We start from the raw sequence: 206,770 nt of genomic DNA, 5'->3' as shown, positions 1-206,770 counted from the left end.
ACTCCCCCCTATAGTAGTTTTACAACAGCTGGAGGCACACTGGTTAAAAAACACTGCTATGGAGTGACAGACTAACCCATTTGTTCACCTTGGATATCTCCCTCAAATGCCTGTCTGCTCTGCGCCGCCCAACACGCCTATCCCCCTCATTCTTGGAGCAAACATTTCTCTTTCCTATTATATAAAAAAAAACTAAAAACATTTACTTGCCTCCCGCTGTTTTTCTGATGCACTTCTCTTCCTGGTTCCCTGTAGTCAATACATCATGCAGCGCCTCAGTGAATCGCTGGCCACAGCAATGTCTCACCTCATCTAGTGGTTGGTTGAGTGGCAATGTGTATTTTAAGCCCCAGGACTGGTCATTTAGGAGTAAAACACTTGCAAGCTCCCACACTCACTTTTTCGGTTGACTTTATCTCCACTTAGCTGTAGCAGCTTCCTATTTAGAAGAGGGACCAGCATAAGGCTCTGTGGGGCTGGGCATGCACATTCCTGCAATGTATGCAGCAAACAGTTTACATCATTACAATGCTGCAGGCTAATCTAATTGGGATTGGAACTTGCCTGTTCCTGTGTGGAGACATGTGCCTGAGACATGCAGAGGGAAGCTGGGTGGTATAATTTAATTTAGCATTTTCATAATTTTTTTTTTTTTTTTAAAGTAACATAAATTGCAACAAAGCCAGCTATACTACACAGGCATCACACTTTTCTAAAGCTGTACACGAGTTGAATCAACAAAATAGAAGTAATAAAGGAAACGTGGAAAAGGTGTTTGAAAGCAATATAGCGCCAATTAACATAATTAGTAAGGGATTCTAGGAAAGCTAACAACAGTTAATAAACTTGCCCACAACACGTACACTCACCCACACATACAAAAAAGTAACCCCCTCTCTAATAAAAATACAGTCTGTATGGGCTGAAGTATCCGAATTGGATGTAACAGAAGTCGCATTCTAGTAAACTTTTAGGAAACCTCCTGCTATCAAAGAGAATCATGTAAAGAAGCACTTATTTATTGACCAAGTAGAACCACCTGGATATGGGAGGGGTATCGGTGTTTTTCCATGAGAAAGCAACGATTTTCTGATCACAAAAAACAAAAACAAAAAAGAAATCTGAGAACTGAAAACTCCGTCATCTAATAAATCCAGGAGACAAAACTTGAAGAGTAAAAACAGAAAATTACAATGGTAATGGAGAAACTAAGATTGCTCACCAAAAGAGAGAAACCTTTGGCAGTCCCATACCACAAGGAGAAAGGTCCTCACATCAGATTGGCATCTAGAGTAATGCTGTTTCATTGTTTCTATATAACTAATATGTTACACTGTTGGTTCCAGTATCTGGGATGGGAGACAATGTCACATGATAGGTGCATGAAAACAATTAAAAAAAAAACACCATCAGGATGCAGTGTCAAGAGTTACTAAAAGTGTTTCTGTAGTATAAATGGTGTCAGTGCTGGATCCAGTCCCGGTTATAAAAGCCAGCAATGTTATATAATTGGCTAATGGGAAGAATGAAACAGTGAATTACTGTGTGTCTCCAAAGCTCCTGTAACTGATACAGCAGCCAACATTATGACATTATCAGTAAGTAAGGAGTGCATTGTTCTGTATTTCAAAGGCTCCAGCCACTAGTTCTGGAGCCAGCGATTTGACATATAGTGCTAGATCAAGGAACAGGAACCTTTCACACAAAGTAATTCTCCCTTTCATTTTCACATTAACCTAGCATGTCACACTCCTGTTGTCCATGTTAGTGATAGAATGTGAAGACCTCTGTCTTTGACTTGAAAAAAGAGGGACACATGTCTAAAAGGTGTTGTGTTTGAGACATACAGTGGGGCAAAAAAGTATTTAGTCAGCCACCAATTGTGCAAGTTCTACCACTTAAAAAGATGAGAGAGGCCTGTAATGTAAAAGTGATGTTTTGGGGCTGTCGCTGGGCAACACAGACTTTCAACTCTCTCCAAAGGTTTTCTATGGGTTTGAGATCTGTAGACTGGCTAGGCCACTCCAGGACCTTGAAATGCTTCTTACAAAGTCACTCCTTCATTGCCCGGGCGGTGTGTTTGGGATCATTGTCATGCTGAAAGACCCAGCCACGTTTCATCTTCAATGCCCTTGCTGATGGAAGGAGGTTTTCACTCAAAATCTCACGATACATGGCCCCATGCATTCTTTCCTTTACATGGATCAGTCGTCCTGGGCCCTTTGCAGGAAAACAGCCCCAAAGCATGATGTTTCCACTCCCATGTTTCACAGTAGGTATGGTGTTCTTTGAATGCAACTCAGCATTCTTTCTTCTCCAAACATGACATGTACTTTCTTAAGCAGGGGGACATGTCTAGCACTGCATGATTTGAGTCCCTGGCGGCGTAGTGTGTTACTGACGGGTGGATTCAGAGTCTAGTCTCGGGAGGGGCACTATTAGAGTATTTTGTGTTGACTTAAAATATTATTAAATGTATCCTACAGTCCTAACCTTGTTCAAGACTTTTAGGCTATGCTCACAAGTCAGAATAATAATCAAATATACCAATTGCCACAGAGGGGGAAAGTGCTAAAGAAGTTTTTACCATTTAAAACTGCAGCCCTCAGTAAGCTGTGGTGAGGGGATGCTGGGAGTTGTTGTTTCACCCATCATAAATGCAGAACTTATAAGTGACTCAAGCTCTGATGAGACATAGTGAGGAGAATACACAATGATATCAGTGATTGTAGGTGACGTCTTCTCTATAGTGAGGAGAATACACAATGATATCAGTGACTATAGGTGACATCTCCTTAGTGAGGAAAATACACAATGATATCAGTGATTACAGGTGACATCTTCTCTATAGTGAGGAGAATACACAATGATATTACGGACTACAGGTGACGTCTTCTCTATAGTGAGGAGAATACACAATGATATCAGTGATTACAGGTGACGTCTTCTCTATGGTGAGGAGAATACACAATGATATCAGTGATTATAGGAGACGTCTTCTCTATAGTGAGGAGAATACACAATGATATCAGTGACTACAGGTGACGTCTTCTCTATAGTGAGGAGAATACACAATGACCAGTGATTACAGGTGACGTCTTCTCTATAGTGAGGAGAATACACAATGACATCAGTGATTACAGGAGACGTCTTCTCTATAGTGAGGAGAATACACAATGATATCAGTGACTACAGGTGACGTCTTCTCTATAGTGTGGAGAATACACAATGATATCAGTGACTACAGGTGACGTCTTCTCTATGGTGAGGAGAATACACAATGATATCAGTGATTACAGGTGACGTCTTCTCTATAGTGAGGAGAATATACAATGATATCAGTGACTATAGGTGACGTCTTCTCTATAGTCTTTCCTTATCTAATTCAGATGGTTCATACCGCCATGACTTGTTCCAGCTACATATTGTCTCTGCAGAACTTGATGCCCATATGGCATTGGCTCCTCACTGTGTCAGCAGATTCTGATCCTCTATATGAAAACAATAATTATTATAATACTGTATTCTGTATAATACTGTATACAAACACTGTATTCTGTGAATATAATTCTGACACGCTGTACCCTCTGAATATAATACCGCCACACACCACACCCTCTGAATATAATACTATCAAACACTGCTCCCTCTGAATATAATACTACCACACACTGCTCCCTCTGAATATAATACTACCACACACTGTGCCCTCTAAATTTAATACTATACACACTGCACTCTCTGAATATAACTTGCTGTGCAGGGCACCCTATGAATACAATACTGTAATGTATTGTGGCCCATAAAAGCCGCACCACCCCAGAAATTACTCATTATAAACACTATACCTCTGAATTGCAAAACACACTGTGCCTTCACATATACACTGCTCAAAAAAATAAATAAAGGGAACACTTAAACAACACAATGTAACTGCAAGTCAATCACACTTCTGTGAAATCACACTGTCCACTCAGGAAGCAACACTTTCACATGCTGTTGTGCAAATGGAACAGACAAAAGGTGGAAATGATAGGCAATTAGCAAGACACCCCCAATAAAGGAGTGGTTCTGCAGGTGGTGACCACAGACCGCTTCTCAGTTCCTATGCTTCCTGGCTGATATTTTGGTCACTTTTGAATGCTGGCGGTGCTTTCACTCTAGTGGTAGCATGAGACAGAGTCTACCACCCACACAAGTGGCTCAGGTAGTGCAGCTCATCCAGGATGGCACTTCAATGCAAGCTGTGGTGAAAAAGTTTGCTGTGTCAGCATAGTGTCCAGAACATGGAGGCGCTACCAGGAGACAGGCCAGTACTGTAACACTCACGTTTCAGAAGACTGGAACACTGATTATAGTGGATCTGCTGGACCTGTGTCGTAGATGACTCGGACCGTACCAGGAAGTGGAGTCTAAGATGCCGCTGGTTTTCACCAGAGCCCGCCACAAAGCGCGATGGACTTGATGCAGCAGGTGCCACCCAGGTCGCTACCCCTGGCACGGCTCAACCACACAAGCAGCCGAGGAGATGCGAGGCACAGCAGGGATAAGGCAGCTCATAATCAGGATAGCAGAAGGTCAGGGCAGGCGGCACAGTAGCGTAGTCAGGACATAGCATAAGGTCAGTAGGCAGGTGGCAGAGGAGCAAGGTCAGGTCACAGAGCAAAGGATCAGATTCACAGCAAGGCAATAACAGAAATGCTTTCTCTCAGGCTCAAGGCAACAAATATCCGGCATGGAAGTGAGGAGGGTGGAGGAATTTATCAATGAGCCACAGGTGAATGACACTAATGAGCGCACTGGCCCTTTAAATCTAAAATCTCTGGCGTGCGCACGCCCTAGTGTATGGGGACACGCGTGCTGGGGCAGGAGAAGCACCAGGTGAGTGACGGACTGGGGCTCACATGCGGGCGCGTCCCGTGATGCGAGTACCAGCCCCGCCGGCAGCAGCAGGTAAGGGGACCATGTGCTCACAGCCAGCGTGTGCGGCCGGAGTGCATAACATAACAAGTACATCAGGAGACGTGGAGGAGGCCGTAGGAGGGCAACAACCCATCAGCAGGACCGCTACCTCTGCCTTTGTGCAAGGAGAAGCACTGCCAGAGCCCTGAAAAATGACCTCCAGCAGGCCACAAATGTGCATGTATCCACTCAATCAGTCAGAAACAGACTCCATGAGGGTGGTATGAGGGCCCGATGCCCACAGGTGGGGGTTGTGCTTACACAGGACGTTAGGCATTTTGCCAGAGAACACCAAGATTGGCAAATTCGCCACTGGCGCCCTGTGCTCTTCACAGATGAAAGCAGGTTCACAATGAGCACATGTGACATACTTGACAGAGTCTGGAGACGCCATGGAGAACGTTCTGCTGCCTGCAACATCCTCCAGCATGACCGGTTTGGCAGTGGGTCAGTAATGGTGAAGGGTGGCTGTTACGCCGAGCGCTCCGGGTCCCCGCTCCTCCCCGGAGCGCTCACGGCGTCTCTCTTCCTGCAGCGCCCCGGTCAGTCCCGCTGACCGGGAGCGCTGCACTGTCATGGCCGTCGGGGATGCGATTCGCACAGCGGGACGCGCCCGCTTGTGAATCGCGTCCCAAGTCACTTACCTGTCCCGGTCCCCGGCTGTCATGCTCTGGCGCGCGCGGCTCCGCTCTCTAGGGCGCGCGCGCGCCAGCTCTCTAGATTTAAAGGGCCAGTGCACCAATGATGGTGCCTGGCCCAATCTTCCCAATTAGCTTGATTAGTTTCCACCTGTGCCCTCCCTACTTATACCTCACTTCCCCTGCACTCCCTTGCCGGATCTTGTTGCCCTTGTGCCTAGTGAAAGCATTCCCTTGTGTGTTCCTAGCCCGTGTTCCAGACCTCCTGCCGTTGCCCCTGACTACGATCCTTGCTGCCTGCCCTGACCTTCTGCTACGTCCGACCTTGCTCTTGCCTTATCCCTTGTACCATGCCTATCTCAGCAGTCAGAGAGGTTGAGCCGTTGCCGGTGGATACGACCTGGTTGCTACCGCCGCTGCAAGACCATCCCGCTTTGCGGCGGGCTCTGGTGAAAACCAGTAGCTACTTAGAACCGGTCCACCGACACGGTCCTCGCCAAACCCTCTCTGGCACAGAGGATCCACCTCCTGCCAGCCGATCCGTGACAGTAGATCCGGCCATGGATTCCGCTGAGGTGCCGCTGTCAAGTCTTGCCGACATTTCCACGGTGATCGCCCAGCAATCCCTAATGATCACCCAACGAAATCACCAGCTGGCATACTTGACCACCGTGACACAGCAACTTCAGTCACAGATACAGCAGCTGCTGCCGCAGATACAGCAACTTCAGTCTCAGACACAGCAGCTGCAACAGCAACAACCATCTCCTCCGCCGGCTCCTGCAACTCCTCCGCAGCGACCGGCCGCTCCTAACCCCTGCTTGTCCCTGCCGGACAAATTTGATGGGGACTCTAGACTCTGCCGTGGTCTCCTGCCTGGGAAGGCCCTGCCATGTGCCACACCGCCCGGAGCACCTCTCTCACAGTATCCTTTGCAATCCACCCCTGTGCCTCCCGCCGAGGAGGCTATGCAAATGGATCGGTCCCGCCTGACCCCTGAAGAGAGGACTCGCCGCAGGAAGAAAGAAGATTTACTTCTATACTGCACTGTGCGTTACCGCACAGAACCCCTGCTCTTGAGCATGAAACTTTTTGTTTTGCCCAAATGCTCCTCTGAAGTCCTCCTCGGTCTGCCATGGCTCCAACCCCCATCCTCTGCCCTTGTCTGGACCACCGGGGAGATCGGGAGCTGGGGTGCTTCTTGCCACAGAAAGTGCCTCACGTCTGCTCCCAGTCCCGTCAGTCAAGCCTCTGTGTCTCCCCCTTTACCTGGCCTCCCCAAGGCCTGTCTGGACTATGCTGTGTCTCCTCCTCACGGCTCCCGTCCTGTTGACACTCTGCCCCGTGCCGGGCTTGACCCTCTTCCCTCCCCCCCCACCCCCACGCCTTCTTGTGTGCCCGCTGTTGATGTGGTTTCCCGGGGCTTCACCACCATCTGGAAAAAGACTCTGAAATTCCTCATGCTGGCCTCATCCCGGGTGAAGAAGCTTGCCGGAAAAAAGAGAAGAGCTCCTCCTGTTTTTGTGTGGCTCTCCGCCAAGTATATCGGCTTCCGTGTCCCCAGTTTTTATCTCGGACCACGTTATCTTGGACCCTTTGTAGTCGAGTGCTCAGAGGAGAGATCTTGGGAACCTGAGGACAACATCCTGGACAAAAGTCTTGTCCTCAGGTTCTCAGGCTCCAAGAAGAGGGGGAGACCCAAGGGGGGGGTACTGTTACGCCGAGCGCTCAGGTTCCCCGCTCCTCCCCGGAGCGCTCACGGCGTCTCTCTTCCTGCAGCGCCCCGGTCAGTCCCGCTGACCGGGAGCGCTGCACTGTCATGGCCGTCGGGGATGCGATTCGCACAGCGGGACGCGCCCGCTTGCGTATCGCGTCCCAAGTCACTTACCTGTCCCGGTCCCCGGCTGTCATGCTCTGGCGCGCGCGGCTCCGCTCTCTAGGGCGCGCGCGCGCCAGCTCTCTAGATTTAAAGGGCCAGTGCACCAATGATGGTGCCTGGCCCAATCTTCCCAATTAGCTTGATTAGTTTCCACCTGTGCACTCCCTACTTATACCTCACTTCCCCTGCACTCCCTTGCCGGATCTTGTTGCCCTTGTGCCTAGTGAAAGCGTTCCCTTGTGTTCCTAGCCCGTGTTCCAGACCTCCTGCCGTTGCCCCTGACTACGATCCTTGCTGCCTGCCCTGACCTTCTGCTACGTCCGACCTTGCTCTTGCCTTATCCCTTGTACCATGCCTATCTCAGCAGTCAGAGAGGTTGAGCCGTTGCCGGTGGATACGACCTGGTTGCTACCGCCGCTGCAAGACCATCCCGCTTTGCGGCGGGCTCTGGTGAAAACCAGTAGCTACTTAGAACCGGTCCACCGACACGGTCCTCGCCAAACCCTCTCTGGCACAGAGGATCCACCTCCTGCCAGCCGATCCGTGACAGTGGCATTTCTTTGGGGGCCGCACAGCCTTCCATGTGCTTGCCAGAGGTAGCCTGACTGCCATTAGGTACCGAGATGAGATCCTCAGATGCCTTGTGAGACCATATGCTGGTGCGGTTGGCCCTGGGTTCCTCCTAATGCAAGACAATAATAGACCTCATGTAGTTGGAGTGTGTCAGCAGTTCCTGCAAGAGGAAAGCATTGATGCTATGGACTGGCCTGCCCATTTCTCAGACCTTAATCCAATTGAGCACATCTGGGATATCATGTCTCGCTCCATCCACCAACGCCACGTTGGACCACAGACTGTCCAAGAGTTGGCGGATGCTTTAGTTCAGGTCTGGGAGTACATCCCTCAGGAGACCATCCGCCACCTCATCAGGAGCATGTTTCAGGCATTGTAGGGAGGTCATACGGGCACGTGGAGGCCACACACACGACAGCCTCATTTTGACTTGTTTTAACCCCTAAAGGACCCATGACATAACGGTACGTCCCGACACCCTGGGTCTTAAGGACCAGGGACGTACATTTACGTCATGGGCAGTTCTAGTCCCCGCCGGGTGGGGATCGGAGCGGGATGCCTGCTGAAATCATTCAGCAGGCATCCCGTGCAAATGCCCAGGGGGTCATCAGACCCCCCCCCCCCCCCCCCCATGTTGGCGATCGCGGCAAATCGCAAGTGAATTCACACTTGCGATTTGCGCGATTCCGGGTCATTACGGGTCTATAGTGACCCGGTGACCCGGAATTTAAGGGGGATCGCGGGTGTCTAAGACACCCAGGATCCCCCTGAAGCGATAGGAGTGAGGTGGCAGGGTTGCCACCCCTCCTATCCCTGCTATTGGTGGTCTAGATGCGACCACCAATAGCAGATCGGGGGCGGGGGGGTTTACTTTCGTTTTCCCCGTCCTGCCCTCCCACAATAGGCGGGGCAGGACGGGGACCGGCACCGAAGATCCACTTACCGATCCGGGTGGGCGACGGAGGCTGCGGGCGACGGAGATCGGCGGGCGGCGATGACGTGCAGCTGGATCCGACAGAAGCCGGTGAGTTGCCTAGCAACATCTGGAGGGTACAGTTTGAGACCATTTTACAGTGGTCTCTAACTGTAGCCCTCCACATGTTGCAAAACTACAACTCCCAGCATGCCCAGACAGCTGTTTGGGCATGCTGGAATATGTAGTTTGCAACAGCTGGAGGGCTACAGTTTGAGACCACTATATAGTGGTCCCTAAACTGTAGCCCTCCGGATCTTGCAAAACTACAACTCCTAGCATGCTCAAACAACTGTTTGCTGTCAGGGCATGCTGGGAATTGTAGTTTTGCAACAGCTGGAGGACCACAGTTTGGAGATCACTTTGCAGTGTTCTCTAAAACTGTAGCCCTCCAGATGTTGCAAAACTCCAAATCCCAGCATGTCCAAACAGCAATCAGCTGTCTCGGCATGCTGGGAGTTGTAGTTGCGTACCTCCAGCTATTGCATAACTACATCTCCCAGCATGCCATTTGGCGAACAGTACATGCTGGGAGTTGTAGTTATGCAACAGCTGGAGGCACACTGGTTAGAAAATACTGAGTTAGGTAACAGAACCTAACTGAAGGTTTTCCAACCAGTGTGTCTCCAGCTGTTGCAAAAGTACAACTCCCAGCATGCACAGTCTATCAGTACATGCTGGGAGTTGTAGTTTTGAAACAGCTGGAGGTTTGCTCCCCCATGTGAACGTACAGGGTACATTCGCACGGGCAGGCTTACAGTAAGTTACCTACTTCAAGTTTGGGTTGCGGCAAATTTTTCGCCGCAGCTCAAACTTCTAGCGAGAAACTCACCGTAACACGTCAGTGTGAATGTACCCTGAAAACACTACACTAACACATAATAAAGGGTAAAACACTACATATACCCCCCCGTACACTGTCCCCCCCCCCCCCCAATAAAAATGAAAAACGTATTGTATGGCAGTGTTTCCAAAACGGAGCCTCCAGCTGTTGCAAAACAACAACTCCAAGCATTTCCGAACAGCCACTGACTGTCCAGGCATGCTGGGAATTTAGCAACAGCTGGAGGCACCATGTTTGGGAATCACTAGCATAGAATACCCCTATGTCCACCCCTATGCAATCCCTAATTTAGTCCTCAAATGCGCATGGCGCTCTCTCACTTCGGAGCCCTGTCGTATTTCAAGGAAACAGTTTAGGGCCACATATGGGGTATCTCCGTACTCGGGAGAAATTGCACTACAAATTTTGGGGGGCTTTTTCTCCTTTTACCCCTTATGAAAAGGAAAAGTTGGGGCTACACCAGCTTGTTAGTGTAAAAAAATAAAAAATGTTACACTAACATGCTGGTGTTGCCCTTTACTTTTTATTTTCACAAGCGTTAAAAGGAAAAAAAGACCCCCAAAATTTGTAACGCAATTTCTCCTGAGTACAGAAATACCCCATATGTGGGCGTAAAATGCTCTGCGGGTGCACAACAAGGCTCAGGAGTGAGAGCGCACTATGTACATTTGAGGTCTAAATTGGTGATTTGCACAGGGGTGGCTGATTTTACAGTGGTTCTGACATAAATGCAAAAAAATAAATACCCACATGTGACCCCATTTTGGAAACTACACCCCTCACGTAATGCAATAAGGGGTACAGGGAGCATTTACGCCCCACAGGTGTCTGACAGATTTTTGGAACAGTGGTCTGTGAAAATGAAAAATTTTATTTTTCATTTGCACAGCCCACTGTTCCAAAGATCTGTCAAACGCCAGTGGGGTGTAAATACTCACTGCACCCCTTATTAAATTCTGTGAGGGGTGTAGTTTCCAAAATAGGGTCACATGTGGGGGGTTCCACTGTTCTGGCACCACGGGGTGCTTTGTAAACGCACATGGCCCCTGACTTCCATTCCAAACAATTTTTTTCCCAAAAGCTCAATGGCGCTCCTTCTCTTCTGAGCATTGTAGCGCGCCAGCAGAGCACTTGACGTCCACACATGGGGTATTTCCATACTCAGAAGAGATGGGGTTACACATTTTGGGGGTCTTTTCTGCTATTAACCCTTGCAAAAATGTGAAATTTGGGGGGAAACACACATTTTAGTGAAATTTTTTTTTATTTTTTTTTACATATGCAAAAGTCGTGAAACCCCTGTGGGGTATTAAGGCTTGCTTTATTCCTTGTTATGTTCCTCAAGGGGTCTAGTTTCCAAAATGGTATGCCATGTTTTTTTTTTTTGCTGTTATGGCACCATAGGGGCTTCCTAAATGCAACATGCCCCCCAAAAACCATTTCAGAAAAACGTACTCTCCAAAATCCCCTTGTCGCTCCTTCGCTTCTGAGCCCTCTACTGCTCCCGCCGAACAATTTACATAGACATATGAGGTATGTGCTTACTTGAGAGAAATTGGGCTACAAATATAAGTATACATTTTCTCCTTTTACCCCTTGTAAAAATTTCAAAATTGGGTCTACAAGAACATGCGAGTGTAAAAAATGAAGATTGTGAATTTTCGCCTTCACTTTGCTGCTATTCCTATGAAACACCTAAAGGGTTAAAACGTTGACTGAATGTCATTTTGAATACTTTGGGGGGTGCAGTTTTTATAATGGGGTCATTTGTTGGGTATTTCTAATATGAAGACCCTTCAAATCCACTTCAAACCTGAACTGGTCCCTGAAAAATAGTGAGTTTGAAAATTTTGTGAAAAATTGAAAAACTGCTGCTGAACTTTGAAGCTCTCTGGTGTCTTCCAAAAGTAAAAACACGTCAATTTTATGATGCAAACATAAACATATTGTATATGTGAATCAAAAATTTTTTTTATTTGGAATATCCATTTTCCTTACAAGCAGAGAGCTTCAAAGTTAGAAAAATGCAACATTTTCAAATTTTTCATAAACTTTTGGGATTTTTCGCCAAGAAAGGATGCAAGTTACCATAACATTTTACCACTATGTTAAAGTAGAATATGTCACGAAAAAACTATCTCGGAATCAGAATGATAACTAAAAGCATTCCAGAGTTATTAATGTTTAAAGTGACAGTGGTCAGATGTGCAAAAAACGCTCTGGTCCTAAGGTGTAAAATGGCCTGGTCCTTAAGAGGTTAAAGGGGTACTCCGGTGAAAACCTTTTTTCTTTTAAATCAACTGGTGCCAGAAAGTTAAACATATTTGTAAATTACTTCTATTAAAAAAATCTTAATCCTTCCAGTACTTATTTGCTGCTGAATGCTATAGAGGAAATTCCTTTATTTTTGGAACACTGATGACATCATGAGCACAGTGCTCTCTGCTGACATCTCTGTCCATTTTAGCAACTGTGCATAGCAGATGTATGCTCAGGGCAGCATGGTTAGCACTGCTGCCTTGCAGTGCTGGGGCCTTGGGTTCAAATCCCACTAAGGACAACAATAAATAAAGAGTTATTATTATAATGATGTCAGCAAAGAGCACTGTGCTCGTGATGTCATCAGAGAGAATTCCAAAAAGAAAAGAATTTCCTCTGTAGTATTTAGCAGCTAATAAGTACAGGAAGGATTAAGGTTTTTTAATAGAAGTAATTTACAAATCTGTTTAACTTTCTGGCACCAGTTGATTTAAAAGAAAAAAGGTTTTCACCGGAGTATCCCTTTAAGGACATTACATCAAAGTTGGATCAGCCTGTAGTGTGGTTTTGCATTTTGATTTTGAGTGTGACTCCATATCCAGACTTCCATGGTCTGATAAATTTGATTTCCATTGATAATTTTTGTGTGATTTTGTTGTCAGCACATTCAACTATGTAAAGACGAAAGTATTTCATACGATTAGTTCATTTATTCAGATCTAGTATGTTATCTTAGTGTTCCCTTTATTTTTTTCAGCAGTGTAGTAATAATTAGAGATGAGCAAATGGAAGCAGACGAACCCGAATTAGTTACGAATTTCAGGATTTATTCGATTTGCAATGAATGTAAATATCGCCGCGATTCTATCACGTGAATCGCTCCAATAAACTCCATTAAACAGTGTTCCAGGCACCGGGACACCTAAAATGGCGGATCCACATGTCAGTACATGGGGCAGGGGATGCTGGGAAGGTGGGAAGGCAAGGCGGGAAGGGAGGTAGGCTGGATGACCCTGAATCACATGCAGGATTCAGCCTATCAGCATTCATTCACCCCTGTGATGTCACTGCCCTATATAATCGGCAGCCATTATGCGGCTGCTCATTTCATGCCATACACTGCAGAGGGATAGGACGGACTGTGTGTCTCTTTGTGTTACACAGACACGCTGAATTGATCATACCGCAGCGTTCCACTTCCAACTGCAAGTCACATGATTGTTGTGGACAGAGAGCAGTGCTTGTTCTCACTGAGAAGGATTTTTACGCCAGCCATTAACCTCCCAGTCACTTTATTCAGCATTTTATCAGAGAGGGGCAGATAGCTTTTCGTTGCCTCATACAGTACATATCAACAAGCTGCCTGAACTTCATGAACCTTATCACAGGAGGCAGGAATGATTATTCAGCGCAATTCTGTGTATTTTTTCCTCAAGAAATCATCTGCTGCTTATACTAGTCTGTAGACGGTATAATAACCAGCAGTTCACACCATTCTTAATACTCTGTGACAGAGTGTAATTTTGGGTTTAATACACTTTTTTTTTGTGGTGCTGCACTGTTGTGTCCTGCTGCTGTTCAAAAATATTTTTTTTCAGAGTACAGTAGCACGTTACCCATTACTTATACGTGCATACCACATACCTACATCAAAGCAGTCTACTATTTTGTATCTTTAAATCTGTAACAGGTCTAGATACTGGGAAAGTCCAGGCAAAAGTAATCACCAGCTGTTTTTTTTTTTTTTACGAAAATACGTTTTCCAAGTGTACTTTAGCGCATTTTTTTGCCCTCATACGTGCATACCACATACTTACATCTAAGTAGTGTACCATATTGTACCTGTTAAAGTGTCAAGGGCTTGCATACTGTGAAAGTCCAAGCAATAGTACTCACGGACTGGTGTCTTACAAAAATACAGTTTTAAGGCGTATTATCAGGGCTGCCATCAGAAATTTCAGGGCCCCTCACACAGCTCAAGACCTGCACCCCCCCCCCGTTCCATGTAGAGATACATGGAGGGGGTGTGCCGGCCGCAGCCTCCTGCGGGGTACAGACGTCAGCTTCCAGAAAACCGCCGCTTGGACCCCCCTGCGGTCTATAACTTATCCCCTATCCTTGGATAGGGGATAAGTTATTTTTCACCAGACTACTCCTTTAACCTGATAACGACCATGGACGAGTATAGACGTCCAGGTTGGCGGGCGTTCCCGCACCTGGATGTCTATACTCGTCCATTCTTCTCGTGGGTGCTGCCCAGTGCACCCATGAGATCGCGGCAGGGACTCGGCTGTATCACACAGCCGGGACCCTGCTGCACTGCCAGGACCGAAGTAAACTTCGGTCCCGGCAGTTTTAACCCTTACAGCAGTGGTCGGAAGTGACCACGGGCTGTAAGTGTTATGACAGAGGGAGGGAGCTCCCTCTGTCTCCTCTGCAGCACCCCGCATAGCGATCACGGGGTGCTGCGTGTAATATGCGGCTGGCCGGGGCCTGCCGCACTGCCGGGAGTGAAGTTCACTTCACTCCCGACAGTTTAACCCTTACAGCCGCGGTCAGAAGTGACCGCGTGCTGTAAGGAGTTCTGACAGAGGGAGGGGGGCTCCCTCTGTCTCCTCTGCAGCACCCCGCAGCGAGATCGCGGGGTGCTGTGTGTGGCCGCACTGCCGAGAGTGAAGTTCACTTCACTCCTGACAGTTTAACCCCTACAGCCGCGGTCAGAAGTGACCGTGCGCTGTAAGGAGTTCTGACAGAGGGAGGGGGCTCCCTCTGTCTCTCCTGCAGCACCCCGGAGCATCGCGAGGTGCTGCTGCATACCTGGGCTGCCGGGGGGTCCTACAAAGACCCCCAGGTCTGCCCTGGGTATTGCCTGAGAGGCACATCCTGATATGCTGCCTGCTAGTGAAAACTGGCAGGCAGCATATAACTGCAATGCTTTGGAATACTAAGTATTCCAAAGCATTAAAATGTGTAAAAATAAATAAATAAATAAAATAAAAGTGTAAAAATTGTAAAAATAAATAAAAATGTAATAAAAGTGTAAAAAAATAAAAACATATATTAAAAATACATTTATTAAATGAATCTAATAAAAAAAAAAAAGCATAATGTGTAGGATCGCATTGGCGGACATCCGCAGCATGTAATATGCTGCGGATGTCCGCCACGTGATTCTACACATTATGCAGCAGTCACGGTAATGAGCTCGCTGCTGCGGCTGGGTAGCTTTGTGCGTCCACTCATAGCGGCGGATTTTCCGCCAGCAGTCATGAGCGGACACACTGAGCTACCCAGCCGCAGCAGTGATGGATATATTCGCCATGAGCGGGTGCTTATTCCCACAACATGGCGGATATATCCATCAGGAGCCTTAACTGTCACAGACAGACGCGTTATACTGCCAGCCGACCAAAGACCAATCAGAGAGGTCCCTGGTCCAGCCAATAACTTGTAGGGGTGCGGTATATAAATGGGGTCACTTGTGGGGGTGGGGGTACTGTTCTGCCCTGAAAGCCAAATGGCGCTCCTCTCCTTCTGAGTCCTACCACGCGGCCAAGGAACCATATATGGCCAAAGCGGGGGTATTTCCGAACATGGGACAAGCAGCTAAATAAAATATAGGGTGCATTTCTTTCAATATCAGAAGTCATGTACAAAAAAATATGCCCCCCAAATGATGCATTTGTGAAAAATTGCAATTTTCGAATTTTTAACACTGACTTTGTAATAATTCCTGCCAAAAAACTATGGTGTTAAAATACTCACTGTACCCCCTAGCGAATACCTTGAGGGGTCTAGTTTTTAAAATGGGGTCATTTGGGGGGGTGTTCCTATGTTCTACTACCTTTTAATTTCTGCAAACCTTGCATAGCACATAAAAAAAGATGTACTTTTCAAATGTTCAAAATTTTCAAAATTTCAAGTTAAATTGTTAGGCTTCTAACTAATTTAAAATGTTAATTAAAAACTAAAAAATGATGTCAAAATAAAGTAGACATCTGAAAGTATAAGTTTCATAAACTATTTGGTCAGTATGTATAAATATATGCAACCAATTAGTGTTAAAATAGCAAAAAATCGTAATTCTTTGTAAAAATTTCATGATTCTTTGCATTGTAAAAAAAAACTACAAATGATATCGGCTTACTTTTACTATGTACATGAAGGACGACTTGTGACAAAAAAAACAATGTCAGAATTATCGTGATTGGCAAAACGTTATCAGAGTTATTCTCTAATAAAGACAGACATCCCCGATTTGAAAAAACAGGCCTGGTCTTTCAGGGGCATACAGGTTTATTTGCATTCGTCCTTAAGGGGTTAACAGAGGGGCCTACCCAAACTATATGGAAGCAACTATTAACAGAGGGGCCTACCCAAACTATATAGGGGACTCCATATAGTTTGCGTAGGCCTATAGTTGTGGTAAGCCTGGGCCCCTCTCAGAGAGGCCTACAACTATATGTGGGGGTGGGGGGAAACTATTAGCAAAGAGGGGCCTACAACAATTATATGGGCACAATTTGCCACTATATAGATGTTGTACGCACCTTTCTGCTGTTAACCGTTGCCCCCAATGCGCAGGGGTGTAGCTAGAAACCACAGGGCCCCGATGCAAAAAATGCAGCCCATTTTTTTTGGTGGGGGTCCAACAGCTGAGACCCCCACCGACCACCTCAGTTGAAGTGGTTCTCCAGCTGTTGGAAAGCTAAAACTCCCGTCATGTCTGGAGAGCCTCTGGCAATGGGAGTTGTAGTTTTGTAACAGCAGGAGAGACACAGATTGGACACAGTTTTACCCATCATCACTGCAGAATTTACAAGTGACTACAGTTCTGATGGGACAGTCAGGAGAATACACAATGATATCAGTGACCTCTTCTGACCTGAGCGATATCTTCTCTGTTATCTTTTCTTCTTCATCTCGTCCAGAGACCAGGTCTTCCTCCAGCTCCATCTTCTCTGCAGAGTCTGACATCCAGACATCATTGGCTCCTCACTGTCAGCAGATCCTCATCCTCTGCATGAAGACAGTAATCATTATAACCTTGCCAGAAAGTGTACCCGAAATAAAATACCACCCCACACTGTACCTTGAATAAAATACTGCCCCACACTGTACCCTGAATAAAATACTGCCCCACACTGTACCCTAAATAAAATAATGCACCACACTATACCCTAAATATAATACTGCTATACACTGTACCCTGAATATAATACTGCTATACACTGTACCCTGAATATAATACTGCCGTACACTGTAACCTGAATGTAATACTGCTATACACTGTACCCTGAATATAATACTGCCGTACACTGTAACCTGAATGTAATACTGCTATACACTGTACCCTGAATATAATACTGCCATACACTGTAACCTGAATGTAATACTGCCCCACACTGTGCCCTGAATATAATACTGCTATACACTGTACCCACTAAATATAATCCTGCCACACAATGTACCCTCTGAATATAATACTGCCCCACACTGTACCCTGAATATAATACTGCCATACACTGTTCCCTGAATATAATCCTGCCACACCCCCATAGCCCCCCCCTGCACCCTTCATCACCCCCACCCCCATAACCCCTCCTGCACCTATCATCACCCCCATAACCCCTCCTGCACCTCTCATCACCCCCATTACCCCCTGCACCTCTCATCACCCCCACAGCCCCCCTGCACCTCTCATCACCCCCATAACCCCCCCTGCACCTCTCATAACCCCCCCATAACCCCCCTGCACCTCTCATCACCCCCATAGCCCCCCCTGCATCTCTCATCACCCCCACAGCCCCCCCCTGCACCTCTCATCACCCCACAGCCCCCTGCAACTCTCATCACCCCCATAGCCCCCCCTGCACCTCTCATCACCCCCATAGCCCCCCCTGCACCTCTTATCACCCCCATAACCCCCCTGCACCTCTCATCACCCACATAACCCCCCCTGCACCTCTCATCATCCCCATAACCCCCCCTGCACCTCTCATCACCCCCATAACCCCCCTGCACCTCTCATCATCCCCATAACCCCCTGCACCTCTCATCACCCCCCATAGCCCCCCTGCACCTCTCATCATCCCCATAACCCCCCCTGCACCTCTCATCACCCCTATAATCCCTCCTGCACCTCTCATCACCCCCATAACCCGTCCTGCACCTCTCATCACCCCCTGCACCTCTCATCACCCCCATAGTCCCTCCTGCACCTCTCATCACCCCCATAACCCCTCCTGCACCTCTCATTACCCCATTACCCCCTGCACCTCTCATCACCCCCATAGCCCCCCCTGCACCTCTCATCACCCCCATAACCCCTCCTGCACCTCTCATCACCCCCATAACCCCCCTGCACCTCTCATCACCCCCACAGCCCCCATGCACCTCTCAACATTCCCATAGCCCCCCCTGCACCTCTCATCACCCCCATAGCCCCCCTGCACCTCTCATCACCCCCCATAGCCCCCCTGCACCTTTTATCACCCCCATAACCCCCCCTGCACCTCTCATCACCCCCATAACCCCCCTGCAACTCTCATCATCCCCATAACCCCCCTGCACCTCTCATCACCCCCATAATCCCCCTGCACCTCTCATCATCCCCATAACCCCCTGCACCTTTCATCACCCCCCATAGCCCCCCCTGCACCTCTCATCATCCCCATAACCCCCCTGTACCTCTCATCACCCCCATAGCCCCCCCTGCACCTCTCATCACCCCCATAATCCCCCTGCACCTCTCATCATCCCCATAACCCCCCTGCACCTCTCATCACCCCCATAACCCCCCTGCACCTCTCATCATCCCCATAACCCCCCTGCACCTCTCATCACCCCCATAGCCCCCCTGCACCTCTCATCATCCCCATAACCCCCTGTACCTCTCATCACCCCCCTGCACCTCTCATCACCCCCATAACCCCCCTGCACCTCTCATCACCCCCATAGCCCCCCCTGCACCTCTCATCACCCCCATAGCCCCCCCTGCATCTCTCATCACCCCCACAGCCCCCCTGCACCTCTCATCCCCCCCATAGCCCCCCCTGCACCTCTCATCCCCCCATAGCCCCCCCTGCACCTCTCGTCACCCCCATAACCCCCCTGCACCTCTCATCACCCCCATAACCCCTCCTGCACCTCTCATCATCCCCATAACCCCCCCTGCACCTCTCATCACCCCCATAACCCCCCTGCACCTCTCATCATCCCCATAACCCCCCTGCACCTCTCATCACCCCCCATAGCCCCCCTGCACCTCTCATCATCCCCATAACCCCTCCTGCACCTCTCATCACCCCCATAACCCCCCTGCACCTCTCGTCACCCCCATAATCCCCCTGTACCTCTCATCATCCCCATAACCCCCCTGCACCTCTCATAACCCCCATAACCCCCCTGCACCTCTCATCATCCCCATAACCCCCCTGCACCTCTCATCACCCCCCCATAGCCCCCCTGCACCTCTCATCATCCCCATAACCCCCCCTGTACCTCTCATCACCCCCCTGCACCTCTCATCACCCCCATAACCCCCCTGCACCTCTCATCACCCTCATAGCCCCCCTGCACCTCTCATCACCCACATAGCCCCCCCTGCACCTCTCATCACCCCCACAGCCCCCCTGCACCTCTCATCCCCCCATAGCCCCCCCTGCACCTCTCATCCCCCCATAGCCCCCCCTGCACCTCTCATCATCCCCATAACCCCCTCTGCACCTCTCATCACCCCCATAACCCCCCTGCACCTCTCATCATCCCCATAACCCCCCTGCACCTCTCATCACCTCCCATAGCCCCCCTGCACCTCTCATCATCCCCATAACCCCCCTGCACCTCTCATCACCCCCATAACCCCTCCTGCACCTCTCATCACCCCCATAACCCCTCCTGCACCTCTCATCACCCCTGCACCTCTCATCACCCCCATAGTCCCTCCTGCACCTCTCATCACCCCCATAACCCCTCCTGCACCTCTCATCACCCCATTACCCCCTGCACCTCTTATCACCCCCATAGCCCCCCTGCACCTCTCATCACCCCCACAGCCCCCCTGCACCTCTCATCACCCCCACAGCCCCCCTGCACCTCTCATCACCCCCATAACCCCTCTTGCACCTTCCATCACCCCCATAACCCCCCTGCACATCTCATCACCCCCAAAGCCCCCCCTGCACCTCTCATCACCCCCACAGCCCCCCTGCACCTCTCATCACCCCCATAACCCCTCCTGCACCTCTCATCACCCCATAGCCCCCCTGCACCTCTCATCACCCCCATAGCCCCCCTGCACCTCTTATCACCCCCATAGCCCCCCTGCACCTCTCATCACCCCCACAGCCCCCTGCACCTCTCATCACCCCCATAACCCCTCTTGCACCTCTCATCCCCCCCATAACCCCCCTGCACCTCTCATCACCCCCATAGCCCCCCTGCACCTCTCATCAACCCCACAGCCCCCCTGCACCTCTCATCACCCCCATAGCCCCCCCCTGCACCTCTTATCACCCCCCATAACCCCCCTGCACCTCTCATCACCCCCATAACCCCCCCTGCACCTCTCATCATCCCCATAACCCCCCTGCACCTCTCATCACCCCCATAACCCCCCTGCACCTCTCATCATCCCCATAACCCCCCTGCACCTCTCATCACCCCACATAGCCCCCCTGCACCTCTCATCATCCCCATAACCCCCCCTGCTTCTGTCATCACCCCCCATAACCCCTCCTGCACCTCTCATCACCCCCATAACCCCCCTGCACCTCTCATCACCCCCATAGCCACTCCTGCACCTCTCATCAGCCCCATAACCCCTCCTGCACCTCTCATCACCCCATTACCCCCTGCACCTCTCATCACCCCCATAGCCCCCCCTGCACCTCTCATCACCCACACAGCCCCCCTGCACCTCTCATCACCCCCATAACCTCTCCTGCACCTCTCATCACCCCCATAACCCCCCTGCACCTCTCATCACCCCCATAGCCCCCCCCTGCACCTCTCATCACCCCCACAGCCCCCCTGCACCTCTCATCACCCCATAGCCCCCCCTGCACCTCTCATCACCCCCATAGCCCCCCCTGCACCTCTCATCACCCCCATAATCCCCCCTGCACCTCTTATCACCCCCATAATCCCCCCTGCACCTCTCATCACCCCCATAACCCCCCCTGCACCTCTCATCACCCCCATAGCCCCCCCTAAACCTCTCATCACCCCCACAGCCCCCCTGCACCTCTCATCACCCCACAGCCCCCCTGCACCTCTCATCACCCCCATAGCCCCCCCTGCACCTCTCATCACCCCCATAGCCCCCCTGCACCTCTTATCACCCCCATAACCCCTCTTGCACCTCTCATCACCCCCATAACCCCCCTGCACCTCTCATCATCCCCATAACCCCCTGCACCTCTCATCACCCCATAACCCCCTGCACCTCTCATCATCCCCATAACCCCCCTGCACCTCTCATCACCCCCCATAGCCCCCCTGCACCTCTCATCATCCCCATAACCCCCCCTGCACCTCTCATCACCCCCATAACCCCTCCTGCACCTCTCATCACCCCCATAACCCCTCCTGCACCTCTCATCACCCCCTGCACCTCTCATCACCCCCATAGTCCCTCCTGCACCTCTCATCACCCCCATAACCCCTCCTGCACCTCTCATCACCCCCACAGCCCCCCTGCACCTCTCATCACCCCCATAACCCCCCTGCACCTCTCATAATCCCCATAACCCCCCCTGCTTCTGTCATCACCCCCCATAACCCCTCCTGCACCTCTCATCACCCCCATAACCCCCCTGCACCTCTCATCACCCCCATAGCCACTCCTGCACCTCTCATCACCCCCATAACCCCTCCTGCACCTCTCATCACCCCATTACCCCCTGCACCTCTCATCACCCCCATAGCCCCCCCTGCACCTCTCATCACCCACATAGCCCCCCTGCACCTCTCATCACCCCCATAACCTCTCCTGCACCTCTCATCACCCCCATAACCCCCCTGCACCTCTCATCACCCCCATAGCCCCCCCTGCACCTCTCATCACCCCCCACAGCCCCCCTGCACCTCTCATCACCCCATAGCCCCCCCTGCACCTCTCATCACCCCCATAGCCCCCCCTGCACCTCTTATCACCCCCATAATCCCCCCTGCACCTCTTATCACCCCCATAATCCCCCCTGCACCTCTCATCACCCCCATAACCCCCCCTGCACCTCTCATCACCCCCATAGCCCCCCTGCACCTCTCATCACCCCCACAGCCCCCCTGCACCTCTCATCACCCCCATAGCCCCCCTGCACCTCTCATCACCCCCATAGCCCCCTGCACCTCTTATCACCCCCATAACCCCCCTTGCACCTCTCATCACCCCCATAACCCCCCCTGTACCTCTCATCATCCCCATAACCCCCCTGCACCTCTCATCACCCCATAACCCCCTGCACCTCTCATCATCCCCATAACCCCCCTGCACCTCTCATCACCCCCCATAGCCCCCCTGCACCTCTCATCATCCCCATAACCCCCCCTGCACCTCTCATCACCCCCATAACCCCTCCTGCACCTCTCATCACCCCCATAACCCCTCCTGCACCTCTCATCACCCCCCTGCACCTCTCATCACCCCCATAGTCCCTCCTGCACCTCTCATCACCCCCATAACCCCTCCTGCACCTCTCATCACCCCCACAGCCCCCCTGCATCTCTCATCACCCCCACAGCCCCCCTGCACCTCTCATCACCCCCATAGCCCCCCCCTGCACCTCTCATCACCCCCATAGCCCCCCCTGCACCTCTCATCACCCCCATAGCCCCCCCTGCACCTCTTATCACCCCATAACCCCCCCTGCACCTCTCATCACCCCCATAACCTCCCTGCACCTCTCATCATCCCCATAACCCCCCTGTACCTCTCATCACCCCTATAACCCCCCTGCACCTCTCATCACCCCCATAGCCCCCCCTGCACCTCTTATCACCCCATAACCCCCCTGCACCTCTCATCACCCCCATAACCTCCCTGCACCTCTCATCATCCCCATAACCCCCCTGCACCTCTCATCACCCCTTTAACCCCCCTGCACCTCTCATCATACCCATAACCCCCCTGCACCTCTCATCACCCCCCATAGCCCCCTGCACCTCTCATCATCCCCATAACCCCCCCTGCACCTCTCATCACCCCATAACCCCTCCTGCACCTCTCATCACCCCCATAACCCCTCCTGCACCTCTCATCACCCCCTGCACCTCTCATCACCCCCATAGCCCCTCCTGCACCTCTCATCACCCCCATAACCCCTCCTGCACCTCTCATCACCCCCCTGCACCTCTCATCACCCCCATAACCCCCCTGCACCTCTCATAACCCCATAGCCCCCCTGCACCTCTCATCACCCCCCATAACCCCTCCTGCACCTCTCATCACCCCATTACCCCTGCACCTCTCATCACCCCCATAGCCCCCCCTGCACCTCTCATCACCCCCACAGCCCCCTTCACCTCTCATCACCCCCATAACCTCTCCTGCACCTCTCATCACCCCCATAACCCCCCTGCACCTCTCATCACCCCCATAGCCCCCCCTGCACCTCTCATCACCCCCACAGCCCCCTGCACCTCTCATAACCCCATAGCCCCCCTGCACCTCTCATCACCCCCATAGCCCCCCTGCACCTCTTATCACCCCCATAATCCCCCCTGCACCTCTCATCACCCCCATAACCCCCCCTGCACCTCTCATCATCCCCATAACCCCCCTGCACCTCTCATCATCCCCATAACCCCCCTGCACCTCTCATCATCCCCATAACCCCCCTGTACCTCTCATCACCCCCCATAGCCCCCTGCACCTCTCATCATCCCCATAACCCCCCGCACCTCTCATCACCCCCATAACCCCTCCTGCACCTCTCATCACCCCCATAACCCCTCCTGCACCTCTCATCACCCCCCTGCACCTCTCATCACCCCCATAACCCCCCTGCACCTCTCATCACCCCACCACCACCACCACCATTCATCACCCCCTGCACCACTCATCACCCCCCCCTGCACCACTCATCACCCCCCCCCCCCCTGCACCACTCATCACTCCCCCGGCACCACTCATCACCCCCCCCTGCACCACTCATCACCTCTTATCATTCCCATAACACCCCCCCCCCCCGGCACCACTCATCACCCATAACACCAACTCCATCCCCCCGCGCAAGTTCACCTACCTTGCCGGGGATTGGAGAAACCACGTGAGGCTTCTGCTGCTCCTGGTGCTGGACGGGGGAGGATAAAGGAGATGGTGCAGGGACGTGGACAGGTCAGGTGATTGGAGAAGACGTGCATGCCTGCGGGGGGCACATGACGTCTGTACTCCAATCAGCCCTTGGCCTGTCCGGCTCTGCCCTAGAAATAAATGTGCGGGCCCCCGGGACTATGAGGCCCGGTCATAGTCCTTGCGGGCACCCAGCGGTCAGTGAGTGACAGTCGCAGTCACTCACTGACAAGCAGGGCCACCATCAGGGGGGTGACAAGCCATTAAAAAAAAAAGTCCAGGTACGTCCGGGCCTCCTGAAGCTCCGGGCCCCAGACAAGTGTATGGACTGTACCCCCCTGATGGCGGCCCTGCGTATTATAGTGCATTTTTCTGCCCTCATCAGTGCATACTGCATACATACATCTAAGATCTAAGTAGTGTACCATTTTGTACCTGTTAATCTGTCAAGGGCCTAAATACTGTGTAAGTCCAAGCAAAAGTAATCACCGGCTGGTGTTTTAGGAAAATAAGTTTTCCAAGTGTACTGTAGCGCATTTTTTTGCCCTCATATGTGCCTACCACATACCAACATCTAAGTAGTGCACTTTTTTGTACCTGTTAATCTGTAACAAGCCTACATACAGTGAAAGGACAGGGAAAAGTAATCACTGGCTGTTGTTTTAGGAAAATACGTATTCCAAGTGTACTGTAGCGCATTTTTTTGCTCTCATACGTGCATACCACATACCTACATCTAAGTAGTGCACTTTTTTGTACCTGTTAATCTGTAACAAGGCTACATACAGTGAAAGGCCAGGGAAAAATAATCAATTTTAGGCACATTGTAGCACATTTTTCTGCCCTCCTAAGTGCATACCGCATACGTACTAAGTAGTGTACTATTTTGTACCTGTTAATCTGTCAAGAGCCTACATACTGTATTGTAACGCATTTTTCTGCCCTAATCAGTGCATACCGCGTACCTCAATCTAAATAGTGTACTATTTTGTACTTGTTAATCTGTCAAGGGCCTAGATACTGTGAAAGGACAGCCAATAGTACTCGCCTGCTGCTGTTCTAGAAAAATACTGTTTTAAGTGTAGTGAAGCGTATTGTACTCCCCTCATATACGCAATAAGTATGTCAGGAAGAGTATTGACAGGACGTGCACAGACAAGTGGCAGAGGCCTAAATACATCAGGCGCAGGCAGAGGTCGCAGCAGAGTAGGGGTGTGTGGCAGCCGGAGTCGCAGCGAGAGGTCTGAGCTCCCGGTGTCAGCTAGCAGTTGTGTCGCTACCAGCAACCCAGCAGCCGTAATTGATCGGTTCACTCGGTCATCCACTTCATCTCAAGTGACATCCGACACCACCAGTCAACAGTTGGTGGGTTCCTCACACTCAACCCTCAGTTGGCATGGTCCTCATGCTGCTGCTGCCACCTCCAGGCTCTGTCATTGTGCTGCTCTATGGTCTCCTCATGCTATTGCTACCACCTCCAGGTTCTGTCATTGTGCTGCTCTATTGTATCCTTATGCTAATGTTACCACCTCCACACTCTGTCATTGTGCCACCATATGGTCTCCTCATGCTGATGCTACCACCTCCAGGCTCTGTCATTGTTCCGCCATATGGTCTCCTCATGCTGATGCTACCACCTCTAGGCACTGTCATTGTGCCGGAATATGGTTTCCTCATGCTGATGCTGCCACCTTCAGGCTCTATAATTGTGCTGCTCTATGGTCTCCTCATGCTAATGCTGCCACTTCCAGGCTTCCAGGCTCTATAATTGTGCTTCTCTATGGTCTCCTCATGCTGATGCTGCCACCTCCAGGCTCTCTCATTGTGCTGCCATGGATACTGCAAAACATAATTACGGTGCTAGTCCCCAGTTTCAGAAATTCCTTGCTTTAGGCTCACTTTCAGGACTCCTGATGCCACCTCCAGGCTGTGAAATTCAGCCACTATATGATATCCTCATGCTTCAGCCACCTCCAGGCTGTGCCATTCAGACACTATATTGTTTTCTGATGCTGCTGGGACTGTCTTGGATATTACCTACAATTTTTATGGTAGCACTAGCAAACATACATGCTCAATAAAGATTTCAACATTGATCTTTTAATGTTAGGGGTTGTGAAGCCCTCTTAGGGACACATCCTGCTGCCTGATCTAGGCTGTGTATTTCAGGAACTACTTGGCTTACTGATGCTGCTGGGCCTGTGCCTAAATTTTTTGGATGTAAGCACTATACAGATTTCAATATTAACCTTTTAATGTTAGGGGTTATTAAGCTCTCTTGTGTACTTCTGCTGCTGCCTGATCCAGGCTGTGTGTTTCAGCAACTATATGGTTTAGTGATGCTGCTGGGTCTGTGCCTAAATTTTTTTATGTTAGCACTAGCTAACATACATCTTCTATGCAGATTTCAACATTAACATAATGTTAGGGGTTGTGAAGCCCTCTTGTAAACTCATGCTGATGCCTGCTCCAGGCTGTGTGTTTCAGGAACTACTTGGCTTAGTGATGCTGCTGGGCTTGGGCCTTACATTTGTGGATGTTAGCACTAGCTTATATACATGCTTAATTGAAATTTCAACATTGATCTTTCAATCTTAGGGATTATGAATCCCTCTTGTGCTGACTGCTCCTATCTGTGTCATTCAGCAATTACATGGTTTAGTGATGCTGCTGGGCCTAGGACATTACCTATATATGTTTATGGTAGCACTAGGTACCATACATCTTCAATGGAAATTTCAAAATTCATCTTTTATTCTGAGAGATTGTGAGGCCCTATTGTCTCCTCATCTGCCACCAACTCCAGGCTGTGCCATTCAGACACTATATTGTCTCCTCATGCTTCAGCCACCTCCAGGCTGTGTCATTTAGCCACTATATGGGCTCCTCATTCTGCCAACAACTCCATGCTGTGTCATTCAGCCACTATATGGTCTCCTCATGCTTCAGCCTCATCCAAGCTGTGTCATTCAGCCACTATATGGTCTCCTCATGCTGCCAACAACTCCATGCTATCATTCAGCCTCTATATGGTCTCCTCATGCTTCAGCCTCATCCAAGCTGTCATTCAGCCACTATATGGGCTCCTCATGCTGCCAACACCTCCACGCTGTCATTTAGTCACTATATGGTCTCCTCATGCTTCAGCCTCATCCAAGCTGTGTCATTCAGCCACTATATGGGCTCCTCATGCTGCCAACATCTACACGCTGTGTCATTCAACCACTATATGGTCTTCTCATGCTGCCAAAACCTCCACGCTGTGTCATTCAGCCACTATATGGTCTCCTCATACTGATGACACCTCCATGCTCTGTCATTGTGCCACTCTGCGGAAGTGATTCTAAAAGTGATGCCGGTAATCTGCATGTTATTCTGAATAACAGTATTATTTCACTACCCCAGCACACTCCACATGCGTGTTAGAACACAGCAAAGTGTTCTACACCCCTATTGAGGCTCTCTGTAGGCCAGAAATAGCCGTTTTTAATATAGATTCGCCGCAAATAAATTCGGATGGAACCATTTTTCTTTTTATTTGGTGAATCAGCCACATCAAATTTTTCAAAAGTTCGCTCATCTCTAGTAATAATGCCATCTACATATATTAATAATTATTACCCATCCTGTGTTCCCACCACATAATAATTCTGTTCCCACAGTTGATTTCTTCACACCAAGCTGCTTGCCTATTGCAGATTCAGTCTTCCGAGCCTTTTGTTTCTGGTGTCCTTCGACAGCTCTTTGGTCTTGGCCATAGTGGAGTTTGGAGTGTGACTGTTTGAAGTTGTGGACAGGTGTCTTTTATACTGGTAACAAGTTCAAACAGGTGCCATTAATACAGGTTATGAGTGGAGGATAGAGGAGACTCTTAAAGAAGAAGTTACAGTTCAGTGAGAGCCAGAAATCTTGCTTGTTTGTAGGTGACTAAATACTTATTTTCCATCATATTTTGCAAATAAATTCTTTAAAAATCAGACAATGTTATTTTATGGATTTTTTTTCTTATGTCTCTCATAGTTGAGGTATACCTGTGATGAAAATGACAGGTCTTTCTCATTTTTTTAAGTGGGAGAACTTGCACAATTGGTGGCTGACTAAATACTTTTTTGCCCCACTGTAATAAATATCCTTGGATTACCTAACATTGGCTTTTGCAGAACTTCATCCATGGAGGTTCACAGTGCAGTATCTGGGTGATTTTTTTTTTTGTAGTAAACGTTCCTTGACACCTACCTCCATGTTAAGGGCAGTGCTCCAGCCATTTTTTTTGGCCGTGAGCGCCCCCTCTCCCCTAGCTGCTGTGGCTCCGGGACAGGTGGTGTGGGATGCACCCGCACGCGTGTCCTGGACGTTGCTATGGGCAACGCTCTGGCCCATCCGTCTGGCCCCGAGCGCGCCCCTCCTGCTAGTTGCGGTGGCTCCGGGACTGGCTATGCGGGACGTGCCATTGTGTGAGCCCCGAGCATCCCCTCACCTTTTTCTGTCCCCGATCCTCCTGCTTCTGTGCTTCGCCGACACGCACATCCCCTTTTTATAGGACGTGCGCGTGCCGGCACTGCTAGGTTTAAAGGGCCAGTATGCCCTTATTTGATTGCCTGCTGGGAGTACACTTTTTAAATCCGGCACCTCCCCATCATGGTGCCTAATCTTTGTGCTTAGTGCCTTTGAGAAAGCATTACGTTTTGTGTGCCATATCTGTGTTCCTGACCTCCAGCCTGTGACCCGACCTTGTTCCTTTGCCGCCTGCCTCCTGACCTAGTGCTTGTTACCTGACCTTGCTCCTTAGCCTCTAGCTAGCAGCAGCCAGGGACCTGCCCGTAATGGCCGACATCCGTGATCGCGCGGATGTCCGCCATTAACCCATCCGATGCCGTGATCAATACAGATCGCGGCATCTGCGGCATTGCGGCGATCCAATCATCCAGCATACCAGCCGGAGGTCCCCTTACCTAGCTCCGGCCGTCTCCCGGGTCTTCTGCTCTGGTCTGCGATCGAGCAGACCAGAGCAGAAGATCACCGATAATACTGAGCAGTGCTGTGTCCTATGCATAGCACTGCACAGTATTAGCAATCAAAGGATTGCTATAGATAGTCCCCTGTGGGGACATAAAAAGTGTAAAAAGAAAGTTGAAAAATGTAAAAATAAAAAGTTAAAAAAAAGTGAAAAATACCCTCCCCCAATAAAAATTGTCAGTTTTTCCCATTTTACCCCCAAAAAGCGTATTTTTTTTAATAAACATATTTGGTAACGCTGTGTGCGTAAATGTCCGAACTATCAAAATATAATGTTAATGATCCCGTACGATGAATGGCGTAAACGTAAAAAATAAAAAAAAGTCCACAAATGCTGCTTTTTGTCACATTTTATTCAAAAATGTTTTTAGAAAAAATGATCTAAAAGTTTTATATATGCAAATTTGGTATGTAAAAAAAGTACGGATGACGGCGCAAAAAATAAGCCCTCATACCACCCTATATACGGAAAAATGAAAACGTTATATGCGGTCAAAATAGGGCGATTTTAGATTACTGATTTTGTACAAAAAGTTTTAGATTTTTTTTAAGCGGTACAAAAATATAAAGTATCTAGCCATGGGTATCATTTTAATCGTATTGAACCACAGAATAAAGAACATGTGTCATTTTTACCGTAAAGTGTACAGTGTGAAAACAAAACCCTCCAAAATGTGCAAAATTTTGGTTTTCATTTAAATTTCCTCCCTAAAAAATTTTTTGGGGGGGGTTTTGTACATTTTATGGTAAAATGAGAAGTTTCATTACAAAGTACAATTGGTCACGCAAAAAACAAGCCCTTATATGGGTCAGTACATGGAAATATAAAGGAGTTATGGATTTTAGAAAGCGAGGAGGAAAAAAGGAAAACGTAATAATAAAATTGGCCTGGTCCTTGAGGTGAAAATGGGCTTGGTCATTAAGGGGTTAAGCCAGTACATGTCTGGGCCCATCTGAAGTTTGCTAGAGAGCATTTGGATGATCCAGAAGAGGATTGGGAGAATGTCATATGGTCAGATGAAACCAAAGTAGAACTTTTTGGTAAAAACTCAACTCGTCGTATTTGGAGGAGAAAGAATGCTGAGTTGCATCCAATGAATACCATACCTACTGTGAAGCATGGGGGTGGAAACATCATGCTTTGGGACTGTTTTTCTGCTAAGGGACCAGGACAACTGATGAGTGTAAAGGAAAGAATGAATGGGGCCATGTATTGTGAGTGAAAACCTCTTTCCATCATTAAGGGTATTGAAGATTAAACATGGCTGGGTCTTTCCGCATGACAATGACTCCAAACACACCACCTGGGCAACAAAGGGGTGGCTTCGTAAAAAGCATTTAAAGGTCCTGGAGTGGCCTAGCCAGTCTCCAGATCTCAACCCCATAGAAAACCTTTGGAGTGAGTTGAAAGTCCATGTAACCCAGCGACAGCCCCAAATATCACTGCTTTAGAGGACATCTACCTGGAGGAATGGGCCAAAATACCAGCAACAGTGTGTGAAAACCTTGTGAAGACTTACAGAAAATGTTTGACCTCTGTCATTGCCAACAAAGGGTATATAACAAAGTATTGAGATGGACTTTTGTTATTGACCAAATTCTTATTTTCCACCATAATTTGCAAATAAATTCTTTAAAAATCAGACAATGTAATTTTATGGATTTTTTTTCTCATTATGCCTCTCATAGTTGAGGTATACCTATGATGAAAATTACAGTACTTTTTTGCCCCACTGTATATAACCAGTTGAGAGACTGCTGCTGTCCTTACACAACCCCATGAGGTGAGCGGCCACTAGGCACCTACCTATTCTCTCACAATGCAATACTCTGTGTCACCCTATGAGGCGCTCTGCTCCCCCCCCCCCCCCCCCCCATATACTTATGCATAGTATAAGCAGTCTTACAGCCAGTAGACTTTCAGTTTAAGGCAAGAAGAGCATAATAAGATTAAATAAATGCTACTGTGCATATAGCTATGATATCAAAATCTTCAGCTATTCTGTGGAAAGCATGATAAAACAAAGTGCACTTCCAAGAACCCAGTCGAGTCCATAGAATTGGGCAGAGATGCCACCGTGCAAGCATGACCATTGTTGCATGACCATGGCATTGTCCATAATCGATATGGATACCTCAGATAAACAACCTGGGACCATGAAAGAATATACAGAAAATAGTGTAGAAAAAAAGGTATTTGTAGATTCTAATAGCTTCACATAAGAGACTATATTAAATATGATTCTTGATATTTAAAGTCATAAACAAGCGACAGCTCACTGACCCCCACAGACAGCAACATGGAATCCACAGCCAGGTAAGTTAAAGGAGAAACACTAATTTATCAAGCATGTTTTTGATACTAAAACTACTTCCTTTTGTAGTCAAATAAATTAAGTAAAAAAAAAAAAATATGTCACACAAATGAAACCACAAACCACCATGTTTTGAACACTTGGAAAAAGAGCTCAGTGCTGAAAATGACAATGAGGAAACAAGTATTCTAGAAGAAAGAATGCATATGGGAAAATAGGTAAGCTTAGTGCTGACAACAACAATGAAAAAACAAGTATACCTGGAGGGAAAATGTGTAAGGGAAATTTTTGGGTCGATTTTATTTAAATTTGTTAGAAAGAGGCTATGAAGAGGAAAATATATTTGGACTTTGCAAGTGTATTTAATGTTACCTTACAACTGTCTCGTGTATAATTTTCTGATGAATTGTCAACATGCCAGTATCCCTTTTTGATAATTTGCTAATGGACAGCCAGATGTAGACCTAGAAACGTGGTCTGAATGCGGCCTAAATGTGGATATATCTTTACTTTACAAGTGTTAACCTTTTCAACCCTGAGAAGAGAAAAAAATGGTAGAATCCGTAAAAATTTGCCACAACTTGCTGTCTAGGAAGGGTGTATTAGGGTATTTATCCTTACAGAAAACCCCTCTTCTGTATTCTAGCTGCCCAAGAGAGAACCTCCTGTCCACTCGTGTTTTTGGTCTTTCTACTCTCACCACCAGGGCCGTATACAAGTAAGCCGAGCCGAGTAAGCCCCTCCTCCAAATAAAAAGTTAAATCTCCCCTATTTTACATGGTCTGGTGGTTGTCTCTTTTACACTTTTTTTCCTCTCTGATACGGTTTTGCCACTGGTGACTTAATGAGTCTTCCATCAAATCGTTGCCTTTCTGTGATTCAATCCAAGCCTGTATAGACGACTACTTTACTACTAATGACAGCTCAATAACCTCTTTAGCGATCCTATGGAAAGCCCATAAGGCAGTAGCTTGGAGCCATTGCATTGACCTGAGTTCCTGACTTAAAAAAAGATGCTTTGGCTCAGGCTCATAACCTTGTAGGGAAGTTTGAGGCATCTATGGTTACTGTCCCCTCTCTCACTACTGCTGAGACTGGTATCGATGAGAGTCTGCCTTGATGACCTAGCTCTCTATAATGGGGAGCATACCTCTAATATAACACCTTTACTCTGCAGTTGGTCCCTAAACTTGACCCCCAATTTAAAGGGGTACTCCGGTGGAAAACGTTTTATTATTTTTTTTTAAATCAACTGGTGCCAGAAACATGAACAGATTTGTAAATTACTTTAATCTAATTCTAAATCTTTCCAGTACTTATTAGCGGCTGTATACTGCAGAGGAAATTCTTTTCTTTTGGGATTTCTTTTCTGTCATGACCACAGTGCTCTCTGCTGACACCTCTGTCCATTTTAGGAACTGTCCAGAGAAGCATATGTTTGCTATGGGGATTTTCTCCTGCTCTGGACAGTTCCTGACATGGACAGAGGTGTCAGCAGAGAGCACTGTGGTCATGACAGAAAAGAAATCCAAAAGAAAATAATTTTCTCTGTAGCATACAGCCGCTACTAAGTACTGGAAGGATTAAGATTTTTTAATAGAAGTAATTTACAAATCTGTTTAACTTTCTGGCATCAGTTGATTTAAAAAAAAAAATATAAAGTTTTCCACCGAACTACCCCTTTAACTCTTTAATGGATGGTTCTGGACTTCCTCAATCCTTCCTCCATTCTTACATCCCCCTCTCTCTCAAACAAGGCAAGGATCCCATCACTGTGCTAGCTATAGGCCTATTGCCCTTTTCAACTTGGATTTAAAACTGTTTACCAAGCTTTTGGCCAATAGGCTCTGCTTCCATCTACCCTCCATTGTGCATAAAGACCAGGTGGGCTTTGTCCCTTGTCATCCAGGGAGGTAACAATACGAGTAGGGTTGTAGACCTCATAGATATAGTCAATTGTCAGTCAGAATAGGTCTTAATGCTTAGTCTATATGCTGGAAAGACCTTTGATAGGCTGGGCCAACCTTTATGTTTGATAGCCTTCAAAAGTTTTCATCTCATGCTGGTTCCTGACTGCGTTTCGAAGTCTCTACTCAAATCCTACCACTTCTATTAAGCTTCCCCACCAGAAATCCGCTAATTTTCCTCTCTATAACAGAACCCGCTAGGGATGTCCACTGATTTGTCCTCTGCATAAAGCCTCTTGCCTCTATGATACAGGGCGACCCAAACATTTCTGGTGTCCGGTTGCAAGACAAGGAATTAAAAATCTGTCTATTTGTGGATGATGTCCTCCTTACCCTTACCCTCCCCTTGCTGGAGGACCCTATAATGATAAGGCCCCTGCCTTATCTTTATATGGTCATCCAGTTCTATGGCACCTTCTCTGGTTACAAGGTGAATATCTCTAAAACCAAGGCGATGTAATTGAACCTTTCCTCCTCTCTAGCTGTCCTCCTTTGTGCTGACTTTTCCTTTAAGGGTCTATTCACACATACAGTATGTATGTACAGTAAGTTTTAGGGGTGGGATCTAATAAGGGTATCAGTGACCCTGGGTCTCCCAGGGTCAAAGTTTTTTTTCTTTTACATACAGTATCCTGCGCATATTTGATTTAAATGTAACTAAATCACTAAATACAGCTTCAAATCCTGCGCATCAAATATGCTCAGAATACTGAACGTGTGAATAGACCCTAAATGGCCCCCTCTGTTAAGTACCTAGGGGTCTCTTTTACCCCCCACTATACCTCTCTATATGCCACTAACTTCCCTCATCTATTTCGCAAGCTTAGGGCCCTAATGGAATTATCAAAGTCGCACTTTTTTACCTTTTTTGTTCTTCCAAAACTACTGTACTATTCTCCCGGTCAGAGTTCCCCTCTCTGCTTTTATGATTCCCCTAGTTGGTGATATTTAGATTTATTTAGGATGCAAAAATACATTGGCTCCTTTGTCGGTGTTGAATGCCTCTAAATCTATGGGAGGGCTGGTGGTATGGAACATAACCAAATACTATATTGGCAGCACACCTCCGCCATTTAGCTTCTTGGTTTTCATACCATGCCTACAGTAGATAGATGGAGACTGAGAGAATCTGGTTGGCCCCATGGTTCTCTCTAAATATGTCTGGGAACATTGTGCCGCAAAATACAAGCTCCATTACTCCTCTTCTTTGCTACTGTGATTCCTCTATCACCCTGAATTACCCGCAAGTATGCCCTTGGAAATGGTGAGGGCTTAGGGCTCCAGGGGGCTTCTTTGTTGTGTGGACATCGTTGACATCTTCTCCCACTCCCTATTGTCCTTTGAACAATCGATGGCAAAAAATGGATCTCTTTCCTTTGAGCAGTCCCTCTTCTTGCAGATGAGGCACCCATGTTTGCTACAGTGCATAGTGAAAGTATTCGGCCCCCTTGAACTTTTCGACTTCTTGCCACATTTCAGGCTTCAAACATAAAGATATACAACTGTAATTTTTTGTGAAGAATCAACAACAAGTGGGACACAATCATGAAGTGGAACGAAATTTATTGGATATTTCAAACTTTTTTAACAAATAAAAAACTGAAAAATTGGGCGTGCAAAATTATTCAGCCCCCTTAAGTTAATACTTTGTAGCGCCACCTTTTGCTGCGATTACAGTTGTAAGTCACTTGGGGTATGTCTCTATCAGTTTTGCACATCGAGAGACTGACATTTTTGCCCATTCCTCCTTGCAAAACAGCTCGAGCTCAGTGAGGTTGGATGGAGAGCATTTGTGAACAGCAGTTTTCAGTTCTTTCCACAGATTCTCGATTGGATTCAGGTCTGGACTTTGACTTGGCCATTCTAACACCTGGATATGTTTATTTGTGAACCCTTCCATTTTAGATTTTGCTTTATGTTTTGGATCATTGTCTTGTTGGAAGACAAATCTCTGTCCCAGTCTCAGGTCTTTTGCCGACTCCATCAGGCTTTCTTCCAGAATGGTACTGTATTTGGCTCCATCCATCTTCCCATCAATTTTAACCATCTTCCCTGTCCCTGCTGAAGAAAAGCAGGCCCAAACCATAATGTTGCCACCACCATGTTTGACAGTGGGGAAGGTGTGTTCAGGGTCATGAGCTGTGTTGCTTTTACGCCAAACATAATGTTTTGCATTGTTGCCAAAAAGTTCGATTTTGGTTTCATCTGACCAGAGCACCTTCTTACACATGTTTGGTGAGTCTCCCAGGTGGCTTGTGGCAAACTTTAAACAACACTTTTTATGGATATCTTTAAGAAATGGCTTTCTTCAGTATACGACTGATTGTTGTCCTATGGATAGAGTCTCCCACCTCAGCTGTAGATCTCTGCAGTTCATCCAGAGTGATCATGGGCCTCTTGGCTGCATCTCTGATCAGTCTTCTCTTTGTTTGAGCTGAAAGTTTAGAGGGACGGCCAGGTCTTCGTAGATTTGCAGTGGTCTGACACTCCTTCCATTTCAATATTATCGCTCCTTGGGATGTTTAAAGCTTGGGAAATCTTTTGTATTCAAATCCAGCTTTAAACTTCTCCACAACAGTATCTCGGACCTGCCTGGAGTGTTCCTTGTTCTTCATGATGCTCCCTGCGCTTTAAACGGACCTCTGAGACTATCACAGTGCAGGTGCATTTATACGGAGACTTGATTACACACAGGTGGAATCTATTTATCATCATTAGTCATTTAGGTCAACATTGGATCATTCAGAGATCCTAACTGAACTTCTGGAGAGAGTTTGCTGCACTGAAGTAAAGTAAAAGGGCTGAATAATTTTGCACGCCCAATTTTTCAGTTTTTTATTTGTTAACAAAGTTTGAAATATCCAATAAATTTTGTTCCACTTCATGATTGTGTCCCACTTGTTGTTGATTCTTCACAAAAAATTACAGTTTTATATCTTTATGTTTGAAGCCTGAAATGTGGCAAAAGGTCGAAAAGTTCAGGGGGCCGAATACTTTCACTATGCACTGTAAATTGGGCTCAACAGTAGTGTCTATTCCCATGAGGTTTGAGAAATTGTGTCGCATTTTCCAAAGGCATTTTCTGACATGTACTCCATGCTGAATTCTCCTATGGGTAATGGTGCTCCCTTGCATAAGTACATGAGCTGCTGGGAGAAGGGTTTGTATTCCCATCTTTATCTGCCACAATGGAAGATTGTTTGGCAATGGGCCCTTTAACCCCTTAAGGACGCAGGACGTAAATGTACGTCCTGGTGAGGTGGTACTTAACGCACCAGGACGTACATTTACGTCCTAAGCATAACCGCGGGCATCGGAGCGATGCCCGTGTCATGCGCGGCTGATCCCGGCTGCTAATCGCAGCCAGGGACCCGCCGGCAATGGCCGACGCCCGCGATCTCGCGGGCGTCCGCCATTAACCCCTCAGGTGCCGGGATCAATACAGATCCCGGCATCTGCGGCGGTTCGCGATTTAAATGAACGATCGGATCGCCCGCAGCGCTGCTGCGGGGATCCGATCATTCATAACGCCGCACGGAGGTCCCCTCTCCTTCCTCCGTGCGGCTCCCGGCGTCTCCTGCTCTGGTCTGTGATCGAGCAGACCAGAGCAGAAGATGACCGATAATACTGATCTGTTCTATGTCCTATACATAGAACAGATCAGTATTAGCAATCATGGTATTGCTATGAATAGTCCCCTATGGGGACTATTCAAGTGTAAAAAAAAATGTAAAAAAATGTAAAAGTAAAAGTAAAAAAAAAGTGAAAAATCCCCTCCCCCAATAAAAAAGTAAAACGTCCGTTTTTTCCTATTTTACCCCCAAAAAGCGTAAAAAACATTTTTTATAGACATATTTGGTATCGCCGCGTGCGTAAATGTCCGAACTATTAAAATAAAATCTTAATGATCCCGTACGGTGAACGGCGTGAACGAAAAAAAATAAAAAAAGTCCAAAATTCCTACTTTTTTAATACATTTTATTAAAAAAAAATTATAAAAAATGTATTAAAAGTTTTTTTATATGCAAATGTGGTATCAAAAAAAGTACAGATCATGGCGCAAAAAATGAGCCCCCATACCGCCACTTATACGGAAAAATAAAAAAGTTAGAGGTCATCAAAATAAAGGGATTATAAACGTACTAATTTGGTTAAAAAGTTTGTGATTTTTTTTAAGCCCAACAATAATATAAAAGTATATAATAATGGGTATCATTTTAATCGTATTGACCCTCAGAATAAAGAACACACGTCACTTTTACCATAAATTGTACGGCGTGAAAACAAAACCTTCCAAAATTAGCAAAATTGCGTTTTTCGTTTTAATTTCCCCACAAAAATAGTGTTTTTTGGTTGCGCCATACATTTTATGATATAATAAGTTATGTAATTACAAAGGACAACTGGTCGCGCAAAAAACAAGCCCTCATACTAGTCTGTGGATGAAAATATAAAAGAGTTATGATTTTTAGAAGGCGAGGAGGAAAAAATGAAAACGTAAAAATTAAATTGTCTGAGTCCTTAAGGCCAAAATGGGCTGAGTCCTTAAGGGGTTAACCCTTTAACGACGCAGGACGTATATTTACGTCCTGCGCCGGCTCCCGCGATATGAAGTGGGATCGCGCCGCGATCCCGCATCATATCGCGTCGGTCCCGGCACTCATCAACGGCCGGGACCCGCGGCTAATACCACACATCGCCGATCGCGGCGATGTGCGGTATTAACCCTTTAGAAGCGGCAGTCAAAGCTGACCGCCGCTTCTAAAGTGAAAGTGACCCGGCTGCTCAGTCGGGCTGTTCGGGACTGCCACGGTGAAATCGCGGCGTCTCAAACAGCTTACAGGACACCGGGAGGGCCCTTACCTGCCTCCTCAGTGTCCGATCGACGAATGACTGCTCCGTGCCTGAGATCCAGGCAGGAGCATTCAAGCACCGATAACACTGATCACAGGCGTGTTAATACACGCCAGTGATCTGTGCAAGAGATCAGTGTGTGCAGTGTTATTGGTCCCTATGGGAAATATAACACTGCAAAAAAAAAGGAAAAAAAAGGGTTAATAAAGGTCATTTAACCCCTTCCCTAATAAAAGTTTGAATCACCCCCCTTTTCCCATAAAAAAAAAATAAAACAGTGTAAAAAAAATAAAAAAATAAACATATGTGGTATCGCCGCGTGCATAAATGTCCGAACTATAAAAAATATCATTAATTAAACCGCATGGTCAATGGCGTACGCGCAAAAAAATTCCAAAGTCAAAAAAAGCTTATTTTTGGTCACTTTTTATACCATTAAAAAATGAATAAAAAGTGATCAAAAAGTCTGATCAAAACAAAAATCATACCGATAAAAACTTCAGATCACGGCGCAAAGAATGAGTCCTAATACCACCCTGTATGTCGAAAAATAAAAAAGTTATAGGGGTCAGAAATTGACATTTTTAAACGTATAAATTTTCCTGCATGTAGTTATGATTTTTTCCAGAAGTACGACAAAATCAAACCTATATAAGTAGGGTATCATTTTAACCCTATGGACCTACAGAATAATGATAAGGTGTAATTTTTACCGAAATATGCACTGCGTAGAAACGGAAGCCCCCAAAATTTACGCCGTGAATTTTTAGGTAAAATGACTACTCACTGCAAAGTAGAATTGGTGACGCAAAAAATAAGCCATAATATGGATTTTTAGGTGGAAAATTTTAAGGGTTATGATTTTTAAAAGGTAAGGAGGAAAAAACAAAAGTGCAAAAACTGAAAAACCCTGAGTCCTTAAGGGGTTAAAGCTTCTATTTGTACTGCTTATAAGGAACCCCAGTATAAATTATTGATGAACTGGTATCATACCCCGGAATTGCTCCATAGACTGATTTGTGTTTTCTCATTCAGGTAACTCTGCATATTTTTTTCTTACATTTCAATGCTTTACTTATTGCTAGGCATGCTACCCTTCTAACAGGCTTCTATTACTGTATTACTCTATAGGGTAAACTCGAAAAATTTGAATATTGTGCAAAAGTTTATTGTAATTTAAAAGGAAAGCAAGCATGAAGTGCTCCAAAATCTCCTGGTAGATGGATGCGTTGAGCCTGGACTTAATGAAGCACAGTGACCAACACCAGCAGATGACATGGCTCCCCAAATCATATCATATATTGTGGATTTGGGTTTTTTATAACCATTAAGCCATAATCATCGCAATTATGATAAATCACGGCTTGAACAATCTTGCTTTGCATGTCATGAGTCTCTCTCATATATAAGTTTCACCTTTAAGTTGAATTATTGAAATAAATGAACTTTGCACGATATTCAAATTTTTCGAGGTTCACCTGTATGTCGTTATCTATGTTTTAGTTTTGACTACATGACATGTCAGACTTGCTTGTGCTCTTGATTTTTTATGTTCTGTTTTATATTTTGCTGTGAAATGTTTGAGTGATTGTTGCTCCTCTAGACTTTCTTGCTTTTTTTCCCCGCTAGTTTGTACTTTTGTACAAAACTGTATAAATATACAAAAAATAGCTAAAATTGTGGTGTTCCAGCACCTAAGGCTGGCCTGTGTACTAAAGATTGCCTCGGGCATCCCTGCTATCTATATTTTGGGCTCATTGCTCCATGGTATCACAGCAACTGAAAATAACCTTTTTCTAAAACATATATACTTTAATGGTATGCTTTAAAATGAGAATAACTAAAGCAAAAATAAACTATAATTGGTGACCTATAGGTGAAAAAATATATCAAATAACGAGACACAGGTCCTATTGTTAGATGGGCAGCACCCTATGAGAGAGATAATGTACCACAACCGTCGATCACTGCGGATATATCAGTGGTACAATTAGATACATTCTCATATATATTCAATGGTGCTACTCATTATCTAGGACCTCTCCCCACACCACGTGAGAAAGGTGATAAGATAAATGTTACAATTTGGTATCCGTTCCGACGCGTTTCCCCCCAACTTGTGGGGTTTCTCAAGGAACTAATGGGATACAATCAACAGTCATAAAAATCGTCTCTGGTGTTTTTAGATTGTCTCTGATGCAGTAGGTGCCTGAATAAAAAAATACATAAACACACTATTTGCATCTCTCTCGGTCCAGCATAAAAACTGCTAAATACATACATGAAAGAAATGAAAATAAAAGGATATTTATATAGAAACTCTCCCCAGGAGGGGTACATACCATAACTTGATTGACACCACTCTCAAGGCAGATAAATTATGGACAGTCTATTGTACTGCATCTCCAAAGAAGAAGCACTAGATAAACAAGCAGCAGTACATGTCCGTCAGTTTTTAAACCACATTGCATTAACACAATCAAGCAGGGGGGACATGATATAACAAGGTACCCAGCTGTGATACATACCTATCTTATGCCCGCCTTGTACCAACAATGGATACCGAGCGCCAGAATAAGCGCACTCTTTAATCACCGGCGGCATGTGTGTGGCTCAGTACACTGCCATTAAATACACCGGCCGGCATACATTTCCGGGGTAGCACCGATTCACTTCCGGTATTTACCCGACTGTGTAATGCGCATGCGTGACTTCCCTGCTTCTGAAAGTGTTTTCTGTGATGTCACTCAGATCAAGCGCAGGCGCATTCGGATTTCACAGCGCTCACATCAGTGTCTCCGTGTGTGCCTATTGCGCATGATCGGAGCTACTCCCGATCATGTGACCGTCATGTGATTTTGGTGTTTAAAAACAATATGGTAAAGAATGGACCAAGTCAGTCCACTCTATCCCATAGTGTACAAACAAGGTAAGTATGAACTGTTGTCCATCGGGGAGGTTTATATTGAAAAATATGTAAATTTATTATTATTACAGGACACCATAGATGGTAATTATTATGAAGGTTTGTGATTATGTCCGCAGATTTGGATGTACTTATGATCACCAAATCCATTGTCCTTCCATATTGGTTAATCAAAAGGAGAGAGAGGTGGTTATAGAAAAAGAAGCTGTAAGAAAATAATAAAAATAATAATACTAACACTTAGAGTAGCAAAAAAAGAAGATCTATCATTCTGGTCATATATTGAGATGATATAGCTACCCAGAGTAATAATATGTCATACCTTCCTCTTAAATCTATACCTGTTTCGGATCCCTGTTGATCTTATCATTAATCCCAGCAAAATCAAGTTTTATGACTATATCTTGTTAGGGAAGATAGATGTAATACGGGCTCCAGAACTTATGTAAAGGAAAAGAAAAAGATAAGAATGAACAAAAATGGGGAGACCTAATGTAGATGTACATGCCCATTAGGTTATGTGGGGAAAACGAGCCGTGAGATACGAAGGAGAGTGGGTGAACATCTAGGTGACATACGACACAGACATGACACTTCTATAGCCAAACATGTGTGGGAACAACACAATGGAGACCCTAAGGTATTAACATTTCAGGTGATAGAGGTCATCAGATCGAGTATAAGGAGAGGTGATACGGATAGAAAGATTTTGAGGAAGGAGGCCGAATGGATTTTCAGACTGAAGACAGTGAGACCTTATGGCTTAAATGAGAGCCTTTTATTCACACCCTTTATCGAACAGGGATAATTTACAGTGTCACTTCATTGGATGATAAAGGAGGATTAGCTTAGGCTACAGGAGACTAGGAGATGTGATAAATTGCCTTGTTCTCTCCCCCCTTGTTTTAGGGTATCTATTTGTCTCCAACGTAGGAGCTAAAATTTATTTGGTGAACATTATGAAGACTAACTATAATTTGATGACAGGCTGTGATTATAGATTTGTGGGGATGGGATCGCCAAAGACATTCGTCCCATTTTCCTTTCTGTAGGATGTGAACCGGATAGATCCATCACTTAGTAAGGGAGGGAAAGTCCTCGTGGTTGAGGCCACCCTGCTAAGGAGGTGGGTCCCTCAAAAGGTAGGGACAGAGGGTTGAGGATTTAGATTTAGGGGGGCACCGCTGTCTCCCCATTTTTGTTCATTCTTATCTTTTTCTTTTCCTTTACATAAGTTCTGGAGCCCGTATTACATCTATCTTCCCTAACAAGATATAGTCATAAAACTTGATTTTGCTGGGATTAATGATAAGATCAACAGGGATCCGAAACAGGTATAGATTTAAGAGGAAGGTATGACATATTATTACTCTGGGTAGCTATATCATCTCAATATATGACCAGAATGATAGATCTTCTTTTTTTGCTACTCTAAGTGTTAGTATTATTATTTTTATTATTTTCTTACAGCTTCTTTTTCTATAACCACCTCTCTCTCCTTTTGATTAACCAATATGGAAGGACAATGGATTTGGTGATCATAAGTACATCCAAATCTGCGGACATAATCACAAACCTTCATAATAATTACCATCTATGGTGTCCTGTAATAATAATAAATTTACATATTTTTCAATATAAACCTCCCCGATGGACAACAGTTCATACTTACCTTGTTTGTACACTATGGGATAGAGTGGACTGACTTGGTCCATTCTTTACCATATTGTTTTTAAACACCAAAATCACATGACGGTCACATGATCGGGAGTAGCTCCGATCATGCGCAATAGGCACACACGGAGACACTGATGTGAGCGCTGTGAAATCCGAATGCGCCTGCGCTTGATCTGAGTGACATCATAGAAAACACTTTCAGAAGCAGGGAAGTCACGCATGCGCATTACACAGTCGGGTAAATACCGGAAGTGAATCGGTGCTACCCCGGAAATGTATGCCGGCCGGTGTATTTAATGGCAGTGTACTGAGCCACACACATGCCGCCGGTGATTAAAGAGTGCGCTTATTCTGGCGCTCGGTATCCATTGTTGGTACAAGGCGGGCATAAGATAGGTATGTATCACAGCTGGGTACCTTGTTATATCATGTCCCCCCTGCTTGATTGTGTTAATGCAATGTGGTTTAAAAACTGACGGACATGTACTGCTGCTTGTTTATCTAGTGCTTCTTCTTTGGAGATGCAGTACAATAGACTGTCCATAATTTATCTGCCTTGAGAGTGGTGTCAATCAAGTTATGGTATGTACCCCTCCTGGGGAGAGTTTCTATATAAATATCCTTTTATTTTCATTTCTTTCATGTATGTATTTAGCAGTTTTTATGCTGGACCGAGAGAGATGCAAATAGTGTGTTTATGTATTTTTTTTATTCAGGCACCTACTGCATCAGAGACAATCTAAAAACACCAGAGACGATTTTTATGACTGTTGATTGTATCCCATTAGTTCCTTGAGAAACCCCACAAGTTGGGGGGAAACGCGTCGGAACGGATACCAAATTGTAACATTTATCTTATCACCTTTCTCACGTGGTGTGGGGAGAGGTCCTAGATAATATGTAGCACCATTGAATATATATGAGAATGTATCTAATTGTACCACTGATATATCCGCAGTGATCGACGGTTGTGGTACATTATCTCTCTCATAGGGTGCTGCCCATCTAACAATAGGACCTGTGTCTCGTTATTTGATATATTTTTTCACCTATAGGTCACCAATTATAGTTTATTTTTGCTTTAGTTATTCTCATTTTAAAGCATACCATTAAAGTATATATGTTTTAGAAAAAAGGTTATTTTCAGTTGCTGTGATACCTAGAGAGGAACCTTTAATCTGACAGTTTTTTGTTGCTGTGAAAAAACTCATTGCTCCATGGTCTAATTTATTATGCTATGTTGTTTTCATGTGTATTGTTATAAATTATGTTATGTTAAATTTTGTTCTGTACCCTTCAGGGATTGTGGCAGAGTGACCAGGTAACCCTGATGCTCCAATGGGAGCCCCCCAACATTAACCTTTATGTAGTGTAGGGGGGGGGGGGAGGGCGCTTCAGTCTAGGGTTTGGTGTGTGAGTCTAGGAGCTGGAGTGTGAGAAGAGAGCGTGAGAGGAGTCTTGCAATTGAAGAGCTTAGAAACAGAGTGAGGAGAGCTGAATAGAGAGCTTAAAGTCTGCAGCCATGTCTATCTCCGGAAAACTCCAGCGCACAGGTGAAATTCAAAGCCTGGCAGTAAGCACAGTAACCTTAGGGAAGAAGCATAGTTTTAAGTCAGTCAGCACAAAGATCTAAATCTAATCTAGCGTGGGCTGTTATAATTACTAACTATGTCTCAGCAAAGCTACAGACTCCTCGGGTTACACTCTGCACATCCATCTGCACTAAAGTTTGTTCTGTCAAGGATTTGCTAACTGCTGCAATAGTAAAGATAGTTATCCCTAACCTTGCATCTGTGTCATCCTTATCCCAGCGCTTGGCCCAGGAGAAGCTATCTCATCCTCGGGCCGTGGAGGTTAATGGTGCCCTGACGCCACAAACTACAACTTATGTTCAATCACCTGAATAGCCAGTGCCCTCCACAACTTCACATATACGCAAGTATATGGGGTACCAAAAAAAAACCTTCACATCACGGCATGGAAGGAATAAGGAAGGAATAAGCCTTCATACAGTCCTGTATACAGAAAAGTGAGAGAGTTATAGGTGTTCAAAATATGGCAATTTAAAACATCATTATTTAAATATTTAAAAAGTTTGTGTTTTTCAAAAGCAGTACAATAATAGAAAAGCATGTAAACATGGGTATCATTTTAATCATATTCACCCACAGAATTAAGAAAAAATTTAATTTTTAGAAAGAAAATGAAGAATTGTATATCAAAAATGTCAACTTCCTGTCCATGCGATAGTTTTAATGAATGCTTATAAGAGGATCAGCTGGTAGCATCTGAGGAAGTGCCTGACAATTTATTGTAAATACAGTTTCATGTGTTTGCTAATGTAGTCATAAAATGTATATAACAGCATTAATTACATATTTAGCCATCTGATTACATGGTAAATGCAGCATCATGCGTCCACTCCACCCTCACTCTGAGCTACCTACAATGACTTCAATAGTTCCTTCCTTCCTTTTTTTTTAAACTTCTTCATGCATTTCAGCTTTTAAAAATTGCAAGTTGCTGCATCTGATACTGTATTTTTGGCAGCATTTTCCACTATAAGTACAGTTTTCACTGCTAATTCTGGGGAAAGGGATATAGTAAGACATATAGATGTTAATGAGGGACTGTTTTGCATAGAATGCTCCCTTATTCATTGCTGTTGTAAAGATGGGGTCATGGGACCAAATGATAGGTGAGGGGGCAGGTAATGACCTCCCCGTACAAAGCTAATGGTATAGCAATGAAGCATTTGCAGTCCAATATAATTTTCTTCAACTCAAACTGTCTGTACTACACAAAGAAACTGCACTCTCGGTGGTTTCACAACAATATATCCATTTCACAAAGGCTTAATGGTTTTCACAAGGGGCACCGGTCTTAGTTGCAGGGGTTGAACCCTCTGGTTTCTGAATTACACTCACAATCTGTCTTTCTCTTTTGGCTTAGTTACTGCCCATCCACCACAGCTTCCTCAGTTACAGGTGCAGCCCTTCAGTAGTCTAGACCCATTGCCATTGTCTCATTGTCACAACGGGAGTCAACTCCCGAGCTCAGGGCTCTGTGTGGCCAGTCAAGTTCTTCCCTACCAAACCCACCCAGCCATACCTTTTTCCCTTTAAGGACACAGCCCATTTTGGCCTTAAAGGGGTACTCTGCCCCTATACATCTTATCCCCTATTGAAGATGTCTGATTGCCGCTGGGTACCCCGACCCCCCCCCCCCTCCACCACCACCTCCACCACCACCACCACCGGGATCTCCGGGCCGACACTGTGGCATGCTGAACACGAAAGCTTGGGGCTTCCATGTTTGTGACATCACACCACACCCCCTGCATTCATGTCTATGGAAGGGGGTGTGACGGCTTTGGATAGGGGATAAGATGTATAGGGAAGGAGTACCATTTTAAGGACACAGACAATTTCATTTTTGCATTTCCGATTTTTCCTCCTCACCTTCTAAGGGGCATTACTTTTTTATTTTTCCATCCACAGACCCATATGGGGGCTTGTTTATGCACGACCAGTTGCACTATGTAATGACACCTTTCATTTTACCATAAAATGTATGTCACAAACAAAAAAGTATTATTTGTGTAGGGAAATTGATAAGAAAGCCGCAATTTTGCAACTTTTGGAGGGTTTACTTTTTATGCAGTGGACTTTATGGTAAAACAGACATGTTTTCTTTTTTGTTACTGTAGTGCTTAAAAAAAATAACTTTTTAAATAAAATTAGTATGTTTAAAATCACTTTATTCTGATCACCTATAACTAACTTTATCATTTTTTTTTCATATACAGGGCTATATGAGGGCTCATTTTTCTGTATCTGTAGTTTTTATTGGCAGTGGCGTTGCGACCGGGGTGCGGGGGGTGCGGCCCGCACCGGGTGACACCATCCTGATGGGGTGACACCAGGTACGCCGCCGGTCCTCGGTTGCGCTGCCTTTCTCCGTACTAACAGCCCCCCCCGGCGCCCACTTGCGCTGTCTCTGTAATAGCATCCCCCCCCCTCCAGTCCTCACTTGTTGCGCCTCCCTGTCACCTGCACAGTGTACCGGCCTGCGCCCCCACGTCTTCTGTTGCGCCCCCCCCCCCGTCACCTGCACAGTGAACCGGCCTGCGCCCCCACGTCTTCTGTTGCGCCGGGCCGACGTCCCTCCGCAGGGCCGGCGCAGGAGGACATGACGTCACTCGCAGAGCGCCCGGAGAGAAGGAGCGCTGCACTGGATGGGTGAGTGTGTGTCTGTCTCACTCTCTCTGTTTGTGTGTCTCTGTCTGTGTGTGACTGTGTGTGTGTGACTCTGTGACACTGTGTGTGTGTGTCTGTGAGTGTGTGTCTCTCTGTGTGTGTTTGTGTGTGTGTCTGTCGCTATCTCTGTCTGTGTGTGACTCTGTCTTTGTGTGACTCTGTGTGTGTGTGACTGTGTGTGACTCTGTGTGTGTCTCTCTGTGAGTGTGTGTCTCTCTGTGAGTGTGTGTCTCTCTGACTGTGTGTATGTGTGTCTCTGTCTCTCTATCTGTGTGTGTGTCTATGTGTTGTGTGTGTGGTTTTTTTTGTGTGGGGGGAGGGGGGGGTTTGTTTGAACCAGCGATCTAATGTGGGGAGACTTTGACCTATTGTGGGGAACATGCAAGGGAACCTGCGGCCTAATGGGGGGAAACTACTACCAAATGTGGGGAATCTATGCTACCTAATGTTGGAAAACTGCTACCTAATGTGCAAAGGCAGCTACATAATGTGGGAAAACTGCTACCTAATGTGGGGAATCTGTGCTACCTAATGTGGGGAAACTGCTATCTAATGTGTGGAATCTATGCTACCTAATGTGTGGAATCTGTGCTACCTAATGTGGGGAATCTGTGCTACCTAATGTGGGGAAATTACTACCTAATGTGGGGTAACTGGTACCAAATGTGGGGAATCTATGCTACCTAATGTGGGGAAACTGCTACCTACCTAATGTGGGGGAACTGCTACCTACCTAATGTAAGGGAACTGCTACCTACCTTAAGTGGGGGAACTGCTGCCTACCTAATGCTCCCCCCCGGCAATAGCACCCTCATCATCCACCAGCAAACCCCCCCAGCAGCAACACCTTCAGCAGCAGATCCTGATGGTGGATGATGGAGGTGCTCCTGCCAGGAGGATGATCCTGCCGATGGATGATGGGGGTGATACTGCCAGGGGGGATGGCCAGTAGCACCCTCATCATCCTCCAGCAACACCTCCCCAGTACTAGCACCCCCATCATCCACTAGCAACAGCACCAGATTTATATTCAGAGAGTACAGTATGTGGCAGATTTATATTCAGAGGGTACAGTGTGTGGCGGTATATTCAGAGGGTACAGTGTGTGGCAGATTTATATTCAGAGGGTACTGTATGTGGCAAATTTATATTCAGAGGGTACATTGTGTGGCGGTATATTCAGAGGGTACCGTATGTGGCAGATTTATATTCAGAGTGTACAGTATGTGTTGGTATTATATTCAGAATGTACAGTGTGTGGTAGTATTATATTCAGTGGGTACGGTGTATGGAAGGTTTATAATCAAAGAGTATAGTGTATAGTAGTATTATATTTAGAGGATACAGTGTCTGGCAGGTTTATAATAATACTTGTTTTCATATAGAGGATGAGAATGCGCTGACATAGTGAGGAGACGTCTGGGCGTCACATTCTGCAGAGAAAAGTTTTAGCTGGACCAGGCGGTATGTACCATCTGAATTAGATAAGCGAAGACTATAGAGAAGACGTCGCCTGTAGTCACTGATATGATTGTGTATTCTCCTCACTATAGAGAAGACGTCACCTGTAGTCACTGATATCATTGTGTATTCTCCTCACTATAGAGAAGACGTCACCTGTAGTCACTGATATCATTGTGTAGTCTCCTCACTAGAGAGAAGACGTCACCTGTAGTCACTGATATCATTGTGTATTCTCCTCACTATAGAGAAGACGTCACCTGTAGTCACTGATATCATTGTGTATTCTCCTCACTATAGAGAAGACGTCACCTGTAGTCACTGATATCATTGTGTATTCTCCTCACTATAGAGAAGACGTCACCTGTAGTCACTGATATCATTGTGTATTCTCCTCACTATAGAGAAGACGTCACCTGTAGTCACTGATATCATTGTGTAGTCTCCTCACTATAGAGAAGACGTCACCTGTAGTCACTGATATCATTGTGTATTCTCCTCACTATGTCCTATCAGAGCTGTAGTCGCTTGTCAGTTCTACAGTTATGATGAGTGAAACTACAACTCCCAGCATAACCTTACCACTGCATAAAGGGGTACTCTACTGAAAAAAAATGTTTTAATCAACTGGTGCTACAAAGTTAAACAGATTTATAAATTACTTCTACTTAAAAATCTTAATCCTTCCAGTACTTATTAGCTGCTGTATAAGTGATTCACAGGAAGTTCTTTTCTTTTTTTATTTATTTTCTGTCTGACCACAGTGCTCTGTGCTGACACCTCTGTCCATGTCAAGAACTGTCCATAGTAGGAGCAAATCCCCATTGCAAACCTCTCCTGCTCTGAACAGTTCCTAACATGGACAGACAGAGCACTGTGGACAGACTGCAAAGAACTTCACAACTTCCTGTGGAGAATACAACAACTTATAAGTACTGTAAGTATTAAGATTTTAAATAGAAGTAATTTAAAAATCTGTTTAACTTTCTGGCACCAGTTGATATAAAAGAAAATGTTTTCCAGTGGAGTACCTCTTTAAGTAATTCTGGGAGCTGTATATTTAAATGGTGAAAACTTCTTTAACACTTTCCCATTCTGTGGCAACTGGTATATCTGATTATTATACTGGAATTTCTCACAATGCGCTACACCAGTGGTATCTGTCACAACAGGCTTCAAACTTACTGAGGGGGGGAAGGTATGGGGTGACACCATTTTCTACCGCACCGGGTGACACCAACCCTAGCAACGCCACTGTTTATCGGTACCATGTTTGCATATATGCGACTTTGTAATTGCTTGTTTTACATTTTTTGGGATGTGATGTGACTAAAAGCAGCAATTTTTGACACAGTACTAGACCATTAAAGGGGTATTTCAGGAAAAAACTTTTTTTTTATATATCAACTGGCTCCAGAAAGTTAAACAGATTTGTAAATTACTTCTATTAAAAAAAATCTTAATCCTTCCAATAATTATCAGCTGCTGAAGTTGATCTTTTCTGTCTGGCAATGGCAACAGTGCTCTCTGCTGACATCTCTGCTTGTCTCGCAAACTGCACAGAGTAGAAGAGGTTTGCTATTGGGATTTCCTTCTACTCTGGACAGTTCCAGAGACACGTGTCATCAGAGAGCACTTAGACAGAAAATAACAACTCAACTTCAGCAGCTCATAAGTACTGAAATGATTAACCTCTTCAGGACATAGGGCGTATGGATACGCCCTGCATCCCGAGTCCTTAAGGACCGAGGGCGTATCCATAAGCCCAGTGGGAATTCCGGCCCCCACCTCTAGCCGGTTGGGGACCGGAGCCGGATGCCTGCTGAAATCGTTCAGCAGGCATCGCGGCATATCGCCCAGGGGGGTCATTATGCCCCCCCATGTCGGCGATCGCCGCAGATCGCTGGACAATTCAGTCCAGCGATCTGCGGCGATTCCAGGTCAATCGGGTCTCCAGTGACCCGATGACCCGGAATTACTGGCTGTTCGGGGCCGTCAGAGACGGCCCCGAACAGCCAGAGCCTGCAGGGGTGAGGTGGCACTGGTGCCACCTCACGATCGCCCTGATTCGTCGGCCGGATTACCGGCCGACCAATCAGGGCGCCTGCTGCGGGTGTCACTCCCGCACCCGCTCCGCCCCTCTTCTGGAGGATGTGAGCGGGTGCGGGACGTGCACCCCGGGTGCTGGGGACCCCGATCCCCGGCGCCCCTGTTGGGATCGGGGCCCCAGGAGCAGCTGCGGCGGCGGGACTGACCTGCAGCGTCTGGATCGTTGGAGGTGAGTGACAGCCTTCTGCTGTTGCTTAGCAACAGCTCCCGGCATGCAAAAAGGGCATGCAGGGAGCTGTAGTTATGCAACAGCAGGAGGCAGACCACCACAACTCCCAGCATTCCCTTATGGGCATGCTGGGACTTATGGTTTTGCAACAGCTGGAGGCACATTCTTTCTATGGAAAAGTGTACCTTCAGCTGTTGTATAACTACAACTCCCAGCTTGCACAAACATCTAAAGTGCATGCTGGGAGTTGTAGTGGTGCATCTGCTGGTTGCATAACTACAACTCCCAGCATGCCCATTGGCTGTCGGTGACTGCTGAGAGTTGTAGTTTTGCAACAGCTGAAGGCACACTGGTTGTGAAACTCAGTTTTTTTTTACCTAACTCAGTGTTTCACGACCGGTGTGCCTCCAGCTGTTGCAAACTACAACTCTCAGCAGTCACCGTACACCATGCACTGTACATGCTGGGAGTTGTAGTTTTGCAACAGCTGGAGGCACACTGGTTGTGAAACACTGAGTTAGGTCACAAACTCAGTGATACATAACCAGTGTGCCTACAGTTGTTGCAAAACTGCAACTCTCAGCAGTCACCGACAGCCAACGGGCATGCTGGGAGTTGTAGTTATGCAACAGCTGGATGTCCCCCCCAATGTGAACGTACAGGGTACACTCACATGGGCGGAGGATTACAGTAAGTATCTGGCTGCAAATTTGAGCTGCCGCAAACTTTCTGCTGCAGCTCAAATTGCCAGCGAGAAACTACAGTGAACCCTCCGCCCGTGTGACTGTACCCTAAAAACACTACACTACACTACCACAAAAAATTAAATAAAAAGTAAAAAACACTACGTATACACATACCCCTACACAGCCCCCCTCCCCTCCCCAATAAAAATGAAAAACGTCTGGTACGCCACTGTTTCCAGAACGGAGCCTCCAGCTGTTGCAAAACAACTCCCAGTATTGCCAGATAGCCGTTTACTGTCCAGGCATGCTGGGAGTTTTGCAACAGCTGGAGGCACCCTGTTTGGGAATCACTGGCGTAGAATACCCCTATGTCCACCCCTATGCAATCCCTAATTTAGGCCTCAAATGCGCATGGCGCTCTCACTTTGGAGCCCTGTCGTATTTCAAGGCAACAGTTTAGGGTCACATATGGGGTATCGCCGTACTCGGGAGAAATTGTGTTACAAATTTTGGGGGGTATTTTCTGCTTTTACCCTTTTTAAAAATGTAAAATTTTTGGGAAAACAAGCATTTTAGGTTAAAAAAATTATTTTTTTTTACATATGCAAAAGTCGTGAAACACCTGTGGGGTATAAAGGTTCACTTAACCCCTTGTTACGTTTCCCGAGGGGTCTAGTTTCCAAAATGGTATGCCATGTGGGTTTTTTTTGCTGTCCTGGCACCATAGGGGCTTCCTAAATGCGGCATGCCCCCAGAGAAAAATTTGCGTTCAAAAAGCCAAATGTGACTCCTTCTCTTCCGAGACCTGTAGTGCGCCAGCAGAGCACTTTTCACCCCCATATGGGGTGTTTTCTGAATCGGGAGAAATTGGGCTTCAAATTTTTAGGGGTATTTTCTGCTATTACCCTTTTTAAAAATAAAAAATTTTTGGGAAAACAAGCATTTTAGGTAAAATTTTTTTTTTTTTTACATTTGCAAAAGTCGTGAAACACCTGTGGGGTATTAAGGTTCACTTTATCCCATGTTACATTCCCCGAGGGGTCTAGTTTCCAAAATGGTATGCCATGTGGTTTTTTTTTTGCTGTTCTGGCACCATAAGGGCTTCCTAAAAGTAACATGCCCCCCAAAAACCATTTCAGAAAAACGTACTCTCCAAAATCCCCTTGTCGCTTCTTCCCTTCTGAGCCCTCTACTGCGCCCGCCAAACACTTTACATAGACATATGAGGTATGTCCTTACTCGAGAGAAATTGGGCTACAAATACAAGTAAAAATGTTGTCCTTTTATCCCTTGTAAAAATTCAAAAATTGGGTCTACAAGAAAATGCAAGTGTAAAAAATGAAGATTGTGAATTTTCTCCTTCACTTTGCTGCTATTCGTGTGAAACACCTAAAGGGTTAAAACGCTGACTGAATGTCATTTTGAATACTTTGGGGGGTGTAGTTTTTATAATGGGGTCATTTATGGGGTATTTCTAATATGAAGACCCTTCAAATCCACTTCAAACCTGAACTGGTCCCTGAAAAATACTGAGTTTGAAAGTTTAAAAATCGGAAAATTGCTGCTGAACTTTGAAGCCCTCTGGTGTCTTCCAAAAGTAAAAACTCGTCAATTTTATGATGCAAACATAAAGTAGACATATTGTATATGTGAACCAAAAAAAAAATGTATTCGTAATATCCATTTTCCTTACAAGCAGAGAGCTTCAAAGTTAGAAAAATGCAAAATTTTCAAATTTTTCATCAAATTTTCGGATTTTTCACCAAGAAAGGATGCAAGTATCGACAAAAATTTACCACTATGTTAAAGTAGAATATGTCACGAAAAAACAGTCTCGGAATCAGAATGATAACTAAAAGCATTCCAGAGTTATTAATGTTTAAAGTGACAGTGGTCAGATGTGCAAAAAACGCTCCGGTCCTTAAGGCCAAAATGGGCTCCGTCCTGAAGGGGTTAAGATTGTTTAATATAAGTAATTTACATATCTGTTAAACTTTCTGGAGCCAGTTGATATATATATAAAAAAAATTCCGGGTGCAGAGCCTGACCGTCGAGTTGGATGGACGCATAGCCGCGTCGCTCTCCGCAGCCTGACCCTGCATCCTACTTATTAAGCACCACGGGACCACCGAAATGGGCAAGGCGGACAAGAACCAAATGGGGGAAACTCCTGGCCCCTCTAAGCAGCCAAAAACCCAGGCAGACATGGCTAAATTTCTTAAAAAGAAGCCGTCCAACAGCCCGGCCCGCCAACCCAAGATGGCGCCGGCACCTCCGAACACCAGAGACATGGAGGGGGAGGAGGACTCTGAGGCGGAATCCACACTGGGAGGCCAAATGGACTCTGGAGGGGAAGATGCCAGGCTCTCTCTGACCAGGACCTTCATCCGGAAGGTAGTCCAACAAGCCATTGCTAAATCTCTGCAGTCCGCCATGACTCCGGTACTGCAAGAACTGGCCGAGATCAAGGCGGACGTGAGACATGTGGGACACCGCACGGAACAACTCGAATCTGCGCTAACGGAGACTGTATCCTTCTGCGATGCCGCTTCCCACCAACTTAGAGCCCAGGAATCGCAACTAAACAGGGCCTTCCTGCTACTGGAAGATCAGGAGAACAGGAGCAGGCGCAAAAATATTAGGCTGAAGGGGGTACCTGAGTCCTATGCGCCCGAAGCCCTACGCGCAGTGACATCACAGATCTTCGCCATACTTCTAGGTGAGGAGCGGGCAGGGAAGGTGGTGGTTGAGAGGGTACACAGAGCGATCCGTCCCAAACCGCGGGCATCTGACCCACCCAGGGACATTATATGTGGACTGCTCAGCTTTCTCGACACCGAGGCCATCCTCAGAGCTAACAGAGAGACCCCTGCCCTGACATTTGAGGGCCATCCTGTCATGATATTCCAGGACATTGCCCCATCCACCCTGGCTAAGCGCAGGATCCTGAATCCCCTTCTCCAGAAACTACGGGAATTGAAGCTGCCTTACACCTGGCTGTACCCCTTCGGTGTCTATCCGCGACCCGGGCGACCTAGATAAAGTTTGGCGCTTCCTGGACATACCTCCTATGGATATCCCTTCTTGGCTGCCGGTACAGCTAAGCCATCTCATGCCGGATCTTCCTACTACCACACCGTGGACCAGGGTGGAGAAACCCAAATCTCCCAAACAGCAGAAGAAAAAGTCTGCCCAGAAGTCGCTAAGTCGTGAGGACTTTACACCTGAATGCTGACCTGATCTCTGTGCATTTTCACTGATCCACGTTATGGCCTACTACCACCTTGGCACGACGTCTTCGCCATCGACATACCTGGGATGTCTTGCGAGACACTTGCTCTGACCTTCTTGCCCTTTCCAGCTGGATCCGCGGAGACCCCTCTTGCACCTGATGTAGTCACGTGTGAGAGGACCCCCGAGACTTGCTTACCCAACCTTGGACACCCCACCTACATTGTTCCCTTCGCCCCCCCTTGTACCTCTCCTTGCCCTTAGCTGCCCTCTCTGCCCCCTTTAGTCTGATCCCCCCTCTCCCCCTCCCTACCCCCTCATCTCCTCTCCCCTCTCCCCCCTCTCATTTACAGGTGTGTCGGCCATTTTGGAACTTTGAGGCATCCTTCAACTGCGATGGCCAATGATGTCTGGATGACTGCAGCCCACCGTGACGACGTTGATCCCTGGCCCTGCCTGAGGGAGCCGGATGGTATCTCGCACTGGACTTTTACCTTAGTTCCACCTCACCTGTGCCGACGAGAGACGATGAGTATTTACAATGTTGTCCTATGCTTACACTTTACATGATCATTATGGCTAACGGTCCTCACTAGGAGGCCGCTTAGGTCTAGGTATTTTGTTCACTGCATCATGCACCTTGTCCTGCCTGCGCTGTCCTATATACCATGTAGTTTTAGAAAAAAATAAATAAAAATTATATCTATATTTGGGAAAATTACTGTGAACGGGCACTGGAGGCCCCTTGGGACTATCCCTGTTTAGTCGGGACAAGGTGTTGTCATATTTTAGCCCATGGACTGCTCATCCCCCTGCAGGCTTCTATCCTAACCATATCTACTCACCCCCCCCCTTTTTTTTCTCTCTCCTTCCTCCCCTCTTCCCTCCCCCTCTACTTCTTCCACGTTCCCCCTCCTCTCCCTACTTCTCCCTCTCCCTGCCCGATCCCCCTCTATTATATCCTAGTTAATCCAGCTTGGGTGGGGTCTGACGAGGTCTGGGGAGGGACAGCTGGGTAGGAATTGTCTCCGTCTACGCTGACCCACTACGTCAGCTCCCAGGTTTATTGCGAGACGTTACATGATATTCGTGTTTAAATCGTTGTGCCTCCGATATGTTGCACTTGCTCCCACTGATATGATATGCTGCTTGTATTGCTTTTAATGTGATTGTTTTGCCTGTCCTGAATAGGTGGTCCCACCAGTGCTTTAACATATGGTTTTTTGTTAGCTCCTCTCAGTCTGTTTAGGATGCAGGGGGCTGTCGGTTCGGGTAAATCCTCCGCATCCTCACCCTCTCCCAACACCCCCCCCAACCCGCAGACTCGGAACTCCGCTCCTGGAGTGACACTCTCTCATCGCTACCTCTCAGCCCCTGCTTTGGGCTACGTTTCAGTACTACTTCCTCTTCTTTCTACTTGCTAATACCTCTTTGTTCTTTATACCCCCCTTTGCCTCTGACTCATCTTTCTCTTCCTTCATCTTTCTCAACCGCAGTTCTCCCTACCCCCTACCCACCCTCTCCCTACTTGAGACTTTACCCTTCTCTGATATATTGACTCTACCCTCGCTTCCTTTCCAACCCTCCCATACCTGCACCCTCTCACTGGTCCACCCCCCCTCCCCTAGTTTGCAATGGCCACTTTGAAATTCCTAACTTACAATGTTAAGGGGTTTAACTCACCAAATAAGAGGCACAACCTGATTTCACTGTTGAAAAGGGAAAATACATCTGTGTTGTCTTTACAAGAAACACACTTTAAGACTGGCAGGATCCCATCCCTCCCTACTAATCATTTTTCCCATTGGTTTCACAGCGGCAGCACAAACTCCTCGTCCAGGGGCGTATCCATCGCGCTACACAGAGATGTCCCCTTCAATTTTGAATCCAGTTACGTGAGTAGTGACGGCAGAGCCTTATTTGTGCGGGGCAAGATTGGGGTTGTGTCATACACTCTGGCGAGTCTCTATGCTCCTAACAAGAGGCAGGTCCCGTGGCTTCTCGATACTCTTGAGAGGCTGCGCTCCTTTGCGGAGGGCCCCATTATTCTAGGGGCGGATATGAATCTAGTATTACATCCCACATTAGATTCCTCCACCAACAGGTCCACGACCCCGCCCCTCCTGCTCCGCACCTTACGGAACAAACTACACGAATTGGGTCTAGTAGATGTGTGGCGCACCTTTCACCCGGGTGACAGATCGTACACTTTCTTCTCAGCCCCACATCGCTCTCATCACAGAATAGACTATCTGTTTTGTCACGACAGCGTTCTGTAGTCGGTCAGCAATACTGATATAGGTCCCAGGACACTCTCGGACCACTCACCTGTACACGCTGACTTGGCACTGACGCACTTACCACGTAGAGACTGGACGTGGCGTCTTAACGAGTCGCTATTGACGGACCCTCTTCACTTGCAGTCTCTCACCACACACCTGACTTCCTACTTTGATGCCAATACAACCCCTGACGTCTCCGTGCCGACTATCTGGGAGGCTCATAAGGCATACATTCGGGGTATGCTTATTGCCCTTGGCTCCAAATTGAAAAAGGACCGTTCTAAGCAAGGCTCGCGGGCTCCAGTTTTGATGATGGGGAACTCACGTCCCTTAGGGACAAATTGAAAGACCACCTCAATAAAAAATATGCTGAAAACGTAATAAGGTTCCAACAGAAGCTCTTTCTCCATGGGGATAAGGGGGGTAGACTCATGACGGCAATGATCAAAAAGAGGAAGGAGAGGGCATTCATTCATCGGATAGTGGACGGCCAGGAGCGCGTATGTACCTCCACCGCCGACATCACAGAGGCATTCACCGCCTTTTATCGGTCCCTTTATAATCTTGATCCTGCGGACCCGCCCCTGGGCACCCGAGACCAGGCCATCAAAGAATTCCTATCGACCCTGAAGCTGCCCTCAATTACTGAGGAAGAGGGCCTGGCACTGCTCAGACCGTGCACTGTAGATGAACTGGCCTCGGTCATTAAGTCCTTTCCCCTGATGGCCTCGGCCTCTTTTATTACAAAAAACTGGGTGATGTTCTCCTTCCCCAGCTTACAAAGTGGTGTAACTCCCTTATGTCTGGGGAACTCCACCCGCCTCAAGCCCTGGATGCACATATCACTATTTTGCCTAAAGAGGGAAAGGATCCTGCACTTTGCCCGAACTATAGGCCCATTTCTCTCTTGAATTTAGATGTTAAAATCTGGGCTAAACTTCTTTCTCTACGAATGGGTGACCTCTTGCCCTACATTATACACCCGGATCAGACGGGCTTTGTCAAAGGGAGGGAGGGACGTCATAATGCCCTGCGGGTCATGCATGCTGTTCACTATGCACGGGCTCACGGAAAACCATTACTCCTTCTCGGCACCGATGCCGAGAAGGCGTTTGATAGGGTTGCGTGGGACTATATGCAATTAACACTTGGGAAGTTTGGCTTCCCTCAACCCTTCATATCGGCTATCATGTCTCTGTACCGGGGCCCTAGTGCACAGCTGAAAATCAATGGCACCTTATCACCCAGTTTTTCCATACACAACGGCACCCGACAGGGCTGCCCCTTGTCACCCTCCCTGTACATAGTCGTCATGGAGACGCTCCTACAGGCACTGCGACAGAATAGCGCTATTAAGGGGCTCACGATTGGGGGCCACACTCACCTCACGGCTGCGTTTGCAGATGACCTCCTCTTACTGGTATCTAATCCCATTGACTCCCTACCCACCATCTTAGCTTCAATAGAACATTATGGATTACTGTCTAACTTCAAAGTCAATTACGCCAAGTCGGAGATACTGAACATTTCTATTCCTCCCGGCCAGGTGAGGCGCCTGCAGGCGACATCACAGTTTCGGTGGCCCTCTGGGTGCATCACCTACCTGGGTATAGCCATCCCTCCCTCCTTGTCGGACTTGTATAGATTGAACTACGTTCCTCTCTTGGCGAAAATTCAGACACAGCTATCTAGCTACAAGCTTCCTTATCTGTCATGGCTAGGCAGGCGCAATTTGCTCCAAACTTATATCATCCCTTCAATTGTTTATGTTCTACAGATGGTTCCACTGAAACTGCCTGCTTCCTTCCTGTCCCAGTGGAGGCGAATGTTTTCTGCCTTCCTGTGGGCTGGTCGGAAACCTAGACTCTCTCATGCGCTTCTGACAAGGAGGAAGGGAGATGGGGGCATAGGCATTCCGAATGTTGACCACCTCTACATGGCCACCCACTTGCAGAGATGGACTGAGATAGCCTCTAAGACGAGTCTGTTGCAGGGACACTCACTTGAGGGTGATCAACTGGGCTCTTCTCGGTCTATGGCCATGAGGAACATCTGGCTTCCCACTCTTGGGAGCTTATCTGTAGTCTCCAACCCCATTCTTAAAGGCACATTGTTAACCAAGATGAAATATGACCAATCTCATGCTGGATGTGGTCTGGATAGGAAGGTGTTACCGATCTCGTTGCCCTCCTCACTAGCCCCGTACGTAGTGTCTCCCACGCTGGAGTGCCATGCAGACATTTGGGACAGGTTGACAGACACGCCTCTTCTATCCCTCTGCACTGACAGACGACCCCCCACACCTGAACACATCAAGACCCTACTCCCGGACGTCCCGATTAACTTTCTCCAGATACGCCTTGTTAGGAGCACATGCATGGAGGTTCTCAGAGTGTGGGACATAGCGGGTGATCATACCTGGCTGGAGAGGTTGCTCCTGACTGCCCAATCCTCAAAGCATAGGCTCTCTGTGTTCCGCTCACGCCTCCTGGACGCAGGCGCTGCACACACCCCCACATATCTGGATTCGTGGGAGAGGGAGCTGGGTATTCATCTAACGGACTCGGACAAGAACACCATTCTACGCAACTCACACGGCTTCTCAAGGTGCATTAAACTCCAAGAGAACCATTTTAAAATACTTTCACGCTGGTATAAGACCCCGGAACTCCTCCACAGGTGGGGACTGTCGCCCTCCGCCCAGTGTTGGAGATGCAATTCTGAGTGCGGCTCCCTCTCTCACATTTGGTGGTATTGTGTGAACATACAGCCTTTTTGGAGTGAGGTAGAGAGACTGACCTCTACCATCCTGGGCCGCGAGATTTCTCTTACGCCAACCCTGGTCCTCTTAGGTCTCCCAGATAAAGAGAATCCCTTACATAAACGATCCCTTCTCGCACACCTGGTCTCGGCGGCTAAATGCTTAATTCCCCTCCATTGGAAGAAAATGGAGCCACCCACAGCCTCACACTGGCTACTTAGAGTAGCACAAATATGTAGGATGGAAGAATTATCTAGCTGGAGCATGCGCTCATATGACACATATTATGCAACCTGGCAACCATGGCTTGCATATAAATCCAACAGCCCTGCTTTTCTTTGAACTCCGCTTAGCACTTATACACGCCTCTTCATCCATCCCCCTCCCCTTAGTCCTGCTTCCCTTCCCTCACCTCTCTCACCTCTCCTTCCCACTCCCTTCCCCCCCCCCTCCCCAATACCTTACCTCCTCACATCCCCACTGGAGAACTGCGGCCACTTACTGTACCTTCTCCCTCATCCCTACTCTCTACCTTCCCCTCTCTTCTACCCCGCTCCTCCCCATTCTCCTCTTATCTACCCTCCTCTTCTCTAGTCTACTTCTCTACTTGATCTCTTTTCTTTTCTTTATTCTGTTTCTGTATCTTCATGACAACCTGATATACCGTATTCCTTACCGCCTTGGTTTTCTATCCTCCTCCACCTACTCCAGGGCCCTACCCTTGGATCTCCCATGAAGGGCCCACCTCTATTGATACACTTGCTTATAAAGACTCTCCCCTTTTCTTCTTTCTCTACACATAACTGCTTTTACTCTCTTCTGCTCATTTGTTCACATCACCGTATTAAGCAATATGGGACCACCCGCACACCCCAATACGCACACCTCTGCGTTGAACTCTCTCCTGATCGCTATATTTTGATCTTCCATAGTGTAGTGATCCTGTTATTTTGACTGCACCCTGATGTGACACACTTGAATGTACTGTTGTTCTTGTTAATTTGTTTCTATGTTCATGCTTATGCCCCACGGCTTAGGCTACGACCTGAATCCGGGGGCTATTTGTTAACTTTGCTTCTAAAAAAAAAAAAAACACAAAATAAAGATTAGAAAAAAAAAAATAATTCCTGGATAACCCCTTTAACATTTTATTTTAATAGTTTGGACATTTAGGCATGCATCGATATCAAATATGTTGATTTATTACATTTTTCTCTATTTTGTTTGATAAAAAAGGAAAAGAGGGAAATTAAATTTTTTATTGGGGGAGGGGCTTATTCACTTTTATTAAAACTTTTTTTACACCTTTTTGTCTCCACACTTTTTCTATTTATTGCAATATTTGGATTGAAAATACTGAACAGTGCTATGCATATGTGTAGCACTGATCAGTGTTATCTGAGATCTACTTCTCTGGTATGCTAGAAGGAAGACTTCAGGAACCGACCGGAGGATGTGAGAAGAGCTCTGCCAGCCATCTTAACACATCAGACCACCCGCGATCCAATCAGCCATCAGAATTGCCACATTACTGCAGATGCCATGATCGTTATTGATCAGAGCATTTGAAGGGTTAATGGCGGACATCAGCGGGATAGCTAATGTCCACCATTATCGATTAGGTCCCACTTGCTGATTACAGCAGCCGGCTGGTTCTGATCACCGTATCAGGCGTTAAGGTGATAGCGGAACTGCGTGGCGTACATGTACGTCACTGTGAGCTAAGTCCCAGGATTTTTTTTTTTTGTAATATATCATATATATTATAGACTGAGATAAATTTTATGATACAGAGATCCAGATATCAGAATTAGACATTGTGTTAAATAACTTTTGGCTCCCTGCAGTCATCACTACTGTTCTAGTAAAGGAAAGTTTGTCTGCTCACCCCTCCAAGTGATGTCTCTAGGACTAAGCTGGCCCGGTGCATCAGGGCACTGTAGCCGAATACAGGTACGTAATGAGAAACAATGAAGACTCCAGGAGAAAGATGAATCCCAACACATAGTACAACATACTGTATCAGCTTTATTATCTAGAGATGCACCGACATTTCGGCTGCCTAAAATTATCGGTCGAAAATGCCCCTTTCAGCCTTTTCAGCTAAGTGGATTTCCTGCTGATAATATCGGTAGGCGTGGTCTAAAATAAGGGGCATGGCTTTCAACTTATAATCTTTCCGGTGTGAGGTGCAGAATTGCACCCCGGCACCTCACATTGGCGCTACACTGCCTCATCCTCCCTGTGCTGTGGGAGGGAACTCGGGCAGTCGGTATTCCCTGCTCCAAACTGTTGCTTGGGAGATACAGAAGAACCTACAGCGGTCACAATCGGCAATACATCACATCTGTGCATCCCCCCCGTCTCGTGTGGCGTGGTCCAAGCTCTCCATTACAGGCCCACTGTCACTCCTCCTAGCAGTGCCAAGCGCTGGGAGGAGGTGACTTACCCTTTACACGTGTGTATATGGCACAGCCGTCCGGCTGGTGTATTAAGCGATCTCAAGAGCTGAGCTCGCTTCATACTGACTAATTCCGGACATCACTGACCCATGTGATGTTCGGCATTAACCCTTTAGATGCCACGATCAAAGTTGATTGTGGCGTCTGAAATGCCAAAAACAATCTCAGTGGAGCTGATCGGGACACGCACGGGGTCCCGATAAACATAGAGGACGGGCGGAGGTTCCCTACCTTCGTCCGTCCTATCTGATCGGTGCTCCAATAATGCAGGCCTTAGCAATCTGTGGTAATGGAGTGCCAATAACACTGATCAGTGCTGTGCTAAATTATCTGTGTTTCCAGCTGTTACAAAACTACAACTCCCAGCATGCCCTACAGCCCTTTGCTGTCTGGGCATGCTGGGAGTTGTAGTTTTGTAACAACTGGAGGCACACTGTGTAAAACACTGCTCTATGGGGACAAAAAATATTGTAAAAATACCGTATTTATCGGCGTATAACACGCACTTTTTAGGCTAAAATTTTTAGCCTAAAGTCTGTGTGCGTGTTATACGCCGATACACCCCCAGGAAAGGCAGGGGGAGAGAGGCCGTCGCTGCCCGCTTCTCTCCCCCTGCCTTTCCTGGGGTCTAGAGCGCTGCTGTCGGCCCTTCTCTCCCCCTGGCTATCGGCGCCGCTGCTCGTTCTGTCCCCCTGTCTATCGGTGCCGGCGCCGACAGCCAGGGGGAGAGAAGGGGCAGCGGCAACCATTGCCGGCGCCGCTGCCTCGTTGCCTCCCCCATCCCCGGTGGCATAATTACCTGAGTCGGGTCCGCGCTGCTGCAGGCCTCCGGCGTGCGTCCCCGGCGTCGTTGCTATGCGCTGAACGGCGCGGCACATGATGTCAGTGCGCCGCGCATAGCAACGACGCAGGGGACGCACGCCGGAGGCCTGCAGCAGCGCGGACCCGACTCAGGTAATTATGCCACCAGGGATGGGGGGAGGCAACGGAGCAGCGGCGCCGGCAATGGGTGCCACTGCCCCTTCTCTCCCCCTGGCTGTCGGCGCCGCTTCTCTCCCCCTGGCTATCGGCGCCGGCACCGATAGTCAGGGGGACAGAACGGGCAGCGGCGCCGATAGCCAGGGGGTGAGAAGGGCCGACAGCAGCGCTCTAGACCCCAGGAAAGGCAGGGGGAGAGAAGCGGGCAGCGACGGCCTCTCCCCCCCTGCCTTTCCTGGGGGTATATCGGGGTATACACGCGCACGCACGCACGCACCCTCATTTTACCATGGATATTTGGGTAAAAAAACTTTTTTTACCCAAATATCCTTGGTAAAATGAGGGTGCGTGTTATAGGCCGGTGCGTGGTATACCCCGATAAATACGGTAAATTTGTAAAAATAAAAAGGCAAGAAATGTAAAAAAAAGCCCCTCACCCTAAATAAAAGTTAAAATCACCCCTCCCCCCCCCTTTTCAAATAAAATAACTTTAACAAAAATAAACATGTTTGGTAACGCTGTGTGCATAAATGTCCGAACTATTAAAATATATTGTTAATAAAACTGCCCGGTCAATGGCGTAAAAGTAAAGATATACCAACGGCCAGAATTGCTAATTTTTGTTCACTTAATATAGCAGAAAAAAAAGTATTCCAAAAAGTCCCATCAAAATAAAAATGGTACTGATAAAAAATACAGATCATGGCGCAAAAATCTAGCCCCTATACAACCCCTTATATGGAAAAATAAGAAAGTTATAGGGGTCAGAAGAGAACATTTTAAGCATACTGATTTACTGTTTTTTTTTTTTTTTAAAGATATAAGGGGGAGATTTATCAAAATGTGCTGAAGAAAAATGGAGTAGTTACCCATAGCAACCAATCAGAGGTGTGTACCCCTATAGTGTGTCCTGGAGTAAATGTATGGTGAGTGGCAGAGCTGTGGCTGCAAGGTCAGTACCTTCTATAGCCACCCCGCATCCCCTTTAAGTACATTTGTAACAAAAAAATTCTAATAATACAATTTTACAAAAATTATATTGAAAAAAGTGAGCAGGGCAATGCATTTTTGGTTTTGCATTCGGTTTTCGGCCAAGCACAGCCTAAATTTTCAGTTTCGGCCCCAAATTTCCCTTTTGGTGCATCCCTGTTATTATCAGCTTTATTGTTTTTTGCGAGACCAATTGTACTTTGTAATGGCAATTAAAATTGGCCTATTCTGAACCCCTATAACTTTCTTCATTTTCAGTATATGGGGCTATATGAGGGTTCATCAGTTGTCCTGTCATCTGTAGGTTTTTATTGTACTACTTTTACGTATATGTGACATTTTAATCACTTTTTATAATTTTTTTTGTAATGTGATGTGACCAAAAAGAAGCAGTTTTGAACTTTCACAACATTTCATACCAATTTTGAATGTTCACACTAGGGATGAGCGAATCGAATCTGATGAATCCGAATTCATTACGAATTTCAGGAAAAATGTGATTTGCAACGAATGTGAATATCGCTGTGATTCCATTGCGCGAATTGCTTCATTAAACTCCATTTAGTGCGGTCCAGGCTCCGGGACATCTAAAATGGCGGATCCACATGTGAGGACATGGGGCAAGGAATCCTGGGAAGGCGGGAACAAGGGTCGGCGGGATGACCCTGAATCACATGCGGCATGCAGCCTGTCAGCAGCCAGCCACCCCTGTGATGTCACAGCCCTATATAATCAGCAGCCATCTTGTGGCCAGTCACATCAGCGTTCTATTACAGAGAGTGAGGGACAGACAGCAGTGCGTGTTGCACAGAAAAGCATTTTCACAGCAGCGATTCATCTCCCAGTCACATCAGCGTTCTAATGCAGAGAGAGGGACAGAGAGCAGTGTGTTGCACAGAAAAGCTATTTTACAGCAGCGATTCACCTCAAGCCCAAATCCAGCCTAGAAGCACTGATAGGGAAGGGAGAGAGATTGAGAGAGAAAGTGCAATTTTGGGTGTAGTACACAGCGACTGTTTGCTGCAGTACTGGTGTTTACAACAACTGAAAAGCTAATAGTAGCCAGCCAGTTAGGGTGAGCAGAGCACTAAAAGCGTATTGTCCTCTATTAAGTGTAACCTGTGCGTACATCTAAGTGGTGTACCATTTTGTTCCTGTTAAAGACTTAAGGGTCTAGATACTGTGAAAGGCCTGCCAAAAGTACACACCTGCTGGTGTTGTAGACAAATACTGTTTTTAAGCATACTGGTGCGCATTGTCCTCCCCTCATAAGTGTATACAACATACGTACATCTAAGTGGTGTACCTTTTTGTTCCTGTTAAAGTCTTAAGGGCCTAGATACTGTGAAAGGCCAGCCAATAGTACACACCTGCTGGTGTTGTAGACAAATACTGTTTTAAGCATAGTGGAGCATATTGTACTCCACTCACATACACACTAAGTATGTCAGACAGAGAAGTGCCAGGACGTGCACAGGCAGAGGTCGCAGCAGACTAGGGGTGAGTGGCAGCAGGAGTTGCAGTGAGAGGCCTGAGCTCCTGGTATCAGCTAGCGGTCGTGTCTCAACCAGCAACCCATCTGCTGTCATTGACTGGTTAACTCGGTCATCCTCTTCATCACAAGTGACATCTGACACCCGCAGTCAACAGTCGGTGGGTTCCTCAGACACATCCATCAGTTGGCATAGCCTGGGAGCAGTCCCTGTCCTCCAATTGCCTCTGTCCTATGCTGTTCCTTCTCCCATAGAAGTATCCTATGCTGTGGGTTCAGATCCACTTTTTAGTCAGGACGATCTACTAGAGGACAATCAGCAGCTACTGCCCAGCCAAAAAGTGGAGGAGACATCCCCCGCTTTCTTTGCTAGGCGGGCAAGTAGTGATGAGGAGAGTGGCATGGTAGGTGGTGTTGGGAGTGTTCAGGTTCCTGAAGCACACACTGTTGAGGAACCTGAGGAGGACATCAGTGATGTGCTGACACAACTTGATGATGATGAAGCCGACCGCACTTGGGAGCCGGGTGCAGAAGGGGCTTCATCATCATCAAGAAAAGAGGGTGGCAGGTTGCCCGTGAGGCAGCCGTTGAGCCAGCAAGGTTGTAGCATGGTTGGGAGTCAGCATGGTGGCAGCAGTGGGAAGTCTAGAGCTAAATGTGCCCGGGGTAGACCACCTGCTTCATGGCAGCCTACCTGCTTAGGAGGTAGTGGAACAGGGGTACCTTTTTCATCAAGTATCCAGAGGATGTTACCATGGCCACATGCAATTTTGAAAAATATCTTTAATCTTTTCAATTGTGAGGACCTTTGGTCTGGTCAGGCTGCCGCCACCTCTAGGCTGTGTCATTCTGCCACCATATGGTCTCCTCTTGCTGCTGCCACCTCCAGGCTTGGTCATTCTGCCAAATTTTGGTCTCCTCATGCTGGTGCCACCTCCAGGCTGTGTCATTGTGCCGCCATATGGTCTGCTCATGCTGCTGGGACATTACTTAAACATTTTTATGGTAATCTATTTAAAATCTTCAATTTAAATTTGAAAAAATATCTTTAATCTTTTCAGTTGTGAGGCCCTATGGTCTCCTCATGCTGCTGGGAAATTACCTAAATTTTTTATGGTAATCAATTTAAAATATTTAATTTAAATTTGAAAATATATCTTTAATCTTTTCAATTGTGAGGCCCTAAGGTCTCCAATTGCTGCAGCCACCTCCAGGCTTGGTCATTCTGCCACTATATGGTCTCCTTATGCTCCTGCCACCTCCAGGCTGTGTCTGTCAGGATCCGGGTACTGTGAGGATACTGGTGGTGGATCCTCTGTGTCAGTTGGGTGATGACGTGGGCCGTACCAGGGGAACGGAGTCTAAGGGGTTACTGGTATTCACTAGAGCCCGCCGCAAAGCGGGATGGACATGCTGCGGCAGGTAACCCCCGGGTCGTTCCACCCGATAGCGAATCAACCCTGACTGACTGCTGAGATAGGCGTGGTACAAGAGATTAGGCAAGAGCAAGGTCGGACGTAGCAGAAGGTCAGGGCAGGCAGCAAGGATCGTAGTCAGGGGCAACGGCAGGAGGTCTGGAACACTGGCTTGGGACAGACAAGGAACGCTTTCACTGGCACAATGGCAACAAGATCCGGCGATGCTGGGAAGGGGAAGTGAGGTATTATAGGCATGGACACAGGTGAATTCACTAATTTGGGCCAGGCGCCAATCAGCGGCGTACTGGCCCTTTAAATCGCAGAGAGCCGGCGCGCGTGCGCCCTATGGAGCGGGGCCGCACGCGCCGGGACTGAACAGACAGGGAACGGGTCCGGTAAGCAGGCTGGGATGCGAACCGCGAGCGGGCACGTCCCGCATCGCGGATCGCATCCCTGCTAGGGACACTATCGCAGCGCTCCCGGTCAGCGGATCTGACCGGGGCGCTGCGAGCAGGTAAACGCTGCGAGCGCTCCGGGGAGGAGCGGGGACCCGGAGTGCTCGGCGTAACAGTGTCATTGTGCCACCATGTGGTCTCCTCATGCTGCTGGCACAATTCTTAAATAATTTGAATTCATTTTAATAAATTAATTTTCATTAATAAGTTTAATAAAAATTTGGCGGTGTCACGCTGTTCTTCACATGGTTTGCCTTGACGAACAGAGTCACAGAGGGGAGGAACTGCTAAAAGTCATTCATCAAGAAATTAAATCATGGCTTACTCCACAAAAACTGGAAATGGGAACCATGGTGACCGACAACAGGAAGAACATCTTGTCTGCACTGCAACAAGGAAGCCTGAGACATGCGCCCTGCGTGGCATGCATGTTCAATCTGGTTGTCAAGCGATTCCTGAAGTGTTACCCCCATCTGCAAGACAACCTAACACTGGGAAGAAAACTTTGATGCACTTCAGCCACTCGAACACCGCAAAGCACACCCTCCTTGAGCTGCAGCGTCAGAACAGCATCCCCCAACATAGCCTGATTTGCGACATTTCCACACGTTCGAATTCCACCCTCCATATGTTGGACTGACTAAATGAACAGAGAAAAGCCAATTTCTTGATGATCCAAGCGGATAGGGGAACTCCCCTCTGTAACTTCAATGTCAACCAGTGGCAGCTCATACCTGACACCTGGCATTTGCTCAGGCCCTTTGAGAAAGCCATATTATTAGTCGGTCACGAGGATTACAGGATGAACGATGTCATTCCACTGCTTCATATCCTACAACACGTGTTGGAAATGATGGCTGGTCAGGGCACTGGAGACGTTGCGCCTCAATCTCGCGGCCACATGTGCCCTGTGGGGGCTGAACAGGAAGGGGAAAGTGGAGCACAGGCAAGGTTTTGCGAAATGGGTGGTTTTTATAGTCCTCTGACAGGAGAAAAGGAGCAAGGGCAGGCTGTGGAGCTACAGGGTGATGAGGAAGATGAGACCCAGACACACTGTGGCCATGTGGTCTCCTCATGCTGCTGGCACATTACATGAAACTTAATCTTAATTTATTTTAAATCTTCAATTAAAATTTTCCAAAATATCTTTAATCCTTTTTAGGATTAATCCAATTGTAAGACCCTATGGCCTTGTCAGGCTGTTGCCACCTCCAGGCTGGGTTGTTCTGCCACTATATGGTCTCCTCTTGCTGCCGCCAATTCCAGGCTGGGTCATACTGCCAGATTATGGTCTCCTCGTGCTGCTGCCACCTCCAGGCTGTGCCAATGTGCCACCATACGGACTCCTTATGCTGTTGGCACTTTAAATTAAACTTAAAATGTTTTTGTATATCTAAAATCTTCAATTAACATTTTCAAAAATATCTTTAATCCTTTCTATTGTGAGGCCCTATGGTCTCGTCAGGCTGCTGCCACCTCTAGGCTCTGTCATTGTGCCCCCATGTGACTCCTTATTATATTGGGTTTTGTGGTCATACACTATAAGTTCAAAGTAAACGCTTCGAGTACCCCGGACATTAAACTTGTGAATCTAATCAAAATGTTAAATTTAAAAAAATCGATGTAATTTTTTCAACACTATGGTCATCAACGTCATATATTACCTGTGGTAATTTAGAGCGATAACAATGAATCATAACTAATTAAATGAAACATGACCGACTGGGGGAAAGGGAGAATGAGCCCTAAACTGACCCTAAAAACACTCTCTTTGCCTACTTGCCCATCCATTCTAAGCGATGGATCGACAACCTGGAGCCGGTCCCTGTCTGTGCTAAGGTGCAGTGGCGTAAAAACAAATAATATACATAGTCGGTCACAGACCAGAAACTGAAACGGAAAACTACTAGACAACCAGATTAAGTCCAGAACGCAAGACTAGGAAACGGATGAATCAGCTAAGACTCCAGGAACAAACAGGAATAAAAACACAATCCCCAGAAAACATGGGAATATCTAGATATTGGAACTCAATCTCCCAGAGTCCACCATGGAGCAAGGAGATATCTTGTACCAAATCTCAATTCCCCAGAGACCCATTAAAAGGTAACAGGGATGTCCTGTTACAAAAACTCAGAAAAAGGATACAAGAAAAATCAGTGTGAACAGCGACAAAGCAGAACGGAAATACAATCCTAAAAACCGACTAATTTAACACAGACTAAAATCTACTAAACAAGACTAATTAACCATGGCTAAAAACTCAGATAAAATATCACAAGATAAATACAAGGTAAATGCTCAAGCAGACTTGGAAGTGTGTAGCACAGACATCATAGCAGCATTATTGCACAAGAAGACAAAGTGTATTGCAACAGACATCATAGCATCTTGCATGCACAAACAGACATCATAGTAGCAACAGGTCAATCACCAGCCAAGAACCTAGACTGAGATGGAGAAATATAAACACACCCGCACTGCCATTGGGTGAAAGGCTAAGAGCTTTAACTATTCCCTAGCCGGGGAACATCAAACTATTCAGCCACAAACATAAATCCAATGGCCGTGTCTGAACATAAATCAAAACAGACATTACAGAAACATTCAAACTTTCACAGTCAGGGGTTGGGCACTGAGAGGCAGGGGCTGGAACAGGTGGTAACTCGCCTGGTGGAGGACCGCCAGCTTGATTTTAAGATATAAGTACAAGCTTTTTTACTGCAGCCACTTCTAGCTTTATGCACCCACTTATCCAATGGCACAGAAGCTGAATGTGCTCTTGTCCAAGTTGCTGGGGCTTCCATCCCTCCCTTTTGAAGTGGACTCTCAGTCATGAGCATAGGGGTGCGCTGAGAGGCAGGGGTTGGACTTAGGCATTAGTGTGCCTCGCGGTGGACCGCCAGCTCGATTTTAAGATACAAGTACGAGCTTTTTCACTGCAGCAACTTCTAGCTTTATGCACCCACTTATCCAATGGCACAGAAGCTGAATGTGCTCCTGTCCAAGTTGCTGGGGCGGCAGTCCCTCCCTTTTGAAGTGGACTCTCAGTCATGAGGATGGGGGTGCGCTGAGAGGCAGGGGCTTGGACTTAGGCATTAGTGTGCCTCCCGGTGGACCGCCAGCTCGATTTTAAGATACAAGTACGATCTTTTTCACTGCAACAACTTATACACTGCAGCAAATTTTACACTATTGGAGCTGGAAATACCTTGGCTGCTGGCACCAGACTTGCCCTCCAATGGGTCCTCAATAGAGATGAGCGAATCAAATTGGACAAATCAATTTTTTTCTAAATTCACTCCTCTCTAGTCATCGTCATATATTACCTCTGGAATTACCACAAGAATCCAATGAAACAGGTTGGAGCAATAACAATGACCCATTACTGATAAAATGAAACATTTTCAGTTCCACACAGAGTAAGACAGTAGGGGGGGGGGGAGGGGGCGGAGGCGCTGTGAGGCAGAGGCTGGAACAGGTGGTAGTTCGCCTCATGGCAGACCTCCAGATCGATGCTCACCAGAATGTGTACTCGAAAAATTAAAATAAATTAAAATAAAATAAAAATTACATTAAAAAAATCTCATCAATTTTGATGCCATATGGTCTACCGACCCTGCTTCACACTTGCGATTTGTGCCGATCCCGGGTCCTACGGGTCTTTGGTGACCCGGTGACCCAATATATAAGGGGGATCGCGGTTGTCTAAGACCCACGATCCCCCTGTAGGCATAGGAGTGAGTTGGCAGGGGTGCCACCCCTCCTATCCCTGCTATTGGTCTGCTATTGATCGTCAGAGGCGACGACCAATAGCACATCGGGGGCGGGGGGGTTAACTTTCGTTTTCCCCGTCCTGCCCACCCACAATAGGCGGGGCAGAACAGGGAACTGTAGGGGACCGGGCACCAACATCCACTTGCCGATCCGGAGGCTGCGGCGACGGTGATCGGCAGGCGGCGTGACGTGCGTCAGAAGAGGACGGCTCCCTGGATCCTACGGAAGCCGGTAAGTTGATCTGGAGGGCTACAGTCTGAGACTGTGGTCTCTAAACTGTAGCCCTCCAGATGTTGCAAAACTACAACTCCCAGCATGCCCAGACAGCTGTTTGGGCATGCTGGAATATGTAGTTTTGCAACAGCTGGAGGGCTGCAGTTTGAGACCCCTATACAGTGGTCTCTAAACTATATCCCTCCAGATCTTGCAAAACTACAACTCCTAGCATGCCCACATAGCTGTTTGTTGTCTGGGCATGCTGGGAGTTGTAGTTTTGCAACAACTGGAGGTCCACAGTTTGGAGATCACTGTGCACTGGTCTAAAAACTGTAGCTCTCCAGAAGTTGCAAAACTGCAAATCCCAGCATGCCCAGACAGCAAACAGCTGTCTCGGCATGCTGGGAGTTGTAGTTGGGTACCTCCAGCTGTTGCATAACTACATCTCCCAGCATGCCCTTCGGTGATTAGTACATGCTGGGAGTTGTAGTTTTGCAACAGCTGGAGGCACACTGGTTGGAAAATACTGAGTTTGATAACAGAACCTAACTGAAGGCAAATTTTTCGCCGCAGCGCAAACTCCTAGCGGGAAATTCACCATAACCCGACAGTGCGAAAGTACCCTAAAAATACTACACTAACACATAATAAAGAGTAAAACACTTCATATACACCCCTTTACACTGTCCCCCCACCCAATGAAAATTAAAAACGTCTTGTACGGCAGTTTTTCCAAAACGGAGCCTCCAGCTGTTGCAAAACAACAACTCCCAGCATTTCTGGATGGCCACTTACTGTCCAGGCATGCTGGGAGTTTAGCAACAGCTGGAGGCACCCTGTTTGGCAATCACTGGTGTAGAATACCCCTATGTCCACCCCTATGCAATCCCTAATTTAGTCCTCAAATGCGCATGGCGCTCTCTCACTTCGGAGCCCTGTCGTATTTCAAGGAAACAGTTTAGGGCCACATATGGGGTATCGCCGTACTCGGGAGAAATTGCACTACAAATTTTAGGGGTCTTTTTTCCCTTTTACCGCTTGTGAAAAGGAAAAGTTGGGGGCTACAACAGCCTGTTAGTGAGTGTAAAAAAATAAAAAATTTTACATTAACATGCTGGTGTTGCCCCATACTTTTTATTTTCACAAGCGGTAAAAGGAAAAAAAGACCCCCAAAATTTGTAACGCAATTTCTCCTGAGTACGGAAATACCCCAAATGTAAGCGTAAAATGCTCTGCGGATGCAAAACAAGGCTCAGGAATGAGAGCGCACCATGTACATTTGAGGCCTAAATTGGTGATTTGCACAGGGGTGGCTGATTTTACAGCGGTTCTGACAAACGCAAAAAAAAAAAAATACCCACATGTGACCCCATTTTGGAAATTACACCCCTCACAGAACTTGACAAGGGGTATAGTGAGCCTGAACACCCCACAGGTGTTTGACAAATTTTCATTAAAGTTGGATGGGAAAATGAAAAAAATTATTTTTTTTCACTAAAATGCTGGTGTTACCCTAAATTTTTCATTTTCACAAGGGAAAATAGGAAAAAAGCCCCCCCAAATTTGTAACCCCATCTCTTCTGAGTAAGAACATACCCCATATGTGAATTTAAAGTGCTCTGTGGGCGAACTACAATGCTCAGAAGAGAAGGAGCGCCATTGGGATTTTGAAGAGAAAATTTGTCCGGAATTGAAGGCCACATGTGTTTACAAAGCCCCCATAGTGCCAGAACAATGGATCCCCGACACATGTGACCCCATTTTGGAAACTACACCCCTCATGTAATGTAATAAGGGGTACAGTGAGAATTTACGCCCCACAGGTGTCTGACAGATTTTTGGAACAGTGGTCCGTAAAAATGAAAAATTAAATTTTTCATTTGCACAGCCCACTGTTCCAAAGATCTGTCAAACACCAGTGGGGTGTAAATACTCACTGCACCTCTTATTAAATTCTGTGAGGGGTGTAGTTTCCAAAATGGGGTCACATGTGGGGGGGTCCACTGTTCTGGCACCATGGGGGGCTTTGTAAACGCACATGGCCCCTGACTACCATTCCAAACGAATTCTCTTTCCAAAAGCTCAATGGTGCTCCTCCTCTTCTGAGCATTGTAATTCGCCAGCAGAGCATTTTCCATCCTAACATGGGGTATTTCCATACTCAGAAGAAATGGGGTTACAAATTTTGGGGGTCATTTTCTCCTATTATCCCTTGTAAAAATGTAAAATTTAGGGGAAAACTGCATTTTAGAAAAAAAATTTTTTTTTTCATTTACACATCCAAATTTAACGAAAAGTTGTCAAACACCTGTGGGGTGTTAAGGCTCAGCGGACCCCTTGTTACGTTCCTTGAGGGGTGTAGTTTCCAAAATAGTAAGCCATGTGGGTACTTTTTTGCTGTTCTGGCACCACAGGGGCTTCCTAAATGCGATAAGCCCCCAAAAAAACATTTCAGCAAAAGTTGCTTTCAAAAAGCCAAATGTGACTCCTTCTCTTCTGAGCATTGTAGTTCTCCCGCAAAGCATTTTACGTCCTAACATGGGGTATTTACATACTCAGAAGAGATGGGGTTACAAATTTGGGGGGGCATTTTCTCCCATTACCCTTTGTAAAAATTGTAAATTTGGGGGAAAAACTGCACTTTAGTGTGAAATTTTTTTTTTCCATTTACACATTCGATTTTAAAGAAAAGTTGTCAAACACCTGTGGGGTGTTAAGGCTAACTGGATCCCTTGTTACGTGCCTATAGAGGTGTAGTTTTCAAAATGGTATGCCATGTGGGGTTTTCTGCTGTTCTGGCACCATAGGGGCTTCCTAAATGTGACATGCCCCCCAAAAACCATTTCAGAAAAATTCACTCTCCAAAATCCCATTGTCGCTCCTTCCCTTTTGAGCCCTCTACTGTGCCCGCCGAACACTTGACATACACATATGAGGTATTTCCTTACTCGAGAGAAATTGGGTTACAAATTTTGGGGGCTTTTTCTCCTATTACCACTTGTAAAAATTCAAAAACTGGGTCTACAAGAACATGCGAGTGTAAAAAATGAAGATTTTGAATTTTCTCCTTCACTTTGCTGCTATTCCTGTGAAACACCTAAAGGGTTAACACACTTACTGAATGTCATTTTGAATACTTTGAGGGGTACAGTTTTTATAATGGGGTCATTTGTGGGGTATTTCTAATATGAAGACCCTTCAAATCCACTTCAAAACTGAACTGGTCCCTGAAAAATTCAGATTTAGAAAATTTTGTTAAAAATTTGAAAATTGCTGCTGAACTTTGAAGCCCTCTGATGTCTTCCAAAAGTAAAAACATGTAAACTTTATGATGCAAACATAAAGTAGACATATTGTATATGTGAATCAATGTATAATTTATTTGGAATATCCATTTTCCTTACAAGCAGAGAGCTTCAAAGTTAAAAAAAAATGCAAAATTTTTAATTTTTTCATCAAATTTTGGAATTTTTCACCAAGAAATGATACAAGTATTGACAAAAGTTTACCACTAAAATAAAGTAGAATATGTCACGAAAAAACTATCTTGGAATCAGAGTGAAAGGTAAAAGCATCCCAGAGTTATTAATGCTTGAAGTGACTGTGGTCAGATGTTCAAAAAATGGCCGGGTCCTTAAGGTATATTTGGGCTGGGTCCTTAAGGGGTTAAAGAAATTGTGTAACTCCCACTGGTATATGCACCGATAAGAATATAGATGCCAAGAACATGATCGTCTAACCATGAGTGCCCCCCGGGATTTTTTCGGTTGTTGATATTTTATAATCCCCCTCACTGGACTTTGTACCTGTATATACACAGAGAGTGGCTTTGTGCACTACCCCATTTATATGAGATGACTGGACATTTTTTGCCTGTTTCTCAACCCTATTTCATCATAGATTGTAAGCTCCTGTGAGTCCACCGTCACATTTGTTTTTGAATTGCATATAAAATTGCATGTTTGTTGCTCCTGTACATAGTTTTGTTGGTGTGTGTACCCTCTGAGCTGTAACGTGCTGTGCTATATTAAGGTTATCATTATTATTATCATTAATACAGCTTGCTCACTCTAAGCCTGTACATCCTAAGAAATGTGAGTTGACGTTTCTGACTCCTGAATTCCCTGCAGCTCCCGTGGCCTATTATCTGATGTCTCGTGATTGTGATGTAAAGGTATGGAGAGTACTACCTTACTATTATTGTTTATTCTCAATCCCTGCGCATGTTCACCTTCAACACATTCCTACGTTCTGACAAATACCTTTGCAATAACCTGTGTTGCAGTCTGATGTTAACACTTGTAAAACCTGTTCACTCCTCTCCTGCCGCACAAAACGTGTATCATACTCGGTATCTGTCTGTCCTCGCATTCATTCCTTTGACTCGCCTTTCCTGTTTTCTACCAACCAATCCTTGCGCTCATGTTATGGCAAGCTTTTTTTCCTCCTTGTGAGCTTCAGGATTAAGGAACTGTTGCTTTAGAAAGTTGTTCTTGATTGTGAAAAGCAGGAAGCTGAGGCCACCGCAAGGCCTTATCGCATATATCTGAATGTAAAGGTCCGTACACTGCCCAGTCTTGAGACAGATACTCACCATGAGCACACTAGGTAAGTGTATACTAAAACATAAACCTGGCTTGCAGATGTATTGCATAGACTGCATCTATATAGGCGACAGGTAAGCTGGAATGCAACTTTAGAAACAGTCTAGAGACACAGTAAGAGTGTAACATTGCTGTCTTACAGTCCTGGACTATTGAGAAATATGATTGATTATTTACAGTCCACCATTTGTCTAACAAAGAGAGGTATTCAAGCTCAATGAATGAACTTACCTATGAATGAATATACCTGCCTAGTTCTTTTAACATGTCATGTTGTCTTTCTTTTACCTATTTAACTCTGGAAATAGCAAAGTCTGTATTATTTTAATAGCATGTTCTGGATTGAAGTAGACAACGTATGCTCACTGCTTCTTTGGTTAAGAATTGCTTAGGGCAGGGTCCTGTTTATCTTTTTATATGACTGTGTCAATACTAGATAACCTTTATCCCTGTTTTAGCAAGGCAGAAATGCTCCTTGCATCTGGTCACTTGTAATAGTAGCTGGAGTTCTGGTGGTTTCGTACAGAGGCACCATTATAAACAAAATGTATAGATAGGGGTTAGAGGATGGCAATTGTACTACTGGGTTTATGTGTGGAACTATATTTTATTATTATTATTATTATTATTATTGAAAAAAGAAAGACGTGTCCAGCGCTGACTCTTAATCAAGGAACTGCTTTATTGTGACATCATGGTTGCCATGGGATACAGCAAAGGTTCATGTAATGTGATGCGTTTTGGCCCGCGGGCCGAAACGCGTCACGTTACATGAACCCTTGTTGTATCCCATGGCAACCATGATGTCTCAATAAAGCAGTTCCTTGATTAAGAGTCAGTGCTGGACACTTCTTTCTTTCTCCAATATTTATGTGGATTTGTCCAAGTCCAGTCCGGGCGCATCCAATAGGAGTGAGCTGGTATTTTCTGCTCTTTGGAAACTATTGTTATTATTATTATATTATTTTACTATAAGTCAAATACCTGATCTGATCTGTCCAATCTGATCATTATGTTGTATAAAAGTCTTTTAACTCTGACTTCTATAATGGTAGTGTGTAATGTAAGCAATTCTTGTAAGAGGTAGAATATTGGGCTTCTTCTTGTAGAAAATGCTCCAATTCCTCCTGTTCCTAACCTTGTAAAATATATCAACGTGGTCATGCAAAGCTCAGACTGACCAGGTTTTTAGTTATGGAGTCATTTGTCAGACCATAAAAATTACAATGTAAACCTGGCACAATTCGTTTGTTTGGGAAGAGGCTATGACTGTCCAAAGACCATGTCACCTTACTGACTGCTGTACTTTAAAGCTATGTGTGTATAAACAACTAACAAATAGAAACTGAGATTCTGATATGTTGAACCTAACATTACCTTCTCAGTTATTTTGTTAAATGGCATATGTAAGAGATTACTAAAATAAATGATCAATAATACTAACAAAGAAGACATGTGCTTAGTATACCTATGGGTAAATATAGCCTTAAGCATCCATTGGAGGATGAAGCAGGACAAGTACAGTGTTTACATTGAGGACATGGATTTTCAGTATGATTGTATATGATGGATCTGTTCTTTCTGATGCCCACTCTGCTACATATAACATTTTTTATTTTTATTAAATTTTATTGCTTTTTGTAAGTACAAATTTGACAACATATACAAAAAAGACACACAATCATTTTGCCCTACATATACCCCTACCCTCCGCCCACCCTACCTCCATCCCACCCCCCATCCCCTCCTGTCCTGTCCCGCTACATATAACATTAAATGTTTCCCAAGCACAGACTTAAAGTACCCCCAAAGTGTCCATACAGAGAACACATTTGGTGATGTCTGATGCACTAACAATATTTTTATCACATGTTTAAAACTAAGGAAATCCTGAAATCATGACTTGTTGGGGGTACATGAGCACTGCGCTTGGGAAACACTGATCTATCCAATAACTAGTATTCCTAGAATTAGAAAATAGAAATTCACAATGCTGAGTGCTCACAGACATGCTTCCCGCTTGGCAATGGACCTTATCGTGTGTGTCAATATATACCACCAGTCCCTCTGCATTATTCTAAGTAACGTTGTCAGTCTTAGAGGAGTATGGAGATCCAGCTCACTGTCTTGGTACACAATGGCCAAAATTTATTAAAATGTGCTTCAAAACATGTCAGCTAAAAAAAATGTAAAATCTTAAGAACTACTGCATAATTATCTCCAGTTTTTAACAGAATTTAACTTTTAATCATTAAGAAATGTTGAAAGCTCATTGGAAGCCATGTAACCAAGTAAGACTAAGCAGCTGGACCAGGGTTTGGGCGAACCAGTTGTTGAATTCAAAGGCGATTATACAATATGGGTAAAAGCAGTGTCCCGTCCTGTGCTGTAAACATGTAGCATGTGTAATGTTGTGCAACCCCCCCCCCCCTCTCCTTTCTACCAGAGGGTATACTGCAAATTTAAAGAACAATCTCCTTCACCTCGTTTTGTGGTCACTGCCGCCACTTGCCATGTAAATTCCGTTTTTTTAAGTTGGAGAAACCTGTATAAACAAATTTCAATACCACCCCTGAACCCTCCACTAAAAACTCTGGGAAGAGGAATATGCAAAGCAGCTCATTAACATGACATACAAAAATGTATACCGCACATCCTTCATAGAGATACCAGACACTGCAAGAGCCTTAGGCTTCATTCACACAGCTATATTTTCGATCCATATGAGAAACATATATGAATATGAGAATAAGGCATATATAGCAATTTGTTTACCATTCTCCAAATGGCTCATGTACTATTAATGTATATTTTTGGAGATATTGCAACAATAGCAATTAAGAAATGAGCTGCATGTGTCAGAAATATGCATTTAACTTTTCCTTTTCTAATATTCATTGGTCTTGTGAAGTAAAGCTCTTACACCTACAATCTGATATGCACAGTCCATTCTGTAAACTGGCCAATGTAGTGTGCAACTGGAGGGGGAGAGAAAGCATAGGGATAGCTCTATGTATTATCAGTCTGCCTTTTAAGATAAAGTTTATATAAACTAATTTATACTATGCAAGATCTTTCCATTGTCATGTCACAATGAGTATAGCAAGCTCTGGCTAATTTGAGATAATCCAATTACATTCCTTATATAGATAAGAAGATTATAGTTATAAGCCTAATTAATTACATTATAAATTGTTTCAATCTCAGTGTCATAATTATTGTATTCTTTAAATAGCAATAACAGTTCATTTGGAAAGTTTTCAGACCCTTTCATCTTTTTCACATTTTGTTATGTCATGGCCTTTTGCAAAATTAAAAAAATAGAATTTTCATATCATTCTTGACTCCATAATGAGAATGTGGAAACAGAACTTTAGAAATTTTAGCTAATTTATTAAAAAAGGAAAAACAAATATTTAGCATGGACATAAGTATTCAGAACCTTTGCTTTAAAACCTGAAATTTAGCTCTGGGGGGGTGGGGTGGTGGTGGTGTGTGTGTGTGGGGGGGGGGGGGGGCGTTGTCCGTTTTTGGGGGGGGGGGGGCGGTGGCGGGAGCCACCTGTAGTAAATTCAGATGATTGGACATAATTTAGAAAGAAACACTCCTGTATAAATAAGCTGACAATGAGGCAGAAAGCCATGAGGTAGAAAGAATTGCCTGTAGAGCTCAAAGACAGGATTGTGTGGAGCCACAGATCTGGAGAAGAGTACAACCAATGACTACTACACTGAGCATAGTGGCCTCCATAATTCTTAATTGGGAGTTTGGAAGTTTGGAACATCCAGGACTCTTTTCTAGAGCTGGCCGTCCCACCAAACTAAGTAATAGGAAGAGAAAGGCCAAGATCACCAAGAACCCAATAGCCTCAATTCTAAGTGTCATGTGTGGAGAAAACCAGGCCATGCTCATCACCTGTTCAGTACCATTCGTACATTAAAGGAATACTCCTCCTCGTGGCAAGATGTATAACCGCTGGGGACCCATGCAATCTCAACTGCGGCACCCCAGACATCCGGTGCACGGAATGAACTTCGCTCCGTGCCGGACCATCATAGTCATGGCTATGCCCCCTCAATGTAAGTCTATGGGAGGGGGCGTGACGTTACAAGCCTCCGGCACTGCTTCTGACACTATAAATAAATGCCAGGTGCAGAAGGGAGATCGCGGGGGTTTCCCAGTGGCGGGACCCCCGCAATCAAACATCTAGCCCTTTCAAGCAAGGTGGTGGCAGCATCATAATGATGTGTGGGGTGTTTTTCAGCAGCTAGGACATAGAGATTGGTCAGGGTTGAGGAAAAACTGAATATACACTGCTCAAAAAAATAAAGGGAACACCAAGATATCACATCCTAGATCTGAATGAATGAACTAATCGTATGAAATACTTTCGTCATTACATAGTTGAATGTGCTGACAACAAAATCAAACAAAAATTATCAATGGAAATCAAATTTATCAACCCATGGAGGTCTGGATATGGTGCCACACTCAAAATTAAAGTGTAAAACCACACTACAGGCTGATCCAACTTTTATGTAATGTCCTTAAAATAAGTCAGAATGAGACTCAGTAGTGTGTGTGGCTTCCACGTGCCCGTATGACCTCCCTACAATGCCTGGGCATGGTTCTGATGAGGTGGCGGATGGTCACCTGAGGGATGTACTCCCAGACCTGGACTAAAGCATCCGCCAACTCCTGGACAGTCTGTGGTGGATGGAGCGAAAAATGATGTCCCAGATGTGCTCAATTGGATTCAGCACTGGGGAACGGGTGGGCCAGTCCATAGCATCAATGCCTTCCTCTTGCAGGAACTGCTGACACACTCCAGCCACATGAGGTCTAGCATTGTCTTTCATTAGGAGGAGCTCAGGGCCAACTGCACAAACATATGGTCTCACAAGGGGTCTGAGGATCTCATCTTGGTACCTCTGGCAAGCACATGGAGGGCTGTGCGGCCCCCCAAAGAAATGCCACCCCACACCATCACTGACTCACCACCAAACTGTGTCTGTATGGGGGGGGGAGGGGGGGGGGGGTGTGCAGGAGTTTTTGGTTGATGCTGAGAACACATGGACACAGAACCTGAGGTTGGGGAGGTGGATGCTGAGGAGAACAGCGCACAGAACCTGGAGGGGGGTGTTAGCTCTGTTAGAGAGCAGTGGCTGGAGAAGGATCCATCTCTCCCCCCCCCCCCCCCCCCACACTGGTTCAAGGGACCAGCACTAATTAGTGGGGCCAGTCCAATGCAAAAAGAGACTTCTTTAAGGAGAAAAATCCAAAACCTCTGCCAGTGTCTGGGGATTCTGATTTTTCTGATTCAAACCTCCCACTCAGATCATTTGCTTTTTTAATCCTATTGTCAGTGACAAAAGCAAATGGAGTCATATTGTCAAACACATGGCAAGTGATACATGACACATGCCTCGATACAATGAATGTAGTTTGAAGTGGTGTTTTGACATAAGACAAAGGTATACTATTCATGATTCATTTCCAGGATCAACATATATAACATAGATTTTCAAAGACTCATCATTTTATGATCTACTTTGGAGATAAATATAAAATAAGAAAGGTGATGTAAGTCTAATCATGTGATGTATAATCACAATGATAACACCATACAATGACGGAATAGATTAGGGGAATTTCTTTGTGTTGTATTAGTACTAGCCCACCCTCACTTACTGGACTATGTCCATGTCTGTGCTTCAGCTTGGACAAAGCCATGATTTTATAAGCCACGATTTCTATAAAAAGGAAATACATTTTTCTTATGAAGTATATTAGAAAGGTTAAAGGTATACTCCAGTGAAAAACCTCTTTTTTTTAAATCAACTGGTGCCAGAAAGTTAAACAGATTTGTAAATTACTTCTATAAAAAATTCTTAATCCTTCCAGTACTTATTAGCGGCTGTATACTACAGAGGAAATTCTTTTCTTTTGGAATTTCTTTTCTGTCACGACCACAGTGCTCTCTGCTGACACCTCTGTCCATTTTAGGAACTGTCTAGAGCAGCATATGTTTGTTATGGGGATTTTCTCCTGCTCTGGACAGTTCCTGACATGGACAGAGGTGTCAGCAGAGAGCACTGTGGTCGTGACAGAAAATAAATCCAAAAAGAAAAGAATTTCCTCTGTAGTATACAGCAGCTAATTAGAACTGGAAGGGTTAATATTTTTTAACAGAAGTAGTTTACAAATCTGTTTAATTTTCTAGCACCAGTTAATTAAAAAAAAAAAGTTTTCCACCGGATTACCCCTTTAACCCCTTAACGACACAGGACGTAAATGTACGTCCTTGTGAGGTGGTACTTACGGCACCAGGACGTACATTTATGTCCTATACATAACTGCGAGCATTGGAGCGTTGCTCAGGGCATGCGCAGCAGGTCCCAGCTGCTGGGACCCGCCGGCAATGGCCGACATCCGTGATCCCGCGAATGTCCGCCATTAACCCCTCAGATGCCGTAATCAATACAGATCACGGCATCTGCAGAAGTGTGGCGATCCCATCATCTGTAATGGTGGATGGAGGTCTGCTCACCTGCCTCTGTGTCTTCTGCTCTGGTCTGAGATCGAGCAGACCAGAGCAGGACATAGCACTTATCAGTGCTATGCCCTATGCATAGCACTGAACAGTATTAGCAATTGAATGATTGCTATAAATAGTCCCCTATGGGGTCTATTAAAGTGTAAAAATAAAAGTAAAAAAAAGTAAAAAACAAAAGTAAAAAAATTAGAAAAATTCCCTCCCCCATTAAAAATGTAAATTGTCTGTTTTCCCCCATTTTACCCCCAAAAAGTGTAATTTTTTTTAATAAACATATTTGGTATCGCCACGTGCGTAAATATCCGAACTATTAAAATGTAATGTTAATTATCTTTTTTATAACATTTTATTCCCCAAAAAATTGATAAAAAATGTATTAAAAGTTTTATATATGCAAATGTGGTATAAAAAAAATTACAGATCACGGTGCAAAAAATGAGCCCTCATACCGCAGCTTATACGGAAAAATGAAAAAGTTATAGGTCAGCAAAATAGAGGGATTTTAAACGCACTAATTTGGTTAAAACAGTTTGTGATTTTTTTTTAAAGTGGTATGATAATAGAAAAGTATGTAATCATGGGTATCATTTTAATCATATTGACCCACAGAATAAAGGAAACATGCCTATTGTACCGTAAAGTGTACAGCGTGAAAACGAAACCTTCCAAAATTAGCAAAATTCGGGTTTTCTTATCAATTTCCCCACACAAATAGTATTTTTTTGGTTGTGCCATACATTTTATGGTAAAATGAGTGATGTCATTACAAAGGACAACTTGTCATGCAAAAAACAAGCCCTCATACTAGTCTGTGGATGAAAATATAAGAGATTTATGATTTTTAGATGTCAAGGAGTCCTTAAAGCGTAACCGTCAGATCACTAAAAAAAAACAAAACTGTTATATGTTGCTCAGTATCTCATCCTGATCATGTACATGTACTTTGTATGTGTCTGTGACCTACATTTCTCTCAGAATTAGCTTTATTTCTGAAATACCTTAATTTTGTCCACCAGAAGTAGGGGGGCGGGTACTCACTGTGACAACCACTCCCCCTCCTCCCCTCCCTCTCCTCAGTCCAGTGCTTACAACCAGGGTGCCTCCAGCTGTTGAAAAACTAAAACTCCCAGCATGCCTGCACAGCCAAACGATGTGTGGGCATGCTGGGAGCTATAGTTTTGCAACAGCTGGAGGTAGTCCCCCTTTATTACACACACACACACACACACACACATTGGCTTCATATATTCTTACACATACACATTAGATAGACACTGATATACACACATATTTATATATATATCCACACACACATACATGCATGGACACTTAGAGGGAGATTTATCAAAACCTGTCCAGAGGAAACGTTTCTGAGTTGCCCATAGCAACAAATGAGATCGCTTCCTTCATTTTTCAGAGGCCTTTTAAAAAATGATTAACCTGATTGGTTGCTATGGGCAACTGCATAACTTTTCCTCTACACTGGTTTTGATGAATCTCCCCCTTACTTTTTCGTCTGCAATGCATGTTTCTGCCTCTCTCATTGATTGTTTGCTGTGTGAGAGACGGCAGCAGTCTTCCTGCCCCTCCCCCTGCCCTTCTCTTCACATGAGTCTCTGCAGTGTGTACAGCCCCTCCCCCCTCCAAAACGTCCTGGAGTCCAGGATGAAGCAGTGTTCACAGAAGCACTGAATGCATTCCAGGAGGCAGGGGGGCAGTTTTTTGACTGGCTTTTTTAGTATGAAATACTGAAAATTTTCTAATAAAAGCAATTGCAAAACCTATTGGTTTTGCATGCTTTACAACATATCAAAAGTTTTTATATCTGACCGTGCCTATTTAAGGCCCAAATGGGCTGAGTTCTTAAGGGGTTAATGTTTTGCCAAGATGTTCAGCATATAGGGTATGTTCCCACGTGCAGTATTTGCTACTGCGTAATTTGCTACCCATTGACTTCAATAGGAAAGAAATTACGCAACAGCAAATACACAGCAAAATACATCACGCGGGAACGTACCCATAAAAAGATTTTGTATCTGACAGTGCCCATTTAAGTATGAATGATTAGTAATGAATTCTGAAGATTTCTGATATGTATCTCCCTCAATTCTCCCCCAGCAGATAACATCAGGGGACAGATGGGTCCAGTATGTAGACTTTGACTGCCTGACTCCTTTGTTCTCCTAAATATAAGCTGCCCTTGAGCTTTCTGGCAGCTGCTTACCTCCCCTCTCTCCATTGAGCCACCTGAATGTTCGGCCACACAGAACCTTCATGTCTATGGGGAGTTCAGGAGAGGCATCTATCAGTGAATGTTTGCCCTACAGCTATTGAAGGTGTATGGGCACTTTTAGAGGTAAACACACATGTAGTAAAAGTCCTGATCTACGCTGGTGGAATAGGTGTGCACATTTCCAAATCTGGTTTCCATCACTTAAAGCATGCCTCTTACTTTCAAAAACTCTACCGATCCCTAGAACAAGTAGAGAGAGAAGCAAATGGCTGAGCCCGTTTCTTCCCACATTCTGTGTGCACAACCAAGATGGTCCCATAGACTTACATTGGGAGTCCATCTCAGTCAAGTGGCACAAAGCTAGGAGAGAACACACTTAGCACACGTTTGTCTTGGCATAAGCTAGCAATCAGTCGATGTCTGAACACCCAGACCCATTTAAGCAAAACCTTTGGCATTTCTGTACAACATGCGAAAAGTTTTTTTTTAAGTGACAGTGCCCATATAAATGAAAGATTAACTTATCTATTAATTATCTATTAAGGTTACCACTCCACTACCAGTCTTTCATCCAAACTATGGATACTAATATTACAAATGTCAATTCATACCCTGAAAATTTTTTACCTTTGCTTGGTCATGTCCCAAAGAACGCAGATTTTGAGAACAGAGCATTAAATTCCTGAATTATAAAAATGTGCGTTTCAGTCCCATTTGTTGCCAAGGCCTACCTGCTCCTTCCTGATCCTGATGAGTTTGATTCTTGATACACTTATAAATTTCTCCTTTAAACACTGTGCTGTGCCAAAAGTTCTTGTTGAGAATTGGTTGGCCCAAAAGTCTCCTCTCTGAGTGGTCATCTGTAATAATGTTACACCATAGTTGCCCGGTTGCTCACCTGCTTACCAGTTTCTATCACTCTTATTTATTTTGGCTTCTTTTACCTTCGCAACATAAATAATGAGTCCCTGTGTTTTCCCACATGCCTAGGAACCTTTTCATTTTTTTTTCCGTATAATGTTTTCTGATTCAGTTGCATTGTTATGTGTATTAGCTCGAATGCGTATTGACTGACTAAATCTGTTTTCCTCTATCTATATAAATTATACCAGTGCTCTTTAACTTCTACACAAGAAAGTTATTTATTATTCTGCTTTTTACATTCTCCTTGTGCTACTGTACTTGCAGAGGAGTTGTATTGTTTACATGAACGGACGCACATCATCAATTATTATTAATTACTGTGGCTACAATATTGTTATTCCTCATCTCTCAAGTATTTACTTTATTTTTGAATGTTTTAGCCCTTTAATCCAATAAACTTTATCCACATATAGAATAAGAGGTTAACCCTCTATACTCATATAAAATTGACAGCTCTGGAATGATGCATTCAAATAAGTAAAAAATTCTAATACACTGCTCAAAAAAATAAAGGGAACACTAAGATAACACATCATAGATCTGAATGAACTAATCGTATGAAATACTTTCGTCTTTACATAGTTGAATGTGCTGACAGCAAAATCACACAAAAATTATCAATGGAAATCAAATTTATCGACCCATGGAGGTCTGGATATGGAGTCACACTCAAAATCAAAGGGGAAAACCTCACTACAGACTGATCCAACTTTATGTAATGTCCTTAAAACAAGTCAAAATGAGGCTCAGTAGTGTGTGCGGCCTCCACGTGCCCGTATGACCTCCCTACAATGCCTGGGCATGCTCCTGGACAGTTTGTGGTTCAACGTGGCGCTGGTGGATGGAGCGAGACATGATGTCCCATTGTGGACTGTTGGAGGTCATTTTGCTGGGCTCTGGCAGTGCTCCTTCTGCTCCTCCTTGCACAAAGTTGTAGGTAGCGGTCCTGCTGCTGGGTTGTTGCCCTCCTACGGCCTCCTCCACGTCTCCTGATGTACTGGCCTGTCTCCTGGTAGCGCCTCCATGCTCTGGACACTATTATGCTGACAGACACAGTAAACCTTCTTGCCACAGCTCGCATTGATGTGCCATCCTGGATGAGCTGCACTACCTGAGCCACTTGTGTGGGTTGTAGACTCCGTCTCATGCTACCACTAGAGTGAAATCACTGCCGGCATTTAAAAGTGACCAAAACATCAGCCAGGAAGCATAGGAACTGAGAAGTGGTCTGCGGTTACCACCTGCAGAACCACTTCTTTATTGGAGGTGTATTGCTTATTGCCTATAATTTCCACCTGTTGTCTGCTCCATTTGCACAACAGCATGTGAAATTGATTGTCAATCAGTGTTGCTTCCTGAGTGGACAGTGTGATTTCACAGAAGTGTGATTGACTTGGAGGTACATTGTGTTGTTTAAGGGTTCCCTTTATTATTTTGAGCAGTGTATATTAAGAAAACATGGCAACAATATCAATGTGTAATGTATGAAAAGTTATAGGGTTCAATGCAGATATAACATATGCCTACAAATGTTATCATGTATTTCATGAACATGAGCAAATAGTCAGAATATTTTACCACCAAGCAGCCTCACATGCTCGGATATTATGCAATGCATGCTTTATACTGTATGGTAAAAAAACAACCCTCTGACACCTAAGGTTTTAAACCTATACCAATATACAAACAAACAACAAAAAATAAATGGACAGAAACACAACGGTAAAATTTATGTGGATACAATTATTTTCCCTTTGGATATATTGGAACCAGAGAAATGACTTATTACCATAGTGATGAACTTTATAAAGCTAGGGGTGTCAGGGCTCTGTTCTGGGCCTCCTTTGTAGACTCCATTTGGGGGCCAGAAAACAGAGCCAGATGCTCCGGATGCTGATGGATCCAAAGAGATCCTATTGACTTCAATGGGTCAGTCAATTGTGTCGGTTTATTTAGTAGGCTGTGACTGGAAAAAAAATAACAGCTTGCATTTTTTACCCCCGAAATAAGTCCTATGCAAATGTAAACCTAATCTAATTCTTATAGGAATCTAAAGCAACTTTTAGAATTTTTTTATTTTATTTTAGAAAATACAATAGCTTGCTTTATCCTGGGTAAGTAAGGTACAGTTCACATTGCCATTCGGAGTTCCGTCAGTAATCTGATCAGAACGACAGGAGTTTAGTGGAGAAAAAATAGTGCAAGCACTATTGTTTTCTCAGCTAAATTCTTGTAAAATTACTGGATCACCGATGGACCCCATGCAAGTGAATAGGGTCAGTCGGGACCCGTCAGTAGCCATTTGCACCCTACCCATTTTAGGGTCCATTTGGCTCGAGAAAAAAAAAAGGGTGATCGGACCCTTAATGGGTCGGATGCAAACGGCAATGGGAACCTAGCCTTAAACTATCCATTTTCATCTACCAACAATTTACACAGGAGTCTCTATTTGCTTTATAGGCTAGAATTTTGTTACAAATGACACCCCATAACCAAATAATCAGGCCTAAACCTGTATGTGTACTATACAAATAACTACAATTACCGTATTTATCAGCGTATAACACGCACTTTTTAGGCAACAATTTTTAGCCTAAAGTCTATGTGCGTGTTATACGCCGATACACCCCCAGGAAAGGCAGGGGGAGAGAGGCCGTCGCTGCCCGCTTCTCTCCCCCTGCCTTTCCTGGGGTCTAGAGCCCTGCTGCCGGCCCTTCTCTCCCCCTGCTATCGGCGCCGCTGCCCGTTTAGTCCCCCTGACTATCGGTGCCGGCGCGCCATTGCCGGCGCCGATAGCCAGGGGGAGAGAAGCGGCGCCGACAGCCAGGGGGAGAGAAGGGGCAGTGGCACCCATTGCCGGCGCCGCTGCCCCGTTGCCTCCCCCCATCCCCGGTGGCGATGGGGGGAAATGGTCTCTGGACAAGTACATTAGAAAGATTTTTTATTTACCATAAGGAGAGCAACGGCAAAAATTTGTTTTAATGAGATTGCCCATTTAAAGTGCAGTTTTAAAGGAAAATGGTCAGCTTCCTCCCCCCGCACTAACCAGCAGTACTGTCTGGTAGTGCGGGGGACGCTGATGAATTTGATGCTTACCGTGCCTGGATCCGCCGCACCGTTCGGGCATAATCTTCTATTTTCGGGATATGCTAATGAGGTGCTAACTGGCACTGGCCGGGCTAACTGGCACTCTGATGTCAGTGCCACCTGCCACAGCGCCGCCCAGCTCATCAATATTCCTACCCTCCCTCCGCCTCTCCCTCTTCTCCCCGCTCTGTAATGAAGAGAAAGGGGAGGAATATTGATGAGCTGGGCGGTGCTGCGGCCAGCGGCGCTGACGTCAGAGTGTCAGTTAGCCCGGCTGGTGCCAGTTAGCACCTCATTAGCATATCCACGAAAATAGAAGATTAGGGCTGAATGGCGGGACGGATCCGGCCACGACAAGCATCAAACTGATCAGCGTCCCCCGCACTACCAGCCAGTACCGCTGGTTAGTGCGGGGGGGGGGGGAGAAAGCTGACAGTTTTCCTTTACAGGTAAACTTCTAGTGAACCCTATTCTAAAAATGGCAGTCACCATACTACCTAGTTGTTGTAAGACAACTCTTTACAGATGGAAAAGGCTTTGCGGCAGTGCTCTGCTGTGTGTGCCAAGTTTTAGGGGCCTACACCTCCTTTATTATGTTTTCTGCAATCTTCACTTGGATAAATATGTTTTTGTAAATGGAATTTATTGGAAGTTTGGAAAGATAGATGAAAACTTTTGTCAGACTAAGCCTTACTGTGTGAGCGTGTTACAGCCCCAGGTGTTCAGCACCTACGCCCTTCTATCTGTATGTAATAAAAGGGTTACCACTGACATTTCAGCAAATTATACAGGACTGGTTAAATAGACTGTTTTAAAATTGTCTTTGAGATGTCTATAGCAGTTGAAGAAAGGACGGAGAGAACTCCAGCCAGCTTAGGTATGACTAAGAGCATTTGACACTTGAAACGCGTATGTCACGATGCCGGCTGGCAGGAGGTGGATCCTCTGTGCCAGAGAGGGATTGGCGTGGACCGTGCTAGTGGACCGGTTCTAAGCTACTACTGGTGTTCACCAGAGCCCGCCGCAAAGCGGGATGGTCTTGCTGCGGCGGTAGTAACCAGGTCGTATCCACTAGCAACGGCTCAACCTCTCTGACTGCTGAAGATAGGCGCGGTACAAGGGAGTAGACAAAAGCAAGGTCGGACGTAGCAGAAGGTCGGGGCAGGCAGCAAGGATCGTAGTCAGGGGCAACGGCAGGAGGTCTGGAACACAGGCTAGGAACACACAAGGGAACACTTTCACTAGGCACAAGGGCAACAAGATCCGGCGAGGGAGTGCAGGGGAAGTGAGGTATACATAGGGAGTGCACAGGTGAAAACACTAATTGGAACCACTGCGCCAATCAGTGGCGCAGTGGCCCTTTAAATCGCAGAGACCCGGCGCGCGCGTGCCCTAGGGAGCGGGGCCGCGCGCGCCGGGACAGGACCGAGGGAGAGCGAGTCAGGTACGGAAGCCGGGGTGCGCATCGCGAGCGGGCGCCACCCGCATCGCGAATCGCATCCCGGCTGGAGGCGGTATCGCAGCGCACCCGGTCAGAGGATCTGACCGGGGCGCTGCCGTAGCGAGGGTGTTGCGAGCGCTCCGGGGAGGAGCGGGGACCCGGAGCGCTCGGCGTAACAGCGTAACTATCTTCCTGTTCCTGTTCTTGTCCTCAATAAATGGATTTTATTTGCATTTAGAGCTGGATCCTACCGTCTCTGTTTTCTCCGTCTATAGCAGTTGTTTCCAACTGTGGCCCTCCAATTGTTGCAAAACTTCATCTCCCAGCATGTTCGGACTGCCAACAGCTGTCCAGGCATGCTGGGAGTTGAAGTTTTGCAACATCTGGAGGGCCACAGTTTGAGACCACTTGTCTATAGGAATTAAGGTAAATGCATGACCTACCTACTACTAATGTTGATTATTCTTGCCCCTTTGGTGACAGGAGACATGTTGACACTTGTGGACTTCAAGGGGCAGCTTGAAGATGAATTAACCCTCAAAGCTGGTGAAGTAGTAAGAAATGTTAAGAAAACAGCTGAAGAAGGATGGCTAGAAGGAGAAATCAATGGAAAAAGAGGGTTGTTTCCACAAGCTTTTGTTAAGGTATAGAAATAGGTTTATTAAAAATTCGAATTGATTTCTCTCACCTTTGTGTTCCCAAAGCTGGGAATGGCTGTTTATAGAAGCCAAGGGAAGACGTGGCCATTGAGATGGAAATGTGTTTACAATGGCTGCTGAGCTGGTCTCTATTTTAAAGACATAAAATAAGTGCTAGTAGAAAGAGTAAGGGAGCGGAGAAAGGTAAGTTAAAAGGGGTACTCCGGGGAATTAAACCTATAGCCCATCTGTTCCCTCTCATCAACCTATTCAGTTTTCTAAAGATCATTCATTAGCTACAGTCATGGCCGTAAATGTTTGCACCCCTGAAATTTTTCAAGAAAATTAAGTATTTCTCACAGAAAAGGATTCCAGTAACACATGTTTTGCTATACACATGTTTATTCCCCTTGTATGTATTAGAACTAAACCAAAAACGGGAGGAAAAAAAAAACATATTGGACATAATGTCACACCAAACTCCAAAAATGGTCTGGAAAAAATTATTGGCAGCCTTTCAAAATTGTGGATTAATAAGATTGTTTCAAGCATGTGATACTCCTTTAAACTCACCTGGAGCAAGTAACAGATGTGGGCAATATATAAATCCCACCTGAAAGCACATAAAAAGGAGAGAAGTTAACTTAGTCTTTGCATTGTGTGTCTGTGTGTGCCACACTAAGCATGGACAACAGAAAGAGGAGAAGAGAACTGTCTGAGGACTTGAGAACCAAAATTGTGGAAAAATATCAACAATCTCAAGGTTACAAGTCCATCTCTAGAGATCTAGATTTACCTTTGTCCACAGTACACAACATTGTCAAGAAGTTTGGAATCGATGACACTGTAGCTTATCTCCCTGGGCATGGACAGAAGAGAAAAATTGATGAAAGGTGTCATCGCAGGATAGTCCGGATGGTGGATAAGCAGCCCCAAACAAGTTCCAAAGATTTTCAAGCTGTCCTGCAGGCTCAGGGAGCATCAGTGTCAGCGCGAACTATCCGTCGGCATTTAAATGAAATTATCCTATGGCAGGAGACCCAGGAGGACCCCACTGCTGACACAGAGACATAAAAGAGCAAGACTACATTTGAACTTGAGCAAGCCAAAATCCTTCTGGGAAAACATCTTGTGGACAGATGAGACCAAAATAGAGCTTTTTGGTAAAGTACATAATTCTACTGTTTACCGAAAATGGAATGAGGCCTACAAATAAAAAGAACACAGTACCTACAGTGAAATATGGTGGAGGATCAGTGATGTTTTGGAGTTGTTTTTCTGCCTCTGGCACTGGGTGCCTTGAATGTGTGCAAGGCATCATGAAATCTGAGGATTACCTATGGATTTTGTGTCGCACTGTACAGCCCAGTGTCAGAAAGCAGGGTTTGCGTCCAAGATCTTTGATCAACCAGCAGGACAATGACCCCAAACATATGTCAAAAAGCACCCAGAAATGGATGGCAACAAAGCGCTGGAGAGTTTTGAAGTGGCCAGCAATGAGTCCAGATCTAAATCCCATTGAACACCTGTGGAGAGATCTTAAAATTGCTGTTGGGAAAAGGCGTCCTTCCAATAAGAGAGACCTGGAGCAGTTTGCAAAGGAAGAGTGGTCCCACATTCCGGCTGAGAGGTGTAAGAAGCTTATTGATGGTTATAGGAAGCAACTGATTTCAGTTATTTTTTCCAAAGGGCGTGCAACCAAATATTAAGTTAAGGGTGCCAATAATTTTGTCCAGGCTTTTTTCCTCCCTATTTTGGTTTAGTTCCAATACACGCAAAGAGAATAAACATGTGTATAGCAAAACATGTGTTACTGCAATCCTTTTCTGTGAGAAATACTTAATTTTCGAGAAAAATTTCAGGGGTGCCAACATTTACGGCCAAGAATGTATGTAGAGCACTTTTCCCTCTTTGGTTGTTACTTAAATGCATGATGTGAGCGAATGACATCATCCAGCCATTCACTCAGTCTCTGTCCAAATCTCTCTCTGAAAGCAGCCCCCACCTTCCTGAGAGACAAAGACCATGTGATTTCTGTCCTGCACTGATGGCTAATGCTCTCTTTAGTGTTGAGATCTGGGAGGTGTGTTCAGCCTCAGCCAATCAGCTCTGAGCCTCTCTCTGCTGCTCAGAGGGTGGGGGCTGGCTGCAATGATTGCTGGGAGATGTAGGCAAGGGGAGAGAAGGATGGCAAAGAATAGCAAGTAGCCAACATGCCACAGGAGCCATGCATATCAGGCAAGATGTTTAACAAGGAACATATCCAGGAAGTGTGGTGCCTTTGGAGCTTTTAAATACACACACACACACACACACACACACATACACACACATACACACACACACACACACACACACACACACATATATATATATATATATATTTATACATATATCTCTCCCCGGGATAACCCCTTTAAGCCTATTTTGCGTATTCAAATGAGCCCATTTAATTTCTTGCGTACACAATGTAATGCTCAGAAGTGCACCAGGTTGTAATAACAAAAAAAATCATGTCAAATCAAGTGTCAGGTTTTTACTGCCTTACCGCATATTTTTCCTGTTCTGACTTATTTATTACTTGTGATAACGTTTAATACAGGCCTTTTATACAAGCATCTTGCAGATGTTTTCGGTTTAGTGTTTATTATTTTGATATTAATTTAGTAAGAATTTCTGGCAGTACTTTTACACACGCTATTTTAGGGCACGCTGAGCACATAGAGACATAGCAGAACCAAGAGCTATGTTAAGTCTGGAGGAATGTTACCCTTTGTCCACAGAAGGGATGGGGCTGGAAGTAGCTGCCTTGTACAGCCATGTTGTGCAGAAAGCAATAGAAAAAAGAGGGCCACAGGCACACATTGAATCAACTAGAGATGGGCGAAGTTACAGTGATTCGATTTGTCACGAACTTCTCGGCTCGGCGGTTGCTGAATTTAGCCTGCATAAATTAGTTCAGCTTTCAGGTGCTCCGGTGGGCTGGAGACTCTCTCCTAGGACTGTATCCATCTTTTCCAGCCCACCGGAGCACCTGAAAGCTGAACTCATTTATGCAGGCTAAAGTCAGAAACTGCCGAGCTGAGAAGTTCGTGAAGAATCCAATCACTGTAACTTCGCTCATCTCTAGAATCAACCAATACTAGACTTCTACAGTATCTTCTATCCTTAAAGGAGTCTACATGCCGCTAAAGCATGAACTAACAGTTAACACTCAATTATCATAATGTGTATGTGCAACTTAGGATATTTTTTACTGTCTGAAAAATACAGATTTATGTATGATTATTAATGTATTTGTTATCTTTGACTCTTGATTTTGTGAATGACCATGCAATCTTTTTTAAGAGGGATTGTTATTAGGTCTATAAAACAGGAAGAACACATTGTTTTACTACATATTGTTTCTGCATGAGAAAACGACTCTTAGTGGAGTAACATTACCGCATCTCAATACTCATTGTTATAGTGACTGCACACATACACAAAGTGCTTGCACTCATTCCAAATGTTCTTGTATTTCTGAACAGGAAATTCCTTCATTCTTTTTTAACGATAATGGTCAGAGGTTTCCAAGATCCATAAGGAAAGCCAGTGGTAAGAGAAACATTTTTGATAGAGATAAAGTTATTAAAGGAAAACTGTCAGCCTTTTCACCCACACTAAACCTTATACACTGGGTTATAGTGTGGGTGAACAGGAGTCCAACGAGGGGTCACTTACTTAAATATGTCCAGTAGGTCCTGGAATATGTCCCCCAGAAGATCCTCTGCTAAATTCAGTGAATCTAGTCCAGGGGGCGGGGCTTCATTGGCCCAATTTACATATTCATTGTCTGTGACTGCACTCTACTAGGATGTTCATGAATAGTTAATAGACTGGGTGCTTCAAATGTTTGAGCACAATAGAACTCATGTAGAAATGTTCTTGCTACCTAGTACATGCATAATAAAAAATATTTTAGTTATTAAAAAAAAAATTTCATGTGTAATTTGCTGTTTATGGAAGTAGCTATCCACTTGAAAATATCTTGGTATATTGGTAAGGAAGAAGTAAAGGAATACTTCCCCATTTTTCCATTTTATCCTGTACATTTAAAATGCAGCAAATGTGCAATGTGTGAACATAGCCTCAGGGAAGATGCTATATATTCTGAGCTCATATAGATATCAGAGATGGAGTTAGATAAGGAGGGGCCTGGGAGCTGCCAAGAGGGATCTGATAAGTGATAATGTCATTCTGTAGTGCACAGAAAGCCAGCTGACACAGGACAGAAAACTTCCTCTGACACATTAACCCCTTAACGACGCAGGATGTAAATGTACATCCTGGTGCAGTGGTACTTAACGCACCAGGACGTACATTTACCTCCTGTACATGACCGCAAGTATCGGGGGGTTTGGTGCTCGTGTCATGCACGGCAGGTCTCCGCTGTTATCAACAGCCAGGGACCCGCTGGTAATGGAGGACCTGAGCGATCAAGTCCGCCATTAACCCCTCAGATGCCGTGATCAATATAGATCACCGCATCTGCGGCAGTGCTGTCAGAAAAATGGATGATCGGATTGCCGCAGCGCTGCCGCGGGGATCCGATCATCCATAATGGCAGACGGAGGTCCCCTCACTTGCCTCCGTCCGCCTCCTGAGATCGAGCAGACCAGAGCAGAAGATCACCGATAACACTGATCAGTGCTATGTCCTATACATAGCACTGAACAGTATTAGCAATCAAGTGATTGCTATAAATAGTCAATAGAAAGTGTAAAAAAAAAAGTTTAAAAAATAGTTAAAAAATTTGAAAAACCCCCTCCCCCAATAAAAATTTTATATGTTACCCTCGAAAAGTGTAAAAAAAAAAAAAAAAAAAAAAATAATAAACAAATTTGGTATTGCTGCATGTGTAAATGTCCAAACTATCAAAATATAATGTTAATTATCCCGTACGGTGAATGGCGTAAACGTAAAAAAAAGTCCAAAATTGCTGCTTTTTTGTCGCATCATATTAAAAAAATTTACAATAATGTATTCAAAGTTTTATATATAAAAATGTGGTATCAATAAAAAGTACAGATCACAGTGCAAAAAATGAGCCCTCATACCACCGTTTATACAGAAAAATGAAAAAGTTATAGGTCGTCAAAATAGAGGGATTTTAAACGTACTAATTTGGTATAAAAGTTTTATACATACTCCCCCGTATGTGTAATACAACCAAAGGATAAACTGGACAGCACTATTGATCCAAACTATTGTAAAAACCTGGCCTGCAGGTGCAGGCTGCTGGGCTAAATATACAACCAAAGGATAAACTGGCCAGCACTATTGAACCTGCAGGCCAGGTTTTTACAATAGTTTGGATCAATAGTGCTGGCCAGTTTATCCTTTGGTTGTATTACACATACGGGGGAGTGGCTACCTCCATGTTGGCTCCTGCACCCCACCCACCTCTATTAGGTGTATATAAGGTGCCTTGGATGTTTCAGACCTTGCAATGCCTGTTGTACTGTTCACACAGAGGCATATACACAGTGTAGGGTCCGTCCCAGAATGAGGTTACCTTACTGTGGTGGGACGGTCCACGCTATTTGGCGCCAAATTTGCAAGCTAAGTACCTCATATTTTCATAGTTTCATATCTTCATTTATTGCATTACAGCTGTATAGCTTTTCATGTTCTATCTATATACTCATGTTTTATCTATATACTCATGTTTCATCTATATCTTTGTGCTAGCAGTGTGCTGCTGTATTTTCCTGTTGCTGTATATCTCAGGATATATAGGTCCGAGACACATAAAAATTAGATGCATAATAAATCAAAAAAAATGCTTAGGCGCTTCTCTATGGTATGTGGCCATTGCTCTAGCTGCTAAGTTTAGTATGATTCCCTATATGTCACACTGATATAAAACAAGAGGGGGTTTGTTCAATCTCCCTTGCTTGTAAAGAACTACAGAATTTTATAACCAGCGCTTAATGAAACTTCAAAGGTTGTGAGTATACAATGTACAAGAATTGTTACTCACACGTATCTTCTTTGTAGCGAGTGTGTCTTTATATCTTGCAATGTCCCGCAGCTCCTGGGTGCACAGCTTTCTCTGTATGCGGATACACTGTCTCGAATGTATCCGAAAAGTTTCCGGGTACGGAGTAATCGGTGGTGTGATCTGAATACTGTAGCGATTTCCGATGTCAGTTTTTTCCAAAAGGTTCCGATGATAGCTGTAAAATGCGGTATTTGTTGAGGGGATGTAGCACTATGGGGAGACGGCCCCGGCCGGTGGCATCTCTACCCTGCTAGTTCCCGCCGGCGTGTGGAGTTCCGTGGCTCTGTCTGAGTGACGTCACTATAGGGCACGGTAAGGGACAAAGGAGAATACCTCCGAAGCTTTTCGGAAGCTTTTCAGAAGCTGGCGGCTTCCTTCCTCAGGGATGCATGCCAGCGGGAACTAGCAGGTTAGAGACGCCACCGGCCGGGGCCGTCTCCCCATATTGCTACGTCACCTCTACAAATACCTGTCACGATGCCGGCTGGCGGGTAGTGGATCCTCTGTGCCAGAGAGGGATAGGCGTGGACCGTGCTAGTGGACCGGTTCTAAGTCACTACTGGTTTTCACCAGAGCCCGCCGCAAAGCGGGATGGTCTTGCTGCGGCGGTAGTGACCAGGTCGTATCCACTAGCAACGGCTCACCTCTCAGGCTGCTGAAGATAGGCGCGGTACAAGGGAGTAGACAGAAGCAAGGTCGGACGTAGCAGAAGGTCGGGGCAGGCAGCAAGGATCGTAGTCAGGGGCAACGGCAGGAGGTCTGGAACACAGGCTAGGAACACACAAGGAAACGCTTTCACTGGCACAATGGCAACAAGATCCGGCAAGGAAGTGCAGGGGAAGTGAGGTGATATAGGGAAGTGCACAGGTGAAGACACTAATTGGAATCACTGCGCCAATCAGCGGCGCAGTGGCCCTTTAAATCGCAAAGACCCGGCGCGCGCGCGCCCTAGGGAGCGGGGCCGCGCGCGCCGGGACAGGACCGAGGGAGAGCGAGTCAGGTACGGGAGCCGGGGTGCGCATCGCGAGCGGGCGCTACCCGCATCGCGAATCGCATCCCGGCTGGAAGCGGAATCGCAGCGCCCCGGGTCAGTGGATCTGACCGGAGCGCTGCAGCGGGGAGAGTGTAGCGAGCGCTCCGGGGAGGAGCGGGGACCCGGAGCGCTCGGCGTAACAGTACCCCCCCCCTTGGGTCTCCCCCTCTTCTTAGAGCCTGAGAACCTGAGGAGCAGACTTTTGTCTAGGATGTTGTCCTCAGGTTCCCAGGATCTCTCTTCAGGACCACAACCCTCCCAGTCCACTAAAAAAAAAGTTTTCCCTCTGACCTTTTTAGAGGCTAAGATCTCTTTGACAGAGAAGATGTCCGAGGAGCCGGAAACAGGAGTGGGAGGAACAGATTTGGGAGAAAAACGGTTGAGGATGAGTGGTTTAAGAAGAGAGACGTGAAAGGCATTAGGGATACGAAGAGAAGGAGGAAGAAGAAGTTTGTAAGAGACAGGATTAATTTGACACAAAACTTTGAAAGGACCAAGATAGCGTGGTCCCAACTTGTAGCTAGGGACACGGAAGCGGACATATTTAGCGGAGAGCCATACCTTGTCTCCAGGGGAAAAAACGGGAGGAGCTCTTCTTTTCTTATCTGCGAACTTCTTCATGCGTGATGAAGCCTGTAAGAGAGAAATTTCATCCACAGCGGGTAGACCAGAGGGCAAGGGGGTAGGGAGGGGGGGAAGAGGGTGACGGCCGTACACCACGAAAAATGGGGATTTGGAGGAAGATTCAGAGACTCTGAAGTTATACGAGAATTCGGCCCATGGAAGGAGATCTGCCCAGTCATCCTGGCGGGAGGAAACAAAATGTCGCAAATAATCACCCAAGACCTGGTTAATTCTTTCTACTTGTCCATTGGACTGGGGATGATATGCAGAAGAAAAATTTAATTTAATCTTGAGTTGTTTACAGAGAGCCCTCCAGAATTTAGACACGAATTGGACACCTCTATCCGAGACGATCTGCGTAGGCAACCCGTGAAGACGAAAAATGTGTACAAAAAATTGTTTAGCCAACTGAGGCGCTGAAGGAAGACCAGGAAGAGGGATGAAATGTGCCATTTTGGAGAATCGATCAACGACCACCCAAATAACAGTGTTGCCACGGGAAGGGGGTAAATCAGTAATAAAATTCATACCAATCAGAGACCAAGGCTGTTCGGGGACAGGCAGGGGATGAAGAAAACCAGCGGGCTTCTGGCGAGGAGTCTTATCCCGGGCACAGATAGTGCAGGCTCGCACAAAGTCCACAACATCCGTCTCCAGAGTCGGCCACCAATAGAAGCGGGAGATGAGTTGCAGAGATTTCTTGATGCCCACATGACCTGCGAGATGGGAGGAGTGACCCCATTTGAGGATTCCGAGGCGTTGGCGTGGAGAAACAAAGGTCTTTCCTGGAGGAGTTTGCCTGATGAAGGCAGGAGAAGTGGAGATCAGGCAGTCAGGTGGAATGATGTGTTGCGGAGAGAGTTCAACTTCTGAGGCATCCGAGGAACGAGAGAGAGCATCGGCCCTAATGTTCTTATCGGCAGGACGAAAGTGAATCTCAAAATTAAACCGGGCAAAGAACAGAGACCACCGGGCCTGGCGAGGATTCAGCCGTTGGGCAGACTGGAGGTAGGAGAGGTTCTTGTGGTCGGTGTAAATAATAACTGGAAATCTTGATCCCTCCAGCAGATGCCTCCATTCCTCAAGTGCTAATTTAATGGCTAGAAGTTCTCGATCCCCGATGGAGTAGTTCCTCTCCGCCGGAGAGAAGGTCCTAGAAAAAAAACCACAAGTGACGGCATGCCCGGAAGAATTTTTCTGTAGAAGAACAGCTCCAGCTCCCACTGAGGAGGCATCAACCTCCAGTAGGAAGGGTTTGGAAGGGTCAGGTCTGGAGAGCACGGGAGCCGAAGAAAAGGCAGACTTGAGTCGTTTAAAGGCGTCTTCCGCTTGAGGAGGCCAGGACTTGGGATCGGCATTTTTTTTGGTTAAAGCCACGATAGGAGCCACAAGGGTAGAAAAATGTGGAATAAATTGCCTGTAATAATTGGCGAACCCCAAAAAGCGTTGGATAGCACGGAGTCCGGAGGGGCGTGGCCAATCTAAGACGGCAGAGAGTTTGTCTGGATCCATTTGTAGTCCCTGGCCAGAGACCAAATATCCTAGAAAAGGAAGAGATTGGCATTCAAACAGACATTTCTCAATTTTAGCATAGAGTTGATTGTCACGAAGTCTCTGAAGAACCATACGGACATGCTGGCGGTGTTCTTCTAGATTGGCCGAAAAAATTAGGATATCATCCAGATATACAACAACACAGGAGTATAACAGATCACGAAAAATTTCATTAACAAAGTCTTGGAAGACAGCAGGGGCGTTGCACAGGCCAAAGGGCATGACCAGATACTCAAAGTGTCCATCTCTGGTGTTAAATGCTGTTTTCCACTCATCCCCCTCTCTGATGCGGATGAGGTTATAGGCGCCTCTTAAGTCCAATTTAGTAAAGATGTGGGCACCTTGGAGGCGATCAAAGAGTTCAGAGATGAGGGGTAGGGGGTAGCGGTTCTTAACCGTGATTTTATTAAGACCGCGGTAGTCAATGCAAGGACGTAGGGAGCCATCTTTTTTGGACACAAAGAAAAATCCGGCTCCGGCAGGAGAGGAGGATTTACGGATAAAGCCCTTTTTTAAATTTTCCTGGACGTATTCAGACATGGCAAGAGTCTCTGGGGCAGAGAGAGGATAAATTCTGCCCCGGGGTGGAGTAGTGCCCGGGAGGAGGTCGATAGGACAATCATAAGGCCTGTGAGGAGGTAGAGTCTCCGCTTGTTTTTTGCAGAAAACATCCGCGAAGTCCATATAGGCCTTAGGGAGACCGGTTACTGGAGGAACCACAGAGTCACGGCAAGGGTTACTGGGAACCGGTTTTAGACAGTCCTTGGAACAAGAGGGCCCCCAACTCTTGATCTCCCCAGTGGACCAATCCAGGGTTGGGGAATGAAGTTGAAGCCAGGGAAGTCCAAGGAGAATTTCCGAGGTGCAATTGGGGAGGACCAAAAGTTCAATCCTCTCGTGATGAGATCCGATGCTCATTAGAAGGGGCTCCGTGCGGAAACGTATGGTACAGTCCAATCTTTCATTGTTTACACAATTGATGTAAAGGGGTCTGGCGAGACTGGTCACTGGGATGTTGAACCTGTTGACGAGAGAGGCCAAAATAAAATTTCCTGCAGATCCAGAGTCCAAGAAGGCCACAGTAGAGAAGGAGAAGGCAGAGGCAGACATCCGCACAGGCACAGTAAGACGTGGAGAAGCAGAGTAGACATCAAGGATTGTCTCACCTTTGTGCGGAGTCAGCGTACGTCTTTCCAGGCGGGGAGGACGGATAGGACAATCCCTCAGGAAGTGTTCGGTACTAGCACAGTACAGGCAGAGGTTCTCCATGCGGCGTCGTGTCCTCTCTTGAGGTGTCAGGCGAGACCGGTCGACCTGCATAGCCTCCACGGCGGGAGGCACAGGAACAGATTGCAGGGGACCAGAGGAGAGAGGAGCCGAGGAGAAGAAACGCCTCGTGCGAACAGAGTCCATATCTTGGCGGAGCTCCTGACGCCTTTCGGAAAAACGCATGTCAATGCGAGTGGCTAGGTGAATAAGTTCATGAAGATTAGCAGGCATTTCTCGTGCGGCCAGAACATCTTTAATGTTGCTGGATAGGCCTTTTTTAAAGGTCGCGCAGAGGGCCTCATTGTTCCAGGATAATTCTGAAGCAAGAGTACGGAATTGTACGGCATACTCGCCAACGGAAGAATTACCCTGGACCAGGTTCAACAGGGCAGTCTCAGCAGAAGAGGCTCGGGCAGGTTCCTCAAAGACACTTCGGATTTCCGAGAAGAAGGAGTGTACGGAGGCAGTGACGGGGTCATTGCGGTCCCAGAGCGGTGTGGCCCAAGACAGGGCTTTTCCAGACAGAAGGCTGACTACGAAAGCCACCTTAGACCTTTCAGTGGGAAACAGGTCCGACATCATCTCCAGATGCAGGGAACATTGGGAAAGAAAGCCACGGCAAAACTTAGAGTCCCCATCAAATTTATCCGGCAAGGATAGGCGTAGACCAGGAGCGGCCACTCGCTGCGGAGGAGGTGCAGGAGCTGGCGGAGGAGATGACTGCTGAAGCTGTGGTAGTAACTGCTGTAGCATAACGGTCAGTTGAGACAGCTGTTGGCCTTGTTGCGCTATCTGTTGTGACTGCTGGGCGACCACCGTGGTGAGGTCAGCGACAACTGGCAGAGGAACTTCAGCGGGATCCATGGCCGGATCTACTGTCACGATGCCGGCTGGCGGCTAGTGGATCCTCTGTGCCAGAGAGGGATAGGCGTGGACCGTGCTAGTGGACCGGTTCTAAGTCACTACTGGTTTTCACCAGAGCCCGCCGCAAAGCGGGATGGTCTTGCTGCGGCGGTAGTGACCAGGTCGTATCCACTAGCAACGGCTCACCTCTCAGGCTGCTGAAGATAGGCGCGGTACAAGGGAGTAGACAGAAGCAAGGTCGGACGTAGCAGAAGGTCGGGGCAGGCAGCAAGGATCGTAGTCAGGGGCAACGGCAGGAGGTCTGGAACACAGGCTAGGAACACACAAGGAAACGCTTTCACTGGCACAATGGCAACAAGATCCGGCAAGGAAGTGCAGGGGAAGTGAGGTGATATAGGGAAGTGCACAGGTGAAGACACTAATTGGAATCACTGCGCCAATCAGCGGCGCAGTGGCCCTTTAAATCGCAAAGACCCGGCGCGCGCGCGCCCTAGGGAGCGGGGCCGCGCGCGCCGGGACAGGACCGAGGGAGAGCGAGTCAGGTACGGGAGCCGGGGTGCGCATCGCGAGCGGGCGCTACCCGCATCGCGAATCGCATCCCGGCTGGAAGCGGAATCGCAGCGCCCCGGGTCAGTGGATCTGACCGGAGCGCTGCAGCGGGGAGAGTGTAGCGAGCGCTCCGGGGAGGAGCGGGGACCCGGAGCGCTCGGCGTAACAATACCGCATTTTACAGCTATCATTGGAACCTTTTGGAAAAAACTGACATCTGAAATCGCTACAGTATTCGGATCACACCACCAATTACTCCGTACCCGGAAACTTTTCGAATACATTCGAGACAGTGTATCCGCATACAGAGAAAGCCGTGCACCCAGGAGCTGCGGGACATTGCAAGATATAAAGACACACTCGCTACAAAGAAGATACGTGAGAGTAACAATTCTTGTACATTGTATATTCACAACCTTTGAAGTCTCATTAAGCGCTGGTTATGAAATTCCAAAAATTATATGCATATGATCAGGATTGGGTCCTGAGTAACATATCACTTTTTCCCTTTTTTTTGCACTATGACAGGTACGCTTTAAGGCCCAAATGGTTTGAGTCCTTAAGGGGTTAAATATTGTGATTTTTTTTTTGTTGGTCAGGCTAGTGATTACATGACCCAGTTACAGTAATAAAGCACATGCATTTATGCCTCTGTGCTAGAATAAAACAGATGGCACAGCCAGAATAGTGATTGTGATGCATTATATGGGTGAACACCCTTTGATTCCAAAAAAACAAGTCAAAACCCTGTGCTGTGGTATGTGATCATATGTAATATCTTCAAATAGATAGAATAGTGTCGCACTCACCGATGCTGTAAAACATCTTCCTTTATTGAAATTTACTTACAAAACCAAGACTTTTTGTCTGTCCCTGTTGTCATCTTATCCATGTATCCCGTTTTGTAGTGTATTGCAGACTACCTGCTGTTTGCATATATATGTAGTATTTTATATACAGTAATTTCCTTTATTATCTAGCTTGTCCTCAGAAGAAGAAACAACGTTGGTGTCGGGCAGAGTATGCATACAGCCCCGGTAAACCAGATGAATTGGAGCTTAATGTTGGAGAAATTGTAGAAGTTCTAGAGGAGGTAAATTCAAGAAAAAGTATTTTATTTCATGTCATACTACTGCATATATATTTTAGGGATACAGTACTCATACTGTGTTGTTTACACAAGGAACTTGTAAGAAATCACCATAACGATCTGAAAGATTTTCTAATGCATGTATATGAACTTCCTGACTAGGCCACAAGTGATATATCAGTTACTTACAAACCAATGACAGACAGATAACACATATAATTGTAGACAGATAGTAAAAACAACATCCAAAATATATTCACTATAAAATACAGGAAAGGATAGGCTTCAAGATTGTTGAAATGTCAAGCACAGATACTTAAAGGGGTACGCCGGTGGAAACAAGTGGAAAACAAATGTTTTAAAATCAACTGGTGCCAGAAAGTTAAACAGATTTGTAAATTATTTCTATTTCAAAATCTGAACCCTTCCAGAACTTATCAGCTGCTGTAAATTACAGAGGAAGTTGTGCAGTTCTTTCCAGTCTGACCACAGTGCTCTCAGTTGACACCTCTGTCTGTGTCAGGAACTGTCCAAATTAGAAGCAAATCCCCATAGAAAACTTCTCCTGCTCTGGGCAGTTCCTGGCACGGACAGAGGTGTCAGCAGATAGCACTGTGGTCAGACAGAAAAGAACTTCACAAATGTATCTGTAGTACATCTGTAGTATACAGCAGCTGATAAGTACTGGAAGGGTTAAGATTGTTAAATAGAAGGGATTTACAAATCTGTTTAACTTTCTAGCATCAGTTGATTTGAAAACATTCGTTTTCCACCAGAGTACCCTTTTAATCCTATAGAACATCTGAGAGGTAAGCTCTGCTGCTTCCCACCTATTTTCATAACTCATATAGTCCATGTTCAGGTGGTGCATATATCAAGTGTTGGTCGATAAGTAATATGCCTGCACATGTACAGTTTTAGGGTCATCATCTAACACCAACTGTACTAATGGCATTCTGCTGGATGTAGTTGGCTAACATTTTGTAGAATGAGCATATATTTTGAAATGCACTGTAACTATTCTTTCAAACAACACCATAAACATGTATGCTCACCTCAGCACAGCATACATGTTTCTTTTTAACGGGAGTGGAAAATAAGCTACCATCAGAGAGGTCTAATTTAATGCAGTATTAAAGCATCAGAAATATAAAAAAGTGTATCAGGCTGCTTGATAAGGTTAGACCAACTATTAGTTGAATTGTTTCGAATTTAGGCACATTTTCTTTTTTGCACATATAGGTCTAACCCACTCTTACCGAGGCCAAGTGCATTTTGTCAGACCTAGTAGAAAACTGCCTAAAACGTGTCTTCAACTCATAACAAATGTGGCATGCCCCCTCCATTCATGTCTAAGGGAGGGGGTTGTCTGCCGTCACTCCCCCTCCCATAGACATGAATGGAGGGGGCGTGGTGTAACGTCACAAGGGACGTGGCCGTGACAACCACTGCTGCTGGAACCCGTATTTGTTTAGAACGCCGGGTGCTGTGGGAGACCCGCTGCTGGGGCCCCCGTGATCAGACATTTTATCCCCTATCCTTTGGATAGGAGAAAAGATGTCTAGCAGCAGAGTACCCCTTTATGTTGCCTCGGACTGATATTTACATATAAAAATAAATCCTAATTATAGGATATATGTGATCTAAGAAATTTATCTTGAAAATCTATAAATGATAAATGTGCACTTGTATCATTAACTCTAACTCATATGCTGCTCTGACATCTGAACTGTGAGCCGCCTTTGAGATAAACATTGTGCGTTTTTGCCTATTTTCTTCAGATTGAAGATGGCTGGTGGCTTGGCAAAAAAGGAGATATGGTTGGAGCCTTTCCATCAAACTTTGTGCAAGAAATTTCTGAGCCTCCTTCAGGTATGACTGATATGACAAACAAAAATATTTGCGTAAGATTTCAAAACAAACTGTTTAAATCATTTAAAGGAAATGTGTCGCCATGAAAATGCTATTTAAAGGGGTTATCCAGGAAAATGCTTTTAGATATATCAACTGGCTCCAGAAAGTTAAACAGATTTGTAAATTATTTCTTAATCCTTTCCGTACTTATGAGCTGCTGAAGTTGAGTTGTTCTTTTCTGTCTAAGTCCTCTCTGATGACACCTGTCTCTGGAACTGTCCAGAGTAGAAGCAAATCCCCATAGCAAACCTCTTCTATTCTGTGCAGTTCCCCAGACAGGCAGAGATGTCAGCAGAGAGCACTGTAGCCAGACAGAAAAGAACAACTCAACTTCAGCAGCTGATAATTATTGGAAGGATTCAGATTTTTTTATAGAAATAATTAACAAATCTGTTTAACTTTTTTGAGCCAGCTGAGATAAAAATATTTTTTACTGGAATACCCCTTTAAGCTACAGTATTAACAGAGCAGGTAGAGCTGAGTAGATTTATATACTGTATATCATTGAGGGACTCTTTACCTTATAACAGTTGGTTAAAGTGGGTGTGGCTTAGAGGAAGTGGGTGGGGTCTTTACAGCTCAGCAGATTTACTAAAATTCATGCCAAAAATTATTATACTGTAAATGATATGTAAAAACCTACTCTTGCTTGTAGTTGGCATATATTTCAAACTCAGGCTCATAGAAATTCAAAGATGCACTAAATTTATATAGAGGCTTCCCCCTCTGAGAACAGTTATCCAGCATTAGGAAAGCAGAGCTGATTACTTAAAAAACTGCACCTCACCTGTCCTTAGGTTGTGTGTGGTATTGCAGCTCAATTCCATTGAAGGGAAAAGAACTAGATAATGGCCCTCATTTACTAAGAAAATCGGGTTGTAAGTCTATGTTGCTTTCTTACCCGACTGCTTTTTTCCCCTGGTATTTATTATTATGTTGCATCCTGTTTGTCGCACGTGGGTTTTGTAGGTTTTGGTTTCCAACTCCTCTGAGCTGTCGGGAAAAAATCCACAACAATTCAACAAATTCGGGTTGGAAACCTTAATAAATACGTGGGAAAGCTCAGAAATGTCGGGTAACGCCCCTTTTTCGGGTTTGGGAGAATCCACATCGGGTCCGTTGGGAAAAAATGTCGCATAGTGTCGCAGACTGGCCCACGATGTCTGCGACATGGCGCAGACAAAGATGCACCAAAAAAACCCGACAAAAGAAGTCGGGTTTAGAATAGTAAATGAGGGCCAATGTATTTGGTGCATCCTAAACCAATCCATCTTTCATCATGTCAGTCTAGATACATTTGTGTGGAAAGACAAAGCTGGACTCTGTATCTCCTTGGTAGATCTGAGTTTTTAACTGCTCCAAATTACATAAACCTATATGTCAGGGAGCTCAGTCTCTGTATTACATGCTGGTCTCAGATAGGTCAGTATAACTTATCCAACAAATTTACTGTGAAAAATGTGTCTATCTTTTACAATCCTTTTTCTTAGAAGGGACTCTTGGAAACAGGTAGATCACAGGTTATCCTACTACTGGGGTACCCAGGGATTGGCTGCAATTTTTGGGAAATCTGGCAGCAAATGTTTAAGGGTTTTTTCCAGTAAAACAATTTATCACCTATTGACCGAAAAGGCAGCACCCCCACAGGGCAAATAAAGCATTGCATGGTACCCACTTAAATTACTGTAAATGAATGCATATGATGGGTCCTCCAGTAAAAAAGAAGCCTTTTGGGGCTGCCCTCTGCTTTAACTGATGTACATATGAGGGGCTCTTCTCTTTTAAACAAGCAATACAAAGTGAAGTAAATTATATCACACTGGTAGTGCTCCTCAGGGGGGGGGGGGGGGGGGAGGATACTTCCCTTAAACCTCAATAGGCACAGTAGGTTAACTGGGTACATAAAAAACATAAAGAGGTCACAATAAAAGAGTCAACATCTCAGAACTGTTGGGATGCATCAGCACTAAGTGGTATAATCATAACACGGTATGTAGAGGGTGGCTACCATGATGGTGGTAGGAAGGGGTTAAGAGAAAGGTAAAGGGAGGAAAAGGAAGAAAGTAGAGGAGAGGGGGTTCAGAACATATAGGTAAATAAGTGTACCTTGCGGGTTTGGTGAACTACAGTTTCCAACATAGCCCTGGCAAGAACTGCAGGGAGGATAGGCAGCAGCTAAGGGGGAGATGTCAGACTCTCAAGGTGAAGGCTCTCATAACCCATGGAGGACAAAATGTCTGCCCAGGGGTTCCAAATAGCTTTATACTCATCTGTCTGCTGTCTGGAGTCTGTTAATAATTCCTCCATTCTATGTAGATGGGAGGTTTCCTGAAGCCAGGACGAAATGGTTGGTGGTAGAAGGGATTTCCATCATCTCGGAATCACTATCCTGGCTACCAATAGCAGGAAGGATAGCAAGCGGGCAGTTCCCGTGTAGGGCTCTCCTCTTTTAAAGGAGTAGTTCAGTAGTGAACAAGTGGTGAACAACTTATCCCCTATCCTAAGGATAGGGGATAAGTTGCAGATCGCGGGGGGTCCGACCGCTGAGGCCCACCGCGATCTCCTGTACGGGGCCCCGGCAGCCTGCGCGAAGGGGGCGTGTCGACCGCCACACGAAGCGGCGGCCGACACGCCCCCTCAATACAACTCTATGGCAGAGCCGGAGTGCTGCCTTCGGTAATCTCCGGCTCTGCCATAGAGATGTATTGAGGGGGCGTGTCAGCCGCCGCTTCGTGCGGGGGTCGACACCCGCTATCTGACCGGAGAGCCTGGCCCCCGTACAGAGAGATCGCAGGGGGCCCCAGCGGTCGGACCCCCTGCGATCTCAAACTTATCCCTTACCCTTAGGATAGGGGATAAGTTTTTCACCACTGGACTACCCCTTTAATTTAGAATGTACTGAAAACTATTTGAAAACATTTTTCCTAACCTCAATATTTATGTTCTTAAACATTGTTGTGGATTTTAATTCCATTGCTTTTTGTGCTTGTTTTTCTTGCACAGATAAGATAGTCAATTTAAAGAAGAACAATAAGCAAAGACCAAAAATGATGGACATACATTTTACCCCTACTGCAGACACCACGGTAAGATGCTTGAAATTGTGACAGTTGTACTGTACGTACTGCAGCATGAGCAGATGATAAAACAAGATGGTGGTCCGGAAATATTGCCCTGTCTTATAACAGTTATGCAGGTCATTCCTTTTTATTCTAGATAAATCATTGTTGTTGATTCACATATATTTAGGTAAATTCTAGAATAAATAGAAGTAAACATTAAAAGTACTATTGTAGTACTTTTGTGTGTATATGTGCACCACAAAAATGGTATATTTCTAGCTAGCTGATCATTTTGTCTGTCATCTTTTTCCATTATATATATATATTTCTTTTATAGGTGAAACAGAATGATAAGGCTGCTGTGAACAATATAAAAGGTAAAACATTTATTTTTTTGAAGCAATTCTTAATAGTAAAAATTCATGGTAACCAGAGAAAACAGAAAACAGCATTTCTATCTATAAAAAGGTTGTTTACATTTTATATGAAAGATGCTCTAATGATACACAATATAGCTAGATAATAATTTTTTTTATAAACACAGCTCATTCTAAACTTACTGAATATTAGTTTTACAATCTTTTTATTGGGTTTTCAAAACATAAACATAACTACCGTTGTTGTTTTCAGGTGTCATAGGCCTCTTTGAAATGAGTGAAAACTCTGCATTTCTGAGCCTGAATTACACTCATCTGCAACTGGTCTTAGGGTGCATGCACACCACGTTTTTGTTATACAGTTCCCGTATAAGGTTTCAAGTTCAAAACCGTACGGAACCGTACAGAAAACCGTAAGCATTGACTTTGCATTAACATTGTAAACCGTATGTCAAACGCATCTTCCGGTTTAGTCCATTTCTCATCTTATACGGTTTTGTCTGTTTTTTTTACCCGTACCCAAAACCATAGTCTACCACGTTTTTTGGTCCGGGTGAAAATTTGTATTAAACCGTATACGTATTTTATTTTTTTTTACATGGGAGTCAATGGGAACCGTACAGAACCGTATGTGCCTATGGTTCCATCCGTTTTTCACCATACGGTTTTTGACTTTGCACATGTTTTTTTCTTGGAATTTCAATCAAACAAGTGAAACTTTATTCAAAAGGGAGTGAAAAGTTAAAAATGTATGTTTTTTTCTTAAAAAAACGGATGCAACCGGACATCATTTTTCAAACCGTACACGGTTGAAATTTGTACACACGTTTTGATACAGTTTAGTCAGGTTTTAAGGAATCCGTTTTTCATCAAAAACCTGATACGGGAACTGTATTGCAGAAACGTGGTGTGCATGCACCCTTAGGCTGTGGCTCAGTATTATTTTCTTTAGTTTGGTATAATAGCCCAGTACACCTCTTGCTACAATTTGCTGCTCTTCGGCCTTCTTCACACACCCTTTTTGTGGGTTATTTTTTGCTTATACTCCTGCATTTTGTTGTATTTTTGTGGCATTTTTTTGTGTGGCAAGATTTTATGATCACTAATACACCTTTTTATGTTGGTCACTTAGGAGCCTTATTCTGACCCATATGTCTTTTTATGGCTCAAAATAAACAAGCTTAGGTCTCTCATGCCAGGCAGCATGGGATCTTGACTGCCACACAATAGCCGGGCTCCTGCTCTATCAGGACCGGGGAAACCTCCATTTCTGATAGATGAACCTCTTACATGTCTTGGTAAAATCTTCATCATGGCATGTAAGTAACCAGTGGGGCTCTATCATCTCTTCAGCAGCCTGAATACAAAAATCACCAGATGCCTATAGGTTTTAATTAGAGATGAGCGAACTTACAGTAAATTTGATTTGTCACAAACTTCTCGGCTCGGCAGTTGATGTCTTATCCTGCGTAAATTAGTTCAGCCTTCAAGTGCTCCGGTGGGCTGGAAAAGGTGGATACATTCCTAGGAAAGAGTCTCCTAGGACTGTATCCACCTTTTCCAGCCCACGGGAGCACCTGAAGGCTGAACTAATTTACGCAGGATAAGTCATCAACTGCCGAGCCGAGAAGTTCGTGACGAATCAAATTCACTGTAAGTTCACTCATCTCTAGTTTTAAAAGTCTGCTATGTATGTGCCTGTATACAGCTAGGCAAGATATCCTGTTGTATAGGTGGACTTTTAGTTTACTACAATAGTAGTGCAGTTTATTGTATCGAATTAGAATATCATTGGTAAAAGTTTCCTAGTAGGAATAATGAAAATTAGAATAAAGTTTAATTAGATAACATAACCCCCTCCCCCCCAAAAATATACATATATATATATATATATATATATATTTCTCTTACATAATGAAATGATATATAAAACATAATAAAATACAAAAACTTACACATATTTGGAAAACTTCAAAAAGCATTATGTAAAAAAATAAAATAAAATAAAAACACTTAAAATTAATACATTTTTCTTTCATTTTTTTTAACAAGGGAAAGAACATGCAGAAAAAGTTTAGAAGGGTACATTCACACGTACATGATGTAATCTGCAGCAGATCCTGTATGTGTGAATGTACCCTGAAGGAGGATTCACAAATAGTCTATTTGTCATATGTACTCTATGTACAGTGATAACAAAGTTTACAATGCAACTACACCTCTTTTGTATAGCAGGAGGATGGGCCCCAAATATAATTTTCTCAGGTGTGCCCAAGAAACCTCATTTAACATCATAACCTTCCTATAGCACAGTGGTCTTCAACCTGCGGACCTCCAGATGTTGCAAAACTGCAACTCCCAGCAGGCCCGGACAGCCAACGGCTGTCCGGGCCTGCTGGGAGTTGTAGTTTTGCAACATCTGGAGGCCCGCAGGTTGAAGACCACTGCTATAGCACCATATAGTAAGACAAGCTCTCTTTTCCGTGTTCACTTCTGCCTGGTTTATATATAGCAATATACAAACAAGGAGAGCGCTCCTAGTGTGATAACGTAATATGAAAGAGATGAACAAACAAGTAGAATTGCTCACCAAGTGTAGTTGTACTGCGACCAAGTACAACTATGGTAAAAGCGTGAAATAACCTTTCAACAGGCGAAGAACGGCAGCCACTCCTGGAAACACAGGTGATGCACTCAGACGGATCCCTCCAAGGAACAGCCCAGGATAAAGGCAGCGCACAAGACTTCAAAGGTAAAATGGTTTATTTACCCGGCATGCAACGCGTTTTGCTGGATAACCAGCTTCATCAGGCATCAAATGGCCTGATGAAGCTGGTTATCCAGCGAAACGCGTTGCATGCCGGGTAAATAAACCATTTTACCTTTGAAGTCTTGTGCGCTGCCTTTATCCTGGGCTGTTCCTTGGAGGGATCAGTCTGAGTGGTTTATATATAGAAATTAGAGATGAGCGAACTTACAGTAAATTCGATTCGTCACGAACTTCTCGGCTCGGAAGTTGATGACTTATCCTGTGTAAATTAGTTCAGCTTTCAGGTGCTCCCGTGGGCTGGAAAAGGTGGATACAGTCGTAGGAGAATCTTTCCTAGGACTGTATCCACCTTTTCCAGCCCACCGGAGCACCGGAAAGCTGAACTCATTTATGCAGGATAAGTCATCAACTGCCGAGCCGAGAAGTTCGTGACGAATCGAATTTACTGTAAGTTCACTCATCTCTAATAGAAATGAAAAGCTTGGCTTGTAGAAGGGCCTAGTTTTGGCAAGAACTGCTGTCATTTTAACATAATGGTTTACAGCAAGATCGAACCTGTACAGAAGTGGTCGCTAAAGTTACTGAAAGATAAGGGCAACACTCGTGTCATTTGACTACAGTTCTGATCCAAATTTATTTGCGGCCAATCGCTATTAAAAACAGCTATTTCCGGGCTACAGATAGGGGTGTAGAACAGTTTGTCTTGCTGTAACACGCATAGGGTGTGTGCTGGGTTAGTGAAATAATACTGTTATTCAGTATGACATGCCGATTCTTTTGGAATTGCCATGAGAATGTGGTGACAAGTGTTACCTTCCATTCTGGACTTCTTACCTAAATTCTGTTTCAAAATTTACAAGTCACTTTTCATAAATTATAAAAAGTCTTTAAACAAAGTCTGCAAACTACAAGGCGATCAGATAAGTGCTAAACATTGTTACATGCACATTACAGACAGCTGTAGCTAGCACTTTTTGCTCCATCTGGCACAGGACATCATGGAATCTGCAACACAAACATATTAGTTTTAGGCTCTGCACTTTCCAGCATTATCCTCCCCTTTTCCCTATATATGACTCCAGCCTCCTTCAAACACAATGCCACCAGCCTTCCCACAACGCACAATGGGGGAGATTTATCAAAACCTGTGCAGAGGAAAAGTTGCCCAGTTGCCCGTAGCAACCAATTTAGATAGCTTCTTTCATTTTTAACAATGCCTTTGCCAAATTAAATAAGAAATCTGATTGATTGCTATAGGCAACTTTACCTTTGCACAGGTTTTGATAAATCTCCCCCAATGTTTCCAGCATCCCCCGACAAGCACACACAATGCCTCCTGCATTACCCCACACAGTGTACATGGGAGACAGGGGTGTAGATAGGTGACGGAGGGTTTAACAGGAACAAAATAGTACACCACTTAGATGTACATATGTGGTATGCACTTATGAGGGTACAATAAGTGCAATGCGCTCCAGTATGCTTAAAAAAGTATTTGCGTACAACACCAGCAGTACACACCAGTGCTGCAGCACACAGTTGCTGTGTACTACACCCAAAATTGCACTTTCTCTCTCAATCTCACTCCTTTCCCTATTAGTGCTTCTAGGCAGGATTTGGGCTTGAGGTGAATCGCTGCTGTTCTGTGCAACACGCTGTGCAACACACTGCTCTCTGTCCCTCTGTGCAACAGAACGCTGGTGTGACTAGGTGGTGAATCGCTGCTGGAAAAAAGCTTTTCTGGCCAACACACAGCGCTGTCTGTCCCTATCTATCTCTCTGCAGTGAAAGGCTGAAAGGCAATATGGCTGCCAATTTTCTAGGGCTGTGACATCACGGGGTGACTGGCTGCTGATAGGCTGCATGCCGCATGTGATTCAGGATCATCCCGTCTACCCTTGTTCCCCCCTTCCCAGGATTCATTGCCCCATGTCCTCACATATGGATCCGCCATTTTAGATGCCCTGGAGCCTGGACCACACTAAATGGAGTTTAATGAAGTGATTTGCGTGAATTTTTCCTGAAATTCGTAATGAATTCGGATTCGTCAGATTCGATTTGCTCATCCGTAGTTGTTACCCTAGGGGCAGATGGCATTAACCCCTTGTATTCATGACCCCAGGGCGTTGTTTAGCCTATAACCACCCAAAGGTATACTGCTGGATCCTGGGCTAGACACAGGGGCAATAAAGTCTCCGACACCAAGTTACGGATAACGGAAGCTTTACTGAGGGTAGACAGTTGGTAAAGTCTATACAGTTCAGCCAGGGCCCAAGGAGGTGACCAGTGACTCAGAGACCTTAAAGGCTTGCTGGGACTTGTAGTAGGACTGGACAATTGAATGCAGATCACGCTGACTTGGCAGATGACAGGGACTGACTTGACTCATAAAGCTGTGACTGTAACTTACTTGAATTGTTGGTGGCTGCAGGACTTGATTTTGATGCCTCCAACACTCTGGACACACACACACTAGGCACGACTGCACTGGACCTCAGGTTAGCAGAAACTAGCTCCACCCAGGGCTTATATGGGGGAGATTAGCAGTGATCCCATAGGTCACTCTTGGGATCACCTGGTCACTGGTACCTCCTGGGTAACAATGACATGATATATCACATGGTATAACTCTTAAAGCAACATTACATTTGATAACACTTTACATGGTAAAACACATTTACAATGGGGAAACAAGTGCAGAGGGCCTTGGGGACACTGAAAGAGGCTGCCTGACAGGACAGCAGGAGCACGGGGCAACACCTCCCTTACTTGGCCACCAAATAAACGACTGTTGTATACCTTCTCTTCTTCTACACAATGTGTGGGTGTTTTTTTTCAGTTTCAAAAGGAACTTAAGACATTTTAAACTGTGTTTGCTCAACACGACACACAGCTATAAAATACACACTTTTCTTTTACTAAGAAAACTGTATAATAAACTATTCATTTGAAAAGTCTTGTCAGAAAGTTTGCAGTTGCATAGAATAGAATAGATCTATTTAGCTATTTTTATTCTTTCCATAGATACCAAGGTATACTGTAAGGACAAATATGAATGTCTACAAGTATTATTAGATTATTCTGACATTTACCTCCTGCTTTTTGAAAAACATTGCAGCTTATACATTACAGTACAGTACAGTAAAAGAATAAGTGGGCATAAAGTAGTATACCGTACACTGCTGCACAGACTGCCTCCTGCTTGCCTCATGGGCAAATTGTGGTTTCATCAAGACTAGTTTGGTTGATTTTAAGGGTTAAAGGGGTTATCCAGGAAAAAACTTTATTATATATGTATTAACTGGTGCCAGAAAGTTAAACAGATTTGTAAATTACTTCTATTAAAAAATCTTAATCCTTTCAGTACTGAAAGTAAGAGCTGCTTATGTTGAGTTGTTCTTTTCTGTCTAAGTGCTCTCTGATGACACGTGTCTCGGGAACTGTCCAGAGAAAAAGCAAATCCCCATAGCAAACCTCTTCTACTCTGTGCAGTTCCCGAGACAAGCAGAGATGTCAGCAGAGAGCACTGTTGCCAGACAGAAAAGAACAATTCAACTTGTGGTATTGCAGATTAGTTCCATTAAAGGGGTTGTGCGCTGCCCTGAATTTCGGAGCTCCGCTCACAACGTCCGAAAGTTTATTACTCCAAACGCTGTGTGCGGCCTTCCGTGTTCGCAGCCGCCGGGCGTGACGTCACGCCCGGCCCCTTCGTGACGTCTCGACCGCCCCCTCGGGACGTCTCGCCCGCCCCCTCAACGAAAGTCTATGGGAAGGGGGCTTGGCCACTAGAGGGGGCGGGTGTGACGTCACGAGGGGGCGGGCGAGACGTCACGAAGGGGCCGGGCGTGATGTCATGCCCGGCGGCTGCGAACACGGAAGCCCGCACACAGCGTTCGGAGAAATTAACTTCCAGACGCTGTGAGCGGAGCTCTGAACTGCAGGGAAGCGCACAACCCCTTTAAATGAAGCCACATTGTAATGCCACAGACAGCCAAGGACAGGTGTGGCACTGTTTTTGGTAGAAAGCAACTATTCTTTTTAAAATCCTGGATAACACCTTTAGACTTAAATAAAATATTAGCATGTTTTAGTTATTAAAGTAAATCTCTCAACATATACAGTGAACATACCTATAGACTCCAATCCCCCAATGGATTTCAGAAAAGTATAACTTTGGCCTCCATTTGGGTGGTTTCCAGCAGGGTTTTAAGTGGATAGAATAGTGCAGACCTCTGTACTATTCCATAGAGCACGATCCTGTATAACACATCCTGTATGATGGATGTTCTTGAACTCTTCATAGCTATACAGCATATACCACAAAAAAGGTGTTGTGAAAAGAGTGTATACATTGTTAAAGAATGATTTCAGCCATAGTGGAATATTCACAATTAATTGTGCATCTATTCTATGCATCTCACACATACTTAAAGGGGTTTAAACAGATTTGTAAACTACTTCTATTAAAAAATCTTAATCCTTCCATTACTCATCAGCTGCTGTATGCTACAGAGGAAGTTAAGTTGTTCTTTCCAGTCTGACCACAGTGCTCTCTGCTGAGACCTTTGTCTGTGTCAGGAACTGTCTAGAGTAGGAGCAAACCCATATAGAAACCTCTAATGGACAGAGGTGTCAGCAGAGAGAACTGTGGTCAGACAGAAAAGAATAACTCAACTTCCTGTGTAGTATACAGCAGCTGTTAAGTACTGGAAGTACTAAGATTTTTTAATAGAAGTAATTTACTAATCTGTTTAACTTTCTGGCACCAGTTGATTTAAAAAAAAAAGTTTTCCACCGAAGTACCTCTTTAACCCCTTAACGACGCAGGACGTATATTTACGTCCTGTGCCGGCTCCCGCGATATGAAGCGGGATCGCGCCGAACAGCTGATCGGACACCGGGAGGGCCCTTACCTGCCTCCTCGGTGTCCGATCGGCGAATGACTGCTCCGTGCCTGAGATCCAGGCAGGAGCAGTCAAGCGCCGATAATGCTGATCACAGGCGTGTTAATACACGCCAGTGATCAGCATAGGAGATCAGTGTGTGCAGTGTTATAGGTCCCTATGGGACCTATAACACTGCAAAAAAATGTAAAAAAAAGTGTTAATAAAGGTCATTTAACCCCTTCCCTAATAAAAGTTTAAAATAAAAACATATGTGGTATCGCCGCGTGCGTAAATGTCCGAACTATAAAAATATATCATTAATTAAGCCGTACGGTCAATGGCGTACGCGCAAAAAAATTCAAAAGTCCAAAAAAGCGTATTTTGGTCACTTTTTATACCATTAAAAAATGAATAAAAAGTGATCAAAAAGTCCGATCAAAACAAAAATCATACCAATAAAATCTTCAGATCACGGCGCAAAAAATGAGCTCTCATACCGCCCCGTAAATGGAAAAATAAAAAAGTTATAGGGGTCAGAAGATGACATTTTTAAACGTATAACATTTCCTGCATGTAGTTATGATTTTTTTCCAGAAGTGCGACAAAATCAAACCTATATAAGTAGGGTATCATTTTAACCGTTTGGACCTACAGAATAATGATAAGGTGTAATTTTTTCCGAAATATGCACTGCGTAGAAACGGAAGCCCCCAAAAGTTACAAAATGGCGTTTTTTTTTTCGATTTTGTCGCACAATGATTTTTTTTTCCGTTCCGCCGTGCATTTTTGGGTAAAATGACTAATGTCACTGCAAAGTAGAATTGGCGACGCAAAAAATAAGCCATAATATGGATTTTTAGGTGGAAAATTGAAAGGGTTATGATTTTTAAAAGGTAAGGAGGAAAAAACGAAAGTGCAAAAACAGAAAAACCCTGAGTCCTTAAGGGGTTAAAGGGTACCTCTAATAACTGTCCAAGTGGAAGGGTTTTTGTTTACATTTTTCAGCAACATCTGGTCTTGTAACTTACAAGACTAGCATCCTCTGGAGATGGATTTGCTGGGAGCCCCAACAACTTGTATGGGACTTCTAACAAATCTGTCTCCAGAACGTGCTAGTGTCAGAACGATTTACAAGATCAGAAGTTGCTGGGAAAGTGAAACAGAAATCTTTGCGCTGGGACTGTCATTAGAGGTATCAATTAATTGATGTTTTTAATCTGTTTCTTCTTCCTGGTTATGTCGCAAGCTTTGAAATGTACAACAATAAACAAACAACTCCTTATATAGCCTGTAATTGGGTGGAAGGTGAGAGAGAAGTATCACTTCTAACCTAAATTTAGTTCAAGGTAACCTTTCCAAAAATTTCTATTTTTTTTTTAATTTACTTTTGGTTTCAGTTAAAAAAAAAAACAACAACTCATTCATGTCAACAGATTGGAAAGCAGTGTTTAGTATTCATTTCTTTAGTACTGGCCTATTTTAGGTTTACGCATTCCATGATCCATTAGGTTTCTGCATTCCACCCAAACTTTTATTATTATTTCCACTGATGTAGGCTTTTACCTGGACATGTTTCTTAATAGATCCATTTGATGTAAAGTTATGTTATTTTGATCATTGATGCTAAAGATCCTACCGACAATTGATTGGCCACATTTGTGTATGGTCAGCTTAGGCTAGGTCATTGTGATCCAACCCGTTCAGGGTCCATTTGCATTTTTTTCTGCCTACGACAGAAGATTTTTCCATTGTTCCATTTTTTACTTCACTGCTGATAGGATAGGACATGCACTATTTTTTTTCTTCTCAACTCCCATCCTTCCAACAAACTGACCAACAGGGCTCCCTTTTTGAGAGCCTGGCTGCAAATGTGAATGGCCCGTAAGTAGGCATATGTCATGTTGCTGGCCTAGATAAGGCAGTATAATAACACAATACTATACACACATATATAAGGCTCCTTATGCATCACATATGCCACTCTTGTCTCTTGGGGAGGGGGCTATACATCAACACTTTCACTAGATGCCAAAAATCTATCACATTTCTCTCTCATGTAAGACCATTTCACTGTGTGAATACAATGCAATATTTAAACAATTAACAAAAAAAGAAATGTTATTTCTCTTCTGCACATCCGAGTATTGAAACTTATTTTAAATAAATATAACTTATATTAAATTAATAACTGTGTTGTACTTTATAGAATCATGATTGTGATTTGCTCTGCTCTTTCCACAGACTTGTCTTCCGGGCCAGTTCCCATCAGTGAATTTGCCAGGGTTATGTTTGACTATATTCCTGTTTTGCCAGATGAGCTAGCCCTAAAGAAGGGAGATGTTGTGGCAGTTACCAGTAAGGTATGGTGACCTTTACATACTTTTCAAATTTGGACACTGATCAATAGAAAGCACCCTGGCCAGTTTTCCAGCTGCGTTTGGAACAGTTAGTTCCAAATGCTGTGCATGCACTATGTGGGTCGACCGTGCCCCCTCGCCACACCCCTCCCATAGACTTACATTGAAGGGACGTGGCTGACCCCCGCAGCGCGCGCACAGCATTCGGTACTAAATGTTCCAAACGCAGCCGGAACACTTGCCAGTGGAGTACCCCTTTAAAGGTGTATTCTGCTCTGAGACATTTTATCCACTATCCAAAGGATAAGATGTCTGATAGTGGAGGTCCATCCTCTATGACCACCCGCTATCTTCATGCAGCACCCAGCGTTCTGAACATTATGTTCAGAACACTTGGTGCGGGCGGTCGTGGTCATGACATCACGCAGATCCTTTGGATTGGGGATAAGATGTCTAGAGTTGGAGTACCCCTTTAATGAAACCTTTCAGCAGACTGACTGCTTGTATCCTTAGCATCCTTTACTGTACCCTAAAAATAAAAAATGAGAACCAAAATATTCAGGATAGACTCAACATTTCTGTTTTTAGGCCACTTAATACACATCTGCATCGTGCATGGAGTTACTGTAAGTTTGAATTTTAACAGTAGATAAACATTCAAAAAAACAGCATTAAATCTTTACTGTGTAAATACAACTTAAAGGAGTTGTCTGAGTATATATAATCAGAACTAGAGATGAGCGAATTTTTGAAAAATTAGATTCGGCCGATTTGCCGAATTTTCTGAAAAAATTTGGTTCGGTACGAATTTATTGACGCTGAATTGCTATTAAAAACTAATATTTCTGGTCTACAGAGAGCCTCAATAGGGGTGTAGAACACTTTGCCTTGCTGTAACTTGCATAGGGTGTGTGCTGGGTTTGTAAAATAATACTGTTATTCAGTATGACATGCAGATCAGAGGCGTCGCTATCATAATAATCACTGTCGCAGAATGGCACAATGACAGAGCCTGGAGGTGGCATCAGTATGGGGAGACCATATAGTGGCTGAACGACACAGCGTGGAAGTTGAGGCAGCATGAGGAGAGCATATGTTGGCTGAATGACACAGTGTGGAGGTGGTAGAAGCATGAGGAGACCATATAGCCTCAATAGGGGTGTAGAACACTTTGCTTGAAAGTGTACCGGTGACAGAGTGGTGCGGTGGGTGGCAATTCCAGTACCCGGTGACAAAGGTGGGTGAAAAAAGGTCTGATGCGGAGGAATGTTTGTAACTGGGGAGCAGCGCCTTAAATCTGTTTTGAACTGTCCATATTTGTAAAGTGTTGGTGTGGCACCATGGTCAATCTACTCTGATGCATCAGGCATTGGTGGGTGGAAATTCTGGCTGATCCATGCCTGATTCATCTTCACAAAGGTCAGTCCCTCCACATTTTTCGTGGACAGACAAGTACTCTTTGGGGTGAATATGGCCCCCACCGCATTAAACACCCGCTCTGATAGTACAATTCTGGCCGGGCAGGACAGCTTTTCCAGGGCAAACTCTGCTAGTTGTGGCCACAAATCAAGTTTGGCTGCCCAGAAGTCCAGCAGATCTTCAAGGTGTGTTGGCATGGGCATGTCAAGGTATTCCACCACCTGCTGGTTCAGATCCTGCTCTGGGTGTACCTGCTGCTGAAGAGTTGCTTCACTATGCGGGTGAAGAAAGGTACTAATAAGCGACTGTAGACTCAGGCTGCTGCTGATGGAGCTGGTACTGCTCCTGCCACCCCACCCCTCCCCAGCAGCCATGGCAGTGGAAGGTGAGTGCAGTGGGCCCCTCGAGTCAGACCTGCGAGAGGATGGACGACGGCGCCAATAGGCATCGACCAACTGACTACGTAGGATGTGTCTGTAGTAGGTTAGTTTGTCCTCCCTCTCAGTGGGTGTAAAAAAGGCCCAAATTTTGTGCTGGAAGCGAGGGTCCAATAAGGTGAAGAGCCAGAAGTTATCCCGCTGCCGAATGGTGACAATTCGGTGGTCACTACGCAAGAAACTGAGCATGCATCGTGCCATTTGTGCAAGTGACTCGAAGGGACTCCCTGCCTCCATCTCCACTGCATACTGCCACGGAGTGTCTGGGTCCTCTGTCTCGCCTTCCTCATAACCCTCTAGCTCCTCTGGCTGCAACTGCTCCTCCTCTCGTGTCAGATGACAAGAAAAAACGCCCATTTCGCGAAACCTAAACTGTGCTCCACTGTGCCCCTCCTCCAGTTCATATATGAAAAAAACGCCCTAGGATAGTAAGGGGCCAAAATCAGATACATTAACTAAACCCCAAGGCCGAAGCCCGGGGTGTAAACCCCTATTGCTTGCCCCCTAAAAATTAACTTTTATTGGTATTTATTAAAATATGTTTCCCCAACAAAAAACCATTAAAACTGACAACCATGTGATCCAAATGAGTCAGTAGAAGCGTCTATAGGATCAATGTCCTCTCAGATGTAAGGTAGCCCTGCAGTGGCTGCCTATTGAGGGGATCACACTGGTGTCGCTTAAAACATGAACACAATTGCCGCCTCTACATGTTTCGCCGCCTCCGCGGCTTTCTCAAGAGGCAATGGTGGCAATGGCAGCTGCCAAAATGGCGGAGGGGGTATAAATAACCAATCCCTCTGATGTCATCAATATGGGCCCAGTCATGTTCTCCAATGTAATCCATTGTGACATACATTACCGCTTGGGCAACCAATGAAGTGTAACTTGTAATCAACACCAGCTGTGTGCAGGGATAATTCACCAATGCGGGACCTGAATTACCTGATCCGGCGGTCCCACGTCATGCTCCGTCATCAATTGATGTCAGCACTCGCTGCCGACATCATCCAGATGCGCGGCGCATGTCAGAAGCCGTCTGCGGAGAACTTCAACCATCCGCCGGTCTGCTGAAATCAGCTGCGCCTGCGCCAATGTCTCCCCATATATTCGCCGCGCATGCGCTAGAACTTAGAAAAAAACAGTGACTTGATGCTCTCTCTTAGTTAGCAAAAGATTCTAAGTGCCCTAAATCAAACCCCTGCCTAGTATATAAGATACACACGGCCAGCTCTTACAAATGCCAATATATAGCTGTCAGAAGGGCACGAAGGAGAGAAGGGGGAGAAGGGGGAACGCATAATCATTTATCTCACCGTTTAATCACCTTGTTATGATATAGTCATTTATCTCATCAATTAGTAACCTTGTTACGATGTTCCCATTCAAGAGGTAAATTAACAAAATACCGCGGGGTTGGTAAAAAGAGGAAGGGAAAAAATAATAAAAAAGTGGGGTATGTAATCATTTCACATTGGGCATATGACTTCCTTCTCATGTGCCAGCTTGGAACACGATAAGTAGCTCAATACGAATTCCAACTATTCCTCAAAAAGTAGGGACTAACATAAGGCAAAAAGGGGGGGGGGGGGGAAAAAGGTTATGACAAGGCTACCAGTGCGAAAAAGAGTAGAATTATTCCTATTTCTATTAGGTCAATTGCCAACCGGCTGCTACCAAAAATTAGTAAATATAATTTGGGGAAATTAATAATGTGCACTTGTTTTTATTATTTTAGTATATGATCTTATAGAAAAGCTGCGAAAGAAAAACCTTCATTCAGGCCCAACGGTGATTGACTACGTAGTCGCCAAATCCATCTCGCCTCTTCTTGTAAGAGGCGAGTGTCTATGTTACCTTTCCGGGGTCCTAATTTTAATTGGCAAAGACCAGCAAACTTAAGATCCTCCAATCTCCCATTATGTGTTGCGAGCATGTGCCTCGCCAAGGGGGTATCCTTACCCGTTCTAATATTGCTAAGGTGTTGTGAGATCCTTTTCCTTAGCTCTTGGCTTGTTTTTCCCACATAGATTTTGGGACATGTGCATTTAGCCACATAGATGACATTATGTGAGCTGCAGTTGATGAACTGCCTAATTTGATAGGTTCGCTCATCTACCGGATTAATTATCTCTTTAGTCTTGTGGACATGCCGACATAAGTTACAATGTCCACAGGTGTACATACCCACTGTCCTCGTTTGTAGCCAACTCTCCTTATTGGCTGTAGTTCTAAGATGACTATGTACCAATTGATCTTTGAGGTTAGGGCCTTTGCGGAATGTCACGCTCGGAGTCTTGCCTATGACTGGCAAGAGATCCATGTCTCTTGCCAGTAAATGCCAATGTCGTTTAAGGACAGCCATAACTTGATCTGTATGGCCATCGTAGGTGCCAATGCATCTAACTTTTTTAGAAGCATCGGCTACCCTTGTTTCTGTTAGTAGTTGATTCCTTTCTGAGTGACAAGCTCTGTAATAGGCTCTCTTCAGATGCTTACGGGGATAACCCCTCTGTCTAAATCGTTTAAACAGGTTCGAGCTCTCCTGTTGGAAATTGGTTTCTTCAGAACAGTTCCTCCTTGCCCTGAGATACTGACCAACCGGGATACTCTTTTTAAGAGACCCCGGGTGCCAGCTATCCCAGTGCAGGAGGGAATTAGTAGAGGTGGGCTTGCGATAGATATCCGTCTGGATATGATTTTCCTCATCGATGTAAATTCTCAGATCCAAGAAATTGATGCTTCTACCTCCGATCTCCGAGGTGAAAGTCATGCCAATATCATTAATATTTAATTTGTTAGTGAACTCCTGAAAGAGTTCAATCGGTCCGTCCCACAATATCAGGACGTCATCTATATATCGTCCAAAAAATAAAATGTGCTCTGTGTATAAACTCAACTCATCAGAAAAAACAAACGTGCTCTCCCACCACCCTAAAAAAAGATTTGCATAATTTGGTGCACATGAAGCCCCCATAGCTGTGCCTTGTGTCTGGTGAAAAAAGGTGCCATTAAATAAGAAATAATTATGTGTAAGAATAAATTCCAAAAGTGCTAAAATGAATTTATTGTGCCCGTGAAAGCGAGTGCTCTTGGTGCTTAAGTATCTGGAGACTGCTGCAAGTCCTAGTTGATGCCGTATATTGCTATAGAGACTCTCAACGTCCAGACTTGTAAGTATGGTAGTATCTGTGACAGTAATGTCTGTCAGTTTGAGGACCGTGTCCTTAGTGTCCCGCAGATAAGAAGGAAGTGTAGTGACAAAGGGTGAAAGTATGTGATCCAAATAAAGACTACCCCCATGTGTGAGACAGTCATTCCCCGAAACTATAGGTCTACCTCTAATGGGAATTGTGGACTTGTGCATTTTAGGTAGTGCGTAAAACGTGGCTATAGTGGGACGGGGATTGAAAATAAATCTAAATTCGTCTTCGGAGATAAATCCATCATCTCTAGCAGTAACCAGAAGGGCCTTTTCAACAGGAGAGCTCGAACCTGTTTAAACGATTTAGACAGAGGGGTTATCCCCGTAAGCATCTGAAGAGAGCCTATTACAGAGCTTGTCACTCAGAAAGGAATCAACTACTAACAGAAACAAGGGTAGCCGATGCTTCTAAAAAAGTTAGATGCATTGGCACCTACGATGGCCATACAGATCAAGTTATGGCTGTCCTTAAACGACATTGGCATTTACTGGCAAGAGACATGGATCTCTTGCCAGTCATAGGCAAGACTCCGAGCGTGACATTCCGCAAAGGCCCTAACCTCAAAGATCAATTGGTACATAGTCATCTTAGAACTACAGCCAATAAGGAGAGTTGGCTACAAACGAGGACAGTGGGTATGTACACCTGTGGACATTGTAACTTATGTCGGCATGTCCACAAGACTAAAGAGATAATTAATCCGGTAGATGAGCGAACCTATCAAATTAGGCAGTTCATCAACTGCAGCTCACATAATGTCATCTATGTGGCTAAATGCACATGTCCCAAAATCTATGTGGGAAAAACAAGCCAAGAGCTAAGGAAAAGGATCTCACAACACCTTAGCAATATTAGAACGGGTAAGGATACCCCCTTGGCGAGGCACATGCTCGCAACACATAATGGGAGATTGGAGGATCTTAAGTTTGCTGGTCTTTGCCAATTAAAATTAGGACCCCGGAAAGGTAACATAGACACTCGCCTCTTACAAGAAGAGGCGAGATGGATTTGGCGACTACGTAGTCAATCACCGTTGGGCCTGAATGAAGGTTTTTCTTTCGCAGCTTTTCTATAAGATCATATACTAAAATAATAAAAACAAGTGCACATTATTAATTTCCCCAAATTATATTTACTAATTTTTGGTAGCAGCCGGTTGGCAATTGACCTAATAGAAATAGGAATAATTCTACTCTTTTTCGCACTGGTAGCCTTGTCATAACCTTTTTCCCCCCCCCCCTTTTTGCCTTATGTTAGTCCCTACTTTTTGAGGAATAGTTGGAATTCGTATTGAGCTACTTATCGTGTTCCAAGCTGGCACATGAGAAGGAAGTCATATGCCCAATGTGAAATGATTACATACCCCACTTTTTTATTATTTTTTCCCTTCCTCTTTTTACCAACCCCGCGGTATTTTGTTAATTTACCTCTTGAATGGGAACATCGTAACAAGGTTACTAATTGATGAGATAAATGACTATATCATAACAAGGTGATTAAACGGTGAGATAAATGATTATGCGTTCCCCCTTCTCCCCCTTCTCTCCTTCGTGCCCTTCTGACAGCTATATATTGGCATTTGTAAGAGCTGGCCGTGTGTATCTTATATACTAGGCAGGGGTTTGATTTAGGGCACTTAGAATCTTTTGCTAACTAAGAGAGAGCATCAAGTCACTGTTTTTTTCTAAGTTCTAGCGCATGCGCGGCGAATATATGGGGAGACATTGGCGCAGGCGCAGCTGATTTCAGCAGACCGGCGGATGGTTGAAGTTCTCCGCAGACGGCTTCTGACATGCGCCGCGCATCTGGATGATGTCGGCAGCGAGTGCTGACATCAATTGATGACGGAGCATGACGTGGGACCGCCGGATCAGGTAATTCAGGTCCCGCATTGGTGAATTATCCCTGCACACAGCTGGTGTTGATTACAAGTTACACTTCATTGGTTGCCCAAGCGGTAATGTATGTCACAATGGATTACATTGGAGAACATGACTGGGCCCATATTGATGACATCAGAGGGATTGGTTATTTATACCCCCTCCGCCATTTTGGCAGCTGCCATTGCCACCATTGCCTCTTGAGAAAGCCGCGGAGGCGGCGAAACATGTAGAGGCGGCAATTGTGTTCATGTTTTAAGCGACACCAGTGTGATCCCCTCAATAGGCAGCCACTGCAGGGCTACCTTACATCTGAGAGGACATTGATCCTATAGACGCTTCTACTGACTCATTTGGATCACATGGTTGTCAGTTTTAATGGTTTTTTGTTGGGGAAACATATTTTAATAAATACCAATAAAAGTTAATTTTTAGGGGGTAAGCAATAGGGGTTTACACCCCGGGCTTCGGCCTTGGGGTTTAGTTAATGTATCTGATTTTGGCCCCTTACTATCCTAGGGCGTTTTTTTCATATAGTTGCTAGTCGGAGATTTAATTCTCATCCTTTGCCCATTTATCCTTACTGGAATGGCAGGTTTTCTGTCACAACAAATTAATGTAGACAGTTTAGCTGCGGAAGCCCAACAAGTTTTTTCAACGGGCAATCTACCACCAGAGCAAAATAATATCCAGCAAGCTTTTAGGAATCTTTCTAAAATCTATAAGAACTATATTAGGTCCTGGTGGGAAGTTAGAAGTTTGGACACCTACTTCCAACAAAGGATTGTATACAGGGGATTACGTATCCCTATTACACCTAGCTCCCACCGAGAGGATCAGGACTTCATTAAAGGCTGGGAACAGATCCTCACAGAGAACTCGCTCCGCATGATTAACTATCTGTTGGAGTATGAAAAAGTACATCTAAACAAGGTTGGTCAGGATCTTGATACCCAGCTGAAGGCAATTCAAGGATTCAGTGCTCACCCTGAGTACAGTGTATTAGAATCCAAGTTACAAAACCATCTTGAACAGTTTAAAAACGAAATCAAAGATAAAAAACATAAGAAATATATCAGAGACTATACCGACTTTGCTCAGAATCAAGTCTATACCTATCGTGGTTATAAGACCTCTTTTCCACAGTCTAGAAACCAACAACAAACACAACTGTACAATAGAGGGACTGACGTCTCAGAATCTGAGACGTCAGGTACAGAAGGTCTTTTATCAGACACGAATAGCACACAACGTCCCTATCAGAAAAGAAAGACCAAATATCATAGATCTAAACAATCTCAAGCTAAACGTACTCCTCCTTCGTATACCACCATACAATCTAGAGGAACTTTTCAAAATAGTTCAAGATGTCCCACGAATGGCATGCAGACGACTGGCATACAGATGACAAATATACCAAGCGGGCCATCTGGTCCACAAGTGACAAATGCATCCAACTCGGGCTTCTCCTCTGCCTCTGTGCACTCATCTATGGGGGGCACATCTGGGCAAGGCAATATAATGACATCTGGGACAGAACAGGTGGTCAACATCCCGCAGGGTTCACGAGGTGGCCCGATACATACAGTGGGCAACCCAATTACATTTATTTCCCAGGGGCTATCATCCCAGATAAACACTGTACCAAATACCTCTTTTTTAGGGACACTCCCTTCACTTTTTCCACCTCCGACACTTTTCTAACCAATGTAGGTGAAAACAAAGAAACATCCCACCCTAAAGATACACTTCAAATCTTCAATATCTCTAAATACGCCCTTAATGAGGCGGAGAAATCTCTATTGGGCAAGGGCTTGTCCTTTACTCCAGTACCGAGATTCGATCATTTCACCTGGGTGAAGGATGTTAACCTGTTTGCACGCAAATTGGCGTTGCATAAATGGCATACACAAAGAGAACGAGACTCTAGATTACAGCTGCAACAAGATGAAATGGTTAGACATATTTTACACGAATTATTATTGGAAAGTGAAGGGAATGACCCAGGCTTTGAAGCACCCATGACGGGACTCAAACCCAAATCCAAACTGACTCCTTGCTTCTCCCAGTATCCAAACATTGACATTTTTGTTGACATTGTCACTCAAGAGATAAGTAAGATCCGACCAGAAGGGAGAAGAATTAACTCCAATTTGGAGAAGGAGGAACAACTAGCCCTAACCACATTAAGAAACAATGAGGACATTGTGATTAAGCCCAGTGACAAGGGCGGCAATGTGGTTGTTATGGATAGATCAAAATACATTGAGATGGTAACGGACTTACTGTCGGACCATACCAAGTATGAGAAACTGAGATCAGATCCTACTACAGCCTATCTACAAGAATACAAGGCCCTTCTGGTTACTGCTAGAGATGATGGATTTATCTCCGAAGACGAATTTAGATTTATTTTCAATCCCCGTCCCACTATAGCCACGTTTTACGCACTACCTAAAATGCACAAGTCCACAATTCCCATTAGAGGTAGACCTATAGTTTCGGGGAATGACTGTCTCACACATGGGGGTAGTCTTTATTTGGATCACATACTTTCACCCTTTGTCACTACACTTCCTTCTTATCTGCGGGACACTAAGGACACGGTCCTCAAACTGACAGACATTACTGTCACAGATACTACCATACTTACAAGTCTGGACGTTGAGAGTCTCTATAGCAATATACGGCATCAACTAGGACTTGCAGCAGTCTCCAGATACTTAAGCACCAAGAGCACTCGCTTTCACGGGCACAATAAATTCATTTTAGCACTTTTGGAATTTATTCTTACACATAATTATTTCTTATTTAATGGCACCTTTTTTCACCAGACACAAGGCACAGCTATGGGGGCTTCATGTGCACCAAATTATGCAAATCTTTTTTTAGGGTGGTGGGAGAGCACGTTTGTTTTTTCTGATGAGTTGAGTTTATACACAGAGCACATTTTATTTTTTGGACGATATATAGATGACGTCCTGATATTGTGGGACGGACCGATTGAACTCTTTCAGGAGTTCACTAACAAATTAAATATTAATGATATTGGCATGACTTTCACCTCGGAGATCGGAGGTAGAAGCATCAATTTCTTGGATCTGAGAATTTACATCGATGAGGAAAATCATATCCAGATGGATATCTATCGCAAGCCCACCTCTACTAATTCCCTCCTGCACTGGGATAGCTGGCACCCGGGGTCTCTTAAAAAGAGTATCCCGGTTGGTCAGTATCTCAGGGCAAGGAGGAACTGTTCTGAAGAAACCAATTTCCAACAGGAGAGCTCGAACCTGTTTAAACGATTTAGACAGAGGGGTTATCCCCGTAAGCATCTGAAGAGAGCCTATTACAGAGCTTGTCACTCAGAAAGGAATCAACTACTAACAGAAACAAGGGTAGCCGATGCTTCTAAAAAAGTTAGATGCATTGGCACCTACGATGGCCATACAGATCAAGTTATGGCTGTCCTTAAACGACATTGGCATTTACTGGCAAGAGACATGGATCTCTTGCCAGTCATAGGCAAGACTCCGAGCGTGACATTCCGCAAAGGCCCTAACCTCAAAGATCAATTGGTACATAGTCATCTTAGAACTACAGCCAATAAGGAGAGTTGGCTACAAACGAGGACAGTGGGTATGTACACCTGTGGACATTGTAACTTATGTCGGCATGTCCACAAGACTAAAGAGATAATTAATCCGGTAGATGAGCGAACCTATCAAATTAGGCAGTTCATCAACTGCAGCTCACATAATGTCATCTATGTGGCTAAATGCACATGTCCCAAAATCTATGTGGGAAAAACAAGCCAAGAGCTAAGGAAAAGGATCTCACAACACCTTAGCAATATTAGAACGGGTAAGGATACCCCCTTGGCGAGGCACATGCTCGCAACACATAATGGGAGATTGGAGGATCTTAAGTTTGCTGGTCTTTGCCAATTAAAATTAGGACCCCGGAAAGGTAACATAGACACTCGCCTCTTACAAGAAGAGGCGAGATGGATTTGGCGACTACGTAGTCAATCACCGTTGGGCCTGAATGAAGGTTTTTCTTTCGCAGCTTTTCTATAAGATCATATACTAAAATAATAAAAACAAGTGCACATTATTAATTTCCCCAAATTATATTTACTAATTTTTGGTAGCAGCCGGTTGGCAATTGACCTAATAGAAATAGGAATAATTCTACTCTTTTTCGCACTGGTAGCCTTGTCATAACCTTTTTCCCCCCCCCCCCCCTTTTTGCCTTATGTTAGTCCCTACTTTTTGAGGAATAGTTGGAATTCGTATTGAGCTACTTATCGTGTTCCAAGCTGGCACATGAGAAGGAAGTCATATGCCCAATGTGAAATGATTACATACCCCACTTTTTTATTATTTTTTCCCTTCCTCTTTTTACCAACCCCGCGGTATTTTGTTAATTTACCTCTTGAATGGGAACATCGTAACAAGGTTACTAATTGATGAGATAAATGACTATATCATAACAAGGTGATTAAACGGTGAGATAAATGATTATGCGTTCCCCCTTCTCCCCCTTCTCTCCTTCGTGCCCTTCTGACAGCTATATATTGGCATTTGTAAGAGCTGGCCGTGTGTATCTTATATACTAGGCAGGGGTTTGATTTAGGGCACTTAGAATCTTTTGCTAACTAAGAGAGAGCATCAAGTCACTGTTTTTTTCTAAGTTCTAGCGCATGCGCGGCGAATATATGGGGAGACATTGGCGCAGGCGCAGCTGATTTCAGCAGACCGGCGGATGGTTGAAGTTCTCCGCAGACGGCTTCTGACATGCGCCGCGCATCTGGATGATGTCGGCAGCGAGTGCTGACATCAATTGATGACGGAGCATGACGTGGGACCGCCGGATCAGGTAATTCAGGTCCCGCATTGGTGAATTATCCCTGCACACAGCTGGTGTTGATTACAAGTTACACTTCATTGGTTGCCCAAGCGGTAATGTATGTCACAATGGATTACATTGGAGAACATGACTGGGCCCATATTGATGACATCAGAGGGATTGGTTATTTATACCCCCTCCGCCATTTTGGCAGCTGCCATTGCCACCATTGCCTCTTGAGAAAGCCGCGGAGGCGGCGAAACATGTAGAGGCGGCAATTGTGTTCATGTTTTAAGCGACACCAGTGTGATCCCCTCAATAGGCAGCCACTGCAGGGCTACCTTACATCTGAGAGGACATTGATCCTATAGACGCTTCTACTGACTCATTTGGATCACATGGTTGTGAGTTTTAATGGTTTTTTGTTGGGGAAACATATTTTAATAAATACCAATAAAAGTTAATTTTTAGGGGGTAAGCAATAGGGGTTTACACCCCGGGCTTCGGCCTTGGGGTTTAGTTAATGTACCTCCTCCAGTTCAGCCCCCACAGGGCTCATGTGGCCGAGAGATGTAGGCGCCATGTCTCCAGTGCCCTGACCAGCCATCGTTTCCAACACGTGCTGTAGGAAATGAAGCAGTGGAATTACGTTGTTCATCCCCCTATCCGCTTAGATCCTCAAGAAATCGCTGATGGTTTTTCTCTGTTTTTCCAACATATGGAGGGTGGAATTCCAACGTTATATCACTAACAAGAAAAGGGGGCCTAGCCCAAGAGGGAAAAGCCACCACTGGTTTGTGAAAGATACATATACACCAACAGGAGAAAACCAGTAATGAAAAATATACTTTATTTAACGAACATACAATGCGACATACATTTAAAATGTAAAGGAATATAAAATCAAGGCACCACAGGAACAGCTGCAGAAAAGTGGAGAAGGTACAGTAGGTACAGATACATGGAGTACAGGGAAAATGCACTTAGAGCAGGTATAAATGGCAAAATTAGCACAGAAACACAAAAGATCCTGCCATTCACTGCCTACCTACCACCTCCAACCCCAACGTACGTTTCGCTTGTGCTTCGTCAGGGGGTGTCACACAATTCTCTCTCAATCTCACTCCCTTCCCTATCAGTGCTTCTAGGCAAAATTTGTACTTGAGCTGATTTGCTGCTGTTCTGTTCAACACAATGTGCAACACACTGCTCTCTGTCCCTCTCTGTAATAGAACGCTGTAGTGACTAGGAGGTGAATCGCTGCAGCAAGAATGCATTTCTGTGGAACACACACTGCTCTCAGTCCCTCTGTGCAACAGAACGCTGATGTGACTAGGAGGTTAATAGCTGCTGGAAAATAGCTTTTCTGGCCAACATACAGTGCTGTCTGTGCCTATTTATCTCTCTGCTATGAAAGGCTGAAGTGACTGGCCGCAATGTGGCTGCCAATTATATAGGGCTGTGACATCACAGGGGTGACTGGCTGTTGATAGGCTGCATGCTTCATGTGATTCAGGGTCATCCCGTCTACCCTTGTTCCCGCATTCCCAGGATTCCTTGACCCATGTCCTCACATGTGGATCCGCCATTTTAGATGCCCTGGAGCCTGGACCACACTAAGTGGAGTTTAATGAAGTGATTCACGCGATCGAATCGCGCCGATATTCGCATTCCTTGCAAATCAAATTTTTCCTGAATTTCGTAATGAATTCGAATTCGTCAGATTCGATTCGCTCATCCCTATCCCCAGCCACCCAATAACTCTCTAGTTGATGGTAGCTGGCAAGGCTGTACTGGGACACTATAGCAACACTACTAAATATTGCAATTTGGTGCACAGGTGGTAAACAGGCTCAGACTGTCCCACAGTGAAACAGAGGGCCTCTGAATAGCGCTAAGACATGTCTGGATTTTCTAAAATTTTTACAAATTTATAGGAAAAAGTATTACAGTAGATTAGTAGTGCTTCTCAATATAAATGTAGAAAATGAACAGAGCATTCACCATCAGTTGTCGTGCACAACGATTTTTTATTCCATCACCAGGGAAGTCATAAAATGTGCAGAAGATTAGAGCAGATACGTGCATTAGGAGGGGGGAACCCCATCCCCATGTACTCTCCTGTGTCTTACCCACTGCACATTGTATGACATACCAGGTGATAGAATAAAAGTTCATCATGCAAGACAACTGATGGTGAGTTCCCCTTTCATTTTCTATGTGGTCTGGTTTTACAGTGTATTACACTATGAAACAGTAATCACTGAGCCTGGACTGCACTAAATGGAGTTTAATGAAGCGATTTGCATGATAGAATCACGGCGATATTCGCATTCGTTGAAATCAAATTTTTCCTGAAATTCGTAATGAATTCAGATTCCTCACATTCGATTTGCTCATCCCTAATCAGAACAACAGGGTGGAACAAGTGGTAAAGTTTACTAGCTAGATGTTGTTGTTGGCTTCTTTGAATATGAGGAGTTTTAGAAACAGGCTAAATACAATGTACATGGTGTGGTTATTTTGCATCATGTTGATCATGATGGATCAGTTAATAGATTCTGTTCATTTCTATGAGATTTCCACTGATGCCAAACTGCATCTAATCATTCTTTACCAGTTCTGTCTTGATCACCTTTTTTGACAACATTTTTACAGCATTTTTGAAAAACTTTTTATATATATTTTTTTTATATATTTTTAAACACATTTTTTACTAATCATTTTACACTTTTTAAGTCCCCCTTCTATAAGCAGTTATTTAATTGTGAATTCAATTCATTGCATTGCTATTGTGATGCATTGATGCACTTAATTTATTTGTGATCTGCTAGTGCATCCATCTATGGCAGGTTGTAGAAGCGGATCTGTCATGGCAGGCACCAAGACCTTGGGCTGCCATGAACAATGGGTCCCTGCTATCACGTCATGAGGAACTGATCTGACCCTCTGAACACCAATGATGCAGCATATAACTGTTTTAAGCATGACCAGAGAATGTTAAAACAGTTATATTAGTGTAAACCAGTACCAAAGTACCATAGCTTTAACATGGGTTCACACAATATTTTTATCAGTATTTTTACACCTTTTCCTTGGACCTAATCCTTGCTTTGGCTAAATATACTAACAAAATATCAAATGTGTACCCTCAGGCTGAATTCACACATTGGGGGGGGGGGGGGGATTTATCATTGCGTAAATAAAGTTATTTTTACCCCATTTTCCTGGGCATTTGTCATGTGTATTTTCCCCACATTTATCAAAGAGGCACACACTCTTCATGAATCACAAAGTAGCTTAGGCCCCTTTCACACTACAGGTATCATCCTGTAAAAACCTCCATTATTATTCCCGGCAAAAAGTCCTGAAAACGGCCATCAAAAAATCCCATTCATGTCAATGGGATTTTTTGACCATCCTTTTTTTATTCGTTTTTACTAATGTCTGTTATTTTGGCGGCAATTTTTTTAACATCCGTTTTTTGTACTTAGCATGCTCAGTACAGCTTTACAAAAAAAAGGGTTAAAAACCTGATTAAAAAAACCCGGATGTAACTGGTAATAACGGATGATAACGGATGAACAACATCAGGTTTTTTAAGAAATAAAACATTAAAAATAACTGATGATGGTCATCAGTTATCATCCATTAATACCAGTTATTGCATCTGTTTTTTTTCATCCGTAATTGTAAAATAACAACAATAAAAAAGCAGGATGATACCTGTAGTGTTAAAGGGGTCTTAGAAGTTTCTATGGGTGGGTTGGGCTGACATGAGATTGCATAAAAATTTCAATGCTTGTGCAAAAGTGTTGCAAAAATTAGAAAAGTTGCAGTTGAGAAATCACTGACCACTGCAAGAAGCCTACCATGTCAGTTTACAAAATTTTTAGACTTTTTCGCAAAGATTTGCAACATTTTACCACCCAAAAACAGTAAAACCAATTATGAATTCTCTTCATTGTGTTTTGGCTGCATTTATAAACTGCAAAAAAAAAAAAATGAATTGTTAAAATCACATGCATGTGCAAGCAAAACATGAAAGTCTTTCTTATCATAAACAACCTGATTAACCTCTTAACAATCCATCATGGGGCCCTTAACCCCTTAAGAACACGCACCGTAAATGTACTGCGCTGCAGTGGGTAACTTCACGCGCATACTTATAGCGAAGTTATGAAGAAAGTGCAGGAACTGCACAGTTCTGCAAATCCACCCCAGCTCAGATTTCCCTGTGTGGCAGAAGATTTATAAAGGGATCAGCTCCCTTAAATAAATCTTCTGAGAATACGACAGTAAAAGGTGTAACTACACTTGTCATAATAAACTCCCCCACCCCCAATGTGTGAATCCAGGGTTCGCAAGTAGTACTTTTGCTAGTATTTTTAGCCCAAGTTGGTCAGAAACACAAAAAAGGTGTAAATCTTTCCGTTATAGTTTTTCTCTGTATTGGTTTCACATCTGTTTTTTGGCTAAAATCCTGACCAAATTACCGGCATGAACCCAGCCTTCAAAAAGCAGAACAGAGTTCCTAGAAAACTTCCCTTTAAATGATTTGTGATCTGATTTACGACTATAGAGCTTGCAGACTACGTCTGATCCACAGGCAGCCTGCTCGTCTTTAGACACAGTGCAGTGTATACAAAATATATTAGATATAAAAGAATTGCAAGTATTGGTCAGGATCAATATTTTGAGCAACAAAATGAAAATGAATGTATCTGGAAATAGACCCTATTTAAATTTTTTCCTCTGCCCCAGCCACTAATGGAATTTTTCTTTAATCTGGCAGAGTAGCCTGCTTTTACACCCAATAGACAAGTAGGCTCAGAATATCCATGCCAGTAGCCGTATGACGGAAACTATCCCATAACCATGGTAAATAATGCTGCAAAGGCTGCAGTAAAATATGGATTACATGGAAACATGGGTTTTTGCCATAACTTAGTAGAAACTCACAAAGTATTTAAAGGATTCTCCAGAAAAGGCTACAAAAATAGTTATGTCTAATAAAGGTCTTAAAGGGCCCTGTAATGCTTTTATTTCATATATTCTAACTATAGTTCCTTTTCCTTCTCACAGTGGTCACAGAGGAGGTGCTTCCATACCTTCAGTAGTCACAACACTGCTACAGATCCTTCTCATCTAGCCATAGCAGTGCATTTCCTTCTAATTTCAGTAGTCATGACATTTTTCCTGTCTATCCCCTGTAATTATATCAGTGTCTCCCTCCCCCTTTTTCTCAAGGGGAAAGCACCTTTATCCTGTCCTGTGTCATAACAACAGTGGCCCTGGTTTATTAATCTGTCCGAGGCAAAAAAAAAATGGAGTTATTCTGCTCATAACAACCAATCACAGCTCAGCTTTCACCTTACCAGAGCTTGTTAAGATATGAAAGCTGAGCTGTGATTGATTGTTATGGGCAAAATCTCTCCAGTTATTGTCAGGGAAAGATTAATAAGTTTGGGCCAGAGTCTCTCTTCTACTACAATACTTGTAGCAATGCATTCCCCCACATTATCCCAGATGCCACAGCAGTATTTCCCAATAGGTACAGCTGTACTTCCACCTTACCTTAGGTAATCTACAAAGCTCCCCCTTCCCAAAGTGAGTTTAGCACGGTCATTCTCGTTGTCCAGTGGTCACAGCACCACCACAATTCTCTTTAAATTGCCAATACTGAGACTTGCTCTATGCTTAGTAGTCACAGTAGTGCCACCAACCCTAGTCACTATGGTTCCTTTATACTAATAATCCAATAGGATCTTTTCTTATAGTGGCAGCAGGACACTTTTACCACTAGTGGTTATAGCAGTGCTCCTCTCTCCATAATTCACAGTTGATTTGCCTTACTGGACAGAGAAACATTGCATTCAACAGTTCTCTATCCATCTCAGGTAGATGTCTGCATCACAAATGATGTCACCAGACATTAAATGGTGGGATCAGCTTTGCTATTAATAATAAAATACAAGAGGGAGAAGAAAAGCCCCTTAAACCATGAACATGAATTAATCCAATATATACACACATATATATATATATATATATATATATATATATATATATATATATATATAAAATACCTTGCCTAATCATTAGGTGCAAAATGTCTTATGAGCCACATTTATTTAAATACTTATAAATCAATATTTTAGATCTAAAACTAGTAATAATAAGATCAATACTTTATATTTTGTCTGCAAAATCCGTATGACAAATGATAACCAGCAGGATTCTTCTTTAAACAGTTTATCCACTTTGGACAATCCCTTTCTTAGATGGGTTCCATAGGGTTTCATAGGGATACCAGATCACAGAGTATCCAACTGCAGGGACCACCAGTAGGCAGCCGTCCATAGAGTTCCATATGGATACCAGATCACAGAGTATCCAACTGCAGGGACCACCAATAGGCAGCCGTCCATAGGGTTCCATAGGGATACCAGATCACAGAGTATCCAACTGCAGGGACCACCAATAGGCAGCCGTCCATAGGGTTCCATAGGGATACCAGATCACAGAGTATCCAACTGCAGGGACCACCAATAGGCAGCTGTCCATAGGGTTCCATAGGGATACCAGATCACAGAGTATCCAACTGCAGGGACCACCAATAGGCAGCCGTCCATAGGGTTCCATAGGGATACCAGATCACAGAGTATCCAACTGCAGGGACCACCAATAGGCAGCTGTCCATAGGGTTCCATAGGGATACCAGATCACAGAGTATCCAACTGCAGGGACCACCAATAGGCGCCGTCCATAGGGTTCCATAGGGATACCAGATAACAGAGTATCCAACTGCAGGGACCACCAATAGGCAGCCGTCCATAGGGTTCCATAGGGATACCAGATCACAGAGTATCCAACTGCAGGGACCACCAATAGGCGCCGTCCATAGGGTTCCATAGGGATACCAGATCACAGAGTATCCAACTGCAGGGACCACCAGTAGGCAGCCGTCCATAGAGTTCCATAGGGATACCAGATCACAGAGTATCCAACTGCAGGGACCACCAATAGGCAGCTGTCCATAGGGTTCCAGAGGGATACCAGATCACAGAGTATCCAACTGCAGGGACCACCAATAGGCGCCGTCCATAGGGTTCCATAGGGATACCAGATCACAGAGTATCCAACTGCAGGGACCACAAGTAGGCAGCCGTCCATAGGGTTCCATAGGGATACCAGATCACAGAGTATCCAACTGCAGGGACCACCAATAGGCAGCCGTCCATAGGGTTCCATAGGGATACCAGATCACAGAGTATCCAACTGCAGGGACCACCAATAGGCAGCTGTCCATAGGGTTCCATAGGGATACCAGATCACAGAGTATCCAACTGCAGGGACCACCAATAGGCAGCCGTCCATAGGGTTCCATAGGGATACCAGATCACAGAGTATCCAACTGCAGGGACCACCAGTAGGCAGCCGTCCATAGGGTTCCATAGGGATACCAGATCACAGAGTATCCAACTGCAGGGACCACCAATAGGCGCCGTCCATAGGGTTCCATAGGGATACCAGATAACAGAGTATCCAACTGCAGGGACCACCAATAGGCAGCCGTCCATAGGGTTCCATAGGGATACCAGATCACAGAGTATCCAACTGCAGGGACCACCAATAGGCGCCGTCCATAGGGTTCCATATGGATACCAGATCACAGAGTATCCAACTGCAGGGACCACCAGTAGGCAGCCGTCCATAGGGTTCCATAGGGATACCAGATCACAGAGTATCCAACTGCAGGGACCACCAATAGGCAGCCGTCCATAGGGTTTCATAGGGATACCAGATCATAGAGTATCCAACTGCAGGGACCACCAGTAGGCAGCTGTAATCTACATAGATACTGGGTAGAAGTACCTGGTCATATAGATTCCAAACATAGACTCTAGCTCTGTTCTCAAGCTTTAGGTGGTTTCAATAGTTGGACACCCTGCGATCTGACACTTATGCCCTGTACTGTGAATAGAGGATTAGTGTTTTAACTCGGAAAATACCTTTTCATTGATGTTATTCCAAACCACAAATAAGTTTTATTGTGTTATTTGCCTCTCTACACAGGAAACAGAAGATGAAGGCTGGTGGCAAGGGGAACTTAATGGGAAAACTGGTCTGTTTCCAGATAACTTTGTGATACTGATACCTCCAAACTCACAAATTGTAAGTGTGTGCAGTTATATTGGTTGGTAAAGCAATGACCATCCGATGACCTCATGTTGTCTGTTACGGATTTCATTGATCACATTTGTAAATTTTTTTATATTTTGAAAAAAACCTGTGTTCATGAATGATTTCCAGTTCTAGTTTTTTAGTGCCAACCTGTTCCACAAAATGTCAAAATAGCCAAAGATCTGGACAATAAGCTCAAGAGACCAAGCCAATGGGAATACCATAGGATCCTACAATGGGTCCAGACACATTGTTCATCATCAAGAAATAATAACTTCAAAATTCTATCACACACGCTGGTTCTAAACTAGGTAGCATAATGTACATCCTACAGCTGAACTCAGTGCTGCACAACCACACAGTCTTAACCACTTCCCCCTATTAAAACACAGCAGAGCAATAACCTGTTGCAATACAAAGAAAACCATCACACATCATGGTATTAGTTTTTATGAACCTCTCAAAGCCTCTTGATATTCTTACTGTGTGCTCTTACAGTTTGTACAGGCTGATAGGTAAGGATGTGCAATGCTCTGGTATCAAATGTGCAGAAAAAAACAAATGATGATGATTTTGGCTAAAATATTATGTATTTGTTAAATAGAGATAAAGCTGTAAGTTACTATGGTATTGCTCCCTTGGAGCAAAAATGTGCATGAGGGCAGAAAATGTTCCCTCTCTAATGCAGGCCATAGGTGACTACCCTGCATGTCAGTGTCAGAGAACATTGCGCCTGGCAACGTTCCTGGAAATGTTTTCTACTGGAGACCACATATGCTGTAGAATCCCAATTGTAGTTTATGTATACAGAATTTCTCAATTTAATGAAATAAAAACAACTCAAAAATGCTTAGTCCATAGTATGTCAGTAAGGCTTACTGGATCATCTACTAAAGCAGTGTACAGATTTGCCTTTTGAGAATACTTGCCATTTAGAGCTATTTATTAAAAGGGTTATCCTAGCAGAGAAAACATTTTTCAAGGGGCTTGGGTGCCTTATAAACAAAGGATGCTCCCCTACTGAATGCCAGGACGGTTCTGCTGGTGCCCACTTAGTCAGTCACTGGCTACTGTAGTGAAACATCTCAGACAGTGACTGGCTGAGCAGACATTTCCAGTGTGTTGGAAAGTCAAAGGAAGGGATGAGAAGTAGGGACCCGGGTACTGTTGGAACTGTAGAGGCAGAGGAATGGTGGGTAGTATGCTTTATTTTTTATTTTATTTCTAAGACACCCCCCAAGCCTAAAAATAAACCTCCTAGAAAAACTCCTTTAAACAGATAATTATAGACATGTATATCACTTAACCCCATAGTTGTAGCTGGTCTATTGCTGGGTCCTTGGGTCCAGAGCCTGGGCCCACAGTAGGATCCTTTAGTGTTTTCACAGACATGTCCTGTCATGCTACAAACCAGCAACATTATTTACTTATGTCCTTTTGTATTTTTACCCTCTGCAGAAAACCAGCAAGCCTCCAACACGAATTGCCACAGTAAAAGGACCAGGTGAGATATGGACTTTAATAAAAATATTTCTTAAATAAAATATTAATGTTTGCCATGAACGTTAGATAAATGTTAGTCAAACCCACTGATTTTAGCAGTCCACTAGTATGAGGGCCTCCCAAATCCGATAGCAGATGTCGAAAAAAAAGGATCGGACATGCTGGACTTTAACATGCCTAATCCTTTGTTTCCACATGAGATAAGCCAGAGGAATCTGCAAAAAGCATAATGCCCCCCCCCCCCACTACATAAAATATGCATGCTTGTCTGAACACCATCTTAGTTGTATCATAACTTCTGTTATAAATATATTCAGACTATGTTAAGATATATTAAGCTGGTTGTCTTATCTGGACAACCACTATCCATATGTCATATACTGTACTGTACATCACAGAGAGAACCTGCTCAAAGAGACCATGAATTACATACAGTTCATCTGGAATAAGAAATATATGGCTCTACAAGGCTTTGTAAATATATAGTGGCACTCACCAGGTACAATGTAAAAACTTCAACTTTATTTAAAGTCCAATAAATACGATGCAGGCACGGGAGAGCAAACAGAAGAGCTCAGAAGAGCCCACCAGTGACAGCTGTTTCATAACATACGTCAGCTGTTGGCTTTCAGGGATTTTATAGGGATTTGAAACTATCCCAGCCTGGCATGTTTTCATAGGAACATTCCTCACCTAAAACAGCTAAAGGGGCAGCATACTAACATACAGTATTGGACTACTCAGCAAGCAAGAAAAACCTACTGACATTTACAGAAAACAACATTAAAGAACAAAGATGTTTCATATCAATGGTAGACCTAAATCCCATCCTGAGTCTTTAAAAGAGGTTCTGCAGTAACTGGAGAGCATATTATAAGAAATAATGTATTCCCCTACTTTAATTCATAACAAAGTCACCCTGCAGTTTGGTGACCACCATAAATGTGCTTTGACTTGGGCCTATGGATTTTTTATGGTCATGACTAGAAATAAGCAGGACTGCCATCAGAGATTTTGGGGCCCCTTACACACTTTGAAGTCAGGCCCCCCCTTCCTGTGGCACACAGTGAGTTTTATCAGGGTATTGGGTATAAAAGAACATCTCCACTCCGGGGCAGTGTATTACTTCTGCAGTGATTTTATAATACAATCATACTGTATGGAAATAAAAAACCCTGTACACAGACCAGTATTACCACTCCTCACCTTGACCACTACCTTTAACCAGTGACTAATACTGCTTTATTGTTATTGAATAAAAACCACTATACAAAGACCAATATCCCCTCATAGAGGGACCACATAAAATAGATACCAGCTGTACACAAGTGCTATAGACTGTATAAGTGATTCCATATAGGTCATTACAGTTACATACTCACGGGGGCATCATCTCTGATCAGAGTCCTTCAATTTTCTCTTTCTTCACCATCTGTCCTGGATAATCATGAAGACGTCTTCCGACCAAAACTTGTCTCCACCGAAACTGCCTGACAAACATATTAGGCTTTTGGCTAAAGCACAATTCTCACCTCACAATACAAACCCCCTATATGTATTTAACTGCCCCATATAGTATTAGGCCTCAACATTGCCCCCATAAAGTATTATGCCAGAAACATTGCTCCCATAGAGTATTATGCCAGAAACATTGCTCCCATAGTATATTTTGTCCCTCATTGTGTCCTCATAGAATACTGTATGTTGCCCCCTCACATTGTCCACCATAGTATATTATGCCCATCACATTGCCCCATAGTATATTATACCCGTCACATTGCCCCATAGTATATTATGCCCCAAACATTGCCCCCAGAGAATATTATGCCCCTTAAATTGCCCCAGTAGTATATTATTTCCCCCATTGTATATTATACCCCTGACTTTGCCCCCATAGTATGTTATGCCCCTCCCCATTGTAAATTGTTTCCCTCATATTGGCCCCCATTGTACATTACTCCCTCATATTGGCCCCCATTGTACAGTACTCCCCTCATATTGGCCCCCATTGTACATCATTCTCCTCATATTGGCCCCCATTGTACATTATTCTCCTCATATTGGCCCCCGTTGTACATTATTCCCCTCATATTGGCCCCCATTGTACATGACTCCCCACATATTTGCCCCCATTGTACATTATTCCGCTCATATTGGCCCCCATTGTCATTATTCCCCTCATATTGACCCCCCATTGTCATTATTCCCCTCATATTGGCCCCCATTGTCATTATTCCCCTCATATTGGCCCCCATTGTCATTATTCCTCTCATATTGGCCCCCATTGTCATTAATCCCCTCATATTGGCCCCCATTGTCATTTCCCCCCTATTTTGGCCCCATTGTCATTATTCCCCTCATATTGGGCCCCATTGTCATTATTCCCCACCCATCCCATTGTAGATTACTCCTCACACCATGGAAAATACAATAAAAAAAACTCACATCTCCTTCGTTCCCCAGCAGCTCCCGCCGCTCCTCTTGTCTATTTTTCTTCTTTCTCTTCCTGCATAGACAGCCTCATGCAGAGCTACTGCCGCGCATGAAGTCTGGGCTGGAGTGAAAGGATGGAGCCGCTGGTTCCATCCTATCACATCGGCCACCGCAGCTGAGCTCACGCTCAATGCTGTGTGCTTCTTAAAGGAGCACACAGTGTTGAAAGTTGCGGTCACTGGGGGATTCGGGACAGGTGTCCTACATCCCTTGGCGGCACTCCCCCTTCACCTGCGGGCCCGGTTGCAGAGGGTACGATGGTGCCCGCAGGTAAAGGATCTGGTTATGCCACTGCAGGGACTGTGCCGGTCCCATCATGGCAATTACCGGCGAATGGCAGCCTTAGGGTCCCGGGGCCCCTTGGGGCCAGGGCCCCTTACTGGGGTACCACCTGTACCCCCCTGATGGGGCCAGGGCCCCTTACTGGGGTACCACCTGTACCCCCCTTATGGCGGCCCTGGAGATAAGTAAGCTAAATCCTGAGAAGATTCGAATCGTACTTTATGATTTTTGTGGCTCGGCGAACACTCGAGCTTGAACCAGTTTTGCTCGAGCAGGCTGGAAAATAGCGCAAAAAAATGTAAAAGCATGGTTTTTTTGGCAGGTGGAAAATGCAGGGCACGCAGAGGGTGGTGAGATTACATCAGGGACATCAGCATATCATATGACAACACAGGCCTATTGTGATTTGCTGCTTACTGTGTTAGTCAACACAAAGGCCAGTACGACGCAGCAAGGGGGGAGGGCATCTTTACACAGATAAGAGTGCAGTGACATCACCCACTGCATGCAGTTAGCCGAAACTGCTGGACGGAGAGTGACAGGAAGAGAGAAGGAGGGAGACAGACAGAAGAACTAGGGGCAGTTAGTGATTAGAAAGATAGAGAGATACAGATTAGAAAGAGAGGGAAAAATAGAGAGATGCAGATAAGAAAGAGAGACCTTGTGTGTGTGTGTGTGTGTGTCTGTGAACAGGATTCAATCCCCATGCAAGAATCCTATAGGGGCTCCTATACACTAAAACAGCATATAAGAGGACATCCTAATCACAGCCTCTGAAGGGCTCATGCTTTGCTACCACAAATCCAAAGGCTCATACCTGCATGTACCTGAATTGAATAGTGTTCCTCAACCAGCTACAGTAGCCAGTGAGGTACAGTGATCTGTATCTAGCTCTGTAGTGTATATCCAGTTATGGTGCATTCCATATTATTCCACAAACACCCTCAGTACTCATTGTGCTGTCAACCATGTTGAAGTTACATCCATCTAGCCTGAAGTGTGAAGACAGTTCTGGTGCATCTCATATTGTTCCTGAAACACCTTCAGTACTCATTGTGCTGTAATCATAGATTTAACAAAAAAAATTCTGGAATCAGGTAGAATCAGTGGTCGAGTCGAGCACAAGCAGGATTGATGGTGGTAGGTGTGGTGGGAATACTGTAAGGCATCAAGGTGGCTATGCTGAGGAGGAGCACGGAGCCCAAGAAGTTCATGCAGAGAGTAGTGGCGTGGATGATGAGGAGTTTGATGTTGATGATGTTGTGGTGATGGACAGGATGTGGAAGCGTCACCACAAGGCTGTGTGGGACAGTTGAGATGCCCCACAACGTGAGGAAAACACTGCTGCTGCTGCTGATCCTCCAGATCGCTCCCAACTGTCTAACAGCCATGCTTCTTCCACAGGCAGCACATTTTTGGGATTTTCCTCATTTGTATAGTGCCCTCCTCCTCCTCGATCCCGTCAGTTATCCATTGGGGAATCCATGTCCTCAAGACAACAGTATTCTCCCAGTCACCCTGTTTTAGTGCGCCTCAATTCATACCTGGCCAATTTGTTGGTGGGGCAGCCCCTCCCATACTATCTTGTTGACTCCACAGCCTTCAAGCAACTAATGGGATGTGGCCAGCCCAGGTGGCGCATACCTAGTCAACATTATTTTGCAAATAAAGCCGTCCCTGCTTTGCACAATCATGTGGCGGAGAGGGTGGGTCACTCCATGAACTTATCTGCGTGCAGAACAGTGCATGCCACAGTTGATACTTTGAGTAATAGCTACGGCCAGGGGCAATATGTGGCCGAAAAAAGTTTTGCATCATTGGTGTGGTCTCCCCAGCCAGACCTGCTCCATTGCTGTGTGATTCCCCAGCCAGGCCTGGGCAAAATTCGAATTTATTGCATTTGCTTTTGCTGCTGGCCAAATTTAAATGGATTTTTTATCAAACCTGCTACTTCCAGCCAGGCCTGGACCTGTGGCAAAATTGTAATTGATTTAAAAGTTTTCTCAACTCTCCCTCCAGCCTGCCAGGCCTGGGTCACCTGGCTGACCAACTTTGAATAAAAATTTATGGTTTCTCAATCTGATGCTGTGCGTAGGCTACTACAACTTCCTCCAGTAAACCACTGCGACATGCTAAAAGTTGCTATTGCAACCTCCCTCCCTCCAGCCAGACAGGTGTTTAGAGCTGTTAGGCAGTGTTATAAACGTATTTAGAGGCTTATTTAATTGCCAGTTCAAGTCAAACCGAGCCGAACAGAACTTGTGATTAGAGATGTCGCGAATTGTTCGCCGGCGAACAGTTTCCGGCGAATTTAGCATGTTCGCGTTCGCATCGCCTGGTGAACATATGTGAAGTTTGATCCGCCCCCTATACTTTAACATTGCAGTAAACTTTGACCCTGTGAGTCAGAGTCAGCAGACACATTACAGCCAATCAGCAGCAATCCCTCCCTTCCAGACCCTCCTACCTCTTGCACGGACGCCATTTTACCCTCATTCAGCATGCTGCAGGCTTAGGAAGTGGAGGGTCAGAGAAGCTGCTCCTGCTGTATAGGGAAAGCGATAGCTAGGTTGCTGCTAAGTGGTGTATTCAGGGTCCAGTTTACTTCTAAAGCACTAGTGTAACATCTGCTTTAAGGACAGCACCCAAAAAAGCCGAAATATATCAGTCCGTGTGCCTTGCAACAGCTGGAGGCACCCTGGTTGGGAGGGAACCGCTGGTTAAAAGGGGTACTCCAGAATCAAACTTAAGTTCCTTCAAGCAACTAACTACTAAAGTATTCAAAGGGCTGAAAGATATCAGTCCGTGTGTCTTGCAACAGCTGGAGGCACCCTGGTTGGGAGGGAACCACTGGTTAAAAGGGGTATTCCAGTATAAAACTTAAGTTCCTTCAAGCAACTAACAACTAAAGTATTCAAAGGGCTGAAAGATATCAGTCCGTGTGTTTTGCAACAGCTGGAGGCACCCTGGTTGGGGACCACGGCTTAAAAGGGGAACTCCGCTGGCAAGCTTTTTTTCTTTAAAGCAACTAACTACTACAGTATTCAAAGGGCTGAAATATATCAGTCCGTGTGTTTTGCAACAGCTGGAGGCACCCTGGTTGGGGACCACTGCATAAAAGGGGAACTCCGCTGGCAAGCTTTTTTTCTTTAAAGCAACTAACTACTACAGTATTCAAAGGGCTGAAATATATCAGTCCGTGTGTTTTGCAACAGCTGGAGGAACCCTGGTTGGGGACCACTTCTTAAAAGGGGAACTCCGCTGGCAAGCTTTTTTGCTCATTGTCACACTAGTACAAATCACATTTGGTGTGACAGTTGTGCAAATTAAAAAAAATAAAAAACTTTTTTGGCTGTTAAATAAAACCAGTCGTCACTGTCAGTTCACGTCACAGTTGCCAGTTTTTTGCCTGCAGGGCAAATTTTGTCACCCTAGTGCAAATCACATTAGGTGTGACAGTTGTGCAAATAAAAAAAAATACCTTTTTTGGCTGTTAAATAAAACCAGTCGTCACTGTCAGTTCATGTCACAGTTGCCAGTTTTTTTTGCCTGCAGGGCAAATTGTGTCACCCTAGTGCAAATCACATTAGGTGTGACAGTTGTGCAAATTAAAAAAAAGCTACTTTTTTGGCTGTTAAATAAAACCAGTCGTCACTCTCAGTTCAGATCACAGTTGCCAGTTTTTTTGCCTGCAGGGCAAATTGTGTCACCCTAGTGCAAATCACATTTGGTGTGACACTTGTGCAAATTTAACCAAAAAAATGACAGGCAGAGGAAGGCTACATCGCAGGGGCCGTCGTGGTGCTGGGATTCCCTTTGGCCCTAGAATGGCCAGTGCTCAGAGGTCACGTACCCTGAACCCCCAAAGTTCTGAGGACTGGCTATCACAAGACACCCAATCTATTACAGCTTCCGCTCGGAACCTTGACGCTCCTCTATCTTAGCATTGGGCACCTCTCATGCTACCACTTGCCTGCCTGCCGCCACCACCAACACTAGCACCAAAGCAGCTTTACTTGATCCGCCAGAGGAGTTATTTACACATCAGTTTGAAGACATGAGTGATGCGCAACCATTATTGCCAGAGGATGTAGTTAACAGGGAAATGTCTCAGTCAGGCAGCATTACACACATGGACGTACGGTGTGATGATGATGTTGTACCCGCTCCTGCTTTCTTTCTTGAGGTGTCAGATAGCGTGAAGGTTTTGATGATGACAATGTGTCCGTCGATGCCATGTGGGTGCCCGCTAGAAGAGAAGAAGAGGGGGAAAGTTCAGATGGGGAGACAGAGAGGAGGAGGAGACGAGTTAGAAGCAGGGGGAGGTCGTCGCAAGGAGCTAGCGGCACTGTCAGACAGCATGCATCGGCACCCGGGGTCAGCCAGACGGGACGCCAATCAACGCATGCTGTTGCAACCACCAGAATGCCGTCATCGCAGAGCTCAGCAGTGTGCCATTTTTTTTGTGTGTCTGCCTCTGACAACAGCGAGGCAATTTGCAATCTGTGTCAGAAGAAACTGAGTCGTGGGAAGTCCAACACCTACCTAGGCACAACTGCTTTGCGAAGGCACATGATGTCACATCACAAACGCCTATGGAATCAACACGTCAGTACAAGCAGCACACAAAGTCAAAGCCGCCATCCTCCTCCTGGTCCAGCATCTTCAGCCTGGTCAACCACTGCTGCCCTCCTTGCCCCCTCTCAACCATCCGCCTCTCTGTCTCTCGCCATGAGCAGTTCCTGCTCATCTGCCCACAGTCAGGTGTCTGTCAAGGAGATGTTTGAGCACAAGAAGCCAATGTCTCAAAGTCACCCCCTAGCCCAGCATCTGGCGTCTGGCTTGTCGGAACTGCTAGCCCGCCAGCTTTTACCATACAAGCTGGTGGAGTCTGAGGCCTTTAAAAAATTTGTAGCCATTGGGACACCGCAGTGGAAGGTACCCGGCCGAATTTTTTTTGCACAAAAGGCAATCCCTAACCTTTACTCCATTGTGCGAAAGGAAATTATGGCATGTCTGGCACACAGTGTAGGGCAAGGGTCCATCTGACCACTGATACCTGGTCTTCAAAGCATGGTCAGGGCAGGTATATCATCTACATTGCGCATTGGGTAAACCTGGTGACGGCTGCCAAGCATGGAATGCGTGGTTCTGCAGAGGAGTTGGTGACACCGCCACGACTTGCAGGCAGGCCTGCTGCCACCTCCTCTACTCCTCCTACTCCATCATCTTCCTTAACATCCTCGGCCGAATCCTCTTCCACTGCTGCGTCTTGCTCCACATCACCGGCACCCCCCCAGCTCCCCAGGTGCTATTCCACATCCCGGATAAGGCAGTGTCACGCCATCTTGGGGTTGACTTGCCTCAAAGAGTCAACACCGCACCAGCGCTCCTGTCGGCCCTGAACGCACAGGTGGACCAGTGGCTGACTCCGCACCAACTGGAGATCGGCAAGGTGGTTTGTGACAACGGAAAAAATTTGTTGGCGGCAATGAGGTTGGGCAAGTTGACACATGTGCCGTGCATGGCACATGTGTGTAATCTGATTGTACAACGCTTTGTGCTCAAGTACCCAGGCTTACAGGATTTCCTGAAGCAGTCCAGGAAGGTGTGTGGCCATTTCAGGCATTCCTACACGGCCATGGCACACTTGTCAGATATCCAGCGGCGAAACAACATGCCAGTGAGGCGCTTGATTTGCAACAGCCCGACACTCCTAATGTTCGACCGCCTGCTCTAACAAGAAAAAGATGAACCCCTGGACTACTGGGTGTGCCGGCTTGACCTGTGGCCTGAGCTATTCCAATTTGCGCTCGAACTTCTGGCCTGTCCCGCTTCAAGTGTCCTGTCAGAAAGGACCTTCAGTGCAGCAGGAGGTATTGTCACTGAGAAGAGGAGTCGCTTTAGTCAAAAAAGTCTTGATTACCTCACCTTTATTAAGATGAATAAGGGATGGATCCCGAAGGGACTGACACTGGGCGATACATTTGAGTGAACGAGGCCTGATCAGATGAGCTGCCTTGGGCTAAAAATGGTCCACACGCTGCTATATTTGAACTCTGAATGCCGGATGACTTGCGTGACTTATCCGCCACCAAGTAGGGTTCAAGCCGCAATGTTTCAGGGCACTTCCTGCATGGCGAAACAAACAGAAATTTTTCATCATCCATGTGTACATGCCTAATTTTTCTGGCCTCTGCTGCTGCACTTGTTATGGTGCTGCAATTTTTCTGGCCGCTGCTACAGCTGCGACAATACCAAATTTTCATCCATGTGTACATGCCTCATTTTTCTGGCCTCTGCTGCTGCACTTGTTATGGTGCTGCAATTTTTCTGGACGCTGCTACAATACCCATTTTTTCATCCATGTGTACATGCCTAATTTTTCTGGCCTCTGCTGCTGCACTTGTTATGGTGGTGCAATTTTTCTGGCCACTGCTACAGCTGCGGCTGCGACAATACCCAATTTTTCATCATCCATGTGTACATGCCTAATTTTTCTGGCCTCTGCTGCTGCACTTGTTATGGTGCTGCAATTTTTCTGGCCGCTGCTACAGCTGCGACAATACCCAATTTATCATCCATGTGTACATGCCTAATTTTTCTGGTACTCTCTGCTGACATCTATGTCCATTTTAGCAACCGTGGATATTAGATGTCTGCTAAGGGTAGCATGGTGGCTCAAAGGTTAGCACTGCTGCCTTGCAGTGCTGGGGCCTAAGGTTCAAATCCCTTAGGTAACTCTAACTATGTGCTGCCTAATATGGGGGGAGCTCTAACTATGTGCTGCCTAACATGGGGGAATCTATATGCTGCCTAAAGGGGGGCTCTAACTATGTGCTACCTAATTTTGGGGAATCTTATGTGCTGCCTAAAGGGGGGCTCTAACTATGTGCTGCCTAATATGGGGGAATCTATGTGATGCCTAAAGGGGGCTAAAGCATTTTGATTTATGCCCTTTATGGATTAAAACTAGACTCTGCATCAACTATGTAATTTTCCATGGGAGTTTTGCCATGGATCCCACTCCGGCATGCCACAATCCAGGTGTTAGTCCCCTTGAAACAACTTTTAAATCACTATTGTGGCCAGAAAGAGTCCCTGTGGGTTTTAAAATTCGCCTGCCCATTGAAGTCAATGGCGGTTCGCCGGTTCGCAAACTTTTGCGGAAGTTTGCGTTTGCGGTCCGCGAACCGAAAATTATATGTTCGCCACATCACTACTTGTGATTTCCAAAAAGCTCTACGAGTCTGAGACCAAACTTTTCAAAAGATCATTCAACTCTGGTCATGACATTGTTTAGTGACTTCTAAAATTCTTAGAAATTTCAGTAAAGGGTATATTATCCCTTATATAAATAGGGGCCTAACTGGAGGGAGTGTAAAGGTGGACCCAGTGACTGAAGGACCCCAAATGTAGCTTTGCCACATAATAAGGCACCAGTAATATCAAAAGTAATATGCAGGTGGGTCCCCCTGTTACAGATTTTATGCTGGTGCCCAGAAGGTTATGCCTCTGTATAAAACTATACCTAAATGCATATATAAGTGTAAATAACTGTACTCATATAAGAGATATTGTTCCTGTATAATGACCTATACCTGGTGATGATCACTATAGAAATATACTCTATACATATGTTATTTTAATATTAGTAGCAGCTCTCAACCCATGCAGGAAAATACCTTGTGAATCTTGTGGGCTGCTATTACATATATCATGCCTAATGCATCACCCTCAGTAAAACTCACACATTTATGTGGAAGTCACAATGCACGGACAAGCAAGTGCATTACGTTATAGTAGTTTTATTACTCTTTCCAGTATATGCTTAGCCTTTATAGAATATGGCGTTTCTTTGAAATATGCGGTTTTGTACTAATCTGAGTTTTTTACTTATAATTTTAGTAGCAAAAAAAGAGACAACTGTCGTTGACCTCAAGCCACCTGTGAACAGACCACAGTCACCCAGTGCCAATTCTAGTGCAAATTCTACAGGGCAGAAAGGTAATGAAGACATACACTTCTTTCCTCAGTTTTTTTGTTCTTTTGGTATATGTTACCCTACTGTGTTGTAGTGGGCCAACGGCTCACCAGTAAAACTTAATTTGGGGGCCCACCCTAAAGTTACATGCAAATATCACCTGTTTAGTGCTATATTTCCACTTGGTGTTTTTTTGGAGCCAAAACCAGAAGTGGATCCAAAAGGAATAAGAAATATAAAAAAGGACTTATACTTCTTCTCCTCATGGATCCACAACTCGCTTTGGCACAAATACATGTCCTGTATGAGCAGCAGTCAGTGTGACAGCAACAAGCGGTGCTTACTGTTTCATAGTGCAATACACTGTAAAAATGAACCACGTAGAAAATGAAAGGGGAACCCACCATCAGTTATCTTGCATGATGATCTTTTATTCTGTCAACTGGTAAGTCATACAATGTGCAGTGGGTAAGACACAGGAGAGTACATGAGGATGGGGTGCCCCCCTCTTAATGCACATATCTGCTCTAACCTGCTGCACATTTTATGACTTCCCTGGTGATGGAATAAAAAATCGTTGTGCACGACAACTGATGGTGAATGTTCTGCTCATTTTCTACATTTATATTGAGAAGCACTACTAATCTACTGTAATACTTTTTCCTATAAATTAGTTAAAAAAAATTGAAAATCCAGACATGTCTTGGCGCTATTCAGAGGCCCTCTGGTGGATCCACCTGTTTCACTGTGGGACAGTCTGAGCCTGTTTACCACTTGTGCACCAAATTGTAATATTTAGTAGTGTTGCTATAGTGTCCCAGTACAGCTTTGCCAGCTACCATCCACTAGAGAGTTATTGGGTGGCTGGGAATAGGGATGAGCGAATCGAATCTGATGAATCCGAATTCATTAAGAATTTCAGGAAAAATTCAATTTGCAACGAATGCGAATATCGGCACGTTTCGATCACGTGAATCACTTAATTAAACTCCATTTAGTGTGGTCCAGGCTCCAGGGCATCTAAAATGGCGGATCCACATGTGAGGACATGGGGCAAGGAATTCTGGGAAGGCGGGAACAAGGGTAGACGGGATGACCCTGAATCACATGCAGCCTATCAACAACCAGTCACAGCCCTATATAATCGGCAGCCATATTGCGGCCAGTAACTTCAGACTTTCATAGCAGAGAGATAAATAGGGACAGACAGTGCTGTATGTTGGCCAGAAAAGCTTTTTTTTCCAGCAGCGATTCACCTCCTAGTCACATCAGCATTCGGTTGCACAGAGGGACAGAGAGCAGTGTGTTGCACAGAACAGCAGCGATTCAGCTAAAGCACAAATCCTGCTTAGAAGCACTGATAGGGAAGGGAGTGAGATTGAAAGAGAAAGTGCAATTTTGGGTGTAGTACACAGTGACTGTGTGCTGCACCACTGGTGTGTACTGCTGGTGTCGTACACAAATACCTTTTTAAGCATACTGGAGCGCATTTTCCTCCCCTCATAAGTGCATACCACATTCGTACATCTAAGTGGTGTACTATTTTGTTCCTGTTAAAGTCTCAAGGGCCTAGATACTGTGAAAGGCAAGGCAAAAGTACACACTGGCTGATGTTGTACACCAATACTTTTTTAAGCGTACTGTAGCGCATTGTCCGCCCCTCATAAGTACATACCCCATATGTACATCTAAGTGGTGTCCTATTTTGTTCCTGTTAAAGTCTCAAGGGCCTAGATACTTTGAAAGGCCAGGCAAAAGTGCTCACTGGCTGGTGCTATACGCAAATACTTTTTTAAGCGTACTGTAGCGCATTTTTCGGCCCTCATAAGTGCATACCCCATACGTACATCTAAGTGGTGTACTATTTTGTTCCTGTTAAAGCCCCAAATTCATCAGGCAGAGGTCGCAGCAGACTAGGGGCAAGTGGCAGCAGGAGTTGCAGCAAGAGGCCCGAGCTCCCAGTATCAGCTAGCGGTCGTGTCTCCACCAGCAACCCATCTGCCGTCATCTATTGGTTAACACGGTCATCCACTTCATCACAAGTGACATCTGACACCCCCAGTCAACAGTCGGTGGGTTCCTCAGACACAACCCTCAGTTGGCATGGCCCGGGAGCAGTCCCTGTCCTCCCATTGCCTCTGTCCTATGCTGTTCCCTCCCCCACAGAAGTATCTTATGCTGTGGGTTCAGCTCCACTATTAAGTGAGGACAATCTAGAGGACAATCAGCAGCTACTGCTCAGCCAAGAAGTGGAGGAGACATCCGCTGCTTCCTCCGCTAGGCGGGCAAGTAGTGATGAGGAGAGTTTTGTGGGAGGTGGTGTTGCGAGCGTTCAGACTCCTGAAGCAGACACTGTTCAGGAATCTGAGGAGGACATCAGTGACATGCAGACACAACTCGATGATGATGATGATGATGAAACTGAATGCACTTGGGAGCTGGATGCAGATTGGCTTCATCATCATCAGGAGAAGAGGGTTGCAGGTTGCCCGTGAGGCAGCAGCTGAGCCAGCAAGGTAGTATCATGGTTGCCAGTCAGCATGGTGGAAGAAGTAAAAAGTCTGGAGCTAAACGTTCCCGGGGTAGACCACCAGCTTCACGGCAGCCTACCTTCCCGGGGGGGTAGTGAAACAGGGGTTCCTGGAGTCACCGGCAGTAGCAGTCAATCATTGCGGACTGTTAGTGGGAAAATCAGCTACTTGGTGGTGGGGCAGTTTTTCATCAAGCATCCGGAATAGGTTAACATGGCCACATGCAAGATGTGTCGGCAGAAGGTGAAGAGTGGCCAGGGTCCCAATGTTGGCATCTACTAAAACACGTGTTGGAAACGATGGCTGGTCAGGGCACTGGAGACACGGCACCTACATCTCATGGCCACATGAGCCCTTTGGGGGGCTGAACTGGAGGAGGAGGGGGAGGGGCACAGTGGAGCACAGTTTAGGTTTCGCGAAATGGGCAGTTTTTCTTGTCATCTGACAGGAGAGGAGGAGCAGCTTGAGGGTTATGAGGAAGGCGAGACAGAGGACCCAGACACACCACCGTGGCAGTATGCAGTGGAGATAGAGGCAGGGAGTCCCTCCGAGTCACTTGCAGAAATGGCACAATGCATGCTCACTTGCTTGCGTAGTGACCGCCGAATTGTCACCATTCGGCAGTGGGGTGACTTCTGGCTCTCCACCTTATTGGACCCTCACTACCAGCACAAAATGGGAGCCTTTTTTACACCCACTGAGAGGGAGGGCAAACGGACCTACTACAGAGACATCCTATGTAGTCAGTTGGCCGATGCCTACCTGCGCCATTTCCATCCTCTCACAGGTCTGAATTGGGGGGCCCTCTGTGCTTACCTTCCACTACCATGGCTGCTTGGGAAGGGTGGGGTGGCAGGAGCAGTACCAGCTCTATCAGCAGCAGTCTGAGTCTACAGTCGTCAGCCTTCTTCACCCGCATAGTGAAGCAACTCATCAGTAGCAGGTAGACCTGGAGCAGGACCTGAACCAGCAGGTGATGGCATACCTTGACATGACCATGCAAACACACCTTGAAGATCCGCTGGACTTCTGGGCAGCCAAACTTGATTTGTAGTCGCAACTAGCAGAGTTTGCCCTGGAAAAGCTATCCTGCCCAGCCAGTAGTGTGCCATCAGAGTGGGTGTTTAATGCGGCGGGGGCCATAGTAAAAATTTTAAGTTTTATGTAATGCATATCCTCAATACTTACTTGTGCACACTAACACTTTTATAAAAGAGACTGTTTTCTTCTGCCTACCTACCTCAGCTGATCCTGCCACCCACCTGATGCCACACATCTGATGCCAAGTTCTCCTTTTTTCACCTACCTTTGTCACCGGGTCATTTTCAGGTCTCCTGATGCTGCTGCCACCTCCAGGCTGTCTCATTCTGCCACCATATGTTCTCCTCATGCTGATGCCAGCTCCAAGCTGTCTCATACTGCCACCCTATGTTCTCCTCATGCTGCTGCCATCTCCACGCTGTGTCATTCAGCCACTATATGGTCTCCTCATGCTGCCACAAACTCCAGGCTGTGTCATTCAGCCACTATATGCTGCCGCCAACTCCAGGCTGTGTCATTCAGCCACTATATCGTCTCCTCATGCTGCTGCCACCTCCACGCTGTGTCATTCAGCCACTATACGTTTTCCTCATGCTACCGCAAACTCCAGGCTGTGTCATTTAGCCACTATGTGCTGCCGCTAACTCCAGGCTGTGTCATTCAGCCACTATGTGGTCTCCTTATGCTGTCGCCAACTCAAGGCGGTGTCATTCAGCAACTATATGGTCTCCTCATACTGATGCTACCTCCAGGCTCTGTCATTGTGCCGCTCTGTGACAGTGATTCTAATAGCGATGCCTCTGATCTGCATGTCATACTGAATAACAGTATTCTTTCACTAACCCAGCACACACCCTATGCATGTTACAGCAAGGCAAAGTGTTCTACACCCTAAGTGAGGCTCTCTGTAGACCAGAAATATCCATTTTTAATCGCAATTTGCCACGAATAAATTCAGACCAAATCAAATTTTTCCGGAAAATTCGGCAAATCGCCCAAATCGAATTTTTCTAAAATTTGCTCATCTCTAGCTGGGAATAAAAGGTTTGATTAGGGCATATCAGGTACTGGGGAGTTTTTCACATGTATTTTACTTCTTTGCACTTAATCTAATACATATACTGAGGTGATAAAAGTGTCAAGGGGTTACATTTCTTGCCTTTAATGTACACAGTTGAATGGTAATTTGGTCACATGTCAGTCCTAACCAATTATTGCAGTAGAAAGTTCCTAGTCCAACCTCTCTCTTTCTCTCAGGAGAAAGGGGGACCTAAACTTGTTAGAACCTCTTAGTGTGTGAGTCATGGCCTGGCTCTTACAGAATAACATCTCCTAGTCCTGTATTTGCTGAAAGTTTCTGTCAGCCAGCAAGGTATATGTTTCCTTGCCTCAGCCTATATTTTTGCACCTTGTACCATGATGAACCAACTTGTAAAGATGCTCATCCAGCAATTTCAGTAATTTCAGACTGAGAACTTAAAAACCAGGTAACATATATACCAGCAAATACATCTGCAGTAGACATTACACTTATCAGTGCCAAAGGTAGCATGTAATCCCTAAATTCAGCCAAGCTGCAACAAAAGCACTAATTAAAGGGACGGTGACCAAATCCTTATTCTACTGACTCCAAAGTTTTAACCTACCATGCCTTATTCAAGCATTTGTATTGCATTGAATTTGCACAAGGAGTTCAGTAAAGTTTTCGAGTTGTTTCACAAAATGCTAATGTTTAAAGGTCTCATTCCTGCACTTTGCATATGTTAACAGCTTCACTAAAAAAATATACTTGTGGGGTTTACAGGGGAATATTGAGTCAGTCCACTACTCCACCACAGGATATATACTTTAGGGTTTATTATGTCCAGCATAACCCTCTAAGCTTTCTGTGGCCACCACATTGCCAGTGCAAGTTTTCCTGTATATGTTCTGGTCATAAAGAAAAAAGTGTCTAGTTAAGGGACAGTCAGGCTGAACAATATGGAACCCAGTGTTAAGCCTAGTGGCCATAGGCCCATCTGCTTTCTAGATATTTATTTGGAAGTACCAAGAACCACAATCCACACAAGAGAAGACCTTGTGAGGCCTGTTAAAATAAGAGGTTCCCTGGTCTTCCATGAATCCAAGTTACCCACTGAATAATAAAAAGTTATGGCTTTCTGGTATTCCTAGGATTTATAAGTTCTACTCAATTTCAAGATAGTTGCTTCCAGTGGATGAAAATAAATCATTATTTATGTACAGAAGCCAAAAAGTTGTACTGACCTGGTCCTACCCATACAGCCGGAGTGTGATACAATGTATTAGTGTATGACTTTGTTCACATCTGTGTTGGAGTTTCTGTTAAAAGTTCTGTCATGAATACATGTTAAAATAGAGCTGTATGCAACACTACTTTGCTTATTAAAATACTGAACACAATGATGAAGACCCGATGGACCCATTAAAATCAATGAAGTCTGTCAGGTCGCTGTCGGTGTCCATCATGTAAGAAATCCAGAGTTACTATTATTTTCGTTGTTCATCCCCAATAACAGAGAAGGATAACATAAATAACTAGTCTAAGAACGTATACATTTGACTGTACAAAGCCAAAACAGAGTGCTTATAAACGGGGCTTAGACATCTTATCTTATCCCCTATCCAAAGTCGAAGTGCCTTTGAGAACAAGAACTTATTCTGAGAAATGCTTCTAGTGGAGAAAAGCTTTATGCGTACAGGACCAGAGAAAGTATACACATGTAGTACACATGTAGTACCTGCAGCTCCATAGATTGAGTGCTGTGCTGTCACATGTGGCTCTGCAATGCATATAAGAACTTACTCTCAGCATTGTTTCGTTCTCAAAGGCACTTCGACTCATGCATTAAAATTTACTTTCTGTGAGCAAGAATAGACTAGGATGAGTTTAAGCCTCTGCATGCTGTCAATGAATGGAAACATTCTCACCTCTAGGGATCGTAACAATGGGGAGTAACTTACACACAAAGGATAACATGAAGTTAAACAACTTTTATTTATACAATGACTAGCTGAGTACCCACCGTTGCCCGGTTTTTCATTCCTAATCCTTGTTGGGGAGGAAAATCAACAAAGGTGGAAGCTTTTGATTTCATATCCTGTCCTCATATATTGTTGTCATATCCCAACCACATATCCCATCCTCATATCTCAACCTAATATCCTGTCCTCATATCCAAACCTCATATCCCGTCCTCATATCCTGACCTCCTATCCCGTCCTCATATCTAGACCTCATATCCTGTCCTCCTATCCCGTCCTCATATCCCGACCTCATATCCCGTACTCATATCCTGACCTCCTATCCGGTCCTCCTATCTCGACCTCATATCCCGTCCGCATATCCTATCCTCATATCACGACCTCCTATCCCGACCTCCTATCCTGGCCTCCTATGCCGACCACCTATCCCATCCTCATATCCCAACCTCATATCCCATCCTCATATCCAGTCCTCATATCTTAACCTCATTTTCCGTCCTCCTATCTCGACCTCATATCCTGTCCTCATATCCCGTCCTCACATCCCATTTTCATATCCCGACCTCATATTTCAATCTAATTTTCCGTCCTCCTATCTCGACCTCATATCCTGTCCTCATATCCTGTCCTCACATCACATCTTCATATCCCGACCTCATATACTGTCCTTATATCCCATCCTCATATCCATCCTCATATCCTGGGACTGGTGGGACTGATTTGTGATTAAGATATTGTAAGCTGAAAATAGAAGGGGACTTGGCTTTGTGGGACTGGGCGTGATTTGCAAGCCAGACCGATGCACAAAAAGGGTAGATAATAAAAGGGGTGGGCTTAAAATGTGGGCATGTCTTTGTGAGATGGGGTGTGGTTTGCAAGCCAGAATGCCACATTCACCAGGAGATGCAGAGCTTGTGGAATAAGGTACTGGAATTCCCATATACTTGCATGGGACGTGAAGCAAAAACCCATATTTTATATAAGGGTGTAGGTAAGGGTTAATTAAACTATCATCTATTTTTATTTGACATATAAGTAATATGTATACCAAGTATCATTGAAATATCTCCAGCCGTACAGAAGTTATGTGGAAACATACATTTCCCATTGATTTGTATGGGACTTTAAGCAAAAACCCTGACCCTGGCAAATGGGGTTGAGTAAGGGTTAAATTACCTATCCTATGTTTGTTGTTGACATATAAGTAACATGTGTGACAAGTTTCATGTTAATATCTTTAGCTGTTTGGATGTGATGCTGGAACATACACATACACACACACACACACACACACACACAGATACACACATTGAGTTTTGTATATATATAGATTAAGCTTCATTTATATTTATATGACTGAACAACTTAAAATAAACATGGCTTACTTTACAGATCACCATAGGCTGTTGCTCCCACATGTCCAGACACGAAGAGGAAGTCTTCTGCCCACATATCTGATGCCATCCTGATATAACATTTCTAATTATAACGCTCAATAAACAAAGTTGTTAGATAAAGATTAGGTTGGCCTTTGCCTTTCTTATGGATCATATGAATAGGCAGCTCTGTACACTTATGCATTTTTATACTCTTTTTTTGTAGCAAAAATCAACAATACTGCCATAGACCTCAAGCCTACAGTAAACAGACCTGAGTTACCCAATGCCAATCCCAGTGCCAGTTCCACCGGCCAAAAAGGTAGAAATCTTGAATAGCTGTTCTTCCTTTGTCTGTTTTTCCTTTGTCAATTGTGTCACACTTACAGGACAACTGGTGTTAGCTTTCTGACATTCTTCCATAATTTCAATTATAACTTTAGGTCTTTAGAGGTTGGTGTGAGTATTTATCATTGAACCTGTTTTGCTGTTTTGTTGAGTGTTAATATTAATCCAAAAGTTCTGATCTCAAGGATCAGGGCTTCAAAACATAGCAGAGTTTGTATCCAGTTACATTTACCAATATCAGCCTTTTATTATGGAAGAGGTAAAGAAGACTATCAGAGATGGGAAGGCTTTCCCATTTAGTTTTCAATTTATTTCATATATATTTAATATCTCCTTCAACTTTAGACAGCAAACAACAATTCAACATAACACATGACACATGCTGACTTTATTGATTAATTAAAGAACCTTTTTCAATCCCTTTGTGATCAAATACATAATAAATACAATGAAACCTCTATGAGAAGACCATTCAAAATTGCATTGAAAAGTGGTACTCTAGTGGTCTACTCAAAGAAAATGGCCACTATATGCATAATGCAGGATAGGCTGTAAACTCACTGTAAAATATGAACTTATTGGGGGTTGTTTGTGAAAAGTGGTGTATATGAATGTCTTTTTACTCCATTAATTCATGTGGTGGAAACTGTGTACCTGCACCAAATTTATTACATGGTGCAGGGCATGTGATAAATCTGGTGCTGATCACATTTCTTACTTCAGTACACCACTTTTTATGGTGTTTTCATGAAACTTTTTGGGCGACTTTTAAAAAAAAAAAAGTAGCAGTTTCATAAATCCCTGACCACTGTAAAAACTCAAATAAATATGCCTATCACAGCAAAAAAAAAAACAAGAAAGCAAGTAAAAGGAAAGTCGCACAAAAAGTTGCAAAAATTGCACTGTGCCAACATATTGTGACAAATTTACCCAGGAAAACCTGAGTAAAAGTCTTCATAAATACCCCTATTATCTTTAATTTAACCCCTAAAAGACACAAGACATAATCTAAACAAGCCGACTGATGTAATCAACAGCTGGGACCTCGTGGATAATAGCAGACATCAGTGATCACACTGATGTCTGCCATTAACCCTTCAGATGCCATGATCAATTCTGATCATGACATCTAAAGTATCTGCAGGGTTTAGAAGGACACTTTAGACCACCCGCAGCCTTATTGTGGGGGATCAATTAGTCAAGATGGTGGTCTCCATTCCTCCTCCCTGCTGCTCTTCTGGGATACATGTGTATGGTCTGCCTTCTGGCAGACTATACAAATGGATCGCAGGTAACACTGATCAGTGCTATGCCAATGCATAGCACTGAACAGTAATAGCAATCAATAGCAATGGAGACTAATGGAGTTTAACAAAAAATATAAAAAAAATAAAGTAACTACATTTTTTTAAAGTGACTAAGCCCCTCCTCATGTAAAAAAATTAATTAAACCTTTTTCCCATTTCACCAATTAAAAAAAGTAAAATAAATAAACAAATTTGATATCACCTAGTTATGAAAATTATCTGTGTTCATAAGGCAAAAATGGGCTGTGTCCTTAAGGGATTAAATGTCTTATAAGCATATTTAGAAAACACACTATAATGCTGTACTGATTCATGTTCTTCAATTTACTGTGTAATACATAATACGGGGAGAATGACTAATAAGACACCAAGGTTACTTGCCTATACCTTGTAACAAAAGTAAGAAACCTTGCACGAAACATGATGGCGTAGTCATCATCACCACAGACATACCACTTGTTTCGGCAGTAGTTTCTTACAACCCACACAGGAAAACACTTAGTAACAGCAAGTTAACATCCTTCAGGTACTTGCAAGAAACAGAACTCCTTTTGCCCACATTCGCCATCAGTTATTTAAAATGATTTGAGTGCCAGATTTGTTCTGAAAAAGTGTCCTTCTTATGCTGAATAAAGGGGTGGCCTTCTCTGTGTGGTGGTGGGCTCTGAAATACACCCTTTCTCATTTTGCCTCTTCATTTTAGTAGCTAAAATGGACACTTCTCCTGCGGACCTCAAGTCACCTGCGAACAGACCACAGTCACCAGGTTCCAGTTCTTCAAATCAAAGAGGTAGGACAAAATCAGAAATTCTTTCAGGAGTCAGTCTATAAGTAATACCCATTTGTATTTTCTAAGGCCATTGGATTGGGGGCCAGTATTTCAGTAGCCTGGCTAGCATAGATGTGAAAAGAGCATTGAGTGGAATCATTCCAAATCAAACATGCTTGTCTTTCCCCCCCCCCCCCTATTTTGAAACATAGTACGTGTTGGCAGAACCATTTGGCCCATCTCGTCTGCCCAATAATCTGAATCCTATGAATAGTCCCTGGCCCTATCTTATATGAAGGATAGCCTTATGCTTATCCCATGTATGCTTAAACTCCTTCACTGTATTCTCAGCTACAACTTCTGCAGGAAGGCTATTCCATGCATCCACTACTCTCTCAGTAAAGTAATACTTCCTGATATTACTGCATAAACATTTACCCCTCTAATTTAAAACTATGTTCCCTTGTGTTTTATTTTATTTTTTTAACCTCTTTAGGACCAAGCCAATTTTATTTTAGCATTTTCGTTTTTTCCTCCTCGTCTTCTAAAAATCGTAACTCTTTTATATTTTCATCCACAGACTAGTATGAGGGCTTGTTTTGTGCGCAACCAGTTGTCCTGCGTAATGACATTAATTTACCATAAAATGTATGGCGCATCCAAAAAAATACTATTTGTGTGGGGAAATTAAAAAGAAAACCGCAATTATGCAAATTTTGGAAGGTTCCATTTTCACGCTGTACAATTTACGGTAAAAACTACATGTGTTCTTTATTCTGTGGGTCAATACGATTAAAATGATACCTATAATTATATACTTTTCTATTATTGTTGCATTTTTTTAAAATCGCAAACTTTTTAACCAAATTAGTATGTTTAAAATCCTTCTATTTTGCCGACCTATAACTTAAAATTTTTTCCGTATTAACGGCGGTATGATGGCTCATTTTTTGCAGCATGATCTGTACATTTTATTGATACCACATTTGTGTATATAAAACTTTTAGACATTTTTTTTATTATGTTTTTTTATATAAAATGTCACAAAAAAGCAGCAATTTTGTGATTTTCTTTCCCTTTACGTTCACGTTGTTCACGGGATTAATAATATTATATTTAATAGTTCGGACATTTACACATGCGGTGATACCAAATATGTGTATTAATAATTATTTTTTTACATTTAATGGGGGTAAAATGGGAGAAAAGGACATTGTACATTTTTATTGGGGGAGGGGACTATTTATAGCAATCCTTTGACTGTTAATACTGTTCAGTGCTCTGCATAGGGCATAGCACTGATCAGTGTTATCGGTCATCTTCTGCTCTGGTCTGCTCGATCTCAGACCCGAGCAGAAGACCCATGGAAGGCGGTGGAGGCAAGTGAGGAGACCTCCGTGTGCCGTTCCGGATGATCTGATCGCTGCGGCAGAGCTGCGATTGATCCAATCATCTATATTTCTGAACGCACTCCAGCAGATGCTGTGATCTGTATTCATCACGGCATCTGAGGGGTTAATGGCAGACTTCCGCGTGATCGTGGATGTCGGCCTTTACCATCGGGTCCCTGGCTGTGATCAGCAGCTGGGACCAGCCGCGCATGATCCGAGCATCTCTCCGATGCCCGCTGTCATGTACAGGACGTAAATATATGTCCTGGTGCGCTAAGTACCACAGCACCAAGATGTAAATTTACGTCCTTGGTTGTTAAAGGGTTAGTATGCTCTCCTCCTATATTGTGTTGATTCTCTTCATGTATTTAAATGTTTCTATCATATCTGCTCTGTCTCCTCTATCTACTCATGTTAAGGTTGAGAACTCTGTGGTTCTCAACCTGGGGTACAAGTACCCCCAGGGGTACTTAGCAGTTCTCCAGGGGGAACTTGAAAAAAAATCAGTAATGGCAGCCACAGCCACTGGTTACTGGTCTGGATCACTTTGAAAGAAATGGTAGGCTGACATCACTGCACCGAGGAGCGATGCAGGAGGACAGCAAAGGGGAAGGAAACTGGGCTGCTGTATGCAGTAACTACAATCAGCTTTGTTGCTCCACTGCCCCTGTAGACCAGGGACCTACTGCTATGAGCCATAGCAATAGGTCCCCAGACCAGAGGAGCAGTGGAGCAACAAAGCGGGACAGCATAGTGGCCTACAACTGTATATGGGGGCAGTCTGGGGTCTACAGCTATATTTGGGGGCACAGAGGGGGCCTAACAACTTTATGGGGACAAAAAGCAGGTACTATTACTGTGTGACAATAAACATGGGGAGTTTATAAATAGGGTATTGTACTGCAGAAAGGAGCCTAAAATGATTGATTGGCTGGTTTTGTGCAGAAGTCTTGTATGGGAGAAATCTTAATGGCAGTCTAGGCCAGATAGTGAAGAAAAGAAAAGTAAACAACTGCGGTTAGAAGACGTCACCTGTAAATCGGGAGACTGGGGAGATAGGGAGAAGAACAGGGGGCCTGTTATAGAGTAAAGTACAGCATATGAATTATACTATAATCATTACAAAATGTCTCTAATATGGGGGTACAATTTTTTGGTAATGAACTGTCATGGGGTACCTGGGCAAAAAAGGTTGAGAACCACTGCTTTAACCTTTCCTGATAAATTTTATCCTGCTACTCATGTACTAGTTTAGTAGCTCTTCTCTGAACTCTCTAGTATCTATATCCTTCTGGAGATATGAGCAGGAATTTTTAAAGGATTTACCAGTTTTTGGGGATTTAAAAACTGGGTTAATAATATGTCACAATTTGCGACTTTTCCTGCGACTTTTGGTTTACCCATGAAATCAAGATGTGTTGTGATACGCAGATTTGTAGTAACTTTAATGTCGTGTTAATGGATTTATCCTAGCGATTTGTCACACAATTTGTTGCAAAGTCCCCATTTGTCCTAAATCTACACAAGCCCAGACCTGTCTTACAAAATTGTCTTGTAAAAAGCTGCTTATTTTGGTGCAAACGGATTAAAAAGTCGCAGAGGAGAAACCATACCCAGTACTGAAGTAACATATGTGTATTAGCACCATATTTTTCACATGCCAATTAATACATTTGGTGAACCTACACATTTCCACCAAACAAATTAAAGGTGTAAAGAATGTTCCCCTACACCAGCCTTGATAAATTTCACCACTCATGGTCTCCAGTACTGGGCACTATACTCCAGTGCTCTGTACAGCGGCATGAGCACTCTCCTCTGTTTCCTAATAACTCTCCCTATACACCCAAGAATCCTGCAATTTGCCTTTGGGCATATCTTTATATTTATCTCTGGGAGTTACAACGTGTTATTTTATATTGGCTATTCAATCCCAAAAAGAATGTCGTTTTTGAAGAAATTTACCATTTTCTTCATTTTGACTGAAGTCTAATATGCAGTTTTTATATGTGCTAATATGAATCATATGGCTACTGTATATTAGATCTCTGTGACTGTTAGAATGAACTGAGCTTTTCTATTTATGTCATTAAAGCTTTATAAATATTTTATAAAAAGTTTCACAACATTTATATCTTGGCAAGGTCAAGATTCATATGGCTAGAGGTCATCATTTAAAAAATAACTCAAGTTTTTAGTGGATGACAATTCTTTCTATGCAAGAATTATAAACGTGCAACAGTGGCCTATTATGAAATGTTTTAGAGACAAATAAAAGTGATCATGAACACATACAGGTTAAAATAAGAATGGCAACACCCATCATAAAATTCTATTTTAAAGGTGAATTTATTTTAAACATTTTTACAGGGGGCAACTTATTCAAAACCCGTCTTTTGGGCTATATGTAAAATCACTAAGCCACATAGGAATGGAAAAATCATTGATCTGTCTGGCATTTCTCAGCAACAGGAAGGGTGTAGGTGATACACATCAGCAACCTAAAATTGCCTATACAGTCTCCAAAAAGTGCAGAGAGATTTTTTTTATTTTTACCACAAAGCCAGATAAGCAAGTGCTTTTAGATAGAAAATATGATACAGGAATTTAAAAGATAAATCCAACAAGTGTATTAGATAGTGACTTATGATCCGATTATAATCCAGATGTGCATATAAAGCAGGGTTTATTGGGATACAGAAAGAGTAGATTAATAGTGTTGCTCGCGAATATTCACAATGCGAATTCTATTTGCGAATATCACATATTCGCGAATTTGCGAATATTCACGAATATAGCACTATATATTCGCAATTATGAATATATATATATATTGTTTCACAGTACACATCACAGTGATCATCTCTCTCTCTGCTTCCAGCTTGTGTGGTGTAAAGAAGGCTCTAATATTACTGTGTGAGATTGGCGTACGAATTTTCGAATATGTAAATTTTTGTATTTGCTAATTTTCGAATATGCGAAAATTCGCGCGCCAGTCAAACACAGTAGTATTAGAGCCTTCTTTACAACACACAAGCTGGAAGCAGAGAGGGATGATCACTGTGATGTGTACTGTGAAAAAAAAATTTTTATAGAAAAAAATAAAAAAGAATATTCGTAATTGCGAATATATAGTGCTATATTCGCGAATATTCGCGAATTCGTGAATATGCGATATTCGCGAATAAAATTTGCATTGCGAATATTCGCGAGCAACACTATTGCAGAATACGTGTAGTTTTTTCTGCACCAAAACAAGGAAATGTATTAAGAATCAGTTGCAGATCATTTTTTTTAAATCTGCAGAATGTAAACATACCCTAAATGAAACAATCAGCGCTAACAGAGGTTGGTTGCACAAACCAAGTACAACTTTGGAAACACCATATGAGTGCCATGCACAGACCTCCTGTAGTCTGTGCATTGCACTCACCCTGAACCCACCCTAAGGTCTTGTTCACATTGTCTGCTTCCTGGCCTCGCATAGACAGCAGACAATGGACAAACCTCTGGTAGTGGGCAGGATCAATTCAGGTGCTGGGAGTTTCTTAGGTAACAACAACTTTACTTTACCATTATGCTATGCGTTTCAGGCATCTGATAAGCTGTCACTCCGCAAAATGCATTGCAAGATGGGAAAATAAAGTTGTTCTTACCTAATAGACTCCCAACACCTGAATTCATCCTGCCCACTACCAGTGATGTATTCTGGGAATTGTAGTACTGAATAGCTGCTCAACAAGGAAGTAGTGATTTCTGACATTGGCGAAAGGAGGTACAGACCCACAAAACAAATGCTTCATAACTGGGGCAAACAGGTAAGCACTGCTATATGCTTCTGGAGCATTTCATTTTTTTTTTTACCTGACTTTGGAATAACCCTGAAGACTGATCAAGTCATGCAGACTTTATATATCTTACAGGTATTTGTAACAGTTTGCCATGTAGACATTAGTGTTACTATAAGGGAAGTATAGTTGTGCTAACTGATAATAAATTGTTATAACATGATAACAAATAAAAAATATTACACCACTTATTTCAGAGACCAAAGAAAACAAAGTAGACTCTGCTCCCAAGGTGGCACATCAACCAGGGAAGAAAGCAGCCCCACCTCCACCAATACCAGCCAAGACCAAACCCAGCACCAGCCAAGCCAACAAGTGAGATGTATTAATCATTAAACCCTGGAGCAATACAAGGAGAAATTGATCAAAAATTACTGACACAAAGAAAGTTTGGTCACATTGGTAGAGAAGCTTATTAGCAAAGGGTTATAACTTTTTTTTGTGTTGCATTGACATGCTATAGGTACTTACACATATTTCCTAGAATGTACAAACTAAAAGACACCTGCAAGGATATGCCTGTTAGAATGCATTCACATTTTTGGACCGTATCTATTTATCTGTTTCTGTTGCCAGACTGAAAACATTGGCAATAAAACTCATACAGTTCAAAATTAAGCCGACCGGAGTCACTATCTGACGTCTGTCTCTTTTAAATGAATAGGGTGCGGCATGGGCCGCCTGAGCCGGCTTCCATATCCCCAAAATGTAGTGTGAATGCACCCTAAGTTCTCTCTTCATCCTCAAGAACCAATACAATTACAAATATTTGGAAACAATATATATGAAAGTGTTATTACTGTAGACTATTTAGAGGGAATGTCCAACTTAAAAAATGATCTAAATAACTTCTGTTTAAGTTGATAAATTTATATGTGTTTTTTGTCACAAACCTTGGTTAAAAACATCTCTAATTGATATGTGTTTTTTGCTACAAACCCACCTAAATATTTATGAATAAATTGACAAATGGCAAAAAGAAAGTCCAGCACAGTGATTTTCCAGTAAGGTTAATTTAGCCCTATTGTATAGTTTTTTAAAACATAATCCCAACATGGAACATGATAACATCCATCTGATGTGTTTCAGATGCTAGTCCTTAAAGAAGTACTATGGCCAAAATTAACTTATACCCTATCCACAGGATAGGGGATAAGTAGATGATGGCAGAGGGTCTGACCTCTGGGACCCCCCACGATCTCCTGAACAGGACCTGGCTCTGAGTGAGGAGTGTGTGTGTGGTAGACGGCAGGCGCTCCATTGAAATAAATGGAGTGTGCACCATCTAGGGTAGACGGCACACGCTCCTCACTAAGCAAGACAGGGTCCCGTTCAGGAGATCACAGGGGGGTCCCAGTAGTCAGACCCCTGCCATCAGCTACTTATCCCCCATCCTGTGGATAGGAGATAAGTTAATTTTGGCCACAGTACTCCTTTAAAGGGAATGTTTCAGTAGGTTAGCCCATACTTACCTACTGGTAACAGGTAATAGCGCTGATGACACTCATCACTATGTTACCTTCCCTATTTTTATCCGTCATACCATTTTTGAGAAATCTCATGCTTGTGCAATAACATCTCTAGCACCGTGGTCCTGCATTGTTATTATGTACATGCATGATTTTCCAGTGGTAATCTTATATTAGGAGGAAATCCAAGAGCACCAGGGTGAAGTAATGCTCCCAGTGTACCAAACAATGTAATTTGCATTTTGCTATATTTTACGCTTTGTCAAAAAATGTTCAACTGACACAAAAAAGTACCATAGTGATAAGTGTCACTAGGGCTATTACCTGATATAGTCTGACATAGTTACCAGCTATTGGACAATAACAGACAGGGCAAAACCAACTGGTAACTAATTAATTCATTAATTTGTGAAATAGCATAGAAATGTCTCAAATGTCTCAATAGAATAAAAAATTTCTTAATGCAAAGAAATATGATCCAGAAATGTTATACTATGGGGAATACAAGTATTTATTAAAACATGTCACAAAACCTGACAGGTCCTCTTTACAGTCAATAATTTCAAGCCCCATTTTAATTCCTTGGCAATAGGCTATGTCACAACAACAAACTCTGACCAATAAATGGACCATATGGCCGGCATTTATCATTGTAGGTGTAAGTGAAGCATTTTTCTACACTTTTTTTTTGTGTGTGTGCTGGTAATGTGTAGGAGCACTAAATATATGAAATGGGCACAGAGCATTGGATACATTTTGTGCAGGTCACATTTTCTGCAATTTCTCCCTTCACATGGACCAAAATGCTAAGCTAACTCTGGGCTGGTGTAGTTTTAAAGACTTTTCAGTGGCTATGGGCCTTTTTTTGCACCTTTTCACAGAAAGGTGCAGTTCATAAAACCCTTCCATATCATGTGTATTGCCAAAATCAGTGAATTGCAACTCAAAATAAGCAGAAATGTGTAAACCAAAAGGCGCAAAAAAGGTTCAAATAAACCCTGCTTGAGCCTTTTTGCGCCTTTTCTAGACACAAAAAACTGTCTAAAGACAATGATAAATGTCGGCCTATATCTCTGAGTATACTAGACATGTTCTGGCTCTATGTACCTTTGTATATGACTTCTAATGCCCCAAATGAATATCTGAGGACAAAGAAACACTTCTGTCGGGGATGATGGTGGTAAGATAATTCATGGTACCTGACCGTTTGTCTCAATGCTTGGTTAAGTGGCCATTATTCAGATGGAATATGGCACCATATAGATAACAAAACTTAAGAAAAGGCATGTCTGCATAGAGGTTACACATTATAACTGCCTGCATGTCTCTTAAATGAAATAACAAATACTATAATGGACATGCACAGATAGTAGCTGCTAACAGACGTTCTATTCTTCATCTTAGGCCCACGACTGAATCACAGCCAAAACCAGCAGAAGATAAAAAGGATAAGAATAAAGAAACAAGTAAGTTTGCCCAGAAGAATGTAGTTCAGAACACATTTGCTCTCATTGTACTAGAATGGAGATAGTAAAGGCTTTTTTTTTAAAAGTGTAACTGTCATTTCAAATAACAAAACAATAGAACAAGGAATATAAGAAACTATGTGACCCAGATCTGTCAATCTGTCTGAATACAAAAGTGTCTGGTTTTTCCCTTAGCAACCAATCGTAGCTTAGCAGTTTATCAGTACAGCAGTAGTCAGCTTTACTGAGAGATCAGTTTACACTGTCCATAGAAGTCTATGGAGAGGGGAGGGGCAGGTAGGAGGGGGATGAAGGAGAGGAAGTGCAGTGAGCTCAGGGAAAGCTGACACCTTGTGATGGAGCCTGTAGAGTGGTAATAAGGGTAAAATGCTATCTACAAGTAATTTAATGACCCAAAATATTGCTAATTTCCACATATACACACTGGACAGATTATTCTCAAAAAGTACATTAAATGACAATGACATTTTAAAAAGAACCTGTTAGGTCCCCGGGGCCTCAAACATTGGCATCATGATCTGACAGGTGTGGAGAACAGCATTCTGTTACTGTTCTCAGCTCTATGTGATGTTGAAAAAGAAGTTTAAATGGGGGTGTGACCCACATTCGGTCATGGAAGAGAGGATGTAGCTGCTTCCAATTAGGCTCCCTCCTTTTGCCCAGTCAGGTTTGATTGACAGCCGCACTGCAGGGAGAAACCCTGGATACTAGTCATAACAAGCCTTCCCTGTCCAGCACTTGGGTCGGTGTGTGAGGCCCTGGGAACCTGACAAGCTCTATTGAAATCGAACACCATTCTGTATCTAAAATTTAAAGTGTAGCAGTGTAACTAATATCACATTGTAGAGCTGTCTGACATCTAAGTACACAAATTCTTTCTTTGAAAAAGTCAGTAGAGATATTGGAGATCTTCCTATTGCCTTTGTCTTTAAAGACAGTGAATCTTAGATCCATCTGACTACGGTCACAAATGAATTGGCTGGAGATTATATCGAGGGAGATTTATCAAAATCTGTGCAAAGGAAAAGTTGCCCAGTTGCCCATAGCAACCAATCAGATCACTTCTTTCATTTTGCACAGGCCCTTTTAAAAATGAAAGAAGCGATCTGATTGGTTGCTATGGACAACTGGGCATCTTATCCTCAGCACAGGTTTTGATAAATCTCCCCCATCATTCTTTGACTGCAGACAGCAACATCTGGAGTTTGGACGTATAGCTCATATTTGATAAATGGTGGCAATGTGTATTTGGGGTGTGTGGAATAAGTTAGGGTTTGATAAATGCTAAATGGGCAACCCAATTGGCAGGTGAGTGCAAGATTGAGTTGAAATAAACTAAGCCCTTACAGTCGCACCCACATTGCTCGGGAAGTGTGTATGATTTTTCTAATTCAAAACAAGGCCGAAACTTTTTCAGAGCCTTAACCGATCCAGACCTTTTCAATTCAAATAGTTTTATTAATTTTCAAGAGCATAAAAAGATTTTAACATCAACATCGGTAAGAAAAATTATTAATAAAAAAAATGTGCACACAATTCCTGTAATCCTTGTATGGAAGCTTATGGGTATATGCCCAAAAATAGAATACTTCTGAAAACTTCATTTAAGAGAAATGTTTGAAGCTTCAAAGTCGAAACTGGTATAATATGAGACAATAGTACTATTAGCTTCATTGTACTTTCAAGAAAGTCCTCAGTATGACATTCCATAAGGTTTATTTATCTTCATCAGAAATTCCCCAATGTCCATTTCAGTAAGTTGGTTGCACCCTGTCTGCCTAGCACCCTACACCCCACCTTTTCCTGCCTGGGACTTCTGCTTAAAGGGCTTGTCCAGAATGAGGTTGGCAGTCACCACTCGATGAGGATAAATTTTACCTATGCTATGGCTACATGTACATGCCTAAGGTCATTGGATGACTGCCAAGCCTGCTCAGACTGCAGAGACCCTTATCTCCCAAGATTAAACCCCTAGTCCTTTCCCCAACTAATAATAATAATGACAAACACAAAATTAACTTTTTATCTGTGGGTGAGGGTAGGCCACAGCTTTATTATAAATAATAAAATTTACATTTTTATAAATAACCGTAGAAAAATAAACTGTATAAATTAACTCTGTTCATCCTGCGAGGTGCTGCCACACCCTCCGGTGCACAGGTCTACCCCAGGATGTAAACTCTTCACTCTTCTACCGCCAGCTGTGACTTCAAACAGAAAACACATAAACACAAAATAAACACCAACAGGGGAGGGAGGGCGGGACAAAATTCTCCGGGTACGAGGGGCAGAATGAGGTGAAGGAGGAGAGATCTCCCTTTTAAACCGGTGGGAGGAGGGTAAAAACCCGGGAAAAAAGCACACCCATGATTGGTGTGATCCCCCAGCTCTCAAGTCTCTGGGCAGTTTAGGAGGGAGGGGGAGGAAAAGCAGGGCGACACAAAGTCTGTAGCTGGGGAAAGGAAATTAACCCTTACAGTACTTTTTCCAACCTAAGCTCTGCAGTCAGAGGGCAAGCAAGTTATGCACAGCTTGCCCTGACAGAACGCATATTGAAAAAATTTAATAAAACCAGCACAGACACAGAAGATGTTATAGATCCAAATGGCGGAACTGGAAGCCACTTTACTGTCAGAGAGAAAGTTGTATAGGATAAAAAAAATTCCCCACAACGGTGTTCTCGGAACAATTTAAATCCTCAATAGTGTTTATGCAATTGATAATACAATATGAGGAAACAGCTTTAAAAGATATGAACACCAAAATCTCTGACTTACAGTCACTTGTTGCAAAATATGAAAAACATCCTATCTTTAGCAAATTAGATCAGCAGATTAATGAAAATTTGGCTAAATTAGAGATCACTATATCTAAAAAAAAAAAAAAAAAAGGAAACTTTTATCTTCCCTTGTGCCCGGGCTGCAAAAACTAAAAACTCACCTTCCTACGTTCCCCCGTTGCACCAGTTCCCCCGTTGCACCAGTACCGGCATCCCGGTCCTCCAGTTCTGCTCAGCTCCCTGCTTCTTAGGCTTGGAACATCACACTGCAGTCAACGTATCGTGGGCTGTAGCAATGTCCCGCCTCGGCCGGTGATAGGCTGAGCGCCCTGTCATGTAAGGAGCTCGGGCCCACCTCCTCTCTGCTGCCTGGGCTCCTTACATGACAGTGCGCTCAGCCTATCACTGGCCGAAGCAGGAGATCATTGCGGCCGGCGATACGCTGACTACTGAGCAGCGCCTGAGGACCGGGATGCCGATATCGGCGCAATGGGGAACGTAGGAAGGTGAGTTAAAGTTGTTTCTTTAGTTTTTGCAGCCCGGGCACAAAGGAAGGTAAACGTTTTGCACCGCATTTCTCCTTTAAAAAGGAATCGGAATAAGAACAAAAAAGCATTATTTCTTTTGAAAAAATTGTCTCAACTTTTGTTTCAGATTACTTTTTTTGTTTTCTTACATATTGCAGATAATTCAACTCTAGATGGACTCAGAGTTTCATCTGTTAAGTTGGCACATCCTACAGCAGACAGACCAAAGATGCAGGGGAAACGTCTACCAAAGAATAAGATTATCTCTACGGGGGTAAGAATTACATGAACTTTAAAGAAAATGCTTACTAATATTTCTAGTTTATCTTTTAGTGATGTTCAGTATCAGCATGTTATAAGCTGAAGCTGCGTTCACAAATGTGGCAGCTACTATTTAGAATGGTGAACCAACTTAAAGGGGTTGTCCAGTGAAAGAAGCATTATCCTACCAATCTCTCAGGCGCTCTCTTTCCGACGCTACCGAGGTCCCTGTCGATCTGTGTAATTCCTGGTGCTCAGGAAGTACAGAAACTAACAGAGACCACGGAAGCTTCGGAACAAGAGTAGCAAAAAATCAGGGAGGTAAATATTGCCCCTTAAGATCCATAACGGATCCTTAAAACCTAGTTTAGCAAAGGTCTTATAATACAGTGAGACATTGCTAGATCATATAATGCTAATGCTACAGAGAGATTACATTTGCTATATCATATAATGCTTGGTGTGAAGACTACACTTCCTAGATTCCAAACCATTATAGAAATATTTGTCCAGACATGGAGCTAAAAAGGAATGCTGCAAGTTTTAAAGGGGTATTCCAGGCAAAAACTTTTTTTAATATTTCAACTGGCTCCGGAAAGTTAAACAGATTTGTAAATTACTTCTATAAAAAAATCTTAATCCTTCCAATAGTTCTTAGCTTCTGAAGTTGAGTTGCTGTTTTCTGTCTAACTACTTTCTGATGACTCACGTCCCGGGAGCTGTCCAGCTCCTATGGGGATATTCTCCCATCATGCAAGGGATATTCTCCCATCATGCACAGCTCCCGTGTCGTGACATAATCATTGAGCAGTTAGACAGAAAACTTCAGAAGCTAATAACTATTGAAAGGATTAAGATTTTTTAATAGAAGTAATTTACAAATCTGTTTAACTTTCCGGAGCAAGTTGATATATAAAAAAAAGTTTTTGCCTGGAATACCCCTTTAAAGTATGAAACCTGAAGAACTTTAGATGCATTTATGCACTATATTATCTCTCTCTCTCTCTCTCTCTCTCTCTCTCTCTCTCTCTCTCTCTCTCTATATATATATATATATATATATATATTATCACTATAATAATATAATAATTTAAGCCAAGTTAACTAAAACAAAAGCATTCTAAAAAATTAAGTATCTTTGTCATTTAACAAAAGTTCTTAGAGACATATCAAAAGTTTCGGTCGGAGTCTGGGTGTTTAGATCCCTACCAATCACTAGAACAAGCTAGGAAAAGTGAACGGATGAGTTCAGTTGGTTGGCTGCATTCTAAGTCTATGGAGCCCATTTCCTGTAACTGGAAGGAGCCTGCAGCAAGCCAGGGAGTGAAGCACACAGCCACACACTTCTCTTAGCTCATTCTAGTGATCAGTGGCTGGTCCGAACACCCAGACCCTGACTGATCCAAACCTTTGTCATGTCTCTATGACATATTGAAAGTTTTGTAAATGAAAGGTACACTTTAATATTTTGCAAAGGATAGGGGATAAGATGTCTGATCACAGGGGGGTCTGGCAGCAGGGACCCCCTGCGATCTCTGGGCCGGCACCCCAACTTGCATCTGGCAATTTTTTGTGCAAACCGTTCAGTTTGCACATAAGTGTCCAACTTTTTGCCAATCTGTAGCTTTGATGATTGCCAAGATGGTGAGGCTTAGCAAATAGCGGTGTCCATTCCGGACTTCAAATTTACCAGTTTGCCAGGGATAATTTGTTGTAGAAATATAAACCAGCTCATAGCAGGTGGAGATTGCTAAGGCTGCCGGGCAGACGTCTCAGAGGTGTCTGAGTTTACCTAGAAGTGTGCACCTCTTCATAAATCCAGTGCAATCCTACACTGGTGGGGTTATTCTTAAAATGCCAGTCTTAGTAAAATCCCCACATAGACTGTTTAAGTCAATTTCAGTTTCAGAATTGAAGAGTAATTCATACATTTGTCACCTGTCATTACGTATGACTCCACTTTACTAAGCTTATTCCTCTTTATTTTAATCACAGAATGAATCTGTTAGCAATAAAGATGAAGATCCTGTGAATTCCCACATAAAGAATCATCCAACAACTAAGGTATGTAGTTTATCTACTCTCATCTCATTTATGAAGATGCACATATATGCAGGTGATATAACCCTAAGGTATGTAAAATTACACCTGTCAGGTACACCTGTTGAAGGGAAAGTCATGTTTTGTTCCCACGATCAAAACAATGATGTTATCTGCATATTTAAGGGTTTTCACACAGTTTTACGGCATGTAAACTAAGGACTTCCCCGCAGCTAAAGAATGAGAGGGCTCTGGTTGACTCTGTAAGGGGAAAAGTAGTCACACAAGTCTGGGGAACCCAACTAAATAGGAGATACAAAAAAGCTACATATATATCACAACTATTTCAAAATAAAGCAATAGGGGATGCAAAGGTATCAATTGCACTTGAGGACTTCATAATTGCATGGGGCCTCAGTGATTGGATAGCTGTTAGATGGTTATCCCCTATAAAGGGGATAACTTTACAAGATGGGAAAACTCTTTTACAGTGTACCTGTCTTAACACTTAGATCCCGACCAATGAAAACTTTTAAAAGTGGCAGTGCCCATTTTACTCCTGTGTATGACTTTAACCTTTTCTGTTGCTTTCTTAGAATACTCCAAGGTTTTCTAACTCACCTGGTCAAACTAATTCTCCAACTGCAAAGACCAGCACAAATACTGGTTTAGTTTCTGTAACAACCAAGAGGAGCCCTGAGCCTGAGCCTGCACCGAACAAACAAGTGGAGGAAGTTATGGAAGAAATCAGATCACTTAAACTTATGATGGAAATACTTAAAACCAAGCACTTGTAAGTATATAGGCTGATAACTTCCTTTTGTTCCATGCCCAGATAACCATAAAGTATTTCTACCTGTCCTATGTTTCCTGTTTGTAACATGTATAGTATAACATGGCATACTGCCTCTTCAATATAAAGTAAAGCAGGACATAAACCAGCTCACCCCTCCTATGTGGATTGAGTATTCGGCATCCTATGTGGATTGAGCATTTCGACTCGGTAACAAGTCTTACTCATGGCACATACTTCGGACACAATGCCCAGTATAAATACACCTGTATCAAACACGTGACATGCCACCATAACCTATACGCCCCTCTGATGACGTCATGCTTCTGACTACCAATGGAATTGCAAGTGAAGAGAAAACAGATAAATATATATGTATGTACATCTTTTCATAAATTCGAACGGATAAATGTAGGAACATAGGTCATACCCAGCACCAAAACAAATTATAAATTGTACAAATTTTGATTCGAAACTGAGGAACCACACATCCTAGTAAATATAAGACAAATAATTTCTGTGATTCAAACCAGAAGGATAGCGGCTCTCCAGGTTGAGTATCCAAAATGCTTCATGTTTGAATACTTGTTTACTTCAATCCCCTCCTCTTCGGGGTGGCCGCACCTTTTCAATACCAGATACATTACATGATGGTATGATACCTGAGTCTACCTCCATGACATGCTTCGTGAACCCTGACAACAATCTAGTTGTAATTTTTTCGGCGTTAGGTAGGTACATATGCTCCTGAATTCTGGTTTTAAGTTTCCTTTCAGTGCAACCCACATATTGTAGATTGAACTCGAAGCAGATGATATTGTATATTACATGTGATGATTGGCAATTTATAAATGTTTTTATATTAAATTGTTGACCTGTTTTGCAATAGAAAAATGTGGTAGAATTAGTCATATATTTACAGGTTCCACACCTAGGATGGCCATATTTATAATTTCCCCTAGTAGAGAGCCAAGTGTCACTTGCATTAGAACTATGAAATTCACTGGGTGACAGCTGGTTCTGTAATGTACGTGCTCTCCGGGGAATAATTATTTTTCCTTTATCCAGTACTTGGCTCATGACCTCATCAGCTCTCAAAAGGGGTAGATGTTTATAAATTATGTCACGAATATTATTAAACTGTCTTGAGAAAGTAGTGGAAAAGGTAGGAATATATTGTTCATTTTGTTTTTTACTATTGCAAACTTTAAGATAGTGGCCCTCTGGCTCAGAGTTCACAATGCCCTCAGCTCTTCCTATCAGGTGTGACCCGTACCCCCTGGCATGTAGTCTTTTTCTGATGTCCCTGCACGCTTCCACATAGGATGTATCATCAGAACATGCCCTTCTCGCACAAACAAATTCTCCTATAGGCACATTTCGCACTAGGTGTTGGGGGTGACAGCTTTTAACATGAAGCAGGTTATTCCCTGCACATGACTTGCGATATAATTTAGTATTAACACTACTACTTTCCACACAACCTGATAAGGAAACATCCCAAAAAATGTGTATCATAATCCTCAAGGGACATGGTAAAAGATAAAGAGAAATCATTTGTATTAATAAACTAAATAAATCCCTGTGCCTGTATCTTAGTACCCTTCCATTCTAGGAGGAGGTCATCTATATAGCGCTCATACAAGCCAATCAGATGGAAAAAAAATTCCACCTGTATGCTTTTAATATTTTTTCATTAAATTTGGATTTTATTCATCTATCGGGAGCCGGATATCTGCTTTCTTCCTTGGAGATGCCTCTTCAGCCATTTAGAACCCTGGTATTTTTTTTAAATATATATCACATATGATCTCACATTACATATCCTTTATTATTACCTATACTGTATTGTAGTCATAGCATATCCATAGGCCTGCACTTCTACTCAGCACCTGGTCAAAAACAGCCATAGCTGAATGTCTTACATCTGGCAAAAACTATAAGGGGAACTGATAGCATGGACTATGGACAAACAAAAAGAAAAATATAAGACCCTTACATGAATTGTGTACACTTTAGCTTTATTAACACTATTTATAGTTAAAATGTGATTTAGGGAACACTTAACCACTAAGGACCAAGCCCATTTTCACCTTAAGGACCAGGCCAATTTTATTTTTGCGTTTTCGTTTTTTCTTCCTCGCCTTCTAAAATCCATAACTCTTTTATATTACCATCTACAGACCCATATAAGGGCTTTTTTGTTTGTGTGACCAATTGTACTTTGTAATGAAACCTCTCATTTTATCATAAAATGTATGGCGAACCCCCCAAAAAAAATTTTTAGGGAGGAAATTTAACCCCTTAAGGACCAAGGACGTACTGGTACGTCCTTGGTCCTGCTCTCCTGATATAACGCGGGGTTACACGGCAACCCCGCATGATATCACGGCGGGCCCGGCGTCATAGTGAAGCCGGGACCCGCCGCTAATAGCGCGCAGCGCCGATCGCGGCGCCGCGTGCCATTAACCCTTTAGCCGCGTGCTCAGAGCTGAGGCACGCGGCTAAAACCGAAAGTGAAAGCTGCCGGTTAACTCAGTGGGCTGTTCGGGATAGCCGCGGCGAAATTGCGGCATCCCGAACAGCTTACAGGACAGCGGGAGGGCCCTCCTCACTGTCCGATCGCCGAATGACTGCTCAGTGCCTCAGATCCAGGCATGAGCAGTCATGCGGCAGAATCGTCGATCACTGGTTTCCTATGAGAAACCAGTAATCAATGTAAAAGATCAGCGTAAGCAGTTTTATAGGTTCCTATGGGACCTATAAAACTGCAAAAAAAAGTGAAAAAAAAAGTTTGAATCACCCCCCTTTTCCCATAAAAAAACACAGTGTAAATAAAAATAAACATATGTGGTATCACCACATGCGGAAATGTCCGAGTTATAAAAATATATAATTAATTAAACCGCTCGGTCAATGGCGTGCGTGCAAAAAAATTCCATCAATTCGATCAATAAGTCCTATCAATGCAAAAATGGTACCGTTAAAAACTTCAGATCACGGCGCAAAAAATGAGCCCTCATACCGCCCCATACACGGAAAAATAAAAAAGTTATAGGGGTCAGAAGATGACAATTTTAAACGTATTCATTTTCCTGCATGTAGTTATGATTTTTTCCAGAAGTACGACAAAATCAAACCTATATAAGTAGGGTATCATTTTAATCTTATGGACCTACAGAATAAAGATAAGGTGTCATTTTTACCGAAAAATGTACTACGTAGAAACGAAAGCCCCCAAAAGTTACAAAACGGCGTTTTTTTTTCACTTTTGTCGCACAATGATTTTTTTTTCCGTTTCACCGTAGATTTTTGGGCAAAATGACTGATGTCATTACAAAGTAGAATTGGTGGCGCAAAAATAAGCCATCATATGGATTTTTAGGTGCAAAATTGAAAGAGTTATGATTTTTTAAACGCAAAAAGCAAAAAACGAAAATGCAAAAACGGAAAAAACCCGGTCATTAAGGGGTTAAATTAAGTTCAAATTTTGCACATTTTGGAGGGGCTTGTTTTTAGACTGTACAATTTACGGTAAAAATTATATGTGTTCTTTATTCTGTGGGTCAATACGATTGAGATGATACCCATGGCTAGACACTTTTATATTTTTGTACTGCTTAAAAAAAATCTAAAACTTTTTGTACAAAAGCAGTAATCTAAAATCGCCCTATTTTGACCACCTATAACTTTTTTTTTCCCGTATATAGGGCGGTATGAGGGCTCATTTTTTGCGCCGTAATCTGTACTTTTTTTTAGATACCAGATTTGCATATATAAAACTTTTAGATAATTTTTTATAATTTTTTTTTTATAAAATGGGACAAAAAAGCAGCATTTTTGGACTTTTAAATTTTTTTTATGTTTACGCCATTCACCGTACGGGATCATTACATTATATTTTGATAGTATGGACATTTACACACGCGGCAATACCAAATATGTTTATTTTTTTTTAAATGTACGCTTTTTGGGGGGTAAAATGAGAAAAACGGAAATTTTCACTTTTATTAGGGGAGGGGATTTTTCACTTTTTTAAAACTTTTTATTTTTACATTTTTCAACTTTTTTTTTTACACTTTTTATGTCCCCATAGGGGACTATCTATAGCAATCCTTTGCTAATACTGTGCAGTGCTATGTATAGGACACAGCACTGCTCAGTATTATCGGTGATCTTCTGCTCTGGTCTGCTCGATCTCAGACCAGAGCAGAAGACCCGGCTGGAGCCAGGTGAGGGGACCTCCGGCCACGATGCTGGATGATCGGATTGCCGCGGCAGCGATGCGGGCGATCCGATCATCCGTTCAAAGTACCGCAATGCCGCAGATTCCGTGATCTGTATTGTATTGGCCATTACGGGGGGGTCGGAACCTGCCGTGTATGACGCGAGCACCGTTTCGATGCTCGCGGTCATACACAGGACGTAAATGTACGTCCTGGTGCGGGAAGTCCCGCCAAACCAGGACGTACATTTACGTCCATGGTCGTTAAGGGGTTAAACAACACAATGTAACTCCAAGTCAATCACACTTCTGTGAAATCACACTGTCCACTCAGGAAGCAACACTGATTGACAATCAATTTCACATGTTGTTTTCTAAATGGAACAGACAACAAGTGGAAATTATAGGCAATTAGCAAGACACCCCCAATAAAGGAGTAGTTTTTCAGGTGGTGACCACAGACCACTTCTCAGTTCCTATGTTTCCTGGCTGATGTATTGGTCACTTTTTAATGCTGGCGGTGCTTTCACTCTAGTGGTAGCGTGAGAAGGAGTCTATAACCCACAGAAGTGGTTCAGGTAGTAAAGCTCATCCAGGATGGCACATCAATCCAAGCTGTGGCAAGAAGGTTTGCTGTGTCTGTCAGCGTAGTGTCCAGAGCATGAAGGCTCTACCAGGAGACAGGCCAGTATATCAGGAGACGTGAAGGAGGTTGTAGGAGGGCAACAACCCAGCAGCAGGACCGCTACCTTTGCCTTTGTGCAAGGAGGAGCAGGAGGAGCACTGCCAGAGCCCTGCAAAATGACCTCCAGTAGGCCTCAAATGTGCATGTGTCCACTCAAATGGTCAGAAACAGACTCCATGAGGGTGATATGAGGGCCCAACGTCCACAGGTGGGAGTTGTGCATTTGGCATTTGCCAGAGAACACCAAGATTGGCAAATTCACCACTGGCACCCTGTGCTCTTCACAGATGAATGCATGTTCCTACTACCTGCAACATCCTCCAGCATGACCGGTTTGGCAGTGGGTCAGTAATGGTGTGGGGGCGGCAAGGGGGCCGCACAGCCCTCCATGTGCTTGCCAGAGGTAGCCTGACTGCCATTAGGTACTGAGATGAGATCCTCCGACGCCTTGTGAGACCATATGCTGGTGCGGTTGGCCCTGGGTTCCTCCTAATGCAAGACAATGCTAGACCTGATGTGGCTGGACTGTGTCAGCAGTTCCTGGAAGAGGAAGGCATTGATGCTATGGACTGGCCTGGCCGTTCCCCAGACCTGAATACAATTGACCACATCTGCACTACAGACTGTCCAGAAGTTGGCAGATGCTTTAGTCCAGGTCTAGGAGGACATCCCTCAGGAAACCATCCACCACCTCATCACGAGCATGCCCAGGCATTGTAGGGAGGTCATACGGGCACGTGGAGGCCATAAACACTACTGAGTCTCATTTTGACTTGTTTTACATCAAAGTTGGATCAGCCTGTAGTGTGGTTTTCCATTTTGATTTTGAGTGTGACTTCATATCCAGACCTCCATGGGTTGATGAATTTGATTTCCATTGATAATTTTGGGTGATTTTGTTGTCAGCACATTCAACTATGTAAAGATGAAAGTATTTCATATGATTAGTTCATTCATTCAGATCTAGGATGTGTTATCTTAGTGTTCCCTTTATTTTTTTGAGCAGTGTAGTAAAAGAAACCCTTTGATTCTACTGAACTTATAGCAGCATAGATCCCTGTAAGCTTTCATAAGTATGGGGGTCCAGGTACTACATTTTAAATACAGGCAATTCAGGGGATTGTCCAAACATACTCTTCTTTGCAATCTGATGTTGCCTGTGAAGGGATGCACTGCATGCTGGATAGGACAAGGCAACCATCTACCTACTATCTAGTGTTATGCACAGGTCCTTGAATAGGACCCATTCATAATAGTGGTTGGTTTGTAAAATGGTTGCCTCAGCAACTGTCTCGGTAAATCACAGTGCATCTCTCTACACCCTATGTCAGATCAGGCTTTAGAGTACAGTTGGACAGCCCCTTTGAAATATGAGTATAATACATCTGTTTGAACAAGGCTGAATCTCTCACTAATGTCCCTATCACATGGGCTGGTTATCAAACAAATAAGCGTTCCTAGGAATGCTTGTTCCAGATAATCGACCTGTGTAACAGCGTCAATGATCAACCGATGAAGAGCTAATGCTTTTATTGGTCAACAGTAATGAATAATTATAATTAATAGCCTGCTTGATTGATTGAGCCTTGTGAAGGGTCATGTAATGGTCTCAAGTAAAAGAAAAGGGAAGTCACTGGATGTAACTGTAGGATGTGCCCCTTTAACAAAAAGCAGGGTTTCTCTGTAGAAAGGGGGAGATCCCATAATAAAGGGGCTTAGGAGGGAGGGGGTGTCAGAGTAGATGGCAGAGGGTTTGTGGTGGAGAGCAAAAGGTGGCAGAGGCTCTTTGATGAGGCAGAGAAGGTAGAATAGAATAAAGATTTAACTGAAGTGTCTGCCTGTACATAACACAGACAAGCAGTAGCTTCAGGAGATCCTTAGCATCCTTACAATTGTTTACAAATTTAAAGATGGAGCTGTTCTTGCTGTTGCTTGTAGATGGTCTTCCAGATTTATACCAGCACCCTGATTCCTCTTCAAAGGCAGTAGATGGAGTTTCTGTGAAAAAAAGGGGTTTGGGAACAGAGATGCCCACTTGCTTTAATAAGCTAAAGAGGGGAAGTGGAGCCCAGCAATGGCAGGCAGTCTTTTTAAGTGGTGGTCCAAGGCAGAAGACCCTCCACTAAGTCCTGATGCTGGAAGCATAAGGAGATCATATGTGTGCTGATGTACTTCACATGCTGGTGCTGTTTGGCATGGTCCAAAGAACATTTCACAAGTAGGAGCTGCAATGGAGTTACATATTGCATGATGTAAATGAACCCAATAAATAATAGGCTATAAAAGAAGATTCAATGGTGTCTGGGAATGGGGTTACAGACCATACCCCCCCCCCCACATCTCCATGTGTGAACTCTTTCCTTCATAAACCTAGTGGATATCTGTTCCCGTTCAAATTGATTATTATTAAAGTTGATGTATGCATCAGAGTGAATAACAGACACTGACACAATTTGTTCAGGGTTAAGCAATCTCTGTTTATTACAGCATAGTTCACAGGTTATATAGACTCCAGAATTAACATAAATTACCACCCACATTATCGATTATTATTAGTGACGTGTACGTGTGTGTAAGTATACGTGTACATAGCTTTGTCATGCGTAAATTGACTTGTTTGCTCCTTGTCTGCTAAGCAATTAGTAACCTTGTACTTCTCCCCAAATTCTGACATGACTTTATCTCTCTGCAAACAGTTCAATCATAATTTTCAGGCTACACTTGGGGGAGGCGGATTTCTGTCAGGTCAGCTAAAATTGAGCAAAAAAAAAACTAAGCAGATGTAAGATGTAAAAGAAGATGTAAGATGTAAAAGAAGAATTATTATCCTTATTTGAATCAACATCTTCTGCCAACCCCCCATTCAATGAAAATATTGGGTCCAAGGGTCTGACACTCCAGAATTTCTTTTAAGTTCCAATGAAAGGCTTGCTAATTTTTTTATGGCCAAGGTTACTTTACCATTGGGTCTTGTGTTATCTGGGATGTATGTACAACAGGTATCCCCAAACATTTTACATGCCCCTCCTTTCTCGGCTAAGATCATATCTAAGGCCATCCTATTTTGAAACATCATAGTAGATGTGGCGCTAAGCTGTTCAGCCTGTCCTTTGAAAGCTTCTATTGAAAAGTTTACAGATCTTTGTTGATTGTAATAGATATAATTATTCCAGTCTACAATCTTGTTTATGGTGACTAGGGGTAGTAGGAAAGATTCAAATCCTGCTTTTACTTGGTCACTTAAACTCATCTGGGACCCCCCTTTGGACTCCAATGGCATCAATATACACATGGGGGTCAAGGTTCCCTTTAGGACTTCTCACCTGCTCCTATGGTAAGTTTCTTGTTCTGCTATCGGTTCAAGATATGCACAGGTATAATGACTTTATTCAGCGTGACACGGGAGGTGACAGGCAGTAAGTGGAAAGAAGGCAGAAGGTCAGGCAGTAACACAGGTGCAAAGATCCAGTAGGGAAGCAAGGGAGGAGCAGGAATATATGAACCAGGGGACAGGTGTAATCACTTTAATTAATTGGGGACTGGCCCTTTAAGAAACAGAACTCCAGCGCGCACACCCTAGAAGACGGAGGCATGCGCACCGGAGCTACGAGGACAGGGACACAGTGAGGCAGTGGCTGAGGAAGGTGAGTGATGGGCTGGGATTCGCATGCGGGTGCGTCCCGCGATGTGGATCCCAGCCCCACCGGCAACAGAGACATGACAGCGCGCTCACTGCGCGCTTTCGGCAAAACGCACATCAATACGGGAGGCCAAATGGATAAGTTTGCTCAGGTTAGTCGGAGAATCACTTGCAGCGAGAGCATCCTTGATTCGAGGGGAAAGTCCTTTTTTAAAGGTAGCACACAAGGCCTTGTCGTTCCAGGAAAGTTTTGAGGCAAGAGTGCGGAACCGAACCGCGTAGTCGCCAACGGGGGAGCTTGCTTGGCAAAGGTTCAGTAGAGCTGTCTCGGCAGAGGAGGCTCGTGCGGGTTCTTCAATTGCTTTTGTGGAATTCTGTAAGGAATGCTTACAGGAGCTATTGCATCCTGGCTGTAAGTTGGTTCAGTTGTTGCGCCTGATGGGCTTAGGCTAAGTTTCCACTTGGTTTTTTTCTGGCAGTTTTTGGAATACTGCCGCAGTTTTTGAGCCAAAGTCAGTAGTGGATCCATAATGGAGGAGAAGTATAAGTCCTTCCTTTGTATATCCTATTCCTTTTGAATACACTTCTGGCTTTGGCTCAAAAACTGCAGTGACAGATATCCAAAAACTGCCAGAAAAATAAAAACAAGTGGAAATTTTGCCTAACTGCTGCGACTGCTGGGCCACGACGAAGGGAAGATCCGAGACATCTGACAAAGACACCCCAGTGGGATCCATGGCCGGATATTACTGTTAGGAATCACGGCAGGTGGACAGCAGGAGGTGGATCCTCAGGGCCTGTGTGGATATAGATGTGAGCCATGCCAGGGAGCAGAGTCTAAGGGAGGAGCAGGAATATATGAACCAGTGGACAGGTGTAATCACTCTTATTAATTGGGCACTGGCCCTTTAAGAAACAGAGCTCCTGCACGCGCGCGCCCTAGAAAGAGGAGGCTGCGCACCGGAGCTACGAGGACAGGGACACAGTGAGGCAGACGCTGAGGAAGGTGAGTGATGGGCTGGGATTCACATGTGGGCGCATCCCGCGATGAGGATCCCAGCCACGCCAGCAGTAGAGACATGACAGTGCACTCATAGCTAGCGTGTCTGGCCGGAGCATGGCTGTTACAGCTGCATACCAGGGCCTGTTTTAACCAACTTAATGCGGTCTAACAAAGGTCTACCTTAATGGTCGTTGCTGTCTGTAGCTGTAGACTGTTTAGGTTTGTAACCCCATGGGGGCCCAGAATTCCAGGCCGCTGCGGACCAGGACTTACAATCTTCTCCCCATGGGCCACCAGTGACACACACATATCCTTCCCCATATCCTTCACGATACCACTTCCATCCATTGGCTCCCCTTGGGCAAGCTACTATAGCACATGCGTCAAAAACATATGTGGCTACAGTGGTATTTACTGAATTAACCCCTTAAGGACCGGAGGTTTTTCCGTTTTTGCATTTTCGTTTTTTGCTCCTTGCCTTTAAAAAATCATAACTCTTTCAAATTTACACCTAAAAATCCATATGATGGCTTATTTTTTGCGCCACCAATTCTACTTTGTAATGACGTTAGTCATTTTGCCCAAAAATCTATGGTGAAGCGGGAAAAAAAATCATTGTGCGACAAAATTGAAAAAAAAACGCTGTTTTGTAACTTTTGGGGGCTTCCGTTTCTACGTAGTACATTTTTCGGTAAAAATGACACCTGATATGTATTCTGTAGGTCCATATGATTAAAATGATACCCTACTTATATAGGTTTGATTTTGTCGGACTTCTGGAAAAAATCATAACTACATGCAGGAAAATTAATACGTTTAAAATTGTCATCTTCTGACCCCTATAACTTTTTTATTTTTCCGTGTATGGGGCGGTATGAGTGCTCATTTTTTGCGCCTTGATCTGAAGTTTTTAACGGTACCATTTTTGCATTGATAGGACTTATTGATCACTTTTTATTCATTTTTAAATGATATAAAAAGTGACCAAAAATGCACTATTTTGGACTTTGGAATTTTTTTGCGCGCACGCCATTGACCGAGCGGTTTAATTAATGATATATTTTTATAATTCGGACATTTCCGCACGCGGTGATACCACATATGTTTATTTTTATTTTTATTTACACTGTGTTTTTTTTTTTATTGGAAAAGGGGGGTGATTCAAACTTTTAATAGGGGAGGAGTTAAATGATGTTTATTCACTTTTTTTTTTCACTTTTTTTTTGCAGTGTTATAGGTCCCATAGGGACCTATAACACTGCACACACTGATCTTCTATGTTGATCACTGGTTTCTCATAAGAAACCAGTGATCAACGATTCTGCCGGATGACTGCTCATGCCTGGATCTCAGGCACTGAGCAGTCATTCGGCGATCGGACAGCGAGGAGGCAGGTAGGGGCCCTCCCGCTGTCCTGTCAGCTGTTCGGGATGCCGCGATTAGCCGCGGCTATCCCGAACAGCCCGACTGAGCTAGCCGGGAACTTTCACTTTCACTTTTAGCCGCGCGGCTCAGCTTTGAGCGCGCGGCTAAAGGGTTAATAGCGCGCGGCGCCGCGATCGGCGCTGCGCGCTATTAGAGGCGGGTCCCGGCTTCACTATGACGCCGGGCCCGCCATGATATGACGCGGGGTTACTGTGTAACCCCGCGTTATATCAGAAGAGCAGGACCAAGGACGTACCGGTACGTCCTTGGTCCTTAAGGGGTTAAACCAGAACCGTATTCATCCCTTTTTCATAATTATGGATATCTCTTGGCCACCTACTGCCATTGATACTAGACAAAGGATATGAATGATCTTTATGATTGGGTTGGACTGATTCCTTGGTCTTCTGGCATTGGCACCTTCTTGCAGTGGGAAACGTGGATCCAAGTGTTCTTCCCTTCCACCTTGACTGAAGTGGACGTGGTCAGCACAACTTGGAATGGACCATCAAATCTGGGCTCTAGAGGGTTCTTTCTCACAAACTTTTTCACTAGTACCCAATCACCAGGCAATAGATTGTGAGTCCCAGCAACTGCTTCAGGATCTGGAATAGAAGAAAAGACTTGGGCATGTATTTTAGTCAACTCCCAATATAATGCGGCCAGAGTGCATCAGACTGTATTTGTAATTGCTGAGGATAGTAACACCCTAATCTAGTGGTGGTGCCAAACAAAAGCTCATAGGGGACAGGGAATGCTCTCCTCTAGATGTGTATCTGACGCTATAGAGGGCAATGGGTAGGCTATTGGGCCAAGGTAGACCAGTTTCTTGGCACGTTTTCAACATTCAGGTTTTAAGGGTGCCATTCATTTTTTTCAACCTTTCTACTGCTCTGGGGGTGATAAGGTACATGGAAGGAAAAAGTGGCTCCTAGGGCAGACCAGATTTCTTTTGTCATCGTAGCTGTGATAGCAGATCTTTGGTCCCTTTCTATGACTTCAGATACTCCATACCGGAAAACTATTTCATTGAGGAGTTTCTTGGTCGTGGTCTTGGCTGCCATATTGGTAGTTGGGTAGGCTTCCGGCCACCCTGAGAACATGTCCACCACCACAAGGGTATATTTAAATCTACCGTAAGTGTTTCTGGGGTGTTTTCTCCATACGGCCTGGGTTACACTTTGCACAAATAGCACTGGACTTGCAGTAGTTTTCTAGTACTTGTTACGCAGCAGGTTTTAATCAGTACCTTCACCTGTGCACTCCCTACTTATACCTCACTTCCTCTGCACTCCCTCGCCGGATCTTGTTGCCATTGTGCCAGTGAAAGCGTTTCCTTGTGTGTTCCTAGCCTGTGTTCCAGACCTCCTGCCGTTGCCCCTGACTACGATCCTTGCTGCCTGCCCTGACCTTCTGCCAAGTCCGACCTTGCTCTTGTCTACTCCCTTGTACTGCGCTTATCTCAGCAGTCAGAGAGGTTGAGCCGTTGCTGGTGGATACGACCTGGTTGCTACCGCCGCTGCAAGACCATCCCGCTTTGCGGCGGGCTCTGGTGAATACCAGTAGCAACTTAGAACCGGTCCACCGACACGGTCAACGCCAATCCATCTCTGGCACAGAGGATCCACCTCCAGCCAGCCGAATCGTGACAGTACATTTGAATTAGGGCATTCATGAGAGTTTTTGACAAGTGGGCGGTTCCATGTGCCCACTGCACCACTGCTGGGTACATACTTCTTGGTAAGCAGGACTTACTGTTATTTTCAAATAGGCCATTCCTATTCCACATGGCTCTTTCTGTTTCCATATGTCATTTTCTTCAGGGCTTGCTGCCTCTTGTAGTTCTTTCAACTGGCATTTGTCTACTGGTAGGGTCTATAGGCCAACATCGGGGTGTCCTCCACTCTGCTTTTCACTTCCTGTAAGTTTCTGGCTAAATGCCTTGTCTACCCAAACAATGAAAAAAGGGGGGCGCACTGAATCAAATCCGAACAAAAAGGGGTGCAATTCAGTGTATACACAATACTATCAAAACACAGCTACCACTGAAATTAGAATGCACACCACTGGATAATCTATTATACAATACTTTATTAGGAAATACAAAACAATGGATCAAGTTACAAATTTAAAACCATTTAAAAAGGCTCCCTTAAGAGCCACAACACAGCCTCAGGGCAGGGCCATGACCCCCTGCTCTGAGTAAAAAGACCCCGTCCTCTAACAATCAATAATATATTCTGTGTTGGCTCTGTGTAACTGTAACAGAATACACAAAAATAAACCAAATCAACCAACATCACTGCGGTACTATAATACACATAAATAATTGCAGCCACTACCACTATTCTAATAATGATATCTGATCTCGCAATGTAGCAATAAATGAGTGGTGCTGTTCTAAGGCTAGATCATCTATACAATACCACAGTTCACAGGTATACTCCACAGAGACAAGCGACACGAGTACTGGATGGAGGACGGGGTCAAAGAACCCCACGCATTCCGTCGCAAGCGACTTCCTCAGGGGTGTACACGTAATGATGCTCCGGCCCCTGTATTGCCCGTCATTACGCACAGAGTGAACTCACTCTGTGCAGTAATTAGAGATGAGCGAACTTACAGTAAATTCGATTTGTCACGAACTTCTCGGCTCGGCAGTTGATGGCTTATCCTGTGTAAATTAGTTCAGCCTACAGGTGCTCTGGTGGGCTGGAAAAGGCGGATACATTCCTAGGAAAGAGTCTCCTAGGACTGTATCCACCTTTTCCAGCCCACTGGAGCACCTGAAAGCTGAACTAATTTATGCAGGATAAGTCATCAACTGCCGAGCCGAGAAGTTTGTGACGAATCGAATTTACTGTAAGTTTGCTCATCTCTAGCAGTAATGATAGTGCGGTGCCGCAGCAGCGATCCCGGGGGTCCCAGCAGCGATTTGACATCTCATCCCCTATCCTTTGGATAGGGGATAAGATGTCTAGGGGCAGAGTAACCCTTTAAGCAATTCTCTCTGTTTATTACAGCATAGTTCACAGGTTATATAGCCTCCAGAATTAACATAAATTACCACCCACATTATCGATTATTATTAGTGATGTGTACGTGTGTTTAAGTGTATGTGTACATAGTTTTGTCATGCGCAAGTTGACTTGTTTGCTCCTAAGCGCTAAGCAATTATTAACCTTGTACTTCTCCCCAAATGTCATTCTGACATTACTTTATCTCTCTGCAAACAGTTCAATCATAATTTTCAGGCTACACTCGGGGAGGCGGATTTCTGTTAGTTCAGCTAATATTGAGCAAAAAAAACTAAGCAGATGTAAAATGTAAAAGAAGACATTTTATACCAATCAAAAAAAAAAAAAAATATATATATATATATATACATATATATATATATTAGATCCATTACATATGTACTTGATGGTCTTTAGATAATCACATACATAATTGTGTAACATGATCTTTTTTATTATTTCTACAGGACAGATATACAAGAAATTAGGTCAGAAATCAGCCAAGAGAGAGTAAAACGCTTAGCACTGCAGGTAGGTGTTAATATGATAAGACATATTGGGATATTTATCATGGTCAATGTAATGTACACTTTTTACCAGTGTAATGTATTGGACCTAGCTGGGACTAAAAAGTATCAGTGATAAAGATGCTTTTTCCCATGTGGGCAGATATGTTGTGCATAAATGTGGTCCATTGCGCATAAATTAGCGACTTTTAACAAAACTAGCAAATAATAAATTATTGTCTGTACACACAAATGAAGTGGCGTGTGAAATTTGCTCTATGTGAAAAGTCACAGAAAAAGTCCAAGCGATTTTTGTTAGGGGAAATTTTACACTCCAAAAAAGGGTAAAGACCATAATAAATGTCATAACAAACATTTAAACCTATATGGCAGCACATGAAGTACTTATGTTTTAGACACATATGCACTCCATATGCTGCAATAGGGGACTACATTGAGAGCCTTATTTCCCCTAGTAGCAATCCTAGGGGAGGACTAGCTCTGTAATATTTCAGTAGTGTAATTTTCATTATGGATAATAATAAAATGGAGATTTGAACAAATAATGCCAATATCTATGGTGTCTCTTTCCCTTCATATTCAATGACTCATGGGGATTTAAGAGGTGAAATGCATAGCGGACTATAGGCATCATCTGTCAGTCTATTTCAAGCACAGAACAGGTGTCCTTAATCTTTTGTGCTCTCAGTGTATCACTCAGCATTGCTGCCATAAAAGCAACCAAACACATGGCATGACTGGTACTTGATTTCTGCTATAACTTGCATATTATTTGTTTACTATAAGGACTCATTTACACAAGCATACTTAGAATGGAGGATCTGGAGGATTCAGGATGTTGTACCAATGTTAGTAAATGAAGCAATTAAATCACCATTTTCTCCCCATTTTACAGATTTGTAAAATTGAACTGTGTGTTCTGGGGGAAAAAGATTTATGTTATATGCTTACGCTCTCTGGCTCACCCGCCATTGCCACTGTTATGTCTTCTGGTCCCTGCTGCTGTCCTCCTCTCCCTCCTTCTCTTGATGTTTCCATCACTGGGCTGAGTGGACAGTACTTACTGGCATAACATTGGGAAAGAGGTATATAAGGATCGGAAGAGACACCAGAAGACTTGACTGCAGCAATGGCGGGTGATCCAGGGAGGGTGCATCAGCAGGCTTCTTTAGGAGGCTGTATTACATCTATATTTCATCCAGAAAATCCCACCTGCCTGCACATGCTACTTTGTGGAAATTTAGAAGTTTACAATATTCTAAGTTTACAATATTCAGTATAACGTATACATCATATGCCGTAAGCTCCTATGATTCCCTAGTGGTAGCTGCGGGAAGACAGAATTTTATATTCTAATTCCTTGGGTGTTCAGGGACATTGCAGCAATGTATGAGACAGCAGAGCCCCATCCCTTAGAGGGAAATTAAAAGGGTTATTCCGATTTAAAATAACTTATGTCCAGAACAGCACTCTGAGTTTTTGTTATGAATGGAGCAGCAAGTGGCCCATGTGCGCCACTGGTCTATTTATTGGCTGTGAACAATGTTTAGCTTCCTTTGGCAGCTGCATAGATAATGAATACAGTCAGAAACAACCCCCCTCCCTGGACCTAACATTTACCACAATTCTGTGGATAAGTATTTTTAACTCAGACTTTACCTTTAATCTGCACAAAATGGTGGGTATATTTAATCTTAAAGTCAACATAGCATTAAAGGAGGGGTATCCATTTTAAGAACATATACAGTACATTTTACTGACAATGGAGCTATATATATATATATATATATATATATATATATATATATATATATATATGTATATACAGCATACAAAAATATAGAAGCAGCACACCACAGGTAGAGTTCAAAGAAACGGTGAATTTATTCCATGATGTGAGAGACTACGTTTCTCCAGCCTCACGCTGGCTTTCTCAAGTGCTTAATGAGTGACATATATGAGGCTTAAATAAGCCAACCAATTACAGAGTTTGTGACATCATCACATAGTGATTATTATATATAAACAATGTATAAAACCATAAATTATTAAGACATCGTATACAAAATGTGTTACATAAATACAGATATATGTGTGTCCAGTGCAGATCCACACCTATTTGTCACCCGATCGTGACGTGTAATAAAGTGTCCATAAAAAAGTCCATACTTCTACTATATGTAGAATACCTTCTGAGCCGCTCTCATGACACCATCCTTCCGGGACGCCGATATCTCGTGGTTACAGCTGATTAGGCTTCCGGGATCGAGGTACGTCATCAAGCGTCTATAGCAACCTCCGAATCATCACGCCAGTCTCGCGATCAGCGAGAAGTACTGTGCAGCTTAGCGTCCATAGTAACTTAGTCTCGGCCGTGTTCCAGCGCATGCGCACTGGTGATAAGGAAGGAATACTCTGCCAAACACCTCCGAGGGCGTCCATAGCAACAGGAGCGGTCCAGGATCATCGAGCGCACAGCTGTTCCGATCAAGGAGTGCATCGCTCAGGTAAAGCATAGCAACTTACTTCATTGCAAGGGAAACAATTAAGCCACATCATTCATACTAGACAAGCACTTCAGGACTTTGACACGGCAATCCCTTGTGTAACGGGTGTAAAGGGACATGCTTTAAAAGGTGTACATCATGGACATGGATAACACCCGCATTGAAAAGGAGATATACCTTCGGCCTAGGCCAGGTCTCATCATCCATATTCTTTCATCCCTTACCCACACAGTTAGAGGGAAGTGTCAATTAAATGTCCCAGCATTCGTAGAGTACAAGCATACATATGGCAATGTCAATGTTCCCCTTGAATGAAAGAAAGTATCAGGGCGATTCTCCAAAAGAAGAAGACAGGCAAAAGCAATTGAAAGCGGTGTGTGGCGTTTAGTACCGGGTTGCTATAGGTGATGACACAGGAATTATCCATTTGAAAATGATGATTTTTCTTAATGTTACAGAGATCGTCTCGGTGAGGATGGCATCATGGGCAGGCTCAGATATCGATAGAATACTGAAATGTAATGGAAACAAGTATTAAAAAGATAAAAACATACATATTACATGTCACTTTACAACATACAATAAGACAGCCCTGACCAAACAAGAGGGGCTCAATCCGTTAACGTTTCATCATTTTAGGTAGAACTGTGAATTCTACATTGAGTCCTTTCGGTTTTAAACTGTCAAGTAAGAAAATCCACTTAAGTTCCCTTGTCTGTAATTGAGTTAATCTGTCACCGCCTCTATTAAGTGGAGGGATATGATCCACTATCATGCATTTTAAATCAGTTTCAACATGACCGGCATCCAAAAAGTGTTTGGATACCGGTAGGTCAACCCGTTGTTTTCTGATCGAGTATCTATGTTGGTTGAGTCTAGTTCTTAGATCACATTTCGTTTCCCCAACATATATAAGTTTACACGGGCACCATAGTATATACACAATGTATTCACTTTCACAGGTAAGGTAAAATTTAATAGGATAGGTACGTTGTGTCATTGGATGTGTAAATACACTACCCTTTTGTATGTACCTACAGCTGACACACCTTCTGCAGGGGAAACAACCCTTGGACTGAATATATACAGCAGGTAGAGCAGCACACAAGATAGTCCAGAAGTAAAGGGTGCACGCTGTGGTCGGACCTGAGCCCCAAGGTCCCTCTAGATACAGCAATGTCAAACACAGGCAGCACTCCAGATTAAGGTGCAAAATAGAAGTGGCTTTATTCACACCAAATAGTGCCTTGCACTATTTGGTGTGAATAAAGCCACTTCTATTTTGCACCTTAATCTGGAGTGCTGCCTGTGTTTGACATTGCTATATATATATATATATATATATATATATATATATATATATACACACTGGGGGTGAGGTGGGGGGTTCTAATTTTTACATATGTGCCAGATGATTGCATATCTGGCACATATGTAGAGCATGTGGTTTCCCATCTATTAGTTGACTTTCTAGGGCCACGTTTTGGCATGCCTCCTTTCTGTTCAAGCCAAGCCCACTTTCAAGTAAGTCCCCCCCACTCTCCCCCTTGAAAACTGATTATAAATATAGTGCAAGTCATGAACACCATTTTTTGGCACAAACTGCTTAGGATTTTTTGCATATGCAGTTTTGAATGTATTTAACCCCTTAACGACAATGGACGTACATGTACGTCATGGTGACGTGGTACTTAACGCACCATGACGTACATTTACTCGCCGACATGATCGCGAGCACTGGAGCGGTGCTCGCGTCATGCCCAGCAGGTCTCGGCTGCTACCAGCAGCCAGGGACCCGCCGGTAATGGCCTGTCCGCCATTAACCCCTCCGATGCCGTGATCAATACAGATCACGGCATCTGAGGAAGTGTGGTACTTTCAATGGATGATCGGATTGCCGCGGCACTGTCGCGGGGATCCGATCATCCACCATGGCGGCCGGAGGTCCCCTCACCTGGCTCCGGCCATCTCCCGGGGTCTTCTGCTCTGGTCTGAGATCGAGCAGACCAGAGCAGAAGATCACCGATGATACTGAGCAGTGCTGTGTCCTATACATAGCACTGCACAGTATTAGCGATCAACTGATTGCAATGAATAGTCCCTTATGGGGACATAAAAAGTGTAAAAAAAAAAAAAAAAAGTAAAAAAATTAGAAAAATCCCCTCCCCCAATAATAAAGTAAAACAGACGTTTTTCCCATTTTACCCCCCAAAAAAGCGTTAAAAAAAATTAATACACATATTTGGTATCGCCACGTACGTAAAAGTCTGAATTATTAAAATATATTGTTAATCATCCTATACGGTGAACGGCGTAAACGTAAAATAAAAAGTCCAAAATTGCTGCTTTTTTGTCACATTTTATTCCAAAAAAATTAATAAACCTAAGCAAAAGTGATACTGATAAAAACTACAGATCATGGCGCAAAAAAAATTAGCCCCATATCGCTCCATATACGGAAAATCACTCCATATATCGCTCCATATACGGAAAAATGAGAAAGTTATAGGTAGTCAAAATAGGGCAATTTCAAACATACTAATTTTGTTAAAATGGTTTGAGATTTTTTTTAAGCAGTACAATTATAGAAAAGCTTAAAACATGGGTATGATTTTAATCGTATTGACCCATGGAATAAAGAAAACATGCCATTTTTAACGTAAATTGTACAGCGTGAGAACAAAAACTTCCAAAATTTGCTAAATTGCTGTTTTCTTTTCAATTTCCCCACATAAATAATATTTTCTTTGTTGTGCCGTACATTTTATGGTAAAATAAGTGATGTCATTACAAAGAACAATGGGTGACGCAAAAAAACAAGCCCTCATATGGGTCTGTGGATGGAAATATAAGAGAGTTATGATTTTTAGAAGGCGAAGAGGAAAAAACGAAAAGCTTTTAAAAAACTGACTAGAACATCCTGCCACTTTATGGATTTGCCCTATGGGAGATTAATCAAAACAAAGGAAAAGTTGACCAATTGCCCATAGCAACCAGATTGCTGCTTTCACTTTTAAAAAGGACTCTGAAAAATAAAAGAAGCAATATGATTGGTTGTGATGGGCAACTGTTCTACTTTTCTTCTGCACAGGTTTTGATAAATCTCATCTTATGTTTATACTTTAGTATTCTATATTAATGACTCCGGTTAGGGAATGGGCCAAGGTTACCAATCATGCCGTGTCTTACTGACACTGATTTCCTATTACCAGTTAGTAGATTGTATATATAACTAGATAAAGTTAGATACCTGATTTCTGCTTAGATTTAGTAGAAGGCTTATAGGGTAGTAGAACACAATGAATTGAATAAAGTCACCATTTACAGAAAATATTTAACTTTTGTGTAATGTTTAGATGGAAATTGACAACCTCAAGAAGCTGTCATCATCATCCTAAATACCGTTGAAAACGTGGGCTGGTCCCATGAGCACATACAAGAAGCAGAAAACTTCACCAAAGTTGACAACTACAGAAAGATGGCAAACCGAACACTCTTCCTGAAGACTTCTTTGAAAACAGTTTGGACACTATAAGGCTAAGTTCACAAACCGTAAATATGAACTGTTTTATTTTACTCAAATGTTTTTGTCTGCGTAATACACGCGTAAAATAAAATACAGTACATTTTACAATGTGTGAACTGAACCTTAGACATAGTCTGAGACTAAATAATTTCACTGCCACTTATCTTGTTTTTTTAGGCCAAGATTATTTTTGTCTTACACTGAGATATTTATCATTTACGTTGCATTATTCCAGAAGCTTCTGTAATGTATTCTTCAGCAGAACTGGTATTTATTGTTAAAAGCGTTTTCAAATCAACTATTGCCAGAAAGTTAAACAGATTTGAATATTACTTCTATTAAAAAATCTTTAACCTTCCAGTACTTATTAGCAGCTGTATTTATGCTACAGAGAAAATTATTTTTAAATTTCATTTTTGTCTTGTCCACATTGCTCTCTGCTGACACCTGATGCCCGTATCAGGAACTGTCCAGAGCAGGAGAATATCCCCATGGCAAACCTATGCTGCTCTGGACAGTTCCTGACATGGACAGAGGTGTCAGCAGAGAGCACTGTGGACAAGACAAAAAAGAAATTCAAAAAGAATAGAATTTCCTCTGTAGCATACAGCTGCTAAGTGCTAAGTACTGAAAGGAATAAGATTTTTAAATAGAAGTAATTCACAAATCTGTTTAACTTTCTGGCACCAGTTCATTTAAAAAAAAAAAAATTTTCCTCGGAGTACCCCTATAAGTCTTTATGCTCTTCAACCTGTGGGCTCCTACTCAACATTCAACATTATTATAATTATCATATGTTTTTTTTTTTTTTATGGTGCTGCACTACTGGTACACAATTCTTTATATGTGTAGCATTATAACTATGCAAAACATAAATGTTTACTTTATATACTGGCACTGTCCTGTGAAATTAAGACTAAAGGCTATAGGTCTAGATGGTATGTTGAGTTGGGGTAAATTCTACTGATAAATCAGCATTAATGGTCCAAAATATTGTCTTTGCCAAAAGTGGTCCAAAGGTGTTCTTTTTATACCCTGGACTAAACTCCAACGTGATCCATGATAACCTAACAATACAGAGAACACTTTTAGTCCTTGCTGTTTATGTGACATCTGTACAATAACACAAAATCTTTTTGGCCTATTTTTTTATATGTATAATAGCCAATCTATGACTCCAGTGTTTGTGACTTGTCTAGCAAAGAAACTATGGGTCTGGTATGAAAAATGGTCCAGCAAAGGTTGGTGGAACCAAAGACCAGCTTTCACCTTTCCATTACAGACTAGGCTCTGTTCACACCACGATGTATGTTTTGGAAAACTTCTAGTGTGTGCTGCATACCTAAGGCCCTATGTATTCTAAAGTACATAGAGCATACGTCAACATCTTATGTTAAAAGATATACAGTAGAATCTGTATATCATGGGGAATAAAAAAGTGTCCGCTATTGAGATGTTGGGAAAAAAGGCAAAAAAATATTTCTATGTGACTGAATCCTGTACTCACTCTAGAGTGTAATTACCTATAAAACACAATAAAAGGCAATATTACTGTAGAATCTCTACTATATTTACCTTGTGCCACCTTATTCCCCCATGCCTTATGCCAAATTATCCCCCCCTTACCCCCTGTGCCACATAATTTCCCCTTGATCCCCTGTGACATTTCATTCCCCCTTTATTCCCCTCTGTGTAAATTCACCCCCCCCCTTTATGAAGTGGCACAGGGGGATAAAGGGGGAATGAAATGGCACAGGGGGATAAAGGAGGAATGAAATGGCACAGGGAGGGAAGAAATGGCACAGGGGGGGATGTAGGGGGAATGAAATAGCACAGGGGGGGATCAAGAGGAAATGATGTGGCACAGGGTAATAAAGGGGGGGGATTTGGCACAAGGGAAATAAAGTGGCATGGGGGGGGGATAAGGGGAGGAGGGGGGAATGATGCGGCTGGCGAATGCACAGAAGCAGGAGACTAGTCTTCTGCTTCTGTGCTGGGGCTTCTGCAGGGGTGTGCAGTGGGGGGCCTAGGCCCCTTTCTGGGGTATTGGCTGTACCACCTGACGGTGGCCCTGTGTACAAGGTAGGGCCGGCACATGAGCCTGATTTTCCCCTATTGGGAGTGTTTGGTCCCCTTTCGGGTGTGTCCGCATCAGCTATTGGGACTGTCCTCTATTCGGAGGGTGCAAATACATTAAAGGGGTATTCCAGGATTTTTTTTTTTATTTTACTATGCTACAGGGGCTGTAAAGTTAGTGTAGTTCATAATATAGTGTCTGTACCTGTGTGTGATGGTTTTCTCACAATTTTTCTGTGATTTTCACCCCAAGATTTATTTTTAACAGCATACAAAATTACTGTTGTCTGAGATTTTTCCCAGGTTGCAATGCGGCCGAGACCTGACCTGACTAGTCAGCTGATGAAAGGGAGCCTGTCTGCTTCAATGGGTGGAGCGATCACTTGGTGGGAGAGAGATAAATCTGCAACTAATGCAACAGCTGTAGGCACCCTGATTGAAAACCACAGGTCTTTTGAATATATGCAGCTCATTTATGTTTCAATGGGTGGGGTGGCTGATGTGTGGGAGGAAGGAAAATGGAATTATGGGATTTGTAGGCAAAAAAGAAAACTCGAAGAGGAAATACCAGTTCACAAAAAGCTAGCCACAGTATTATGGTAATGTCACAACATAGCCATTTAGCCCCAAGACAAGCGCAGATCATTCCTAAGCATGTCCATTACTGTCTGCCAGGTACATACTAAAATCACCTTATGGTGGAGAACCCCTTTAAGTCTTATGGGACTCTGCCGGGGAATTAGAAACTTTCCGCTAAGGGAGATTTTACTGTATACTGTATTTCCTATACAGTTAAAAAAAAAGTATACCATATGGAACATATGAAATTCTTAAATCCAGTGATATGTTTGGTTGCTATGGATGATCACTCTATCATTTGTTGCCTTAGTAACTAGGCCCTGGGTTTGGATCTTGCAAATATATAGACCTACAGTTATATTTTCTATACCACTAAGGACTTTCTTCTATGACTGAAAATGTTACCTCTAAGATTCAATGAAACAAGTCTTGTAGGACCCTTTCTGTATTCTCTAACTTGTTAGTTTAAAAAGGATTGATTTTTATAATTAAAGATGAAAAGCTTTTACCAATACCAGCTGGATGTTTTCTATCATAGCTTCATTTACATGCATAAATGTACAATGACTAGACTGACTAGAGTACAATGTTCTCGATATTGTCCTACCTGTACAGATAACTTAGGAGACTTCAACTGAACTAGACCAAATAGGTTTATGGATATATCTGGCAACATGGATATGAATGTCAACTTAAAAAAAAACTTCACAGAGACATGACAAAAGTTTTGATCGATCAAGGTCTTGGTGTTTAGAGCAAAGTGAAGCATGCGGCTAAGCACTATACTCTCAATTCACTGCTCTCCCCATCTTGCTGTAGTAGTTGGGTTCTATAGTAGGTTTATGGAGCCTGTCTACTGTAGGGAGAACAGTAAGCTGGGGAGAGAAACACTCATCTCACACCCCTATTCAGCAATCGGTGGGGTTCTGAACACCCAGACCTCAACCGATCCAAATTTTTGACAGATCTGCGTAACAAGTCCAAAATTTTTTAAAGAGACATAATGCTTACATTTTTAATATTATTTAAGTGAAGCTAGATTAAACAGGTGAACAGCTCAATAGCAGGTAGTCTATAATAATACCTATTGCCCACAAAGTTAACTTAAAGTATACATGGTAACCTAAGGGAACTATGTATATGATGTTATTAAAAACAAATGAGAACAAATGTTGCCCATATTAACTAGTTACATAGTACCTGTCACCAAATAAACTACTCTAAACTTACTCAGGCTTTGTTCCCTAACTATCCTAACACCCCTCCTACCCTTAAAAATGTTTTTGGAGCTTTAAAAAGCTCTGTATCATACCTTCATTATTGCTTACAGAGTGTGAGCTGCTGGCAGAAGGAAGTGGGCACTTCCAAGCAGGCGCAACATCACTGAGGCCTGCTGGGGGAACACTTCCGCCCTCTCATCGCTGCTGTCTCCCTGTCAGTGAAACTAATGCTGTAAAGAATAAAAGACCTCTCTGTGCAGCTACAGTGGGGCAAAAAAGTATTTAGTCAGCCACCCAATTGTGCAAGTTCTCCCACTTAAAAAGAGAGGCCCGGAATTTTCATCATAGGAATACCTCAACTATGAAAGACATAATGAAAAAAAATAATCCATAAATAGTGTTGCTTGCGAATATTCGCAATTCGAATTTTATTCGCGAATATCGCATATTCGCGAATTCGTGAATATTCGCGAATATAGCGCTATATATTCGTAATTACGAATATTCGTATTTTTTTTTTCACAGTACACATCACAGTGATCATCCCTCTCTGCTGCCAGCTTATGTGGTGTAAGAAGGTTCTAATACTACTGTGTGAGACTGCTGTGCGAATTTTCGCATATGCGAAACTTTGCATGTGCGAATTTTCGTATATGCGAATTTTCGCGTATGTTAATTTTGTATATACAAATTTTCGCATATGTTAATTTTCGCATGCGCGAATATTCGCATATGAGAAAATAAAACGAGGCTATTGCGAATATTCGCGAATATGACGAATATTCGTCCATATATTCGCGAATATTCGCGAATTCGAATATGGCCTATGCCGCTCAACACTATCCATAAATCACATTGTCTGATTTTTAAAGAATTTATTTGCAAATTATGGTGGAAAATACGTTTTTGGTCACCTACAAACAAGCAAGATTTCTGTCTCTGACAGACCTATAACTTCTTTGAGTCTCCTCTGTCCCCCACTCGTTACCTGTATCAATGACACCTGTTTGAACTTGTTATCAGTATAAAAGACACCTGTCCACAACCTCAAATAGTCACACTCCAAACTTCATTATGGCCAAGACCAAAGAGCTGTCGAAGGACACCAGAAACTAAATTGTAGACCTGCACCAGGCTGGGAAGACTGAATCTGCAATAGGCAAGCAGCTTGGTGTGAAGAAATCAACTGTGGGAGCAATTATTAGAAAATGCAAGATATGAAAGACCACTGATAATCTCCCTCGATCTGGGGCTCCACGCAAGATCTCACCCCGTGGTGTCAAAATGATCACAACAACGGTGAGCAAAAATCCCAGAACCACACAGGGGGACCTAGTGAATGACCTGCAGAGAGCTGGGACCAAAGTTACAAAGGCTACCATCAGTAACACACTACGCTGCCAGGGACTCAAATCATTGAGGTGCATCCAAAGAAGACCATACCTACTGTGAAGCATGGGGGTGAAAACATCATGCTTTGGGGCTGGTTTTCAGCAAAGGGACCAGGGCAACTGATCCGTGTAAAAAAAAGAAAAAAGAATGAAAGGGGCCATGTATCGTGAGATTCTGAGTGAAAACCTCCTTCTATCAGCAAGGGCATTGAAGATGAAACATGGCTGGGTCTTTCAGCATGACAATGATCCCAAACACACTGCCTGGGAAACGGAGTGGCTTCGTAAGAAGCATTTCAAGGTCCTGTAGAAAACTTTAGGAGGGAGTTGAAAGTCTGTGTTGCCCAGCAACAGCCCCAAAACATCACTACTCTAGAGGATATCTGCATGGAGGAATGATACCAGCAACAATGTGTAAAAAAAACCTTGTGAAGACTTAACCCCTTAAGGACTCAGGGTTTTTCAGTTTTTGCACTTTCGTTTTTTCCTCCTTACCTTTTAAAAATCATAACCCTTTCAATTTTCCACCTAAAAATCCATATTATGGCTTATTTTTTGCGTCGCCAATTCTACTTTGCAGTGACATTAGTCATTTTACCCAAAAATGCACGGAGAAATGGGAAAAAAAATCATTGTGCGACAAAATCGAAGAAAAAACGCCATTTTGTAAATTTTGGGGGCTTCCGTTTCTACGCAGTGCATATTTCGGTAAAAATTACACCTTATCATTATTCTGTAGGTCCATATGGTTAAAATGATACCCTACTTATATAGGTTTGATTTTGTCGCACTTCTGGAAAAAATCATAACTACATGCAGGAAAATGTATACGTTTAAAAATGTCATCTTCTGACCCCTATAACTTTTTTATTTTTCCACATACAGGGCGTTATGACGACTAATTTTTTGCGCCGTGATCTGAAGTTTTTATCGGTATGATTTTTGTTTTGATCAGACTTTTTGATCACTTTTTATTCATTTTTTAATGGTATAAAAAGTGACCAAAAATGCGCTTTTTTTGACTTTGGAATTTTTTTGCGCGTACGCCATTGACCGTGCGGTTTAATTAATGATATATTTTTATAGTTCGGACATTTACGCACGCGGCGATACCACATATATTTATTTATTTATTTTTTTACACTGTTTTATTTTATTTATGGGAAAAGGGGGGTGATTTAAACTTTTATTAGGGAAGGGGTTAAATGACCTTTATTAACACTTTTTTTAAACTTTTTTTTTGCAGTTTTATAGGTCCTATAGGGACCTATAACACTGCACACACTGATCTTTTACACAGATCACAGGCGTGCATTAACACGCCTGTGAGCAGTGTTATCGGAGCTTGACTGCTCCTGCCTGGATCTCAGGCACGGAGCAGTCATTCGCCGATCGGACACCGAGGAGGCAGGTAAGGGCCCTCCCGGTGTCCTGCAAGCTGTTCGGGATGCCGCGATTTCACCGTGGCGGTCCCGAACAGCCCGACTGAGCAGCCGGGTCACTTTCACTTTAAAAGGGTTAATAACGCACATCGCCACGATCGGCGATGTGTGGTATTAGCCGCGGCCCGGCCGTTGATGAGCGCCGGGACCGACGCGATATGATGCGGGATCGCAGCGTGATCCCGCTTCATATCGCGGGAGCTGGCGCAGGGCGTAAATATACGTCCTGCGTCGTTAAGGGGTTAAAAAAAACGTTTGGCCTCTGTCATTGCCAACAAAGGGTATATAACAAAGTATTAAGATGAACTTTTGCTATTGACCAAATACTTATTTTCCATCATCATTTGCAAATAAATTCTTAAAAAATTTATGGATGGATCTTATGGATTTTTTTTTTCTAATTATGTCTCTCATAGTTGAGGTATACCTATGATGAAAATTACAGGCCTCTCTCATCTTTTTAAGTGGGGGAAATTGCCCAATTGGGGGCTGACTAAATACTTGTTCGCCCCACTGTATCAGTCAGTCAGGCAGGCTCAGCACAGCATTTATCTTCAGGCTCCAGCGCTGCTCTGAGCCTCAGCTGGCTCTCAATGAGTGAGAGCTGTGCCTCACTTCCTGAATTTTAACTCCTGCCAGGCCAGGAGGAGACCGAACTCACTGTATATACTGCGGGACGGATTAGAACAGCGCCACCTAGTGGCTGTTTTTTCAATCACAGTTTAAACATATTATGTGAATAATTTCAAAAAGAAGTGAATGGGCAAGTGTCTGAAAATGACATAAAGAACACTATATTAAAAGTTTTACTTGGTGACAGGTAATCTTTAGGTTTCAACTTTTACTTTGCATGGTATTTTTTGAGTTTTTGCAACATTAAATCATTGATACATAAAACAGGACATGGACTTGCACCCATTGATTAATGTTAACCTCAATAACACCCAATACTATGTTCCACAGCAGAAAGTGCAATAATAGACACTCACGTTATTGCAGTGAAACAAAAGCCTAGTAGAGCATTGTTGTCAGAGGTCTTTTGCCCTTTTTTTACAGAATAGCGTAGACCGCAGGTCATGAAATGTCTCTGTTTACTTGTTTAAAGGTTAATATTAACAGAATTCTTCTTTAGGTATGTTTCACTCACAATATGGCCCTTGTTAGTCACAACACCTGACCATCAAGGTTGTACTTAACCAAACTTCATATGGAACAGTAAAGGGCTGCATGTACCACGGTGTATTTTATGAAGTGGTATAGTCAAGGTTTCTCTGAGAAAAAAATGGCCCATAGAAATAATTTCTCTCCTTTAGTGAAAAATAAAAGCTGAATTCTGATTGGTTGCTATTGATAATTATTTTAATACATCACCCTAAAGTGTTTATATAGCCTATTTTGTTTTTTATTAAAATTTTCCACTGTAAAATGTGCAATATTGTCAATAAAGATGGAGGTATATTTATTCAAACAGGGCTGTTGAATTAGAATGCATTTGTGAATATATGTTTAAGCATCATAAGACACACCTAAGGAACTGCCATCTATGTTATGGTAATGTATCACTTATATCCACTTATTGGTAATTAAAGGGCTTGTCTGGGGACTATTTTTATATGAAACTATGCTCAGATCCTTAAGATTCTTTGTGGGGTGAGTTAGATAGCCGCAAAGCCCCCCTAAGTGCAAGGCCTTAGGTGGCCACCTAACTCATCTAATCGTAAAGTTGCCTCTTAAACTAAGTAATCGGGGAAGAAGGGCCTTGGCAAGAGAGGAGACCAAGAACCCAATGGTCACTCTCCAAGTACCAAAGTTCCTGTGTGGAGATAGAAGAAACTTTTCTTAGGTCAACCATCACTGCAGCACTCCATTAATCTGGGCTTTATGACTAGTGTTGAGCGGCATAGGCCATATTCGAATTCGCGAATATTCGCGAATATATGGACGAATATTCGTCATATATTCGCGAATATTCGCATATTCGTCATATCCTCGTTTTATTTTCGCATACGCGAAAATTCGCGTATGCGAAAATTTACAGATGTGAAAATTAGCATATACAAAATTAGCATGCGCGGAAATTCGCATATACGAAAATTTGCATATGCAAATTTTCGCATATGCGAATTTTCGCACGCCAGTCTCACACAGTAGTATTAGAGCCTTCTTTACACCACACAAGCTGGAAGCAGAGAGGGATGATCACTGTGATGTGTACTGTGAAGAAAAAAAAAACAAAAAAAACCAATATTCGTAATTACGAATATATAGCGCTATATTCGCGAAATTCGCGAATTCGCGAATATGCGATATTAGCAAATAATATTCGAATTGCGAATATTCGCGAGCAACACTATTTATGACAGAGTGGCAAGGATGAAGCCTTTTCTTGCCTGGAGGGTGCAAAAAAAAACCTTAAAGGACTCTCCGACTTTGAGAAACAAGATTCTGTGACTGATGTGTGGTGTCGGGGTACAATGCAGGGAAGATGTTTTA

General features: G+C 43.9%; 1 protein-coding gene across 2 annotated transcripts; it reads left to right on the top strand.

Annotated features, from left to right (window-relative positions):
* Positions 1-76,423: 76,423 nt before the first annotated feature.
* Positions 76,424-197,921, top strand: SH3D21 (SH3 domain containing 21). 2 transcript variants are annotated; one of them, XM_056560615.1, is made up of 20 exons: positions 76,424-76,532; positions 91,253-91,413; positions 94,938-95,004; positions 104,327-104,439; positions 106,218-106,308; positions 109,354-109,436; positions 109,750-109,789; positions 119,687-119,805; positions 139,675-139,773; positions 141,241-141,286; positions 151,969-152,067; positions 160,222-160,317; positions 162,354-162,440; positions 167,856-167,973; positions 170,532-170,593; positions 174,079-174,194; positions 176,177-176,245; positions 176,818-177,014; positions 191,477-191,540; positions 197,400-197,921. In XM_056560615.1, exons 1-20 carry the CDS (start codon positions 76,520-76,522, stop codon positions 197,439-197,441), a joined length of 1,782 nt encoding a protein of 593 aa, XP_056416590.1. In that variant the 5' UTR covers positions 76,424-76,519; the 3' UTR covers positions 197,442-197,921. The 2 variants fall into 2 exon arrangements, with proteins under 2 accessions (XP_056416590.1, XP_056416591.1); XM_056560616.1 differs by lacking the exon at positions 76,424-76,532 and adding an exon at positions 89,605-89,777.
* The last annotated feature ends 8,849 nt before the right edge of the window (positions 197,922-206,770 follow it).

This window comes from Hyla sarda, chromosome 2, assembly GCF_029499605.1.
Source record: "Hyla sarda isolate aHylSar1 chromosome 2, aHylSar1.hap1, whole genome shotgun sequence".
Classification (NCBI taxonomy): Eukaryota; Metazoa; Chordata; class Amphibia; order Anura; family Hylidae; genus Hyla; species Hyla sarda.
Note: the sequence above shows the minus strand (reverse complement) of the source record. Positions and strands in the feature narration are given on the sequence as shown.

Coding starts and splice junctions, on each gene's coding strand:
- SH3D21 (XM_056560615.1), top strand. Junction 139,774..141,240: donor TACCTCCAAACTCACAAATT/GTAAGTGTGTGC, acceptor TACCCTCTGCAG/AAAACCAGCAAGCCTCCAAC. Junction 174,195..176,176: donor ATAAGATTATCTCTACGGGG/GTAAGAATTACA, acceptor TTTTAATCACAG/AATGAATCTGTTAGCAATAA.